We start from the raw sequence: 288,358 nt of genomic DNA, 5'->3' as shown, positions 1-288,358 counted from the left end.
TTTATTTCAAATAAAATTGCTAAATATTAAATTTTAAAATACCACAAAATATCTACTTTATATTAAAATGAAAGGTCTGCTTTAGCATTTGTAGGAACATTGTACACATACATAATGAAGGCAACTGAAGGAATGTCTACCAATCTTTCCCAGACAATGATAGACACACTGGTGTCCTCCCCGATGGACTGTGGGTTCCACAGCCCTGAAGGTGTAGAACACCTTTGATGTAGTCAATAGTATTCTCTTTATTTATTTCAGAGTAATAAGAGAATTCACTGGTAAAGGTGAAAAGAAGGAAGTGAGAGAAAGTGGAGGACAGATAGTATGAATGGTCGTGCACGGTAGTGAGTGATAGAGAAAAACAGTGACTGAGTGTGTGAAGGAGAAAAATAGGTCGATAATGAGAGAGTGAACAAGATAGAGAGTTAGCGGAAAACTGTGAGCGAGTGAATGAAAGAAAGAGAGAGAGACTGTGACAGTGAGTAAGAGAAACTGATGGAGTGGGTGGTCGTTAACGGTAATGATGGAGAGAGTGAGTGATTGTGTGAAGGAGGGAGACAGGTCGAGAATGAGTGAGTGAACAAGGGAGATAGCGACAGAGTGAGTGAACAAGGGAGATAGTGACAGAGTGAGTGGAAGAGAGATTTAGTGAATGTAACCGTAATAGAAAGAGAGTTAAAGAAAGGGTGACCGAGATAGAGTGACTGAGTGAGAGTGAGTGAACGAGAGAGAATAACAAAGTGAGTGAACGACAGTGGGAAAAAGGCAAAGATCAAATAAGAAAAAAAGTGATTGAGTGAGAGAGAGAGACACAGATTGATAGCGAGTGAAAGAGAGAAAACAACAAAGTGAGTGAACGACTGAAAGGGAAATAGAGCAAACAAGGAAAACAGTGACTGAGTGGGAGAGAGAGAGATTGAGATTGAGAGTGAGTGAGTGAATAAGAGAGTGACTGAACGACAGTGGTTGAAAGAGAGAGAGTGATCAGCGAAAGAGACAACGAGTGAACGAACTAGAAAATGAATGAAGGAGTGAGTAAGTGAACGAGAGATATTCTGGACGTAAGTGAAAGTCGTTGCGCAGGTTCTGGATAATAAAACTGAATACAGGACTTGAAACTCTATATTTCAAAAACCAAACGAGACTTACTTTGGTAAAAGTTGAAGTTCAGTTGGAATTGACGTAGTCAACTTTAGTTGTAGATGAGATGTTCGTACGCATGTGTAGCTTCAGTCTTCAAAGTTGAAGGGATTGTCCATACAGACAGGATGACTAATACAATGTACACCTCTCAATATCTAGTGCTAAATCAGAGTTCTAAGAGGGAAACAAGTATTGCACGGGAGGGTACCTGATCCCTACAACAAAAAATGACTATGTCAAATTCCAAATGAACTTTTACCAAGGTAAGTCTCGTTTAGTTTTGGAGTTTAACTACGTCCCCACGTTTCTAGAATCAGATGGAACTTCAAATAGCACAAAGTTTATAAAAACCTCCAACAAAAGCAATATCCCTCCTATTTACAAATGTTAGTACATAACTGGTGTTCTAAGTACTAAGAAAGGCTCTCTAAAAGATGGTCATCTGATTCAATCGGCTTCTATAAAATTTTTGCAAAAGTTTCTGCACTGGTTCAACCAGCTCTACGCAAAACATATACCACCGGAATCAGATTATGAAAAGCCTTTGAAACAATAACTGACCTTGTGCTATGAGAAGAATATGTTTTCATATCTATAACTCATTTATACATAACAGTTTTGATACGTCACTCTTGAAACTGCTTTACAAGATTTCTCATAAATAAGGAATTATAGCTTCTAACTATTTCCACGAACCTAAGCTGTTCTCGTCACATATTCTTCCAAAACAGTAACGACACCGAATATCCTATCTGGAGGATAAGTAATGTTCGTTCAACCAAACAAACATTCAACGCAGATCTTGTCTGTTTCAATAAACAAGGTAAAACAATCCTTACCTCTTACTAAATAAGCAATCCTTAACACATACCAATGTGTCATACAAGCTGTAAATAAAACATAGCAATCCTTGACAAATACAACCAATGTGTCATAAAAGCTGTAAATAAAACATAACAATCCTTAACAAATACAACCAATGTGACATACAAGCTGTAAATAAAACATAACAATCCTTAACAAATACAACCAATGTGACATACAAGCTGTAAATAAAACATAACAATCCTTAACAAATACAACCAATGTGTCATACAAGCTGTAAATAAAACAATCAACATCACTAACTTCACTGTTTCAAAATCTTTTATCGAAATATATTTCACAGGAGATAGCTTCCGTATATAATCAAAAACTTTAGACACGTCCCGAGTTTCACAATATGTCGGTTTTGAAGGTAGAAAATGATAAACAACTTTAAAAAATCTGATTTACATAACATTAGAGCCAACTGTCTCTCTATTAAACATTATTCTTAAGGCTGTCAACGCAGATCTTGCACACTTTATCGAATTGTAACAAAAACCGTTATCAAAAAGCACTGTTAAAAATTCCTAAATTCATTTATATCTCGTTAAAGTGGGTTAATTTTCCTTTCACTACAGAAAAGAGCATTTACCTGGTTCCAAGCCCAGGATGTGAAAGGAGTAGAGTTGTACGTGTGGCTATCAACTTTACTATGTAAAAAAAGTACCACTACGAAAATCACACCATAAGAACACAGACCTGACAAAAGCAAGTAAGAAAACAAAAACTAAAATTAACATACTCTTAACTGAAACCTCTAAAATAAAGAAGGGGAAATGCTATTTTATTTATATATTGCAGAAAGAGAATAAAAATATAACAAAAATGCAGAGGAAGTCATTTGAGAAGAATTTATCTCTTCAACTTTTTCCTGGGTGGTAAAATAGTTCATTCTAGAATCCTATGAAAAAATATACTGCTAATATAATAAAGGTTTTTCAATAAAAAAATACCTAAAATCATGCAAGAAAATGACAAGCAAAGATAAATGATGCTATCGCTCGTCACAATCGAATACATCTTGCATATTCAAATATTAAATTGAGAATGAAAATGGGGAATATGTCAAAGAGACAACAACCCGAACCAAAGAGCAGACAACAGCCGAAGGCCACCAATGGGTCTTCAACGCAGCGAGAAAATCCCGCACCCGGAGGTGGTCCTCAGCTGGCCCCTAAATAAAATTATGTACTAGTTCAGTGAAAATGGACGTCACACTAAACTCCAAAACATATAAATGAACTAAAATTAAAAAACATACAAGACTAACAAAGGCCAGAGGCTCCTGACTTGGGACAGGCATCAAAAATGCGGCGGGGTTAAATATGTTTTGTGAGATCTCAACCCTCCCCCTATACCTCTAGCCAATGTAGAATAAAGAAACACATAGCAATACGCGCAGTAAAACTCAGTTTAAAAGAAGTCCGAGTCCGATGTCAGAATAGGTAACAAATTTAAAAGAAACTAAGCAAAATGACAATGATACATAAATGAACAAAGGACTACTAGCAGTTACTGACATGCCAGCTCCAGACCTCAATTAAACAGATTGAAAGATTATGTCTTCATCATATGAAAATCAAGTACAATCCCTCCCGTTAGGGGTTTAACACACATTAACTACTACAAATTGGTTAAAATTATTTTATATTAATCCAGACTAAAACATTTATTCTCCAAAATACTTTCATATGTTCAATATTAGCATACAACCTACATGTTGAAGTTTTATAGCAATCACTACTAAACGGCCCTATTTTAGCGTCTTCAAAACTTGCCTACATAAAATACTATTGGTATGCTTATCAAAATCAGAAACATCAGATTCGCCCATATTATTTTTGCAGAAAATACAGGTTTCAAATATCAATATCATAAATGATTTTTTTTTTATCTTTATTTAAATTTTTAACATGTGTATACAATATAACAAAATCATAGTCACATCCCAATGATCAATATAAAAACAAGAAAATGTGGTATGATTACCAATATAAGAGAACTATCCACCAAGGTCCACATGACGTAGCTGTAAGCAATTATAGGTCAACCTACGGCCTTCAACAATGATCAAAATCTATACCATATAGTAAGCTATACAGAAGGCTCCGAAATGACAAAATGTAAATCAATTAAAACAAGGAAATTAACGGCCTGATTTATGTACAAAACAATAAACGAAAAACAAATTAAAAAAATACACTTTTATCATATATCATCAAACACAGTTAACTAATTAAATCTGGAATGCAATTACAGCTTCAGTCTCTCGTACAAGAAGTTTGACCTTTAAAAAGTATTTTTCAAAATCATTTCTCAGACATCTTACACCACACAAACATTCATAAAAGTATGTAATAAAACGTTTAAAGTGTAATTAAATAGTCTTAAAAGGTTAACATTAATGTTTATATTTTCGAGTAAACTCCTTCTGATAAAGATACAATATCTAGCTAACGATAACAAAAAAGGACAAAACTAACATTTGCATCTGTGAATGATCCAAACAAGCCAAACATGAATATTTCTTCATTTACTATAATGGTGTTCATTTTTGCACAGTACCAGTTATCAAATAAAGGAGGCACACCACTAAATATAGGTATCCCTTTTAGTTTAATGTTAAATATGGGATTGTTTTTAAATCCCAAAAATAAAAACGACTTTTCCCAGTATTTCCATGATGCTCATCGTAAACAAACATTAAGAACTTTACAATAAAAATGACTTTTTTCTATCGATAAGAAAATTCATTCAGTTTCAAACAATGCCACCAAAACGTGACCACTATCTTCAAAGTTTTCTGGGTACTAATTTGATGAGTCTCACATTGAAACACAAGATTTTTTTATGTTATGTAAGCATTCACTACTTCTTTTTTTTATCCTCCTTTGCGAATTGAGAGACGTATGGACAATAAGGTGGTTGATGAATTAATCTCATACAAATTATTATCACCTATGGATTATTTTATCACTATTTTACACTGTAAAATCGGTCTAGCTAAATAGTGTAGTGCCCTTTGAAGCTGACAGCTTTTGTTGCACAAACGTCATGATAAAATCCCACTAGTTCAAAACATGTTCAAAATAAATGTGTGATATTGTCTACTTTTTTTTCAAAAACATCATATAAATTGTAATTACTAAGCTCCATAGAGTAAGTTATAAGATTTTTTTTTTACAATATTATTTGTAAAAATGTGTGCACCATTATTCCACACAAATGTTACATAATCTGTTTTATATCTTTAAAACATTATCGGGCATGGATGTTACAAACAAAGAATGCAATAATCTTAAAATAAGAACGAGGAAACAACATCCTCTCTTATCCTTGTATTGAAAATTGTCTTTGCATCGACACATTTGAAAAGAACTTGATTTTACTAACTTTTCCACTTCTTTTAAATTTAAATGATCGGACACAATTTTATCTTTTCCAAAATATGCGATTATTGTTCTATGAAAACCATTTTGCCCTGGAATGGATATATTGGTCAGACTTTTAAAGATCATCACCTTCTATAATACTTTACATACTGTATACGGTTGGAAAATATGAAAATGCAAATTTTCAAAATATAAAAAAAAAAACACAAATATATGTTCCGTACAAATTATCATTGCAAATGATTTAATTTTCAAATATGATAATATTAAAAAAAATATTATTAAATTATTATTTATAAGCAGTAAAGATATAAAAACTGTGTATTCATTTGGAAAATATTTTCGGGGGTACCAATTTTCGTGGATAGAGGAAACATTGTATTTTCGTGAATACTTGATTTCGTGGTTTTGGCACCATACGAGCCTATTGAAAATTTATTCTTTGTTGAAAATTCATATTTGTAGTTCACCTATTCCCACGAATTCCACGAAAATTGGTTTCCACGAATAGAAATGAATCCACTTCATTTGACTTCATATGATTCTAGCTTGGAGAGACCCCACTGAAATGCCATACTTAAAGTCTTACTACAGGTTAGTATTACAATCACTCTACAAAACTCGCCAAAGGGGAGGGAGTTCAATCTGTCAGAAGAAAATCTTTTAATTGGAGTAGATATAACTTTCAAAATAATTTTAAACTTTATGTTTTGTTGCTGAATGAATTAAGTTCAAGGACTAGGTTAATCTTATTTATTAACAATACATGCAAACTGTTTCCATCTGTCTTCATTGGTTAGAGAGCATATGCATATTGTTTTCAATTTTAAAGATTACCTGAGCAACTATGAATGAATATTAATGTATCATTTACCATTAAATCCTAAATGCAAACAAATAGAGAGTTGTCTCATTGGCACTCATACCACATCTTCTGATATTAAATCTAAAGACAGTAAATGTCCAGCGTTTTAAATCAATTTCCTTTTGTTATATATATATATAGTTTTCTGTTTGGTAATAAATTAATAATAAGATCTATTTTGTTACATCTTATGATCCGTTTATTTGGCAATCGCCAATAGCAGTCAGCAGGGTTTAAGAACATCAGTTGTTCGACCTGCTAGTCAAATGCGTTTTGTTAAAATATACTTTTTCACTCATTTGGTCTTTTGGAAATTGTTGTTTGTGCTGTATTTAGACCCCTCTACCAAGAAATTTGTTTTGCATGCACACGTATAAAAATTGCGGTTTTTATCCAACGCAATCATAGGTTTGAACGTTGTTTTCAATTTAGACTAATATATATAATTTAGACTTTAATATATATAATTTAGACTTGTTTATATATATGTATAATTGTATAATAATTGAAGATAAACTTGTATCACCTGGTGAAAGATGGCGTGTGTCAAAATACTGATAACTTGTACAAAAACCATGTACAAATTATAATTTGTACGAAATTACAACTTGTACACAACATATATATATCAACAATACCATCAATAACCAATTAAATAACAGCAAAATACAGGTTAAATATTCAGATTGAAAACCTTTCTAATACTGCAAGATAATGCAATGAACCATCTGCAAGATATGATGATGATGAATTGGTGTTTAATTTCCAGTGGCAAATATTACATGGATATCAGGATGAGAATATGTTAATTTGATACCCTGGTTTGTATAAAACCGACATGGTGGGTCAAATTTTTAACATGCTTGTCCACAAGGGCATGTCATCCTATTTGGACACATTATTCCGACTCCTAGTCTTTGCTTCTACTCCTAAATGCAGACAGCAGTAAATACCATTTAGTAAAGTCTTTTGTTTTTCCTGTTTTACCACGATTTCCCGCATTCGAGGCTCGACGAGACTAGCGATAAGATGTTTGAAATAAAAAAAAAAACAGATATTTGTCTTATCTGTACTACAATTAAGATTATGGGGAGATCTACACAACAACAAGGGATTTATTTGAACAAATGTTAAAAAAAAGGACAGTATCAAATAAACTAAAAACAAAGACATGTGGTATGTTTGATAATGAGGCAACTTCATGTTACAACCAGTGACCATAAAACGAGGTTAATTGTAAACAACTATACTTTTTAGGTCACCGTACGGCTTTCAACAATGACCAAAACCAATACCATATACTAAGCTATAAAAGGTATCGGCATGAAATAGTTTGTGTGCGATATAAATATAATATGTAATTCAGTCTTGAATTTTCCCAAATCTGGGGCATTTTGATCATGATTATATTCGCGCGTGTTAACTAATAAAAAAAAAACCAAACAGTATGATTTAGGCAAAGCTGGAATTTTAAAGTAAAAGATAAAAAGTGGAAATCAAAAATTAAAAGGGGCCCGCCTCCGATGGGTGTTTTTTTAATGGGTCCCACCTACGATGGGTGTGAATGTAATTTTTGAATGCAATCCACATATCTCCAATCTCTTTTTCTACAATGACGACCGAAAATGAATAAACTTCGGTTATAACCATAATTTAGTATTTGCATCTAGAAAAATTCTCTGATTATATTACATGTAATCGATGTAAGAACTATGGTTACAAGTACTTCTGACAAATTTGATCTTAAGTCTTTGTAGCACTTTTTACTGTTTCTCAGAATGTATTCTTGCTTCATTTTAATTCCAATGCATTTCTCGCTGAAAGTTTCCGTTGCGTTCAAATCAACAACGATTCGAAAGCAAATAAACAGCTGCGCCACGAGCGCATGATACGCCCGTCGTCTTGTGTGTGAGGTTTTATGCAATAATCATAAATCGTTTCTGAGATACGGCGCGACATGTGAAAACCCCCCTTTTTTTATAAAAAAATCAATAACTCTAAAATAAAATTTTGAATCATCACCAAAAAGTATACAGATCTTAAGATTAATATAATTAAGAAGTGTGTAAAGTTTTAAGCAATAATCATAAATCGTTTTTGAGATACAGCGCGACATGTGAACCCCCCCTTTTTTTTTTACAAAAAACTCAATAACTCTAAAATTAAATTTTGAATCATCACCAAAAAGTAAACAGATCTTTAGATTAATATAACTAAGAAGTGTGTTAAGTTTTAAGCAATAATGATAAATCGTTTTTGAGATACGGCGCGACATGTGAAAAAAACACCCCCTGTTTTAGTTACAAAATCCCGTAACTCAAAAAGTTTTAATCTTATTTTCACCAAAAAGTATACAGATCGTTTGACCATCATAAGAAACACCTATATTAAGTTTCATGAAATTTGGATAAGTCGTTCTCAAATTATGCTGCGACATGTGGACGCCGGACAGACGGACAGACGGACAGACAGACGGACGCCGGACATTTGTGTACCATAATACGTCCCGTCAAAATTTTGACGGCCGTATAAAAATTAAAGACTTCAGGTTAACTGTGATAGCATAAATAATCGCATGTTTCTTTTCGACTGAAACAATAAGTATTATAAAAACCATTATGCAACACCTGAAATAGAACATTCTTTAACCCTTTTAGAATTATTTTAATAAACATGGTTATAGTAAATACAGTGCTTGCTGGCGAAACATGTCGACCATTAAAACTATTGCTCTGCGGCAATTTATGAGCTTTGTTGTCTTTACTATCGATATAGTGTTTGAGTAAAATTAAGTATAAGTAAATACCTTATACTTCACAGATTTACATCCATATTGCGTAACTAAAAGGCAAATGTTTATGTACTAAAGTTAATGAAAAGATTTCAGAATGAGGAATTTTCAGTAGTTTTTCATTAAATGAAAGAAGTATGAAGACCTAAAGAGATGAGACAAAATTTAAATATATTATTACTGAAATCTGACAAAGCCCCAGATGAATGTTATATATGTCTGTAGTATACCATTACCAGTTAAAATTATACACAAGCCATTTCATCATCAAAATTATTAACAAAATAGGAGGATAGGATCCAGATAAAAAAAACAATCACGAGTATGACCGACTTACTCCACAGGGTAAGCAATTTCCTGGTGCTTATCTGACTTCAAAATCATATCCAGTACATGTAGCAACTTTCTAAAGCAGATCGAGTATATTCGAAAAAATGTGGTTTTAACAACGAAGTAATTTCCTCAACTAAGAACAATAAACTGATATTTGGTGCAAGCATTATTAGAGAAGAATAACTATTTGATGAGAACACGAAGACGACATCTAAATTTTGATGGAAGAATATAAGTGAAGATTGAAGAAAAATCGAATTATTGCTGCAGTCAATATCTTGTGATTTTTCTAACACAAGGGACATAAAAATGGCGATATCAGATCTTCCCTCTTTTTTGTTGTGTATTTCATTTGATTAAGCATCAAACTTCATTTGTAAGAGTTATTTTCGAATAGATTTATTCGGAATGTTTTAGTTATGATTCTTTTTCAAATGACACATGCTATGTATTTTAAGTCTAGACAGTCATTTATTTGTTTTTCTAGTATTTTGTTTGGTTAATAGTAAAGAAAATATATTAAGAAAATATCGGAAATATCATGACGAGATGTTCCAAAGGAAAACAAGTTATGAACTAATTTCTTTAACTGTCCATAGAGAAAGTCATGCACACAAACCCACAAGTCACCGATAATTCAATCAATGGAAAATTCCCGAAGTATCTGTATACGTCAGGTTTTCACTTAAGGAAACAGAGAAAAAAAAGATGTGGTATTGCCGATGAGGCAACTATATAATTCATTTTTTTGCCAATTTTGCCCGAAATCGTACATTTTCTTTTTCCTGGTCCGAAGCGATATTTTGGATTTAACTTCATCGGGAATGCTCTAAATCCATTGAAAGCCGAAGATATATAAATACTTCAATACTTTAACTCCAACGTAAACTTAAGGTACGTAAGGCATGTGTTCTGTGTTTAATATGCACAAAACCATAATAATTTCATGTTTAGTATTATGAAATATGATAAAATCGTACATAAGAGAGGGACGAAAGATACCAGAGGGACAGTCAAACTCACAGATCGAAAACAAGCCATGGCCAAAAATAAAAAGACAAACAGACAAATAATTATTATAGTACAGATGACACAACATAGAAAACTAAAGACTAAGCAACACGAACCCCACCAAAAACTGGGGGTGCTCTCAGGTGCTCCAGAAGGGTAAGCAGATCCTGCTCCACATGTGGCACCCGTCGTGTTGCTTATGTTATTACAAATCCGGTAAATAGTAATATATACGTATATCCAAATTTTGAAACTAGACGTTTATTTACAAAAAATTAGAATCAGTGACCATAATTTACTTATAGAAAAGGACAGATATCTAAATACCTCGAAACCAAAGAACATGTCTAATTTGTAAAACCATCGAAGATGAAAACCACATCTCCTCTTCTGTCAAAATAATAAAATAATAAAATATTAAGTATTAAACTTTTTAATGACATCGCAATAGATAATCCGATATTTCCAAATCTAGTAGTCCTGCTAAATCCTTCAAATATAAACCAAGCTAAAAGAACAGGTTCCTTTATAAAACAGTCATTAGAGCTGAGGACAGGGGACTCTAGGTTATTTTTGCTTGTATATATATATATATATATATATATAAGTCTAAATTGAAAACAACGTTCAAACCTATGATTGCGTTGGATAAAAACCGCAATTTTTATACGTGTGCATGCAAAACAAATTTCTTGTTAGAGGGGGTCTAAATACAGCACAAACAACATTTTCCAAAAGACCAAAATAGTGAAAAAGTATATTTTAACAAAACGCATTTGACTAACAGGTCGAACAACAAATGTTCTTAAACCCTGCTGACTGCCATTGGCGATTGCCAAATAAACGGATCACCGATGTAATAAATGGATCTTAATTTAAAATTTAATACTAAACAGAAAACAATAAACTTGCGGAAAAGATGATATACCGCAAACAAAAGGTGCAAAGGTTTTTGTACACCATATCCGGATTTCGACAATTAATGTCTCTTCAGTGATGTTAGGAATCGAAACGGTATTTGGAAGGCCATATAATTTACCTCAATTTGGGATAGACTCTTGAATTTTGAAGAGTCGAAATAGGATGAACGGATCATACAAACCCGAAGGCAAATATAATACAAGCCCAAACGAAAAAATATAAATAAGTCTAAATTGAAAACAACGTTCAAACCTATGATTGCGTTGGATAAAAACCGCAATTTTTATACGTGTGCATGCAAAACAAATTTCTTGTTAGAGGGGGTCTAAATACAGCACAAACAACATTTTCCAAAAGACCAAAATAGTGAAAAAGTATATTTTAACAAAACGCATTTGACTAACAGGTCGAACAACTGATGTTCTTAAACCCTGCTGACTGCCATTGGCGATTGCCAAATAAACGGATCACCGATGTAAAAAATGGATCTTAATTTAAAATTTAATACTTAACAGAAAACAATAAACTTGCGGAAAAGATGATATACCGCAAACAAAAGGTGCAAAGTTTTTGTACACCATATCCGGATTTCGACAATTAATGTCTCTTCAGTGATGTTAGGAATCGAAACGGTATTTGGAAGGCCATATGATTTACCTCAATTTGGGATAGACTCTTGAATTTTGAAGAGTCGAAATAGGATGAACGGATCATATAAACCCGAAGGCAAATATAATACAAGCCCAAAAGAAAAAATATAAATAAGTCTAAATTGAAAACAACGTTCAAACCTATGATTGCGTTGGATAAAAACCGCAATTTTTATACGTGTGCATGCAAAACAAATTTCTTGTTAGAGGGGGTCTAAATACAGCACAAACAACATTTTCCAAAAGACCAAAATAGTGAAAAAGTATATTTTAACAAAACGCATTTGACTAACAGGTCGAACAACAAATGTTCTTAAACCCTGCTGACTGCCATTGGCGATTGCCAAATAAACGGATCACCGATGTAATAAATGGATCTTAATTTAAAATTTAATACTAAACAGAAAACAATAAACTTGTGGAAAAGATGATATGTATTCAAATCAGTTTATCTTTTGTTGTTGTTATGTTATTATTTGTATTTGTCACAAGTATCGTGTCTTACTTATATGACAATAAAAAATAAAGAATTATATATCAATTACGAATGCAGTTAAAAGTTATAATTTAAATCTGAATTATATACAGGGGTCTGGGATAATCATTAATATCATCACGCACATTTTTTTTATGTAGTGATCATTCATTACATGTACATATTAGATACACCTTGAGGGCGTTATATATATAATAATTAGCCCGAATAGGTGTATCTTGTTCACACCAAGATTTTATTATGCAAAATGATAGCTTTCAATAATTTAGGAAAAGGGGGGGGGGGTCTTTCAGCGATCATGTCATTGAAAATTTGATGAATGCTGAGTATCCAATTTTATTAAACGACATTTTGGTGTAAATTACAATATGGCTTTCCATATGAAACTAGTCTAATGTTCTGTAATGTGTATTTATTCGTTTATAATTACGACCAATGAACCCTTACGGGTGCCAAATATTTTATATTTTTTTAATTTGCTAACACTCATTGTGCAAATATGACTTTACAGCTCAATTGGTGTGTCGCTGTATATATTCAAATAGTTTAGTTTGTCTTAACTGGTATTATTGCATAAAATACTTTTCACAAATATCCAATATGATCAATTTCTTGTTATATATAAGAATAAATAACCTTTTATTCTATATTTAATTGGATAATCAGTGTGAAAAAGTAACAAAAATGACATGACATTTAAATTTTTTTAAAAATATTCAGACGGGATAAACAGGGGAAATAATCATGTTCGACGTAGAATACAGATGCCAACTTTGAATGTGGTCAGAAAGAGTTTGTGATTTATGAAATAAAGAAGGATGATATTATGTAAAGTTAAAAATGTTGATAGTTTCTATGAAATAATGAATAGTAATGATAAATTCATTCTTGTTGGCTTGTCTAAATTCTGTTAAATTGTAATGTCATCATATTTAAGTGAATATTTACGTGATATTTAAATACCTTCCTGGATAATTCTGTACATGTAGTGACCCGTACATAATTTATTTTATTATTATGTGTAATTTTGTTCATGCATTATATTTGTATTGTTTGTACTATCATGCCTCATGTGAGGCCAGTGAAATAAAAAGTTTCAAAGTTTCAAAGTTTCTGAATGTGTAATGTCTGTAATACCACCACTGACTGTTTTTCTCCTAGATAAGTCTTTGTTAAATCGTCAATTTTCAAAAAAAAAGTGGGCGGCCGCAGAATATTTTTTTGTTTCAAATAAAGAACTACTTGGCATGAATAAAAATTTATTCTGTCCAGTCATATGACTACAGGGAAAACTTCTCATAACATTTCATTGCATGTAAGATAATAACCATCGCCCGGAAGTTAACCAATCAAATTTTCACCCCCCCTTTCCTGTTTACACGCTTTTAGTAACCATGCCACCCGCTCAAGTTTTAAGAATATTATGAAGAAACACCAAATAATAAAAGAATGGTGCTTTGAAATTCACAAGATATATGTTTATGACTCAGAAATGTTTTTCTGCAATGAAATGCAGGTTTAATTTCCTACAACTGTCAAATTCAATCGAATACTTTTTTCGATCGTTTTTCGTGGTGATATTACACCTCAAACTGTGATGATATGTAATGCGCTTCTTTATATAGACAGATACCATGTTTGGCTCTGTATGGAGTATGGTAAAGATCGTAGCTATCATGGATACATCTTAAAATTAGAAGATATATATTTTAAGCTTGGCCTTCGTAAATATGTATTTTTTAAATTGTAAATCAGGTTCTGTTTGACATTCTAAGGATTTTCTACCCAGGAATAGATAACCCTAGCTGTATTTTTCAAAACCTTTCAGAATTTTGGGTCTTCGATGCTCTTCAACTATGTACTAAAACTGTCTTTATTTCGACATATATAACTTTTTTTATTCGATATCTACGCATGCGCCAAGTTTGAAACAGCGAAATTTAGAGAGAGAAAAAAGTTGAAAAAAACATATTTTAGTTGGGATTTATATTGATTATATCGATTCAAGAACATTTATATGTGTTATTACTTGTGGGATTATATGTTTTTTGAACTGAAGAAGTGCAATAATGAGTAGTTTCGATATGTCAGAATTTGATCCACTGAATATGAGCGCAGCAGACACATACGTACAGTCGGTGATGGTACGTATACGATATACTTAAACTATAGTAATGGAAGGGCAAAAAGGCGATTCGAATACGATTCCCCCTTAAACAGTGTCAAGAAATTGAAACCGACAACTGTAGATAATGCGAATGATATTATTCGACTAACGGATTCACCACAGTGTAGTAAGAATTTCATTTCAAGTGAACACTCTTCAGACTCTAATAAAAGTGATATTAGTGAATTAAAAGGTCTAGTGATCGGATTAACAAGTGGTTTAAATAATTTTGTTGACATTATTACCAAAAGGATGGATAGTATCGAAACAAGTATTCCTATTCAAATTGCAAACTTAATTGATATTAAAGTTTCTGAGGAATTAAAAAAGGTAACCCATAAATTTCAAGAGGATATTAAAGTAGTATCGGATAAAGTTACTAGTCTCGAAAAATCTTATGCAGATGTATTGAAACAGAAATATGTTGTAAACGACGTAAAGCTGCTTGTTGTCGTGCGAAATTTACCGCAGACCGAAACCGAAAATGTGTTGAAAAATGTAACTGCATTGATCAAGGATGGTTTGCGACTAAAGGATTTTAAACCTATATCGGCGGAGGGTAAATTTGATAATCGCCCCGGAAAACATGGTGTTGTTGTAGTTGGCTTTGCATCTGCAGAAGACAAGCGAAAAGTGATGGAGAAAAAGAGTAGCTTAAAAGAATCTCGGAATTTTAATAATGTATTCATTGAACATTCAATTCCTAAAGCGCAGCGGATTTTAAATGCTAGCCTGAAGCATACTGTAAAAACTATTGGCGAACATAAGTTAGATATCAAGGGAACAGTTGTGAAACCAAAATTCGATAAAAACAGTCAGAGAGGTGAAGTAGATAGGTCCGTAAACAACACATCAACAAAACACCTTGAAAATCAACAAGACAGAAATGTGAAATCGAACAATAACGATCGAAGTCGAAATTATAACGGACGTGGTCGTGGGAACTACAGTCGTGGTAGAAGTCAGCATTTCGACAGAAGTCAGCATTCCGGTAGAGGAGGTGGACATTAGTTATCTTGCGGATTTTGGAATGTTAATGGATGGAATACCAATGTACATAGTGACAAGTTTAACTTTTTAGATTCATGTTTTAAATATTATAATCTGCATATGATTGAAATTGGGGAAACGCATTTGACCGGTAATAAAGGCATTACTAAAGTGGATGGTTATAACTGGTTCGGATTTAATCGTAAAAACATTCACGTGCGTGCGAAAACTGGTTCTGGTGGGGTCGGACTTTTAATTCGCAATGATATTTGCAGTCAATTTGATGTTGAAATAATTGACAATGATACTGATGGAATATTGTGGGTGAGATTGGAGGATAAAAACTGTTTACAGAACGCTTTCTGTGTTTGTGTTGTATATTTGCCACCTGAAAACTCCACACGGGCAGTAAACGTGAACGAATTTTTTGAAACATTAATGTCAAAAATCTACACACTTCCTCAAGGGTCTCCGTTTTATTTGTGTGGCGATTGGAATAGTAGATGTTCCGATTTGTCGGATTCGATTGCTAGAATAGACAGTTTACTCGAAAGACATGTAATTGACTTTCATCATAATAGTTATGGTAGTACTTTTTGTGATTTCTTAATTGACGTAAACTGTTGTATTTTAAATGGACGCAAAACAGTTAAAAACGACTTTACATTTGTATCTTCGCGTGGTAGTAGCGTCGTAGATTATTGTGTAGTACCATACGAAATGCTTGACTGTTTCGATAATTTCAAAGTAACTAGAACAAGCGAAATAATTAATGAAACTTGTGCCATTGGTAAATACGATCTGACCAGAATAGTTCCGGATCACTCCTTCCTGTCATGGGACTTCACGTTGAATTTTAGTTCTGGAATTAAAACAAACAACTTGAATATAACTAAAAATGTACGTTAAACAACCAAATATGATACACGCAATCTACCCGATGATTGGGTTGTAACTAGTTCTGCTATTTCTGAAATCAATGGGCTTATTCAGCACTTGGAATCTTCTGAGGCCACTCAAGACAACATTGACCGTGTGTACGAAGATTTCGTGAGCGTTATAAAAAACGAAATGTCGTCAAAACTTCAATCTAAAACGATACGAATACATGATGGAGTTAGTAATGAAAAAGAGAAAGTGTAGGAAACAATGGTGGAATGATGATTTAACAATTCTCTGAAATGAAGTGTGTATTTCTGAAAAAAAATGGATAAAATGTAAAAATCGAAATCAAAAGAAAGAGTTTCGCAGTTGCTTTATAAATAAACGGAAAGTATTTGATAAAGCTGTGCAAAGTTCAAAACGTCAGTACTGGTATTTGTTTCAAGAAGATTTGGATAACTCTTGTAAAAATCCAAAGGAATTTTGGAAAAAGATTGGTAGAATTGGTGTCGGAAACGAGCGGCAAAAAGTATTCCTATGGAGTTGAAACTTAGTGATGGGTCTATTTCGTGTAATAAAAATGATATATTATATAAATGGAAATCTGAGTTTTCTAATATGTTCAATAAAAATTGTAATAATTATGATTATGACTTAAATAATCAATCTATACTTGATGATATGCTTGACTGTGAAATTTCAGTTGATGAAGTTTTGAACGCTCTACTGTCTTCTAATAGCGGAAAAGCTCCTGGTTATGATGAGATTCCCGTTTGAACTTTATAAGAATCAGACTACGTTAATGGCATTGACTAGAATGTTTAATGTTTGTTATAACTCCGGGAAGGTACCTTTTATGCGGTCAAAAGGTGTTATTACTCCAATTCCTAAGAGTTCCACGTCAGACCCTCGAGACCCTCTGTCGTATCGCGGTTTGACTTTAGCGCCAACTTCTTATAAACTCTATTGTGGTGTTCTAAATGTACGTTTAACACACAAACTTGATGACCTCGACTTCCTGCATGATGAGCAAAATGGCTTTAGAAAAGGTAGAAATACATTGGATCATATAAGTACTTTAACAAACATTATTGAAACACGAAAACTTCGAAAACTTTCAACTTATATTGCATTTATTGACTTTAAAAAGGCCTATGATTGGATTAATAGAGATTTATTGTTTTGTAAACTACATAAGGAATAAGTTCGAAAATGCTGCAGGCAATACATTCTTTGTATAGAAATGTTCAGTCTTGTGTTAAGATTAACGGTAATTTACTGATTGGTTTAACGTAAATTGTGGCTTAAAACAAGGGTGTATATTATCGCCATTATTGTTCAATATTTTTATAAATGATTTAATTGATGATATTAAAAGGTTAAATATTGGTATTAATATTGATAATGATAAAGTTTGTATATTATTGTATGCAGATGATGTTGTATTTTTAACTGAAAATGAGAAAAATTTACAAAAACTGTTAGATACACTCAATACATGGTGCAATAAAAATGATATGACAGTTAATTTAGATAAGTCAAACATTGTACATTTTAGAACACAGTCTGTGCCTAGAACTACTTTTCAATTTTTATTTAATGGTAACAAAATAGATACTGTATCTCATTATAATTATCTTGGTTTACTTTTTACTGAATTTTTGAGTTCTGATGATATGGCAAAAGCGGTGGCAAAATCCGCTAGTAGATCATTAGTGTTATTAATATCCAAGTGTAAAGCTAATGGAGGTTTTCAGTACTCCACATTTACAAAACTTTTTGATTCATTAGTTTGGTCTGTTATTGAATATGGTGCTGCCATATGGGGTACCAAGGATTTATCATGTATTAACAGTGTGAAGAATAGAGCCATGCGCTTTTTTATGGGTGTCGGAAAATACACACCAAATCTGTCATTATATGGTGATATGGGCTGGATGCCTTGTAGTATTAAGCAATGGTCTTGTGTATTTAGAAACTGGTCACGATTAACAAAAATGTGTGATGAGAGGTTGAATAAAAAAGTTTTTTTTATGGAGTAATTCCTATCGAAAGGGTAGAATAAAAAATTGGCAATTTAGAGTAAATGCCAAATTTATTAGTCTTGGTATGAATAATTTATGTAATACTAATTATATTTTAAATAAGAATGATATAAAAGGTATCGAACATGTATTATTTGAAAATTTTAAGCAGGATTGGTTAAGAAAATTGATGTCTAATGATACAAGTAAATTGCGAACTTACAGAGAATTCAAATGTTTATATGGTGTTGAGAATTATTTGATTAAAAATATGCCTGGTAAATACAGGAGTGCTCTGTCTAAATTTCGGTGTGGCGTTGCACCTATTAGAATAGAAACAGGAAGATACGAGAATTTATGTTTAGAAAAAAGGTTGTGTTTTAATTGTAATGATATTGAAAATGAAAAACATGTTTTATTGCAATGTCCAATATATGCAGATTTACGTGAAAGCTTTTTTACTCGTGCTAGTCACTTTGACGATAGTTTTATAAATATGCTTGATGATGAAAAACTTATATTTATGTTTAATAATGATGATATGCAATTTTACACTGCCAAAATCTGCCATGATATATTATTGAAAAGAACAAGTGTTTTATATGTTTAATGATTGTATATACATAACTTTTATATGTTTTATGTCAATATGTTTTAATCAGTTTCTCTTTACTCTTTTTTGAGTGTTTTATGTATAAGCTGAAATTAACCTTTTATATATGTCGATGTTACACAGGTTTAATGATTGTATATACATTTCTTTTATGTATATGTGTTTTAATCAGTCTCTCGTAACTCTTTTTAGAGTGGCTTATATATACGCTGTTGTTTATATATGTATATGTTTTATATGTATGTACATAAGGTGAGACTTTAATAAAGTATTTGCCTTGTCTTGTCTTCGATCGTCACTGATGAGTCTTCTGTAGACGAAACGTGCGTCTGGCGTACACAATTATAAACCTGGTATTTTAAGTGAGTTGTTTTATATATAATAATGATATGAAAGAGAAAGGCGTGAAAGCAAGATCATTTTTGGATTTGTCAGGTAGCGTTGTAACTAACCTGGTCAAAGACATATTTTTTGTTCTATATATATATCTTATTTTTATGAACTTATCATATGTTAAAAAGATGCAAATCAGGAGCAGTTCAGGAAACAAATTGAAAGGAGTTAAACCTGGTAAAAAATTGTGGTCCAACCCGATTTTAACGTGATTGAAAAAACTGAAAATTCATATGAGGTGAATATATCTTCCTTGGACCCACCAATTGAAATCTGGCCAAATGATTATTTTAGCATTATCATACTAGTATACTGAGATTAGAGACATTCACAAGTAAGACAAACAAGTACCGAAATCGTGCAAGGTATACTAGTAACTTGAAGTATGAAAATATCTGAACTGAAGTAGTATATTCAATTTTCGAAAATGCTCGATATTTTGTTCACAAATCATAATCAAAGCAGACCTGAACCTGGTGCTACTAAAATGTAGTTTAATTTAGCTCCTGATTTTGCTTGTTGCTCTTGTAAATATAATTTCGTCAAATCTCCGCATAAAATGTTCAAATTATAACCTGTATATGACGTTACTTTGACATCCTTTATTAAATAATGTTGTCGTATTTTGTTGAATATGGAGCTTTTGACATTGCAAGCATTTTTTATTACGGTGTTTTTGAAAAGTATTTCGGAGGGGAGGGTGAAGGGGACAGGAGAGTGTAAAATTAAACTAATTTTAGTTATAATAATGTTTTAGTTATAACATAGATGTATAAACCCATACCATAATAAAGAAACACTAATGTGAAACTGATCAATGAATTACCAAATTAATGAAAATGATTTTTAGAATTATAAACCAAACAAAATTATTGTTTTTCTTTTAATTTTTTAGTATCTGGACATGTTTTTGAGGTCTTATATCTTGTGATACTAGTTTAACCCTCCGATGTTTAACTGTGTTGATTTTGATGGCGGCTGATGCATGCATAGTAGGATCGCTTACACTGTCGACGCATCCAGTCTCGCTCCTTTTGGAGTTCATGCGATTCTTTCAGTTTTTGTTTGTTATCTTGGTTTGTCTCTTCAAGTTTTAAACTGTTTTTTTTTATGTCAAATTGAGCTGATTTTTCAATCTGTTTTAACAAGTTCCATTATTGTAAAACAAATATTCAACCTTTCCTGCAGCTAACATTTACAACACGTGTTTTTCAATCAAAAATAAAAATAAACATTAATAAATTTAAAAAAAAAAGACAACTCTGGCTCTTGTTGTAAATAAAACCATACATCGATTTTCATCTAAAAAAGAGGCGGAAGATACCAAGGGGACATTAAAAACTCGTTTGTTGATTGATTGATTGATTGATTGGTGTTTAGTTTTCAGTACTATAGTTGTGCACGTGGCGGTCAGGTTTGTTTTTATGGCGGAAGAAGCCGGAGTGCCAGATAGTACCATCGATCTTTGGTAGGAAAAATGACAATCCTAGTCAATTAAGATTGGAGTAGAGCGCACCTGCCACGTTAAATTACCTCTAAATGTTTTTTTTTAAATGTGTGGATACTTCAAAAACCCCAAAAAATCATGAGGAAAATTGTGCTGTAATATAAATGATACTTATTATAATGTATAATAGTCTTCCTTTAATGGCACATTTTAAATAACGTGTATGTCTCATTTTTTAATCATTTCTTAATTTCCGTGTTTTTCATTTTTAGTATCTTGCACAAATCATATTTATTTTTATGGCTAGATTACGTAATTTTATTTCAAATCATAAACTGGGTGCATGTAAATGAATACTTGATTCAAATGGCGGGTGATGCAAACATAACAAGTTAGTTTGCGTTCTTTTTGCTTTCTGCTTAAGTTTCTATTATCACCTTTCTAACCATGTTGTTGCGTTAAAATGCCTTTAAATTTGTAACATGCTCGAATAATTAACGTCGTATGTGGTGCAAAAACTTCATCTCTATGTTGTTCAGACCTTAAACGGCTGACTCAGAATGTGCACTACAGTTGACCACCAATACTAGTCCATGTTTGCAGATACACTCTAAAGAAATCGGCGGTCATCCTTGCTTTGGTATTCGTTTTATATATGATTAGAAGATGTCTGACACCTCTGAAACAGCGGCGCTGTTAACTTTTGCCGATCGCTAGTAGTACTTCGTGGTAGCTGTCAAGTATAATGCGAACATGACATTGACGAGGCCTGTAACTTTCTCAAATGTGTCATAGAGAGTAACAACTAGCATAGCGCGGTAATAGAGGCTAGCTTCAACTGTTCTGTAGATATTACCTGTGTTATAGTTGCATAAGATATGTCTGGAAGTCCTGTAGTAGTCCAGTTGAGTGCTGCAGTATCGTCAGCGCCTTTCCTCTCGTGACATCTTTTGTAGACAATATTATTACGCCCTTTCCACTTTTCCAGACAACTAATAGTGGGGACAAAGTCTTCTTTACCCATCTGTGATGCTAAGCCTTTGACTTTCTCCTGAAGTATTGGACCAGATAGTGGATTGTCCCGTTCTTTAACATTCTTAAACCACTCAAAAAGTATCTTTCCAACTAACTACCAATAAATTTTGATAACGTTTTAGCTACCTGGGCATATGAAATACACTATCTGGGACATACCATGAATTCTTGTTTAAAATGGATTTCTAGGTATATTTTATAAATTGTTGAGATTGATGTACATTCCTTCTATACATTATTCCAGTTTCATTGATTGCTAACGCATACTGAGACAGTTTGTCAAACTTTTTCTATTGTACCTATGTTCAAAGTATACTATAGCAATACCATTTGGATATATAATTTTAAACACCTCTGGGAAGGGATAAGGCATCAGATACAAATAATTGATATAGACAATAAAAGCAGAATTCCTGTTATTAGAAACAAAATGACGTTTTTATTTTAAAATAAAACATTTCTGGTCTGTAATTTTTTCAACTTTGTTATAGCGTAACTTTCGGTTTATTATTCCGGACAAGAAAAACATTGAAACTATTTCATAATTTTGTTTTATTTAAGTTTGGTATACGCTAATAACGACAGTTCATAAAGCTAATTGGCAAAAAAAAAAATTACAAAGACAATTACTATTAAAAAAATGTACAATGCTTAAAATCATGAAAAATAACTATTTCCTCGGAAAAATAAAGATAAAATTAACAAAACATTAAATAAAATGAAATAAATACAGCTTTCCTAAACGTTTCTAAAGATACACTGTCAGGATCTGTTCAATGTTAGAAATAATCAAAACTGTTCTGGGATAGAACTGTCAAAATCGGTATTGGGATAAAACTGTTAAAAACTGTTCTATGGAAGAACAATTCTGTCAAATACCATTCTAATGGCGTCAAGAGAACTCTTCTATAGGCTTTTCTAATACAGTTTACCTGGCAGATTCTATGCGAGTTTATAACTGAAACCAACTGTATACACGGACTCAAGTTCATTACACAGAGAATCGGTACAAACGAAACAGGGATAAGTTCGTTGCTTAAGGAATGCCTATGAAGAAATAACATAAAAAAATGTGGTGCACACTAAATAACCCGCGTAGCGGGAATAGACAAAAAATATTACAGTCATTCCTTATAATTTAATTCAAAATTCCATTTTTAAGGAGTAAATCATGAAAAAAGATTGATGACGTCACGGTCATATGACAAAATTATATCTATGAGCTTATAGACAAAAAAAATAATCAGCCAATCATACGACGTTTTACATCCAAAATTAAATTACTAGTACATTGAATTGAAGATTGTATCTTGATATCTGGTTGTCTCTTCTGATTTTATTAAGTTGTGTTTCTGATTCATTCGTGTGTAGCTTTTTTGTCATATCAGAATATAATCATCAACAATTCCCTTAAATTGATCATTAATATTTAATTTAAAACACTAGAAAATAAAATTTCGCACCAAACTCTTCAATTTTTTTTGACAAATGATATATTTTGTATGAAATCTAGGATTTTATTTAGAAAAAATGTCATCATCTAAGATATTTAAATTTTCAGGTTTTACCATTGAATTCCTTTTCAAAAACTTTACGATAACAGAGGGACCAGATACACTTCTTCATACCTCAATGATAATTAAATCATATATACGGTCTATATATATAAATATATGTCTAAATCTTGTAAAATTTTAGAGTTGCTTCCCGCTGTCTATAAAATAAAAAAAAAGATTTTTGCATTGCTAATGCAGTGTTCTCTGCAGAAACAGTGTTTTTCTCTCCCCCTTTTAACCCTGTAAGTTTTCTTCAAGACAAGATATAGAACGGTTGTGTAGAAATCATACAATGCTGAAGTTAACCGATCTATTCTGATCTGGTTTAATGACTTACAGATAATTTCGAACAATTTTAGAATTGGAAGACCTTCATACGGATCTATCTTCCTTTACATAGAAATTTCTTGGAACTAGAAGGGATCAGCCGAACTACCCGCATATATTTTATATAAATTATTCTCCTTTATGTTAGCACTTAGAATTAAGGAAAGAAAAAAGCTGACAAACAATATATGGAAGGATTACAAAAAATATGTAGCAGGTTCAAGACGACAACTTTTTTGTCTAAGCAACAATCCAAATGAAATGGCATAAGCTGTCTTGAGTTTATCGACAAGTCAATGCAAGGCATGTCATGTGTCATTAAAACAAATATGTATGACAATGTTGATTTGAGTTAAGAATCCATTTGAGTAGTGTTTTTCGTATAAATTGTAACCAAAAGGTATATGCATGTTATGTCTGTTAAGTCAGACAAGACATTTCTATAAACAATACTAAATTATCTTCATAGTTGTTTATTAATAATATTAATACAATGTGGAAAAGACAAAAGTGTGTTTCTGCTTTTACAATTGCATGAATCCAATAATAGCTCGTATACCCCATCCTTTCAAAAAATACCTCTTCATAAACGATAAGACGATATTACCATAGAGACTGATTAAATTATGTCATTTTATCTTTGCATAATTCGATTATTCTGTCAAACTCTATTTTAATCTGGAACATTTATCATTTATATTGCTATCTTTTCCCTGGCCAGACATTTTTGTTCTCCCTAGCTGATAAGCTTAAATATGTTATTACGTGGATGATTTCTCTTACGTAGTGAGTCGTATAAAAGTAGCATCATTTTCACCATGTTTTTAGCGGTATTTTTAACATTGCCATATAAGCGGGAGGTTTGGCTAGCAATAAAATCAGGTTATTAAAATGTCCTGTACCAAGTCAGGAATAGGGCAGTAGTTATCAGTCCGTTTCTATGTATGTTGACGTTTGCTTTTGTTGTAGTTCTGTGTTTCTATTGTTCCGTGGTTTTCCTCTTATAGTTGGAATTTTTTACTCGGTTTTAGTTTGTTACCCGGATTTGTTTTTGCTTAATCAAATTATGACTATTGAACAGTGGTATACTAATGTTGCCTTTATTTATTAACACATGCTGCATCTTGAATTTTAATATTAGTAGGAGTAATGTGAGTTTTTGTTCACTTTTGGTTTGTGTAAGCAGTCAGGGGATGTTCAAACATTTTAAATAATCAACTTGATTCCTCTATTAGTTTAAAGTAAAACATACCCTTCCGCTGTTTCTGCGTAAAATACCAGAATTGTGTTTGTTAGTAACACAATTCTCTAGTGTCCTCGAAATTATCGTATTCACTGTCGTAAACCCATTTATATCGGTTATAGTTTTATCTGGTCAAGCAAGTAGTCTCATACAACCTCCTTGGGTCAAGTAAAGGTACAAATCGCGTTGCTTTAATATGCTTATATCTGTTTCCAATATACTACCGTCGGTTTAGGGTGTTTAACGTCTTACACATCTTTAAGCTCTTAATCGGACTGGCCTTTCTAATATTTTTTAACATTGTCATAAAGCGGGAAGTTTTGCTAGCCATTAAACCAGATTCAACCCACCATTTTTCTTAAAATGTCCTGTACCAAGTCAGGAATGTGGCAGTTGTGATCAAAAAGTTCGTTTCTATGTATGTTGGCGTTTGTTTTTGTTGCACTTCAGTTTTCCTGTTATTCATTTGCTTTCATTTTATAGTTGATGTGTTCCCTCGGTTTAGCTTGTAACCCGGATTTGTTTTCTCTCAATCGATTTATGACTTTTGAACACCGGTATACTACTGTTGCCTTTACTTTCTACTAATGACAATATCAACTCAATCGTAATATATAAGTGCCTTAAAATTAGAAAAAAACCAAACAAACCAAACTAAGCGAGAAGGAATTTCCAAGTAAAGTCACATGATAGGTCAAATATTTGATATATATACATATATTAATTTGTTTATGATATTTGTATGTAGGTTTGATAATATCACAACTTCTCTTTATTTCATGTTCTCGCTCAAGTGCACAAGCAAATCTTTTCAGAATGGTATAAAAATGTAGTAAGATTGCAAAGAAACAACTATTGTAAATGTAAGCAACTACATTTGTATTGGTAATTTAACCGACCTGACTTCAACAATGAGCAAAACCAACATTTAGTCTTGTTTCTATATTATTTTACAGGATAGGTCAAATATATTTGTATATGGATTGGGTGTGAGAAGTATATATATATATATATATATCCCTGCCGATGGATAAATCTGTTGTAGAGTTGTCACTGGTTCAGACGTACTTATACACATAATTATTTCTGTGACTGTATCTTGCATTAATTTGTAGGATCCTTTACAATAGATATTTCAGCTGATCTGTAACAATTCCATCTTCATGCCTTATATATCATGTACTGTATTACGACGCTAGATTAAAACTGACGAGGAAAGGTAACACCCGGCCACCGAAAGCTTTATTTTTGAAGCCTAGGTGGTCGTGTGGTCTAGCGCGTCGGATACAGTGCAGGCGATTTGGTGTCACGATATCTCAGTAGCATGAGTTCGAATCCCGGCGAGGAAAGAACAAAAAATTTGCGAAAGCAAATTTACAGATCTAACATTGTTGGGCTGATGTTTAGACGAGTTGTGTATACAGAATGTACACAGCCATGTATCACCATCATTGCTGTTGATCCGATGGATAAATCTGTTGTAGAGTTGTCACTGGTTCAGACGTACTTATACATATAATTATTTCTGTGACTGTATCTTGCATTAATTTGTAGGATCCTTTACAATAGATATTTCAGCTGATCTGTAACAATGCCAACTTCATGCCTTATATATCATGTACTGTATTACGACGCTAGATTAAAACTGACGAGGAAAGGTAACATCCGGCCACCGAAAGCTTTATTTTTGAAGCCTAGGTGGTCGTGTGGTCTAGCGCGTCGGATACAGTGCAGGCGATTTGGTGTCACGATATCTCAGTAGCATGAGTTCGAATCCCGGCGAGGAAAGAACAAAAAGTTTGCGAAAGCAAATTTACAGATCTAACATTGTTGGGCTGATGTTTAGACGAGTTGTGTATACAGAATGTACACAGCCATGTATCACCATCATTGCTGTTGATCCGATGGATAAATCTGTTGTAGAGTTGTCACTGGTTCAGACGTACTTATACATATAATTATTTCTGTGACTGTATCTTGCATTAATTTGTAGGATCCTTTACAATAGATATTTCAGCTGATCTGTAACAATTCCAACTTCATGCCTTATATATCATGTACTGTATTACGACGCTAGATTAAAACTGACGAGGAAAGGTAACACCCGGCCACCGAAAGCTTTATTTTTGAAGCCTAGGTGGTCGTGTGGTCTAGCGCGTCGGATACAGTGCAGGCGATCTAATGTCACGATATCTCAGTAGCATGAGTTCGAATCCCGGCGAGGGAAGAACAAAAAATTTGCGAAAGCAAATTTACAGATCTAACATTGTTGGGCTGATGTTTAGACGAGTTGTATATATATATATTATATATAAACAAGTCTAAATTGAAAACAACGTTCAAACCTATGATTGCGTTGGATAAAAACCGCAATTTTTATACGTGTGCATGCAAAAAACATTTCTCGGTAGAGGGGTCTAAATACAGCACAAACAACATTTCCCAAAAGACCAAATGAGTGAAAAAGTATATTTTAACAAAACGCATTTGACTAACAGGTCGAACAACTGATGTTCTTAAACCCTGCCGACTGCCATTGGCGATTGCCAAATAAACGGATCACAATATGTAATAAAATGGATCTTTATTATAATTTAATACCAAACAGAAAACAATAAACTTGCGAAAAAGATGGTATACCGCAAACATGAGGTGCAAAAATTTGTACACCATATCCGGATTTCGACAATTAATGTCTCTTCAGTGATGTTAGGAATCGAAACGGTATTTGGAAGGCCATATAATTTACCTCAATTTCGGATAGACTCTTGAATTTTGAAAGAGTCAAAATAGGATGAACGGATCATATAAACCCGAAGGCAAATATAATACAAGCCCAAACGAAAAAATATAAATAAGTCTTAATTGAAAACAACGTTCAAACCTATGATTGCGTGGGTTAAAAACCGCAATTTTTATACGTGTGCATGCAAAACAAATTTCTTGGTAGAGGGGTCTAAATACAGCACAAGCAACATTTTCCAAAAGACCAAATGAGTGAAAAAGTATATTTTAACAAAACGCATTTGACTAACAGGTCGAACAAGTGATGTTCTTAAACCCTGCCGGCTGCCATTGGCGATTGCTTTTTTGATGAGATCAAGACCAAATGACATGTACAATATATATATAAATATATATATATATGTACATGTCATTTGGTCTTGATCTCATCAAAAATAACATTCCGGGCAGTTACCATATATTTTGATTTATGTCCGTTCCTACATGATTGTTTAAAAATATTTAATATACAAAATAATTGTGCAGATTTAAGTTGACCTTGTATGTATTCAGCTATTCGTTTTGGTCCATTGTTCATATATTTCCTCGCGTAAACAAGTACTTTTGCAGTTGACATTTTGTGTTTTTTTAAGAAAAAAACCAAGAAAGGCAATTCGGACGCACCGAATTTATAAAGTGTTATTATAATTTTCTATCAAACTGCCAGTTCCGACGGTATTATCAGCTAAGTAGTCAATGCTTCGGTACAGACATGATTTATTACAGACCTATCTTCAATTCGTTGATAAATTAAAAAAATATTATAAAAAAAAACAGAATATACCAAATTGAACTTGATGAATAACTAAGGTTACAACTCCCGAAGGCAAAGTTGACCTTGGATGAATTTGATATTCTTTTAATATCCCTTTTGGTCATATAGCTCCTTTTGTGTTCAAGTTTTTATATATACATCTTTTGCTATCAATTTTCAGTTTTAAGTGATTACGAAGAAGGCTAACTAAGAAAAGCGCGTCGAACGCACCAAATTTATTAAATGATATTTTCATTTAATTGTACATCTGAAATATGTCGTATAGCTTTGACTTCACTTTATGCTTTCAGTATTCCAATTAGGTTTTCAGGATTACTTTTGTCCTCATTTACTTCATATGACATGTCAACAATGTTTTGGTATTTAAATTTGTAACAGGGACGTCTGCCATATGTCACCAGACCTTTACCTATTTTTCACTCTTAAGTGAACAGATCAAATTTCAGGATTAGGTCTGTTTCTCAGTAACTATACATAAGGTTAAAAATGATATTTGTTATGTCCCTCCCAGTTTTTAAAGTGTGTTGAAAATAAATCACATAACGATTGAATGATAAATAGCTTGAACAATCTTTGACCAAGACTGTTACATTACACTGCTATTTTTGCCTTGAGCTTTTATTGTAGATTGGTTCAATATTTTTGAGTTTTGCCTAGTGAATTTAGTATCTTAAACCATCTCTTATTTAGGCTTTCAATGACCTCATCGAATAATTGCACCTCTTTTCCTACTTCTTTTGATTTGAGCGCCACTGATTAGTCTAACATAGACGAAACACACCTTTGACATACTAAATTATTAGCATGGGATCTTCGTAGGCATTTTTGATGATGGTTGGCTTTTGGAAAGAAATAATTTTTGAAAATATGACACACAATATAAAATAAAGAATGATTGCAAATGAGACAACTATCCAAAGAAGTCCAAATAACGTGTATGTAAGCAACTACATTTGTAAAGGTAATCGTACTAACATCATGAAATATGTCATGTAACTTTGACCTCCTTTTCTGATTTTCGTTTTCTGACAGGGTTTTGTGGATTACTCTTTTCTTTATTTTTTACATGACAAGGGATCCGTGTCCGTTTGTCATATGTCATCAGATCCACACTTAAGTTGACAGATCAAGTCTGAAGATGAGGTCTGTTTCTCGGCAATTTTACATAAGGTTGATAATATTTAGTATTTCCGTCCCAGTATTTCTACCTTCAAGATTTTTGTCAAGGGTGCTGAAAATAAACATAATAATGGAATGATGAATAGCTTAGAACAATCTTTGACAAAGACTTTTACATTGCACTGTGATGTTCTACCTCGTAGCTTTAACCGTGGATTCGTTCAATATTTTTGAGTTTTAACTAGCGAAATAAGTTACCTGATCCATCTCTTTTTTAGACTTTCAATGACCTCATCGAGTTATTGCGCCTCTTTTCCTGTATTGGTTTTTTTTGAGCGCCACTGATGAGTCTGATGAGGAAACGCGAACACATGTTTGGCATACTTAATTATGAGCCTGGTATCTTTTTTGACATTTTTATGATGGTAGACTTTCATGTAAAAATATTTTTTTGAAATATAGAACAAAGTATAATGATTGTCAATGAGATAACTAACTATACAACAGTGTCCAAGTATCGCGAACAACATACGTTTACATATGTTTTAAAAACATCAAATTGAATGTCCATTACAATTCTATTTTACTTTGTCAATGGAACATGTAATTTCCCTTGTACAATACTATGATTATAGAATCTACCATTAAACATACTTTCTAAACTTCTATTTTTACAATCAAAATGATATATACTTCTTCATAGTATCTTCTGTCTCAATTTATCACAGCTCATAGGATTACGTGGGTTTAGCATCGAGGATTATACAATGTATAAATAGAGATAATAAGCTTTTCTAAGAGCTATTATTTCAAATCCTATCTCTCTGGAGTAGCATATCAAAAGCAATATATGTAATGTTGGATACGTGACAATAATATTTTCTTTTCTTTTGCCATTCACGATGTTGACAGCAAAGCGTGTAAGTTTATATTCCTATATCAATATAATATTTCAATTGTTTTAATTCACTCACAAGGAATGTCATATTATATAAATTTTATAACAATAAGCTAATGGAGAAATAGTACGACACGATTTGTAGATTTTGGTCATTAAAATAGTTAAATACAAGCAAGTGTTCAAATCTTAAAAAAGTAAGTTGGTTTTCCTGTTTCAAAGGAATTTACGACAATTACAGTTTTGTGAAATTAAGTTGTATAGTAAATGAATACGGGAGGTGTCGTGTCACCAAAAACTTCGAACTGGCGCAAAACTTACACACTACCTAAACCCAATAAAATAATTTTATTAAGGTTTGACATTTTGCAGAATTGATTAGGGACTGGAGTGGCTAGAGACCAATGTCGTAACAGTTTGAAGTAGTGGTGTAGTAGTAGTGGGATACAATGAATTGGTGTTACGATAAAGCGGTGATAATAAGTGATAGGAAGAAGTTGTTATACCACGGACGGTGATAGAATGAAGTGTTGATAGACTAAACTAGAGGCTCTCAAGAGCCTGTGTCGCTCACCTGATTCTAGTTTGGTTTTGGAAATCCTGTAAAAATAGATTAAAATCATAACAGATACCCTTATAATGATTTAGACCAAATTTGGTTTAATATTGGCCCCGTAATTTAATCAAAAGTAGAAAACTTTTGTAAAGTTTACAGATATTACCAATAAATGCATTGAAATTGTAGAAAATGACTTTATAAGGACAATAACTCCAACAAGATGTCAATAGACAATATTGCTCATGTTGACTTATGTGAAGATCTTTTTTTCTTGATATTTTTGCAGTTTACAGTAGATCTCAATCTATAAAGATACATGTATTAAGGTCTTCATCAGCACCTCATAAGGATCATCTATGCCATGTTTAGTTTCATTCCATTCAGTGCTCCCCTAGAAGAAGCATTTGTATGTATTTCCCATAGGGTCCTATGTTAAACTAACTTCCCCTGCTTGCAGCCATCTTGGATGACAAATCAGCTACAAAGTTCCAACACTTGGTCAGCACATCAAAAGAAACATTCATACCATGTTTGGTTTCAATCCATTAAGCGGTTTTCTAGAAGAAGCCATTTGTATATATTTCCCATAGGGTCCTTTGTTAAACTAAGTCTCTCGTTGGCAGCCATCTTGGTTGAATTTGATTGGCTACAAAGTAACAACACTTGGCCAGCACCTCATTAGGAACATTCATGCCATGTTTGGTTTCATTCCATTCAGTGGTTCTCTAAAAGAAGACATTTGTATGTATTCCCCATAGGCTGCTATGTTAAACTAAGTCCCCGCTGGCGGCCATCTTGGATTATGGATCGCCTACAAAGTTACAACACTTGGTAAGCATCTCATAAGGAACATTCATGTCATGTTTTAATTCATTCCATTTAGTGGTTCTCTAAAAGAAGACATTTGTATGTATTTCCCATAGGGTCCAATGTAAAACTAAATCGCTCTCTGGCGGCCATCTTGGATGATGGATTTGCTACAAAGTAACAACTTGGCCAGCACCTCATAAGAAACATTCATGCCATGTTTGGTTTCATTCCATTCAGTGGTTCTCTAAAAGAAGACATTTGTATGTATTGTCCATGGGGTCCTATGTTAAACGAAGTCCCCTGCTGGCGGCCATCTTGGATAATGGATCGGCTACAAAGTTACAACACTTGATCAGCACCTCATAAGGAACATTCATGCTATGTTTGGTTTCATTCCATTCAGTGGTTCTCTAGAAGAAGTTCAAAATGTAAAAAGTTAACGACGACGACGACGGACGACGGACGCCAAGTAATGAGAAAAGCTCACTTGGCCCTTTTGGACAGGTGAGCTAAAAATGGATTCGAATGAAGTGATGAAAGGCTGAAATGAACTTTACATGTAAATGTTATCAGCTACCCAACCAGGCAACATATTAAAATATATGTCAATTTTATAGCTACAGATATGTCTATTTCAGTGCAATATCTATAAATTACGTCAAAATGAAAAACGATTTATGAAAATAAGAAATGCATTCAATCACATGAAAAATATACGAAATAGGAGTTTGTACACATTATGAAAAACATGTATGTACATGGCGGTAATCAGCATATTTTTATCATTCTATAAACCTACCCAAATAACAAACTAAGTCATCCAATAAAATAGTTATTCTTCTGTTGTTGGTAGGTTTGTGGTGATTGCTAAATATAGAGACAACGAACACTAAAAAAGACACCAAAAGAACCGATAAAAAATCATAAGTCGAAAAATCCGTTCCAAAAAACTTAATACGACAAAAATACAAACAACAGTCCACGAAACACTACATAGAATACTGATATATGTATATGTTTTTTTCTGAATAATGGTTTGTGGTCTGTTTTTTCTTTTTATTTTTTCTTCTATATGCCATGATGTTGCCTATTCCTTTTAGAGATTTGATTTTGATATTTCATATTTGGTGCCTTAATGATAAGTCTCGACAGATCAGGAAAACCAACACATAAAAAGCACATATAAATAGTGTTTACAATAGATCCTATTATTCGGTGGCAGTTTACAGCATTTAGTACTTAATTCAAGTATAGACAACATACATATGATTTTCATATTTCAGACTAAAATGCAATTTGTTCCATTGTGGTATTACGGAAACAATAATATGAAACCTGTGTTGTGTTAATAAAATCAGCATAGATAACTAGAATACAATTTTGTACGTCAAAACCAAGACTTGGTAATTTGTCAAACTCGCATAATTATCATCGACAAAATTCCAAAATTCACTTCAACAAATTTCACTCTATTCGCTAAAAAATATTTTATGTTGAGCTTCAGCTTATATAGGCATTGACGAACAAAACACATCTAAACACAAAAAAAACTATGTCATACCCAGTATGGTCAATTCATTCCATCTCTGACACTTTGACATATTGAAACTACTAAAACAAAATGTACAAAGTAATTATTTTTCAGCCTTATGGTATATCTTTTTTTGTTCTATTATAACATCAAAATTTACCGTTCTGTGAGTAAACCAAAAATAAAAAATGATTTTTGAGTACACATTTTTGTATAAAGCTTTTATTATTAAGTGTCAAATTAAAATGTAACGTGTATTCTTTGGAAAATGCCTGTACCAAGTCAATACTGTTGTTTTGCAATCGTTCCGTTGTTGATAACATTTGATTTTGTCAGTTTTGATAGACACCCACGTTTTTTCCTTGGAGTTCATTATGTTGTTTTTTTTTTAATGTGACGCCTTTTAAACGCATTGCGTCCATAACCGTCGTAAAAAATGAATATGGTGTATGTCAGCTGATTGGTAAAGTCTTTATTTGTTTGGACTCCTATGCCGTATGCAGTTATGAAAAAAACACTCGCACGGTAGCATTCAAACAAACGATTAACAGTATTTGTTAAAAGCACAATTTCTTAGATTAACATCAGATTATATAAACATGTTCAAAAAGTACACTGTTAGTAAGTAATTTTTTTTTCACAAATATATATTTGAAAATGCCGGCTGTACCAATGACTGCCAACTCAATTTTGAATTGGGGCAGTAGTACAAATCAAAGGGGAAAAGTTGAAAATTACCAACTACGAAAAATCTTAAGAACAACCTGTAATTGAAAAATTGTTTAAGCATGTCACTTATTCAGTTGCTTTGCCTTTTACGTCAATATGTGAAGAGTTTTTAATTTTGGGAACAACTAATATTTGCCTTGATCTAGATTCAATAATTTACCATAATTGTTCTACAAAGTAAATAATTTATTGGGACTCTAATTTGTATTAATTTTACCACAGGTTAGCCTTTTATACCGCTATTTTAGCCCTGGCTATCGCTCGTGGTGAAATATTTGATAAACAGAATGAACTTCTGGTGTAATCAAAGTAAATTCAAATCCACATCAATTATTTCTAATTTTGTTAATATAAATAAGACGTTAAGTTCGGGTATTGTCACAAATTTAATATTTCCCCAAATAACTTATTTTAATTTCAACAAATAAATTCTTTTGGCTGGCGGCGAGTTTCTTTCTTTATGTTGTAATTATGAGTCTACATCATGTTCTATATGACCTAGAATAATAAAATACTCAATTATGACAAGTAAAAATATTTTTTGTTTAAATTTTATTATGATTGACTGTGGTGTTATATGTGTTTTACCAATATTTCAGTTTTCATCACATCCAAAATATAACTGCGTTTATAGAAGATTTCAATTATAAAAGAAGATTACGTCATTATGCGTTATTGCAATATTTACGACAATATTCTGTGGAAGACAAGTTTTACCACATTAATTCTTAGGTCATAAAAGAAATAAGCAGACTAAGAAAACTATTACGATAACTACTGACAAAAGAGTTATGTTAGGAAAATCCAAATTTTACATTATTAGATTTCATTCAAACCTCTCTGCGAAAGTGAAAAGGGATACTCTTTAGTATTGTTATCTATACACTGAAACTACCTCTATGCGATCTATGTGCCCAAAAGAAGCGTTGATATGAGAAGATTTTTTTTATAAAAGCGAGAAAAACCGAGTATGAACTGTAATTCTCAAGTCGGTCCAGGAACTAGATGAATAGTTTTACAGTAACGACGGTAAGCTTAGTTTTGACAAGAAATAACGAACAGAGATAAATGATCGTCATCAGGTTAGGCACAAATGTCCTGAATGTCAGATTTTCGCTGCTCTTCAACTTCGTCATTGATTTTGCCTCTCTACAAATCTGATTCCAGCGCTATAAATGAATCCATTATAAACGATACTGAATACTGACCCTGGTATCGTTGATGAGTTCTGGCTCTGATTTTCAGAGGACCATCTCTTATATCTTTATCCTAATTAGTCGTCATCTTTATTGCGATTAATTAAATTATAAAAAAAGAGATGTTGAGACAACAACACAAGTCGATGATACAAATGAGAAAAACACGTTTCTTCTAAATAATAATCATAAATGGAGGGGGATGGCTCGAAACAACATTAACTCTAACAATTATTGTGTTGGCTCTTAATATATTGAATGTTTTGTAATTATGTTATTATGTTATTAGGTCTTTAACTTCTCTTTATGCTTCGGTATTTTTTCTATCTTCGGACACTGGTTGTATTCAATACATTTTGCAATTTGGCTTTTTTTTTCTATTTTATTGTAAGATTTGTCTTTTTCGTTTGAATTTAACAAATATATGTGTAATGAAATGGGACAGCAAAAGATATGTGATGGACATTCATGAGACAACATTTCCACGATATACAGTTAAAAATTTGGTCAAGGGCTATAATTTCTTTCACTCTGTTTATTATCATTAATATTATTATCATTAGTATTGGTTTTTTTTATTTTTGAAGCAAAATGTACAATTTTTCATAATGTTGAGAGACTACTTCTTACTGTTTTAATTCGAGCGCCACTGATAAGTCATATGTAAAAGAAACGCGCGTTTGTCGTATAAGAGTATAAGCTTGGTAAAATTTACAACCACTGGGTCAATGCCACTGCTGGTGAACGTTTCGTCCACGAGATTATCACCAGCCAATGTTTATGTGTCGACATGAAATAGCATTGATATGTTCATTTTCGATAAATGTACTACATATAAATATTGAATAATTCAAAAAGTCAGGTGTTTTTACCTCCAGTTTAAGTATTGGTCGTGTTTGGCACATCTTTATCGTTTTTTTTTTTAACTAAACAACTTCGTATTTGATTAAGTCATTCCAACTCTTTTAATTCTAGCGCCACTAGCTCGAAAACGTGCGTCTGGCGTCCAAAATTATAAGCCGTGCACCTTTGATGAGTTTTTTTTTCTCTACAAGGTTAGAACTGAGGAGCAATTCTTATTGTTTTTATAGAACCAGAACCTTAAAAAAATCCACATATAAAAGTCTCTTTTTACACTAAATACATGTTGGAATTGTGCTCGAACAATCTAAATATTTTAGTATAAATATCTACCTGCAACATTATAACCTGTCTTCATAAAGAAGACCTTTTTTATTCATATGAATATTGCATACGCATAGAAATGATTTCAAATTATCAATTTTTTTATATTTATAATGTATAAAAATCGCGAATAAGTATCTCACAATGACATTATCGAGGTTAAACATCTAGCTGTTTTCTATTTAACCAACCTAGTATTCTTATTTTAAAGACATACTTCACAATAGTTCATTCATTGTTATACAACGAGCTATAAAATAGAACAACACGGAAATAAGTTAGTACAGATACGTAAATAAATTATGTACAATGAATATAGTTTAATTTCATGGCATGTTATGTAATTACAAGCACTAAGGAGAGAGCGTTTTTACTCCAATAAATTTTCTTCTAAGGATTAATCAGCGTCTGTAAGGTTGATTGCAATATTATTGAATGATTTAGAACATAGTTACTAGGAAGACAAACCTGTAATTGACTATTCTGAATATTGAAGTAGCATGCAATATTCAATATCCATTAAAATTGAACTGCTAAATGAATATTTATGTCTTTTTGTCTTTTACCTAACCGCCTCGGAGGTCTCGTGGTAGCGTGTTCGCCTCGAGTGCGGGAGGTCGGGTTCGAACCTCGTCCAAGTCAAACTTAAGACTTTATAATTGGTATTTGCTGCTTCTACGCTAAGCACGAGGCATTAAGGAGTAAGAGTAAAGACTGGTCGGCTCGGAGTCAGCATAATGTGTCCGGGTAAGATGAAATGTCTGCCTGTGGACAGTTCCCTTGTGAACTAGCACGTTAAAAATCCGGCTCAGCGTGTCGGTCTAGTACAAAGCAGGGTTAATATTCATTTTACATAAACATGTTCTCGTCCTGAATATGGATGTTAAATTGTCGATGGATGTTAAGCAGCCATCCATCATCATCATCTTTTACTACTATTTTTTACTTTTTACTGTTTATTCAATTAAAAAAACGTTATGGTATTAAAAGTTGGTATCTAAGTAACTATACCATGTATACCACCCAAACAGATGTATTCTGTAAACTTGTTGTCTTCTACGAAATTTTCAAACAATTTAAATTCTAAAATATTTGTGACAGAAAGACTATTTTCTTCTAATTACACCTTTTATAGATATCCTTGATTTTGATTGGCTGTAAGCAAGTATATTTTTCATGTTTTTTCTAAGATGAATTTGTTTAAAGTTTAATTTCAAACTCGTGCCTGTTTAAAAGTATATGATTCGTTAAAAAAGAAAGAAAGAAAAACAAACAAAACAAAACAAAACAAAACAAAACAAAATATAAACAAAAAATGAAAAAAAACTATAATCAACAACAAAAACACCACCCCTACCCCAAATTAATCCATTCGTAATGACAGGTGTTTCTGAACCGAAAAAACTATAACATTTAAGAATTAAAAAAAAGAATAAGAAACAAGATTTCAAAATCTATGTTTAACGATCAACGCGTACACTCATCACTCGTTGTTCAATTGAAAATGACATTTTGTCAATTTTTTTTTCTGATAAATATTCAATGGAACTTTTTTCAAAATCATTAATTTCATTCTGCTATCAATGAAAACTTGGCTTGAAAATAACTGTAAAACTATCTAACCTGGTTTTTGTATGAATCAGATGTGAATTCTACAATCTAAATTAAGCTACCTAGAAATAGTAGAAGTCCCTTTCCTCTCGGAAAAAAAATAAAACATTCGACTTATCCACCCTTACACAAATATTAACCCTTCTAAACTTTTCATCAGTAAAAAAGGTTAACGTAATCTTATTTCAGAGGAATAGAGGACCAACGTAAATACAAGTATATTCTTTTAAGAAGGGTCATACTATTATTTGTAGTTCGATTTTCAGAAGCTACAATGTATCATTGCTGTTTTCGTGTTTTTCAATAGAATGTCAACACTGGAATAACTATGCTTCTCTTCAGATCGACATGTTCCTGTATTCAAATGAGAGGTTATAACACGTGAGCTTCGCAAAATGAACAACACAACTACATCTATCAATGATGTTGGTTTCATAATCTGCTGAAAATAGATGATGATTTGCGAAGCTACACAAGACACCTTTTTGAACAGTTTGTTTTACAATTGAATGAATTAAAGCTTTGTGAAAAATATAATATTTTTATAAACAATATCTCTTTAACGTTTAGAATCCACCAATTCGGGCCCGGTCAGGAAGAACATCCTGGAAATGGTACACATTTCTAACAAAATACTTGTGTAGAGTTGTTATGAAATGAAAAATTAATGATCTTGGATCATTGTTGAATGTTTATTTAGTATATCTAAAATGTTGGATAAAATGAAAATATAAATATTTTGCCTGTTTCTCAGATAGGAAGTAAGTGTTTTTATACTTTTTGATTTCCAAGAACCAGTGCGCTCTAATATGCAATTAAAGATATTTAATGTCACAGTACAAGCCAGGCTAAGGTATAGACTGTCACCTTTTTATGATCAATTATCTCCTCTCGTTTTCAAGTATTCACAAAGTCTTAGCTTTAACATTTTTGGCTTTGAGTGTTCCTGATGAATGTTAATCCAGAAAAGCGCATCGGACGCGATGAAGTGTTATTTTCATTTTCAAAAAGTAAAATTACAAAAATACCAAACTCCGAGGAAAATTCTAAACGGAAAGTCCCTAAGTAAATGGCATATTCAAAAGTTCACTTGGTAACCCGGGCGACGTCCTAGCCGGTTTGTTCTTTGTATTGTTTGAATTCATCATGCATTAAGTTATTCAAACTCGTCCTCCGGGTGCGGGAATTTCTCGCTGCATTGAAGACCTGTTGGTGACCTTCTGCTGTTGTCTGTTCTATGGTCGGGTTGTTGTCTCTTTGACACATTCCCCATTTCCATTCTCAATTTTACCAAGTTAATGATGCTCTCAGGGAATAATCCACCAGCAGTAAAGTAAACTTGACATAGACTTGGTTGTAATAAAAAGTAAAATTACAAAAATACCGAACTCCGAGGAAAATTCTAAACGGAAAGTCCCTAAGTAAATGGCAAATTCAAAAGCTCCCTTGGTTAGCAGGGCGACGTCCTAACCGGTTTTTTCTTTGTATTGTTTGTATTCATCATGCATTAAGCTACCAAATTAATGATGCTCTCGGGGAATAATCCACCAGCAGTAAAGTAAACTTGACATAGACTTGGTTGTAGTAAAAAGATAAATTACAAAAATACCGAACTCCGAGGAAAATTCTAAACGGAAAGTCCCTAAGTAAATGGCAAATTCAAAAGCTCCCTTGGTAACCCGGGCGACGTCCTAGCCGGTTTGTTCTTTGTATTGTTAGTATTCATCATGCATTAAGCTACCAAGTTAATTGAGCAAATCAGTTTGGTTTGAACTGATTAAGATTTTAGTCTTGGAGAACATGGACAAGTTCAATTCATCAAAATGATATGGATATTGCAGATCTATTTTATACATAGCGCAAGAAGAAAAATTCAAATTTGAAAGACACGTTTTGCGTAAGTGTGGATTCAAGACGTTGAAAACTCATTTAATTGAATAAAAAGAAAACTATCTAACGTTCAGCATAAAATCAGAGCCTGTTTATCGTCTTATCCAGCGAATCGAGAACCAGGATACTAAAGCTTTATTTAGTTTCATGTATCCAAAGTGTTGTGCGTGCAAAGCTATTGCTTGCATTTTGTGTATCAGTAAATGTATTATTTTCTGCATTGGATAAAACATATTTTCCTATAAGACATATTGCAACCGTCAAATATGACTTAAGAGTCTTCTCTGTCAATTGAATAATTGTTTCTGCATTAATGAATTGTCTTCAGTATTTGTCACTATTTACTCTATTGAAAAGAGCATAGAACCAGGAAATAACATTCTCTAGCAAGACAACATCAGTCCTAGGGACGTTATTTTGTGGAACTTATTTTTTACAGTTAATATCTAAACATGATCGTGATTTTCTAACACTTGATTTTTACTTTGGTATCTTTGTAAACTATAAACCTTTACTGTTTAGTCCTTTTTAGGTAATATCCTTTTGACGTGGCTCGGTACTTATACATCCCGCCATTGTGTTATTGTGCTATGGTCATTTTTTGTATTCTTGTCCTTCGTTTTTGCCTGTGTGCTTTGTCTATATGTCATTTTGTTTTTCTTTGTTGACATATTTGTTTGTTTGTATAGTAATTAAAACTCAATGTTGACTGCTGTAGCCCTATTTTTGACACTTTTACCTTTTATGTCTGTATGTTTTGTTCACACATTGTTGTCAATATAATGGAATTTTATGCGAGTTCATACAAATTAGAGGTTTAGCTAGCAATAAAACAAGTTTTAATCCACTATTTTCTACATAAGGAAATGCATGTACCAAGTCAGGAATATGACAGTTGTTTTCGATTCGTTTGATGGGTTTGAGCTTTTGATTTTGCCATTTGATAAGGGACTTTCCGTTTTGAATTTTCCTTGTAGTTCGGTATTTTTGTTATTTTACTTTTTCTTTCTTTTGCTTTCCTCTTCTTCAATACAATATGTTTTATTGTGGTATCTGATATTAAAAGTTTAAACCAACAGGATAAATTAGGGTATTTGGTATTATTTGTTGCATATGAATCAATACAGGACATGCAGCTTTATTATTCTGAAGGAACGTTATACTATTTGGACACTGGCTATCATATAGGCCTAAAACTCACAGTTGAAGATCAGTGGACTGTTTAGGAACAATCAAAGTAAACAACGAACAGATACATAAGAATTTTTCAAGAGACATTCGATAAAAAAAGTTTTACAAAATTGCTCGTTATATCCTCTGGATGATTTGTCCAATATTGACCGAAGCGACAAAAAGACTCCATATGAGAGTTATTTCTCCTTTTGTATTTGGTATAAGTGATATATTAATGTATCGCCTGAATGGTATAATAACAATCAATGAATATTTTAATTCATTTAATACATGTCTACCTGCCTGCAAAAGTTTTTTTCTAATTATCGGTTGTCAAAAGTTTTTTTCTGTTGTTATATTACACTATGTTGTTTTCAAGGGAATATATATATATACTGATAAAGACAGAACAACCTTATACTACTTTACTAAAAGCATGGTAATAATTTATGCAAAAAACAATATTTGACAGAAAGAAGAATTAACTATTAAAAACAAAAGTTGAGTAATTAAATTACGAACTTTTCTAATTTCTTTGCATTCCAATTTGCTTTTTTAGAAGCATATTGATATAATGTTTATTCATTACTATGAAAGTCATCAAAGGACCTAGACATCTAATATATAGGCAAGCAAGAAAATTGAATTATGCACTATTACCAGAAAAGTGCTGAATTTCACTTATTCTAATGAAAATAGATGAAATATTTGACGATTCGATAATAAATCTAAGTAAATATGGATTTTTTTCTTTTCAAGTATGGATTCGTGACAACTAGTGATGATTAATGATGATATACAATGAAATAATGTCTTTAGTTATTCATTAACACAGTAAGATATCGGCTTAGTCTTTTCTGTCATATAAGGAATAATAATCTTTCATTATTAATAAATACACAGTGCATAGAACATATTCTTTTTATATGAGACAATTAGGCTTATATGGTTTTTCCATTCTATGTTTTGATTTTGATATCATACATTTGAATTAAAACTAGACTCTTAATAAAGATTTTATAAAGTCTGTATTTCAGGAGTGCTTAACAGTTCTACTGTATGTGTGATAGACAGGTAATCAACAATTCATTTTTCTAGCTAGACTGAAATTTTTTGAATTTAATACATGTTCATATGAAAGTAAAGTGGTCCTCCGTAAGGATCAGGAGGTGGATTAATAAGAGGCAATTGTCATTTACCGATGTTTAAATCTCATGAATCCATTAAAATGATACAAATCAAGGTAATAAAACAAAAACTAAGGAAGTCGTATAAACTGCAAATGGTGAGCGACCGGGTGCGTCGACAGGGTACGCGCCCCCTGAACACTATTCTATTATCTAAAGATCTGAAAAGGATAAAGTATATCGCTATTGGTACAGATACATCTTATCAGTCAACCAATTCGTAATGGTGACCGTAAAGTTTCGAATTCCATCGTTTTCTCGTAACTCTGTCTTTTGTGTCAGGAGCACATATTGAATTTTAATTGAATGGTCAAGTTTAAAATTTAATACGATATAAACTTTTTTGGACGCCGCTCCTTTTAAAATTACGATCTGCTTGCTCCGTTGCATCACATTGACATATGCTTAGATTAATTTTTAGATAGCATTCATTACAAAATTACGATTTAACAGCAGTGAAAATATGTCATCTTTTCACGTTAGAAGACTGCCTCGAGCATTAGAGATCTCTTTAACCAATATTATGTTTTAAAATATCTTTAGAAAAACACACGAAAAAAAGATTGCGTTGCGTGATAATCATTCATTAATTACAGCAAAATTAAATCCTGAAAAAGGAATTGTGCTGGTAGGCGAGTTAGAATTTATCTTAGTAGACGTATTATTTTCCGGTGTTTACATTAAGTTGTAGATCGAATAAGTTTTGATTACTTGAAATGTTTTCCATGTCAGGCTAAATTGTAATCCTCTAGTGCAGATAGATAAGTTAGGGATACAAAGAAATGATTTATTTGTTGAAAGACAACTGGAAGATTATTATTGCAATATATATATATATAATATCACACTTTTGAATTTTGCGAATCAGTACCAACCCCTTACAATTCAGTCTTAAATTTCAATTTCACAAAAGGACCATTTCAAAAAGATCTTCTAATTTCTTATAAAGTTCCAGGACTGACAGTTTCGTGCGTATAATTTGAGGTTATAGCAATAGCGTGGTGCATTTCTGAAAGTGCAACTACATTTTAAATGCCTGCAGAAGTTTAAAAACTACAATTTTAGCAGTTTGTGACCAATGTTTAGTACTCGAAGACATGGGTGAGAAGAACATTCGTTGCCAAAAAAAGTATTAAGACAATGTTTTATCTTTAAGCACAGATGGTTTCATCTTCGTAAAAGGTATCCTTCAAAGAAAAATTATACAAAACATCAAAAATAATTTCGACATAGGGTTGAAAATTTTGATTGACCCTGTAAATGAGAGGAATTTATGTGAAATTTGACTCTATTTCTCTTTGTTGTACATTGCTGATCAAGTGTTGATTGAGGTTTACATTTGGTTATATTTTATCCGATCGGCATTGTTTTTTTGTAAATTTTGTAAATTATGCATGTACCACCCGCGAATCAAAACTGAGTCAAAAATTATTAATAGGTAAAAGTACCCAATCTATAACTGTAGAAATCAAACAACATTTCTTGTATCTGAAGATCACAGTAAGCGATAACATGTCTCTTTCGAGCTGAAAACAGACACATCTTAACTGTGAACGTTAAACTTGTCTGAGATCGATTTCATTCGTTCTTCCTCCGAATACTACTGTTACATTTTTTGTATCAGGAGCACTTCTTTCTCAACAAAGTCCGTATAATGCATATTCGTAACGTAACAATTGAGATATGGTAACACAATATACGAAGGGTTACAGGGTATATTACAGTTGAGAAATAGACAGTTGACAATTAGAAAGCTGAAGTTTTTCAAAGTTCATAGTTTAGTATTCATTCTATGTTAATATTAAGAAAAAAATCCAAATATGAACTAAAAAAATATGTTTGTTGATAACAAAAATACATGAATTTTGATATTACCGCCTTTTTGTATTTGCCATTGGAAGAAGTGTGTTTTTTACAAGTAAGATTTTCGTGCCACTAAAAAAGAAACTTATATCTATGATTTCAGTTTTATAGTAAAAACACGGTTTAGTTAGATGTATTCGATCTTTCAACTGAGGTTTATAAGATCACCAGATACAACAAAATGAAAACAAATGTCATATTTATGTGCTCGTGTAGACAAAGTGTATACGACTAGGCAAGTAAATTTAACATGCTTATAGTTGTGATTCCAACCTGCGTAAAGCAATACCAACAGAACAATGAAAAATCACAAGTCAATGAAAGCCATGATAAGTTTAATTGTTTAATAAAAAGTCATCAACTTCAATTTTTGTCATCACTTTCCATAGATTATAGTTAATTTTTTGTGTGAAATAACATTGGACCTGGTATTGTCATTTGCTGTGTAAAAAAGAGGAATTGGTATTACTGGTTGTCGAGCCTGCGACGTTTGTCGCAAAAGCGAGACATAGCGATCCTACATTCCATCGTCGGCGTCGTAGTCGTCTTCGTCGTCGTCGGCGGCGTCCACAAATATTCACTCTGTGGTTAAAGTTTTTGAAATTTTAATAACTTTCTTAAACTATCCTGGATTTCTACCAAACTTGGATCATAAGATAGTATCCAGAAGTAAATTTTGTAAAAAAAAAATCCTGTTTATCCGTATTTTACTTTTAAATGGACTTAGTTTTTCTGCCGGTTAACATTACATTCACTCTGTGGTTAAAGTTTTTCAAATTTTAATAACTTTCTTAAACTATCCTGGATTTGTACCAAACTTAGACAGAAGCTTGTTTATGATCATAAGATAGTATCCAGAAGTAAATTGTAAAAATAAAATCCTGTTTATCCGTATTTTACTTATAAATGGACTTAGTTTTTCTTCCAGTTAACATTACATTCACTCTGTGGATAAAGTTTTTCAAATTTTAATAACTTTCTTAAACTATCCTGGATTTGTACCAAACTTGGACAGAAGCTTGTTTATTATCAAAAGCTAGTATCTAGAAGGAAATTTGGAAAAATTTATTTCCTTTTTTTCCGTATATTACTTATATATGGACTTAGTTTTTCTTCCAGTTAACATTACATACAGTCTGCAGTTAAAGTTTTTAAAACATTTATTAGATTCATGAACCGTCCTGGATTTTTACCAAACTTGGATAGAAGCCTCTTACAATCAAAAGATAGTATCTAGAGGAAAATTTTTAATAATTTTTCCCCATTTTTGTTGAGCCTGCGACTAACAGTAAAAGTAGGCGAGACACTGGGTTCCGCGGAACCCTTACGAATTTTATTTGATGTATTCTTCATTCTGCAGTTCCATATTACATCTGTTCATTATGTCATATTTCAGCCCAAAAATAACCTTTAGTATGAAAAAACGCTATTTTATTCTGTCAAATGATGTAATTTGTCTCAGAAATTAGTTATAACTCTGTGACATCTGTCCCTGGCGTGCAATGATTAGGATACTAAATAACTACTGCAGTGAAAGTTATAGGTCTGCTTTAGTATTATTCGCACAATGTACTTTTACTTTAATAGCCTCCCAAACGTTTGTTTCGAAAAAAAACACAGTCTATTCGATATTCATGAGCTTGATCTATTGTGAATTTGCACATCAGAAATAGCTGTTAGTCTGTATAGAAATAAATAGCCATTTTTAGCATTGTCAGCCTATATTTTGAGACCATGTGGATGTTTATTAAAAGCAAAAGTACAGTAGCATTTGGTTTTTTTTAAATTCCGGAATCCTAAAAGTACTGCTACATTTCGAAGACAACACTTTCTGATCATTAAACAACTGTTACTATCCTTAACAAGGAGTAAACAACCTGTTGCAAGGAACATTTTAAACCCTCTAAGTCTAGTGATTTTTTTTAATTTCTAGGTTTAGTTCTTCTAAATGTAAAAGTTGATAAGGTTGAAAACTTTTCAGACTTTTTAAAATCACTCACATTGTTATAATGCGTTTGTACATCATTACTTAAGAAAATATTTGTCATGTTATGTTGAGTTTGGTTTTTGAATTAAAAATATTTGTACATGAACATTTGAACTTTCAGTACTTTGGGGAAAAAGCAACTTCACAATTGAAAATCAAAATTTGCTTATTTTAAAAAAGCGATTATAATAGACCTGCTTTTCATAGTATCACAACTGTCTGTCTTGAACAAGAATATCAACAACTTTGTAATCACCTCTGTTTTACATGTATAAGGGACTGTAAACCTGAAGCCGGTTCCTGGGTAAAAAACCTTAGCCGTGTAATAAAAAGATTGAGCTGACTTATACACTTTTCTTTTCTGTATGCACTATATATTTTGTATGTATATCCTGGCTTAGAAGGTATGATATAAGACAAGTCACTACAATATATGTCAATCTCTAAATTGCTCCGAGTCTATACCTCTTAAAGAATAACAGAGATTGCTAAGGATTTGCCGTCAATAACATGTATTTTAAGAAAAAATATTTTGACATGGTAAAAAAACATTGTTCTTCTAAAAACAAAATTAGAGTGTATAACTTGAGACAAACGCTGACGTGTGAAAGGTTCAATACCCTCTGGAGAGAATGGCGTTGAACAATAAATACGTACTTTCTTTTTCCCCTTTTATCTCAGTATGTTGAATCACGAAAAGTACTTACTGAACGTTAACAGTAATCAACATTATTAGTGTTTGCCTTTACAAGATATTGTGTTTCTTGATTGAAATCTTACCGAAAACTGAACAGACAATTCTTTGAATTTTGTTGAAAAATTTCAATAATTTAACGATTTTTTTTATGCATTCTATAAATTGCTTAAACAATTCATCCATTAAAAACTTTTTTTTTTTGAATTGCTAACAAAATGTCCAAATCTAAGTATTTGAACTATTTCTTCTTAAATTGTGTTTTTCTATGCATGCTTCAAAGCTTTCTTTAAATTAAAATTGTATGAAAGCTTAGTTTGGACAGTTCTATAGCATTTCAAAATGGACAGTTTTTGTATAACACCATCCGTTGAAAAGTCGAAAACATAAATGTTATGTTCAGACATGATTTTTATGTTTATTTTAAGTCAAAATTTGATGTTTGATAACCATATAATATTTTCCTTTTTGGTTTTTATCTTATCTTTATCTTCTTTCGTGTGTTGATGACATAATTTTAATATGCATTTGTAGGGAAATTTTGATAGTAAATTACCATATGACACGTAAGTGCGTGCTTTATAATTTGTCTATTTTCTATCAGGTGTTTATAGCTTTATTTTCTAAACTTTTTATGTTGAATTTATTGATAGATACATTATATTATAAATATGTGGCCGTGTAAGACATGTTAAGTCCAAAACCGGGTTAAGTATGGTCATGTCGGGCGGGTTGGCTATCGGTGTGTCGGATGTGGCGGCGGGCGGGGAAGAGTTGGTAGCTAATTTGTGGAATCTACTCTTCCCACAGTTTTTAACTAAGATCTATGAAACTTCACAGGAAGATTGCTTATGTGTTGAAATTGTATACCTGTTATTACGGAATTGTTTGAGGAATTGTTTGACATTTTTCTAGACGTGAACTTTTTTCCAGAAAGATTTCTAAAACAGTTACAAATATTTGCTATCAACACAACAAATAACACAATCAAACGACTCATGCATTTCGTCAAATTCTTACTAACCTAAAAAATTATTTGTTTGAAATGAACAAGTTTATTAATATATAAACACCAATACCTGAAACTTATTGAGACAAACAATCACGCGTCTTTTCTTTTTAACGAAAAAAGAAACATGAGTATGCTCAACTTTAATCAATGAATATTTTAATTGTATTGCCTGTCTCCATATCTGCCCTGTCATTTTCCAAATACCTTATTGATAACAGGGCAGTTATGGAAAATTACGTGTATTAATCTATTTACCACATGATGGTGTACCATAGTAAAATGATAACTAGTCAAATAAATGTGATCAATATCTCGACAAAATTTTTTGAACATCAGAATAACGAGTAAAACGTTCAGTTCAAAGTAATTAATCAAATTTGTAATGTAGTTTTACATTGATTTTAATTGTTACATTGGAATCCTTTTACCCTAACAAAACTTCCAGGAATGTCCTTCTGCCCCGTCATGAACGGATCTCAGAAATGACATAATATTTGAAAAATTAACAACATGACGTCACAATCAAATTTTAAATAGCGTTGATCGTATAAACTAAACAAAATAACATGCTTCCCTGCTCTAAATGGTAATATGCTACATTTATTGAGGTGACTCTGAGAGTAATAAATATTGTATCGCAGAGACAACAACCTTGCTACTACCATGATAATTAGTCATTACGTGTTTTATTATACCGACCAAGATATCTACCACCTGCGAAAGAAAGAACACATTATCAAATATACAAGTACATAATGTATTAGAGAGTCTTTTTTGTTGTTCCTATGTTATTTGTTAATATTCCATTGCTGTTAAAAAAACCAAGGGTCCTTGTGTCCAAATTTCCGTGATAATGTATGCTAGTAGTTAGCTAGCAAAAATACACACCGCAAAGCATTCACCGATAAGGAAGACGACAGACACATACCATACATGTCTTCTCTAAAAACTGTTTTCCTGTCGTTTTTTTTTTTATCTAGATTTTTCTTGTTTTCTTAAATAGTTCTATTTGTTGGTATCTAATTGTGTTGATAACAGACTTATATAAAGATGACGACATACACATCACTTAATATAAGGTTTTACAGTATATTAATTTCCTGTTTTCGAGATATCAGTTTTTTTTTCTTGTGGAACCTTTTCACCAAGCAACGCTAACAGTCAAAATGTATAGAAACACATACTGAGGTATAATATGCGTCTGAAGGGAGTATAAATGGCAGAATTTTTCATTTGATCCATACAACTATCTCTTAGAATTAGAGATTTTACCGGTATTTAGTATGTCTGATTACCGAACAGCTTCGATGATAAGTATAACAAAATATGCACCAATAACCTTCTAGAGCTCATCAGGCAGCACCTGCCTCGACCTCATATTGAAACTTGCTTTCCTGCCCTGTGGCGAAATTATCTGTTCCTGTCAAAATAACACATGGATATTTTGTTGATATGACATATTTATGCAAAACTGCTGATTTTGTTCTAAAAAAAAGTTACTTGTATCGAATATCAGGTTTTATGCATATTTGTACTGTAAATATCAGCTGCGAGAGACAGCATGAAGCCTATGTAGGCTGATCGCAGAGAATGAGTTCAACAAGGCTACATAGTGTGTCGATTAGCTGATATCTAACAATTTAGATATGACGAAATTCTTATAATCGATTGATAGGATTGTAGTTAAGTGATTTACTTGAAAGAAACAACTGTTTTTATTTGTTTCATTAGAAACAGGACGAGGACTCGATAACAAATGAAAACAACACGTTTTGAATTTCGTGCGTCCGAAGCGCTTTTCTGGATAAACGTTCATCAGGAACGCTCAACGTCACATATTTGAGACCAATGATGTTAAATTACAAAAACTGTTGGACAGCTATATGACCAAAAAGGACCCCAAAAAAATTAACAAAATTCATTTAAATTCAACTTTGCCTGAGGGAGTTGAAACCTTCGTTTCTTTTATTATTTCAAAATTTATAAAAAGACAATTTTATACAGCTTTGTTATAAATCATGTCAGTACCGAAATACTGACTACTAAGCTGGTGAGACTCTCGGGGACTGATAATCAACCAACAGAGGTATTGACCCATTACTGTAAAAAATGAAAACTTATCAACGTTGAATCACACATTATTACATATGTGATATGTCCAGATATGTCCAGATGAAGGTTATTTAAGCCAGGTCACCATATCTGACGTCACAAAAGCGTGATACGCATTTTTTTCTTTACGTATAAAGTGATACATACAAATAAATTCACTTATTATGCGACATCTGTTTTCGTCATTTTATCTCGAATCAACTAAATGAAATCCGGAAGTATCAAAATATAAGGAAAAAACAAGCGATTGGCTTCAAAACAGAGCATAACATTATAATAATTAAACATATATTGCGTTTTATTTTTGTAAACCGGCAATTTCTCAAGTATCAACATTAAAAAACGACCATACCAGTACAAATACCATGAGCAAGTGATTTGCGCTGTAACTTGCAGTTCACTAGAAGCGTCACGGACGTAAGGCAGTTAACCAAACAACAATGATACCGATGCAATTGCATGCGCCGCAAGCGTGTACGAGTTCAGAAAAATAATTTTGCGCCAAAAGTGATCGACACAAATTTTGTAAATCCAGGTATCAAAGGTTAAGGAGCAATAAACTTAAAACAAATACAAAGAGCCGCCAAATTTAACTGCTAAAAAAATGTTTTTGCAATTATTTCATCATTTAAAAATTTCTTAAGTATTAATATAAGACAAAACAATTGCATGACTGAGCAAATGTTCTAGATTTGGTTAATTGAGAAGATTTTGCATAAAAACTGGATATTTCTAAAACCTTACCATAAAGACTGTCCTTACTGTTTTCGAGATATTAAAAAGGTTCGATTTGATAATATACGTATACGAAAATAGATCCACAATTATTTAGTATAGTGTACGTATAGTCTTTTAGGCAATCTGTAAACAGAAATCACAATAGTCACTTAGAAACTAATTTCATGTAAATGCAATATGGTCGGTTTACCTGGTCAGTAGTTAAGGATGCTATAACTGTAGATAAATGTGCATGTGTAAACGTTCTGTAGGAATACAATTTGGTGGAGACGCCATCGTGATTTAGAATGTTTTATTGGAAATAAAGTAATATTTTGTATCTCAAATATCATGAGTTATGTTCATTTGTGCATTGTATAACATTTAATAATTACTATTCGTTAGCTTAAAAATGACAACTTTGACTAATCCTTGCTAATTTGAATAAACATAGATCTTTAAAACAAAAAGAATAGCTTGAAGGAAAGATTTGCACGCAATGCAGTTTACTGTATTCTTAAGTTATTAAAACCAGACGTTATTCATTAAGTTAAATGTAAATTTTGTTCTAGAAAATCGATTAGATTTAATCCTTTGCAAATCCGTAAGATGATTTTTGTAACTGAGCTCCTTATGTAATATTTGTAAGTGTTTTCGTTTCCTAGACTTTACATAAATCCTTACGACGGACATTTATCCAGTTGACAGGTATTCAGTTCAATGACATTTCGTAGAATTTACTGATCCAGCAAACCACTTTAACTAATATTCAAGATTAAATATTGAATGTTGATGTAATCAATACGTCTAAGATTGCAAAATAACAAAATGTTTTGTAAGCCAGTTTTGTGTGTTTGTAAAGATACTCTGGTTGCTAGTGTCAAACTTTACAAAGCTTTACAGAGAAACCGTAATGTTTTGAATGCTTAAAGTGGGTAATACCTGTACAATTTATAGCTTCAGGTTAAGGCAACTGATCTGAAGTCTTTTTCTTTTTTAGCCATGGCGTTATCAGTTTATTTTCGACTCGTGAGTTTGAATGTCCTTATGGTATCCTCCACCTCTCTTTTAAGGTTGATACAAAACAAAACTGAATATTCTCTTTTTTTGCATTTTTAATGTAGCATCAAGGTCAAAGATTTGTTTTGTTCTATGATTTTGGTCTCACTAATAATATCCCGATTTGATTATTCTCTGACATCAGTTACTGACAAAACTGTAAATTCATGTAACAAGTAAAAGAGAGGTGAAATATACCATTTTTCTGTTGTCACTTCTGTCTCGGTAACCTCAAAAAGTACTTTGACCCCTACCTCCTATACTTTCATAACTTCCAATAGCCAGATAAATGACTGTTACCTTCATGTTTTTCTGATGTTCTTTTGAAAAAATTGGCATAATACCTTTACAATTACTTCATACTTCGTTGGAACAATTTTGATTATGTTGTACGAATTCAGTTGATTTCCATCAACTTGTACGATGCTGTATCTTTCGGAATTTTCAATAACTTTCTTGAAAGTTTGTTTTTCGTGAAATTATCCTTTATTATACATACGTTTATTTTTCATATAAGGCAAAGTATACGTAGTTTAGTGGTATTTGCATTTAAAACTCTGAATATCGAAGAAAAAAAACTTATTCCAGTGCAATCAATTAGACATTTATGAAATAGATCTACATTGAAAGAGAGGCTAAAGGTACTAAAGGGACATTCAACCTCATAAGTCGAACCTAAACTGACAACGCAATGTCTAAATAATAAAAAGAGCATTGTATTCCATATCCATAAAAAGCAGAGTTAACATTCATTGTTTACTTTCATTGTGATTTCAAGAAATTTAAAGACCCAAATGTTTAAAACACTTGTCCTACCTCCATGACAAATGTGTTGTTGTCCCCGGAGATAAAGCCCCAACCAACATCGTTTTTGTGTGTATATCACATTACATTAACTGCTTGATAAATGAATTAGGTATTAACAATTAACTTGGAAACTCAACATATACCCCCACTACACTTACCAAAGAGGAAATCTTGGATAATCATAGTTCTGTTCTATGTTCCTTTGGAATTTCAATCAAAGATGAAGAACTGGATCTTCCATCACTGTATTGGATACCTAAACTACATAAGTGTTCTTACAAACAACTTTATATTGCTGGGTCTTCCAAGTGCTCCATGAAACCTCTTTCTAGATTATAAACATCAATCAAAACCGGGCTTCAAAGTTATTGTGAAACTACCTATTCTAGAGGTTGCGTGAATCAGGTGTTAATACTAAAAAATTCCCCAAAAAAAGATCTTTTAGAGTACATACAATCTAAGACTTTTTCTTCTTGCAATAATCTTAAAACATTTGACTTTACACAAGTATTCCCCATTCGAAAATAAAAGACAAATTAAAAGAGATGGTCCTCCTTTGTTTCATAAAAAAAAAATGGCCAACGTAGATACAAGTATCTTGTTTTAGGGAGGGATAAATCGTACTTTGTAAAAAATCACTCTGATTCAAAAAAAAAAATCTCTGAAACTGACATTATCAAATGCAAGATGTTTGATTTCTTGATTGAAAACATGTTTGTTACGTTTGGATGACGTGTTTTTCAACAAACAATTGGCATTCCCATGGGAACCAACTGTGCCACTCTTCTTGTCGACTTGTTCCTTTATTCATATGAGACTTAATTCATACAGGAACTTCTTAGGAAGAAAGAAAAGAAGTTAGCAGTATCCTTTAACTTTACTTTCTGCTATATAGATGATGTTCACTCACTAAAAGATTCAAAATTTTGTGACTATGTTGAACGCATCTACCCCATCGAACTTGGAATTAAAGATGCAGTTAAGCCTGCCTAATATCTTGACTTAAATCTAGAAATTGACAATGAAAGTCGGTTGCAAACAAAACTTTTCGACAAAAGAGATGATTTCAGCTTCAAAATTGTGAACTTTCCATTTCTATGTAGTAACGTTCCAGCAGCGCCTCCATACGGAGTATATATATCCAAGTTAAAACGATATTCCAGGGCTTGTATTTCCTATCATGATTTCCTTGGTAGGAGTTGCTGCTCACAAGGAAGATATTAAACCAAGAGTCCAAGTCGAGAAGTTGAAATCATCCCTACGTAAATTCTATGTATGCCATCACGAGTTGGTTGACCATTATGGAATATCCGTTTCATAGATGATAGAGGATATGATCCAAATGTCGTAACTACAATCCCGTTCCCTTTTCCCCGAATGTGACCTACCGAATTAGACTTATTACCGGATTTGTACTACCATGAGCAACATGACGGGTGCCACATGTTGATCAGGATCTGCTTACCCTTCCGGAGCACCTGAGATCGCCCCACTTTTTGATGGGGTTCATGTTGCTCAGTCTTTAGTTTTCTATGTTGTAATTTGTGTAATATTGTTTGTTTGTCTTTTTTTTAGCCTTGGCGTTGTCAGTGTATTTTCGACTTATGAGTTTGAATGCCTTTTGGTATCTTTCGCCTCTCTTTTATTCTACATATTTTGTATTTTTTCATTATTATCATACGTCATTTCAAAGAACATTTCTACTTTTTACATAGATTGTAAATGCATTTATATATAATTGAAACATTAATGTTGCAAATAAGGTTTCTGATCAGTTTAGTTTTGTGTATATATTTGAGTGTGTTTTAATTTACTGAATTAAGGAGAAGCATATCACCTTGTTAAAACTTTCATTCTATTTTAGGATTAAGCAGGACATTGTATTTATGTCATGAATTAGACAATAACAGTAAACTCACAATGGATACTAGACTTTAAAGACTCTATTAGCGAACGTATGCCTTGATAGATAAATTGACACAAAACACAATTCTCTCCGTTAATGAAATGGCAATGAATAAGGGTAAAGATAAAAAAAAAAATGTTTGGAGAAACTCATAGTTTGAATATCTTACTTCATACACTATATTTCGGGACAATAATTCCATCAAAAGTTGGATTTTGTTAAAAAGAAAGACGTTTTGGTGAAGGGATAAATTGTTTGAAGGAAAGGTTGGTACGCTGTGCAGTGTACGGTATCCTTTACCAGACGTTTATTCATTACGTTAAATGTAAATTCTGATCTAGAAAATCGATTAGATTCAATCCTTTGCAGATCCATTAAATGATGTTTGTAACTGAGCTTTCAATTCAAAGATTTTATTGTTTAAATCAATTATATTCAAACAAATGGATTAGATAAAGGCTCAGCCTATATAAATCCGTTCTCATGATGTGTAACTGAGCTTCTTATGTAATATTTCTACGTTTGTTGGACGTTACATAAATCCTTACGGCTGACATTTGTTTAATTGACAGGTATTCATTACTATGACATTTTATAGAATTTCCTTATCCAACAAACCACTTTAACTAATATTCAAGATTAAAGATTGACTGTTGATTTGTACAAGAAGTCTAAGACTTCAAAATAACAAATGGACTGTAAGCCAGTTTTATGTGTTTATAAATATAATTTGGTAGGGAGTATCAAACTTTATCAAGCTTTACGACGAAACTGTTTTGTATTGGATGTTAACACTTGGTAATTCCTGCATATGTTATAAGATTGAGGTTTAGGCAACTCAGCTGTAGGGAAGTTGTACTAAACTTCAATGTAACCTCATACTGGAAGGTCTTTAAAATGCGCACATAATGGGCATTAAAGAAGTGTAAATAATACCTATCAATTCAACCCATTAAAACGATTTATTTTAGAGTTTTTGGTTTGTTAACGACTCAATTTTTGTTTAGCTTTCTACGTTTTATATCCTTTATTGACCAAAATGTGAACACTTTATGGTTATACAAAAATAACACAGAAACATATGTATTTTAACCTTTTTAATGTACCATCGATCAGGGCCAATGATTTGTTTTTCTATGATTTTTGTCTCACTTATGATATACAGATTTGGCCATTCTCTGACATCAGATGTATGTTTTCGAATACTGAATATCGACAAAATATACACGAATGATAATTAATAATTAAAAAATTGCCACAAACCTAACATTCAAAATAAAATGAAATATCAAAACATGATAGAACCTGACTAAACATTTACACAGATATCAGCTGTACACAATTGATTTCTATGATCTGTCATTGGTTTAAGTGTTACGACGTGTCGGTTTCTCAACTCATTAGCCACATGTTTTTCCCAGTCGTTGATATTTAGATACCAGTAAAGTCGTCTAATTTGTAAAAAAGGGACGAAAGATACCAGAAGGACAGTCAAACTCATAGATCGAAAACAAACTGACAATGCCATGGCCAAAAATAAAAAGATAAAAAGACAAATAATAGTACAGATGACACAACATAGAAAACTAAAGACTAAGCAACAGGAACCCCACCAAACACTGGGGTTGATCTCATGTGCTCCGGAAGGGTAAGCAGATCCTGCTCCACATGTGGCACCCGTCGTGTTGCTTATGTTATCAAAAATCCGATTTTACCGATTGTGTCCTATTCCCAATCGTTTGAATGTGCATGGCAGGTGATGCATGAATAGCAGGAGACGCTTACCCTGTTGGTGCATCTGGTCTCGATCTTTTTGGAGATCATGCGATTGTTTATTACCTTGATTTGTCTTTTCCTAATCGATTTACGAGATTTGTACATAAGTCAACTACTGTCGCCTTTATTTATAGAGTATGCAAGAAATGTTACCGTGAGACAATATGTCACATATATCTTTTTGAAATCCCGTTCTATTATTGTATCATGATTTTTAACACTGGTTTCTTGAATATAAGGTTTTCTGCATGTGTGTTCTGTAAAATATCAGCTGCGAGAGATAGCTTTTTGTCGTTTGAGCGAAACAATTGACTTTATTTGTTTCACCAGAAAACCAGAAGAGGACTTGATAAGTTCGGGTCAAACATATCAAAGTTGATTGATACATTATAGCATAGATGAAATGTTCGAATGAAGGATATAAAGGCCGGGTCACTACATATGATGGCACAAAGCCGTAATATTCAATTTTATGAAGAGTATAGTATGTGTATAGACTGATACATACACACAAATTCCCTTAATATACTACACTTATTTCGTGTGGTGCATACACAAACTAATGGAAATCTAGAATAATCAAAATATAGGGTTAATAACAAACTATTAACTTCGAAACCACATAATGAACACATTCCATTCTAATTAATCAAATATTACATTTTGTTTGTGTGTCAAACGGAAATGTATCAACATTAAAGAATTATCATGCCCGTACAAAAACAATGGCTACTGGGCTAGTGATAAGCTCATTTGCTTGTTGTCTACCAGAAGCGGCTTGGACGGAATGGCAGGAAACAAACAAAAATGATACCGAATCCAATTGGATAAGCTGTATATGAGTTACTTTGATCTATAATTGTTTATTCTTTATACATTGTGACTTGGATGGAGAGTTGTCTCATTGGCACTCATACCACATCTTCTTATTTATAAGAAATTAAGCCAATAGCGCTCGACACAATTTTTTTTAAATCCAAGCATAAAAAATTAAAGAGCAATAAATTCAAAGTAAAACCAAATCAGAGGACCGTCAAAACTAACTGCTAAATAAATGGAAACTTGTTAGAGGCCGTATGGTGATCTATAGTTGTAAACTTCTACGTCATTTGGTATCTGGTGGAGAGTTGGCAATCATTACACATCTTCTTTTTTTTATATCTAAGAATATTACGAAATTTGGATTTGGTTTATCACATTGCAAGTCTTGATATATTTCAAAGCAATTGCGTCCTAGAGCAAATGTTCTAGCTTCTTGGGTAACTGAGATGATATTGCTTAAAAAAGGACATTTCTTTAAATAAGAACTTGAAAGACTGTATTACCTGTTCTCAGGATTTTAAACAGGTTCGTCTTGATAATATAATCATACGAAAGTAGATCGACAATATTTTATAAAAGGATGTAAGTTAACTTTAGTCTTTTTAGATAATACATCAACCGAAATCAAAATCGAACAATAGTCACTCAGATGCCAATCTCTTGTAAACGAATACAATACGGTCGAGTTATCCGGTCGGTTTGTCGGAAAAGTGTGCGAAGGACAAGATACGATAAGGCCCGTTTTTGGCCCCCCTATTTTCTCGTTTTTTAAATTTTGTTTTGGAAAGTTACTTATCACGTTAAAATATTCCCTTAGGTTTAAAGTTTGTTTGGATGAACTTCAAAACCATTAATTTCAGAAAATGGGTGAGGTGAGGGGGGTAAAAGGGCATCAAAAACGCCGAAAGAAGGAAAAAGTACGATTTTTGGCCATTGTTTCTTAAGATTTAATAGCGTGTGCCTACGTAACCCGGAGAAAATTATAGCGATTTTGACAGCAAAAACAGTTCTCATGACATTGGAATAAAAAAGTTCCTGGGTCACGTTGGCGCAGGCACTAAAAAACTAAAAATTAGTTGTACGGAACACCTGCAAAGTGAATAATAATTACAATATTTGAATAATAACATAAAGTTTACCCCCCTCACCTCACCCAGTTGCTAAGATTAGTGGTTTTGAAGTTAATAGTTATCGCAATACAATTGGATCGGGATGTCATCGTGAATTGGAATATTTTATTTAAAATATAGTTTGATATATTTTCCAATGCACATTGTTTAATATTTAAAAATATTCGTTTGCTTAAAAATTAAGTATGGGACTAATCCCTGCTAATTTGATTAATCGATCGATTGACTTATGTTTAATGCCACTTTCAGCATGCGTGCTGTTTCGTGACGGACAATTTTTGTTGGTGCAGGAAGTCGGAATCCACGGAGAGAACTATCGACCTTCGGTAGGAGTCGGGCGCACCTACCACGTGCTGGATTCGAACTCACAACCTCAGTGTTGACTGGCTAGTGATATAGAAGTTCGACTACTTAGACTACTTGGCCATTGAATTTACTTAGATCTTTAACAAAAGGTTTCAAGGAAAGATTGGTACACTTAAATTAAGACCAGACGTTTATTCATTAAGTTCAATGTAAATTTTGTTCTAGAAAATCGATTGGATTTAATCCTTAGTAAATTCTTAAGATGTTTTTAACTGAGCTCCTTATGTAATATTTGTAAGTGCTTAATTTCCCTAGACTTTACATAAATCCTTACGACTGACATTTGTCCAAATGACAGGTATTCATTCCAATTCCATTCTGTAGAATTTACTTATCAAACAAATCACTTTAACCAATTATTCCAGATTAAATATTGGCTGTTGATGTGTTCAATAAGTCTGAGAATGCAAAATAACAAAATGTACTGTACACCAGTTTTATGTGTTTGTAAATACACTTTAGTAGCAAGTGTCAAACTTAACAAAGCTTAATAAAGAAACATTGTTTTATTGTATTGGATGTTTTCAGCGGGTAATACCTGCACAAGTGATAAGGTTGATGTTAAGGCAACTAAGATGTAGGGTAGTTGTACCAAAATATGATTTAGCATTATAATGAAGGCCTTTAAGAATGCACATAAAACGGGCATTGGAAAAGTGTAAATAATACATCAATTCAACAGATATTGATTATGATTCAATTTAGGGTCTGTTAAAGACAAAATTCTTCTTATCTTCCTACGTTTTATATCAAACTTGGACACCTAGCATGGTTAAGTTTAATACAAAATTAACACAGAAACGTCTGTATTTTTACAGAGCGAAACCCTTAAATAAATCATTTAATACCTTTTTAATGTAACATCAAGGTCAAAGATTTTTTTTTTCTAATTTCGATTTTTGTCTCATTGACAATATACAGATTTCGTTATTCTTTAACATCAGTTTTTTAGTATCATATATTTACAATGACTTTGTAGTTCTTCTTTCTTTCTAACAATTAAAAATCTTTTGTACGAATTCAGTTGATTTCTGTCGATTCATACCATGCTGAATCGTTAAGGATTTTCTTCAGTTTTTTCCGTGAAATTTATCAAATTTTGTATATATTTTGAGGTCGAATATCGAAATATATATATATATAAGTCTATATGAAATTTAACTTGTAAAATTTCTGCTTAGATTAATTGCATACGAAAAGATAGAAAAAACTTTTTATGTGTGTAAATATTTGAGTTTGTTTTAATTTAGTGCAAACAATTAGAGGTATATCCCTTCGTTAAAGTCTTCATTATATTATAAGATAAAGCAGAAAACTGTATTTGATTTATGTCATGTTGTAGGTTGCACTTCTGTAGTGTAGATAATGCAATTTTCCATAGGAACCCCTTTTACGGCTAAAACTTTGCCACTTTTATTATGAAGTTTCGTGAAAAATTATATCCCAGAATGGAAAGTTCATATGCACTACTATTTTTGTCACAGGTCAAAACATAGGGCTGTGCGGCATATTTTCAACATTTATATGCCTCGAACTTCTACGAGTTTATACTTATACTAAAATTCGGTACTACCCCTCCTTTCACTTTGGGTCTTCCTCAGAATTCAATTTGGCCGATATCCATGTGTATACAAGATGAAACATGGATATCATATCTGGGAACCAGTAGGTAAACAAAACAAAATATCTATGAATATCATATATCTCCCCAAAAGAGGCATGGTTTGTAAAACAGTTGTATTTGCAACCTATAACTGTACAAAGTCAAAATTAAGTTCTATATTTTTTTCTAGCAAAGTAGTTATATGAGAGGTAATGAGATATACGTGCGATATCGTCCTGAACATGCATGAAATATCTGCCACTGGACGTTAAGCAACTAACAATCAATCAATCATACAAATGCGATAATATTCTGAAATATTATATGCCACAACATGCAGTTCTGTGCGATAATGGAATGGGACCGAAAAGAATAAAGTTCTCAAATAACAGCATTTCAAGATGTATAGCGAAATTTCGCAGACCATATTTCAGGACAACAGTTACCATATCATGCTGTATCTTTCGTGATGTGTTTCTGTCCCATATTATACATTATAATATAACATAATTTTATAATTAAGACGAAATATATGTAGTTTGATAGTATTTCGGATTTTTATTGAACTTTGTTTGAATTTGGAACTTTGAATATCGAAATAATATACATGAATTTTGATTAATAACGTCAATTTTGCAATTAAGATTTCTTATGATGTTATTTGTGTGTGTATATATTTGAGTGCGTTTGGATTTACTGCAAAAAGGGAGAGTCATATCACTTCTGTAAAATTGTCATTCTATCTTAATATAAAGCTGGAAATTGTATTTTATTTATGCCGTGATATACATGGAGAAACTCATAGTTTGAACATCTTACTTCATAGACTATATATCTTTAAGACAAGTTCGTGATTGTTAAACAAAGAAGTACTGGTGCAGGGAAACGTTTTATATGTTTATTACATTTCCTTTCTTTCCAAAAAACCGGAGAAATTCTTCCTTGATCATTTCAGTTTTGATTAACTCCGTCGATTTACAAGCAACATCAAGTAACATCACATGTTATCGACAATTTAACGTATAATTCTTTAAAACAACTCTTACGATACTTTAATTGAAATTATTCATTTCTTTAATTAAATAACACTGTCTGCCACAAATGTTTAACTTAACATTTAAAGTAAAAAAGACGTATCGAAAAATGATAGAAACTGACTGAACATTTACATAGGGAATCAATTGTGCACAATACCATAGGGGATGATAGCTCTCTGCATGTCATTGATTCTGGTGTTATAGAGAATGTAAGAAATGTTACCCTGATAAAAGTCTACCGTGAAACAATTTTTCTTGCTTTTTGACATTTCATCAAAATATTTTATAATAAAATTTTGCGCATCAATACTTGTTGTTTGTATTGTGATATTTAATTTATCAAGTCAAACATAAGGAGATTGTCGCAATTCCTTCATCAAAACACGTTCATTTATCATTTATTCCAATGAAATCGGGGGGGGGGGGGGGGGGGGGGGGGAGCTTCATCAAAACACAATTATTATCAAATCAGATAAAGAAAAATATTAGGTGTAATAGAATGTTTAGTATGAAAGTGTAATTATAAGACGTCATCCATGTTTAGCCATGAAAATAATGCAAATAACAGGCCCAATATTTAGTGGGTTAATTATTATTATTTTGGGTCTGATACCTTTTTCAAGGACCAACGGAATTTTTCTTTCGTTATGCTTTGAAATAAAACTACATATAATAGCTGTTTTTCAGGACCTTCGGACGTCAATCAAGGATTCACCAATGGAAAATGTCAGTTTTATTGGCGACACCGATTGACGGAGGAACTCTCTAAATACAAAACATATGTTTAAGACAAACTCGTGGACGACAAACTAAAACTACAAATTGTTAAACTGATATCGTACGTTTTGGAGGATCTGTTTAAATTAATATGGTCGTAAATATTTATTGTGAGAGTTTAATTTGGTCTTTTCAATTGATCTTTTAACGTCTCATTTGAAACACGTGTTTCGAAAAACTTTCGACTTAATTGTAATCTTCACTAACAATCAATATTTGCAGCAATAAATTGATTAAGGTATGGTTCATAGGAAAGTCATCGCATGTTTTGTTTCTTGTGCTGTCTTAATAGGGTATTAGTTGTCTTTAGCTAACTTCAAGATCAATCAATCTGACAACCAAAAGAAAACAATGCATAAATAAGATGTATAATCTGACTAAGAATTAATGAAATAGAAAAAAAAATATTTCTAGATCTGAAGTCGATAAAAGAATTACAGAAATGGTAAGCTTTGTAGTTCTATCCGATGTTTTTTCTTCAATAAAATAGATCACAAAAACTAAGAAAAACTCTTTTTACAAAACTACCGTTTTGAATCATTACAACAACACTTGCATATTTCTTTTGTTTTATTTTTTTTATGGAGCAGAGTCGTTTGCACATTTTCAGTTTTAAAAGACGTTTCTTTCGTTTATTTAAAAAAAAAGTGGTAATTTGAAATGGTAACAAAAACGAGGGTTAGAGGGAACACGCTATTGACATGTTCTGATCCACAATTCTAACATGGAGTTTTAGATATAATGTGGCCGCCAATTACAAGTTATGACTACTTATTGGCATGGGTGTTAGAGGATCTGGAATAATAGCTACCAAAGCAAACGCCAATTATAAAACTGTTTGAGAAGTTTTCATTTCTTGTAAACCATATTTAATACAATTTATTAACAACAGATTTATGACAAAATGCACTCAACACCTTCCAAATAAGTAAGCTAAAGGAACCCATAGCGCCCAAAGCAGCACTAATATGTTTTTTTTTCAAAAGTTATTGATTGGTCTTATTAATTAATCTTTTGTGAAAAACAAGTTTCAATGACTATTATCTGCTAAATGTAAAAACAATATGGACAACGATTTTGACATTAATGAAAAACTTCTGCTTATATCTTTACCGTGAAATTAAAATCTAATCGATACTAACGACAAGAAAATTGTTATTAACAGCAATAAAAAGGAAACAAAATCACTGTTTCATTTGTTATGTCTTCTTAAATAGGTGCTAGTTTGTATCATTAAATAAGAGATAGAAGCAACAAAACAGTAAAAACAAATGCAATAGACACGAGTTCAATGTTTTCTTCAGATCATGTTTTAATTCGATATACCCTGTGGGTAGTTTCACAATGTAAATATATTCAATAGTGTATACTGATACTGTTTTGGTCTTGACATATAAACTAAACCCCAAGTTTAGACGTTATGTATCGAGCAAGACTGTAAATGATCGTTTTTATCTGTATGTAGCGACTTTCCAGAAGCACTTTCATATAGAATAAACATATCACAGTTGATATGGTATTCAAAGTTTTCGTTTTTTTTTTCTTCTTCTTGATATCCTTGACAGGGGGCTGTTGCTTACTTAAAATACAATTCATAATTAAAGTCATGTCTTTTTATCAGTTTTCATGATAATGATTGTGTTGGCCGTTACGGGTTTATTGCGTCAAAGATGACTAAAGATATACTCAATTTGACGTAACAACAATCCTATTCTCCTAGTTTATGACACTACCGAATATATCTTTACGAGATACAAACAGAGTGTCACATTATGTGAGTGTTATTATTGATAGAAGACACAATACACAATACCTGTGATCTACTTTCTATGAACGAAAAACATTTATCCGCCATCCACCGCAAAGGATGTATATGTCGTTGCTAATTGTGGAGCAAGATATATAGTTTATAAAAATAAGATGAATAACAATTTATGTCAAATTTTTTGATTAATTTTGGAACAAGTTTCTTATTAGAAATTTCTATGTCAGCTTAAAATGACCTAAAAGAGTACAGGGAGAGCAAGATTAATATCTGGCATGAGTAAAAACACTTTGTCATGACTTTGCTTTAAAATAACCACACTCTCGTTAAAAGTAGTACTAAAATAGGATACTACAATGGAAATGATTAAATTTTGCCGTGAAGCATGCAAAATGGACGTCCTACGCCCACATTTATATGTTCATGAAATAGGATCAGATATCTTCTTTCAGACATATAGTCCTTAAATATACAATGTAATTAGAATGCAAAAAGTTAAATATAATATATTTAGATACGAATCAAAGTTCAAATGTACAAGATAATTATTGTACAGCTAATAATGATTGTACCAGAATTTTAACTTAAGATAATGAGCTCAGCCAGTACAAAGAACAAATTTTGAAATGCCTCTGTTTTTTTTTTTTGGCTTTAAACTTATCCACTTTATAAATATCCCTATAACTGTATCTAGTGTATACCTGACATTTTAAGCAACACCTAGGTAATCAAAATAGATTATTACTACTTGAATGCTCTGCATATTTTATAAATGCAAGATTATATAGTTTTATTAACAATGTATATATCTTTATAATGTGTCTATTATGGAAAAGAGGTTAAATGTATTTGCTCACAGAGAAAACTGCAGTACAGCGAAGAGCAAATACACAATTAAAGGCTGATGAATTATGTGTGTGTCATGGCTTCATATGTTTCATTTGGAATCATCTGTTCTATATATCGTGATTATGTTTACGAGGAGGAGCAGTCTGTAGACTCTGTACTGCAATCCCAGTCAGTGACGCAATACCGTACACTAACTTCAATTTTCATAGATAACAAGATAGGAAGTTATTATTTTCCCAAAAACGAGCTCCCGAATGAAAAGACAATGATAAACAAAATGAAATATGACATGTTAACTGGGCAAATCATATTCTTTCAATTCATTCCTGTGTTGAAAAAACCACTAGCTTCAAAATAAAATTAATATTTTCCAAATTAAAATTTATTAATCATATATGTTTCATAATTTCGTCTTTTATCAATTTATTTAAAACATAATAGGAAACCGGTGAACTATCAAAAATCGAACTTGACCTGTACTTTGTCACCAGTAACAACGTTATTTAAACCTAGTGGAATTTGACTTAAACAGTTGACAACAATTACCCATATTACATGACAATCTCAACATTACTGTTGGGGAACATTTTGAAAAAATGGAAAATGAAATTATCTCTTCCATATATCGTAATTATGTTTAATTTCATTTCGAGATTTCGCCGCATTCGGGTTTTGTTTTTGTTTTTTTAAAAACATTTTTTTTAAGCATTTCAAATATCAATTGATTTAATCGAAGTCATAATTTGATTATATCTGCAAGTACTAGTATCACATTATAAAAATTAAAAACTCAAATGTTTAATTTGACTAATGCTAAAACATTATATTTTTTAAGGCAGAGTTAATGTGTTTACCTGTTTAACAGTAAGGAATTCATATGAGTATAATTGAAAACGTACAGTGCAGTATGTCTTGACAGTATTAACATGTTTAAGAGACTATGTGGAACACCTTTGTTCAACTAGCGTCAATGCATTAAGTTGGTGTACCTGAGAGAAAATCCTGAGTATTTAAAAACATCTGCTTACAAAAGAAAAGTTAACTTTAAAGGGAGTTGTGGGTTATACGCCAATGAGACAGCAACGAAAAATATAACCCCAAATAATCTAGAGAGCAACACACATGTAGTATTAAACAATATGTAAGATATGATAATAGACAATATTTCAAGCTCTAAATCGCCCCGAGCATATACAAGTTATAACTAAACTTAACAGAAACATTATAACGATTTCAAGACTTTTTTTGGAAATGCGATCAAATAAATACTTCAGATTCTACAATTTGCACAAAAAGCTAACAAAAAAAATTATTTAAAACAAATTGATTGTAAATACAAATTAAGAGAGTAAACATATCTTAACCAAAATAAAAAAAAAAACAATATCCTATAATTTTAAGCCAACTTTATAGTTGAAATGCAGCTCAAAAAATGTTTCTAAGTGTTGATTGTATGAAGACATACGAAATGTTGTTCTCGTAAAAGGATGAGTATAAAAGTATAGAAATTAAATATGACTGCCATTGAGGCGGCTATACACCCAATAACAAGGATATATACAGTTCACCGTACCTTATAGTAAGCCATAACAGGTCTTGGGATAACAACATAAATGTTCAATTTAAAAAAAGTTAAACTTACGGTTTGATTTTGGAACAGAGCCACTGACGATAGACATTTGACAATAGACTTTGTAATTGGACAGGCATAATAGAAAATATGGCGAGGTTATACATGGTTGGGGCCTTTTAAACCTTGCTATGATATATTGGTTTTGCTCATTGTTGAAGCCGTATGGTGATAGATTGTTGTATGCAGTATTGGTGTATACAACATCTCCTTATTCTTATATTGTGAGTGCTCAACTCCCTTGTGTCAGTAGTACAACAGTACAACATTTGAACAAACTGGGAAAAAAATCAGTTGAAAAGGGCGTTAATCATCAGATCGATATGGGACCATAAACAGCTAACAAAATGACAAAAAAACACAGAGTATAGATTGGAGAGTAATTGCAGTTTCTGAAAGTTTCTGAAAAGCCAAAATTCTTTATTGAATATACCATGTTTCCTAGATTAAAATGTTAATCAGTACACCACCAACGAAATTAGTGTAAAGACGTCATAAACAGTCTGAGAAAAGCATGACCTTATGCAATGCAAAAATATTAGTAATGACAGGATGTATGATTATAATGGCAAAACCGTATAGAAATAAATGTGTACAAGTAATGCATTAAACTATTGAAATAAATTCAATATTAATATCGGTAAGGACATTATTCAAAGATCTTTTAACTAATACAATTGTATATTAATAATCTTAAAATTAAGACTACGTTTATTCAAAAGACAAATAAGGTAACATAGGTCATTTCTCGACTCACGTAGTCAATATTACAACCGTAACAATTGTGAGATGTGAGATCCCGTTCGTAATATGATTTCTACAAGTACAGCCAAAATGCAAAGTAAAGTCTTTCTAAGAATTTAGTATTTAGTAAAGTTTTTGACTTTTTAAAAATATCGCTCCACTTAAAACAATCATGCAAAATGTAATATATGGGCGGAGAGCCTACACATTTTTATAGTTGATATTTTGTTCAGAATACAAAGTTATATTAAACACTACCTATAACTTCTTCTTTAACTCATGATCATTGGAGATATGAATTATATGTAATGCAATATGAAATGTCTTAAAAGGGAAATAACTCAATAACCTCATTCCATTGTATATATCATTCAATTATGTTTCATGAGTTGAAAATGTGAAGCATATTTTAGGGGAATTATTTTATAAATTGCATGATTGATTTATGGAAGGCAACTTGAGTGTTTAGGTAACTGAACATCTGACTTCAAAATTAATCAATTACTCGTGAACAAAGATTACCTTCATTGAAACACAAGCCGTCAATACAGACACGAACATATTTGGGCATTGGTTTGTATGTTTTAACTCTATGCATTATTGTGGTCAAGTTTGTTTCTGATCGAAAGGAGATTATGACATTCACCGACTGATGACAATAACTGACCTTTGAGTTTAATACTGATAAAAACCAATGTTTAATCTGTCAAGGTCAGTAAATTTTGTAAAACAAAATATATAAATTGATAATGTTTACATAGATATGAACCGCAAAACCCGTTGAACCATAAAAGAGAGGCGAAAGATACCAAAGGGACATTCAAACTCACAAGTCGAAAATAAACTGACAAAGCCATGGCTAAAGAGAAAAAGACAAACAGACAAACAATAGTACACAAAACACAACATAGAAAACTAAAGACTGAGCAACAAGAACCCCACCAAAAACTGGGGGTGATCTCAGGTGCTCCGGAAGGGTAAGCATATCCTGCTCCACATGTGGCACCCGTAGTGTTGCTCATGTTAGTACAAACCCGGTAAAAAGTCTAATTTGGTAGTTCACATTCGAGGAAAAAGGGAACAGGATTGTAGTTACGACATTAGGAACATATCCGCTATCATCTGTGAAACGGATATTCCGTAACGGTCAACCTACTCGTGATGGCGTACGTAAAATGTAAAGTAAAGAAAAGTTAAAGGATACTGCTAACTTCTTTTCTTTCTTCCGAAGAAGTTCCTGTATGTATAAAATTATACGGATTTTGTTTTGGTTCAAATAAAAGTAACATTATCCGTTCATGTTTTACCAGCTGTGTTAATACTCATTGGTCTTAAACAAGATTACGTGGGTCCATCATGATATTTCTGAGATAACCAGTAAAAGATATAATCGGCTTTTGTTTTATAACTGTTATCTGTAATACGATCTAAACGTTCCATGAAATGTAATTTTAATGTCAGTTTCTTATTGATTTTTAACTCAAATGGAGAAAAAACAAAAATTTCAAAGAGAGGAGGCTTTCTTATGATACCTGTTAAAATGGTATAAAGTATGATTGAATTTCCATGTAAGGTAAGGAAGATTTATTGTACTAAGTTACCTATGAGAATTTTCTTATTGAGATACTAAAACACGTTTGTTAGAAGTTTTATTGTACTGATTTACCTAGGAGAATTTTCTTATAGAGCTACTTAAACACGTTTATTAGAAGTTCTATTGAACCCGTTCAAATTGAAAATTTGGTGACTATGTTGAACGCATCTATCCCATCGAACTTGAGATAAAGGATACACAGTTGAGTCTGCTTCATATTTTGACTTACATCTAGAAATTTAAAATGAAGATCGGTTGAAAACAAAACTTTATGACAAAAGAGATGATTTCAGCTTTCCAATTGTGAACTTTCCATTTCTATGTAGCAACATTCCAGCAGCGCCTGCATACGGAATATATATCTCAAAGTTGATACGATACTCCAGTGCTTGTATTTCCTATCATGATTTCCTTAAACCAAGAGTCCAAGTGATGAAGTTCAAATCATCCCTTCGTAAATTTTACGAACGCCATCACGAGTTGGTTGACCGTTACGGAATATCCGTTTCACAGATGATAGCGGATATGTTCCTTATGTCGTAACTACAATCCTGTCCCCTTTTCCCCGAATGTGACCACAGATTTAGACTTATAACCGGGTGTGTACTTACATGAGCAACACGACGGGTGCCACATGTGGAGCAGGGTCTGCTTACCCTCCCGGAGCACCTGAGATCAACCCAAGTTTTGGTGGGGTTCGTGTTGCTAAGTCTTTAGTTTTCTATGTTGTGTTTTGTATTTGTCTGTTGGTCTTTTTCTTTTTTAGCCATGGCGTTGTCAGTTTATTTTCGACTTATGAGTTTGAATGTCCCTTTGGTATCTTTCGCCTCTCTTGTACGAATTTACCTATGAGAAAATTTTTATAGAGCTACTAAAACACGCTTATTATAATCATTCAACATGCTTAAGTTTTAAATCCCTGATAAAACTGAGATTTGCAACAAACAAACGTGAAATAATTTGCAAGTGTTCAATCAAATGTTATTGCTACAGGGTAAAATTAATTGGAAATTTCGGGTTTGCTTGAAATATATCTTATTGATAAACGGTTTCTTCCAACATAAAAGCTGTAATATTATAGAATTAAAAAATCTTCTTCTGGCAGAAATGCTACTTTAAGAAGTTTCGAAACTGAGAACAGCCGAAAGCTTACAAACTAAAATCATTTACTTTATCTGAACAAAACTCTCAGTGAACTTTTCAATAATTGATTGTAGTTGTTAAACGTAAATAGCTTGTCTGCATATAGAAATGCTAAACAACCAAAGACTTTAAATTCAATGCGTAATAAATAAATAGAAGGTCATTGATACAAATGTAAGTCTATGAAATGGTATTGTTCATTAAGTATATTGTCAGTGTTTTAATGCGATGATACACTGTTATTGGCCATTGTTTTTGCAACTCCAAAGTAAACTCACTTTTGCAAAACAAAACAGATATCATTAGTAAACGAATTTTAGTCAGAAACGGTCATTTTGACATGAACAATATATTATGAAGTCACTTTCAGTTTTTCAGTCAATTTTCAAACTTGTCCACTGCGATGATTTCAATACTACTGTTCATACCATTCGCTTGAAGTCAATTAATATTTGTTCATTTTATTTTCAGACTGTTCAGTAGTTTTCAGTTACCTGTACAGATTAACAGTATACTGAATTGTCTGAAAAGCTACTGAACAGAACTAAATTGATTGTAAGCGAGTCTTCTGAACAGTACTGAATTTACCGCAGTCAAGTAATCTAAAAACTGACGGACTTAAAAGCTTATTATTTAGACTTTACCGATGATGTTATTAAGATCAAAATGACCGTTACAGACTAAAATTCGTTTATTAGTTTATAATAATTGTGTTCATTTGACAAAATATGTCATGTTATATTTCTTTAATGAAAACAGGAACTTTCAGTCCAATGGTTGTGGTAGATTGCTTTCTCCCATTTATGTTTTTCGTTGTTAAGCTATTGGATTTATCTTTTGAATTATTTAACATTTTGTTATCCCGGCTCCTTCTTCAGCTTAATATTAGGTTATATGGCTTTTACTCTTTGCTGAAGGTCGTATGGTGAAAAACTGTAGTTGTTTATATTCTCTTACTTTGCTGCACAACTCATCTCCTTATATCATATGGTTGAGTCATCCAGTATGTATGGCTGGTTGCTTTCAATACAAGGTATTCAAACAGAAATGCACTTAGCAGATAAATGCATGACTGTACGTACCGCAGCTCTAAAATAAATAATATTCTCCGGAGTGTCACATTTTTTTAATTGCGTAATTTCAAATATCTTTAATTGATCAATAAATAAAACTATTTTAATACGATCAACAGATCACGTTACAATGATAGAGTTACAGTAAGGTGAAATTAATAATAGCAGGATTCATTACTAGAATTGAAATATACCTGAATATTAGTCATATATAAAATTAATCATTGTTTGATTTCAAACTCGATCTGTTATTTCAATCTTAAAGATATAAATTCAAGAATCACAATTAACAAGTACTTCATGAGACATTCACATAAACGTCATATTTGCTATTAAATTGTACAAATGGCAATGACAAATATATATAAATCTTCTAAACAAGGTATGAAATCAAGTAAAATGTCTGAATTGCTTTTGTATTGACAAACTCGAGGATAAGTACAAGAGCAAAACCATGTACACTCTTTGGTTACTATTTCCGGTTTTATAATCAAGGGTAATCCTATGAAATGTACATTATACGTTAAAAAAGAAATAGTGAGGAATCCATTATGTATTCCTAATCTAATGGACAGATATTCGGATGAATGTTTATACATCACGAAAACAATCTTTGGCTCTAAACTACTATTTCGCATTTGATCAGGATTACTTTGTGGAATGTTAAACGAGACAACTACATGTAAGTCTTATAATTGGTATGTCTGCCGGAAAATTGTTTAAATTGATCTAAATAACATCAAACCAACATATTCTGATATAAAAATATTTTGAAATAATGAACAGCATACCCACGAATGCATTTTGACATGTTTGCAAACCGTTCATATCAGAAGAAGCAGGGGTAATGTTTATAATATTATCTGATTTCTCCTGTTTACTTATTTCCTGTACGACGGTGTTAGTCGAGAAATGCACCTACATGCAACTTGACGCCTTTTCTGTCAAATTTTTGTACTGTAATACTGAGAAAAAGACAAATACAACATTTTCTAATTAGCCTTATAAATGTGTGCTCTTTCTTTCCAAATTGAATACAGTCTACGAAAGATTTTAACCCATAATAAAGGTAAGCGAAATTTTATTCATTGAAGCTTTTTTTACTACATTGCCCTACTAATACACACTATATATTTATAGTTCGTCAGAATGATACAAACTGGGGTAAGATGTCTCATGTCAAGTCACGAATAAAGTATTTTATGTCAAACGATGTAAAATGTAGTTAAATAATAGAATGTTGCATGCTGATGGTATACTATTATTTGAGCAGACAACATGTGGTTCTGTTTAGTTATGTAGGTTCTTTGTGTTTGATATAAAACACCAGAATACTTGACTTCGATCTTTTTTAATCCATAAATCATTTTTACATATGGAACAAATCACCCCGAAAAAAAAAACCAAATTATAGTATTAGTCAGTTGTGTTCCAAGAGACAAACACGCAAACTTTAAGTTGATAGGTTTTGTCCTAAGGTATGAATTTTGCGGGGTTAGAACAACATTTGATGTTATGTTAAGGTCTTATTTGGTTTGATGCTCAGAAATGTTTTATCTTTTGGCTTCCGAAGAATTTAGTCTCTAGCATGTCTGGTGAATATTATTTCAGAAACACAAATCATGAGCACTAAATTCTATATACCATACGTTTATTTTATAAGTCAAATGGGAATACAGAACTGAAAAAAGACGAGGGCATGCGAGTAGTATCAAATTCGCGATAACAACCCGTGTTTCTGCCAATGAACTCATCATAGATACCAGGCTTAAAATTATACGCCAGGCGCGCGTTTCGTCTACAGAAGACTCATTAGTGACGTTAAAATTAAAAAGTTAAAAAGGACAAATAAATTACGAAGTTGAAGTCCATGAGGACCCGAAATTCCGAAAGATTTTGCCAACAATACAGCTGAAATAATATATTCCTGGGGAAGAAAATCCTTAGTATTTCGAAAATTGTAAAAGCGAATTTAAAAAAAAAGAGAATATAATTTAATTTCTAAATAACGATGTTCTTACATCCAATTCACTTTTGAGTTTTTAGATGGATAAACATTCTTCGGAAATAGAGATAGTGTACGTTATGTAATAACAGATCAATTAGGAATTAATTAAGATTCAATAATAATAAAAATACATGCGTTTCAATATTATTAGGTGTGTTAAAAGCTTTTGATAAATATCAAATCATATTGGGTATATACTGTAAAACTAGACGAAAGCATGCGGGTGGTGTTAAATGTTGTACGTGCTTAAATTTCTACAAGTGTTTCTGGATATCTCTATTTAATTACACCAAATATCAATGAAGATAAAGTTAAACATTCATATGGTCGAGTTGTTGTCTCTTTGTCACATTCCCCGTTTCCATTTTCAATTGTATTATTATCATGCTTCAAGCTAAAATCACAAACAAACGCTTTTAATAACGCGCACAAATTATCAAGCACCTGCATTAAGTAAAAAAAAAAAAGCATATACGTTTTGGCATATACCACGACAGAGAAGGTTAAAAAAAGTCATATCCATATGGGTATACCCTGGCAATGGTGAAATATAAACAATATTCATTGTATAAAAGAAAATACTATAAAAATACATAAGCTATCAACCAATCAAAATCCAGGATAGTTATGTAAGATGTAATTATGTATTTTTGTTTTATAGGAAAGCTTGATTACAAAAGAAAATATAATAATACTTTGTTATAAGTAACAAAAATATGATAAACGAAAAAAAGTGTAATTTTTCAATAATAAAACAGAAAGATACAAGACAACGTCTGTAAAAATATTGTTAGATTTAAAATAGCTCGATTTAAGAGAAAACTACACGTGCACCTAGAGAAAAGGGGATATAACTTAAAGAATCAACCGATATAAAATGCGTATAGGTATTTCAGAATTATATCTAGACATTACACTATATTTTCTTTGCTCAAATATCTTTGTTGAAAACTCTTAATACGTTGAAATAAAACTCAAATTAGTTAGTTTTCTTTATGTAAATGCACAGGGTTTCATTTTGTTAAATCGATTTGTCATTAGATGTAAGAATACTTGTCAAATGCTCATTATTTTGTCCCATGTAGCACAAAAGAGCTTCCAGCTTTAAAACTTATTTTAGACCAAATATTGATTTAATATATTTTGTTACTTAGACAAAAAATATGATCTTTATTTATTGTGTTAATTTTTCTTGTATACTAATATGCTTACTATCAATTCTTCAATGCACTATTGTTAGAAAAATAAGAAGATATATGATTTCCAATGGGACAAACAACTTTCCATCAGAGATTAAAAGACGTAGACGTCATAGCAACTATTAATAGGTCACCGTAAACAAAACCAATGATAAATAGACTACGCTCATTAAAAGCTAAAACGTCACTACAGGCATATAGCGAACGTGTTTGGAATTATAAACACTGTAAGATGAGGCCAAAGGGACATCGCTGTCCAAAAAAGGAAAATTAACAATAGGGAACGAAAAATCGTACCTTTTGTCGTGAATATTTGTTTAGAGTTTCCCGTGTGAACCCGTAATATCTAAATCTAGGAAAACTTTATCGCTTAAGATTTTGGCTTTAGCCGGTGCTAGGGGCCGACTTGAACTAGCAATGGAGTGCGAGCTTTTGGTCTACGTTGAACAGCAATGAATGTGTTGTTCCTTTGATTTCTGGCTGTCAAGTGCGAATAAAGATTTTTGTGTCATGAATTAAAAATATACACAATAATCCTTCTTTTACCATAACCAATAGATCATGTCAGTGTACTTTTTCATGATGAAATGATGAGATTTCTAACTGCAATGAATCAGTTGCACGACATTATGCATATTCATTTAAGGACATTTACATCGCCGAACCAGAAATATATGCATGTCCATAAATCAAAGAACTTGAATACTGAGCTACAAAAATTTAGTAATTTACGAGGTTTTTAAGATTTTTGAACACGGCAGTGTCTATCCTAGTTTTAGATTTATGTCATTTTGTTTCTAAACCCACAAACAGCTAATCACAATAAATGTATATTAGCCATTAATCTTCTATTCCTATTATTTGTTTTGTAACCATAACCTAGATGATTACGTGGGATTATCGTGATATTTCCATGATGAAACACTTTAAGAAATAATCAGCTTTTAGCTTTTGCTTTATAACCTTTTTGTTTTGAAATCAGATGATTTTCTGTCATCTCTGATAATAATCTGTGATTGTTCGTCGTATTTGTTAAGGGATTTATTGATTTTAATCAACACGGGGATAGAGAAAAGGGTTTCAAAACTAAAAATTCAGAAGGCTGAAATAATTGAAACTGTATCATAGAAGATCATAACTACAGAAGTCGTTATAATATCATTTCAAATGTGCTAATAAGGTAAGCAGCTTAATCATGTCTTTTAATTTATTCTAGTTATTTTATATACAGGCATTTAATTAATCATTCATTTTAGTTATTCATATGATTATTAAAAATACTCCAAGGTGACAAAATATAGAAGAAAGACAAGACTATACATGATAAAAACGAAATGAAAGTCAAGGATCCACAAAACACACAGCAGAAAACTAAAGATTGAGAAACCTGAAAACCAGTAATAAGCGGGAGAGAACTCAAGTGCTGTGAAAAAGCTAGCAGTTTCTGTTCCACTAGTAACATCCGTTGCGTAACTCGTGTTTTGATTCGACGAGTGAAATTCGATGACAAAACGTGGGATTGTTATCTATCTCAAAATCCCTAATCATTAACATTTAAAAAAAAATGAAATTTACAAATTTTATTTCTCAAGAAGAAAGATAGAGAAATACATTGCCGAACACAAAAGCAACACAAACCCCAAAAAGGCAAGAAATTACCTTTGATGCTCAAGACAGACAAGAAATTATTGCTTCATCAGAGCCACAAGTCGTGTTGCTTAAGACATGCAAAGTATCGGCGTTAAGTCGAATTCTTTAACGTCGTAAACGAGAAAAAAGGAGGACGGAATTGTGGATACAACACAAATTTATTTTTATAACAGTCGACAGAATTATGATGACGTTCTTAAAATGTCCAGGAGATGGCTTCAAATTTACCATTTAGAAACATTTGGTTCAATAAATTATTTCACTTAAATGTAAGCAGCAACCTTTTATCAACGAAATCGTGATAGGAAACGCCAACCCTGGAATATCGTATCAACTAGGTGATATATACTCAATATGCTCTCCAAAACTAGTAGCATTTTGTAATCTTAATTTGAAGATGGTTGTAGCATGAGTACTTATATACCCGTAAAGTTTATTGATTCTCATTTGTATCAACAACCTTTAACCAATTTGAAAAGAAATAGTACAACTTTTTATGTTTCACTCATTGTCTGATTAATCTTTAACGAAATCCATTAAAATTCAAAAATTGTGTTTCCAGTTAATAGCTCATGCTATTTCGATCCTTTGGCTAACGTTTTTCTTAGAGATGTGTTGTTGAAAATGTAGTATTAATTTACGAAACAAGGTCATCTGTCTAGCATGTTATCCAATACTGTCAGCATTTGAAAAAAATCTTTTCTAACGAATCGATGATTTAAAATGGAATTGTTTGTGTATTGAAACAAATTTTGCGTACTGTTCAACTGTTTATTTCTGAGGGAATTACAGACAGCATTAACCTTGAAAATGGCTTCTACACCGATATGTAATGAATGTGAAGCAATTTAAGTAATTAACTTATCAAAGATAAATTTGCTAAATAAGGAATTGTTCTTCCTGCCTTTGTTGGATAAACAATCTAAAGGTTAACGATCTTTTTTTTAATCATTTAACATTTATATGCGTAGAATATGAAACAATTAACCGGTTTCATTTGTTAAAGTCTACAACGAACATTGCATGTTCGATACGGCAGCTAGCACTGGTTAAAGACGATTTTTTTTCTACAGATATCAATTATACTTAATCTTGTCGTTTAAGAGTACAGATAAGCGTAATATTGAAAAATTGTGGACTTTATCGGTCATTTTAGTATTGGATATTATCAGTCACTACAAATATGAAATGGTCAGTTATTTCCGATTTTTTCATATTTAGTTTTGATTTTAGAAATACAAATAATTGGTTTGTTTTGAGAAATCAAATGTCCATGTACATAACATTGTAATTTAATTGATTAATCAAAGTTGATACGATGGTTTTTTCTTTAAAGACAAATACCGACGGTAAACAATAACTGTATCTCTGTATGCTGTAGCTGGTTATCTATAAGTCATGACCGGAAAGACCCATTAGTTAAATGCATACTAGTATATAAATATACTAAAATGAACTTCAGTTTAGTGTGTCATCAAATATCTAAACTAGTCTTCTTAACAAATAGGGAAGTTTATCTTATAAATATATTGTTAAAATTCTCATTACGTTTGTATTTGCACTTGGAAATTCATTTTTAAGCACACTCAATTAACTTCGAATGAACTTTTAATATTCTTGATTAAGCTTAATTTGCAGTCAATTTCCTGGCTAAAACAAGTCTATTCAATTTACGAGCAACATAGTAGCGGACTAATGATATCTCATCAAGACTTATAACGATATGATCTATAAGAACGCCTTTCTCGTCATGCTCTCTCTTTGAATGAGTCGGCTATGGAACGATTATTGCTCAAAGCAAAGTTGTATAATTGAATTTTAACTATAACAATTACTGTTTAATGGAATGTGTTTGGACGACATGGCTACAGGGTTACAACAATCTTTCTATAAAAACATAGTTGATTTTTACAGTTATCAATAGAAGAAAGAAAAAAAAATGTGAATCCAAGATCAGAGATTTACTTGCTACTATCTATGTCAGTAATACAGCAATCTATCGACAAAAATAAACCAAAAGTTGTCTAGAGGTCAATATACGATCTTCAACAATTGGCAGACATGGTTAAAAATTACAAAAATCTTTTTGTAAAAACCGTAGTGGATTTTTACCTTTATCAATAAAAGAAAAACAAATTGTGAATCCAATATCAGAGGTTTTTCTTCCCCGTATCTATATCAATAACACAGCAATCTATCGACAAAAACACAAAGTCGTCCAGTGGTCAATATACCAACTTCAACAATTGATAGACATGGCTATGTGGTAACTGTTACAAACATCTTTTTGTAAAAACTATAGCTTTCTAACATTTATCAATAAAAGAAACAAAACCCTTGTGAATCCAAGATCAGAGGTTTTTTCTTCCTCGTATCTATGTAAATAATACAACAATCTATCGAGCAAAATACACAAAGTCGTCTAGAGGTCAATATATGATCTTCAACAATTGGTAGACATGGCTACATGGTTACAAAAACCTTCTTGTAAATACTATATTTTTTGTACCCTTCCGCAGCACCTGAGATCACCCCTGGATTCGTGTTGATCAGTCTTAAGTTTTTATGTTGTGTTTTGTGTGCTGTTATTTGTCTTTTGGTCGTTTTCCGTTTTTTGCCGTGGCATTGTCAGTTTGTTTTCGACTTATGAGTTTGAATATCCCTTTAGTAACTTTCGCCTCTCTTTTGGTTTTGTCAGGTTTATCGCCTTATATTACTTCTACTGGTTGTATTTACCAGTTCTTTCGTTCCTGCTTGCAAGTCTCATTAACTCTCATATGATCTGTGTCGGTGATACTTTATTCCTAGGGTATCATAATGTGCATTCGGTATATGTTTATTTTGCGTTTTTATGTTAAAAAACTTTATTTATCTATGATATAGACTAAGTCATCTTTTGATTTTGTTCACAAATACCCATAGTATCATTATGGGGTAATTACTTGGTTTGTATGGTGGAACTTTTACTACCAATGGTTTCGGCAATGCATTTGAAAGACATCGACGTTAACAAAACTGACAAAATTCAATCAAATCAACTTTCCTTTTCTTCATATTTGGTAGCTATAGGAACTGATTATGTTAATTTCCAAGCTAAATAATTTTACACTATCACAAAAGTTCAATTAAACACATTTCACTGGAAACACAAACAATTAGATTTTAAAATAACAACCGAACAAACAAAATCGTGCAAGAAAAGTTGTAAGATTGAAGCTCGTCAAAATTATCAATATAATGATAATGGGTATGGAATCAAAGGGTCCAGTAAATCCTGTTGATAACAAGGCAAATTATACCTGCAGTCCTCTGAATTTAAGGCTCAATACATTTGGATTGGTATCTTGTACTTGACATTTAGTGACCTTCGTGGTTGTGACAACGATCAAACTGGTTATGGTAACTCAGTAGAACATGTTTGTCCTTATTGTTTTTCGAGTGAATTCCGAAAAGTTTTCCTTTAATTTCGTACTATTTTAGTTGTTAAGGCCATTCTGTATGTCTTTTATGGTAATTTTAATTCTACAATATCAACTGCCAAGGTGGATTTATAAGAACTGGAATACAAAAATTTTAATCTGGATAGAAATTGATTAAATGAAGAAAACATGTGTGCGAAATATGTTTTAACTTGATTTTTTTTTTTAGGAATTGAACTTGAATTGTAAAATATGTAGTGATTGATTTGATACTAATGTTCTTTAGATGAAGACAAGATCGTGAAATGCATGTCCTAGTCATTCAGCCTAAAATCTTTAATGTTTAATCAATCAGACGAACAAAAGTCACGTGAGGTCGATTTTTTTCTCTCCAAAATGTACAGCTAATAGTCAGAACACCATTATATTTATTAGATTATAATTAATGAATCAGAACACGACAAAATAAGCACAAATTTTATTAATTTCATCAAGGCTTCTGGCAGGCTATTATTCATAGTTGAATCTGAACAAAGCAGTATGTGTTAAAAATAAATTCCGATGTTTCAGATAATATATAGAGTCTACGCTTGTAGATCGAGAGAAAAAAATAACAATTGTTTTTAAATAAACGTGGACAAGTTTCCTCCAGACCGTGTTTAGATTTACATTTTTATTGGATATTACATATATCCACTTCTTGTTATTACCTGCCAGATGGTTCAAAGTTGAAAAAAAATAACGTTACTAATTCGGTGTATAAATTCCAAAAAGACAATGAAAACATCTTCATAAATTCAAAGTTAAAAGTTCTCGATATCTAGCTGTACAGATCACAATGCAATTCAATTCAATATTTTTTTTAATTTTCATCTCTTGATAATCAACATAACATTTAATTGTATAATGTAGATATGAAAAAGAGAGCCATTATATACAGAACTATAAGAGAAAATAACATTTATAATCTTAAAATAAATCCCTCAACCCGCTCCTCCAGACCCGTCTGTCACTCGTGTAAGATACATAGGGGTCATCATGTTCAGTGACATGAAAATAAAAATGAACGTGTCGTTCGATTGGCGATTGGTGCTTAAATAATATACCGAAAAACAAAAGAAAAGAAGCCCCACAACTGTAGTAAGTAGGAGACTGTGTTGGTTATTTGCAAAAGATGAATGTAAACTTATCTTCTATTATGCTTTATGCGATTGAAGGTTTTTAATACTTTTAATTACTTGCTATGGTTCGACGGTTCATCCCGATCACTCAGTTGCTTTTATCCACAAAACAGTCTGAGACAATGATGGATTTTTACAAACTTTCGCATGAAAACTATCCAACAAAAAAAAAAAAATAGTTTTCCTGTTTGTAATGTTGCATTTCCGTGTCTCAACAATAGGTTTGCATGTTGGAATTCCGATTGTCACTAGTTAGCATCGATATATTGCGTTTGTGGTTTATTTGATGTTGTCTCGTGAGTATCTACTCCATAACCATTCATTTAATATACAGATAATGACCATGTATCGTATGACAGCCATTCTTCGCGACAAGAAGTTATTTTTAATCATGACATATATATATTAATAAATATACATGATTTCCTGGTTATTTTTTTCCAAAATAAAATAATAATCTTTAAGTTGTTGCTGCAGCTGAAAATATTATCTTTATAATATGCGGGTTTATCGTGGTTATAACGGGTAGTACAGAATATAAAATGTTGTCTAAACGTTATGAATTATAATTCTCAAATGAATTTATATTGGATTCGTAGTAATCAGGCATGCAGTGTAAAGGATCCTCTTGCTTAAAATACACCAAGTCTTGTGATCGGGACATTTTGAGCGCAATATGTAACCTACATTTTATACACACTAGACTAAATTCAAAAAGATATATATCGAGGGAGATGGGGGGTTTGTACATCCCGCCATTGTGTTATTGTGCTATGGTCAATTTTGTATTCTTGTCTTTCATATTTCCTTATGTAATTGTCTATAGAGTGTCTATATGCCATTTTGTTTTTCTTTGTTGAAAAAGTTATTTGTTTTTATAGTGATTAAGATTATAACACAATGTAGACTGCTGTACCCCAATTTTTGACATTTTTACCCATTATGTGTGTTTGTTTTGCTAACACATTGTTGTCAATATAATGGAATTATATGCGACTGTCATACAAGTGAGAGGTTTGGCTAGTTATAAAACCAGGTTTAATCCACCATTTTCTACATAAGAAAATACCTGTACCAAGTCAGGAATATGACAGTTGTTTTCCATTCTTTTGATGTGTTTGAGCTTTTAATTTTGCCATTTTTAAAAGGACTTTCCGTTTTGAATTTTCCTTGGAGTACGGTATTTTTGTTATTTTACTTTTTTCTCAAACATTTATTCAACGCCGTAGACGGGAACAGAATGATATTTTCTAGGACTTATTGTTCGTAAGTAATTTATAAAGAAAACTTCAGATACTAATTTTGCTCAGAAGTCCTTGTAAATAAACTCTGGTAAAAATATACCAGGCTTGAAGTTATTGGTACTAAAATTGATCTTATTAATAGATTAAAACATAACTAATATGCATTACTACAGATGTCAGTTATGAACACTTCCTGTCGATATTTATATGTTGGCATTGCACAAGGTCAAGTCTTTCTCATACTATTTAGCACGACTTAACACTACATTCACTAGATGTGTGCTGATTAATATTTGGTCTAGGAAACCAGATTTATCTTTTGGTTGTAATTGACTATGAACTAGCTGTCAGTACTCTTAGATCGGTATGTTGTGTGTTTAGTCTTTTTGTTAGATATTTTGTGTCTTTTCAACTGATTTTTACAGTCTCTTTTATTTTGTATTGTTACACCACTGTCCAGGTTAGGGCAATTGAGCGCTCGCAAACATGTTTATCCCCGCTACATTTCGTATGTGCCTATTTACAATCAGGAGATTGTTTTCAGAGGTTGTTGTTGAATGTCGCTTTGTATTTTTGTATTAAATTTGTTTTTCGTATACTGTTTTGTACATAAAAAGGCCGTTGTTGTTGTTGTTTTTTTGTTTTTTTGTTTTTTTTTTTAATTGTTTTACGTTTTGTCATATCAGGCCCTTTATAACTTACTATACGGCATAGGTTTTTCTTATTGTTCAAGGCTGTACAGTGACCTATAACTGTTTACGTCTATGAAAATCATTGACAATCTGACTACATCTGGTTTTTTTACAATATAGTACGTCAGACGCGTGTTTTATGCCTAAATGACTCCTCAGTTGCGTTTTCAAATCACATTTAGAGGGCTAAAACATTCACGGAGTTTAAGAGCATTGAAACAATAACAAAACACAAAAACAAATATGCCAAATCTAACTAGGGCCAAATTGTTACCTTTTAATTAAAAACAAATCTCACAAAGACAGTTTAACCACGTTACATATTAAAACGAGCCTGAACTGTGTCAGTGGTTGTCGTTCATAATTGGTTTTTAACAACTATTGTTGAAATTCATCTCAACTTTTCAAGATTTGGAGCTAGAAATATAGTACTAAATCAAACTTTTCTATAATTGTTAATGTTTTATTATTGATGTTTACCAATATATACTTTCACTTATAGTGATAGACAAGTTTTAACTTGATGAATACTGGAACATCAAACAATTAAAACATTGCGTTGGAATCATATTTACTAATTAAAAATATCTACTTTCATTCTGGATGATTATATTTTATTGATTTAGAAATAAAAGTCCAATAACCAGCTACCAACTTTTACTCGATTATTTTTATGTTTTCATTTTTTGACATTATATACATTTTTTATGTGCCAATATATTTTAAAGAAGGATATGAGTAATTTTATGAACACGTGCAATATGAATATAATTTTTAATTCCATATAAGTAAAATGCATCTTTGAGACTTTCATAACTATATATATATAAAGGCTGTAACCTTTGGATGCTTAAAAATGGAAAAGCCATTAAAATCAGACGGATTGAAAATAGTTTATTTTCATCCTACGGCGTTAAATGCTTCAGACATTGAAACTATATGTTTTTTAACGAGTCAACTTCTGATAATAAAATACTGCTACAACTGAAAGAGCGAAACATGTTAAAATGTTTGACTATAGGTACATAATAAAGCACATTATTTATTTCCTTACTATGGAAATATATTAACAGAACTCGGTGTAGCACCGTCAGTTGTTGAAAAGCGAGTGATTCGTCCCAAAATGTGTGTGTGCATAAGTAGAAATAAGAAGATGTGGTATGAGTGCCAATGAGACAACTCTCCATTCAAGTCACAATGTGTAAAAAGTAAACAATTATAGGTAAGGTATGAATTTGATGACAGAAAAATAGACGCAATGAAGATTTCATTCCAAATCTATAACTATAAAACATCTTTTGAAAATGTTACTGCATCTGGAAAATTTGAGATAATAACACTATTCTTCTTTTATCAAAACTAATTCCTCTTTTTAGAACAAGAAAAAAGATAGAATAACTATCTATTACTTCTTAACCCAAATTATTCGTCACAATCGTTATATTTCTCTGTTCTGCAATTGTTTCATTAGGAGAGATTGGTTACGTGATAATTACTTCTATGTAAATTAGACATAGTCGTCTCATATCTTCGTGGCTGACGCTACTCAGATATCAGAAGCCCTTATCTAGTACAAACAGTCTGTATTATAATTCATTCATAGTGGATAGTTAGACAGATAAATTGTAAATTTGTCTTCCGTCTCCCGCTAATACATTCAATGCACAACGCTTATTTTAGAGTCTATTCATGGTTCGTTCATGACAATGTTTTAACTTGATATCGTCTACCTTTTATGTTAATACATTTCATATTCGCCAAAGTCTAAAATTTACGTGTTTTGATGCTAAACGAATTGGATAAAATGTTTTCTCACATTCAATGTTTTATTTTTAGTATGTTGTATAGACATTTGCAATATATTCGGATGAATAACAGAATTAATGATTTTCCACTGGTATTGTTTTCAATTGATGGTATTAAAAAGCAAATAAATATTAATAAAGAGATATATAGCTAACATTCTCACACGGCCAAGAGATAATGCGACTGTTGACAGCTCCTTGAATAAATTGCTTTAATTTTCTCATTGATTATTGGCCGTTGTATGTTTTGTTCACGGAGACTTAACTGTAAACAACAGACACGCCAGATATGAAAATGAACATGATCAACTAATCAGTGTCAGTTAAAATTATTGTCAGTGATTATAGTAGAGATTGCATATGAACTGTGATTTAGGTATGTCTAATTTTTTTTAAAACTTTTTTTGCTTTATATTCTGCACCACGAGACTTACTAGAACATTTTTATTATTTTCGTTGATTTCCATTTAGTTTTTAATTCTTCTTCTTTTTTCTGATAATATCTTTATTTTATAACTGCTCTTATTGTTCTTCTTTTCCTTTCTTTTTTGGGGGGAGGGGGCGGAGTTATTTCATCATTTTATTTATTTTTTGTTTTGTTTTTCAACTTGAGCTGGTGTTTAAAGGGAGGGCTCGATGGGTTCTAGTTAAACCAGCGTATTCATTTTGCAAAGCGTCATTTTAATCTTTGATAAAACATGCCTTTTCACAGTTTTATGTATATAATTTTTGGTTCTGTTTTATTTGATAATTTAACTACATTATAAATTCCTTTACAAAGTAAATACAAAGAAATTTCTATTCAACAGTATGTTTAAGACAAATACTGTTTTTAATAAACTCATCACTCAACCAGGAGGTTACTTAACGCATTTTTTTCAAAATCATGTCAAAGTTTCAATATTTTATTAGTAGTGTGTGAATAGCGTTTTTATTTTATTGATTTTTTGTAAAAATGAGGAAAATATCTTTTATGTATTTTATTGAGACGCTTTAATCATGTTGATATTTAAATTCCATTAGATTTCATAAAATAACTCTTTGATATAAACTCTTTGAATGAAACAAAAACAGGAGTAGCGACCATGCATGTACCTTAGATAATTACCCCCCTTTTTTCCTCATATATAATGCACGGGGCTGAATAAAAGAAAGAGTTTTACGCCCACACACACACACACAAACAAGCTTAACGCATGATCCCTGACTTAACTAAATAACTATTGATTTTTAAATTACATTAACAGATTTCTATCAATATTAAATGGATTTGAGGATCATATGTATAGTTTATTGGTTTAATTTTCAGTGCAATTCTCATAATAAACTAAGTTTTATTTCTCCTTATTTGAAATGGTAAGGTTCTGATTCGACTCCCGGGAAGTCTTTATAAGCCAGAAATGTTTTGTTTGAAATTTGAAGTAGCACTATCTATAAGAATTCATAATTGTAGTGATTTGAAGAAAAAAATACAATAATGGTCTTATAGAAAGGAACATGTACTTTGAACGAAGTCTTTTATTACTGAACCTTTTACTCGGTCGAATAATTTGATTTGAAAAAAATTCTTTCTCTGCTATTTTAAGAATTTACTCATTATAAAAAAAGAGGATAAAATGGAAACGAAAGAAAACTACATTTTGTACGGAATCTTGTTTTTAGAACATCAGACAATGGTGTTATACATAGCTTTAGTATGCATATGTGTATAACATGTGTACGTCTACAAGGCCAGTCATATTTGTGTTTCGTTTTCAGTGTTAAAATAAGAAGGTGTATATAGCGCTTAATCCATCTTTCTGACTGAATGGGTCATTAATTCCTTTTATTAATTTTCTTACAGGTGACAAAATGTAATTAATGATCAGATGTCTGTGACTAAAAGTGATAACAAATCAGGAACATTTTTTTAATGCGAGAGATAGCTGTAAGCTCGTCAGATGGCAACATGAATTTACAACAAAAATGAAACTTAAGTAATCCTGGGAATTAGCTGCTGAAGTAATTAAATAGTTTTTTTAGTATTAAAGAAAAAGCCTCGATCTGCTATTCTACATATCTTAGACAAAGAGTAAAATGATTTGAAAGTTTTACAAATCTTACAGTAAATATATCTATATCTACACAGTGTATGAATATGGTTGATGTCGATCAGAGAAATAGAGTTGTCTTCCTCGGAGCAGGTGGAGTCGGAAAAAGCTCGGTATTACAAAGATTTCTGTTCGGTACCTATAACGAAAAATACAAGGAGACAATAGAAGATTTGTTCGCAAAGGAATACGATATAAATGGAACTCATTTAAAAGTTGATTTCCTTGATACGGCCGGAAATATTGCTTTTCCAGCAATGCGACGTCTATCAATTGTCAATGCTCAAGGCTTTGTTTTAGTTTACTCAATTACTAACGAAAAAACATTTGAAGAAGTCAAACAATTATGGGAGCAAATAAAGGAAGCCCGAGAAAATTATCAAGAAATTCCGTGTGTAATTGTGGGGAATCATTTAGATGAGGAAAATAATAGACAAATTGAAAGATTTGATGCTCTTAACTGGGCATACAACGAGGACTTAGGCGGAGGGTTTATTGAAGTTTCTGCCAAAGATGATATCGGAATTACCGACATTTTCAAACTTTTACTTGAACAAGTCAAAACGCCTAGAGCTAAACATTCCGAACGTTTTATGTTGCGACGAATGAGTGTTCATTCATTAGAATGTCCCGAACCGGAAACAACACCACCAGAGGAAATTCAGGCTGAAGACAAGTCTAAATTCTCACGCAGTCGAAGTCTTATACGAAGAGGAAGCAAGCCAAAAATGAAGCGATCTTCAAGGTCAAAAGGTGACTGTGGTGTTTCATAATTTTTTTCTACTTTTATATGGAACAACATTCCAAATTATTGGCTACCAAATGTGCTTATCGATGAGTTTTAGCATTTGCTGCGATGTAAGGTTTGTTATAATAAAGAGAGGAAAAGTCCAACTATTTCTTGAATGCACGATTTTTTTAAAGTTGTATTGAAAACTATGTTTTATATCGTATTTAAAATGCTCACGAAGACTATAAAAGAATTTGTATTGTCTGTTTGTAATAAAGAAAATAAAACCTTCAACATTTATATATATTAGGCTTGAGTTACATATTCAAACCCACAATGAAACCGACGCTTTCGAACCACATCTTTTATATATTGAGTTAATTTCTAGTATGATTTCATTTGAGAGTTCATGCAATTTCACTCTGAAGAACTGGCGGTTCAAACTTGGGTTTAGAATTATCGTTTTGGTCCCTTGCATTTGAAAATGTAAATGATATACACTGAGGTCCAGTGGGCATATACATGTATATTGTGTGGTTGTCACTTGCTTAGACTTGTTTGTATGATATACTTATTTTCTAGTGACTGTATAATGAAATGAATCATTATCTCATACGGTATATAAAAAATTGTTGAGTTAGATTGCTGACAAATAAAAATACATTGTGTATAAAAAAATAATGTAACATCTACACACGCTTAAAACACATGTCTTATGTCTATCTCTAGATTCGCCGTACGTGACAAGGTAACAAACACTACGACTATTGAAGTTATATTTTTATATAGCGGTTGTTTGAGTGGTCTAAAGCGCTGGACAAGATGCTAAGCGATTGGTGCTATAGTGTATCAAAGGTGTGAGTTCAAATCCCGTTGAGGGACAAAGTTTTGTCAGCATAAAAATCTAATTCTAACACTGTTGGGTTTAATTTTCAGACTTAGAAAATCAGCCTAACAATGTTAAAGTAGATTTGATTCTTTACTTCCTCCCCGAGCGTGGCTTGAATATACAAACATCATTCAGATGTCCATAGAATATTATTCTGTCAAATATCAATAGGTATCATTTATCTTAATTATTTTAAGTAGGCGTTCAGACTTGTTGCATTTTAAGAATACTACTGAATTTGCCTTATTTTGTGATCTTTACATTGAGATATAGACATAAGTGACAGCTTACAAAAATACACGTATTGCAAGTTGTTGACTGTAAAGATGTTTGTGCCAGTTAATCGTCCCCTTTTGGATATATCTAATGCTACTAGATATAGGACATGATGAAAATGACTCATACGTTATTTTTACAGGGTTACAGACACCACAGGCTTTTGTATATTTTTTAAACATTTTACAGTCGTTATCGGTATTTTGTCTATAAATATAATGCTTCTCGTAAATCATAGTATTGGAAGGCATTTCTCGTCTGACCATGCATTGTAAAAAGAGGGAGAAAATACCAAGAGGGCTTTCAAAAACCTAGGCTGGTTCCCTCCCTTGCAACATACGGGTATCTGAGTCACCATTGTTGTTGGAGTCAAACAGATAAAGGACAGGGAACCAGTCTATCAAAACCTATTAGTCGAATAAAAACAGACAACACCAGGACCAAAAAGAATAACGACAAACAGACAAACAATTAAAAACAAAACACTAAACACAAAAGTAAAGATGAGTAAAACCAACCCAACCAAAAACTCAGGTGCTCCGGAAGGTCAAACATCTCCTGGTCTACTAATGACATCCGCCATGCTTCTCCTATTCTTATACATTGACGAGTCATATAAGACGCATGATTATGCAGCATGATAGAAGATTGGTGTATATTTCTTGTCTTACACTTAGACATCACAATTGTTTTTTAGTTGTTAGATTGCTTGTTACCAGTAAAAACAATAGACATTTAAAAATAAAACAGATCAAAAAACAATATTGAAAACTAACTAAAGCAAAAGCAAAGCGAACCTATATAAAACAAAACAAGGGATTAACTCGACTGCGGAAATACTTAAATTAAAATGGTTCCTTCTGACGATTTTGAATATGTAATGGCCTCTCACAAATACTGAAGATTCCAATCAACTGTTTTGAGACTTCATAAAACCCGTAAGGAGTATTGTTTCAGATTGTTTCATTTATTGAGGGCCATTATTCAACCAACCGCTGTTATATTAGCTTCCTTAGATAATTATGCCTAGAAGTGAGCACATGTGACCTTGCTTTCTGAATTATGTGCCACCTACTATTCCCTTGTTTAAATTAGTGTTGGCAGCGTGACTATGTTTGTCTGAAATTATGTTTACTTTTACGACACATGGTCTAGAAATGCAAGTGTGTGCAGTTGAAACTGGTTACCGACAACAATTTGTGCCTGTACCAAGCTAAGCTACCTTAGCCATGTGTTGTTCCAATATCACTGTTTCTTTTTATGTATTATTGTTTTGACGTCACAGTAACATCAGGGTTGCGTTCAATATCGTAGCAGCTAATATAGCCGCGATGTTTTAGATATCTATCTATGTTAAACGATATGCTATGTAGCCACTAAGCCTATCAAAATGACTTCATGAATGTAACCTTTTCGAGGCCATTTTGGATTCTCTAGATAGCATGAATTTTTTGGGCTGTCTAGATCTAGGCTAGCTATACGTTCAGTAGTCAAAAACTACGTAGCCCTACTACCAGACTCAAGCTAGCGACTGATAGCCCTACTTATCAGTCGTCCCACTGTATATATCACTCTGCTCAGCTCTTAATAAAACTGCATATCACTGCTTTGTGACGTCAAATACGTTGACCCGGCCTTTATAACTTTGACCCGGACATATCACCGACGTCATAATATATGAACCGACGTTGATAAGTTTGACCCGAACATATCACGTCATCTTCCGGTTTGCTGGTGAAACAAAGAAAACACTTGTTTCTATCATGGAAAATACGCAAATACAACCCGATAAATCGATTATCCGGATGTCTGCATTTTTATATTGTAAAATATCAGCTGCTCGACACAATATGAAGCCATTTTGATCTCGTTCGCTGCGCTCACTCGACAAAAAGCATCATATTGTGACTCGCAGCTGATATTTTACGATATCAATATGCAGACAACCTGATAATCGGTACGTAGCAGCTACGAGATCGAACGCAACCCAGTAAATGACTATCTAAATTGCCCAGCCTATACAATGTATGGGTGTAAGTGTGCATGAAAGTTCAATGTAGACAGATTCACTGCCCAATAACTCCATTTTCCAATAAACAGCAATATTAAGTATTGATTTACTTGGCATAGGTTATTTGTTGTCAACAGATATATGAAAGAGTCGAGTGTTTTTGCTTTCTGAAGTGACTTTTATTGAATGTTCTTGTGTACTTTCTGAAATTAATAAGTGATCGGTTCAGACTAAATACACTAGACGTTTAACCTTGTACCATTTTAATTTTATTGTCCAACGTCAGGAAACTCGTCGGTGGTTTCTGTATATATATATATGTATATCAATATTTAAATAATATATTTTAATATATAAAACGAAAATCGAACTTAATCATAAAATCATAGTTTATTTTTATATTTACATTTTATAAATAATAAAAAAAAAAAATGCAAGCATTCCTCCTTTTTTTAACCATAATTAGAAAACACAAGAGCATTTTCTTTGATTTAGCGCTATCACTGGATCAAATTGTCATTTCTACATGCTAAGGTCTTCTACATAACGCTGAACAATTTTTTATAGGGTGATTTAGGGGCGTATAATCTCTACTACAAACAAACAAATATAAATATCTTCCCATGTTTATATTGCTCAAAAGTTGTTTTGCTTTCAGAATATGGGTTTCAATATACTGTATAATTTGCACAACCACATATATAAGACAAATACAATACATATAACGTCATCTGAGAATAGTGGTAGACACTAACTAACAGAGTCAATCACAATCATTCATTATAAGATTATTAAAAGTAATGGCTAATATTTCCATATTCGCACCAACCGTCATTTCGTAACTTGCAGAGATAAGTATTTTCATGTAAGTAACATAGTTTACGCGGTATTGACAAATACATATAGTTTAATATGAAGACAAATTAATCTTTGTGATTTATATCACAAGTTAATTCTTGCATCTTTATTATATAATATTATTGTAAAAAATGTAAAAATGTACAGAATGCAGAAGTTGTTTCAGAAATGTCACTATGACAGAGATTTCAGTTTCGATCGAGACTGCTTACATGTATATTTACAGAAATGGTTATTAAAACTACTCATCCCTATTACTATCTGGGTTCAATTTTGTTGTTCGGTTGATGTCTGATTGACGCTCATATAGCGCTTCCTTTTATGTATTACTAGTCTGACATGTTCAAAATGACTATGTTTTTGTACAACTCACACGTATACATTTTAAAACATCTTTTTTTTTTATCATCGAAATAAACCACGGGACTAGTCCAATGAAAAAGATCAGCTTGGAAAGAAAGAAAGATACAACTCTTGCACTTTGTGTACATATACTTCTTCAAAATGTATCATAAACTACTGCTATACACACTGGAAACAAGTAGAAGAGAACGCTATCAAGAAAATGTTTTGGAAAGCAACTATGTATACGATTTAAATGTCTGTTATTGGTCTCTATTCATTTATTGTGTAAAATCCATAATATTGATGGTTTGCTGTATTATTGACTCGTACAAACCCTTTCTCTTTTCTTCATAAATTCTGTTAAGTTGAGTTTTTTTTGTTTTTTGTTTTTTTGTCAATTTTGTTTTTTGTTGATTTTGTTTTTGTTGATTTCTTATGAATTGACAGAACGCAAATAAATTTAGCAGGTATCATAATGGCTTGAAAATAGTACCGATCTGGTGACCTGGTATAAGAATAAGGAGACAGATACCAGGCTTAAAATTGCGTGATACCGGGACCTTTTAACGCTTTCTACTAGTATACAAGGATGAGTTTTGCTTATTGTTGAGGACCATTTGGTGATCTGTAATTGTTCACATCTCTGTCCAGGATGGTTGCCTCATTGCAAAATCATACCCCATCTCCCTGTGTGTATATAGGAATAAAAAGAAAACCCAATTCAATATTTGATATTATGGAACTTTAATATATCCAGCTTTACCGAATTTACGTTTTAGTTAATGTTATAGTTTAGTATTTTCAACGCCTACTTAGACAAACTATAATATTTCAAAATTTCAAAATAAAATTTTCCTTTATATATTCAGACATTATATATATGCATAAAACGGTATATTTTATGGCAACTGCATCAAATGTCTTGATGCAAACACCTACGTAAATAAATATAATATACCAAGATACAGCAATAATTGGCCCCTACAGCAATATTTGATGTACGAGCGCTTCAAATGATTAAAATACCGTACTAAGGACTTGTAAGACCATAAATTCGTAATTGACTGTTGTATACTAGTTATTGGCCGATCGCATCCGCCTCTCGCCAGGAACTCGATAAAATAATGGGTTTTGATAGTAAAAGTATCTACTTGTAAATAACATAGTTTACGCGGTATTGAAAAATACATATACATGTAGATTAATATGAAGACAAATTAATCTTTGTGATTTACATCACAAGTTAATTCTTGCATCTTTATTATATAATATTATTGCAAAAAATGTAAAAATTTACAGAATGCAGAAGAGGTTTCAGAAATGTCACTATGACAGAGATTGCAGTTTAAATAACGAGACTGCTTACATGTATATATACAGAAATGGTCAGTATAACTACTCATACCTATTACTATCTGGGTCCAATTTTTTTTTCGGTTGATGTATGATTAACGCTCCTATAGCGCTTCTTTTTATATATTACTAGTCTGACATGTTCAAAATGACTTTATGTTTTTGTACAACACACACGTATGCATTTTAAAACATCTTTTTATCGTCGAAATAAACCACGGGACCAATGAAAAAGATCAGCGTGGACATAAAGAAAGATACATCTCTTGCACTTTGTGTACATATACTTCTCTAGTTTAAAATGTTCGGACGTGTTAAGTCTTCAAAATATAATATAAACTATTGCTATACATGCTGGAAACAAATAGAAGAGAACGCTATCAAGAAAATTGTTTGGAAAGCAAATATGTATACGATTTAAATGTCTGTTATTGGTCTCTATTCATTTATTGTGTAAAATCCATAATATTGATGGTTTGCTGTATTATTGACTCGTACAAACCCTTTCTCTTTTCTTCATAAATTCTGTTAAGTTGAGTTTTTTTGTTTTTTGTTTTTTGTCAATTTTGTTTTTTGTTTTTTGTTTTTTGTTTTTTGTTTTTTGTTTTGTTTTTTGTTTTTTGTTATGAATAGACAGAACGCAAATAAATTCAGCAGGTACGACATGAAAATAGTACCGATCTGATGACCTGATATAAGAATAAGGAGAAATATACCAGTCTTAAAATTGTGTACGTCAGACGCGTGTTTCGACTACAGAACACTTTTCAGTGACGCTCAAATAAACAAAGTTAAAATGCAAAACAATGTATGATTACCAACGAGACAACTCTCCACAAGAGACTAAATGACGTAGAAGTTAACAACTAAAAACGAGCCATTTCTAATCGATTCTCACATTTTGTTTTTATTTTTTGTTATTACACCATTGGCCGTGTTAACAGATGGCTGAGCACCACCAAATTTGTTAAACCGCGCAACATTCTTGAAGTGCCTGTCCGAAGCCAGAAACCTGTCGTCTATTAATTGTCGTTGGTCGCTGTCTGCCATATTTGTTATTCGTTAATTGTTGTATAACTGTTAATCAGGACATTGGTTTTCTCTTTTAAATTGTTTCACATTTCGTGATACCGGGACCTTTTAATGCTTTCTACTAGTATACAAGGACGAGTTTTGCTTATTGTTTAGGGACATTTGGTGATCTGTAATTATTCAAATCTCTGTCCTGAATAGTTGCCTCTTTGCAATATCCCATCTCCCTGTGTGCATATAGGCATAAAAAGAAAACTCAATTCAACATTTCATATTATGGAACTTAAATATATCCAGCTTTACCGAATTTACGTTTTAATTAATGTTATACTTTAGTACTTTCAACGCCTACTTAGACAGGCTATAAGATTTCAAAACTGGAAAATAAAATTTTCCTTTATAATTCAGACATTATATATATGCATAAAACGGTATATTTTATGGCAACTGCATCAAATGTCTTGATGCAAACACCTACTTAAATAAATATGATATACCAATATACAGCAATAATTGGCCCCTACAGCAATATTTGATGTACGAGCGCTACAGATGATTAAAATACCGTACTAATGACTTTTAAGACCATATATTCGTAATTGACTTTTGTATACTAGTTATTGGCCGATCGCATCCGCCTCTCGCCAGGAACTCGATAAAATAATGGGTTTTGATAGTTAAAGTATCCGGCATACCGATTATTCAACGATTAATTGGAGAATAATGTCTCTTTTTGTTACTATGAAATCGTTCGATACCTAATTACAGTAGCTGTCTCAAACGATAGAAGTTAAACCTGATGACACACAAAATGATGTCTGAACCGAAGATTAAATTTAAAGTGGTAAACAACAGTGCTACCAATGTTAGAATGTCCATTCTTTTTATGAGCATGCTGGCAAGTTTTAGTTTCAATGCCACAGAAAACTTTTGAGATAAATTAATGATTTAAACTTTACAATGCAAGTAGAGATAAATTAATAAATAAGGGGGGAAAAACAGTATCATAACTAGACGTTCCATTGAGTCTACTTCAGTTGTTGTAACATTGATCAGTTAATTTTATTACTCATATGATTCTGTTCGGCTTCCCAGCACTACAAGATAATCGATCTGACATAGGTGGTATAAGGTTTCTTTTTTCTTTTGTTTTAGCACTCCTGATAAAGTCATACGCAGATATATTTACTAATTCAAAACTAATACAAAGATCTATACCTCCCATGTAGTAGTCATGGGCTTCAGCAATTGGTTCATCAATTGATAGATAACCTCACTTTATATGTTTACTATTCCTTTTGTTGAAACACGTGCAATGGGAAAGGCCTGGATAGAGAGAAAAGATACCATCAAACGGATTTATAAATTATATATCTTTTATGAGTAAACACTTTTTATTGGGCCGATTATTTAAATCATCGGCAAGACGTATTTTCAATAAGTAAATCTTTTGAGATCAATTTATCCAATTCTAAGTTTTTGATTCTCCTGCTTCTCCTGTAGGTCACCTTATTTAAATATCAATAACCTTTGACTCGAGTCGTTTCTGATGAAGTTTAATCAATTTGTGCGCCTAAAATGCAGTAAAAACTAAATGTTTCATCAATGGTTATCATAATTAAATTGCACAAAAGCCAGGTTACAACCTACCATCCTAATGATAAGTAGACATAACATTATTTTTGCTATTCTTTAAATAAGGACCTCATGTGACATGTCTTCATCCTTTTTGGCTGATCTATATATGGATTGTTAGTCCTACAAAACAGCAAAAAACAGCACAAGTGTAACGTTGTGAAACAATCTTTTTTCCGTCTGATCGATATCACTACTAACGTTCTGTGAGAAAAAACTCAACATAAATACCAGGATATAAATTTTGTACGCTAGACGCGCGTTTCGTCTACAAAACACTCATCAGTGAAGCTCGAATAAAAAAAAGTAAAAAGGCCAAATAAAGTACGAAGTTAAAGAGCATTGAGGATCAAAAATTCCAAAAGGTTTTGTCAAACACAGCTAACGCATCTGCCAGTAGTCTTTTTTTCTGATTTTGATATGATTTTTTAATATATTTTTATAAATTGATTGGCCATTTTCATAAACCCTTTGTTTAAGGCTCACACAGGCAAATGTAACCTTCAACGGATTTTGGTTATATTTAAGGTCCTCTTGGTTAATTAGCTCCGAATGTAGTTATATTTTTTCTCGCTGTCCCGACGTTGACTATGAGAGTTACGGAGAACGACTGCATCATGCAAAGGTAATTTCGATGATGGTTTTAAAACTAAAAAAATTTTTTGTTGCGTCATATGTCAGAAAGAACTATCCATACATCATTCATTATGGTTCAACATACTAGCCTACAGGTTACATAGAATTTAACAAAAATACTTTATATCTTCACGATTCAGGAGCACACGAGTCCATCTCCTGTCGTTTGTGAGGTTCATGTTATATAATATCTGGTTTTCTGTGTAGTTTTTTGTGGTCTTTGTGTGTCGTCGGTTTTTTACCATTGTATTGTCTGTTTTTTTCCCTTGCTTTGTGTTTTTTTTTATCGCCCCCTTATTATCACAGCTTTATATAAGAAAGTTATTTTCATCAATTGACTAAAAAATAAAATATAAAAATATAAACTATATGGTAGTTCATATCCGTCAAACCAAACACCAATGGTTTTTGGAATATATCACTACGATGTATTAAATTACTCGTGCCCTAATTTTAAATTTGCCGCAACAGAACATTAGTTACTCCAAGTAAATCACAATATGGATATGATAAGAAAGTACATTTGAAGCTATATCCATGTATCGGAGGCCAATAAGACACTGTTAATCGAAGCAATGAAAAAAACCTTCAACAACACATAATTCGATTTAAGGTAGCACTACAGTCAGAATTTTCTGACTCCAACCAACAGTCTTTAAAGATTAATTTTTCCAAAACTACTCAATGGAAATTTAAAATCTTTAACTCATTTTAAAGCTGAAATATAACTCTTTCTTAATCTATAGATAAATTTATTTTTGGTATGATTAATCTCAAAATATAGCTCATTAATTGCCAAAAAAGTGGTCTTCCAACTTGGATGAAAATGGCACATTCAGGTCAAATGGTAGTAAAAATTTGTTTTCATCCCTTTAATCAACCATTCACAATCTACAAAACCGTGTCTCAGATTTTTGATATATGCCTCCAGTAATAAGATATATTATTTTTACTGCTGGATGCCAAACCTCATTTCACCTTTCATCTTTGGAGACCTATAAATTCATTTAGAAACAAATTATCCAAAAACTGGGACACGGTATTGTAGAAAATACTCCCTTCAATCACATATATCAAAGTCAAGCCAAAGGGGGTACCAATAAAGTTTCTATTTTCATTTTTTCCTTACAATTCTCATGAAAAATTGTTCTGAGAAATTACCTTAAAACTGAATTTCCTCTTAAGAACCCCTATAAATGCCACATAAATACAAAAATTCCACTGGGAACACACCAGGAGTGTTCTGACACCATTACTTTATCAATTGAACCACACACATTGTGTCTTTGATGCTCTAATGCTGTAAAATTTGCATTTTGTGTGCACTGTATAACACTAACTTGGCATTTGGCGGGAGTTTGACGTCACAGATTTGACCAACATCTGTGATGTAGTAATTAAATAAAGACAAAGCTCCGCCTCTGTCCAGACAGTCTAAGATAAGAGAATAACAGGATTGGCCAGCTGCATCATAATTTATATTTAACATCATTATTTTCACTATAAAGAATAATTTTCATTTGAATTTTAAAAAGAAATATAATATGACGATGATGACTGAAATTAGCTAAAATATTAAAATTGTGCATTAAAAGACATGTCCATAAAAAGATCAAGACCATCCCCTTCTTGAAAATAGACTGTCCAACATGATTTATGAGTTTCATGGAATTAAAAAATTTCACATAAACTTAAAATTAGTTAAAATGCCTAAAATTATTTTTAAATGTAGAAGACCAAAGACGAGAAATTTATACAGGCAGTCAGAGGCTTTCAAAGATACTTTCACACTCTTTTCCATAGTTTTTTTTCATTTAGGTAGATTTTTTCCCTCTAATTTTTTTCCTATTCATATCTTTTTCTTTTTCTCTGTTCTAAACTTCCATGTTTTATAAATTAGTTTTGTTGCAATGCAATGAGATATTTATCTTGTGGTCAGGAATTAACAGCTGGACACTGGTATCAACAGATGATTGACATATTAGCCCCTCCCAAATGCCTATATATTTAGATTAATTACATGTGCTTTTATTTACATAAGTTCATTATCAATTTACTCCCTGTTGTGATATAATAATGACTTTGGGATTTTTACAAACTGTGCAGAATAATACTTACTTCAAAATTATGTGATAGAAAAAATATCTTCAAAAAATCATTGTTAGACTGTAGTGCTACCTTAAAGGGCTTATCAGAGGAAGGCAAGACTTGCGACAGTTCATGCACAGGCCAATGTATCTCGCATGTCTTAATTCGATTACACGGCATATAAATTTCGACAGCTATAGCACTCCTCACAATATTCTGAATGCACGATCTGCAAGGAAGTAACTTAATATATCTGAGGTCAGATTGTTGAGTTTATTGTACGCATAATTTATGTAAATACTTATCTTATTAATTTTTTAATTTGCAACAAATTATTGAGTGATTAATTAAAATAGGTCACATTGATAATTTATACAATAGTGGCCAATTTATTAAAGTTATTATAATACGAGCGAATTTATTTTGATTTATGTTGAATTGTATAATAAATGTTTGATTCACTTAGTTTGTAATTCCAGTTACATTAATATTTTTGGTATCTTTATCGAGGTATCAAATAATCAAAACTGGATTAGATGTATTTCTATTCAATTTAAACTTTGTAATTCAGATTATAATGGTACTGTTCCATTATCAGGTATGTTAACTATTATATTTAATAATGGGATTGCCTTGTGAGACATTAACACCATCAAATGCATTTGATTATGGTACCCTTTATTGTTCTTTAGCATGTTTAAGACAGCAGTAAATCGTAAATTACATTTCAAAGTTGAGCCTTCGTTAAAAGAAACTAGTTGATAAATCTTTTGAAATGGTAGTAGCTACAGTGATGTTTTTATGGCCGATTGTTTTTCGGTCAGCCACATTGCGTTGCATATATATTAATATTCATTTCAATGGCAGTCTGCAGGGTTTACGAACATCCGTTGTTCGACCTGTTAGTCAAATGCGTTTTGTTTAAATATACTTTTTCATTTTTTTGGTCTTTTGGAAAATGTTGTTTGTGCTGTATTTAGACCCCTCTAACAAGAAATTTGTTTTGCATGCACACGTATAAAAATTGCGGTTTTTATCCAACGCAATCATATGTTTGAACGTTGTTTTCAATTTACGCAGCTTTCTACATATTGTCATAAGGCAAATCAAGATCATGGAATTAGGATTTTAAAAAATGCAAAATGTTTGATACGTGATTTTTTTCATTTTTTATGTTAAAAAATATGTATAATTTTTTTCATGAGAAAATTCATTTCTAAGAGTGGAAGAGCAGTAACTCTAAGTTTTTTTTCAAGGGGGAAATACAAGGTTGCAGTTGTTTTCCGCTCGTCCATTTCGTTGATTACGTTTGATTTTGTGAGTATTTATGGACTTCGCCTTTTTGAATTTACCTTAGAGCTCTGTATTTTTGTTATACTTTTTTTTAGACAAGATATAACCTACCTATCGTAAAACATCGATTCAAGATTTTATTGCAATTGAGTTTTTACTATTTTTCCGATCATTGGGGAAAACATTCGAATCGACTAAATTGCAGAGAACTTTCAAATGGAGAAAAGGAATTCATTATAATGGGGTCTGAATTTATATTCAATTTTTTCATTTATATGAAAATAGAAAGGTGAAGAGCATGGATTGATAAAATGATCATGTTACTGCATGAGTTTCTTTAACATCACTGCTGATAATATGACAACAAGAAACGATTTAAATACACATATTAAAGAATATATATTAGACGTGTTAAAATGTATATAAATGAAAAAAATGTGATATATTTATTGCGAAAGGGGATTTGAAAACTTCCTTATTTATTTGAACTGTTACTTAGCCTTGTATGAAATATTTAAATGTTCTGAATTTGGTCATTTTGAAGTATAAATTAGCTTCATATTTCAGTTTTACGTTATCAAAGCGTAAATTTAAATTTTCCAAAATCATTTATTTTTTTTGGATATTTATATATAAAAATTAATTTTTATGTAAACTGTTGGGCGAACAAAAAAGAGAAGTAAATCAATATGTCAGAAATTGTGTTTTCTTTGGGCGAACAATTTATCTGTGAAATATTTAAGTTAACTTTATCCTATCATGTTTATTCTACACAGGTACTTTAGTACAAACAATCATGGTGTACCTTTCGTTGGTTGCATATTAACTGTATACCGATCAATATGCATACAAATTGCAATATACAATGTACATCCGCAGAGTTACACATAAACTGCACATCTGTGAAAATGTTTGTAAACTGTATATCTGTAAAGATGTATATAGACAGTTAATATATATCGTTAGAAATGTACAGTTTATATGCATCGTTAATCTCTCTCTCTCTCTCTCTCTCTCTCTCTCTCTCTCGTTTATTTACTCACTCATGGTTATACACTCTGTCATTAACTCACTCAATTTTTTCTTCCATTCACTGTCTCTTTTACCCACTCTCTTGTCCGGTAAAACAAAAACACTTAAAAAAGCGTTTAAAATTTGCAAGTCCATGATCTTTTTTTTTTGCCTCATGACATTATCATATATGAAAAGCTGTTGCGTATAACTTTGAAAAACTATATATTTTGTTATGTTTTGCATGTATATAACACGTAGTCATATATCAGTCTATCCTGCTAGTGTATTAGGGTTATCTGTTTCGTAACAAATTATGTAGACAGCTTTTTGTCTATCTTGTCTGATTACCTGCAATAGTCTAAGATAATTGTAGTCTAGATTTCAGTTTAAAAATGCTAAATTAATATGTTAAGCATATTTAAGTGGCAAATATTTCATGCATGTTCAGGACGAAAAGTGACAATGAACTATACACAGCTTCTATAGTGCAAACAATATCTTGATGTACATTAAGTTAGATGCATATAATCTGTATACCAGTTAAGATGCATTTAAACTGTACATCTGTATAACTGAATATACATGTACATCCGTTGAGATGCATATATCAAACTGTACATCTGCGACCCATTGTAGGCGTTGGACTGTTTTCTGCTCTTTGGTCGGGTTGTTGTCTCTTTTGCATATTCTCCGTTTCCATTTTCAATTTCATCTGTGAAAATGTATATAAACTGTATATCTGTAAAAATGTATAAATAAAGGCAACAGTTGTATACCGCTGTTCGAAACTCATAAATCGATAGAGATAAAAACAAATCCGGGTTACAAACTAAAACTGAGGGAAACGCATCAAATATAAGAGGAGAACAACGACACAACACAAACACAACATTAAATGTAACACACACAGAAACGAACTATAATATAACAATGGCCATTTTCCTGACTTGGTACAGGACATTTTAAGAAAAAAATGGTGGGTTGAACCTGTTTTTTTGGCATGCCAAACCTCCCGCTTTTATGGCAACGTCAAACACAACACCAAAACGACAACATCACATGACAGGACCACAATAAAAATAAATGGGAGAACATATAGGACAAAGAAACACACGAATGATAGCTAACAAAAGGTACTAGGCTTAAAATTCAATACGCCAGACACAGTTCATATATATATTTAAAAATTTACAGTTTATATGTACATATCATATACAATGTACATCTTAACAGATGCACAGTCAAAAGTAAAATAACAAAAATACCGAACTCAAAGAAAAATCAAAACGGAAGTCCAGTATCAAATGGAAAAATCAAAAGCTCAAAAACATCAAACGAATGGAAAACAACTGTCATATTCCTGACTTGGTACAGACATTCCCTTTTATAGAAAATGATGGATTAAACCTGATTTATAGCTAGTTAAACCTCGCACTTGTATGACAGTCTCACAGAATTCCATTATATTGACAACAATGTGTGAGCAAAACAAACAGACATAATAGGTAAACATGTCAAAAATTGGGATACAGCAGTCAACATTGTGTTATAATCTTAATCACTATAAAAACAAAAAAAAAGACTATGTCAACAAAGAAAAACAAACTGGCATATAGAAACTCTATTGACAAAGCACATAAGCAAAAATGAAAGACAAGAATACAAAAAAAAAAATTGACCATAACATAATAACACAATGGCGGGATTTATCAATACCGAGCCACGCCAAAAGAGTATTAGTGAGAGGTTTAGCTAACTATAAAACCAAGTTTAATCCACCATTTTCTACATAAGGAAAATGTCTGTATCAAGTCAGGAATATGACAGTTCTTTTCCATTAGTTTGATGTGTTTGCGCTTTTGATTTTGCCATTTGATAAGGGACTTTCCGTTTTGAATTTTCCTTGGAGTTCGGTATTTTTGTTATTTTACTTTTTACTTAAAGTGGACTAAACAGTTAAGGTTAATTTATATGAATCTCAACATATATACAGTTCATATGCATTTTGTCAAATTAATCGTTTATCTGCATCTTAACAGCTAAAGTAGCTCTATTTTATATGGTTTACCTGTTTATGAGATAATGATAATTGTCGGAGACGGTGTTTTGAGATGAGGGGAAATGAATGACAATATTATCCCAATTTTATTACCAGTAACTATCTCGCTCAAAAGAAAGCAACCACAAATACAACAAAGGTTTATGAGTGAGTGACTGATCTTGCCTCTTTGTATTCTTGTTCATCGTTTTCCATTTGATTTTGATTTAAGACTTCCCGTTCATTTTTTGCGTGAAACCATGATTGACTTGAGTACGTGAGGTCGTTGGTTTTTTTTTAATTCCCCGAACATGGTAGAACAAGGATTTTGGAACTGCTAATTTCTGCTTCCCCGCATTGAGGAGCAAGATTTGTCCGCACAAAGGCAGATTATGTTTTCGAGTGTGAAAGCATATCTTACTTGTTAGCGAGCAGCTTGAAATAAGACTAACCTCTGTTCAAAGTAGGCTTCATATAGATATACACAAGTTCTCGTCCTGATTTTGGTAGAAATATTGCCGCCTGGACGTCATTCGTCCACTATAGGTTGTTTCATATTCTTCTGCCTTCTGCCTTGTTCACAATTTGATTGGTAATCTCTAAACCTCATGATCTTTGAAGTTCATTTCAAAAAGAAATCAGATTTCTTTCGTGGCAAGGAATATTTATAGTCAAATTCTTTGACCGACCGTCTAAAAAACGTATTTACAAAGTTAATACTAACTTAGATAAGTTTTTTCGCCGTTGTCAAATGACTATATGGCTTATAAATTTCGATGTTTCCAGTTGTTTATTTTTCATTAGCAGAGTTAAACCAGAATCTACGTTACACGAAAAAAAAATCGAGCCACCATTTACTTTTCAATTGAGTTAATCTTATGTTTCTAATCCTTGGAATCCCACGGATGATATGGTATAAAAATATGGTCAAATTGGTCTTCTCCCGACGGTAGTAAAAACCTTGACAAAGTTGGACGTCCATTAGGCTGTGCAGGATGTATAAATTCGCAGCCACATCCGGTCAGAATTGGGACCTACCTATTGTATTACTTGTTAATAGTTTCTCGTCCTGAATATGCATGAACTAATTGCCACTGGACGTTAAACAAACACCAATCAATCAATTGATTTAATCTTTGGGAAAATGTTCGAATCGACAAAATTTTTAAATGAACAAAACGAACCCATTGTCATCAGGTATGACCTTATATTCAAAATATTTCCTCGATATAAATGTACCAAAAAATGAAGATCATGGATTGATTAAGTGATCGTATTACTGATTTCTCTAAAACATCAAATAAATGTAAATACTGCTGATAGTATTTTAGCAAGAATGTAAATACATATATTGAAAAATATGTATTATACGTGTTAAAAGATATATTAAGGTTAAAAAATTTAAACATTTTATGCGATTAGGTATATAAAAACTTCCTTGTTTATTGTTACTTTTACTCTAAAGATTTCCGCTGTTTATTTCCGCAATGAAGCGAATTGTGGCTTCTATTCTTATATTGACAATTACCCTCGCCAAAGATCTTTGCAAAAAACACACAGATGGTGAAAATGTATATTGTTTTTGTAGGTATCGAAACCTTTCTACAGTACCAGACGACTGCGCAGAAAATACTACTGTTTTGGATATGCGTGGGAATCACATGAGGACACTGTATAATCGTTTCTTCACGGGCCTACCTTATCTGCGAAAATTGATTTTATCTCATTCTTATGTTGAAAGGATTGAAGTTCTGGCATTTTACAACTTATTTCAACTAGATTCATTAGATTTAAGGCATAACTTTATAGGAAGCGATGCACTGCCTAATGGTGTATTTCAGTCTTTGATGCAATTAAAACGATTGGATTTAAGTTACAATACCTTTTCAGAGTATCCAGACAAACAACTGAGCGATTTGGTAGGTCTTGGAATTTTATCTATAAATGGCATCAACGGAAAAAAATTTGGAAAGGGATTTTCAAAGTTAACCAACCTTGAACAATTTAGATTGCAGCCTTGCAAATATGAAATATTACACAACGATACGTTCAAATATCTACGAGATCTACCTATTACTTATTTTCCTTTGGAATGTAAAATACGCAAAGTAGAAACCGGCGCATTTTTCCCATTACAGCACTTGACATCGATCAGTATATACAGAAACCGTGTTATACAAATAAGTAATTTACTTCCGTCTTTTATTGCGTTCAGAGGGCATAATATGTCATCAATACTTTTGGATAACAATAATTTCTATTTCGGAAAACGCTTTGATACTCTATCAAAAAACGATGGTGCAATATTAGGTGATATTTGTGCCAGGACAATTTCATTAGCATCGAATTCATTAATTGAAATCCGTCTTGGATTTTTCCATGCCATGAAATATAGGAACTGTATTGAAACACTTATCCTACGAGGTAACTCCCTCAATCGTCACCAAGAATATATATTTGAATTAAATTTGCTGATTAATCTAAAATATGTGGACTTATCCAAGCAGAATCCTTATTTCTTGATTGGTGAAAAGACTTTACGAAATAATTATATTGGAACCCCTAGTGGTTTTACAATAAAACTACCATCTACTTTAAAATTTATAAACTATTCAAACATTATCACCAAAAATACAAAATTAGCTCCCAAAGTGAAAGTAGTTGATGGGTACAATGTTGAAGTGTTGGATTTTGCAAATGCACAGTATATTTCTTGCAACACGACAATTTGGGGTTTCGCAAACCTCAAAAACTTCAATTTTTCGGGTTCTAGTTGTTCTTTATTGTCACCAACATTTTTCAGATATCTAAAACGTCTAGATCATCTGACATTCCGAAACGCACAATTATCACGTCCTCTAGGCAGTTATGGTTTTGAAAAACTATTACATGGATTGGTTCACTTAAGATATATAGACTTTTCTCAGAATAACTTGAAAATGTTTGTTTCTAATTTATTTGTTCATCAAAAGCACTCATTGAAAAAACTTATTCTGGATGCAAACGACTTCACTGATATTCCAATAACTGTATCAGATTTTCGTAAAATGCTACATTTGGATTTAAGAAACAACAAAATAGAATATATACACAAGCACGTGATGGCTGATATCGACAAGGCGATGAGCGATGGGTGCAATTTGACAATTTTTCTCTCTGGAAACCCACTGAAATGTAACTGTGACACTATAGATTTTATTGAATGGTTATTTAGAACAAATGTTATACTTGATGCAGAAAAGAATTATTCATGTTCCGATACGGATGGAACAATTCGAACGACTACATGGGCGTATTCTAATCTTCGTGAAACAAGGTTAAACTGCATTTCAACAACATACTTGACAATATCTATTATATTAACATCAAGTGTAATAATATTTGTAATAATGATGTCATGGGTTTGTAAATACAAAATAGCACTTAAATATTGGTATTACAACATTCGGTGGAAATATCGGTTATTTAAAGACATTAACACTCGTACTAACTTTAAGTATGATGTATTTGTTGGTTATCATCACACTGACCATAAGTTCGTGTCAGATAAAATGGTTGCTTTTCTTGAATACGAAAAAGGCCTTAAGCTCTGTCTCCACCAGCGTGATTTTCTTGCTGGACTTTATATTGCTGATAATATCATAAATGCTATTAAAGATAGTCGCAAAGTTCTTTTTGTAATATCGACAAATTATCTGAAAAGTAAATGGGGGAGATTTGAATTCGACATGGCACGTATGCAAATGTTTCAAGAGAATCTTGAGCCGCTAATCATAATGTTGCTTGAGAATATTTCACCATCAGAAATGCCCAGTGATCTGATAGATATTTGGGAACGGATAACATGTATAGAAGCAGACGAGGTCGTGCGTGAATCTACTCAAGCGTTCAGTGGTCACCAGTTCTGGGAAAAACTATATATAGCTGTGAAACCGTAATAAATGACTGTATGAAATGTGTGAGAATTTTTGAAAACACACAAGTCTTATTTTCAATGTTGTTTTTTCTGTTGGATTAGAACTAAACAACAACACCAAGCCTAGCTAACAGTTCAACAAACCACAGAAACAGCCGACTCACCCGAGGAAATAGACGTGCAAAATAAGCCTAAACAACACAGAACACTTAATGGTCCAGGTAGACTGACCAACAGTAAACTATGCTTAAGGAACTGAAAGGGTTAGAATTGGCAGCCCATATTAATGAATAAGCCACCATAAATAAACTGCAATATAATTCTAAACTTTTAATACATCAGTAAAAACAAAATTGATTTTGGATTTTTGAATACTATGGACTCGAGCATCACTGAAGAGACAATGAGCATCTGATACAATACAATTGGTACCTTTAATGTTATTGCAGTAACATCAGAAAATACAATCTCCGGCGCAGAGATCATATCCGTTCCGTTCAATACTACGTAACACTACACTCATATTAAGTGTAGTATTGCGGAGCATGTACGGAACGGATATGAACTCTGCGCCGGAGATTGCAGAAAATAGTACAGAATAATTAATGATTGCAAAGGTTTTTATACAAAAACAAAAACAGTATGCTAAATAAATATTAAAATTGATGTGTGAGTAAAACACATATGAGCATTAATCGGGAAATGATACAAAAGAGCAATCATCGACCATTAGTTGAATAACGACAGACAGTACCATGGCTTAAAAGACAAACAAACAAAGCAGTCCATTAAACACTTGACTACAGGGTTTCGGACATGAAAGATTGAGCATCATAACCGAGTGTGAACTCAGGCGATCAGGAAGAGATGTCAGTTCCTGGGCCAGTAGTTACACCCGTCGAGTTTTTTTATTTTCTTTGAAAAAAAATCCATTGATGAAACATATCTGGTGATAAAATTCACACAATTTGGGATTGGAAAATGTTTCTCGTCTTAAAAACACAAAATTAAAAATAATTTTATAAACCATCGGGCTACATTTAATTTTCTAGCCCTAATACGTAACCGGAAATTTGCAATTGAAATAGTTTCTCTGGACATAGCTATAAGAAAGGCAATACCGTTACCGATACAAATAATGTGGAATTGAAATGTAAAATGTTACGTTTCTCTTTAATATTGCTTCAATTCTATAACAAAATTTCCATATTTTTGGATTGTTTCCCTTATTTACATAAATCTTGAATAATCTTAGCTCCTCCGGTTAAATATTAATTCTTACTCCTTTATATATATATATTCATTTGCTCGACCTGCTAGTCAAATGCGTTTTGATAAAATATACTTTTTTACCTTTTTTGGTCTTTTGGAAAATGTTGTTTGTGCTGTATTTAGACCCCTCTACCAAGAAATTTGTTTTGCATGCACACGTATAAAAATTGCGATCTTTATCAAACGCAATCTAGATTTGAATGTTGTTTTCAATTTAAACTTGTATATATATATATATACATATATATATTTGATAAAAAAAAAAGAAGGGCGAAATAAATCATCGCTAAAAACAGTACGCATTGCACGTACTGTGTAAATATTATTGAGAGTTGCAATCGAGTCCAGTAAAGCCTCTAAACTACCAGCAAAACAATGTAATACCGATGATTCACGTTTTTCAGCTGTAGAACATCATTGTGAGAAAAAAAATATATTACAAAAATGTTACAATTTTCTTTCTTATTGCTTCAAACTTAAGACAAAATTTCTCTGTTTTTTTATTTGCCTTTTCTAGATACATCTTAGATGAATCATAGCTCCTCCGGGTAAATATGAATTGTAATTCGCATATGCCTTCTGAGTATTTTTTTCAGTTGGGAATAATTACAAGTGTCATGGAATAAATCAACCGATTTCAATGTGGTAAATATATCAAATAATCGGATCATTAAATTTTGAGTCATACATATCAAAAACAAAGAAACACGTTGTGATGAGTTTCAAATACTACAAACAAAAACAATAAAATTAAAATTCGTGAAATGAAATTAATAACATAAAAACTAAAAAAAACTAAAAAACTAAAAAAGGCTACTGAAATATACAACAAACAGAGAAATATTAACGATATACTGTGTAGCCGTAGGAGATATGGTTTGTCGGCGTACATATAGTACATGTATAAATGAAAAGAGGTGTGGGGAATACGTCAATGAGAGAGCAACCTCACGACATAAACAATAGTTGACGCGAAGTATTCAACGGTAGAAGGTGTCTATAAATAGATCATGCTCTTACAAACTTAGAATATTGTAAAGTGCTCAAGACTCAAATGATCTCTAAATTGGTTGTATTTAATAATTAGTGTCATTGTCAGTGCAATGTTTATAATTAATGCATGACTTCCTTTTTAGGCATTTCATTTATGGATTAGTTTTAATGATGTAAGGACTTTCTTATTATTTGTGAAATATTTAAGTCTAGGTTAGTCTATGGAAAGGTTTATACTATGAAATTTAGAGCGAGGGGCTTGCCCCGAGCTCTTAATTTCATAGTATATACCTTTCATAGACTATCCAATTTAGCACATATTTACGACTCGAGTAATCTTTTAATTGGTCTATTGATAGTTTATTTTGGCTGACTACTTGTATCACAGGTGTTTGTAAAACGCAGCTCATTAACGAAGTTTTGTAAATCTACTCACTGGTATCATTGTAAAATATGTGATTTCAAAAGGCCCTTCACTCCAGAATGAAAAGATGGTAGCTGCTGGTGTATGTATGTATATTGATATAAAGCGGTGTTTTACTATACATGTTCTTATATGGTAAGATGACAAAATAAATTGACCAAAAGCAGGCAATAATTAAATTGCAGTGGAAGCTTTACATGTTTAGAAAACATTTTTTAATTTCACAGTAAAACTAAAGCTATAATAAATTTGAAACATATAGATAGTTTGTCCCCGTAGATATAGTCTAGCAGATATGCATTTTAAAGCAACTACCAATAGATCAGAGATTATAGGTTTTGTGTTTTGTGTTGTTTTTTTATTATTTCAAAGTAAAAACTAAAAGATTTATCAGAATATGTTTATATATATATATATAGGTGGCACATTATCTTCAGACATAATCACAGTTTTTCAATTCATGACATCGTCCTAAACGTGCATGAAATATTTGCCACTGGACATTAAGCAACCAATAATCAATAAATCAATCAATTCATGACGAAACAGATCACCTTCCTTAAGAAAGTTTAAAAAATTATCACCAAGTTGCTTTAATTTTCCTTCACAAGGTTTCATAGTACACACTGTTTTGAATTCAAAGTAATTGCATGGATGATACATTATCATAATTTTAAGATATCGTTGTACTCTAATCAAGGTATAAAGAACCATATGTATTACCCTTTATTTAAATGATAAAATTTGCAATTGTCAAAAACATTTTTTAGATCCAAAGATTTTAATAGCAGGATATTTAAAAGTCAACGTGAAAACTAATTACAAACTATTTAATTTAATTTGGAACACCGCATTTTATTTCAAAATAGCCAGTGGCAATTTTTGTTTTAAATATCTTGATTACGATACAATGAAATCTTACCCGTGTGGTCATTCATGTGTAGTTACTTAGTACACGGGAAAAGTATGTACTATGAAAATTAGAAGGCAAATATAAGCAATTTGATTGGACGAGAAGTTGTAAGTATGTGCTAAAAAACAAAAAATGCGTTATACATATTAGGTAACACAACAGAACAAAGAAAATGTAGGAATTGTATATGTTTCCTGATTGTGAGTATGAATTTAAATCATGTAATATTTTAGTGAGGAATTATTACAGTTTAAATCAATTGATACATTTGAGTTACAACTAAATTTTATTTAACAGCCAATATTTTGATCCGGCTTTTAACATCAATTACTATTTCATTATGTCATGGAAATGTACAAATAAAATGCCTTTTAAAGTTTTTAATATGTTCAAATTCCCGTTTTTTTTTTATCGAAATATTGGAAATAACTATTCTTCCCAACCGCTGATCCAGTGATCAAAGTTTTGGACAGCTAAAGATTAAGGTATTTTTTTTTTATTTTAAAGCTTTTTTTCTTTTTTTGCAAATGCTTTGATATTGTTTAATAATTTAGTAATTTGAAGTTATTAATATTTTCATAATAATATTCACGGTACCATATTTACTGCACAGTAAACTTTAACTTATTTTGAGTTTTTTGTTTGTTTCTCAATTCAACTTTTAGTCAGTTTCAATCACTGTGTGATAAATCCTTTCAATCTGATAAATGTGCTTCGGGGCAGTTGTAACTCATTTATAGAAACTCTATATTTTGAACTGTAAATAGACCCACATAATAGGATAATCCCTTACTAAGAACATGATTCACATTCATTCTTCACAGTTAAGAGGCATCAAATCCTACAATTTCATTGGCCGAGAGCACTTTGCTATATTCTAACTGTGGTCAATTAACGAAACAAACACTATCAAAGATATCTGCCATTCATACTGAATTTTCCGCATGACAAACACATTACGATTGGACAAAAGACAACCACTGGCGAGGTTCTTCACATGGAAAAGACACATGCGCAGTATTATATATTTTATCAAATGTTCAACTGTATGCAGGCTAAGAAGTTTATGTAACACGACTGCCAAACTTAATTGAATACTTCATGTGAATATATATTCTTGGGTATTCAAAGAAGCAAAACTTACACTCATCCTGTACATTGTTTACTAAGGGATCGACTAGATGAAAGGCCTGGTATCTTTCATGATTGTCTTAACATATGTTATTGTAACATTATTCAAGAGGATTAAATGCAAGTTATTACAACTCTCCATATGGTATCAAATAAAGTATAGCTAGAAACACACGCATTTATAAAAGGGACATTCCCCCCCCCCCTATTTTTGAGTTTATCATTACTATTTTTATATGTACATTCTACCATACAAGATGTATAATGATGATATTGCCGTTTAGTTCCCCTTTCACCAGAACATGTTGTTAACTGTAGATACAACCCTTGAAATATTTTGTTCAAGTCTAGAATACAAGTTATTTGATCAATTCTGTAAGTTTATAATTATTTCTTAAATAACTCCGAAGCGTATAAGCGTCAAATGAACTATTTCTTATCTTTGCGCTATTTTGGAAACTTATGCATTATTCAGCATAACTGCAGTCATTACATATAGGCAATATTTCATATAATGGCTCAGAAAGTCCATTGAATTCAGACGAGACTATCAGCGACATCGAGAAAATTTGTAATAAAAGGGGAGAGGGTGCACGTAAAACTCGTTTAACCCACCGAATTTGTGTTCCTGTATAAAAACCTGATATTTGAACAATGTGTTGTTCAATGTTGTTAATACGTCTATTTCGTTTCGGAGAGGTAAGGTGTTGGTTTTTATTGTGGTTTGTTTTACTATCTAATAGTTTATGTTTCCTGTTGTATCTATGTATTTTTGCTGTTAATTACTACTTTTAGCTATAAGATATTTTGCTTATCGATATATGGGGTACGGCACATATATTGGTTAATTATGTACGCTGAACAATCGCTTACAATATAAGAAAGTGTCTACTGACCATGGCGAGAAAATGCAACTGTCGTGACGTTAGTCATTTCTAAAACACAAAATAATCGAAAGAGAGGGAAAAGAGGTGCGTCTTCACAATGACGATCATGTGCGTCTAGTACACACATATGTCTAGTAAAAACATACGTCTAGTACACACATACGTCTAATAAAAACTTGTAATCGGTCTATCATGTCGACCAGTTATGGCTTTCAAGAGCATTTGTCATAACTTGTCGAGTTTCAATTGCCAATTGACTTTAGATATTTAACAAAAGTCTAGTGTGAAAAAAAATGTTTGTCTTCCCCTATTCGAATATGTACAATTGCTTTTCTGAACACACTTTCCATTATATCCCTAGGTAACCGAGGTGTTTATATTGGTTCAATTGTAAAAGAGAGGCGAAGGATACCAAAGGGACATTCAAACTCATGATTCGAAAATATACTGACAACACCATGGCTAAAGAAGAAAAATACAAACAGACAAACAACAGTACACAAAACACAACATAGATTAGGAGTTTAGTATGACGTCCATTATTACTGAACAGTACATATTTTTGTTTAGGGGCTAGCTGAAGCACGCCTCCGGGTGCGGGATTTTCTCGCTGTATTGAAGACCCATTAGTGGCCTTCCTCTGTTTTCTGCTCTGTTGTCGGGTTGTTGTCTCTTTGACACATTCCCCATTTCCATTCTCGATTTTATAGAAAACCAAAGACTGAGCAACACGAACCCCACCAAAAACTGAGGGTGATATCAGTGTAAAATAATTAAGATATTTTATAGATGTAAGGAAAGAATTTCAATAACATGAACATTTTGACATACAGTATTTCAAATCGACTTTTTCTAATGTTGTCGAAATAAAAATGTCTCTTCAATCAATAAATGATGTGATATGATCTTCATATGACATGTATTTGATTTAGATCATCTTTCATTGATTTAGTAAACTTGTTTTGGACCGCTGTTATGTCACGATATAGTAAATTTAGTATCTTTTAACGAGTTTGATAGATAATTAATTTAATTTTGAATTAGGTAATCACTAAATTCAACGTTCGCAATGAAAAGGCAGTTTTTTTTTCTTCAAATTTATTAAATTAGATCTACATTTTTACTGAATACTGAATAAAAATACAACATATTTCCAAGTTACGTTTTTTTTTAAAGGTGACGGATAATATTCCGATAAACTTAATAAAGCAAATACATGTCATTCATTTCAAATAGAAACTAATGTAAAATAGTATCCTATAACGTATAGCCGATGAACTTTTTCAGGTGAATTCCTTGCGACAACCGAGTCAGACATAGAAATATAACGTTATTTAAATTGAAACCTTTGGTAATGTCTGAGGGTTATGCAAAGTGTCAATTCCCAATCAGCTATTAGGTGATTTCTAATCTCTTGATATTAAAATCAACGTATTTAATAGGAGTAACACGACGGGTTTCACATGTGGAGCAGGATCTGCTTACCCTTCCGAAGCACCTCAGGTCACCCCCGGGTTTTGGAGGGGTTCGTGTTGCTCAGTCTTTCGTTTTTTATGGTGTGTTTGGTATACTGTTGTGTGTCCTTTTGTCGGTTTTTTACTTATGAATTTGAGTTCCCTTTGGTTAATGTCGCCTATTCTACTAAACGTATATTTTTCATTAATGAACTTTTAAAAATTGAAAGCAGATCTTTGATAGCCTCTGCTGAATTTATTCACAACTCTTCAAGACTAAGAGCAATGTATATATAGCTTGTCAAATTTAATAGATATTTGTCTTTTGTTGAAGTACGTATGTTCACCTCTATAAAAGTTTTCTTTTTGTGTTGTTAGGTTGCTGTCTCATTGACGTATACCATACACTTTCATTTATGTATATGCTCGACCAGGTATAATTTAGTGTCACTTATTCCTTAGTGATGCGTAGTTTCTGTATTGCTTTATTTTGAGGGATGATTTTCTGTATTAATAATTTAACCTATCATGTCAATAGTATTAAGAATGGCTGATATTTCAATGTAAGCTGTGTATTGCTTTTAAGGCAAGCTGCTTAATACTAACACATGCCGTTTATGTAAGTGAGAATTACAGAATTCAATGAAATCCAATTCTATGAACGATAAACAAAACAGTAATAATACATTTTTTTCTGTTTTATTAAATATCAATTACTCATATATATATATATATATCTTTTAATATGAATGTAAAAGGTTCAATAAAAATTTGTAACATTTAGCTATGTATTACAGTTGTTGGAATTGTAAAGAGGCGATCAAATCCGTCCCTCGCGTTGGGGGAACGGAAATGTAGAGTTATAACTGTCGTTAAGACAAATGTAAATTAACGGCTTAAAACATTGAAAAACGGATTCGCACCACAATATACCAGTCTTTTCTCATTTATATGTTCCAGTGGAGGATTCAGTGGGAGCGCGGAGGGAAAATATATAATATTTTAGCATAAAATAATCCAGAATTGTTTTTCGCCTCGCTACGCTCGGTAGTATTTATTCGGTTTTCTGGAATTACATCCCCTTTCAAAAATCCTCTTGTGTACAGTTCATATTTCATTTTTCATTTAAAAGCACTAACGATTTTAATTGAACTTTAAAAATGAGGCGAAATGATTCTTGAAGTCTGACTATCAAATGTTATAAAATCTTAGACGTGAAATTTTTTCACCATTATTAATATAATTTTAAGCTGCTTTTACATGATACGACCACACGTGCTCTTATCTAAGAACTTCCTGGTATAAATGACAACCTATGAAATTTTAAATATTGTTGATGTGACATTTGAGAATATCAGGCATTAAACTTGGGGTATTGAAATCTATAGGTGCGTTTTATGATGAGTTTATTTATAGTAATAATAGAATAATATAACATGTCTTTGAACTTTATTGAAATAATCGTCTAGAATATGATTGTTCCTAAACCCACTGACTGATACACTTCCGACAATCAATCAGAAAATTAGATAAATGTTACTGTTATCATGAGTTCGCCGATCACATTACTGATATCAAACCAATAGTTTATTATTTCGGTTTAACAGGAGGTAGGAGTTACCAAGGAGAAAATACAAAACCGTAAGTCGATGAAAATACAGACCAAAAGAAAAACCACGAAAGGCCATTCTACACAGATAACAAAAATTGAGCATCACAAACCCCGCCAAAGCTGATGTTGAACTCATTGGTCCTGGAAGGATAAAAAGTTCCTGTTCCACTAGTTACACCTATCGTGATACTCATTACTAGTGGAAATTCGGCGATAAGTCGCATCCGGTGATGTCTAAATCGAGGAAAAGAGGACGGACTCCAGCTTCGAAAAAGTAGAACTTATCCGGTCATCCTTAACAAAGAAAAGTTAAACAAAGTATATGGTTATATATATTGTTTCTTAGAAAATATTTTTAACAATTTACATTCTTACGTTCCTATTGTGAACTTCCAATTTTATAAAGCAATGGAGTCTATTTCTTACAGTTGATACTCTATTGCGCGGTTATTGTGTTTCTTGACTTCCTTGATGACAATTTCCTACTTACTAATAAAGTGGTTGAACCAAGATTTCAAAATTGTAAAGTTCAAGGTTATTTCGAAAGTTTTAAGATCTCCATCATGACTTTGAAATTGATTCGCTATACATTTTTTGTATCACAAATATCAATGGACATGTTAGAGGTTTCCCGATTTGCTACGTATCAGGTAAGGTTGGTACGTAACTCAGCTGTTAGTGCTGTTTTGGAGGTATCATTTAATGGATGATATTATTTTATTCATCGTGATAAAATTAAAAGAATTAAAATGCATATCAGCAAAAAACTAGCTTTATGTTTTATTTGAAAGCGATATCTAGAACACTTTGTTAATGATTCTTTTTTTCTGTGTAAGATTATTTCGTTGTGCACAAGAGCATGAATCAAACAGACCTTAGACGAATTGAGTTGACACGGCCTTTAGATTCTAAATATAGATTTGCGTTTCTGTTTGTTGTATTGTTTTTGTTTCGTTTATTCACAGTAAAAAAAAATTCTTATCTATATACAGAATTTGAAATGATTAAATAATATCTATGAACTACTTATAAAACACGTGTTATATTCGTTAACGTGTTAAAATTGTGTTGATTTCATATTATAATTAGTTCTTGCATGATTTTGAAATTAGTTTTTATTATAAGTAATCTATTTCGATCATTACTGTTACCTAAAAAATATTGAAAAATAAGTATTCACTATTCTTTTGCCGATGAAAAAAAAACACCAATGTCTTGAATGATTGAATTTAAGAGACTACAATAATTGTAATATAATTATAGTAAATTGTACTGACACTTGTGTTCTTTGAAAACTTTTATAAGCGTATCTTTAATTTGACCCTTTTCTTTGTACTTTTAACTTTGGTAAAATTTCTCATACGTGTGTATGACGATTTTTGCGAAATTGCAGAAAAATATAAGAATGGTATAAATAATGAATTTGAACTACTAAAATAACTTACAATATTAAATTCTATTAAAGAATACGAGAAATTGATACTTCTTATTTAATAAAAGGTTTGTTGATCACTGTTATGACATAAGTTAATATATATACCTGAAGACTAAAGGTAGAATAAATTACGGAACAGGTTTTGTATTTATCTTCATCATTAACATTTTCAATGAGGCCAATTTTATATTTTAAAATAGCTCTATCATGTTTTCTAAAAGCCTACCCTAAAAAAATGCCAACCTATTCATTCTATACTGATATATCAATATAACAAGCGAACATTAGATGAATTGTGAATGTGCTTTATATTAAGCTTCTTTTTGCCTGTGCAATTTCAGGGGAAATAAATCTTAATTATAAACCGTTCCTGCAACGGTTGGTTGAAAGCATAATCAAATACACTTATTATCGTTTGTTAGTAATAGGGAAGATATCCACATGAAATTTATACCAAGTTGTAGCTAAAAATCCTCCAAATACTTTTGGTAAGATTTTTAAAACATACGTTGACATTGAGGACATTTGTGAATTATTTTCAAAAGTTCAATGACGGCTCCCAGTTCGTAGTAGCAAATCGGGAAACCTCTAATAAACGCCTGTTCATCAATATATATTTTGTAAATGTATTCTTACCATCGTAAGTATATATTCGTCGATTTGTCAAGATAAATTGACTTTGATCCGTATATTTAAAAATGTTAATATTTTTTCTTCATTTCATTATTACCATTTCTATTGACAACTCTGATTCGAGTTTTATTTGGTTTGATTTAGTATTTGAGAAATATGAACACGGTCACCATTATGTTTACGAAATGTTAAAATCATTATCTGAAAACAAATGTGTAGAGCCACCTATTAATCCGTATACATACAAAAAAACCCGCAAAAAAGTTTAATTTTTAATTATACTCCAGTTACATCAGACGTCAGTGTAAAAAATAATACTCCTCTAACTTGAGACTGTGAATCGTCGAATTTTAGATATGATCCCTATGGCCATGTTATTACGGGGGACCGAGAGGTTAAAACTTTTTGTAAAAAGGACCAAAATATCGTCCTCCATCTAAAATGGATTGGAAACAGTGTCGTCAGGTCACAAAAGACGCTCTTTCATTGTATTGTAAAAATTGGTGAAAAAGGGAAAAATCTTATAAAAAATCTCTTGATTCTTATTTAAATGAATGTATGAATGTTGTGGATATTCGAATATCACATTTTGAAAATAATTTAGAAATAAACAAAAGAGTACATAATATGCCTATTTCTAGAATAAGAAAAACCCCCAACCAACTTCAAGTACTCACAGAGAGGTTTATGTTTGTACCGGCCGACATAGCAGCCAACAATGTGGTGGTGATATGCCGTAAATACTACACGAACGTTCCTAAGGTAGCTGGGGTGTCTTCCTCCATCTTGGATTTTGAAATAGCAGATAGCAATCGGTCTAGATCTTTAATGAAATGTGCAAATTTCGAGAGTAGTATGTAATTCATGTGTAAGACTTGTCATGTTAATTTAAAAAATTATGTGTTTTATCATATTTATGGCTGTATTTTACAAAACAAAGAATTTTTTGTGTGATTCACTTTTTTCAAACTTTGCCACATAAGGGTAGATAACTCAGATATAAGGGAACATAACTCAGATAAAGTAACTTTTATAATAGAATGTGTTGTGAATTTACATATTTTATTATGCATGCATAATCTATACAAAATCTGACAATTTTGCACAACCTGTAGCGTGATAAAAAGTGACCCATACTTTTTATTATATTACAAATTATCAAAAAATTCTATGGATTTTAATTTAGACCCACCATCTACCTTAAGAATGAAATTTTAAATTCTTCTACATTCAAGTCCGTGCGCTCCACAGATAGTCATAAAGTAAACAATCATATCATAACCACATCACAGCTTAAGGCCTCTTCTGAACATTTGAAGGTCCCAAATATGTATTGGTTACCTAAACTACACAAAAAAACAGTTAAATATCGTTTCATCTCGGCCTCTAGTAAGTGTTCTACAACTAATCTTTCAGTCCTGTTAACTAGTTCCTTAACCTTCTATCAAAGAACTTATCATTAACTTTTGCATTAAAACATATGAAAATAGTGGAATTATACCTATATATATTTTTGGGGTGTAAAAAATTCTTTTGATGTTTTAGATAAATTACGTGCCTTTTATAGTCATTTTGATTCTGTTGACAATTTTGACTTTTCAAATCTTTACACTGCATTTCAACACAATCTTATCTAACAAAAGTTTTCCTATTTAATCAAATGGTCGGTTGGTAAATCTTAATGCAAATATATTTGCTGCAACTCATTTAAAGCCGTCTTCTCTAATGAAAAAGGTAAATATGCTAGATATACTTGGAGGTGTGATGAGATGATTGAAGCTGCTAATCTTCTCCTTGATAATATTTATGTACGTTTCGGCAATAAAGTTTAATTTTACCGACAGGTTGTAGGTATTCCTATGGGTACCAATTGTGCCCCTTTAATAGCAGACTTGTTCTTGTAATGCTATGAATCACAGTTTATGGCCAAACTCAGTAAAGGTACCAGTCTTGTATTACAACTCCAGTTGTTTCCGGTGCATGTCAAAACATGGAGGGAAATAAAATAGTCCATTTTTTTTTAATTTGTTTCTGGACTCAATTTTTTCTGTTTGATTAAAAGTTTATGCTGAATTGAAACATATATGTAGATTTAAAAAAAATCTTGCATCTTTTTGGGGATATCAATCCAGGAAAGTGGAAGGATATCATGTTTACTGGAAGTGGTGCGGCCTAGTAAAAACAGCAAACAGAAAGTAGAAAAAAACAGCTTTGACTTCAGGGTTACATAACTTTTTATTCTTCGTGGCATGACCCACTTTTTCTCTCGATTAAATCACAATTTCACATTAGTGCATACATGATATGAACATTAAAAAAAATTTCTATGTAGCATTTTTTATTTTTTTATTTTCAAAGAACAGCTGTTTTGCATGTAAGCCTATGGAGCAGTCAATTACAAGACTGCAACCTAAAGACCCGTCTAAATTGCATTTAATTGATAACTTCAACAACACTTACCGTTATCTTGATGATATTTTTCGTAAAATAATCAAGAATTTTCTAAATATACTGCCGAAATTTACCCAAAGGAACTTACTTTAAATAAATCAAATGTAAACGGTAATAACTGTCTTTTCCTAGATTTAGATATTTAAGTTTTACACGGGAAATTCTACACTAAAATTTACGACAAAAGGAACGATTTTTCGTTCCCTACTGTTAATTTTCCTTTTTTGGACGGTGATGTTCCTTTGGCACCCACCATCTTACGGTGTTTATATATCACAACTATGAAATGAAATAAAAATGGAACCCAACATCCACATATTCCAACATCCTTATTTAATTCATGTCAAACATTACTCCACCTGATTAAGGAATAAAAATACTTCATTCCTGGAATGAAAATAAAAATGGAACCCAACATCCTTATTTAATTCATGTCAAACATTACTCCACCTGATTAAGGAATAAAAATACTTCATTCCTGGTGATATTTTAATATATTCTAGAAAATCACTAGAACTGACTGGAGAAATTTATAGAACTGCTTGCATCAATCCTACACTAATTTAGTGTTTCGGCGGCATTTTTATAGATTCTAAAATGGGTTTTAGATATAGGCCCGCCATCATCAGGGATTGTCCTATATTTCCTAATTTCGAATTTTAGTAGATGTTAGCAGATCTGCTAAATTTTTGTGCCTTTTATATGCTATAATAGGTTTTTCTGTGAATATCTTATTGCAAATCACATCTTTTTGTAATATGTGCCAATGTTTGATGATATATTTTCCCAGTTTTTTTATGCATGGGTTGTATTTGGTAGATAAAACTAAAGGAATTTCCTTTTTTTGTTTTTTAGAAATTTTTCTCAATAGAAATTATCTATCCCTTGTTCTTGCCTCATTTACACAGTTATCTATCTCTTTCTCCTTGTATTCCCTCTTAATCAAGTTCAATATGAACTGTGAAAGAATTTGTTCTAAATCATCTATATTATTTGTGTTTCTGATGTATCGTATAACCTCACCCTTGATAAAACCGGAAAACACATGTCTAATGTGACAACTGTTCCGATGTAGGTATAAAAATGAATTGGTGGGTTTAAAGTGCGTTTTCAAATCCAATATGTTTTCATTGAGAAATCTTCTCCCTTTAAATAAATGAACATCTAGAAATGTAGTTCCAGCATTTGAAATTTCATATGTGAATTTAAGGAACTTATGGTGGCTATAAGCTAACTCAAAAAAATCAATCAATTCTTGTTTGTTGCCATTGTATATTATATATAAAGCCATCATCCATGTATCTCACATAATAGAAAATATTATTTCTATTACGGAATTTAGAAAGAATTTCTTTCATGATATTGTACATTAAGATGTTACAACATTCTGGGGAACAGCACGCCCCGATAGCTGCACCAAGACATTGTTGATATAGAAGTCCATTAAATTCAAAGATATTGTTGACAAGGACAGATCTAAGGAGGTGTAGTAGATCCTCTGTGGGTGGGCATTTTATTTTGTATTGTGATTTGTCAAAATCATCATATGCAGTTCTCACTGCAGATAATATTTCATCAATTGGACAATTTGTAAACATTTGGCTTATATCAAAACTGCATAGCAGACAATCAACATGTGGTTTAATTGTTTCCAATTTGTGTATAAAATCTGATGTGTCTTTTATGTATGTTTGTTGTTTTTGCACGATAGGCACAAGAAAATAATCGACATACCGGCTTATATATTCTGTAATCGTGCCGATCTGAGAGATAATTGGTCGACCAGGTGGAACTATGTTATGAATATTTAACCCATTACATTTTATATCAGATATGTCAGATTGATTCAATTTATGAATCTTTTGAAGTATGCGCATATGTCCTGATCCATAATTTATTCTATTACCATTAATTAGGTAATTAAAAGTTTCACTGTCAAGTATTCTCCTGTTGAACATACCTATTAGATATTCGTTCAAACTGTTTCTAAGACGCTTGAAATCAAAATGGTCAACACTTTTGTAATGATGTGAACCAAGCTGTCTATTTGCTTCAGATAGGTAAATACTTTTATCTAAAATTACAACATTGTTGCTCTTATCAGCTTTTTTAATAATGATCGATTTGTCATTTAAAAGTGTTGAAATGCTTAACCTTTCCAAAGCACTCAAATTATCTCTTAATTTTCGAGTCTGCATTGAAGACATTTCATGTTTGGTTTTGAAAATATAATTTTCAAGTGCGTTGCAACTATAGGGTGGCGTATAACCTGTTTTTTCTTTAAAAGGATGCATGTCTTCCTTTTCGTTTTGATGAAAGAGAAATCTACATCTCATCTTTCTTGTAAACTCATCAAAGTCTCTCAGTAAGTCTCTTTTTGCCCGCTTCGTGGATGGGGCAGGAATGAATTTCAAACCTTTGGACAGAAGAAGATATTCATTGTCCGTCAATTTCCTTTGCGATAAATTAATGACATGCTCTTTGGCTTGCTTGATTTTATGTTTTAATTTAAAACATTGCATTGCAACTTTATTCTTTTGTCTTTGGTTATATTTCTTCCTTTTATTACTTTTGTTAAAGCGTCTAGCCATTTCTGTTATCACAGAAAATGTGGCTAACTTGGTATTAACGCAGACTCAACAAATTTATTATTTAATTATCGGGGCGTGTTAGAACAAATCTGATTGGTGTTCATTTCCGAATGATATGTCAATAAGACAAGTATAAACAAAATGATATACAAATTAACATACCTTTAATTATGACTGAAATTTATATTCCATACATTATTTATGAAAAAAATGAAATATTTATCGTTCATTAAAACATAGATCCAAAAAAGATGTGAAGTTTTATCTTGTCATTCGGTATGCTAAAATGTTTTTATTCTCTAATAAGGTCTGCTTCTTCTAAAATTCTTCCTGCTGGCACCCTTTTTCCATTTTGGCTCTGTACTATTCCGAGATCTAATGTTAGTTTTGAACTCAAGGAGTGTTTTTTCTTGGTTTTCCTTCATTTCCAGAAATCTTTTATTTAGCTCCTTACGCGCTTCACCTGCACTTTTGCTCGCGATACCTATAACTTCTTTAGCATTGTCTAAAGTTTTTTTTGATTTCACCCGTGACACTAGCCAATTTGGCGTCAAAGAACTCTATTGTTTCCGTCAGCAGGTTTGCACTAATTGTAGACTCTTTGGTCATCCACATCTCCTGTAACTCCCTATAAATTGTTTTACTACTAACATCAGGTCTGCAGGAGAGATTAATCCTGCAAAATGGTGGAATGTTGCCCTCTGTTTGCAAGGCATAAGCAAGACCCTCTCTGGATTTTTCTATGGCCAAACGTGTGTCCATCTTATTCCTCAAATCGACAATTGCTGTAGAGATTGTGTCAGCAAAATCACCAACAGTCTTGTCCTCCTCCTTCCTCTTAGTGTTACTAATATTTGTCACAGACAGGGTCAAGTCTATTTCATCCTCCTCAAAGGGCTGGGCAGCAAATTGCTCTTGCGTTGGAAGAATGTCTTCCTTTTTGGTCTTATTAAGAGAAAGTTTATTCATTCTTTCTAAAAACGTGATGTTGTTCATTCGGTACAATATTTCGAATGACAGTGATTGTCATGCGACAAAGAATATTTTGGGCTTGGAATGCTAGGAGTGTTTCATTTCCTTTCTCTTCCTCATACATTTTACGAGGTGAGAAATTTCTGACAGAGGTCACCTGAAGTTTTGATATCAAAACTGATGCCTTTCCATTTTAATTATGTATTTCCTGTTGCCGAAACATAAATTATTCGGTTTGGTTGTGCAAACAATGACCAGATTCTTTACAATAATTTTATGGTCAATCCTCCTCCTTTTTTTCAACGATGAGTTAATTCGTTTGGCATGTAATTAAACAAAGACTAGGAATACGGATCACCAATTGTATGATGATGCACGGGAAGGTTCCAGGGGGACAAAGTCCCTACTATACAATGAAAATAAAAATGGAACCCAACATCCACATATTCCAACATCCTTATTTAATTCATGTCAAACATTACTCCACCTGATTAAGGAATAAAAATACTTCATTCCTGAAATGAAAATAAAAATGGAACCCAACATCCTTATATAATTCATGTCAAACATTACTCCACCTGATTAAGGAATAAAAATACTTCATTCCTGGTGATATTTTAATATATTCTAGAAAATCACTAGAACTGACTGGAGAAATTTATAGAATTGCTTGCATCAATCCAATTTTAATTGGATCCGGGTAAACTTATCGATCCTTCAAATAAATTTATTCTAAAAGGTTACCAATTCAACACTATAAGTAGATCTTTGAATATTGTTTTTATTGGTATTAATATTGATTTTGTTATCAGTATGTTATCAGTAAATTAAAATCAAACTGAATAATATTTTTATATACATATGAACATTTATGGCTCTACAATCTGTCGATACCTGTATCTTGGCATTGCACAAGGTCATATTTTTCTCTGGCTGTTAATGACGTCTTGACACTAAATCCATTGGATGATTGATATTTTAGTCTTAGATGCATGATTTTTTTGTTAGTTGTAATTGGCTTTGAACTAGCTGTAAGTAACTGCGAGTACTCTCAGATCTGTACTTGATGTCTTTTTTGTTGTGGGATGTATAAGTACCCTGCCACGTCCGTAGTGAGTACAACGAACAAGCTAGAAAATAGTTCATATTGTGACGAGCACCTGGTATTCAACAATTTCAGTATGATGATATAATCGATTTATCTGATAGTTTTTGTGTGTTTTTTTTTTTTCGTCCTAGAAACAATAGTTTTTCTTTGTTTCCCAGCAAATTGAAAGGGGACTTAAAAAGTTCTGGTCAAACATTATTACGTCCGATCAAGCATATTTGACATAACAAATCCGCGATATATAATTTCGTGAATAGCTGAGCAGAGTGACAAAGTGACAGCCAGGAAGACCCATAATGGATGGCTATATATATTCACGTGTGTGGTATACAGTTTAATCGTTTACTTAGCAAAAATCGATGTGTCAAGATCTGCATATGGTATAAAACCGAGGACCACTGACTTTAACCAACAGGTTAAAATAAAGGTTTTAAAATGTTGTTCGTGGTCGATAGTGTTATCGGCCTGGTGCGGTTGTAAACTGGGGGCCTTGTTTTCGAAAGTATCTTATTGCTAATAAATGTTTTAAGATGGTCTTAGAGAATGTCATAGTAGTAAGATATGTTTTCGAAAGTGTCTCAATATACGATATGTCAAAGGTTTTATCATTTCCTTAAGACACCTCACTACATGACTTATGATAGTATTGTGTGACTTGGATGGAGAGTTGTCTCATTGACACTCATACCACATCTTCTTATATCTATTATTATTATCATAAAAGTAACTTCACAGTATTATGAGAGATTTTTATGAAAAGACAAACTTTTCAAATGCATGTAGTCTGTGCTATTGACGGTACTCACATTCGCATTAAAGCTCCAATAGAGGATGAACACCTCTATGTAAAAAGATAAAAAAAAATACATTTATATCAATGTTCAAGCGTTTGTGATTGAAATATGAAGTTTTTGGACATTGTTGCAAAATACCATGGTCCATCTCATGATTATTTCATTCTGACTAATTCAAATCTTTATGAATTATTTAACTGACGAGAGATAAGCATTAAGAGTATTTTCAATTAAATACTAATAACACATCATGTATAATAAAAATACATGAATTCAAAGTTCCAGACTTTTATCATATTATATGTACAAACTAAAATTAAACAAATTATCAGCTCAGATTTTAATTCCTTTTCATGTCTAATTTTATGTTCATTATAATGAAAAAAATGAAATATTCGTAAATAATAAATAACAAAGTAATAATTTATATTTTATACTTATTATTTTTATAGTTATTCTTTTCATTCTTTAATTATTATTTCAAATAAACGAAAATCTGTTCACTTATGACAGTCATAGGTATGACCATCTTAAGACATCTTTGTTTTACATTTTATGGCATATCATATGATAGCCATAAGATGATCATAAAATTTTGCTGATGTAATAATAAATATCATAGAACTTTCAAACTCTTTAAGCGCGTACATGGAACATGCATGCAATGACTGAAATATACAAATCAGTCATAATATATCCATATTAAATTACAGTTAAAACATATTGTATAGAACAGGTGTGTCACGCATATCTATTGTCGTATGTTCTTGCTGCGGGGAAGTTGTAATATCTGATCAAAGATGAGGCTTCTTTTAATTATTGTTGTGATTTTTGCTTTCTTGGCTTTGATTGATGGTAAGGATGAAATTTTAAGATATATGCACGCAAAGTTTAAAAGTATAGTCAGTCTTTAACTCATATTAAAAGACTTGTGCAGTTGCTGGTTACAATAGACAATTAAAAAGTAAATGTTGGCATTTCATGTTAGATTATCTGCAAAAATTATATTATAATTTTAAAAAAGATGTTTACCTTATAAGTCTTGCATAGAAATACTTGGATATACACGATCATTTCTTTTCTTAATTAGATACATGATATAAGACATTAAACTCATAAAAAAACATCTCTACAAAACCACTTAACTTTTAATATAGAAATACTTCAATTAATCAACAAAAGCAACAAACAATATATCAAATAAAGATAAGAGACGGAACGTCCCCTCTATGTTGGTTCTCTACATAATATTTCGTGTGTATGATCGGCCGTTAAGTCCGGGTACATTATTTAAGACGACTTTACACAAAACGAATCATAGGAATCACCAAAAGTACAACAGACAACACAAACCACTAATATCCGACTCATGTGGTTAAAACAGATACACAAACAAACACCACAAGGTACATACATATAGAACCTGACTTTGTACAAACACAAAATATGGTAAGGTTAAAAAACAGTTTTACGTGTGCACAAACCCCTCCCTTTGCCTATCAAAACCATATGTTGTAAAACAAATACACACAATAAAAAAATTGCACAATTCAACAACAAACAGGATAGTATCCAATTTTAATTGTAATTATCTAGAACTACAACGTAGGTTTAATGTCATGTCTTTATCAATTAAATTGGTATTTTTTAATCATTCATTTTAGTTATTTTCTTTTCATTTTACTCTATTGTAGCTCAGGCAAAAGTGAAGGCTAAAAGTAAGTATATTTTCTTCATGTTACACACACATGTATAGCATAATAAAATTACAATCGAACAAACTCAAGAAAGTAAGATCATATTATAGTATCCATTTCATAAGTACATTTACAACCAACCATTTTGCTAAATGTATCAAATTATAAAATGTCGAATTCCAAATCTCAAAAAATGTTTGATATAGATCTTACAAGGCGGATTATCAATACAACTACTTGCTTGTTTCTGAATAAGATTTGTTTTTGCGTGTTAAGATGCATTTTATTCAATAAAGTTTCATAATACTGGTTACCTTAATTAAGTGATTAGAAAAATCTCATACCTGTAGCTACTGATTAGGAATATTCTTTAAAACAATTTCACCTATTTTTTTTTAATTTCAGCATGCATCACGAAATGTGGAAAGACCATGCTTGGCTACTACCAGTCATGTGAGTCTTGTGAAGCCTACGTCACTTGTGTTTTTCGAGTGAAATATGATCGCAAGTGTCCAGGAAAACTGAAATGGAACGACAAAACCAAGGAATGCGACTTCTCAACACCAACCTGCGAAAAGATTTAAGAGATTTACAATAAAGAAAAAATTTTGAAAGCATGATTTGTCTCTGATATTTCTTTAAAACCAAAGGCAAATAAAGTTTAAACTTTAAACGTTCAAAAAGTGTGTCAAATCGAATATGTTATCAAGTTTTTTTGTTGTTTTGTGGAACATTTTTAATTGTAATTTTTGATTTATTGAAAACAATAGCGTCATCTTATTTCAACTGTGTTCAACGTTTTTCCTTTGTCCTTGTTAACAAAGATCTTCATTATGATATGTGATAGTTCGTTATGTTTTGGAAGCTATGCTTAAGACCTTTTTCGGGCAATAAAATTTATGGCAGATTTTCTGAAAACTTTAAGCAAAAACCATTAGTCAAATATAAAACTGACCACACCATGACTTAACTTAAACTAAATAAAGACGAAAAACACTTCATATAAAACTAAAGATTGAGCAATATAAATCCCATCAAAAACTTGGATTGAACTAAGGTGCTCCTGCATGAAGGGTATGCAGTGTCTGTTTGAATAATAGAAGACTCGTGCATATGTTCGTTTCAAAGACATATATAGAACAATACTATTGATTTCAACCCAAAAGGTGGTCTTGATTTAACGTTACTTTAGCTTACGCATATCTTTGAAGAACTTTTAACAACGCTTTATCTTTTGTTTGGAGAATTTGGTTTGTTGGTAGCTAGATCTTTGATAATCTCTGTAGACGATTTAGACCTTGGCATATTGAATAGTAACCTTGCTGTTGTTAAGAATTATGAATATAACACAAGGAGATGTGGTAAGATTACCAATGAGACAACTATCCGCCAGAGAGCAAATAATGTTGAAGTAAGCAACTATAGGTTACCGTCCGGCTATCAAAATGAGAAAGAGAAAACCAACAGCTTGATTTATGTACAAAACGACAATCGAAAAATAAATATGATATACAGCAATTAACAAACGACAACCACTGAATTACAGGCTCCTGACTTAGGACAAGCACATACATAATGTGGCAGGGTAAAACATGTCATTGGGCGCCTAACCCTCCCACTTACATAGGAAAGTTAAATAACAGCACAATATAAGAACAAATAATAAAAATCAGTTGAAAAGGGCTTGGCTCATCAGATCGATACAAAGCAAAATATAAACAACTAACAAAAAAAAAAAAAAAAAAAAACACTAAAAACACAAAGTACAGATCTGAGAATACTCGTGGTTACTGAAAGCATGTTCAAATTCAATAGTAACTATAAAAAAAAATTATGTATCCAAGACAAAATATCTATCAGTATACTTCCAATGGATCTAGTGTAAAGACATAATAAACCGTCTAGGAAAAGATAAGTTTAACTTGTGTAATGCCAAGATATTCGTATTGGCAGAATGTAGAACCTTAAGTGTTAACAACTATATATAGTCACTTTTGTCGTATTTTTACTTTCTGAAGTTTTTTTTATTTTTGTGTCGCAGGGTTTCTGTTTCACTTGTACCAAAAAAACTCCTTTGGATCATATTACATGTAATATATAAACTTAGAAGTCAGAGGAAACTTTAACCTTAGTGGAGACCAAAGGAGTACTGAAACGACTTGGTCTGATGCACTTCTCGACATAAAGCAGAGATTGGATCAGACTTGCAGTCTATGGAGCAGAAATTAAATCAAAGTGCTCGGGTTGTCGGTTCAAACTACATATAGCTAGCATAAAATGCGTTTTGATAACGCCCAACGCTCAGTTTCTATACATGTACAACAATAAAAAGATCTAAAAATTGCAATATTCAAACTATCTTCACTTGAATAAAACAGCGTATTCTAACTTCTTAAATTACAGTATTATTATACTTGATTTAATTCGCGACTTTTAAATATTTGTGGGAAGAAAAAAAGGACTTTGCTAAACACATTAAAGATACCATAAAAGTCATATTAATGTAGTTTACAGCGTATAATTTTTTTAGAGGAATTATATACTATTTTATCAAAATTAATGAACAATGAACCTGCAACATCATTATAGTATGTCCCGTTAGTCCCAGAATGGAGTATTATCAGCGCGGTAACAAAAATAACAGTCATCTAAAAGCTGCATAAAACAAGCTATTTCCTGTTTTTCCTTCCAATTATTATGAAAATTTGACAATAAGACTTGGTTTAAGAAAAAAATCCCATACATTTGTAAGTCGTTATGACTACAAGCAAATATACACATAATGCATACATCTCTGTAATACTCAGTCTCACACTAATTCTATCAATCATAATTAAGTTAACTCATTTTCATTCAGTTATATAAAGTTCTTTTAGATATCAATTAAAGGAAATGTTATGTTTACGTCAATGAGACAGCACCTCAACGATACAAAGCCGAAAGACATTCAGAGATCAACATACGGTCTTCATTAAAATACTAATCTCTATAACCAATGAATCTTAAAATGTTGGTAACAACAGAACCCTTAAAAATCGGATATCAACAACACATTCCTGAAATGATTTTAAAAAACTTCAATATATAGAAAATGACAACAACTGGCGAGGTTCCTGACATGGGACAGGCACATGAACATGTGGCGGTAATTAACTAGATTTTTCAGTAACCAACAATCTCTCAATTTTATTCACGATCAGTGGTACAACAATAGGTACATACAAGGACATTATACTTATAAAATTCTGGACAGGAAAATCCCAAAACTCTTTAATAATTGTATAACCGATTGCAAAATAAAAGTAACTTCAACCAAACAAAGAACAAATAATAGCTTAATTGATATCAAAGATTTCTAAGAAGATCAAACTACATAGTAACGAGCTGATTTAAAATTATAACGTTCTACACTCTAATATGGGTGGATGATTAAAATTAATTAACTCAGCAGATAGTAGAAATTAAAGAACAGAGCTGCTTTCATTTGAAATATTCATAAAAAAAAAACTTGAGACTGAAATCAATTGATCAAAATTACTTTAGTATCCTATCCTATGATAAGCTGAGTCTGGTTTCTAAAACTTTCGTACGTCCGGAATATAGAAATGTTCCACTATATTTATTCACAGGCGCTTGGTGGCATTGACCCCCCTTTTTTATTTTCCATTTTTTTTAATGTCTATTATTACTTCCTATTATCCTATTATTGAATATACGGTGATTTGCCAAAAATATGGGTCATAATTTTGCGAGATTTTATATAAAATTGACCCTGCTTTTTAATGACATCCTATATTAAAATGCATTTATGTTTGATAACTGTATATTATTGATTTGGAGTAGGATCTGCATATCATATATAAATAGATCTATGCTATTGAAAATCTTACATTATTAATGGTCAATTATGATATTAAATTTTATCAATTCATTTGAAAATTCACCTTTCAAATAAGTTCCCAAATGAACCCCGGAAATTTATCTCCTGATTTGATCTTCAGTAACGTTTTGACGTCATTTTATCTATTTTAAATATTGTATATATTATAAAGTATAGGTCATTCTTTCTTAAATATTTATATAACTATTGGTACTGAATTTTAGTGAATGTTATATTAAAATGGGTACGTTTTTCTAGACAAAAAATGACACACCCCTACCAAAAATATATCGAAGTTACCCCCGTGAGAAACTGTGTCCGGCAAAGTTTGGTAGATGAAAATACCGGAAATGAACTATTCCTTTACCGTGTTTTAACCAAATTTATAATCGCCATTGGCAGGAAGTAAAAATTTCCAAGAATGTGATGGTGAAATGAAACAAGCAATATTTCTTCCAACAATGAATTTATCACAGGTTTTTATTTACAAAACAACACATAATATTAGAACTTTTATCAACATAATTTAATCCAAACTAAATTGATGTTGTCCTTAATATTTTTGAGGTTACATTTCTCGTAAAACTGAAAATATTTTTGTTTACAATTATCCAATTTTCAGGTTCATCACAATTTTACCAAATATCCTTCCCAATGCCAGTCCTGCTATCATCCCAAGACTTGCATATCAACCTGAGACAATATGAAGGGGTCTGGTATTGGTCAACAGATAGTCATAGGACTGTCTTTCAATAATGTGTCACATTCAGCTAAACTACATGCATCCTCTAGTCTAAGTCTTTTCTCCATAAAAATTTCCATAGTTTACACAAAGTCTTTTTAAAATCCCCATTGACTATGATGTTTGTTGTCTCTCACTTCTGTTCATTTTATTGTACAGAGATAGAACATCTACTTTCAATTTGCTCGATTTTTTTGCTGATATATGTAAATTTTGCTAATTTGGGTGTTACATGGTGATTTGTAAGAATCTTTTTTTACTAACTTCTAACCGCTGAATATCTCATGACTGACACTGCACATGAGATAGTTTTTCATAGTTCACTTGTTTATATTCCTTTGAACATGTTGAATATCATTCTGAGGCTTCCCAATTAATAGTAGACTTCTTCCAATTCTTCACAATGATGCAGCCACAGGCCATAAATAAACTTATTTTGGAAAATTTTGTTTAAATTCTATTGATCTGTATTAGAAACTCTTACAGGCCTAATAAACATTTTACTACTAGCCTGGCCTGGTTGGCATATGGCCAAGCGATAAAGCCTGCAATTGACAGTCCATACATGAATTTTTGATTTTTGGCAGAAAAAAACATGGAATAAGCCTTAGCAGCACCTTAATTAACTGAAAGGCCATGTATCAAACTATCTCTAACTAGCTTATTCCATCCACTTTGCTATTTTTGTTATGACAAACACCTTTTTCAGTTGTTTTTTGTGATTTGGGGTTATTTTAACACTCTAAAGTGTTTTAGAATGAGTTACAAATATTTTCAACTTCTTCATGATGGAAAATAGGTTTTGCCATGAAAATACTGTAAACAATCACACAGGACATGCAAGTTTTTTGCCTGAATTCTCTTGGAGAAAAGGTGCATGAGGATTATGTACCTATATGGATAATACTAATTTATACACAGCCTATTTCGGTACAATTAATTGGTAGGAGTCGTAAGAAATATGTGCTACATAATGTTATTTTACAATTTCTAATTGAAACATGACTGAAAATACCACTATTTTGGCGAGCTAGTTTGTCACATGGTCATTTTCCAGTTGACCGATTTTAAGTCACACAGTCTGGTACCATTGAAAAAAAGACAACTGAAAAAAAATCTGGCAACGTTTCAATTTAATTAAGTTACTGCAATATTTTCATCCTTGGTGTCTTCAAAATAATCTACAAAACCTTGACAAATGCTTTATTTTATAATAAGGATAATAATTGAGACAATGCCTTATGTAACCTATACCAATCTTTTGTATTGTATCATGTCATACGTGTCTCTGTAGGTATATAGAAAATAGATAAAACAAACAGAATATTGTCAAAACCATGTGGGATTTCAAAATATATCTGCGTTTCCGATAAGCCAAACAACATTGATATTCTTTTAGCATGTTTAGACATATTTGAAATTCTGATCTGAAATTTATTTATGAAATTGAATGAACTTGTCAAATTTAATTTTGGTTATTTAATGATGAATTGTTGAATTGATATCTAATAAAAACTTCTACACCACTACTGAATGGAATTATGAAATACGAAGAGATAAAAGCATTAATTATGAAAATACTTTTCTCATGTTTATAAAAAGCTTTAAAAGATTTGTATATGTGTATGGTGGCATCAATGTTAAATTTTTCTATTGGTTTAGGTCTCCATATAAAATGTAGGAATAAATAACCTCTTGTTTCAAAGTTCCATAGAGATTATTTTTGAAACCAGTTGTATGTACAACTAAAATACATCTAAAAACCCTGCTTGATATTAGGAAAAGTTTGGTAAAATACACATTTGATCAATATATTTTCCAACACTGTGCTGATTATGTCTGCTCGGCTTATATAAATTGTATTTGTACAAGTATTTCATCTTTCTGGTTTGGCAAAACAACATTTTCAAATGTTACTGTATTTGTGCAAGTGACCAAGTTTGAATAAAGATATTTTTGAAATCATTAAAAAAGGAATGTTTGTTGGTTCACTTTACCCAACATTTTATAAATGATCTAGATAGACTCTACTCTGCAATTTTGTTGAAAGTTAAACAAGTTTCATGTGGAATTTATATTTATTATCATATGATTATGTATGGAAGTTTGGTGACAATCAATGTAAATGTAGTATGTCCATGACTTTATTTAATGGTGATCAGATTTCTTATTTAGTCTTAAGGTTTATGTTTACTTTGTACATGTATTACAATACATTTTAAATGCCAAAAAATGCAGAATATAATATTACAGGTATTTATGTTACTCAAGTTTAACACATTTTTTCACAGATATGAGTGCCACTTTAGGTGGTGAAAAAGGAGGATGGAAGGAAGAAAGACTTCTGGGGTCTGGAGGTTTTGGAGCTGTACATCTGTGGAAGCATAAGGTAATACAATAAGAGCTAACAGTATAAAGTGATGTAAGGTCTTGTGGTTTTGGATTATAAAAATAAGGAGATGTGGTATGAGTCCCAAAGAGACAACTATGATGTATATCCATTAGAGTTAAAATGAAGTGGATTTAAGCAATTATAGTCCACAGTACAGAAAGGAGGGTACATTGTAGTAAAATACATACCAGTCAGATTGAACCTGAAGCTGAATTTGAAATCTTCGTATTTCATAATTCCATTCAGTAGTGGTGTAGAAGTTTTTATTAGATATCAATTCAACAATTCATCATTAAATAACCAAAATTAAATTTGACAAGTTCATTCAATTTCATATATAAATTTCAGATCAGAATTTCAGTATGTCCAGTGCACGATGTAGTGACGATTTCACCGATATTGTCAACTTCGTTCATGATTTTATACCTGCTCGCAACATTGTCTACATCGTCCCCTTTCCTGTCTACATCATTGACATCGCCGACATCGTGATGACATCGTCTACATCGTCCCCTTTTCCTGTCTACATCGTTGACATCACCGACATCGTCTACATCGTCCACCTTTCCTGTCTACATCGTTGACATCGCCAACATCGTGACGACATCCTCTACATCGTTTTTCTTGCTGTCTAAATTGTTGACATCGCCGATATCGCGATGTTGACGACATCGTCTACGTCGTCCCCCTTCTCTGTCAACATCGTTGACATTGCTGACATTGCGAAGTTGACAACATTGTTACAAGATCGTCTACCTCTTCCTACTTGCTGTCTACATTGTTTACAAAGCTGATATTACTGTGTTAGTTATACGATACACTCAGTATATGTTTCATAATTGGCATTGTACAACTTCGTATTTTGTCTTTTTAGTTTATGAAACTATAACTCTAGACCTATTTTAATGGAAAAGGAATGCCGGAAAAAAGTCTAAATTGGCAATTTCGAGTACAGATCTTTTCTAAATGTATCCTTAGCTAGCTTTCAGTAAGTGCAAGCTATATTTTTTAAAAAGCCCTTTTTGTATTTTATGTTTAATTGTCATGTGTCGTTTCCTGTTTGGGTTGGATACATTAAGGATGTATTTTTACTGTGGGTACTTTTTGTATATTCTTTTTCATCTCTGACCAGGCAGAGGGGGGTGGTTTGGATCCAACAAAACTCAGTTAAACTCCACCCCATTTATATGCGCCTGTGCTAAGTCAGGAGTGTTTTGGTCATTGATGTGTTATTGTCTTATTAAACCTTTTAGTTTTAAATTAGATACTTAGATATTTGCTCTTGGGTTTGATTCTTCTTGTTTTGTTTGGGGACATCCAGATCTGGCTGCCTGTAAGTGGGAAGTTCATACTCCATTGGTGTCTACTTGATAATCATGACATGTCATAGATCATGCATTCCAAGATGATGAAACGATATCGACAAGGTTGTACACTATCGTGTTGACATTGTCTACTTCGCGATATCGTCAATGTCAACGATGTAGACAAGAGTATGAAACGATATAGACAATGTTGTACAATATCGTGTCGACATTGTCTACTTTGCGATATCGTCAATTTCAACGATGTAGACAGGAGTATGAAACGATATATACAACGTTGTACTACATCGTGTCGACATTGTCTACTTCGCGACATCGTCAGTGTCAACGATGTAGACAAGAGTATGAAACGATATCGACAACGTTGTACAATATCGTGTCAACGTTGTCTACTTCGCAATATCGTCAATGTCAATGATGTAGACAAGAGTATGAAACGATATCGACAACGTTGTACAATATTGTGTCGACATTGTCTTCTTTGCGATGTCGACAATATCGGTACTACTTTGTACACTGGACATGAATGAAAATATGGGTGGAAAGAACAGAAAAAAAATCAACAGGGACTATTGTATCTTAAAACATAGAAGAAGTGGTTGTTTCTACCTTAAAAAGACCATCATTTTTCAAATGCGTAATGACATACGAATTGTTGAATGAAATAATTTTAGCTAAAGTTTATTTTCATATTCCTTATTACCAAGTTGTGAGTTATATTTGACAGCTAAAATTATTATATTACAACTAGATAACAACTATATATGAAGTATTTTTCAGAAAAGATAATCTTATACTATCAGGATTTTTTAAAACAATATATATTAAAATTCTTAAAATTTTTGTCAGAATGGAGAATACATAGCACTGAAAAGATGTAGGGTCCAGAATGAGATGACAGCTCGCCACAGACAAAGATGGGCACTTGAAGTGAATATTATGAAAAAACTGGTCCATCCGAATGTGATAGGTGCTAGAGATGTTCCCCCTGAGTTAGATGTTGGTCCAGAAGATCTTCCATTACTAGCCATGGAGTACTGCTCTGGTGGAGATTTGAGAAAGGTTTGATCATTATACAGTTCTGTATCATTTGTATATGGGATAGTTTGAATGCTCTGACAGGATCCCATTAAACCGTTTTGATTGTATTGATTGAAGAATTTTTGGTACTTCATTTCATTTTTGTTATTTGAAATATAAATTTATTGATTATGCCAGTTTCATGGAGAGATAGAAATGCAGACCATTTCATACCTAGTTCAATTAACTGATAGACAAATAACTATCTGTCCATACATCCATTTAAAATGACACATTAGTGTTCTCCCCAGGATTTTTTTAAGGCGCAAAATTCAAGGGCGCGTAACTCTTTTTTTAGAGTGAACGTTTGTGATCTGAAGCAATAAGTCATAAATCATGACATGCAATATGAATTATAATGCTTTGTGTTATGTGTTTAATAATGCAGAGTATAAAATCATTTATGAATTACAAGAATATATATATGAAATAAATTGATTTTAAACACAAAAGTTATTTATATTCAGTCAATTAAAGAAGTCAAAATATAAATATTCATCTCTACTCTCTGCTCCTTCTAGGGATATTGTTTCAAGATAGTGTTATTTTGTTGGACAGTCTGTTCCTCAACTTTGTCTTTATCCTCTTCAGGGTTAAAAATTAAACCCCCACTCACAATAACTTTTGCTTATACCCCCTTTAACATTTCTAAGCCATGAAAACTCAGTCAGCCACTTGTCATTGAAACCAGAAACATGCTGCTTGCTTTTATCAATTGCTAAAACTTGAGCTTGGTTGGGATAAGGAGAAGCAATGAAATCTGCTTATAATAACAGTGTAGACAGAGGTGTATTCCCCTTTTCATTAGAAGTCATTGGTCTGAAAAAAACTTCTACTTCCATCATCTACCTTTTGCTTATAATTCACCCCTTTGTTATTTGCAGAGAACATGTTCATTCAGAATTAATAAAATCGAATATGGTTAAGATATTTGGTATACAACTTTTTTTTATAAATGAACAGAGCTGACTAGTTTCCGTAGTTTCACATTACGCTTCCGTGCGTATTATTGTTTAATCCTATCTTTGGCAGATAGATATTATAAACGAAACTTTACAAATTCGTTAAAGTAAAAACCATTGAAATTATTTACCAGTGACATTATACAGAAGCTGCGGCAATTCTGTACCCGTGTTGATTTGTCACATATATTTCCCGACGCACGGATTCAAGATCGATGTTCAATGATAATTTTATTTCTAAAAATATGACAGTTTCTGACGAATTTACCTTGCAAGCAACATTTTTTCACTTTCTATTAAAGTAAATCACTCCTCGTTATCTTTAATCAAACTTTATTTTAATTTTTTCAACAACTAATACTTTCATTTATAGTTTTCATCGTAAATATCTTTAGCAATGTGTATTCAAATTTATCATGTGTATTCAACACGTTCATTGGTCGTGTTTAAATAGATTCTTCTTCTCAACCAATGAAAAAATTCGTTATATAAATGGTCAAGTGATCACACACACGATGTGTAAATACAATGTATTTGCGATCTATTTCTTCAATTTCTGCACTGAAGTTTTTAAAATTTTTAATTTTCTTCAAAAAATATCTATCTTCTTGATGATCATTTACGCTATTACCTGATAACATAATCCGATAAGGCTGAGATAAGCGTGGCTCAGGTAAAACTAATTATCAGTTATTGCGTAACACTGACCAACCCATCAGCGGTGATCAGTAACTTGACAATATTAACCAACATTTATAATGAAAATGTGAAAATTAACACGCTGCGGGATCAAGTATTAAGGGACAGCGGCCAATTAAGACGCTGCGGGATCTACAAAAATATTATGAAGGCACTGCGGCACCGCAGCGTCATATCGGCCTGGGGAGAACACTGCACATTCAAGAACACATTGACAAAAGATATTCAGTTTATGCAGAATGACAAAACCAGTTTTTGAAGTAAAAAAAGTAAAGGGTAACAATAAAAGTAATTTTTGCTGCTCAAATAACAACACTTACTGGTAACCTCTATAGAGGTATTGTATATTATTTTTGGAGAAATTTACTTAAAGGCAGTAAAATAAAAACATGAATTCACATCAGGATCAAATCTATGCATATAAATGAAATCAGTATGTCAGAACTCTTTGTTTTGTAGATTTTAAACAAGCCAGAGAGTTGTTGTGGCCTTAAAGAGTATGAAGTGAGGTGTTTAGTGAAGGATATTGCTTCAGCAGTGGAATATCTACATAGTAAACGTATCATACATAGAGATCTGAAACCAGAAAATATTGTTCTACAACCTACAGAAGATAGGGTACTTATTACAAAAGCTTGAAATGTTTGAAAATAGAGAGTAATGGGGGTCTTTCAAATGTTTCATTTAAGTGTCATTAAACAAATTAATAATTAAGGGGAGCTAACTCTGTAATTTGCTATCATTTTAACCAAAAGTTATCTAGATATATATGAATTACCAGACATGCAGAAACGAAAGAACTACCATTTCTTACTCAGGATGAGGGTAGCTTCAAAATAGAATGGATAGGTTGGCAGGTTTTTTTTCTGCCATGTTTTGAAATTCTAAATTGCCTGATTCTTACAAAGGCTGGCTCTTCAATGCAAAATTAATCAAAGAAAAAAATACTGATTTTACTTCTTTATAAAAAACACTTTTTTTTAATTAACCTGTATCACAGGTACTCAGGACCAAAACTCTGAAAAAATGTATAAAGACATGAATAATGTTGGATTTAGGATCTGCAAATGGCACTAGGCACACAATTGTCAAGCATTAATTTTTGAAATGACCTTTTCTGTATGTTTGTTTCTAGTTCAGGCTCTTTGAAAAGGCAACATTTAAACAATAGAAAACAATTTCCATAAAAAAGGGATTTTTTTCATCGCATTTTCTGTAAAGATGTTGGGTTGCCTTTTCATAGATTTCCACATTTAATGTGTTACTTGAATATATTTACTTAAAAATATATATGATTTAAAAAAATCATTTTTGATTCACAGCATCTATACAGCTATGAACCCATTATTATTTACATATAGTACAACAATTATTTCATGTTATTTCAGGCTAAATGGTAGTTATTATCTATCAAAAACTGTATGAAGGTCAGCTTTGATTACCTCCTTCTCTCTCTCTCAATAAAAGTGTCATATAGGCTTCAGTATCATGAATTTTTATTATTGCTGAAGTTGTGTTATAAAAATATAACTTTCATAGGAGTACTTACATTGTATGTTTCAAGTATACTGAACAATTTACTGCTTCTTTTTCAGATTATATACAAACTGATAGATTTAGGATATGCCAAAGAGCTGGACCAGGGTAGTGTTTGTACATCATTTGTGGGCACATTGCAATATTTAGTAAGTCACATAAAAATATGATGTTAGCAGATTTGTATTGATGTCAGTTCTATGTAATATATATATACAACGCAAAATAAGCAACAAATCTATATGGCTGAGGTGAATGAGAGCAAGGAATAAGATAGATCACTGATCACTCAAACTGGAGTAAATATAAAATGCTATGTCAGGACACAAGATCTCTTCTTTTATAGTCACTCTATCATGGTTTCATCTAACCATCTTAAACACTACGTCCATGTTCAAGACAAAATGGCAGACAATCGCACTTCAGCATCCCCATCGCACCTCAGAGTCCTACATATATATATCAGCAAACTAAAATGATATGTACTGATGGTAAATATACCATATAAGGTCACTGACATACTGTGTACTAATTATTTCCTACAAACTATCTGACTTTTGCAACAAAACAAGAGTATATATTACTAACCTTGAACATTAAAAAGGATGCCATCTTATATCAAGAAATGTTTAGAACACTAATTCTTGTAAATGACCCTCAGCTAATTAACATTTACAGCAGGTGTAATAAGTTGTGATTACAGATAATCCGCTTATCGTGATTACAGATAATCCGCTTATCGTGATCACAGATGATCCGCTTATCGACATCGGATGGGTCATTAATCCCTTAATTAAACTTCATAATTGACCATGGTAATAATTTTTCTCATTAAATTCGATCAGCATTTCAATTTCAATATTTCTCAAAAGATGACAATTTGCGTTTCGTTTATCTGTAGATCATCTGTTGTTATGATGTCAAATATTTTTTTTTTAAATTGATCTTTTAAACTAGTTTTAATCCAGAAGAAAGTAAAAACAATGTTTGACTGTACCTTTCATTGAATATCTATATCCAAATTAAATTAATTAAAGCTGTAATCCATGATCACAAATTGAATGCTTTATTTACATTTGTTGAAAGCCATGGGCTTTTTGGCGGGAAAATTCGGAAAACCCCTTTAACAAGAAACAGTAACATTTCATTGTTATTTATAGACAGTAAGAATTTCATTTTGATTAACTGCTAAGATTATTTCATTAAAGATGAATACTTTCTTGGGGTGAAACTGATAATACTTTAATACCAGTGGCGGATCCAGAACTTTTCATAAGGGGGGGCCGCTGACTGATCTAAGGGGGGGCCCGCTCCAGTCATGCTTCAGTGATTCCCTATACAATCAACCAAATTTTTCCCATGAAAGGGGGGGCCCGGGCCCCCCAGGGCCTTCCCTCCCCCCCCCCTTGGATCCGCCTATGAATACATCTAGGGGAGTGTAAAATGGAAAAGGGGGGTGGGGCTTTTTTATATATTTTTATACGACCACAAAAATTAAAAATTTTTGGTCGTATATTGGTATGACGTTGGCGTCGTCGTCGTCGTCGTCGTCGTCGTCGTCGTCGTCCGGCGTCGTCCGAAGACACATTGGTTTTCGCACTCTAACTTTAGTTTAAGTGAATGGATCTCCATGAAATTTTACCATAAGGTTCAATACCACGAAAGGAAGGTTGGGATTGATTTTGGGGGTTATGGTACCAACAGTTAAGGAATTAGGGGCCAAAAAGGAGCCAAAAATAAGCATTTTGTAACTTTCAGACAATAACTTGTGTGTAAGTGTATGGATCTCTCTGACATTGTACCACAAGGTTCCATATCACAAAGGGAAGGCTGTAATTGATTTTGGGGGTAATTGCCTCAAAATTTTAGGAATAAGGGGCCAAAAAAGGGGCAAAAAAACAAGCATTTTTCTAGTTTCATGACAATAACTTGTGTGTAAGTGTTTGGATATTTCTGAAATTGTACTACAAGGTTTCATATCACAAAGGGAAAGCTGGAATTGAGTTCGGGGGTAATTGCCTGAAACATTTAGGAATTGGGGGCCAAAAAGGGGCCAAAAATAAGCATTTTTCTAGTTTCAAGATAATAACTTGTGTTCAAGTGTATGGATCTCTCTGAAATTGTACTGCAAGGTACCATACCACAAAGGGAAGGCTGGGATTGAGTTTGGGGGTGATGAATCATAAGGGGGTTCAAAAAATTTGGGGGGTGGGATTTTTTTTTTTTTCTTTTTTTTTCTTTTTTTCCTTTTTTTTTTCTTTTAAAATTTTCCATTTTAAGTTGGTTATTTCTGATTTATATTTAAAAGCAAATAATAATGATATTGTAGGAGATACACACCAAACAGGATGTGTAAATTTTTATATAATAAGTATTGTGCAATAGCAAGAAATTTTCAATTGCACAGTATAGCACAATAGCAAGAAATCTTCAATTGCACAGTATTGCGCAATAGCAAGAAATCTTCAATTGCACAGTATTGCGCAATAGCAAGAAATATCCAATAGCACAATATTGCGCAATAGCAAGAAATTGTCAATTGTACAGTATTGCGCAATAGCAAGAAATATTCAATTGCACAGTATTGTGCAAAAGAAGATACTTCTTATAAATTGCTTATTTCTTGATCAATTTCAATGGGGTTTTATTCTTGAATTCTTGGGGTTCTTTAATATGCTGAATCTAACCGTGTATTATGTTTTTGGATTTTGGGCCCCGTTTTTAAATTGGTCCACATTGAGGTCCAAAGGGTCCAAAATTTAACTTTGTTTGATTTCATCAAGAATTGAATTATTGGGGTTCTTTGATATTCCGAATCTAACCGTGTATTTAGATTCTTAATTTTTGGTTCCGTTTTCAAATTGGAGTACATTAAGGTCCAAAGGGTCCAAAATTAAACTTAGTTTGATTTTAACAAAAATTGAATGTTTAGTGTTCTTTGATATGCTGAATCTAAACATGTATTTAGATTTTTGATTATGGGCCCAGTTTTCAAGTTGGTCCAAATCGGGGTCCAAAATTAAACTTTGTTTGATTTCAACAAAAATTGAATATATGGGGTTCTTTGATATGCTGAATCTAACCATGTATTTAGATTTTTGGGCCCCGTTATCAACTTTGTCCACATTGAGGTCAAAAGGGTCCAAAATTAAACTTTGTTTGATTTCATCGAAAATTGAATTTTTGGGGTTCTTTGATATGCTGAATCTAACCATGTATTTAGATTTTGTATATTGGACCATAATATGTGAATGTCCAATTTAAAATTTTTAAGTTCTTAGACCACATTCATTCTGTGTCAGAAACCTATGCTGTGTCAAATATTTAATCACAATCCAAATTCAGAGCTGTATCAAGCTTGAATGTTGTGTCCATACTTGCCCCAACTGTTCAGGGTTCGACCTCTGCGGTCGTATCAAGCTGCGCCCTGCGGAGCATTTTATTTTTTTATATAATATTACAAATATAAGTTTACCAGTCTGAAAAGACATGGTTAAATGGATTTTAATTCTGAAAAACTCAATGTGGTTTATTAATTCCTTTATTATTTCTATCATAATCAGAAACAAGCTACATGTATTAGGCATTTCAAACATATTTAATTGCCTTTATAAGAACATTTAAGACTACACTAGTACTGTATTAATAAGTATGTACCTGTAGTAAAAATACCCTGGTAGGGCCTTAAAATTTCTACTGGGCCCTTGGAAAAAAGTTTTGGGATCCAGGTTGGCCCCTGGAGAAAATGTTAGGTATTGTTCCTGACTGTTTTGCAGATTTATGTGTAGTTTAATAACTGACATATGCACAATTCATTTCACTAATGAAATAAACATAATTCTACAAAATGCTGCTGCGCTCTGCATTGCAACTTAACCTTAGACCCACCATGCATCAAAAATTTTCTAGGGATGACTGAGCTAGTAATATACATGTTTTATAATGTATGTCGGTCCTTGGTCCCTTTAATACTGTTACCCAAAATAAGGTTGATTTTCATTTAGCGTAAAAGTGACTAAACCGCCCTCAAAACTCCTAGCTGAAACCCCTGCAGTTTACATAAGACAATGTTTGACAAGCCCTTTTTGAAATATCAATCATCGCGCTAAAGTGCCCTTTTCATGATTAGCTCCCTGCCCTTTTGAAATCCTAGCTGGAACACTGTATTATAATACAACATATAATCATAAAAAGAAGAAAAACTAAAAAAAAGAATGAAAATTTTTTAGTATAAATCAGGGCTTCCAAAACGGTCATATATTCCGGACTTGACCGAAACTTTCATAAAAAGACCGGCTGCTCTCAGCCTCAAACGGTCAAATAGAATTGGTGTGCCACATTTTGTTATTCAAGGCATTTTCATGAAACGGTCATTTCAATTTTTACCAACTATTGATCGATAAAAATGTCCGTTTGGGGCTTTGGGCATGTCCGTTTGGGCATTTTAGTTTATAATTGTGGCAATCTATTTCACAAAGATATTTCGGTCATAATTGGGTTTAATAAAACAGAAGCAGCATATTTCAGATACTTTGAAGTGTCTCAGTTAGTCTAATCCTCTGGGTACATAAATGTACGGCTTGGTCTTTAGCTTGTGTACATCAATAAAAGGTAGAAAAAACACGTTTTCTTTTATTTAAATAACAACAAGCTGTCAAACAATTATCCCTTGAATAAGTTATATTGAAGCCATAAATCATTCACTGATTACAGGTTTGTTACCTTTGATGAGGTGTCCTTAGCTTATCTTTATCAATAGAATTAATGATGCATAACAATGTACATAAAGGTAATCCGGTAAACGAGGTCAAACATGTAAGCGTGTATGGAACAACATCCTATTTAATTACGCTTTATAGATATTATTTTAAATGAGTATTCAGTTTTAAAAGTATCCTGATATTTAAAAGTTATTCTTCAAATAAGGATATTTATAAATGAATAAGTATGATATATATTATTTTATTTAACACAGTACATCGTGTTAAATACTGGGGTACTCTCAAGGGGAAAATTTACTAAAATATATAGGAAAAACCAATGGACAAATTTCAGTCAATAAATGATTTAACTAAGTTAAATGGTGCCGTGATCACTTCTAAATTATATCAAGAGAACAATGCCTGCTCCGAATTTATTCAGACAATTTCCGATGTTATAGAGAAAGAGGTGATGTCCGACGTAAAGTTAAGTCCCGCCGTGGGAATTATGATCGACTAAGGTGTAGTCTAGGTATTGACGCTTTAGATCAACTTATGAGGATAAGCTTAGTAGGTGTAGATGTTAAAGACTTTGACCCTGTTCCTGCTATCCGCAAATGGCAATCCGTTCGTAACCGCCATGTTTATCAGAACAATGCATTTAGCAAGCTCATGAATGTAAAATCTTTAATTAGACTAAATGAACTCTAATCTTGTGCTGTGATCTGTGCTTCTTTTCAATGTGCTCATTGTAATATTTATTGCGTGTGTTTGTCAGCATTGTGCTCTTCTGACATTTTATTGTTGTTATATGCTTACATAAAATATCATGTTGTTATTCATTAAATTATTTATCAACTGAGTATGTTTTTATTTATTCCTTATTTTCTAAATCAGGTTGGGAAATTGTACAAAGAAAAATGTTATCACTGTTCAGTAGATTTTACACGGTTTAAAACAATATCCTTCATCGGGCCTCCTCAATGTTATCTATAAATACCGCATCAGTTGTAAAAGTCACGTGGTCAGGTAATCAATACACAAAAAGAAAAGTATCACGTGTATTGATGATCAAGTTGTACTGCAATTAAAGCCAACATCAACAGTTTCAAATAAGATGGCCTTAATTTACAAAGTGTTAAGTACTCACAGAGAGAAGATAGATTATATAAACAGAAACAAAAACATGAGAACAGTCAGGTACTGAAGCTGATTGATGCAATGATGGTTACTGTATTACGATACACAGAAAAATGACACAATACCGAGGATAATATTTTATTTATTTTTAGAATGAAGAAAACAAAACAGTTATAAATAATTTTATTGCATATAACACTACTAATTATTTAGACACATATATCAATTTATGCATCCTCTCAGTTACATTTAAGTATACAGCTGATCATTGACCGTCAAAAATATTTCTTTGAAAAATGTCCGGCTGTCGTCAGGAAATTTTGGAAGCCCTGGTATAAATGCAAAAAGTGAATAAAATAACTATATCAAGCCTATCACACATAAAATTATACTGATATATTGACATAAGATTAACTCAAATGTACAATTATATTTTGCAGGCTCCAGAATTATTTGCTAGTCAAAAGTACACCTGTACAGTGGATTACTGGTCATTTGGTACAGTTGTGTTTGAATGTATAACTGGTGTTCGACCATTTTTGCCACAATCACCACCTGTTCAATGGTATGTTGTAAGATGAAATATTACTGAAATTTATGTTTTATCTAAATGCCATGGTATTTTGAAATTTAAGGTTAAGTTTCAATAGGTTTGTGTCATTAAAGAACAATTCTAATGATATGAATAAAAAGAGTTATTTTAAATACCAATATATGTTAATGAAGGAAATTAAAGCATTTGGTTTTTCTGGTACATTAAAGCAACATTTTTAAAAAGTAATAAAATTTTGCCCAAAACATTTTAAAATTATTTTAGGTCAAACATTTCCCCTTTTAAAATCAGTCATTAATTGTCAAATTCTTGAAGAAATAAATATAAAATGACAGAGAGATATCTAAAAATAAGATAGTTCTTGAAAATATATAGAAAAATATTGATTTTCATACATGTAGTTAACCTTAACCATATATTCATTGAAAAATGTTGTGTTGAGAATTGACTATGCTACAATAGTACACATGGTCAATGGTAATCACAACATTATTTTGATTATTATACTGACTCATTGTAACCTAACCAATATAAAAATAATACTCACCTCTCCTTTTAATTATATTCATGTGTCATTGTCATAATTATTACAAGCAGATGGGGGGCCTTGGTGGCCGAGTGGTCTAAGTAGTCTAACTACTGTATCACTAACCTGTCAACACTGAGGTTGTGAGTTTTAATCCCGCACGTGGGATCCGATCTTACTTGACTTTGATTGTCAGTTTAAACACCTATCAATCAATCAATCAATCCAAGCAGATGACAATGGTAATGTATATTTTAATTCAAAGGTACTGCATTCATTTACTAATGCGCTTTGAAGATGTAGACATCAATTGTGCTAAGCTGTGCCTACTCACATGTACATACTATGGACTAATAACAACAGCTGTACTGACAATTACACAACAGTATGCTTTTCCCAAAATAATTTACTTTTATTCTATGCCAAAGTAAGGAATTTTCATTATCAAAGACATTCCTATAGAAAGTATTATAATATTTCTTAATTAAAATGCTGGTTTTAAATAGCTAACTTTTTTTGTTTTATTGTCGAGTCTGCAACTTTTGTCGCAGAAAGCTCGACATAGGAATAGTGATCTGGCGACGGCGGCGTTACCTAACTTCTTAAAAGCTTTATATTTTAGAAGCTAGAAGACCTGGATGCTTCATACTTTGTATATAGATGCCTTATGTCACGAAGTTTCTGTCTGTCATATGTCCATTGTCCTTGACCTCATTTTCATGGTTCAGTGACTACTTGAAAAAAAAGTCAACATTTTTTGTAATGTTAATTTCTTTCTTATTATGAGTAATAGGATAACTATATTTAGTATGTGCGTACCTTGCAAGATCCTAATGCCTGTCAGACAATTTTCATTTGACCTCGACCTCATTTCATAGATCAGTGAACATGGTTAAGTTTTCGTGGTCAAGTCCATATATCAGATGCTATAAGCAGTAGGTCTACTATATTTGGTGTATGGAATGAATGTAAGGTGTACATGTCCAACTGGTAGGTGTCATCTGACCTTGACCTCATTTTCATGGTTCAGTGGTCAAAGTGAAGTTTTTGAGTTTTGGTCTTTTTTTCTAATACTTTATGCAATAGGTCAAGTATATTTGGTGTATGGAAATATTTTATTATGTACATGTCAGTCTCGCATGTTTTATTTGACCTTGACCTCATTTTCACGGTTCATTTCTCAGTGTTAAGTTTTTGTGTTTTGGTCTGTTTTTCTTCAACTATAAGCAATAGATCAACTGTATTTGTTGTATGGAAAGATTGTAAGGTGTAAATGTCTGTCTGGCAGGTATCATCTGACCTTGACCTCATTTTCATGGTGCATTGGTCAATGTTAAGTTTTCATGGTTAAGTTTGTTTCTTAGATACTATAAGCAATAGGTCAGCTATATTTAATGCATACATTGATTGTAAGGTGTACATGTCTGTCTGGCATGGTTCATCTGACCTTGACCTCATTTTCATGGTTCATTGGTCAATGTTAAGTTTTCTTGGTTAAGAATGTTTCTTAGAAACTATAAGCAATAGGTCAACTATGTTTGGTTCATTGAATGATTGCAAGCTTAAGGTGTACATGTATTTCTCGTTTGGTTTATCTGACCTTGACCTCATTTTCTTGGGTCATGTTAAGTTTATGTGTTACTTGTAGTAAAGCTTTATATTTAGGACTATCAACATAAAATCAATGGTAAGTAAAGAAGGCGAGACATTTCAGCGTGTGCACTCTTGTTTTCAAATCAGCTACTATTCAAGTACTGTTATGTAACTTGTGTGAACAATAATTTTTATATCTATAGCTGAAATGATTTCTGGTAAACTTTTGATTCTTTGTCAAAGTTGTCTGAATATACCAAATGTTGTTTGCATATTAATAAATCTTTATTTGAAAATAGGTAATTATATTCAATAAAGACAACAAATTTTAACATTGCAAGTAGCTGCAATCAAAATGGAACTGATGCTTTAGTTGCAAAGGTTCTACAATTGTATTAAAACTAGTATGGGAAAAAATTGATAATACAAGCAAATAGAAGAAAGCAGTTTCATTTTCTGCTTTGCAAAATAAAACTATTGAAGAGTCACTAGCTTTATTGTAAAAAGATATCAGGACATAAATTTGATGACTATATAATGTTATGGCTTTGATATTACAGGCATAGGGAAGTGTGTAAGAAATCTCCAGATGATATTTGTGCTTACCATGACTCAAATGGAGAAGTCAGATTCTCTAAAACATTGTTCCAACCAAATTATCTCTGTAGGTAGGTACTTAAACTTCCCTGAATCTACAACACTATGCTTTGTATATTTGAATATAGACGAGACTGAAAAATGGATTAATTTCTGATTGATCTTAGTACTTTGAAAGAATCTTTCCGGATATTATATATGTATATATATATATATATAAATCACAAATTACTACAGTCAGTAGGCATTACATGTTTGAAGTCACACATGAATTAAAACATTTTTAAAGGAAGGATATCATCTGATAAATGACAAGTGGCTTCAGCTTTTACATTGGAAGTATAATATAAAAATAAGAAGGTGTGGTATGATTGCCAATGAGACAACTCTCAACCAGAGAGAAAATGACATGTAAAAGTTAACAACTACAGGTCACTGTATGGCCTTCAACAATGAGCAAAAACCAAACATGAATTAAAAGATTTCTATATACAGGTTAAGGTTCTAAATCTGATTAAAGTAACATACTATGTAAGCATTTTTCTTTTGGATCCTTTTGATTATCATGCTCCCCATGTATTTATACAGCTTTGTCCTCTTAGAATTTGTGTTCAAGGTTAATAAAAAAAAAGCTCTTCAAGTACAATGAATGCATATTATAGATAATTATTTTTTCATAATTTGACTTTAATGACATATTTGTATAAATGATTTTTATTTTATAGAACATTGCAAGCCTATTTTGAGAAATGGCTACGTATGATTTTGCGATGGGACCCTAAGTCTAGAGGGCATGGCTTGGTGGACAACAGACCTAAATGTTTTACATTCCTAGATACTATTTTGAATATGAAGGTGATCATTTTCTACAATAGTTCAGAAGTTTTTACATAAAAGTTTTGTTATATCAACAGTATAAACCTAGATAGTGTGGAAATGTTCAAAACAGATACTACTTAGTTTTAAGTAGTTATATATTCCTTGTTTTGATTTATTCAAAAATACATGATTAACCTAAAGACAATAGCATTCCAAACAACATGCTCTCAGAAAGCATACTTCTTTACCTTATGATTTTCAAGTTCAAATCTATAATGAAAGCCAATATCAAGTTGAAATCTTTCTGCACATTAAGAAATTATCTTCTATCTGTAATTAAAAGTTGAATTTAAACACAGGATATAAGAATTGGATAAATTCAGATAATATAAGTAAATTTAGATTGCTTAAATAAATAAGTATGTTATTTAAGAAATGAATGCTTCTTTTTGTAATTTTATTGGGGTGTAAAAGTGTTGACAGAAGCACATTTTGTATGAAGTGCGGAAGCGCAACATGCAAAAAATGTGTGCACGATCAACACTTTTACAACCCTATCAAATTACTTAAAGTAGCATTCATTTCTTATAATTACATTTTTATGCTAAGGCCATGAAAAAAAAGTTTTATCAAAATTTTCTTTTATTTACCTGTGCACTTTTTTGTGGAAGCACATGTCATCATGAATGTAACATTTCATTTTGATATGAAGGTTAACTTTTGAATGACGCACGATTGTTGTTAGCCAAACAAACTAACGGATTCTCATGAAACATACATGCAATGTAGTTATATACTAATACGGTAATGTTGGTTTTTATACGCCCGTTTACGGGACGTATTATGGTATACCGTTGTCCGTCTGTCCGTCCGTCCGTCTGTCCGTCCGTCGTCAACATGTCGGACATTAACTCATAAACGCTTCAACCAATTTGCATAAAACTTTGGTGAATTGTTTATATCTATTGACGTGAGCTCCCTTTCGTTTTTTATAAATTTTGAATTTTACGTTTCTGAGTTATGGGGTTTTATTCATTAAAAAAAGGGGGATTTTCCAGTTTTCGGACAATAACTCAAGAATGCTTTCACCAACTTGCAAGAAATTGTGGTGAATTGTTTATATCTATTGACATGAGCTCCCTTTTGATTTTTATAAATTTTATTTTTATTTGTCACAATTTCTTGGGCTTTACGTGTTCATACAGTTTTATTATTGCATTTGTATCATCCCTGATTCTGATCTACAATAAAGATCAAATTTATCTGAGATGATATCTTCACAATTTTATCCTAATTGCTAAATTAGCAAAGATTTTCAACTTTGCATTAGGTTGAATATTTATATTTCATTATTTTCAGATGATACATATACTCAATGTAGCCACTAACTCAGAGCTCCAAGTATTATCATACCCTATCACAGAACAGACTTTAATGATTGAAATTCAACAGATGATAGAAAAAGAGACCAGAATTCCTATTGTTGAACAAGATATTCTACTTGCAAGTGGTGCTAGTCCTGATCCAAATAAAATAGCTACGCAATGCTGGAATAGTCCCGTAAGTAACATAAAAGATTAAAATAAAATGCTGTTATTTATTGCTTTTATTTAGTGCCAGACACATTTGGCAGATTGAACCTATAGGATATTAAATAAGGGCTGTTTCAGATTTTAACGCTTGGGAAGAATGGAAGGCACTTTTTTTAGACCCCAACCACCCATATTATAAAATTTTCATTTTACTTATAATTCTTTAAAAATTTTAAAGAATATACAACCACTCATAATTTACTAATTTAAGTGCCTCCTATCCCCCATGTGTTTAAATCTGAGACAGCCCTAATTTGAAATTTAAACTAATCTTCTTGTATTTAAAGGTTCCAAATGAAATCAGTTGTGTGGTTCTCAGAATACTCTTTAATACATCATGGAATTGCTTAACTTTTGTATTAGATTTGATATTCTGGCTATAAATAGTTTTGAAAATTTAAACTATTATTGTCAGTGTTGCACATGTTATAGAGTTGCTAAGTTTGAAAATAATTTTAATTATTTGTTTTACTTTTCTTTATCCTCTTTTCACAGGGTGATGAAGATTGGGTTGTATTTTTGTTTAAGAAAGGGGAGGTAATAGAACCTGTTTCTAAGAGACTCTATAAACCATTTTCACCTCGTGTTCAGGATATCGTGAAAGAGCCTACAATATTACTGACATACCAGGTGAGCATTATTTACTCTCAGTTTTTCTTCATGGAAGTTTAATGTGCAGTTGTCACTATTTTTTTTCTTTTTTTTTTGAACTTTTTTTAAAGAAAAAACATATATTCAAAGAAAATTTATTATATTGAAATTTCAGAATGCATTTTGAAAGTTTAATGTGAGATATGATTATAAAACAATAACCCAAGGAACATTATTGAATTAATTACTAATTGAACCAGATCATTCTGCGTAATGCATACAACAAGATAGAAATGAGCCAGTGATTATCTGTCATGTGACAAAAAAACTTAAAAAACTTGAAAAACCACAATCCTACCAGACATTGAAGAAGATACAGAGAAAATAGATATAAAAAGTTACCAAATATTTATCTATTGGTTTAAAACTGTATAATGAATCAATATTTTTATATTGACAATTATTATTTACTGTAAATTTCATTATTATTGGTGGCATACAAATTTTTGTGGATTACATGGGTTTAGGTGAACAACGAATTCAAACGTTCAGCGAAGTACAAATTTTCTTTTTATGTTTGTATGCAGACTTTGGAAAAAACCATGAAATCAAATATCCACGAACATGCAATTTTCTCTCAATCCTCAAAATTGGTATGCACGAAAATAAATGAATCCACAGTAATATCAAGTTATTGTATTGTTCTGCAGGAAATGAAGAAAGCTTGGGGTGAAGCAGTGTATTATTGCTCACAACAATTGTTAGATTATAAAAGGCTAATATTAAGTCAGAGAGCTAGTATGTAAGTACACATCAGATTATATATAATATAGAAATAAATAACATGTATAATGAGATTGTAGGATATTCATATGAGTGAAAGGAGATTTTGGGTAAAAGTTAGTGATACAGCAACCTCACAACACAATAAAAAACACAAAAATGATCAGAGGATAATATTCAGTTTGGTCATCGACAAATATTCAAACATAATAGATAAGAAATAGCAAAAATATTATACTTCACATATTTTTGATAGTAATTTGTACATATAATGGCTAGTGTTTGGAACATTTCTTCAAATGATTCTCAGGAGCAGTTGACTGTCGTAGCACTGATTGGCACATGCATGTTCAAATGGAGGGAGGGGTTGGGGGGATTTACAGTAAGTCAAAACTCCAACTTGTATAACAAGCCATTTCCATTCCAACTAAATGTTAATCTTGGAGTCAATCTCCAACAATTCCCTAAGTTGGTCGAACCTTTTACAAGTTTTGAATGAATTCAACATTGGCAAACCTAAGATGGCATATTTACATTTAATTACCAATAAACAAATGAAAAATTCCAAGGAACAATGCAACCACTAACAATGATCCTAACTTGGGACAAATAGCACACATCAGCATGTGATGAGAATTAAGTAGGTTTGTAAAGACTGAATCATCCTATATGTCTTAATCATTTGAGTAAAAACTGCACAAAGAAAAAAGACTCCATTAATATCCAAAAACTCAATATTACACTTCTTGATGGCTGGAATTTTATTTCTTTCTGAACTTTTTCATATTTTTGAACTCTATTAAAATTACTTTTACATTATACCCTTTGATTGAATTATTTAGTTCATAGAAAGGTCCTCTCATTCTGTAAAATACATAAGTGTTTGCAATTTTTCAAATAAACAAAAGATGCTGTATGGGAGATAACTCTATACACCAATGTTGATTAAAATCAAAACATTTTATTTATATAGTTATTACTTTTATGGTATTGTTTAAAATATAGGACATATATATAAATATATATAGAGGGACAAGAAATGAAGTCAACTGTATTTTATATATTTTTCTCATTACAGGTTAAGTTTACTGAGGACAAATTCAGAATTTGTTAAGTTGAAAAATATAATGATAAATGAATGGGAGCAGTTATTATCGAAGAAAAATTATTTCAAAGAAAGGTATATATATACTAGCACAATGCCATATGAGAATCAATGCTATTAATATACCAGTATTTTCATTAAGTTAATTTATATTGTTTATGAATAAGTTATTAGTAAAAAAAGGAAGAAAACAATCAAATGAGGGGAGATAATTACCTAGCAAACAAAAACAAAACAAAGAAAAAGACTCCAAATAAAAAGACATACAAAACACAACATTGATACTAAAGACTGAAAGAAAATTAGAATTTTTTTGTCTTTTCCTACAAAAGTTTTATTGATTATGTTAGGATTTCTTGACAGAAACTGAGAATTTTTAATGTTTTTGTGTTCTTTTGCTATTTGTCTGCCATAAAAATCTGATAAAATTTTGATGTCGCAAGAAAAAAATGTCATGCCACATAGCAAAAGCAATTGTTGTATGACATCAGTCGAGTGTTTCAATTTGTTAAACCCCTATCTCTCTACTTTACAAGAAAACAAGTGAATTATGACCATCATAAAACAATTTTTAATTATATTTCAGTTTAGCCTTTGATATAGATCAGTATAAGTATTATATGAGTAATGGTGGCCATGCTTCAACTGATATGTTTCAATCATGGCTTCAGTCTGGTAATGATATTGATAATATTCTGTCTTTGGTAAGTTTACTACAGTACAAACATTTATTGTTATTGGTGAAAGTCAAATAAATAATTTGTTAAGATTTAAGATAATATTTAGTAAGTATGTAAACTTTAAAGCTTTTATTACTTATTACTGTAAATTCAGTAATTATTGTGTGCATTTATTATTTAGATTTTGACATGACGGACCAAATAAATGTGTGATTAATTTTTGCGATTACAGGAAAAGCCGCATACAAATATATGTGTCAAATTTCAGAATGCTAGTACTCACCCAGTCGCATTATTTGGCAATAATAAAACCTCACAATAATTTCTGAATTTAGTATCAGGGAAAGTGTTGCTACTGTTAATTTTGTATGTTTTTTTCACTTTTGCAACTTATCTTATCTGAAAAATGAAAATCATATTTTTTAAATACGTTGTCCTCTGGATTGGACTGAAGATTCAAAGAAAAGTTGTTCTAAACATACATTAAATATTTGCCACTGGACATCAAGCAGCCAACAATCAATCGTCAAGGAAAATTAAAAGAATGATAGAAGATGGGCAACACTTTTTTGCATTACCAACCACATTTACAATTTCAATAATGTCATCGTACAATGCAGTACCAAGGTTGTTGTTAGCTGCTGTATTTGAATGCTAAATCAAAATTGAACTTAGCTGTCATATCAGAATGCAGAATCATGATTGTTCTCAGCTGTCATATTAGAATGCAGAATCAAAATTGTTCTTGGCTGTTATATTAGAATGCGAATCAAAACTGTTCTCAGCTGTCCAAATTGAATGCAGAACGAAAAATTAATCTTATCTGTCATATTAGAAAGCGAATCAAAATTGTTCTATGCTGTCCGAATCGAATGCAGAATAAAAAATTTATCTAAGCTGTCATATAATGTGAATCAAAACTGTTCCACTGTCCAAATTGAATTCAGAATAAAAAATTAATCTTGGCTGTCATACTAGATTGTGAATCAAAATTGTTTTCAGCTGTCCAAATTGAATGCAGAATAAAACATTAATCTTGGCTGTCATATTAGAATGTGAATCAAAATTGTTCTTTGTTGTCCTAATTGAATGCAGAACGAAAAATTGATCTCTGCTGTTGTATTAGAAAACAGAAGCAACACTTTTCTCAGCTATCGTATTAGAATGCAGAATCAAAATGGCTCTGTTTATATGTTTTACAGAAGGAAAAAGTGGACAGGTTAGATCAGCAAGCTGCAGCCTTACAAACCAAAATAATGGAGTTGAATAAAAGTCCTTTCTCGAAAATTACTAAAAATGAAAAGCTGGAAGAATGGTAAGAAATATTTCTAGATTCTAAGTAAATGACTATGTAAAAATAAAACAAGATAAGGTTAATATCAATTTAGATTTATAATTTTGTCTGTTTTCATTGTCAATGTATGAATTGTTTCACATATGAACACACCATTTGCACACACTTTTTGATTTTAAGTGTTTTGAAGTTGACCTTTTCATGAATGACATTTTCTAATGCATTTTAAAATAAACGACAAAAACAACAAAAATGAGAAAAAAAAAGAAAATGTGTATACATCAATGAGAAAACAGTCTAATCACTTAAGTTTACCAATGAAATTGATCAGAATTTATACTGAAATGTTCATGACTTACAAGTATTTTTTCATGTAAGAAAACTTGTTGAATTAGTTACATATCTTTAAAGAAAGAAACACCCAGAAATGTATTATACCTGACCTGGACTTTAAAACTACTTCTGATAGAGTAAATATATAAATAAACAAAAAAATTGCCCCACTATAATAAAAAAAAAAAAATGAATTTACTTCATTGTCTTACCTGTATTTCTGTTATATTGAGGATTAAATACATTTTTGAATTTGAGATTGAGTATTAAAACTTTATTATGGAAGCAAATAGGTTTATTACATTAATTTTGTACATTTGTATTCTTAGTGAGAGAAAATCAAGAGAATTATATCAAGAATTAAGACAAGCTGGAAAAGGTAAAAAGAATAAATTAGGATGAACATGCTTCAGTGAATATGCCCATTTAAAGGAGGTTAAACCAGTATCTATTTTCACCAAGAACCTGAATAAAAGTCCTTTAAAAATAGTTGAAATAGATCAACATTACAGAATAACTTTTATACAATCAATGTTAAATGTGAGATTTATTGTGGAAAAAAGCCAAGAAATTTGAAGTCTTGTTGATATTTATGCCCCTGCCATAGCGGAGGGAGCATTAAGTTTTACCCTTGTCTGTCTGTACATCTGTCCTTCCGTACGTACCGAAATTGGTTTCCGTTCTCTAACTTTAGTTAGCCGCAGCCAAATGTAATGAAACTTATACACAATGCTTATAACAACGAAACATAGATCAAGTTTTAATTTTGGTAGTGTCACTTTTACCTTTCTAGAGTTATGCCCTTTACAAATGGAAAATTTGCTGAATTTTTCGTTTCTGTTCTCTAACTTAAGTTTGCCTCAACCAAATGTTATGAATCTTATACACAATGCTTATTATCTCAAAACACAGATCAAATTTGAATTTTGGTGGCATCACTTTTACTGTTCGAGAGTTATGCCCCTTTACAAATTGAAAATTGCTGAATTTTTGGGTCTGTTCTCTAACTTCAGTTAACCTCAACCAAATGTATGAAACTTATACACAATGCTTATTACCACAAAACTCAGATCAAGTACAACTTTTGGAAGGGCCACTTTTACCGTTCTTGAGTTTTGTCCCTTTATAAGGTTATATGCAAGCGGGGCCATCATCTGTGTCCCATGGACACATTCCACATTTATTTCAGCTCATCATGGGCCAAATTCAATGTTTACTGTGACTTACAACACCTATTTTTAGATGTAACTAGCTGTTATCCTCCTTTGTTTTGGTATCATGGTATTTGTTTCTGACATATGCGATGAATAGAATATTTGATTAACAGTGACATGACCCTATTTACCTCTGCTATAGAGTCTATGGAATCAAAAATGGCCCGAGAACACAGTTATTTCGTAGTGCATTTCTTTTAGACAATAAATTCAAATTAAAAAAATTGCAATTGCTCTATTTCAAAAAGATTTTTACAGTGTAGTGTACTACTATTGATACAAATAATATCAAAATTATAGAAACTTCCACAAGCTCTAACTCAAAATATTGACAATTCTGTGTTAAGGGGGGCTAAAATTCAGTTTGACAGCTTCAGACATTCTAATTTTTGACCTTTTTTAACTGGAACAAATCACTACTTAACATAAAGATTCAGCACCCAAATTTTTTTAACATGTAATTTCATCCCCTTACTTAATATTTCATGCATAAAATATCAAGAAATAAATTGGGAAAGTGTATAAAAAAAAAATGCAAGTTATACACTGTTCACACTAGGGACTATATTCCTAGACAACGAAAACCAAAGGACGATAACTGTGTCCTTGGACCTAATAGGATAGAAAGACTTGACCAATTTTAATATTTTTATTAAAAGCAACGGAACACTCATTTGATTTATCAGATTTATTACAGCTATTCAAAAGTCAAATTTATATGAGCCTGTGCCTGAAAATAGAGATTTTCGAATCAAGGGAAGCCTTACATAAACATGCATTTTGTTCAACATGTTCAACCAATTTGAAGTTTTTGAAGTTTTTTAACCATACATTATTCTTCCATATATATTAAATGTACTTTAAATGTAAAGAAAAGTTACAAAAAGCATACCACATGAGTATAAAATGGTCTTAGGCCAAGTAAGACTGAGAATTATTTAGAGTCGATTTAGGCTGTAGCCAATATTTACATATAAAAATGCACACAGAGGCTATAAGAAATGAAAATTTGTTACTTTTTGCTCATTTCTATGCTAAGATGTCATGATACAAGAAGTTTAATTGCAAAAGGACTCTTGAATTCAACTTTTTTTTGCAGACAGTATGGTCTGATGACCAGTTTTTCACTTTTCAATGGAAAACTTGCATGTAGTTTTAGTCTCAATTGGCATATATTTGAACCACTTACTATCCTAAAGAAGAAAATTATGGTAGCATATGAAATGAATAGGGTGTACTGATCATTGTAGAGTGTTTTTTTACAGACTTAGTGAAATATTTGTGATGGACTACAGATTTTATGTACAAAGCTCTTCACATTTCACATACATCAAACAGGCCGTTTAACCAGGGACATAAATACAAATATTCTGCACATTTTTTCTGTGATAATCTACTTTTCTCTAGATTCAGAGTTCACAAATGGTTAATTAAATTTGATTTAAGCATAGAAACACAAATATCAGGAACATAAAAAGCTGTCAGATAGAAAGTCAGCATGGCTCTTAGGCATAAAATGGAAACTGCTTTAAAATGCTTATTTTAGCCGTATAATGCCAAAATGGGACATTTTAACAGAATTTCTGTCAAACAAAGATGTAAATCCTTTACTTTTATTGAGTTTGACAAATTGAAACCAGCAAACCATTCAGGAAAGTTGCCAAAGTACAAAATCTACATTTACGGAATTCATCTAATAGGATAGAAAGACTTGACCAATTTTAATAGAACTTTGCATGACCTAAGCTTAGGAAATTATAAGATAGTTGGTCAAGTTTCATGGCCATAGGATATATATTATAGAAACTAGGGCCAATTTAATATTGAAATTTTGATGTTTATTTTTGAGGTTTAAATCAAATATTTTCAACTGTCAAGATTTTGGCCTAAAAAATTTAAATATTGCAAAAATTTCCTTTTTAAATACTCTTGAAAATAATATAATAAGTATTAAAAGCAACGGAACACTCATTTGATTTATCAGATTTATTACAGCTATTCAAAAGTCAAATTTATATGAGCCTGTGCCTGAAAATAGAGATTTTTCGAATCAAGGGAAGCCTTTACATAAACATGCATTTTGTTCAACCAATTTGAAGTTTTTGAAGTTTTTTAACCATACATTATTCTTCCATATATATTAAATGTACTTTAAATGTAAAGAAAAGTTACAAAAAGCATACCACAGGAGTATAAAATGGTCTTAGGCCAAGTTAGACTGAGAATTATTTAGAGTCGATTTAGGCCGTAGCCAATATTTACATATAAAAATGCACACAGAGGCTATAAGAAATGGAAATTTGTTACTTTTTGCTCATTTCTATGCTAATATGTCATGATACAAGAAGTCTAATTGCAAAAGGACTCTTGAATTCAACTTTTTTTTGCAGACAGTATGGTCTGATGACCAGTTTTTAAACGACCGCAAAAAAATTTTGCGGTCGTATATTGGTATGACGTTGGCTTCGTCGTGGTCGTCGTAGTCCGTCGTCGTGGTCGTCATTGTCCAAAGACACATTGGTTTTGGTTTTCGCACTCTAATTTTAGTTTAAGTGAATGGATCTCTATGAAATTTTACTATAAGGTTCAATACCACAAAAGGAAGGTTGGGAATGATTTTGGGGGTTATGGTACCAACAGTTAAGGAATTAGGGGCCAAAAGGGGCCAAAAATATGCATTTTTGTAACTTCCAGACATAACTTGTGTGTTAGTGTATGGATCTTTCTGACATTGTACCACAAGGTTCCATATCACAAAGGGAATGCTGGGATTGATTTTGGGGGTAATTGCCTCAAAATTTTAGCAATTAAGGGCCAAAAAAGGGGCAAAAAACAAGCATTTTTCTAGTTTCATGATAATAACTTGTGTGTAAGTGTATGGGTCTTTCTGAAATTGTACTACGAGGTTCCATATAACAAAGGGAAAGCTGGAATCGATTTTGGGGGTAATTGCCCAAAACGTTTAGCAAAAAGGGGCCAAAAATAAGCATTTTTCTAGTTTCCAGACAATAACTTGTGTTCAAGTAAATGTAAATCCTTTACTTTTATTGAGTTTGACAAATTGAAACCAGCAAACCATTCAGGAAAGTTGCCAAAGTACAAAATCTACATTTACGGAATTCATCTCGTAGGCCCGAGAACACAGTTAATTCGTAGTGCATTTCTTTTAGACAATAGATTCAAAATTTAAAAAATCTCACCTTCTCTATCTCAAAAAGATTTTTACAGTGTAGTGTACTACTATTGATACAAATAATATCAAAATTATAGAAACTTCTACCAGCTCTAACTCAAAATATTGACAATTCTGTGTTAAGGGGGGCTAAAATTCAGTTTGACAGCTTCAGACATTCTAATTTTTGACCTTTTTTAACTGGACCAAATCACTACTTAACATAAAGATTCAGCACCCAAATTTTTTTAACATGTAATTTCATCCCCTTACTTAATATTTCATGCATAAAATATCAAGAAATAAATTGGGAAAGTTTATCAAAAAAAAATGCAAGTTATACACTGTTCACACTAGGGACTATATTCGTAGACAACGAAAACCAAAGGACGATAACTGTGTCCTTGGACCAAATTGTCAAATCTTTTATATTTGAATAAAAAAAAAACATCCTTTTGTTTTTCAGTTTTAATACTGAAAAAAGGGGTGGAATTGAGCCTTTTATTTTCGCAGCTATTCAGGATTAACACTTATATCAACCCGGGAAAAAATGATTAATTTTTCAGGATTTGGGAAATAATGCTTTATTTTTTTGAGAATTCAGGATGACACCCCCTCCTAGCTCCCCTATGAAAATCTGTGATATAATGACATTGTTTTCTAGGTTATTAGGAAATAATGAAATATTTGTTACTTCCCACACTCAATTTTATTACAATTGATGTTACGTTCATAAAGTTTCATACAAGTCCACTTGCAGGTCAAATGAACCAGAAAAAGCTTACAATGCATTATAGATTTTGCTCATTGTAGAAGGCTGTACCCTGACATATAGTTGTTAAATTCTACGTTATTATAACACAATAGAAAACCTGAAATTGTGTGCACCATTTCAATAAATCTGATACATCAAAAGAATTAAGCAATTAGAAATACATAATTAAAAGTGTATTTGATACATGAGTGAAATAAAATGCTTTGCTGAGCGCAGCTGGATACTACCGCAGAGGCCCAACCCCTGAACAGTTGGGGCAAAAATGGACACAATATTCGCGCTTGATACAGGTCTGAATTGACCCCCCCCCCCCCAAATAAAAAAAAAAAATTACCCCCCTTTTTCTTTTGCTTTTGTGCAATACACTATGCTGTTGCATATTGAATCCCCCCCAAAAAAATTTTTTTTTTTTCCAACCACCCTTTTTTTGCAAAAAAAAAAATATTTGAAGAGATTTTCTTTTTAATTTCGGAAATCTGAAATGAGAAAAGATTGCCCCCCCACAATTTCTTTTTTACCCCCCCCCCCCCAAAGCCAATCCTAACTATCCCTTTGTGGTATGGAAACTTGTGGTATAATTTCAGAGAGATCCATACACCGTTCCACAAGTTATTGTCTGGAAACTAGAGAAATGCTTATTTGGGCCCCTTTTTGGCCCCTAATTCCTAAACTGTTAGGACTATAACCCCCAAAATCAATCCTAACCTTCCTTTTGTGGTTATAACCCTTGTATTTAAATTTCATAGATTTCTATTTACATTTAATAAAGTTATTGTCCGGAAACCAAATGTCTTCGGACGACGATGTGATACCAATATACGACCACAAAATTTTTTGCAGTCGTATAAAAACATAACCATATAATACATTTAAATATAATTCATAAAAATAAGACACAATGTGGAAATAATGAAATTGAGAAAAGTAGGAACTATCTTGATAAGATCTGTTTATGTTCTTAAATATATATTTCAAATTGTTTATTAGTAGCTAAAGAGAATGTAAAAGACCATAAACAAATGGTCCAGGTTGTAGTTAAGTGTGTGATTACAAGGGATAGCAGTCTACATGATCTTTTTACACATCTATCGTAAGTTATTTTACACACTTGATTTGAAGTTTGTTATAACAAGTAAAAAGTAATATAACAAAACTATAGCACACAAATCCATGCTACTGTTGAAATGGGCTATACATTTATTTAAGTCTTTGAATACGTCTACATTTTTTTTCTATTAGAATAGTACTATCATTTCTTCTCTAATTACCTTCATGTTTATTAGCATCAAACACAATTTTAAAAATGTTTGCTATGTAAAAGTGATCAATGTTTCATAAACATGGATAACAGTAAAAATTTCTGATAATAAAATTTGGACAAGGACAAAAGCATGGAAATGCAAGAATGAGAATGTAGGAAATGATTATATCTTGTCTTAAAAAGCTAGCGCAAACACATTATTTGTGTACATAAAAATGATTTCAGGCAATATTGCAAACTATTCAATAGTTTTCTATATGTAAATGGAACCTGGCTTTTACTCATCATGTTAACATAATTAATATACAATGAGCTAAATTTGAAATGATTGACAAATTACTTTTAAAAAAAGTATAAACTTTTACATTTATTGTTATAAATCTGGCACATAGTTTAAATTTTAATTATCATTATTATTAATGAAAGTACCACCAGGATCTATTCTATATAAAGACGTGCCGCTGGTATGAGTAACATTTTATACGACCGCAAAAAAATTTTGTGGTCGTATATTGGTATGACGTTGGCGTCGTCGTCGTCGTCGTCCGGCGTCGTCGTCCGAATACACAATGGTTTTCGCACTCTAACTTTAGTTTAAGTGAATGGATCTCTATGAAATTTTACCATAAGGTTCAATACCACAATAGGAAGGTGGGGATTGATTTTGGGGGTTATGGTACCAACAGTAAAGGAATGAGGGGCCAAAAAGGGGCCGAAAATAAGCATTTTTGTAACTTCCAGACATAACTTGTGTGTTATTGTATGGATCTCTTTGACATTGTACTACAAGATTCCATATCACAAAGGGTCGATGATGGGATTGATTTTGGGGTTAATTTCCTCGAAATTTTAGGAATAAGGGGCCAAAAGGGGGCAAAAAACAAGCATTTTTCTAGTTTCATGACAATAACTTGTGTGTAAGTGTATGGATCTTTCTGAAATTTTACTACAAGGTTCCATTTCGCAAAGGGAAAGCTGGAATTGAGTTTTGTGGTAATTGCCCAAAACGTTTAGTAATAAGGGGCCTAAAAAGGGGTGAAAAATAAGCATTTTTTAGTTTCTAGACAATAACTTGTGTTCAAGTGTATGGATCTCTCTAAAATTGTATTACTAGGTACCATACCACAAAGGCAAGGCTGTTATTGAGCTTGGTTTAGGGGGGAAGGGGGGTGATGAATCATAGGAGGGGGGGGTCAAAAAAGGGGTAATTATTTTTGTTCGTTTAAGGAATAAGGGGAAAAAAGGTTAAAAAACTAGGGTTTCCATTTTAATAGACAAATAATTGAGTAAAGAACATTATTTAAAAGCAGTGTAAGGTTGGTAATTCAAACTCATTTAAATATCTCACCTGCACTATGTTTGAATTATGTAAATTGGAAATTTGCCAATTATTTTAGTATAATAAACTTCATTGGAAATTTGCCAATATAAAATTTTGCTGATGAAGGTTTTTTGTTTACCTTTAGTCTGACTATGATGTCATTTTCTATTTTAATAGCCTTATGATGTAGTTAAATTTTTTTTAATACTTTAATGATGTATTTTAATGCGCTTTTATGGTTGCAAATTTATTGTTTTAATATAATAAACTCCATTGGAAATTTACCAATAGTTTGTTTATTTTTAGCTATGACTATGATGTCATTTTCTATTTAATTTTAAGGTTACAAATTAATTTCAGTTTTAAATATTATTGTAAAATGTTTGCCCAAAACATTTATTAATAAGTGGCCAAAAAAGGGGGCAAAAATAAGCATTTTTTTTAGTTTCCAGACATTAACTTGTGTTCAAGTGTATGGATTTCTCTGAAATTGTACTTAAAGGTACCATACCACAAAGGGAAGTGGGTCAAAAAATTTGGGGGGGGGATTTTTTTTCCTTTTTTTTTTCTTTAAAATTTTCCATTTTAAGTTGGTTAATTTTGATCACAAAGAGAAAGTTGGAATTGAGTTTGGGGGATAATTGCTCAAATGTTTAGGAATAAGGGGCTAAAAAAGGGGTTAAAAATAAGCATTTTTTTTTAGTTTCCAACAATTAATTGTGTTTAAGTAATTGGATCTCTGTGAAATTGTACTGCAAGGTACCATACCACAAACTGAAGGCTGGGATTGAGTTTGGGGGGGCGTGATGTGTGAAAATTTTCCACTTAAAGTTGGTTAATTATTTCTGATTTAGATATAAAAGCAAATAATAATGATGTGGTTTGATTTTATCAAAAACTTAAATTGAAGTTATGTATATTGTAAATTTAGGTTACATTGGAATTTAAGAATTGGCTTTGGGGTAGGGTTATGGCTCAAACCTTTAAATAATAAGGGAAAAAAAGGTGAAAAAACAAGGGTTTCCAGGTTAATAGACAAATAAGTACAAAACATTATTTAAAAGCAGTGTAAGGTTGGTAATTCAAACTCATTTAAATATCTCACTTACACTGCTTTTAAATTATGTAAATTGGAAATTTGCCAATAACTTTATTGTTAATAAATGCATTGGAAATTTGCCAACAATTTTAGTATAATAAACTTCACTGGAAATTTGCCAATATAAAATTTTGCTGATGAAGGTTTTTTGTTTACCTTTAGCCTTGACTATGAAGTCATTTTCTATTTTTATAGCCTTATGATGTAGTTGAATTATTTAATACTTTTATGATGTGTTTAAATGGGGTTTTATGGTTGCAAATGTATTGTTTTAGTTTAATAAACTCCATTTAAAATTTGGTAATAAAAAAAATTTTTGTTTATTTTTAGCTATGATTATGATGTCATTTTCTATTTTACTTTTATGGTTGCAAAGAAATTTTTATTTTTATACGCCCGTTTACGGGACGTATTATGGTATACCGTTGTCCGTCTGTCCGTCCGTCCGTCTGTCCGTCGTCAACATGTCGGACATTTACTCAAAAATGCTTTAACCAATTTGCATAAAACTTTGGTGAATTGTTTATATCTATTGACGTGAGCTCCCTTTCGTTTTTTATAAAATTTAGATTTTACGTTTCCGAGTTATAGGGTTTTATTCATTAAAAAAAGGGGGATTTTCCAGTTTTCGGACAATAAGTCAAGAATGCTTTCACCAACTTGCAAGAAATTGCAGTGAATTGTTTATATCTATTGACATGAGCTCCCTTTCCATTTTTGTAAATTTTAGATTTTACGTTTCCGAGTTACAGGGTTTTATTCATAAAAAAGGGGGCATTTTCCAGTTTTCGGACAAAAACTCAAAAATGCTTTCAGGAATTCTTATGAAACTTTGGTGAATTGTTTGTATGTATTGATGTAAGCTCCCTTTAGAATTTTATAAATTTTACATTTTACATTTCTGAGTTATGGGGTTTTATTCATTAAAAAAGGGGTGATTTTCCAGTTTTCGGACAATAACTCAAAAATGCTGTCACCAATTCTCATGAAACTTTGGTGAATTGTTTATATCTATTGATGTAAGCTCCCTTTTTATTTTCATAAATTTCTAATATGACATTGAGAATTAATTGAACAGATTTACTAAGTATTGCACAACAGCAAGAAATCTTTAATTGAATATAAATTCAATTCATATAACCAATTTCAAATTCTTTGACTACATTTATTCAGAAACCTATAATATGTCAAATATTTAATTACAATCCAAATTCAGACCTGAATCAAGCTTGAATATTGTGTTCATTTTTGCCCCAACTGTTCAGGGTTGGACCTCTGCGGGCGTATCTAGCTGCGCTCAGCGAAGCAGTTTATTAGATATTACTGTTAAATGATGCTGATTAAGGTTTTTGCTATGTTTAGCCATGACTATGATGTCATTTTCTATTTTAATATCTGTCATGATGTATTTAAATGGGCTTTTATGGTTACAAAGGAATTTTATTTTTAGATATTACTGTAAAATGTTGCTGATTAAGGATTTTGTTTATTTTTATACGCCCGTTTACGGGACGTATTATGGTATACCGTTGTCCGTCTGTCCGTCCGTCCGTCTGTCCGTCTGTCCGTCCGTCTGTCCGTCGTCAACATGTCGGACATTAACTCAAGAATGCTTTAACCAATTTGCATAAAACTTTGGTGAATTGTTTATATCTATTGACGTGAGCTCCCTTTCGTTTTTTATAAAATTTAGATTTTACGTTTCCCAGTTATGGGGTTTTATTCATTAAAAAAAGGGGGATTTTCCAGTTTTCGGACAATAAGTCAAGAATGCTTTCACCAACTTGCAAGAAATTGTGGTGAATTGTTTATATCTATTAACATGAGCTCTCTTTTGATTTTTATAAATTTTAGATTTTACGTTTCCGAGTTACAGGGTTTTATCCATAAAAAAAGGGGGGATTTTTCAGTTTTCGGACAAAAACTCAAAAATGCTTTCAGCAATTCTTATGAAACTTTGGTGAATTGTTTGTATGTATTGATGTAAACTCTCTTTAGAATTTTATAAATTTTACATTTAACATTTCTGAGTTATGGGGTTTTATTCATTAAAAAAAGGGTGATTTTCCAGTTTTCAGACAATAACTCAAAAATGCTGTCACCAATTCTTATGAAACTTTGGTGAATTGTTTATATCTATTGATGTAAGCTCCCTTTTTATTTTCATAAATTTCTAATATGGCATTGAGAATTAATTGAACTTTATTTGTTTATAGTCTTGACAACAGATTTACTATGTGTTGCACAACAGCAAGAAATTTTTAATTGAATATAAATTCAATTCATATAACCAATTTAAGTTCTTTGAATACATTTATTCAGAAACCTATAATATGTCAAATATTTAATTACAATCCAAATTCAGACCTGAATCAAGCTTGAATATTGTGTCCATTTCTGCCCCAACTGTTCAGGGTCGGACCTCTGCGGGCGTATCTAGCTGCGCTCAGCGAAGCAGTTTATTAGCCATGACTATGATGTCATTTTCTATTTTAATACCTTTATTATGTAATTTCCATTTTTAGATATTACTGTTAAATGATGCTGATTGAGGGTTTGAATGCTGGGATTGATTTTGGGGGTAATTGCCTCCAAATTTTAGGAATTAGGGGGCAAAAAACAAGCATTTTTCTAGTTTCATGACAATAACTTGTGTGTAAGTGTATGGATATTTATGAAATTGTACTACAAGGTTCCATATCACAAAGGGAAAGCTGGAATTGAGTTTGGGGGTACTTGCCCAAAACGTTTAGGAATAAGGGGCCAAAAATAAGCATTTTTCTAGTTTCCAGACAATAATTTGTGTTCAAGTGTATGGATCTCTCTGAAATTGTACTGCAAGGTACCATACCACAAAGGGAAGGCTGGGATTGAGTTTGGGGGTGATGAATCATAAGGGGGTTTCAAAAAATTTGGGGGGGGGATTTTTTTTTCCTTTTTTTTCTTTAAAATTTTCCATTTTAAATTGGTTATTTCTGATTTATATATAAAAGCAAATAATAATGATATGGTTTGAATAGGTAAATTAAAAAATTTTAAGTTCTTAGACTACTTTCATTCTGTGTGAGAAACCTATGCTGTGTCAAATATTTAATTACAATCCAAATTCAGTGCTGTATCAAGCTTGAATGTTGTGTCCATACTTGCCCCAACTGTTCAGGGTTCGACCTCTGCGGTCGTATCAAGCTGCGCCCCAGCGGAGCATTTTATTTTGGAATGTCAAGTATATCAATGGGGTGCAATTTTGCAGAGGTATTATAACAATGGGTAGAAATTTATATGTCAATAGGTCAAAAATCTTCATCGTCTGTTAAGATGTCTGTAAAAACTGTATACTGATCTTTTTGTCTAATAATATGAATGATCCTATGTGGTTTACATCTAAAGATGTCTTATTTCTGATAGCTAGGAAAATAGATCAATGGGTTATGACTTTCCTATGAAATGTATGAATGTGTAGAGATTTTCGCATACAACAATATATTAATGGGGGGTCGTTATTAAACCCAAACCAGACGTCTGTACCGATGTTGAGAACACCCCCTCCCTTATCATTTTATGTATTTCATGAATGTAATTGGTTTGTAAATTTTCAGAAAAATATGTTCATGTAAGTGTGAACTGTCCCAGTTAGAACCGGAGATTAAACAACAAAATAGAGAATTGGCAGAGGTTAACAAAAATTTATTAAGTATACAAAAACAACGTCAAGATAACATATGGAAATTACTTAATTACACTGTAAGTATAAATTTTACATTTCTGGGTAAAAAATACGGAATCTGGTTGTACATGTAAATGATACAACCTTTGTCAGCCTTTTGAGTCCTCAATTCTCTTCAACTTTCACCTTTTACCTCTATTATTCGAGGGTCACTTACGAGTCTTTTGTAGACTAAAGGTGTGTCTGGCATACATAATTATGAATATGGTATCTCTGATAAGTTTTTTTTTACATGCTTTTTATGCAATTTGATATGAAATTTTTATGATTAATATAGAAGTATATTTTTTTATGGATTCAATTTATCAGTTTTAGATTTTTAAGATATAAATAAATGGCAGAATTGATAAGCTGGAATATATTTTATTGTAAAATGGTATTTTTTTTAGAGTCTTTAAAGGTAGCACAACAGTCAAATTTGGAAAATTTGAGTTGGTCATATCTAAATACTGTAAACTAACTTCTTTTCACAGATACTTATTTGGACTTAAGCCCTTTCTAGCCCACTTCATAGCCATTTGATTTTGGATTTTCAAATTTACTTGATATAGTCAGATAAGGAAAAATCGAAGTTTGACACATTTGCAACAAATTATATTTGACATATTTTTGTACTCGCAAAAGTTGCGAAAATAATTCGCTTGCGAAAATAATTTTGTTTACAGAAGTTATAACTTTGTCATTTTTAAAGAGGGATGGTTGCAGAAAAAGCAATCCATTACATATTTTAATAGTAAAGAATTATAGTGATCTTTCAAGTAATCTGAATTACCTAATACAGCATATATATGTGGAACGTTTCAGAGTTCACTAAAGACTCACTTTATCTTAAGGTCTTTATATTTAGTTTATAAGGTTGAATATTTTTAGCACTTTGCTAATTTAACCAAGAATATCAAATGATAAGGGACTAATCAAAACATTATACAAATAATACAAAATATTTATGTTTACATGCAATATTTTGCAGTTAAAGAACAACATGATTAATCGACAAGATTCTAAATCCAGTACCTCTTCTAATGAACAGGTTAGCATGCTAATGTCTATCTGTGGTGAATCTTCAATGGAAACCAGCAAAGTTGTTGCCAGCTCCAAAGATTTAAATAAAAAGTAAGTAATACTAGCTATCCACCATAACCAAGTTTTCCTAGAAATAAGATATGGTGTCCATGGTGATGGAAGTAAAGGAGAAAGAAGATTTTATATTAACACCTGAGGTTTTTTTTCATAATTTTTTTTCCCGTGAAAATAGCTATATATATTGATCCTTATAGACTAAAAACCATGTCTTTTTGTAAATTTTTCTTTCCTAATGTAGAAGAACAAAGAAGATATATAAAAGAAAATCTGCCATGAATAATTGACTCTTGAATTTTGAAGAGTCGAAATAGGATGAACGAATCATATAAACTCGAAGGCAAATATAATACAAGCCCAAACGAAAAAATATAAACAAGTCTAAATTGAAAACAACGTTCAAACTTATGATTGCGTTGGATAAAAACAGCAGTTTTTATATGTGTGCATGCAAAACAAATTTCTTTGTAGAGGGGTCTAAATACAGCACAAACAACATTTTCCAAAATATATATATATGTATGCAGATTTTCCTGAAATTGCAATAATTAATCTTGCATTTTTGTCCATTCTTTAAGAAATCACAATAATAAATTCACGCAATAATTTCTGAATTTTCATTTGTCAGTATGACTGAAATGAAATTAATAAATATATATATACATCAGTGGGACAGCAACCCATTGACACAATAAAACAAAACAGACATGTCAGTATCTTTTTATACGACCGCAAAAAAATTTTTGTGGTCGTATATTGGTATGATGTTGGCGTCGTCGTCGTCGTCGTCGTCTTCTGGCGTCGTCCGGCGTCGTCCGAAGACACATTGGTTTTCGCACTCTAACTTTAGTTTAAGTGAATGGATCTCTATGAAATTTTACCACAAGGTTCAATACCACAAAAGGAAGGTTGGGATTGATTTTGGGGGTTATGGTACCAACAGTAAAGGAATGAGGGGCCAAAAAGGGGCCAAAAATAAGCATTTTTGTAACTTCCAGACATAACTTGTGTGTTAGTGTATGGATCTCTCTGACATTGTACCACAAGGTTCCATATCACAAAAGGAATGCTGGGATTGATTTTGGGGGTAATTGCCTCAAAATTTTAGGAATTAGGGGCCAAAAAAGGGGCAAAAAACAAGCATTTTTCTAGTTTCATGACAATAACTTGTGTGTAAGTGTATGGATCTTTCTGAAATTGTACTGCAAGGTTCCATATCACAAAGGGAAAGCTGGAATTGAGTTTGGGGGTAATTGCCGAAACGTTTAGGAATTGGGGGCCAAAAAGGGGCCAAAAATAAGCATTTTTCTAGTTTCCAGACAATAACTTGTGTTCAAGTGTATGGATCTCTCTGAAATTGTACTGCAAGGTACCATACCACAAAGGGAAGGCTGGGATTGATGATGGGGGTAATTGCCTCAATATTTTAGGAATTAGGGGCCAAAAAGGGGCAAAAAACAAGCATTTTTCTAGTTTCAGGACAATAACTTGTGTGTTAGTGTATGGATCTTTCTGAAATTGAACTACAAGGTTCCATATCACAAAGGGAAAGCTGGGTTTGAGTTTGGGGGTAATTGCCCTAAACGTTTAGGAATTTGGGGCCAAAAAGGGGCCAAAAATAAGCATTTTTCTAGTTTCCAGACAATAACTTGTGTTCAAGTGTATGTATCTCTCTGAAATTGTACTGCAAGGTACCATACCACAAAGGGAAGGCTGGGATTGAGTTTGGGGGTGATGAATCATAAGGGGGTTTAAAAAATTTTGGGGGGGGGGGGGATTTTTTTTTTTTCCTTTTTTTTCTTTTTTTCCTTTTTTTTTTCTTTTAAAATTTTCCATTTTAAGTTGGTTATTTCTGATTTATATTTAAAAGCAAATAATAATGATATGGTAGGAGATACACACCAAACAGGATGTGTAAATTATTATATAATAAGTATTGTGCAATAGCAAGAAATTTTCAATTGCACAGTATTGCACAATAGCAAGAAATCTTCAATTGCACAGTATTGCGCAATAGCAAGAAATCTTCAATTGCACAGTATTGTGCAATAGCAAGAAATATCCAATAGCACAATATTGCGCAATAGCAAGAAATTGTCAATTGTACAGTATTGCGCAATAGCAAGAAATATTTAATTGCACAGTATTGTACAAAAGAAGATACTTCGTATAAATTGCTTATTTCTTGACCAATTTCAATGGGGTTTTATTCTTGAATTCTTGGGGTTCTTTAATATGCTGAATCTAACTGTGTATTTAGTTTTTGGATTTTGGACCCGGTTTTTAAATTGGTCCACATTGAGGTCCAAAGGGTCCAAAATTAAACTTTGTTTGATTTCATAAAAAATTGAATTATTGGGGTTCTTTGATATGCCGAATCTAACCGTGTATTTAGATTCTTAATTTTTGGTTCAGTTTTCAAATTGGTCTACATTAAGGTCCAAAGGGTCCAAAATTAAACTTAGTTTGATTTTAACAAAAATTGAATTCTTAGGGTTCTTTGATATCCTGAATCTTAACATGTATTTATATTTTTGATTATGGGCCCAGTTTTCAAGTTGGTCCAAATCGGGGTCCAAAATTAAACTTTGTTTGATTTCAACAAAAATTGAATATATGGGGTTCTTTGATATGCTGAATCTAACCATGTATTTAGAATTTTGATTTTTGGGCCCCGTTATCAACTTTGTCCACATTGAGTTCAAAAGGGTCCAAAATTAAACTTTGTTTGATTTCATCAAAAATTGAATTCTTGGGGTTCTTTGATATGCTGAATCTAACCATGTATTTAGATTTTGGATATTGGACCATAATAGGTGAATGTCCAATTTAAAATTTTTAAGTTCTTAGACCACATTCATTCTGTGTCAGAAACCTATGCTGTGTCAAATATTTAATCACAATCCAAATGCAAAGCTGTATCAAGCTTGAATGTTGTGTCCATACTTGCCCCAACTGTTCAGGGTTCGACCTCTGCGGGCGTATCAAGCTGCGCCCTGCGGAGCATTTTATTATGATATATGTTTACAAACATCCTTCATATATTCATATTGCATCAACATATAGAAAGTTAAGATTCATATTTGCTAATCATATAGCAAGTTAAGATTCATATTTGCTAAACATATAGCAAGTTAAGATTCATATTTACTAAACATATAGCAAGTTAAGATTCATATTTGCTAAACATATAGCAAGTTAAGATTCATATTTGCTAAACATATAGCAAGTTAAGATGTGTATTGCCTAAGTGCAATGACAAAATGCTGCTAAATTTATCCTGTTGCAGTCTTCAACATACATGTATATGGGAAAATATGATTAATGAAAAATTGAAATAAAATCTTACATGAAATATAAATATTAGCATTCATAGTTAAAAGGAGATGTAGGGTTACATAAGAGTCAGCTATCCAACAAAACAAAACTAAAATGCATCTAGAGGAGTAGAGGTTATTTGTTTGTAAAATGAAAACCGTAGAATATTGAAATACATGTACAAAAGGTTTTCATATCTGTATGTATTTTTAAACCTTGAAGATAATTGGACAACCAAAATGCATATTTTCTTATAAATATTTGAACCTATATTTACAGACTAGGTGACATTGTGGACCATGTTATATTAGAGCAAGAGGAACTATTTTCTATGGACTGGAACTTTTTATCTCCCAAACAGGAGAATTCTTGACAGGGGAGTGAACAAGTAGTTGTATTTGCTGAACAATCATTACGAAGGATAATCATGTCATGCTAAACTATGATTTGATTAAGTTGTATAACTGTGAAATTTGATGCTCAGTGGGATCATACTTAAAAACTTTATTTGTAATGTCTGATAATTAAATGGCAAAAGTTCTCTAATACAGTCAGAGTATTTATCTGGTGCTTGATTTCCCTTAAATTAAAAAAAAGTTTACTTGTTATTTGACAGTCAAATGACAGTTGCATGAGAATTGTGAAAAAGGATTCTGACACATAATGGCATCATACTGATTTGATGATAAACAAATATAATGCAATTTAAACTTTATATTCTTTCACCATCAGATTTAAATGTTTCATTATCCTCCTTATTCATGGGACCACTTAGTTGTCATGTGCAATAACATTCAGCAGGAAAAATGATAATCAACACCAGGACAAGACCTCAGTCAGTTATAAGGCATAGATCTAAGGATGTATTGTTATTATCGTTATCAATTTTTGTCATAAATTTAACTTAAGAAAGTGTAAATATCTTTACTAACACTTCATATCATTATGTATATTATAAGATCACACTTAATATATTGTTATGATTTATTCTCTATATACATATGAAATATTTGCCACTGGATGTTATGTAATCAACATGCATTTACTAATATGATAATATCTCTTGTTTAAATTAAATCATTAATAGGACTTTTATTTATCTATAATCACCAGGGATGGGGTTTTTATTATAAGAGTTGTTCCCGAAAAATTTTCTTGTTGGTCTCTGAAGGTACTTTGTCTGTGTGTCTGTCTGTCTGTTTGATATCCTGAAGCATATCAAAGTTTTGGTTTAAGACAGTTTACTATGAAGCTGTGATCAGGTCATCTTGAAACTTAGTACACATGTTCATTAAGATGCAAACTTTACAAAAATATATTTAAAATTAGGATCTTGACCTAGATTTCATGTTTCACTGAACATGGATATGTAAAAGTGTGAGGTGTCGTATGGACATATTATCGTGTTCCCTGGTAAATCTGATAGAAGGTTCAAGAATTGCACAATCATTTTGCAAGAATTAAAATAGTAGAGCTTTGACAAAATAAGAGTTCTTTTTTCTGGAACATCCTTTATAAAAATTACCTGATATAGTGTTTATTTATTAATCAGGATTGATTATGAATTATTATTCTCATTGTAAATTCTATAAATGTGAACATTTGATGATAAGTATATATTGCATATATTGTGACACATTTTTATCTCGGTAAGTACAAGTCATGGCTGTATATATGGCATCGAATTCATCTGGTTATTCCATATTGTGTATCACATGTTTAAGTTTTCCTTATGTTCTACTTCCTGTTTGCCAAAAAAATAAATCTTTAGCGAGTGTATACATGTATTGTAAATTCGGAAATTATTGCGAAAAATGCGACAGGGTTGTAATCGCAATAGTTTTAACTCGCATTTTGGATTTTTATGCCCCCGCCATAGCGTTTTACCCTTGTCCGTCTGTACGTACGTCCCAAAATTGGTTTCCGTTCTCTAACTTGAGCTTGCCTCAACCAAATGTTATGAAACTTATACACAATGCTTATTACCACAAAACACAGATCAAGTTTGAATTTTGGTGGCGTCACTTTAACCGTTCTAGAGTTATGCCCCTTTATAAATGGAAAAAATTGCAAAATTTTATTTTCTTCTAAATATCAAGTAATTTTTAAAATTGGAGTTATCTTCCTTTGTCCATGATTATAGTTGAATCAACTACAATCAATGCTTTATACAATGCAATGTTTAATTTTGACTTCCAGTGATAAAACACAGATCAAGTTGAATTTGGGTAGTGTCACTTTAACCATTATTGAGTTGTGCCCCTTTATAAAACGAAAAATTGCAAAATTTTTAGTTTCCATTCTGTAACTTAAGTTTGCCCCAACCAAACATTATGAAACCTATACACAATATTCATTACCACAAAACTAAGATCAAGTACAAACTTTTTGTTTCCGTTTTCTAACTTTAGTTTGCCTCAACCAAATGTTATGAAACATATACACAATGCTTGTTACTACATAATACAGATTAAGTACGAAATTTGGTGGCGACACTTTTACCATTCTTGAGTTATGTCCCTTTATAAACATAAAAATTGCTGAATTTTTCATTTCCGTTCTCTAACTTTAGTTTGTCTCAACCAAATGTTATAAAACTTATACACAACCTCTCTAGAGTTATGCGTGTTTACAAATAGAAAAATTGCTGAATTTTTAGTATCTGTTCTCTTCTTAAGTTAGCCTCAACCAAATGTTATGAGACTTACACACAATGCTTATTACCACAAAACTCAGATCCCGTTCTTCAGTTATGTCCCTTTATAACTATATAATATGCAAGCGGGTGCATCATCTGTGTCCACATGTGGACACTATCCACATTTATTTTTATATGAATGAAGGGGGATTTTTCTCAGTATCGCAAAAATAATAATAGCATTTTGGTCTAAATTGACAAAATGGCAATAATTTCTGAATTTACAGTACATCTTGTTTTAACTATTTTAACCTTGTTTTAGTTATGTTGTAAAACAATAATTTTTTTGTAATCGTACATTCTTGCTGACAAAAGAATATTGCTGAATATGAAATATATTATTATTTATAATTAAATGTCAATCAAAGTAATTAAAGCTGGTTAACAAACTTTTGTTTGGCAAAAAGGAAGATACACCTATCTCTTCAACCAAACAGATAAACAGATAAATATATTATAGCTGATTGTTAGAGAAAAAGTTGTTAATAAAAAGTAAGTAAAGAAATATTCTTACCATCCAATTCAAGTTGTTTTCCTTCTCCTCATGAGAAGTTTAGAAAATAGAAAGTTGATATATATGGTAAAAATATTGTTGAATGGTATACAACAGTTCAGAACTCCTATTTCATGCCTGAGGAAATAGTTATATTTCATATTTTGGTCAACATTTATCAGCAGCTCTCATCATGGTGTATGAATTATAATTCACTATTGTGTATTATATTGTTATGAACATTTTAGGGTGTCATTACATACACTTTATGCTTAGCCAGCTAGCTTTTCTGTGGCAGATGTCTAATAGAACACCCACCATCTAGTTATTTTGTAAGCTATATCATATTTTATTATTGTAAATTTTGTATCTTTACATAATGCAAACAGTTTTGAAGATGTGTTGTGAACTAGGGTAAATTTAATGAATGTGGGCATAAAATGCTTATGAACCTGTAATATTCACTTAAAATATATGTGTGCTTTCAGGTTTTGGTAAATTATATTGATCTATTTGGGTTTTTTTTTCTGTTGTTGCAGTAAAAAGAACTCGCAAGCTAACAGTACCAATTATTTATCATTCAAACTGAGACCTTTTACAGTTTAGATTTCTTGTTATTGTATAAACATGTTGCAATTCAAAATTAATTTTATATTGGGATGATATTGATTTTATGATTTGTTCAATACTTTTAAGTAATGTAAAAGGAAAGCTATATTTCTGTAGAAATATTTGTTTATTATAACAATATTTTTATGCAATACACGTACATATATTATTTTGAGATCTTCAAGATGCATTATATGAGGTATGCACAATAGTTTAAATTTGTTTCTTCATTATTAATTTAACTCTAAATTTTTTCTGTTTGAATGGTGCTTGAATTTCTCCTACTAGATTGTAATGTGAGGGTACCCAAATTGCACCTATTTTGACAGTTTTTTTACCTTCATTTATTCAAGAAACAGACAAAAAGTTTTCATTTTGTATTTATTTTGTAGATGCATCCTTATTTACTATAAAGTTGAACATATTTTATCTTGAACCCACATTGAATCATCGAAAAATTTGTTTTAACCTACCTCTAAAGACCCAAGATTCTGTAATGAGGAGTACCTAAATTACACCCAGACATAAATACACATCCGTAAAAAATCATATAAATAATGTTTTGTTTTATTTTTTTCCACATTTTTTAAAACAGTTTGACAATAGTCCATGCTTGTTGTGAATTTTGTATTAAATAGTTGTCTGTGACATATTTTAATTCCTTATTTTTATAAGTCGACATTTTTGTAGAAGTGGAAAACAACATTTCAGTAAATTTTACTTTTTTCACTGGATACTTCATCTTTTGATATATAATTTGACCGTTTTGTGCATCTTTGAAAAATTTAGCTATGTTGAAAGACTTGCATAATGATAAAAGATAAAAATATGAATTGTTTAGTCTCTAAAAAACATATAAGATACCCATCGCTCTTTATGCAAAATGGGTGCAAATTTGGTACATGGTGCAATTTTGGTTCACCATATCATTTATTTTGTCATAATTTTTTGTACTTGAGCAAATTTATGTTAACAGTTGTCCATAGTAAGTTGATACAATTTTAAACTGCATCAATGTTTTATGTTGCTATTAATCTGTGATACTGTAAAATAACAAATATTTATATATATAGTAATAAAAATGTGAAAATATTTTTTTTCGAATTTGTATACAAGTAAATGAACTGTCCTAAAATATCATGCAAAATGGTAAACAAGGTCTTGACATGCAAGCCAAGCCTTTGTATTGTCTTTAAGTCATGTTATGTGAATAGATGTCTAATGACCAACAGTAAAACCATCGAGGACAAGACCTTGTTGTAAGGAAGCCTACTTTGCTGTATGGCACCTTATTATTGATGTGTATCTGATTGTTCTTGCCTTAACTTGAACAAGAGATATTATTCAGTGTTATTGTCATTGATTGATTTATTGTTGGATGTTTATTGCCATTTTCCACACTATTGGCTATTTTCAGATAGTTAGGTAAGAAGATTTAATTAACCTGTAAAGGCTCTGGTATCTGTTTTAATTCCGCAAACCTACTTCTAATTACAGAATATATATAAATTATCAGGTTTTCTACTCATTTTTGCCTTGACCAAAAAAGTCAAAAAGCAAGACTTAGGTATGCTGTTTCTGAGGGAGTGGGTGGCGGGGTCAACAATTAGGTCAGTTAATGGGGAACCACTTGTGGATGGTCAATGATATTTGATATGCAGTTTTATTAGCATTGGCTCATCTCATTTCCATGGAGATTATTTGGCCCTGCCCCCTCAGTCATGGTCTATTGACTTTGAAACTTTGCTAAGTTTACATGTATTAGTTTGTAATTAGGTCAGTTAATGGGGAACCAATGGTGGCAAGTCAGTGATATTTAGTATGCAGTTGTGTTAGAATTGGCACATCTCATTTCCATGGAGATAGTTGGCCCCACCCCCTCAGTCATGGTCTATTGATTTTGAAACTCACGGAGTTTACACGTACATGTATTAGTTTGTGATTAGGTCAGTTTATGGGGAACCACTGGTGGTAGGTCAATGATATTTGGTATGCAGTTTTAGTAACATTGGCACATCTCATTTCCATGGAAATTGTTTTGCCCTGTACTGTTAGTCATGGTTCATTGACTTTGAATATTTGCATAACTTACATGTTATAGTATTGCTATTTTAATTATAACATTTGCATTTTACTATCAAAATAGCAAAAAGACAAGACATATCTCTGTGTTAACAGTTTATGAACATTGAAATTCAATAACTTGAGTTGATATCAAGCAATATCCAATTTTCACTTGTTGTGAAACCTACAAATCCCTGAACACACTATTATTTACGTTTAGATTGGAAGTGGGTGCAAAGTCATTAGTTTTAGACAAGAGGCTCTCAAGAGCCTGAATCGCTCACCTGTAATTTTTTGCTTAAATCTTTCATCAGTGATTATTTTTGCTTTTTAATATATATTAATGAGTGGCTTAAAAATTCCATTGAGTTGTTCTTTGTATCTGTCATATTTTCTTCAAAAGCAAAGAAATACATTTTACCCCTATGTTCCATTTTAGCCATAGTGGCTATGTTTCTTGACGTCCAAGAAAATAAAATACAAAATTTATACAAGATACTCTGAAACTCATTCAGCCCAAGTTTGGCTGAAATTGATTCAGCAGTTTCAAAGGAGAAGATTTTTTAAAGTAAGCAAACTAGATGAACAAATTGTGAAAAATTGTCTTTAAAGGCAATAACTCCTTAAGGACACATTTCACAGTTTATCTTTATCATTAATAATATTCAAGATAATAACCAAAAACTGCAAAATTCCTTAAAATTACCAATTTAGTGGCAGCAACCCAACAATGGACTGTTAGATTTGTCTGAAAATTTCATGGCTGATAGAACTTGGCCTAATGAACATTTTAACCTCTCATCAGATTTGCTCTAATTGCTTAAGTGTTTGAGATATATTAGCCAAAAACTGCATTTTACCCCTATGTTCTAATTTTAGCCATGGTGGCCATGTTTTTTGACGAAACAGAAAATAAAACACAATCTTTATTCTAGATACCCTAAGGATCATTCAGCTTAAGTTTGGTTGGAATTGGTTGAGTAGTTTCAGAAGTGAAGATTTTTTAAAGTTAGAAAACATGATAAACAAATTGTGTAAAATTGTCCTCAAAGGACAATACTCCTTAAGGGGTCAATTGACAATTTTGGTCATATAAACTTATTTGTAAATCTTACTTTGCTGAACATATTTGCTGTTTACAGTTTATCTTTATCATTAATACTATTCAAGATAATAACCAAAAACTGCAAAATTTCCTTAAAATTACCAATTTAGTGGCAGCAACCCAACAATGGGTTATTAGATTCATCTGAAAATTTCAGGGCTGATAGAACTTTACCTTATGAACACTTTTACCCCAAGTCAGATTTGCTCTAACTGTTTTGGTTTTTGAGATATAAGCCAAAAACTGCATTTTACCCCTATGTTCTATTTTTAGCCATGGCGGCCATGTTTTTGGACAATACAGAAAATAAAACATAAACTTTATTCTAGATACCCTAAGGATCATTCAGCTTAAGTTTGGTTGGAATTGGTTCAGTACTTTCAGAGGAGAAGATGTTTGAAATAGTTTACACCAGACGGACGACGACGACGGATGACGACGACGAAGGACGATGACGGACGCCAAGTGATGGCTAAAGCTCACAGTTCCTTTGGAATGGTGAGCTAATAAAAAGGATAACCTTTTAGGTATGAGTTTAATATTTAAACAGATTCTTAAAGTAAATAATGTGTATTCAATTCTATAAGTGAAAACTTGGTTTCAAACTGATCAGTTATGAGTTGGATTAGGCTTGAATCCAGGTATTTTATATTTGATATATATCCACTTATGAATCTTTAATTAAACATATTCCTGACATTAGTGTTTTGTTTCTGATCTGTGCAACTTAAAAGTTATGAACAAAATTTATCATTATTCATGGCAGTCATACTATTTCATGGATAAAAACCACAATAATTTACTTTTATGTCATTCATTAAATATTTTGTAAAGTTAAGTCTGATTTGATCCAGTTATTTCTGATGTGAAGCTTCTTCTTTACAACATTGCTGTCTATAAATTATTGAATCTGATAATGATGTCTTTAACCTAAATCTGTTGGAGGTTTACTGATTGATATTTTTGACTGGGAAAATATGGTGTATTTATCAGTTGAAATAAGGCTTTGAACTAGCTTTCAGTTACTGCCTGTCAATTTAAATTGGTAGTTTTTATACGACCACAAAAAATTTTGCGGTCGTATATTGGTATCACGTCGTCGTCGTCAGCGTCGTCCGAAGACATTTGGTTTCCGGACAATAACTTTAATAAATGTAAATAGAAATCTATGAAATTTAAACACAAGGTTTATAACCACAAAAGGAAGGTTGGGATTGATTTTGGGGGTTATAGTCCTAACAGTTTAGGAATTTGGGGCCAAAAAGGGGCCCAAATAAGCATTTTTCTAGTTTCCAGACAATAACTTGTGGAACGGTGTATGGATCTCTCTGAAATTATACCACAAGTTTCCATACCACAAAGGGATGGTTAGGATTGGCCTGGGGGGGGGGGGGGGGGGGGGTTATGGCTCAAACCGTTTAGGAATTAGTGGCAAAAAAGAGGGAAAAACAAGGGTTTCCTGGTTTATGGACAAGTAAAAAAAAGTACAATGTTATGTTTGGATTACCTCCCTTACACTGCTTTTAAATTATGTGTAAAGAAATGTTGTATTGTCTTGAGGTGATTAGCTGTCAATTTTTTTTTAGAAGTTACTATCTAAAAATGCTGATTAAGGAATATTAATTTTAGCCATGATTATGTTTGTCATTTTCTATTATAAGACTTTTATGATGTATTTAAATGGGTAATTATGGTTGCAAACTCCATTGGAAATTTGAATTGAGATTATAACCATATCTTGATGGAGGGGAGGTGAAAAAATAATTGGGGTTGGGGGTTGGGGGAGTTAAAAAGAAATTGTGAGGGACGGGACAATTTTTTCTCATTTCAGATTTCAGAAATTAAAAAGGGGGGTGGGGTCATTTGCAACAGCCTAGTGTATTGCACAAAAGGAAAAAAAAAAGGGGGGGTAATTTTTTTTAATTTTTTTTTTTTGGGGGGGTTCAATTCGCAACAGCATAGTGTATTGCACAAAAGCAAAAAATTGAATATAAATTTAAATCATATAACCAATTCTAAGTTCTTTGACTACAGTTATTCTGTGTCAGAAACCTATTATGTGTCAAATATTAATTACAATCCAAGTTCAGACCTGTATCAAGCGCGAATATTGTGTCCATTTTTGCCCCAACTGTTCAGGGTTGAACCTCTGTGGTCGTATCCAGCTGTGCTCGGCGAAGCAATTTATTTTTTTCTTATTTTGTTAGATGTTTTTTGTGCTTAGTACAAAATGTATCATGATTCTATTAGCTTTTTAACTGATCTTTATTATTGTAATTATTAAACCAATTTTTAAGACGTTTCGACCACTGGCCTTTATTATTTAATGCTTTTCAGATTTTCATATGTTGTTACTGATGACATGATGGAGATCAAGTTTGATATTGACGATTTTCACTTTTGCGGTTCAGGATTTGTGATTCTTGATAAATTGGAAAATGGCACTTTATGTAGTTTCTGTACAATAACTTATGAATTGTTCAGCAAATGCTTTTCAAATTTTAATAAGTTGTTATTGATTACAAAACGGAGGTCAAGTTTGATATAAATTATATTCACTTTTATTGTTCAGGACATATTATCCTTGATAGATTGGAAAATAGGCATAAAATGTGGCAGTTCAAACAAGCCTAAAAGGTCTACACATTAGAATACATCAATTTCTTTCATACTCGCTGCCTTCTTAAGTTAAAAAATGGTTACTTTCAAAATACAGAAAAAAGGGTTTGCTGTCTACTTGTTACTGTTTGTTTTATTGTTGTATTGTTATACCACTGTCCCATGGTAGGGGAGGGTTGAGCACTCATTAACCTGTTAAAACGGCTCATTCTTTATGTGCCTCTCTGAGTCAAAAACCAGTAATCAAGGGTTTGTTGTTTGTTGATGTCATCCATAATTGACATATTATTTTTTGTTTGTTTTTTCTGTAGAATATATATATAAGGCTTTTGATTTTCTCTTTTGAATTGTTTCTTTAATATCTTGTTATCCCTGGGCCTTTAATAGCTCTATAGCTTACTGTATGGTATATGTTTTTTTCCTAGTTGAACGCTGTAAGGTAACTTGTAGCTTTTTATATCCTTGTCATTTAGTCTTTGGTGGATAGTTGTCTCATTGGCAAGTACACACACCACATTTCAATATATGTTTTTTACATGCTAGTTCACAAGGTAACAGTCTGCAGGAAGACATTTCAAACTACTCATACACATTATTCTGACTCCGAGCATACAAGTCTTTGCTCTTACTCCTAAATGCTGCATGCTTTGCAGAGAAGCAGCAAAAAAACAATTTTCAAGTCTTAAGTTTGACCCAGCCAGGGCACGAATCCACGAATTCCCACAACTGAGACAAACACTGAGATGGTACTGCTATTATAAGTAATGAATCACATGTGCCTGTGAGTTGAATGGAAAGTGATGTGTACCTTTTCATAGTTTTTGGCTCAGCTGATCATCTTCCTGTAATAATTAGACATCTTCTATAACAACAAATAAATTTGGACATATTTAATAGACTCAATTGTAAAAGTAAGTTATAAAATGTAAATAAACTAACATTCAATAATAACATAAACAAAAACTTCTTTGGCTATCCTTGTCATACTTGTAATATGGCAAGTAAGAAATAACTTTCATAATCAAAGATATTTTAATAAAACTCCAGAACAAGTAACAATTTTAGTTTTCCATCAAAGGAGGAGGATAGAAAAAAGGAATCCCCCATCCAAGAAAAAACACAAATAATTAAATAAAAAGAAAAATGAACTGTCCTGGTGCAAGCACAGAGTAATGCAACTCCAAAAGTTTGGAGGTTACAAAAAAAGGAAAAAAGTTTCTTGTCATTTTTTGAAACATGTTATTAGACCTTAATGTCATTTTCCAATTATACATGTAGAATGTTCAAGGGTAAAATTATTCACAAATTCAAAATTTTTTCTCTCTATCAATAAGAAGCATTAATTCTAAAAAAATTACAGAAAATTTTACACTTAAATTGTCATGGTTAAAAACTGGTAAATGTTTACATAAAATGATTTTTTCCCCAAGCTCCATGATAATTAATAGGGACAGACTTGCCAGTTTATTAAACTATTCAGAGCAGAGTTCAGTCTAAATCCAAACATGCATGAACTGCATTCCAATAGTCCTCTACTGAGTTCAAAATATTAACATTAAATAAAAAAGACATATATTTTCAAAACACATGTGTAATATCCTATAAAGCTTTCATCAGACAGTTTTTATCATATAAATTTATCATCTTTTGTAATTCGTTTGTACATGTAATATACAGGAAAATATAACATAGGCAAACTTTGCCCATTTAGTTTCACTGTTATGATTGTCTTACACATGTTTCTTTTTAAAAATTCAGAAATAGTTTTCATTATAGTTTGAAATAATTTCATAAAAGTGCACCTGCTGAAATGTGTTGTCTGCATAGCAGCTGATTATGATTGAATTTTATATTGAAAGTCTCAAGTTCATGCAAGTTCTTATTACAGGTATAACAATGATCCATGAAAATACTGTCAAGGTGAGATGAATCCTGTCAGACAGACACACATGTACACTTTACAATCATTATTTACAACAAACATACTGGTAGTTGAAACCTTTTACTTATAGTATCGGAGAAATGTTCAGACCTAATAACAAAAACTTAATGTTGACCAATGAACCATGGAATGAGGTCAATGTCATGTTAACTCTAACTGATGGACTTTGCAACAAATATTACACGAAATATAAGTGTCATCCAAGATTGTGGTCATAAGTTAATACTAATATTTGTTCTGAGGCATTTATAAGATCCTTTTTCAATGTAATAAATAAGAATGATAAGAGATATGGATTCATGGGAATGAGTCAGCAACCCAACGATAAAATAAGCAGTAAGATATTTAGAGGTAAACAAACGGTCTTCATACATAAATAATTCAATAAATACAATAAATGCAAACAAATTCAAATAACAATAAACATATCCTTTAATATTTTAGGCCACCATATCTCTGAAGCCATGAACATGATGAAGTGGTATTCAAATCTAAATAGATCTTTAATATGCTTCATTTTATCACCATGCACTTTGTTGACTAGACTGTGTTTCTTCAGTTTGTTAAAATGTCTGACCAGATAGTAATTTGGGAAGACTTTTGAATGAACTGCAAAAGGTTGAGAGAAACAGTTAATATCAAGTCACAGAAATATCAAAATGTAGTTCTTGTTTTTATAAACCAAGAAATAAATAATTTCTACTTTGAATAGCAATGCCCTTTATAAGGCATGTTTTCATATCCCTTAATGTAAAAACTCCCATTAATATCTAAGCAATTTTTCATTTGTCAGTTGATATTCAAAAATCTTCGTAGTAATTTGTTTACAAAAGTTGATAATAGATCATGGTCTCTGACATTTGGTCTGTGATATTTCAGAAAAATGCAAAAATTTCAAAAGTGTATCTTACTCTACAAATACTTTATCTGAATTGAAATAAAATATTTAATTTCTTTTCCTGGGACTGAGACTGATGTTTAAATTTCCTAATTATTTGGAAGCCTTCATCACAATTCATCATGCAGTTTGTTGTTTTCACAAATTTCTGCATAATTACAATTCACCAAGTCATCATAATACTTCATAAAATGTTTGTATTCACATATTTGCTGTCCACATGCAGGTATAACTACAGGTTTTTCATTGACAAACATTCTTACAACATAAACCTCTTCTGGATCTTCACTGGCCTCACACTGGTATAGTCCTATGCCAAAACTGGCAGACATTGGTACTATTTTACTTGTTCTAAATTGTCGTTCCTTTTGAGATTCATAATTATCAGCTTTTAGTGGAATGGAATCATTAAATAAACCAAATGCTGTGAAAATTGGAATGATAGTTTCTGCATGTGCAAACTGTATATCTGCCACGTTATAACTGAAAAGAAAGAAACCATTAGCGTAAACAAATTAAGAACTTCCATCATTGTATGATACATGTATGTTAAATCTAAACAATTGATAGTTTCAGTCATATTTGTATTGCTGATCATGTTTGCTGTTTTATACATGTCTTATCTAGATCTATAATAGTTCTCAAGATAATAGACAGGGAAAAAAATGCCAAAAATAGTACTAAGTAATTTAAGGGCAATAACTCCTATAACAAATTAATTGATAGTTTCAGTAATTTTTAAATAATTGTTTTCTTTTTTTGTTACTGTCTAGATCTGTCTATTACAGTTTACAAGATAAGAGAAAGTAATGCAAAAACGTCATTCAAGGCCAATAATATTGATATAACAAGTTATGGGTCATTAATGGGTTCCAGTCATATTGGTATGTTTTTACATCTTGTATTGATCATATTTATGTTGTTAACATTTTCTGTCTACCTCACAAGTTTCAATATAATAGACAAAACTCTCAAAATTGTTTTGAAATTGTTATTTAAGGATATTAACTCATGTAAGGAATCATCTGATAATTTGAATTAAAATGGAGGGTAAATGGATCTAGAAATTCTGAAACATTTTTGTCCTTGATGTAAGATTTCCTTTATCTATTTTGGTTTTCAAGATTTAAGACAATTACTTGTAGTTTACCTGTATGTTTTATTATAAGCCATGGTGGCCACACCACCTTGGTTGATTGACCAAAATAAAATAAGAAAACTAAAACTAATCACTATAAGGTTAATGGCAATATTTTCATTAGTTTCAGAGAGCAAGAACTGTAAAAAAATGGATAATTTGTCCAAGGGACACAGATGATGTCCCCGCTTGCATATAACGTTATAAAGAGGCATAACTCAAAAACGGTAAAAGTGACACCACCAAAGTTCGAACTTGATCTAAGTTTTGTGGTAATGAGCATTGTGTATAAGTTTCATAACATTTGGTAGAGGCAAACTAAAGTAAGAGAAGGGAAATCAAATTTGGGACGTACAAACGGACAAGGGTACCACTTAATGCCCCCTCTGGTGACGACGGGGGCATAAAAAGTTAACAGACAACAAATATCAAGTGAAAACAGTATTAGCTATAGTATGTAAATAAATAAAAATGCCTTAAAAAAAATCATGATGATATTGTTCAAGTTGAACCTGTATATAAAAAAGTTTTTATAAGGATAAGAAAATAAGAATAAGAAGAACTTTGACCTAGGAAGTTTTACAAACATTATGACACACCCTCTGGTGTTGGTTAATATACATGTCAAGTATAAAGTATGAAATTATAACGGTTCTCTAGATATAGAGCAGACACAATTTGTTACAACGGACGGCGGACCGACTGATCAATATAGGGCGACCCGCCAGTGGCTGGCCCTAATTAATTATTTTCAACAATGGTTCAATCAATCATATCACAATATCATTGCTTCAGAATTTTTCATATTTTTTTTTTCAGGAAGATTCTAATAAAAAATATTGATGTACACCTGAGTTGGGGGACGTTGTTGGTCAAGTGGTCTAAGTTGTTCATCATGTGATCCCCTGTCAACTATGAGGTTGTGAGAAGGAACCCATACCATGCCGAGAAGTGTTTGATGCTTTATTCACAAAGATTGTCAGTTTTCCTGCTGAAGACTTGGTGGTTCTCTCCAGGCACTCAAACGTCCTCTACCCATAAAAACTTGAAGACATGATATAGCCAAGGAAGCAGAAAGTGGCGTTAAACACCAACAAACAAACAAACTGTCTTTTTTGGCCACATGCGTTCTCAGATATGATTCAATACAGACCATTCCTATTTTTTCTATGACAAATTTGCAAATATTTGATTTAAGAATTTACACATAAGCCATTTGATATTTGTGAATGCTGTAGTTCATTTAAGCTTAATATAGACAATAAGTTTACTTACTCCTCGCCATTCTTAGCTTTATAGATGATGTCATTAAACTGTTTAAATGAATTGCTGACAAATGGACAAGACATTCCCCAGTTAACTGAGTGACCATAAGCTCTTTTCCAGTATTGCTAAAAAATATAATAACAGGTAACTATATACCCGGTATAAATTTGACTAAAAACACATGTATTTCACAGATGACAACGGATATGATCCAATTGTTGTAACTAGAATCCCGTCCCCTTTTCCCTGAATGTGACCTATGGAATTAGACTTATCACCGGGTTTGTACTAACATGAGCAACACAACAGGTGCCACATGTGGAGCAGGATCTGCTTACCCTTCTGAAGCTCAGTCTTTAGTTTTCTTTGTTGTGTTGTTGTTTGTCTGTTGGTTTCTTTTCTTTTTTAGCCATGGGGTTGTCAGTTGAATTTCGACATGAGTTTGAATGTCCCTTTGGTATCTTTCGCCTCTCTCTTATTTACAGTAACATAAAGTTTCAGTGCATTCTTTTTATGTGCCTTTTGCTATTCCACTGATTGAAATAAAAATTGGGAGGGATGAGGATTAAAAAAACTATTTAACCAAGCCACAGGCTCTTGTGACTGTCAAAAGTCAGGATATTTTTTATTTAGAGACTTTGTGGTTGATGGCAGATTTTTTTTAGTCTCTGCTGAATTGATTCACAACTCTTTTTGACTCAAGGTGATTTAGAGCTAAGAATATCTTATAGATACTTGTCTATGATTGGAGACCATATATTGACCTTTAGATGTCTTTTCAGTTTTTTTTTTGTACCATAGAGTTCCTGTAACAATAATGTGAAATATTATCAGTCAGGGGCGTTACTTAAACAAGTAATGTTTTTTAGTTACTTATATAGGTAATTTTTGTTTTTAAAAATTATAAAATTACTCAATAGAGTTATTTTAAATTTCAATAGAAGCATGGGCTAAATGTAGTTTTCATGAGTTTTTACATCATTTTATATCATAAAATGGAGAATTTATTAGATATGAGAGGAGATAAAGGGTTACTTTAAAAATAATGACAAAAATATTACTTGAATAAGTTATCTTATACATCTTTGAAAGAATTAGTAATAACACTTATTTAAGGAACATATGCGAGTACTCTCAAATCGTACTTTCTTCTTTATTTGACCTGTTGATCCTAATTGTATTGCTTTTTTGTTATTTGATGTTATTCAGGGTTATATCTGGTCTATATACCAGCTTTGATAAGTGTTTGGTATAACTATAAATTTTCACTTCGTACTATGAACATCAAAATTATTTATTTTGTAATAATATTTCCTTTCTCTATTGGTACTGTACAGGTATACCTAACAACAAAATTATTTTCATTTACCTGTGTTTAAAGTTATTGCAAATGGATGGTATTTTTGTTCGAGCATATTGTTTTTCTTTAATTGTTTAACATTTCTTACCGATATAACATGTTACTTTTATTATTCTTCCCTTAGTTTATTTATTTTGTATTTACATTGTGTCATAGGTCAAATTTATTTGTTCAGTGTATGTTCAATGGTGTTAATATGTCCTTTGATTGAGTTAAGCTATTTCAGTTGATATTTTATAGTGTGTCTTTCTATGTTGTGATGTTACACTATTGTTTCAGGAAAAAGGGTGAAGGTTTGGTACCATTAAAACCCGCTGCATTTGTTTGCACCTGTCCTAAGTCAGGAATCTGATGTTCAGTAGTTGTCGTTTGTTGATGTGGTTCATAAGTGTTTCTTGTTTCTCGTTTTTTATATAGATTAGACCGTTGGTTTTCCCATTTGAATGGTTTTACACTAGTAATTTTTTGGGGCCCTTTAAAGCTTACTGTTCGGTGTGAGCCAAGGCTCTGTGTTGAAGACCGTACTGTGACCTATAATGGTTTACTTTTATGAATTTTGACTTGGATGGAGAGTTGTCTCATTGGCACTCATACCACATCTTCTTAATCTATATGTAATTGTTTTGGGTTACAAATTATAAATAACTTCAAGTCTTAATTAATTCACAAGTTTCTATCTATTTATATCTGTCTACCTTCAAGATTTTCAAGGAAAATGGTATTTTAATAGACCAAAAGAGACGAATCTTTGACCCAGAAGCATCGATAGGAAAGATAAGTGCATCAGAAAGGCAATTAGTGTTTCAGAAATATTAGATTTTATATTTCATGGGAAAAATAACCAGATGACTGTGAAAATTTGTTAAAGCTAGTAAAATCTGTATAATTGAACACCTATAAAAATAATATTTAGAAAAGTTACTTTTATAAGTAATATTTAAAATAGCCTCGTTTTCAACATTACTTGTATAGGTAATTTTAAAAGTTACTTGTTTAAGAAATGCCCCTGACTGATTATACAGAAAAGATAGGTAGATATATTACTATACACATGTATGTTCCGATTATCAGGTTGTTTGCATACTGATATTGCTGAGAGTCACAATATGAAGCTTTTTGTCGAGCAGCTGATATTTTACAATATAAATATGCAGACAACAAGATAATCGATTTATCAGGTTGTATTTGCGTATTGACTTGATAAGTTCAGGTCAAATTTATCAACGTCGGTTCATACATTATAACGTCGCTGATATGTCCGGGTCAAAGTTATTAAGGCCGGGTCAACGTATTTGACGTCACAAAGCCGTGATATGCAATTTTATTAAGAGCTGAGCAAAGTGATACAGACAGTGGGACGACCGATAAATATATCTATACATAGAAAGATAAGATTAATTTGCTTGCACCCTGATTACATGCTGACCAAATATATTACTGCTTAGTTGGACATTTTTTTTTTTCAACAAATATATATGAAAAACACCCCCCCCCCCCCCAAAAAAAAAAAAAAAAAAAAAAAAAAATAAACCCTAGAAACTCCAATAAGCCTTAATTTCTAATCTGGTAAATATGCTATATTGATATTTAAACACATAAAAATCAGATCATAAAAAATAAGCGGATTAATAGTTTCGGTCACTTGTGATTTTCTTAAAGAATATCAAATGTATCGTTCTTTGGTATCTATAGATTTTCTTGTCAATTTTTTTTTTATGCAGTCTGTTTGTATTGACATGATTGATGTCATCACATTGGTATAATGGTTGACATAAACAATGTATCATCTGTTGCTAACATCAATTTTCATCATTAAATCAATTATCCTCATTGTCTCTTTTCGTTTTTATTGGTTTGATGAATTTGATGGTATATATATATATTTCACATATTCAATAAATTACCTTCAAATCATAAAGATATTCGAAAATGAATAAATCTTCCTTTTCTAACATATCGCACCAATCAGACTTATCAAACATTGCTAGCTCAAAGGCACATAAATGGTGAATAGTCTGGGCTTCTTCTATAAAAGAATATGAAATATAAATATTTAGTTTAAAACGTTTTGAAACAAAATATAAATTTCTGCCTAGTTCCAACCTGGTTTTTGAAAGATGTCATGAAGAACTTAGTATACTAATCTCATAAATAGATAACTCATCAGATAACTTTGACATGTACGTACATACATGAGGGTCGGAAAATTAAATAATCTGTCAACACAGAGATACATGTCTCACCTGTATATAAATTTGATAGTAAAATCCAAAAGTTGCAAATGAAAATGGCAATAACAATACCTTAACATGTAAAATATATATGCAAAAGATTCAAAATCAATGAACCATGAATGAAGGTGCAGGGACAAAAAATCTCAAAGGAGATGTATATATACTGACTGACTTTAAAAACGCAACACTCATTTTGTTGATTTTTTTTTCCCACATCATGTTTGATTCTCATACAACTACTATTAATGCTTACCATACTTCTTTCTCTTAAGAAAAATTCAACATCTGACTTACCTGTGGTTATTGAACATACCGGATTTTTGAAGTCGCATGAATTTCTTAAAGCAAAATTTGGTACCCATAAAAGATTTTTTCAGTTTGTTTTGCTTCGTGAAACAGTTCTTTCAATCCTTGGCCACATTTAAATCAGTTAAAAAATGTTGCATCTCCATATTGCCAAGACTGAGGAATAAAAAACTGAATCAGCCCATAAGAATTCCGCAAACAGGAAAACGTGAACGTGCTGCAACCATACAGTTTGACTTCAGAAACTCCTCTTACTGTCCTCCCGACAACGATACAGGTAAACGGGATTTGTTACCAACTACCAATGACCAGATCAACATGTAGTGACAATGCAACGTCAATAGAATTTGATTACGCAACGTCATTTGCGAGACTTGTTTACGGCCGCAACGTCAACTGCTTATCAAATTGCCGAATGCCATTGCGCACAGATTCATGCCATAAACGTTTCCCATAAACTGAACTGCCGAAGAATCGACTGAAGAAAAACATTTAAAGCCCTGAAGTTTCCACCGCATAATTACCAAAACCCATTGTAATGGGTGGAACAAACGCATATTCAGAATGTGTAAAACAGAACCCAAAACATGTGGAACAGAATTGGTTGATCTTTCTGACAATCATTTTGGCGTCTGTTACAGGCAGTCATTGCTTTTCATTCAAAAAATTAAAAAGAATAATCTAGTGTTGCGTTTCTAAAGTCGGTCAGTATATATATATGGCAATGCTTATGCGTACCAAATATCATTGACTTAACAGAAGTGGTTCCATTTAAACTGTCCTAGTCAAAAACTTTACTATGTCAAATATGCAAAAGTTTCAAAGTCAATGAACCATGACTGAGGGAACAGGTTAGTATAATCTACATCAAAATGAGATGTGCTACAAATGTGGAACAAATATTATGGGGGAACCTATATTCTGTCACAATACTGATAAACTGGATACTCAATATCATTGGTAAATTCAGAAATCATTGCAATGTTTTTATTATTGCGAAAAATGCGACAGGGTTATAATCGCAATAATCTAAACTCGCATTTTGAAATTTTTTATATGAATTAAACAGGGTTTTTCTCAATATCGCAAAAATTAAAATCACATTTTTGTCTAAAAGTGAAATGACAAAATCGCAATAAATGCATGCAATAATTTCTGAATTTACAGTATCATTGGTTCCTCTTCAACAGACAAAATCACAAACTTTAACATTTAAACGAGGCAAAAAGTTCAAAGTTAATAGACCATGACTGAGGGGCAGGGACAAATAGAGAAAATGATATGTGCCAATGCTAATACAACTGACCTCACCATAAGAGGTTTCCCTTAAAATGGTCTTAAACAGTGACCTATAGTTGTTAACTTCTACATCATTTGGTCTCTGGAGGAGAGTAACTCCTTGGAAATCATATCACATCTTCTTTTATTATACTTCACGTTAAAATGCATATTTTGATTGGCTAATAGGAGGGTGTTAAGTTACTCTATTACCCTTCATGGAGACGCTTGATCAAGTACATGTGAGCTTTATTAAATACAGATGGTTATGTACAAGACGTCATAGTTTATTACTTTGAATTTGAAATTTAAACGGTAGTAATAACAGAACATTCAATATAATAAATTAAATAACACATATCTGAGAGGGTGATAGAGCAGATTGTTACCCCTCGAAAAGACATTGTCAACATTGGCTTCGACTCAGTTGACAATGTTTTCTCAGGGTAACAATCTGCTCTATCACCCTCTCAGCTATGTGTTATTTATATAATAACTTCATCAATTTAAATAAATTGTTGATCATGATGCTGTAAATGGTGCCGGAAAAAAACAAATCTATGCCTAGCCTTCGAGAGTTCATTGAAGCAGAAAAAAATGAGAATTTCATGCCTCACTCTCACTTCCATCTTCGGTGAGTTCAGCTAAATCTGGTTGAGTAGTTTCAGAAGTGAAGATTTTTTAAAGTTAGAAAACATGATATACAAATTGTGTAAAATTGTCCTCAAAGGACAATACTCCTTAAGGGGTCAATTGACAATTTTGGTCATATAAACTTATTTGTAGATCTTACTTTGCTGAACATATTTGCTGTTTACAGTTTATCTTTATCATTAATACTATTCAAGATAATAACCAAAAACTGCAAAATTTCCTTAAAATTACCAATTTAGTGGCAGCAAGCGAACAATGGGTTATTAGATTCATCTGAAAATTTCAGGGCTGATAGAACTTTACCTTATGAACACTTTTACCCCTTGTCAGATTTGCTCTAACTGTTTTGGTTTTTGAGATATAAGCCAAAAACTGCATTTTACCCCTATGTTCTATTTTTAGCCATGGCGGCCATGTTTTTGGCCAATGCTAATACAGTACATTCCGGTTATTTGCATAGCCTATTTGTCAGACAAAATTATGCAATAAAGCGGAGTATGCTTATATCCGAAAAGCCAAATTACGGAGTCAAATAACATCGATAGAACAGATCAGTAAAGGAAATCCCTGTCTTGAGATGAACGTCTATAATCCAATTACAACATATTGAATGTTGATTTATTCCAATAAAAGTTATATGTCTATTGTCATTCATGTTATTTTATTTTGTTTTATTTCAATAAAGATTATAAACACATTTTGTTTTAGTGTATTTGCGTACCGACGTTTCCTTTACCAGTTTACCTGGGATACGAAAATAAATTCGTTCTATAAATAGATTTGTTTCTATGACCCGTATGTACAATGTACATTGTTACGCTTTGGTTAAAATAAACTGTTTAACAAAACTACACAGTTTATAATCATTTTAACAATAGATGTGTACTAAACTGCCTTTGATATACAATATTTACAGCTGGCAGAGTGAAGTAACACTGGTTATTTGACTTCGTTAGTTTCGTATATGCAAAGCAGTAAAGGGGCCCTGTACGGGTTATTTGCTGGACACGAGTGTTTAAAGTGAGAAAATATAATAATTAGAAATAAATGCTCTTTTCAAAATATATTAAAATTAAATTATTGATTATTAACCATATATAAATGCCCTGTAATATTTAACATAAATGCAGATCACCCCAAGCCCAATTACGGGAGTTCACATTGGATAATGATCGATAATTAGCAGGCGTTATTGTTTTTGAATTTCACCCCAAGTGTAATCTATTGACAGTGTTTGAAATCCAATCAATTATTTACACCTTTTTAGATAGAATGGTCAGTGTTTTTACAACAATTACCTGTTTGACATTTTTATGACCTCGAGGCTTAAAATAGAACATGGGAAACTTTACCTGTGTAGATATCGAGGTTTATTTTTAAATCAAATTCAATCATATAAACACGAAAGAAACTGTTTTAAAACTTTATTTGCATAACACAAAAGTAAATATGAAATAATAATGAAAATAATGATGCATTCAAGAAAAATATACTCACCAACTTGCCGTTTCCGGTCAAAAATTTCGATAGATTTAACTAAGCATATCTAGATGGCGATAATTTTCTATGCAATAAACCGAAAGGCCACTTGTAGAGCTATGCATATAACCGGACAATTTAACATTAGATGAATGGGAAATGGTTTTGTGCAGGAGAAAACTATGCAATTAACCGAATTATGCTATTAAGCGGTATGCAATTAAGTGGAGTCGACTGTACAACTGACCTCACCATAAGAGGTTTCCCTTAAAATGGTCTTAAACAGTGACCTATAGTTGTTAACTTCTACATCATTTGGTCTCTGGAGGAGAGTAACTCCTTGGAAATCATATCACATCTTCTTTTATTATACTTCACGTTAAAATGCATATTTTGATTGGCTAATAGGAGGGTGTTAAGTTACTCTATTACCCTTCATGGAGACGCTTGATCAAGTACATGTGAGCTTTATTAAATACAGATGGTTATGTACAAGACGTCATAGTTTATTACTTTGAATTTGAAATTTAAACGGTAGTAATAACAGAACATTCAATATAATAAATTAAATAACACATATCTGAGAGGGTGATAGAGCAGATTGTTACCCCTCGAAAAGACATTGTCAACATTGGCTTCGACTCAGTTGACAATGTTTTCTCAGGGTAACAATCTGCTCTATCACCCTCTCAGCTATGTGTTATTTATATAATAACTTCATCAATTTAAATAAATTGTTGATCATGATGCTGTAAATGGTGCCGGAAAAAAACAAATCTATGCCTAGCCTTCGAGAGTTCATTGAAGCAGAAAAAAATGAGAATTTCATGCCTCACTCTCACTTCCATCTTCGGTGAGTTCAGCTAAATCTGCATCAAAATCCTACTGGTAATTGGCATATCTTTAACAAACTTCACAACAGAAAGAACATGTGTACTAAGTTTCAAGTTGATGTGTCTATAACTTCATGGTAACTGATGCAGACCAGATAACATTATGACCCCTTCTATAACGAACTTAAAATGACATCTACATGCAGACTTACAGTCTCCAACATAAAAAGCAGCCTAAGATGTATTAAGTTCTAAATAACCCAGTCTTGACAGTTATGAATGCATAATTACCCAAAAACTGGCATAAACAACAATACAAATCTCATTTTGCAAAGAACAACGTTTCACTCCATTTAAACTGGAGGCTTTAAAGACTCAGTGTCGCTCAACTAGGTCTATGTGCATCTTCAACATTGTAGACTTCTGATTACAGTTTCTCTCTATCTTATTTAGTTTTTGCCCAAAACACAAAAGAGGGTAACAAAAAAATCGTCATTTAAGGGCAATCACTCCTATCTACTTTTTCGGCAGAATTTGACCTGATTGTAGATCTTGTCTTGCTGATAATTTTTGTTATTTAGAGTTTCTATCAATCTTTATAGTTTTCAAGATAATTGGCAAAAACACCAAACATTGGTAAAAATCGTCATTAAAGAGCAATAACTTCAAAAACCAGTCGACTGAATAATTTGGCTATTAGACTTATTTGTAGATCTTGACTTGCTGATCACCTATGCTGTTTAGAGTTTCTATCTATCTATTGTAGTTTTCAAGATTTTAGGAAAAAACGCAAAAAAAAAGGTAAAAATTGTCATTAAAGGGCAATAACTCTAATAAGGAGTCGATTGATTATTTCTGCTATATTGACTTACTTTAAGATCTTGTCTAGCTGATCAGATTTTCTGTTTTGAGTTTCTCTCTATTATAGTTTTCAAGATAATAGGCAAAATGAAAAAAAGTATTAAAATTAGTCATTTTAGGGCAATAACTCCAATAAAAAATTGTCTGACAGTTTGAGACATAAATAGATAATAGGTTGAGCTCAACATTCGTCCCCTGTCAGATTTTATAGCGGTTTTTAAAATAAACTGACAAAACTTACATTTTACCCCTTTTTCTATTTTTAGCCATGTCGGCCATCTTACTGGGCAGGCAGGGTAATAAGACATATTTTTAAAACTACATGTACCCAATGATGATTGTGGCTAAGTTTGGTTAAATTTGGCTCAGTAGTTTAAGAGGAGATGATCTTTGTAAAAGTTGACGGACAACAGATGATGCAGAAGACAACGACGACAGGCTCCAAGTGATGGGAAAAGCTCACATGGCCCTTTAGGCCAGGTGAGCTAAAAAGAACTTTTTACCTTTTTTTTTTAATACATTGTTATACATGAGGAGTCCTGAGTCAAAACATTTTTGAATGGCAATTAAGCAAAACTGCATGATGCAAAAATTTGGTATTTAAGCTTTGTTAATGGGCTTCAAATAAATAAGGTAGAAGACTGCGAGTGGGTGTGGTTGGGCAAGGGTCAAACAATGCAAGTTGTTATAATTACATTGTCATGAATTTCCTTGACAAACATAAACATTTAAAAAAAAATATTTTTAATTATGTTTAAAAGGGACATGTACATATACATGTGTATTGTGTTGATAAGCAATGACAGGATTTTAAATTGTAACAAGAAATTTACCATTTAACATGTTTAGAAAAAAGAATCTACATGTAAAGCTTTAAAGAAAGGGTAAACTTTAAAAATAAAGTGACCATTCTCAGAACCATGATATAACTCCCTGTGAATAAAAGATGACAGCAATACATATAACATATATCCAGATTTACATATAAATGAATAACTATATTTTTTTACTGTTAAATACTTATTTTGAGTTCTGTAGAAGTCTCATCAAGTTTTTGTGTTGTTGGGTTGCTGTCTCATTGATGTATGCACCAAATCTATTTGTTCATTATACAAACACTTGTTCGACTAATACAAAAATGTATACTCCATCCAACATTTGTCCAAAAGAGTTGTGAATGTATAAATGCTCTTGACCTAACCAACACTTGTCATCACATTGTTGTTGTCCTGAATTTCTTGTTATGCTCCCTTCAGAGTTGAATGAATGCTTACTCTCATCAAAATCAGACATCAACAATGTTAAATTAATTTGAATATCAAAAAAAAAAAAATGAGAACAATATTTATGTGGTGGTGTATCTGCTACTAGTTTGGGATACGATGATTCCTACATGTAATGTTTTTTTTTGTTTTTTTTTGGTGTTCATTTATGAAGTACTGTAGTAAATTGATAAATGATTATGAATCTTGTGAAGCCTCTGCAATAGTATTGCACAGAAAAGCTTATTTTACTTGTTGACAACAGTTTGTATCAAGATATATGCAATCCATTTATAGAATTATATGAAAGCTTAATGTGTTTTTGTGTGATGCGAGGTGTACATTTTGTACCTGAATTTAAAGTCTTTAGTCCAAGCTTGTCAGCAATCTTTTTAGCAATTCTTTTCATCTCAGCTCCATACTTAAATGAAGTATGTTCTGGGGCAGCAGTTTTATTATTTTCAACTGATTTAATATATTTTGAACAAGTGTCAAAGAATCTCAGGAGTTTATCATTTATTGCAGGCTTCACATTTGTCCGTGATTCCCCTTCCACGGTGTCAGTTAAACCCTCATAAAATGAAGCACAGCTTGCCTGTGTTCGCTGTTTGTATGTGACACCATAGAAAATGTTTTCCAAATCACCATCAAATAATAAACTGAATCTTCTCCCAAATCTTCTTCCAAGTGAAAAATGTTCATCTTCTCCTAGGTCAGACAAATGTCCGGCTTGTGTTTCTGGGAAAGGATTTTCCCACGAATTAAGAAATGGGAACCTTTCCACAACCTCGGGATTGCTTTTAAGGACTTTACCAATGATTGTCATTTTCTTTATCCAAGATAAAGTCGGTAATCTAGACCCATGTCTCAGAATTAAGTTCAAATGAATAATTTGACATTCTTTATTATCATAATCAACCCAAATTTCCTCATCTTCCCGGATGAATTCATCTATATCCTTCCCCCAGAAATATGGTGTTTTGGTTGAAAACAAAGGAATCCTAAAATCATCACTACCCATTCCATATTCTGCTATAAATAATGATACAAGACACAAGATCAACAAAAGCAGACTATCCATTTTCACCGGAAGTGATTGAAACCAAAAGTGAAAGTAGATTTTTAAATTATGTCCTACATACCGAACACAAAATAACGAAAATAAAACTTTTAAGGACGATTTTTGACACATTTGTAATAATAATGATCACATTTTTTTTTTAAATACTGTATACTTTCTATACTAATATACTGAAGTAACGGCACTGAGCCATATCAGTTTTTAATTGTTGGGTTTTATTTCGGGATTAAATATCTTTTTTTTATATCACACAACATCCTGTTTGGTCAAGCTCCAATTCAGAATCTGAAGGATGAGCGGAGAAAAAATGCATTCGAGACATGTAAGATTGATTTAGATATTTAAATACAACAGCGTTTATCCATTCACAAGTCTATATGGTCATTACAAGCTTATGTGATCCCAATTCTAAGGGTTAAACTTTTGGAGTCTTGACACAACTTCACTCTAGTAGTCTCTACTCTAGTCTCTAGTAGCTGGAAACACATAGTTTCATTCAAATTAAGCTTTATACTAAATACTCAAATGACTGGAACAGACAGTTTAGAAGGTTAAAATGATATATTGAACAATGAAAATTATAGCACTTAGTCAGACAACAACCTCCCAAATTATTTATGAAAAAACTTCCAACAATAGAGGTCAAATTTGATTTACAAGAAACTGAATATGACATGTACAATACAGATCTAACAAACATGGTGGGACCTTTTAAAACTGGTTATATGGTATGGTTTTTGCCTATAATTGCTTACATCCACTTCATTTAAACTTCATGAACTTTGGTGGATAGTTGTCTCATTGGCATTCATACCACATCTCCTTATTTTTATATTACAATGAATAATTGTAATGACTTAACAGAAAGTGAGTTTCAATTGCAAAGATTATTATAGGACTTATACATTCATGACAGGTGGATGGACGATATAGGGAAGGGGAAGAAGCTTATTAAGTTTGGGGTCAAAGGTCAAGGTCACTGTATCTAAAACTTTTAAAATTAAAAATGGAAAATCATTTGCCTGATGATAACTTGAGATTCACATGCTTGACTGGATTGAATCTTAAAGGGATGGACAATATAGTGAATGGGGAAGTTCATTGAAGCCTATTGATTTTGGGGTCATTAGGTCAATAGTCAAGGTCACTGAAAAGAAAAAAAGAAATGGTGTCCAGATGGAGCTTAAGTGTCCCTTGCTTGATTTAAAAGGAACTTATACAGATGGAAGATGAATGGAAGGGAAGGGAAAGAAGCCTATTAATTTTGGGGTCAACAGGACAAGGTTCAAGGTCAATGTTTTTTTTTTAAACAGGATGGTATCCCTGGTAGTATGATTTGTAACATATTTATACAGGTGAAAAATTAACAATACAGTTGTACTAGTATTTTGAACCCTTGAAATAAAATTGTTTTCTCTAAAAAATGTCTATAAATTTCTGGGAGCGTCAGATGGCAGTGTGAGCTTTGTACTTGTTTTGACATTAAACAATACTTTGTCATGTGGTTTTTATTGTCGAGACTTCAACTTTAGTAGAAAAAGCGAGACATAGTGATCCTACATTCCGTTGGCGCCTTCGTTGGCGGCGTCCACAAATATTCACTCTGTGGTTAAAGTTTTTCAAATTTTAATAACTTTCATAAACTATCCTGGATTTCTACCAAACTTGGACAGAAGCTTGTTTATGATCATAAGATAGTATCCAGAAGTAAATTTTGTAAAAATAAAATTCCATTTTTTCCGTATTTTACTTATAAATGGACTTAGTTTTTCTGCCGGGAAATATTACATTCACTCTGTGGTTAAAGTTTTTAAAATTTTAATAACTTTCTTAAACTATCCTGGGTTTTTACCAAACTTGGACAGAAGCTTGTTTATGATCATAAGATAGTATCCAGAAGTAAATTTTGTAAAAAAAAATTTTTTTTTCCTTATTTTACTTTTAAACATGTTAAATGGACTTTCTGCCAGGAAACAACACATTCACTCTGTGGTTAAAGTTTTTATAACTTTCTTATACTATTTTGGATTTGTACCAAACTTGGACAGAAGCTTGTTTATGATCAAATGCTAGTATCTAGAAGGAAATTTTTGTTTTCTTCCAGTTAACATTACATTCAGTCTGCAGTTAAAGTTTTTAAACATTTATTAGATTCATAAACTATCCTGGATTTTTACCAAACTTGGACAGAAGCTTCTTACAATCAAAAGATAGTATCTAAAGGAATATTTTTATTGATTTACTTCCTCATTTTTGTTGAGCCTGCGATTAACAGAAAAAGTAGGCGAGACACTGGGTTCCGCAGAACCCTTACGAATTTTTTTCCCTAATTGTCCCTTGTGGCAAGATATAATATGGTAATCAAATTGTGTCAGAGGAGTTGTGTTTATAAAGTGTTAAGGACGATTGGAAGGCGGGACAAACAGACACTCTAATAGATGATAGGATTACTTTCCATCATATGTAGTTGACCAAATTATATTGTCATATTGATTTGACCATTCTTAAAGGAGTTAATGAGACTTTGACCAAATTTTGACTATCATACCACAATGACACCTTGCGAAACCCCATTTTTCAGTCAAGTGTCTAACTTAAATAAGTTATTAGAGAAAAAATAACATACATGTGTTAATACAGATGCTTTCATGAGTTGTCTACTCTTTATTCCTAAAATATTCTCAATCTATAATAACATATGTTTGTTATTTGTTAAAACAAATCTTTAATATTTTACTTTTTATTGGGAACTTGGAAATTCTTGAAACTTTGCGCAAAAACTTAACACATAGACCATGTAGACTGGATAACTCATTTTCCAATTAAATTAAATCATTTTTGATCAACCATGGTAAATCAATAATGAGACAAGGCTTTTAAATGATAAAATTAGCTGTAATAACAAGGCTTGGTTTTTACAGGCATGTAATTTAGAATGGGACACAAATTCCTAATTACTTGGAAGCTTGCCAGTACCTCATTTTATGCTCTGATTATTTTTTATTACAATAAATTAAAATACATTGTGAATTAAGCATGATAGATGTCTGAGCAAAGGCTTTGAAGTGATGTCGAGTAGCTGTAATAACACACTTTAGTTCATTGTAGTTATAACAGGTATATTTTTTTTCTGTAATAACACAGATGTTATATGCATGATTGGCAAACTATATCTTTCTTAAGTTTAGTATGCATATAGACAATAATAATATCAATAGAACTTGTATACATTTTATTAAAACAAAGGATGTATACTGCCCCTTTGAAACATGTAACATGCATATGTTATCCCAGTTTTGTAATTTTTTAATCAACAATAACAAATGTATGTCATTTTTCTTTATTAAGTTATTTAAGTTAGACCCTAGACTGTTTTTATTCATCATTTACATAACGAATGGGCATATTTCGCTACAACTTAGAAATATTGTTAATTAATTAGAATATTGAAATAAACCAAATTTTAATTTTTTATTGCTGAAAATATCATAATTTTCTTAAAGTTTTTTATACATTTTGTACATTATAACATTCCCAATTTTAACCTTATCTTCCCGAAAAACTGGAATATAATATATGTTTACTTGACTGATTTTTATCTCACCTGACTCAGGTGTCACATTGAAAGGCAAGTTCAGAATATTGAGATCTACTTATTGTCCATTTACACAAAAACCTACAGACAACTTGTCCTTAAATGATAATTTTACAATTTTTTTTTCCATTTTTGTCTTTAACTTTGGAAACTATAATAGATAGATAAAGAGAAACTAAAGATCGTAAAAATATATAGAAGACAAGATCTACAAATAAATAAAAATGGTCAAAATTGCTTGCCCTAAATGAAGATTTTTACAAAATTTTCATTTTATCTTGAAAACTACATGTATAAGAGATAAAGAGAAACTTTTAATAGCAAAAATGATCAACAGGATAAGATCTACAAATTTCTCAACATGACTGAAATAGAGGCTTTTATACGACCGCAAATTTATTTGCCTTCGTATTATGTTATGGTGTTGTCTGCGTCTGAAGACATTTTGGTTCGCAGACAATAACTTGAGTATAAGTTCATGAATCTCTATGAAATTTTAGCACAAGGTTCCATACCACTAAAAGGATGGTTGGGAATGTTTTTGGGGGCTATTGTCCTAGTTACCAATTGTTGCATTTTTATCCAAAAGTGTAGTAGACAAAAACTGTAACCAGGAAATATTATTAACAGGACACAGTCCACATATTAGTCAAGATGGCAGAAATCCTCAGTTGACTCCTAATCATGCTAATCATGCTAATAGGTGTTACAATGTATTGCCCTTTAATGATGATTTTTACCCATTTTTGCATATTTGGCCAAAACTATAGAAAATAAAGAAAATTTGTTTTATAAGAAATGGCCATCAATACATGACCTGCAAATGTATGGACATGGCCAAAATTGTCAGTAAATTCCTTATAGTAGTTACAATTGTATTGCCCTTTAATGATGATTTTTTTCTCCAAATTTTCATATATTATGCAAGACTTTAATAAGAAAACTATAAACAACAATGATGAGCAAGACTAGATCTGCATACATAACAGAAATGTCAGTACACTGCTACTTTTGCATAGGTACTATTTCTGTACCAAAAATCTGTAGTACTGGAAATTGACTTTTAATATTTAGTACTATTTTGTTACTTAAAATTATTGTAATATTTAGGTACTTGTATTTGTACTTGAAATTTAAGTAATGTAGATTTTTGGTTACACTGTTACATTTTCAGTATTTGGAAAGTTTGTCTATTTCAAATCTCATAAAGTTATGATTTTCAAACATGGAATATTGTGATCACTGTTGGTATTATTTCTGTACCAAAAATCTGTAGGACAAATCAAGTATTGTAAAAAACAGGTACATAAATATTACAATACTTTTAAAGTAACAAAATAGTACTAAATATTAGAAGTAAATTTCCAGTACTACAGATTTTTGGTACAGAAATAGTACCTATGCAAAAGTAGCAGTGTAGATTACATATGGGGTTCTTCTCCTTTATTGAAGATTTTACAAAGAAACTATTAAGATCAAAATGATCAATAAGACAAGATCAAATTCTTCAGATAGGACAACATAGCCAAAATTGCAAGTCCATTACTTATGAAAGTTATTGCCCTTGAATGACGATTTTTGCCCCTGTATGTATTTTGGGCTAAAACTAGATAGAGATAACCCGAAAACAGAAAAAAAGTATCAGCAATTATAATAAGGTCATCAAAAAAGAGGTCTTAATCATGATTTATATTCTTGTCTTTAATGTTGTAGAGTAGCCATTGTTTGAAAACCACATAGTTCCAGTAAGCAATACAGGCTCTTAAGAGCCTCTATTTCATAGATCTCAACTTGATCTACAATTTTCTTTAAATATATACATGTATAATAGAAGTAGAAATAAAATCTGTATTAATTCCCTTTTTGACCATTGAAAAGTTTTTTCCTTCAAAATACGATATGAATTATGTATTTAATCCACATGACAGTATGCTACATGTACATTGATATATATAGTATGTAATTTGGCTGCCAGAAGTTATAATTCATGAAATGGAGTTAGAATTTAAAATATGAAACCTGCCTCATTTACTGTACATGACATTTTATTTATAAATACTACCGTAGTACATTTTAGGCTTGCACTCAAACCAGTGAATAATTTGTCAAGTGCAGTTACCTCAACAGGTCATATATGGGAATTAGTTCAAAGTAATTATGATGTTCTGGTATGTGACATTGTGTTCACATCACTATTAAATCTCTGAAAAAATTAAGAAGTAAAGGTCAAGATTTAGAACAATGTTGCAAGTTACAAAATTATATAGGATCAAAATGATATAATTTAGGTAGTAGCAAATGACCTAGAGACAATATTATCCTGTTTATTTTATCATGTTAGATAACATTTACACTGAAGGCAATTTTGTATATTCCTTGAACTTATATGTACATTTTGTAAATGATTTATAAGTCATAGTTATTCCTGCTAGCTACCCAAATTTTCTGTTAATGATGGATGCTAATGTATTGACATGGAATTCTTATGGAGATCACTACTATAGGAAAGTATGACAATTGAAATTTTATGAATTTTTAACTTTTCTTTATCAAAGGCAATACATGTTTCTAATTTCCATTTCAAATTACCAGTCATACACAAAAAGGTCAAAAATTGAATAAAAGATTAAGATGTGTGGTATCACTGTATACCTTAATGAGACAGCAACCAACCAAAACAAAAAACAAAGAGCCATTTGAGGTTGACATACAGTCTTCTAGTATTGACTGGCATCTAAAGAAAATACCTGATATTAATATATAGTCTTGTCAGTTATTGAATGTCAATGCAAAGCACATATATCTGTGAAAGGCTCATGACAATTTAGAAAATTCAGTCAAGCTCCATTTTTGACATCTTCTTCATGTTTTATCTTGTTGTCTTTCTGATAGGGTACTTGTCATCTACAAAGCAGACATTAGGTGCAGTTTTACTTACAGGGATAATTTAAAAGTTCAAGATCATTATCATTTAGCTCAGTACTTGTACTAAGTAGTTTACATGTTTATGTCAGCAATGGTATTTTTTTATGTATTTTACAAGTATATTAAGGTACTGATACTTAATCATTATAATTTGTATTGTACTATTCTGAATCTGACCTTCATTTATGGTTTCCTAGGATTTTATACCAGTTTAGTGTTGAAATCATTTGTTGTTAAAACAAATATAATGTTTAGTTTTTGTAATTGACCCCAGGTCTGTTTCAAACTCTATGAGAATTGTTGGTTTGTCAAATAATATATGTATAAACATTTGATTTTGATCCATTTGGGTCATTTATAAAAACATACATGCTACTTCATGTACTTGTTTATCAAACAAATTTTAAAAATGAAAATTTGAATAACACTGACTCTGTCATCACATTAATTTTTGCAGAAATTTTTGAATGAAACTGTCTATTTGTTTTTATTTAACTGTTATTTTAGATAGATATTAATCATGTTAAAAACATGTACATTTTGTACTATTCTGTATAAAATAAGTTATCAAGATATGACAAATTAGGAGTTACATGTAATCAATGTTTAAGCTGTGTTAATTCTAAAGTCTGTGTACACAATCAATTGTATATTACTATAATATGTACTAGGACAAAGAATGCATAAATTTCTAAATAGCATGTTTAGCTTTGTAGTTCAAAGTGACCCCAAACTCCAAACTTTTTAGCTGACTAAACAGTATGGATTTTCTCATTGTTGAAGGTCCTGCAGTGACCTACATGTATAATTGCTTATATCCATGTCATTTGTCATTGAACTCTTGTGAATAGTTATCTCCTTGGCAATCATACTGGTCAATATATCTCCTTATTTTTTTATATCAGTATAAATGAGTCATGTTTTCAAAGCTTTTTTTTAAGCTAAACATGACAATTTCAGTGTTTTAATGGTTTTCAAAATGAAAAGAAAATGAGGAAGTCGATGGTTCAGACCTTTATTTGAGGTTTTAATGACTGACAACATAAAAAACTGGCCAGAGTTCCAAATTCTGGTCAGAAAATAGCTACTGAAAAGGAAATTGTGTATCTTATGTTATTTGATTTCCCTTGTAACGAAATAGTAGTTTTTACTGTGTTTTTAATAAAGGTGCACATTTTTCTATCCAAGGTTAAACTGTGTTCGCAAGATAATTTTTTTTAAGATTAAGGTTTTACAAAAGTTTAATATTCATTGCTAACTAGAAGTTGTTACTGTGGATTCATTTATTTTCGTGGGTAACAATTTTCAGGGATTGAGTAAAAAAAGTATTTTTTTGTGGATATTAGATTTCATGGTTTTGCAAGCCTATTGAAATTTTTTACTTCGTTGAACAGTTTATTTTGTCATTTACCTTAACCCACGAAATCCATTAAAATTGGTATCCCACTGATAGTAATGAATTCACCGTACTTTAATTTTAATTGTGTGGAAGTTGATTTAAGAAAGCATGTACTTTTATTTTTGAAACCATAAGAATTAGTATCCCATTAATTGAAGGGGTTTCACAAGTTAAGTGTTATTAGTAATTCGTTATAAATTCATAATGTTATTATTGTCTTATTTTTCTTACATCAATCCATTTATTATTTCTTACTTGATAGATCATCGAGGAGTAACAGATGTTGGAAAAATAAAAATAAAAGGAATATATATATACATATAAATCTCTCATTAATAATCATACGTGACAGTTGTAGAAGTCTTGTCTCAGCATAAGCACATTTATAATTTGGACCTTAGATATACATCTCCGGTTAGGGAAAGGTTGTTTACTATGTCAGCTTTCAATTTTTCTTATGCAATGCACCAGGTAAGCAGAATTAGCAGATCAATATTGGGGACCAATGAATATTAGAAATTGAAAGCAATCGTATACATTAGTCTTAGATACAATCATAAGTAAGTTTTTCTTTGATGAAAAGACTTTCTTTCCCTTTAATGACAGTGAGACTTTCATGTTTGACTAGTTTGCTTTGCTGAACATTACTATAGACTAATGACAGCTCAAGCTATGTAATATTTTGAATTTATAAAAAGTTTTTTTTTGTTTTTTGTTTTTATGTCTAGCCTGCGACTTTTGTCGCAAAAGTGAGACATAGCGATACTACATTCTGTCAGTGGCGGCGGCGGCCACAAATATTCACTCTGTGGTTAAAGTTTTTGAAATTTTAAAAACATTCTTAAACTATCCTGCATTTCAACCAAACTTGGACAGAAGCTTGTTTATGATCATAAGATAGTATCCAGAAGTAAATTTTGTAAAAAAAAAATCCTGTTTATCCGTATTTTACTCATAATTGGACTTAGTTTTTCTGTCAGTTAACATTACATTCACTCTGTGGTTAAAGTTTTTCAAATTTTAATAACTTTCTTAAACTATCCTAGATTTGTACCAAACTTGGACAGAAGCTTGTTTATAATCATAAGATAGTATCGAGAAGTAAATTTTGTAAAAAAAAAAATCTTTTTTATCTGTATTTTACTCATATATGGACTTAGTTTTTCTGCCAGTTAACATAACATTCACTCTATGGTTAAAGTTTTTCAAATTTTAATAACTTTTTTAAACTATCCTGGATTTGTACCACACTTGGACAGAAGCTTGTTTGTGATCATAATATAGTATTCAAAAGTAAATTTTGTTAAAAAAAAAATCCTGTTTATATGTATTTTACTTATAAATGGACTTAGTTTTTCTGCCAGTTAACGTTACATTCACTCTGTGGTTTATAAAAGCTTTCAAAATTTTAATAACTTTCTTATTAAACTATCCTGGATTTGTACCAAACTTGGACAGAAGCTTGTTTATGAACAAAAGCTAGTTTCTAGAAGGAAATTTTGTAAAAATTTATTTCCTGTTTTTCCGTATATTACTTATAAATGGACTTTAAGTTTTATTCCAGTTAACATTACGTACAGTCTGCAGTTAAAGTTTTTAAAACATTTATTAGATTCATAAACCTTCTTGGATTTTTACCAAACTTGAACAGAACTTCTTACGATCAAAAGATAGTATCTAGAGGAAAATTTTTAATAATTTTTTCCCCATTTTTTGTTGAGCCTGCGACTAACAGCAAAAGTAGGAGAGACACTGGGTTCCGTGGAACCCTTACGAATTTTTAAATCTATCTCAATTATTATTGCATAAACCTGTAAATTGATGGGTGTGGTCTTTCCTCCCTTTTAATGTAACAAAAGTTTAAATCTCAAGTATCTTTTAAAAATGATAATTCTTAGATTGCTAATCAAATGCCTTTTTGTATTCTGTCAAACAATTTAATTTAATTTCAGTTAGAATTTATAAACATGATTGAAGAAATCATTCAGTTTTAATGGCCAAATGAAAAATAATCAATCGTTTCAATTGATTGGTTTATTTAAATTACAAGATTTTTGTCAGCAATGTTTTTTGTATCATGTATGTTCATATGGGAAACATTTAAAGTTATGTAATGAAATAAACTTTATTCCTGTAAAAATACAAAGATTATTATTATAAACTATTAAGTTAAATCTCATTTTAACACTCATTATAAATAAGATTTAAAATGTCTGGGAGAGTTCCCACAAAACAAAGTTTTCAACTTCATTGATATGTACCTTAGTAAAATTATGAAGGACCTCTTGCACATGTTGCATAAAGAAAGAAAATTTTTAAACTACTGAATAAAAATTTTGTTAAAATATATAAAATTAATGAAATCTGAATTGTAATGACTAGTGGTAGTCTTTTTTTTAATAAATTAGTAATAAGGTCAAACGAGTTGACTCCAACATGGACAATGATGGATGAGTGTAACTGTAATGGTGTGTACACCTTACTCATTTAGTTTAGATATATATTTTTTTTTAAAATCCTGGAAAGTTCCATTTTGCTGTTTACAGTAATAAATTTGTGATTGATTATGTCATAATTGTACACAATATTTTTATTTTTTTGAGTTGGATGACATTTTGAAAAAAAAAATGTCTTTATTCTCACAGTCATGACTCTTTGTTGAGAACTCATATACTTAGAGATTATCGATGGTTTTTCAAATGAGAGGGTGTTTCTCATCTACAATATTATCGAAAGGCAACAGCCCTGAGATGAGATGTAGCAGAGAAACATCCTCGAGTTTGAAAGATCATTGATAATCTGTTTATCACTGTTTTACTAGGCGACATTAATGAGTATGCTCAAGACATCATACATTCTCTTTCTGAGAAAATCCCATATTTTTCGTGTGACATGAAAAATTATCACAAAAAAAGGATCAAAGGAAAATGTTAGAAAATAGAGATAATAGTTTTATCACAACTAGATAATAAAGTGGCTGTTCAAGGTCCTGATTCTCTCAGTGGTTTATTTTCTAATTTGATGAAATTTATGACTCTTGAATTTATTAATAACTTAATTGTACATTCATTTAGAGCATACAAACTGTACTGTCAATTTTTCATCTTAGTTGCTTCCATATGTCTTTATCATTGCCCTTTCCATTGTGCAAAATAAACTTTTACAACTAGTTATTATCAATTATTTTACAGAGAGAGGGTAGGGTACTTGGAGGGTGAGCGTAATTTTAATTGATTAATCTCTGTTAGAAGATAAAGGAAAGCAAAGGTGTAAAAGTATTTCAAGTTTACAGATTTTTTTAAAAGACTATTTGAAGTCCAATCAAAATGACAATTTTGTATGTTTTCTAAGACAAATGCTTTGTACATGTAGATACATGCTTTGAAGAACTAAGAACTATTATTGATGTAACGCAACTTTGATATACCTGATTCATTCAAACTTGAAGAAGTGCAATGCTTGCATCATTTAAAATTTTACGGGTTATGTCTATAGTTTTTTCTTTTTTAAGAATCTTTTACAGTTTGTTAAATGTGCATATCCATTCATTTAACAGAAAATATGAAATATAAAAAAGAACAAATATATCTAGCAAGCATACATCAGGATCTTCACGGCAGATTTTTAAGATCTTTTTTGCTTGTTAATGCGAGTTTGAGATGATGCCACATAAGAATGTAATTATTCTCAATATGGCTTAATGAAATAATGCCTGTGTTTCTGCTAACAATAATTATTGCTGAAAAAAATTAGGATAGGTAGGTAGGCAAATATTTTTATTTTTTAAAAAGTTTTTTTTTAAAACAGTCTGAATTTGACAGTGCTTGTTAAAAGATTTATAATAAACTTTAGGGTAGGTCAAGGGTAAGTGAAAACACAGATATATTTTTTATTAGGCATATTCAACTTTTATATCAAGCGATAAACTCTGACAAACATTTTATTAATACAGATTTTGATATTTATAAAGTTATTAAAAAAATTCTATTCTAAAAATTTCACATATTTAAAAAAGTCCCTCAGCTTTTTTCAACCCCAAAAAAGTATCATAGTCTAAACTATAGGTAAACTTCTAATCAATCTTATGGTAGGTAAGGTTATATATATATGCATACATGATCTTATGTAGGTTATAATTTAGGTGGTTATCTGGAATAGAACGTTTTAAATAAAAATCATGATTTCTATAATTTTTAACATCTAAAAATTACCTGATCTTGACAAAATTATAATTATAAAAGTATTGTTTTAAGATTCTTGGCATACTTACTCAAAAGTGGAGCAACATTAATTTAACAGAATTCAAAGGTTTAGCTGGCAATGACCAGTCCCATTTAGGTTTGTTCCTTGAGTTACTTGCATGAGTACTTTTATTGGAAGTCTCTATTACTACATTCATATTTTAAAAGTCATTGCCATTAATGTCAAAATTTTGTAGGAAACCCAACATGCCCCAAGAGTAATTTTAGGCCTATTTGTTTTTATACGACCGCAAAAAATTTTTGTGGTCGTATATTGGTATCACGTCGTCGTCCGAAGACACTTGGTTTACGGACAATAACTTTAGTATTAGTGAATAGAAATCTATGAAATTTAAACACAAGGTTTATAACCACAAAAGGAAGGTTGGGATTGATTTTAGGGGTTATGGTCCTAACAGTTTAGGAATTAGGGGCCAAAAAAGGGGCCCAAATTAGCATTTTTCTAGTTTTTCAGACAATAACTTGTGGAACTGTGTATGGGTCTCTCTGAAATTGTACAAGTTTCAATACCACAAAGGGATGGTTAGGATTGGCTGTGGGGGGTAATGGCTCAAATCGTTTAGGAATTAGGAGCAAAAAAGGGGGAAAAAAACAAGGGTTTCCTTGTTAATGGACAATCACTTTTAAGTACAATGTTAAATTTGGATTACCTCCCTTACAATGCTTTAAAATTATGTATAAAGAAATTTTGTATTGTCTTGAGGTGATTAGCTGTCAATTTATTTTTAGAAGTTACTAATAAAAATGCTAATTAAAGATATATTATTTTTAGACATGATTATGTATGTCATTTTCTATTATAAGACTTTTATGATGTATTTAAATGGGTAATTATGGTTGCAAACTCCATTGGAAATTTGAATTGAGATAATGACCATATCTTGAGGGAATGATTTTTGTTTGGAAAAAGGGGAGGGGAGGTGAAAAAAAATTGGAAAAAGGGGGGGGGGGGGTAAAAAAGAAATTGGGGGGGGGGGGAACAATTTTTTTTTCTCATTAGATTTCAGAAATTAAACGGGTGGGGTGAAAAAAAAAATTTTTGCCAAAAAAAGAAGGGGGGGGGGTCAATTTGCAACAGCATAGTGTATTGCACAAAAGCAAAAAAAAACGGGGGGGGAGGGGGTAAATTTTTTTTTTTTTTTTTGGGGGGGGGGGGGGGCAATTCGCAACAGCAAAGTGTATTGCACAAAAGCAAAAAATTGAATATAAATTCAAATCATAAAACCAATTCTAAGTTCTTTGACTACAGTTATTCTGTGTCAGAAACCTATTATGTGTCAAACATTTAATTTCAATCCAAATTCAGACCTGTATCAAGCATGAATATTGTGTCCATTTTTGCCCCAACTTTTCAGGGTTGGACCTCCGCGGTCGTATCCAGCTGCGCTCGGCAAAGCAATTTATTAACTTTTACCATTTTAGCTGGACCTTTGAACAAAAGGTCTACAGCCTGACCTGATGTTGCACTTGAATTTAGCCAAGTAAAAGGGGGAAACTTGTGAAACGTGTCTTTGTGTTGTAAACATGCTTAAATTCTTTTTTACATATATTTACATGCATAAATATGTATATATATCTACCAAAAACATGCCTGCACCATGATCATTAGTAATTGATACAAGAAAGATTTCATGTTCTTTCATCTGATTTCTCCTTTAAAGTTGAGGCTTGAGCATGTTGAGTGACAGCTTGTTGAAGTTTCTATGAAAATCAACACAATCTTTTGTTATTAAAAATTATCTGTATTGATTCTTAACTATTTATATACTGTAAGGATTCATTTCTGGTGCATCAATAAAATTTCTTTCATACGTGGCTCAAAGAGACAGTAATAAATTTGCTTTTAGAATTCAACCATTTATGAACTGAACATTTATTGATAGTGAAGAAGTAAATTAGTTGTAACATATATTTTTGTAACAAAGTTGAATGGTATGGGGTTAATTAAGTTCTTAATAGGAACTTGTACATGTTGTACTGTACTCTCAAAATGTTCAATGGGAAATAATGTATTGCTTTTGAATATCTTCTTAGTTTGTATACAGTATAAATATCTCCTTGGTTTGTATACAGTATAAATATCTCCTTGGTTTGTATACAGTATAAATATCTCCTTGGTTTGTATACAGTATAAATATCTCCTTGGTTTGTATACAGTATAAATATCTCTTTGGTTTGTATACAGTATAAATATCTCCTTGGTTTGTATACAGTATAAATATCTTCTTGGTTTGTATACAGTATAAATATCTCCTTGGTTTGTATACAGTATAAATATCTCCTTGGTTTGTATACAGTATAAATATCTCCTTGGTTTGTATACAGCAAAAGTGCACTGCTCTTGTTTCCATATGACTACTTCTGATCAGTTTTGATTCATTTTTTAAGGACTTTTTATTTGTCATAATAATTACTGATACTTTTTCTTAAATCTTGAAGGATTGGGAAATAAAAAAAGAATGGTTTTCCAAAAAGTAAAAAAATAGTATAACCCCTAAAAAAGTTACAGCAGGAGCAGTGGAGCTGGATCTGCTTACCCATCCATAGCACATGAGTTCATCCCCGGTTTTGATGGGGTTCGTGATGCTCAGTCTTTAGTTTTCTGTGTTGTGTTTTGTATACCGTTGTTTAAATCTTTTGGTTTTTTTGTTTTTTTTGCCAAGGTGTTGTCAGTTTATTTTTCGACTTATGAGTTTGAATGTCCCGTTGGTATCTTTTGCTTCTTTTACAGAACATATGTTTAAAACATGAGGGTAAACTTAGAAGGATAATGACCCATCGATTCCATGATCCTTAAATGCTTTACGATACCTTTCTTCCATCTATGACTAATTGTCATGAATATGCATGAAATATTTGCCACTGAACATTAAGCAACCAACAATCAATCAATCATCTATTTATTAATGTCATGCATGTTTTTAAGGCAGGATTATTAGTATTACTCATTTTCATGAATTTCAATCAAATATTGAATATCAGTTATTGAAATCAACAATAAGTTTTACAATGAATCAATCAGTTTTCTGAGACTGTTTTTCTATAATGTCTGTAGAAGGTTGAGTGGCCTGGTAAAACAATTATAGTACTCATGGTACATATGTTATGCACAAGAATCTTATTATATTGTTTTCCTGAAACTTGAAAAGGGGGAATGATATACTTTTAAATGACAATTTTGTCATTCTAAGGTTCAACTTAAACATTTGTATCATCATTCATTAACATAAAAAGAACTGTAAATACAGAAATTTTTGCATACATTAATTTTTGAGGTTGTTGAACAATTGACAAAACTGAGAGATTAATAATTGAGATTTCAGGAAATGTTGCAAACAAATATTGCTATCTAATTTAAAATGCAAATTACAATTTATTCAAACCGATCCTCAGTCGCAATTTCCGCAATATTAAAAACATTATGAATAATTCTGAATTTACAGTAGATATTTTTGAACAAGTGTTAAAGTTTTGTCACAAAAATACTAATGAAACTCTTACTCCTGTCAAATTCTATTGTATGCATTCTTTAATTGACTGTTTAATTTACAGACCCAAAAAAAAGAAAAGGAATATATTATATATATCTCTATGAGTAATGCATTTTAATTGGTACTGTAATCAACCCATTTTTATACACTGGGCCATTGTGTGCTGGAATATAAACAAATCAACAAAATAAATTTGAAAATAACATGCATTTTGCTGTATACTGCTTTCTATATGGTATGGTTTTTGCTCATTGTTGAAGGCAGTGACCTATATAGTTGCTAACTTCTATGTCATTTGGTCTCTTGTAGGAAGTTGTGGCATTATGGCTATCATATGTCAATATATGTTTAACTTGTAAGAACTAGAGTTGTTGTAACTTGTAAGAGTTGACATCAGATTTGTATATTAAAGGAATGACAATGTAATCTATTTAATTATTAACAAAAATAAAGTATGTTTTTATTTTGTATTTTCATATGACGTGGACATTCTTTTAAAAATTCTTAGATTTAAATGTTATATTTAGTAGTTGTAAAAATAAAATTAAATAATTAGATAGGTGATTAATTTTTAAATATTTGTAAAGTCTTAAATCAGTTATATGAATATGGTATGTTTATAAGAAAGCTGATTTCCTTTAATCTGCACATCACGAAATCAGCCTTCTTATTTATCTTATTTGACAAGAAGACATTTTTTTTTTAAATTTGCAAGAGTCAAAATATTTATAACCTTTAACTATTTTAGTCATGAATGAAAATTAAATTTACTCTGATTTACCTATTGAAATCAAATAAACTTAAAATTATTTGCAATGAAAGTTCATTGTCTGCATTTTAGGATATATTAACTCCTATGAAGACTTACGCAAGTTTACAGTTTAAAGCTATGCAGTTTTAATGTCAAGAAAATGATATGTTGGAAAGTAAAATACAAAACTGTAATGTCTGAAATAATGTTCTTTGATGTCACATCAAAATTTTCAAGAAATGTATATAGGCTACTTTGATGATTTGGCAATTTCTGCAGTTACATTTAAATTCAATTTATACACTATAAGTTATTATACTTTGACCCAACTAACATGATTATTGAACTGCTAATCATGGTCTTTGAAGCCCCTTGTAATATTGAAAAATAGAGGGGGTTATGATTTTGCATTGATTATATTAGAACAAAGTTATGTCCTGCCTGCTACAGGAAAAACAAATATAGCCTTATAAAATGAAAAGAGTGTTTAGTTTTGGGTTAGAGAATTTTAAGACTTCAATACTGTAACAGTAATTATATCTGAATAATGTAAATAATACTTGAAACACAATTATAGGGTCGATAACGTGCATTTTAACTTGTAAATAGGTTGCACTGAGAGTTAAATAGGTGGAACTTTAAATAAGAACAAACAGCTCATATGGTCTGAAGGTGGAACTTTTAGGAAGATAAAATCAAGAAAACCTGATGACATAATTTTATATCTGTACATTACTGGTAAAATCATTAAAAAACATTGACACATGACGACATAAATAATGACCTCTCATTTTGTAAAATCACTCATCCAATGACCTACACTATCTATAAATACTAAGGAAAACAAGTCTATATCATCCATACCGAACACATCAACAGATTGCCACGTTATATGAAAAGTTTTTAAATCAATATATTGTATAAAGAGGATTCAACTATGTCGGAGAAACAGCTGATAACTTCAGTAAGTTTTTTTTTAATTTTATGTTAATTGCAGAGAACTTCTAAAATTTCTTCCTAGTTACTTCACAATGTTAGACATAAATATATGTATACATAGTTTTGTTTTTACTCTACTTTTGCAGTTATTCATCTAAATCATGTAACATATGCAACAGGTGCAATACACTAAAACTTCTTATTTGAATTTTTGATTATCTTTGAATTTTCAAGAAAAGGAAGAAAGAACCTTAAAATTTCTTGTTTAATTTAATCATATAGAAGTGGATATATATACAAAGGGGGGATTTAAAGATCCAAAACAAGCAGTGCAATAAGATTAATGTCATCATGATCAAGTAACAGATGCATACATTAAAACTTCTTATTTCTTTTTTGAATTTTTGATTATCTTTGAATTTTAAAAAACGAAAAAACGTGCCTTAAGATTTCTTATGTTTACTGTAATCATTATGAAGGGGAGAGAGAATATATACCAAGGGAACATTCAAAGACCATGACAAACAGTTCAATAAGATGTGTATACATCAAACTTATATCTTCAGGTTATAAATTTTATGTAACTGCAGAAATTCAAGCACACAATGAACCTACATTACAAGTATTTTGTGAAGTTTATATAATTTCAATCAGCAAATCAAAGTACGGTATTAAACTTTAGCCTTTGTTAATGACTGAAGTACCAACCTCCCCAAGAATCAGACAGTGCATTAAAACATGACAAACAAAATCCCACTTAAGTTTACATTATTTTAAGTGCAAAATGTATATTGGTGCACAAATATATCATTGGTTTCCTTTTCCTATTCTGGTATTTCAAGATTTAATTAGGTTGAAGTGCACTAGAAATTAACAATTAAGGGGAGCTTACCCTGTAATTTGCTATCATTTTAACCAAAAGTTATCTAGAGATTTCTCGAAATTACCAGACATGCAGAAATGAAAGACCCACCATTTCTTAAACTCAGGATGAGGGTAACTTCAAAATAGGATGGTTAGGTCAGTGGGTTTTTATCAGCAATGTTTTAAAATTCTTCTAAACTGCCTGATTCTTATGAAGACTCAGGCACTTAAATAGTTAAAGGGATATACAGGTAAATATTAGACTTTTGCAATTTTTGAAAATACTATCTTCTTTTCAAAAACAGTTCTCTTAGATGATTATTTTGCTTAAAAGTTGGTGACCTGCTTGTTTTTTACTTGCTGACAAAAACAATTTGATTGAATGAAATTAATAAACACATCTTGTGTCCAAGCTTTCCTTACAAGGATTCTGACAACACCACTTTCTATACTTTCTGTTCTGGTATTTTTCAAATCAGCAAATAATTTTTAATTTTTGAAGATGTGTATCATCATCACGAAAAAACCAAAGGATCTTGAAAGGTCTTTAAAACAGAAAGGATTGAGAAAAAAAAATAACTTCAAAGTTTTTTCTTGCTCTGTTTAACTACTACATTGATAACTTTTGTCAATTAGGTTTAGGTTTTTGTTTTTATCTCATTCTGTAATTGGCAGAGACTAAAAAATCCAGTACATAATAGTACACCATGTTAGGCCTAGGGTTATTCTGCACACCCTTTGTAATAGATATACTTAAATAATGAATACTTTGAAGATGAAAAGCAGCAGTAAAATGCTATTAATTAGACAAATGATTTAGTTTTTCCCAGTATTTTAAACACATTATATTGACTTATAAATCTACCATTGCTATCTTTGTTCTGCATATAGTTTAAGAGATACAAAAATTTGACCTAAATTTGGCTACATGTATAGATATATGTATATCTTAATAGTAAAAACATTCAACAAGTCCACAAACTATGTCATTCATACTTACCACTATATATAGTTTACAAATAATTTATTGTTGGCCTGCATGGTGTATTGGACATTTTTACATCTTGCAAATAATTGTGGAACTGTGCTAAAGGGAGGGCTATCATTTTAGAAATATTAATGCAGTACTCATGTTAAAATTTCCAATAAACCATGGCTATCATGAATCTTTGATTTTAATTGGACAATTAATAACATTTTGCATTAAAAGCAGACCTATAAGATATGTTTGAAAGGAAACCATTTTTATTTTTATTAAATGAATATTTATTAACAATAGTAAGGACCCAACTGTCTCACGTACTATATTATCTGTGACTTAATAACATTCTTTGAATAAGTGATGTTTAATATTTTTGGAACAAAGTGCTTCATAAGCATATCGAGGCTGGCTGATATTTGTATTGTAAATTGCATATTGTATATTGTAACGTCACACATGTTTACCGGATGTTTTATGAAAATTAGACCGATGACTTTGTTACCAAAGTGAAAGAAGAGCATAATAGATATTAGAATTAAGCCTCTACTTCGAAGTATAATAAATTTTCATGATATTTTAAACTGAGACATTACATCTAACTCAAACTTCAAAGTGGGGGTATCATATACATGTAGTACAACTTAAAAGGCAAACTTACATTCAAAACTATTATACTACTGTTAAAGGTTTTATATGAACATGATGAAATAAAGAAATATATTTAGTGTTTTATAAACATTTTATAGTTCATGTCAATGTGGAATTGTGTCATAAAGTCATAGTTTTAATGTTTGTTTATAATGTAAATGTCATGCTGCCCATAATGGTAGGTCTATGTCCACTCTTTAGAATTGCAAGGTATTTTTCACCTTTTAAATTATCAGTTACATCTTATCTATTATTTTTGCATTCTAAAAATAGAACGTAAATGACATACATTTATTGACATTTTACAGTGGTATGATTGTTGAGTTTTGATTAGCTGTACTACTGGTATAGAAAACACCCACTTATAAAGCTACATGTAGATTTAATGATATGAAAACTTTTTAATAACTATGAAGTAGATCATTAAATGATTTATTTCTGTACTTTGCAACAACTATATCTGCATAACTTTATGATGATGAAGATTTCCTAATAGATCATTATTAATTGTCAATCAACTTCTTTTACACAAATAGTTTTAAAATTATGTTTAGAAAAGGGTATAGGAAGTTGATGAAATGAGCATGTTGAGGAAGAAAGGAAGATATTTTTAAAATATAAATGGAATTGTCGAAAAATGTCTATAATCTACATGTTATTGGATAAAAAATTAAGAATTTATGCAATAATAAAGTTTTTAGTTTGATTCCCATTTCCTCATTCATGTCATTTATTATAAAATGAAAATTTTTGAAAAATTAAGGTTTTATAATTTTTTGTTCCTGTATATTGACACCAGAAATCCTTAATTTTCACAGGAACTAACTTCTTGTTCCTTTATATTGACACCAGATCTTATTCCGACAGGAACTAGTGTCTTGTTCCTATTTATAGACATCATAAATCCTACTCTCACAGGAACTAATGTCTTGAGTGTTGTGACAACAATAATTATTTGTAAACAAATTAAATATCTAGCTTTAATTGTTTTGTGAGTTCTGACTAAAGATTATTTTAATTTGATATCTTGGACAAACTGATGACCACAAAAGGAATTTATGAAAAATGTACTATCTACAGAGATCTTATTGTATCAGTAATAGTTATACACCGAGGGATATGGCGTGTCTGGATATTTCCTTAAATGTGTTTTTTAATATCTTGAAACGATTTGTAGTGAACACTATTAGTAATTTCTTATGTTCATGCTATTTAAAAAATAATCAATTTCTATTGTTACGAATAACAATGGACTTTGTTTGCGGGATGTAGAAGCAGGGGTTTCCAGAAACCCCGCTCCTCACACCCTGTGGTCAAAATCCTTTGTTATTCGTAACAATAGATCTATTCAATTTACACTTGTTTCAGAAGTAGAAACTATGAAGTATAACAATAGAACTGGGGTGTAATAATTAGTTTTTTTTTTTTTTAAACTGATGCTTTACATGTTCATGCTAACATTGTGAACATTAAAAGATAAATAGATAATTAGATCACATAGAGTAAAATGCATAAAAATGTTTCCAATTGTGTTCCCATTTTGTAGATATTTTTCTGAGCCAGTACTAAAGTAATGCTTCGCTGAGTTGATCTCCTACTCGTAGACATCCCTATTAATTTCGTAGTAGAAAAAACTATCAATAAGTTTTTTGCTGAAAAAAGTTATTTAACTTTAGATTATTTAACATTGTTCAATTAATCTGTATTTAAATAAAGTTTAAAAAAACCTTTAGAAAATATAAATAGCTATACTGTAATAAAAAAAGCAGGTTTTTTTTTTTAAATGTCCCATTAAGTTAGGAGCATGATTATTTTCTTAGAAATATATAGGTAAAGTCAAGAAATATGTAGGTCAAGGCAATGTAAACTCTTTGTGCATTTCTTGAAGGTAATACAAACAGTTTCTTGGAATAAATGAAAATAATATGGGATTCTTTAAATGTTGCATAAAGGTTAAAATTAGTAATCAGGGTAAAGCTATGACAATGGTATTAGAACACACTACTGAATCATAATACAAATTCTTTTTGAAATGAAGAACAAAAAAATGACACTGAGTATATTTTTTGTAATGGTTGTATAGTGCATGTGGAGATTTAAATCAGAAATTCAATGTTGATAATGAATAGAGATATATATGATTTTGGAATACAGTACTAAACAAGGAACTTTTTGGTTTACCCATACAACATAAAAGGCCAAACCACAAACTGTGTACTACATGTCTTACATCATTTTGTACTATGACATATATTTATTTCTATTGTTTTAAACATATTTATACATGATACAATAAATATATTTTGTGAAAAATCTTGAAAACCATACAGACATTTCTTGTAAGAGTACAACAGTATATTGACATGACATTTATTGAAATGACAAATATTTGAAGACATCAATCAAAAAGACCACATTTTATGTGGAAAAGTGTTGTTTTCAATGAAAGATTTGTACACATTTGTGACGTTGATATACATTTACCGACCGTCAATATGTTACAAATAAATAACATTAGAAACTGGATGGACACGAAAAAGGAAATGTATTTTGATTATCATTTGCAGGCGGTGCAGAAGGCCACGAATGTTACTTTCCAAGAAAACTTTGTGAGTCGTGATAAGAGAGGTCAGGTCCTAGGACAAGGAAACCGTTTCTTGGGATGCACAGTATGGTTAACTGGACTCTCCGGAGCAGGAAAGACAACCCTATCTTTTGCTCTGGAAAATTATTTGGTCAGTCAGGGAATTCCATCATACAGTTTGGATGGAGACAACGTAAGAACTGGTTTGAACAAGAATCTTGGATTCACACCAGAGGATCGTGAAGAGAACATCAGACGTATTTCTGAAGTTGCAAAGTTATTTGCTGATGGTGGAATAGTGTGTCTGACATCATTCATCAGTCCATATGAAAGGGTTGGTAAAAAAAAAAAATACTTTTACTGTCTATTTTTAAGTTCAGCTATATTTTTGATAACGTTTGATATGAAAAGTTTTACCATGTAAGAGTACTCATAGATAATTTGATTTAGGTTTAGTACTGTATTTTTATGCCTCACTGTAATGAAAAAAAACATCATGTACAATTACATGTCAGTTCAAATGCATGTATCAGAAACCAGTAATATACACGTGTATACGTATGATTCTCATTTAATTATTTTTTTTGAATTCTTAATTTATGGAAGGAGAACAATACAAATTTATGCCTTATGAATTAGTGCATGTCCATTTCTATTGGCTCAGTTGTCTTATATCTATAAAACTATTAGATTGAAGTAAACAAGTGTATATCATGTAACTTGAGAATGTCAGCTTTTTATAAGGCATTATAACTATAAATAAATTTCAGATACATGATATTCAAAGATTTCAATGAAATAAGAAAAGACACAATATCATGTGCTGTTCCGTGAAAATATACGGGTAGCAAGTTTTCATGACTCAGTTAATTTTAAAAAGTGTAACAAAAATATGCAACTCAAAAAATTCAAAAAGGGAAAGTGCATACCAGGGTAAAACCTGACAAAATCAAACTAAATATTAAAATGACTGCTCCAAAAAATTGTACTTTATAATATTATCTTCAGCCATGCTTTTGTATAACAGTAACCTAGGCCAATTTTCAGGCCAAAGCTCTAGGAAAGTTGATATAGTACTTGATCAACTGCATGTACATATCAACAGCATTTCAGCATTTATATGACTTAAATCATCAAAGGATTTCTGAAAAATCTGCCAGGTATCCCATTTTTTTATGTATACAGAAAGAAGAACGTCTCAATATTTCTCATTTCAATTCTGATTTACAGGACAGGGAAAAGGCAAGAGAACTGCATGAGAAAGCTGGACTTAAGTTTGTGGAAGTATTTGTAGATACCCCTCTAGAAGTTTGTGAAGAGAGAGATGTCAAAGGACTGTATAAGAAGGCCAGAGCTGGACAAATTAAAGGTGATTTTTCTGCAGTCATTTCTTGGAGATTCATTTGTAAAAATTAGACTTAGTTATTGTGAACTAAATGAAACATTTCTCTGAATCGCCTCCTATTGGTCAATCTATTTGTACTTTTGTCAGTTCTATTGTCCCATTGAATAAATACAATAGCTATTGTTCTCTGTGTAGTTTATTCACTGGGACCTTTAAATTTCTTCTAAGAGAAATCCATCACTCATTGATTAATTTACCGGAGTAAAAAAATATCTTCGTAAAGATGAAAAAACATGTTTTAACTTACAAAACTGCATATGATGTTGTATTTATTCAATATCAATAATATATTTTCAATCTGTTTAATATCAGCACTGATTTAATCATCAAAAGTTGAATTCTGACAAAATTTTTAGCATTGTTCCTATAGAAATTTGCATTTTTTTTGTTTGTTTAGTTATAGAATACATTTAAGAAGGCCTTTATTTAAACAGCATCATTTTCAAGTTTTTATTTGTCAAACACAAAAAAAAAGTTTCAATAGGAACATGTTGAAAATTTTGTCAGAAATCAACTTTCATTGTCTGAATCACTATTTACATTGAACAAGTTGAAAATATATTATTTATATTGAATAAATACAACATGCTGTTTCTATTTCATAATTCATAATATGTTTGGTTCATTGAACAGAATTAGACATCTGAACCACATCCCAATTGAGAAGTTAACTATAAATGTAATTTGAACACTGATTATTTAAAATATTTTTCATAAGATGTAACGGATGTAGATTCAGCCTGAACATGATGACCATCTACTAATTCCAGATAAATTATGATAGTAGGAACAGAAAAAAATGCTGTAATAAGAATTATAATTCACAAGATATGATAACTTACTCCCAAAGATTCATTGATATAGAATCAGGCTTTGCTACTGACAGAAAGATTAACAATGATTGAAAATTTCACAAAATTTTATATTTTCATTCACAGGGTTCACTGGTGTGGATTCAGCCTATGAACCTCCTTCTAATCCTGATGTTAGAGTAAAGGCTGGTGAATTTATTGTGGATGAATGTGTTAATCAGATTGTTCTACATCTCATGGAATTGGTATGTCAAATATATTGCAGCATAATTAAGGAAACGTATGTGCCCATGGACAACACATTTGGAACTGTCAACCATATAAAATTTTCATTTTCACCTCTTAGCACTACATTAGTTTTGATGACAACTTGCTGAAATTTTGACCATTATACTACTGTTACTGAATCATTTATACTTAATTGTAGAAATTATAATTTATGAATAAAACAGAGGCATGGGTAAATACCAATGAGACAGCAACACAAATAGCCACAAAGTGTCAGAAATAGTATAATATATTATTCAACAACAAAAAATTTAATAGTAGGAAATATGCAGTAAACATAGATAAGAGAGTTGCCAAAGAACTTTTGTTTACTCTACTGAATCAAGCAGCTGACATTTTCTAAATATCATAATTAAATCAAGATTTACCACTTTGAAGAAAATTGGTTAAGACATACAACATTTTTTTTTTGTATTTTGAGGTTGTTTTTTTTAATATGTCTAATAATCTGTTTTCCTGTGATGCTATCAAATTCAATCATAATAAAATTAACCACATTTTTCACTTGTTATAACATTTATTTTTTTTCATAGGGAGTAGTTCCCTCTACAGCAGTTAGGAGTGTGAAGGAGTTGTTTGTACAAGAGAACCAACTAGAAGCTGCCAAGGCAGAGGCTGAAGCTCTTCCATGCATAGAGATCAATAAGGTAATTCTTTTTATTTACATGATCAATTTTAAAAGGCTATGAAAAATTATGATAATTGATAATTAATAGACATTAATTTTTTTTTACAAGTGTGAGAATTGTCTTTTCCTATGTATTATAAATTATAAAGGGACAAAGATTAATGTGTATTTTTTTACAGAATGTCATATGATTGTAAAAAGTTATCTTCATTGATTCAAACATTACGAGGCAAACATTGGAGGGAAAAATTTCTCACTTCAGCATTCTTTCTTATTATTGTCAGATCGTCCTGAACATGCATGAAATATTTGCCACTGGATCTTAAGCAATCAACAATAAACCAAAAGATACTAAAACCTATATAATTTTTTTTTTTCAGCTTGATACTCAGTGGGTGCAAGTTTTATCAGAAGGCTGGGCAACACCATTGAGTGGTTTCATGAGGGAGAGAGAGTATTTACAGTGTCAGCACTTTGGATGTTTGTTAGATGGTAGGTAGAACAAATGAAAAATCTTACTTTATTATCTTATTGATTATCTTTGAAAATTTATTTTCCTCATTGAGCAATGCATGCAATGTAAAGTTAAATAAATATTCACATTGGATATAGCTTTTTTCTAGATTTTAGAGAAGAAGAAAACTACCATTGGACTTTCAATTTATCACAGCATCGAAAATACAAGCATTTAATATTAAAATTAGGATTTTAAGTGATGAAAACAAAAAAATAAATATTTAAAAAAAAAATTATCTATAGATGTGATTTATTAGTTGTTATAAATGTATATTATGTTAAACTGATTTATTTTGACATTTATGTCTTAAATGACTACATAAATGGGCTCTACCCTGACATCATAATAAAATATACCCCAGGTTCTAGATCTATTAATTGTTTTCATTGTAAATGTGATCTAGGGTAAAAAAAAATAGAATGTCCAACAGTTATGTACATGTGTTTAGAATGGTTGTCATATACAATAATGATTAAAGTATGTTTATTACTATGTTATTTCACTGTAGATGTTAAACTGTGAACTTGTACAATGAAGTAGCTATGATGTAATAATAGAAAAAAAAGATAATGTCATGCTTTACTAAATATGATTTATAATGACAGTACTTATAAATATTCATTTGTATTTTTGACAGCAAAACTAAAAAAACAGAAATACCAGATGATTTCTTGTTTTATTTTTTTTCATAGGACTGTTCAAGAAAAAAAAAATGGGGGATCACTGAAGGGTCTCTGGAACAACCTTAGGCATAAAAATATATGAATTTTATATGACTGTCAAATTGTCTTTGACTAAATTTTTACATCAGTCTTAATTTGTAGACACTGTCAAATACAAAATACCATGTTTGTAATGTTTACTTGTGATTTATTTCAATCTATATGTACAAATTATGAAAAACACAGAAATCAAAATGAACATGAAACATAAAGCATCTTTTACAAGTTTGAAAACAAATATGAAAGATACTGCGAAAGTCTTGATATGATATTTCCAAAGGCAGAGAATATAACCTTGATAAATGTTGATTCTATAATAACAAATGTATTTGTAAGAACTATTAAAATTGAGAATGGAAATGGGGAATATGTCAAAGAGACAACAACCCGACCAAAGAGCAGACAACAGCCGAAGGCCACTAATGGGTCTTCAACGCAGCGAGAAAATCCCGCACCCGGATGTGGTCCTCAGCTGGCCCCTAAATATAATTGTGTACTAGTTCAGTGAAAATGGATGTCACACTAAACTCCAAAACATATAAATGAACTAAAATTAAAAAACATACAAAAAAAATATTACCTTTTAACTTGCAGGAGGTGTGACCAATCAGTCTGTACCCATTGTACTTCCTGTTTGTACTGAAGATAAGGAGAGGCTGAAGGATTGTACTGCCTTTACGTTAAAGTATGAAGGGAGAAATATAGCCATCCTGCGTGATCCAGAATTCTATCCACATAACAAGGAGGAGAGGTGTTGTAGACAGTTTGGGACTAGTAATAAGGGCCAACCATATGTCAAGGTATGTTGTAGACAGTTTGGGACTAGTAATAAGGGCCAACCATATGTCAAGGTATGTTGTAGACAAGTTGGGACTAGTAATAAGGGCCAACCATATGTCAAGGTATGTTGTAGACAGTTTGGGACTAGTAATAAGGGCCAACCATATGTTAAGGTATGTTGTAGGCAGTTTGGGACTAGTAATAAGGGCCAACCATATGTCAAGGTATGTTGTAGACAGTTTGGGACAAGTAATAAGGGCCAACCATATGTCAAGGTATGTTGTAGACAGTTTGGGACTAGTAATAAGGGCCAACCATATGTCAAGGTATGTTGTAGACAAGTTGGGACTAGTAATAAGGGCCAACCATATGTCAAGGTATGTTGTAGACAGTTTGGGACTAGTAATAAGGGCCAACCATATGTCAAGGTATGTTGTAGACAGTTTGGGACTAGTAATAAGGGCCAACCATATGTCAAGGTATGTTGTAGACAGTTTGGGACTAGTAATAAGGGCCAACCATATGTCAAGGTATGTTGTAGACAGTTTGGGACTAGTCATAAGGGCCAACCATATGTCAAGGTAAGATATTTTTAGGAATCTGCATATATGACTCAATAATCTTGAAAAATAAACATATGAATCTTTTCACTGTCCAACATTGGTGTCATCTTTTCAAATTTGTGAAAGTATCCTAATATCTTTCAACAATATATCCTGTTAAACATTAAACAATTATTGTCAAAACACTGTTTGTTCACATGATAGAGTGTCTTATAGTTAATTTATTTATAGGCTTAAAAAAAAATTAAAACAATAATGACTAAACTGCAAAAGATGAAAAAAACAAGAAAAAGGAAATATTGTTGTTACATCAAATTACAATCAAGTTTTTTACTCTTAAGAGGAAGTGGGGGAGGATAGTAGTGTTACTTAGAGATTTTAATCATCACACATTTATGTCATATCAAAGAAATTACTAAATAGTTGAATTGTTGAATTAAAGCCATTAAAATTTTGAATTGAGATTGCTCCTTTTCTTTTATTTGATCCCTTAATTGTCATTTATTATTACTATATATCTAAACTGATTTTTTCAGATGATATATGAAAGTGGTGACTGGTTGGTTGGTGGTGACTTGTCGGTGTTAAAACGGATAACTTGGAACGATGGTCTAGATGAATATCGATTAACACCATTAGAACTAAGAGCAGAATTTAGAAGATTAGGGGTAAGTGTGTTTCTATTTTGGATGTTGCTAGAGACTTAACAGGGTTTTAAGTGGGTAATTTGGAAAGATATTAAATTAGATAGCATTAAAACCATAGGAACTTTAGTAGAGTTTTGTTTACTGTACCAGTTGAATATATATTGACCTTTTGTGTGTAATAAAGATTAACTTGGGTTCATATCTTATCTTTACTGAAAAATCTTTGTTATATTTCAATCATGTGTTAAAAAATATATACTGGTATATTAGATTTTTATTGAATAAATATAGAATCTACATAGGTCTTCTCATCAGATATAATAGCCATTTTAACATGTTTTAAAAATAATTTGTCATTGTAGGCAGATGCAGTGTTTGCATTTCAGCTACGCAATCCTATACACAATGGACATGCTCTCTTAATGGCAGATACAAAGAGAAGACTTATAGACAAAGGATATAAAAAACCAACCCTACTTCTACATCCTCTAGGTATAAAATCTTTTAAGGAAAATATAATTTTGAAATAAATTTATAAGTTAGATATCCCAGCCTTAATCCCATAATTTTTTTAATGATAATTTTTTTTTTTTTGCAAGTGCCCTTGAACAAAGAGTTCACATATTGCAGTTGTCCTTAAATCAATGCAAGAATTATTGTAGTTCTTTGAGAAGTGTATAATAACACGGGTATTTTAAAGCTTTTAGAAGGATCCTTTATGTTTTACAATTGAGCCATTCTTTTCAACAATATTTTATTCTGATCAAGCAAACCCTTCTAAGGACACACTTCTTAACATTCAGTTATATTATCTTGGGTGTTTCAAAGCACCATTCTTTTTTTATTTGGTGTTTCTATAAAATATTTTGGATACTTGTGGTGATTATGGTTACTAAAGCTTGTAAACAGGAAGAAAAGGGTTAAAATTTGATTGGTTTACTTCCGGTGATGGTTATTATCTTATTTGCAATGAAATGTTATGTGAAATTTTCACTGTAGTACTGGACAACAAAGATAAATTCTGCACATTTTTTTGAAAAATGCTAATTTAACAAAGACTAATGGGGGAAAAACAGTGATGGTATTACTCCTATATATAAATGAATAGATAAATTTTCCATAAATATGATTTTTTGTTAAAAGGTGGTTGGACAAAAGATGATGATGTACCATTACCTAATCGTATAGAACAACATAAAGCTATATTAGAAGAAGGTGTTTTAGATCCAGAATCAACAGTGCTAGCCATATTTCCATCACCAATGATGTATGCAGGTCCAACAGAGGTATGAGTTATATTTATTAGTCTGTAGGAGAAAAGTTGCAGTTAAATTTAATTATCTGCTTTATTTCATTCTCCAGTATACACCGTATTTAAAATTTACTATGAGGAGCACTGAGAAGTATTTGTATTAGATTGTTTAACTTTTCAAACAAATTTTATCATGTGCTTTTCTAAAATCACAAATTTACACCCTATAAGAAAGTTATGGTCAGGTCTGATGTAGTACAGTGGATTCATTTTTTTTTTTTTTTGTGGAAACCAATTTTCTGGATAGATGAATATTTTCACAGACGTTTGATTTCCATATTTTATTAACCAGCCTATAGAAATTTTTTACTTCATTGATCATTTAAATTGGTGGTAAACTTAAACCCACAAAATCTGCAAAAATGGGTATGCCATGAATAATATTGAATACACAGTACTTATTATTGAAAATTTATTTCAGTTTGTTAAAAATAACTTCAATGAAGCAAACTCAAATTTCACAATTTATAATAAAGAAGAAGTAGATTATTACTCAGTAAATGGTTTAAATCTGGAAGCTTTTCAATTGATTCTTTCTTTTCAATAGGTTCAGTGGCATGCCAAAGCCAGAATGTCCACAGGAGCAAACTTCTACATAGTTGGTAGAGATCCAGCAGGGATGCCACATCCAGATGGTGGGAAAGATCTATTTGACCCATCACATGGAGCTAAGGTTGGTTTTCCTTATACCAATTAGGAAACAAATATTGAATTGCTATTTCTTACATTTAGGCATTTTTATACGACTGCAAACAAATTTTGCGGTCGTATATTGGTATGACGTTGGCGTCGTCCGAAGACACATTGGTTTTCGCACTCTTACTTTAGTTTAAGTGAATGGATCTCTATGAAATTTTACCATAAGGTTCAATACCACAAAAGGAAGGTTGGGATTGATTTTGGGGGTTATGGTACCAACAGTTGAGGAATTAGGGGCCAAAAATAAGCATTTTTGTAACTTCCAGACATAACTTGTGTGTTAGTGTATGGATCTCTCTGACATTGTACCACAAGGTTCCATATCACAAAGGGAATACTGGGATTGATTTTGGGGGTAATTGCCTCAAAATTTTAGGAATTAGGGGCCAAAAAAGGGGCAAAACACAAGCATTTTTCTAGTTTCATGACAATAACTTGTGTGTAAGTGTATGGATCTTTCTGAAATTGTACTACAAGGTTCAATATCACAAAGGGAAAGCTGGAATTGAGTTTGGGAGTAATTGCCCAAAACGTTTCGGAATAAGGGGCAAAAAATAGGCATTTTTTCTAGTTTCCAGACAATAACTTGTGTTCAAGTGTATGGATCTCTCTGAAATTGTACTGCAAGGTACCGAATCACAAAGGAAAGGCTGGGATTGATTTTGGGGGTAATTGCCTCAAAATTTTAGGAATTAGGGGCCAAAAAGGGGCCAAAAATCAGAATTTTTCTAGTTTCCAGACAATAACTTGTGTTCAAGTTTATGGATCTCTTTGACATTGTACTGCAAGGTACCATACCACAAAGGAAATGCTGGGATTGATTTTGGGGGTAATTGCCTCAAAATTTTAGGAATTAGGGGCCAAAAAGGGGCAAAAAAAACAAGCATTTTTCTAGTTTCAGGACAATAACTTGTTTCTTTCTGAAATTGTACTACAAGGTTCCATATCACAAAGGGAAAGCTGCGTTTGAGTTTGGGGGTAATTGCCCTAAATGTTTAGGAATTTGGGGCCAAAAAGGGGCCTAAAAACAAGCATGTTTCTGGTTTCCAGACAATAACTTGTGTTCAAGTGTATGGATCTCTCTGAAATTGTACTGCAAGGTACCATACCACAAAGGGAAGGCTGGGATTGAGTTTGGGGGTGATGAATCATAAGGGGGTTCAAAAAATTTGGGGGAGGGATTTTTTTTTCATTTTTTTTTCTTTAAAATTTTCCATTTTAAATTGGTTATTTTTGATTTATATATAAAAGCAAATAATAATGATATGGTTTGAATAGGTAAATTAAAAATTTTTAAGTTCTTGGACCACATTCATTCTGTGTAAGAAACCTATGCTGTGTCAAATATTTAATCACAATCGAAATTCAGTGCTGTATCAATCTTGAATGTTGTGTCCATACTTGCCCCAACTGTTCAGGGTTCGACCTCTGCAGTCGTATCAAGCTGCGCCCAGCGGAGCATTTTATTGCAGTTATCAGAAACTAGCTCAAACTCCAATAACAACTAATAAATAAACCTTGTCTTCCCAGACCAAAATATCAATCAGTACACCTCCAACATTGTAAAGATTACATCAGGGTATACATAGATATAAGAAGATGTGGTATGAGTGCCAATGAGACAACTCTCCATCCAAGTCACAATTTGTAAAAGTAAACAATTATAGGTCAAAGTACGGTCTTCAACACGGAGCCTTGGCATATACTTAAAACAACAATTAAAAACAATGAAATTTAACTATGAATTTTAACAGAACACGCAGCTCAAGTTTCACACAAAAAAGATAGTTACAAATGAAGGATAATTTTTCAATGGCTATAAAAATGGGTATTTGCTGCTTTTCCGCTAAGCACAAAGCATTTAGTTGTAAGAAATAAAAAATAGTTTGTGATATGTTTTTAATCATCAAGATGGACATTGAAAATGATTGTTGATTCGGCAATGCAAAAAAAAAGTACAATAGCATTACATCGTCAAAATCCATAAGAAAGAACAATTTCTTCGAAATTTTATAGATGCTTTAAGTAGTTTATCATATCTTAAAAATGTTACACTTCACTATTAAGAATTTTGGGCAAAAATAATCCAAAGTATACCCTTTCCTATGAGGATTTGGTAACTTAGTTTTGAATTACTGCTATGTTAATGACTAATTTATATTATCTTTTATTTTTGATAGGTTTTGACAATGGCGCCAGGTCTCACACAGTTAGAAATAGTACCATTCAGAGTTGCAGCTTACAACATCAAACTCAAATGTATGGATTTCTATAATCCCGAGAAGAAAGAAGATTTTGAATTTATTTCTGGCACAAAAATGAGAAAGTTAGCCAGGGAAGGTCATAATCCACCGGATGGGTTTATGGCACCAAAGGCGTGGAAGGTCCTTCAAGCGTATTACCAGTCTTTGAACAACCAATAACACTTAACTCTGAATAAAAATCTATGTGATAATGGGATAGACAAATTGAGGGACCATATTTATTCAAGAAGTTGTACTTCTTACATTTACCTTTAATGAAACATGCTTCAAATATGTGTATTATAAAAAGAAAAAAATCTTTTAGAAATATTTACAATTTACGCAATTTTTTTTAATAGGGGTCTGATCAGAATTATGTAAAGTATAATTATTTATAAAAAGTCTGCATTATTCACCTCTTTTCTCAAGTTTTTGCAATTTTTTATTTGCTAAAAAGTTTTTAATTTTTTATTCAAATTTTTTGTGAAACTTTAACTTTTAAATTCAAAATTGATTTTATGCAAAATAAGTGGTATATATATTATCAACATTTTTGTGTGCGGTATAGTTTTGTGTAATTACTAATACACAATGTCTTGCAGTTATATTTGAATTATTATAAGATTTATTTTTAAATCTTATTTAGATATGAACAATATTTGTTTGAGGTTGTGCAGATTTTCAAATGCTTTTTTTCACATCAAGAATTTTACTGAAAACTTATTATTAAATATTTTTCAATGTGAAAATCATCACTGCCAAGTAAAAGGCAAAAGGTATGGACCAATCTTCCTAGTTCTTTGTTTATTCCAATTGTGGTTGTCGGATACCCTTTCTACAAATATGTTTTTTTGTCTTGTAACTTGCATTAATGAAGCAGTTTAGTTGTTATAGTATATTTTATCTTTATTTATTATAAATTTGTATTGGCTATTTATAAATCTGCTGCACAGAACTTTTATGAAATTTATATTTTACATATTTCTGAATGCAATGTTACTTGTATCAAAATTTTAAGTATTTTTTATTGATTGTTAAGAGAGAAAATATATTTTGTTTGAATTTCAAAGATTTTAGATATACAGTTGGGACCTAGTTTAATGTGTTGTTGTTATTTTAGCCAAGAAATATTCTTAGTTGTCAAATATCAGTGAATATGCAGAATCAATAGTCTGTTCTAGTCACAACATCAAAAGAATATTTCCCTACTTACTGGTATTCCAACATCAAATAATGTTTTGTTTGTATGTTGTACATCAGTTTGGTTTTGGAAGGTCGATAACACTTTTAGGTGTTATTTCTTGTTTGAATATCTGCCTGAGTGGCATTGCGCTAGTGTCTTACCCCGAGTGTAGGAGATCATGGCCATGGGTTCGAGCCCAGGCCAGGTCAAACCAAAGACTTGAAAATTTGTATTTAGGAGTAAGAGCAAAGACAGGCTGGGCTGGCTCAGAGTCGGAATAATGTGTAATATTCTGGCTCAGTGTGCTGCTTTAATACAGAGCAGAGTTCCTTTCCATATCACATTTAAAACATGTTCTCATCTTATTATGCATGTAATGCATGCCACTGGACTTTAAGCAAAATTTCATCAATTGTCTGATTAATATTAAAGGCAAAATTCATGACATAGAAATAAGAAGATGTAGTATGAGTACCAATGAGACAACTCTCCATCTAAGTCACAATGTGTAAAAAGTAAACCATTATAGGTCAAAGTATGGCCTTCAACACGGAGCCTTTGCTCACACCGAACAGCAAGCTATAAAGGGCCCCAAAATGACTAGTGTAAAACAATTCAAACAGGAAAACCGACGGTCTAATCTATATAAAAAACGAGAAACAATAAACACATCAACCACCGAAACAGGTTCCTGACTTAGGACAGGTGCAAACAAATGCAGTGGGTTTAAACATTTTAACAGGTGCCGACCTCTACCCTAACCTGAAATAGTAGTGTAACATTACAACATAGAAAGACACATTATAAAACATCAATTGAAATGGCTTATCTCGACCAAAAAGACGTGATTGATTGTGATGTATTTGATAGAAGTAGAGTCTTTGAAAAGATGAATATTCTTCTTCCTTGTGGGTTCTCATTTCAGTTTACATAGGGCACTGTTACAGATTTTCACCATTATTTCTTTAGGAATATCCAAAGCCTTCGATTGATTAATTGTTGGTGTTTAAAGCCACTGTGAGCACTCTTAGCTATTTCATTGCACAGCCAGCTTTATAGGTGGAGTAAACCAGAGAGGACCATGACCGTTTGCAGGAAAACTGGGTAATCAAAGTCAATTAAGATTAGAGCCAAATATACCTTCCAACGCGAGATTCTAACTCACAACTCAGTTTTGACAGGCTAGTGATCATTTAAGATGAACTACTTAGACCACTCTGCCACTGGTGTCCCCCAAATCCTTTGAAAAAATCTTTTTAATAAGAACTGGATTCCTATACAAAAGTATTGTAAACAGTATATCAAAGTCTAAATTGTGTAATGTGAGCTTTATGATTGCTTCTCCAAAAAAGATTGGGACACTCACTGAAATATTGTTTGTTTGCATTTGCCTAGTAGATTCATTATTAATGTTGAAAATTTGAAGAAAACATTGGGAAAGATATGTAGATAGTGATGTCAGTAGCTAAGATTTGTATATAAGTGATGACCTTATAAAGTTTTGTAACTTGATAATGCAAAAAGATAGTAAACCACACTAAATTAGTAGAGAAATTGACTTTCAACCAATTAGTGTCAAACTTCATATTAGTTGAAAAGTAACTTGTATTGTCTGTCGTTCGGCATGAATCGTTCGGCATGAATCGTTCGGCAATGAACAAGTATTCTGTTTATCATATAAGTTTTAGTAAATGTAGGAAACCATTTAGGATGTTTGGTAAAGTCATTGATGTAACCCAGAGTCCATCTATTGACAGAAGTGATTTCTCAATTCTACCATTTTGTGTATAACTATATTTTTAATACAATACTCTTAAGAGTTTGTGTTTCAAGAGTTTTCTTGAAAAAAAGGAGTCTGGAACCGAAGAATTATGATAGTGAAGTTGTCTTCATTTAGAGATCTTTAGATGGTTGAATACTTACAACACCATTACATGTACAGTCAGTTGTTTAGGTGATTTTATGAATTTTTTCATCCATTTAAGTATTGGTAAATTTTGATCCTACATAGCCTCTAATGAATTTTCATAAGGCTTGTGTAGACTTGGTTTGATTACAACTCTACATATATTATGGACACTTGTCTACCTTTGAAGGCATGTTGATTATGTCTTTTGATTTTTTGCACTGTTGGATTGCTCTTCTCTTGAAGAGTCCTATCAATACGTGCCTAAGAGCCCAAATGAAACACTACTCATATTTCCTAACATTTTGACACTATAAATGAAGTTTGGGTGAAATATGTTTTAACTTATATCCCTTTTTACCAAAATAAAACAATAGAAAAAGATTCCCGGTATCATTCTGTTTAAACTTACTGTAAATTCAGAAATTATTGCGTGCATTTATTATTGCGATTGTTAAAAAATGGACATAAATGCGAGTTTAATTATTGCGATTTCAGGAAAATCTGCATCAAGATATAATTTTCAGATATCAAAATGCGAGTTCTTTTTTTTTGCGATACTCACCCAGTCGCATTATTCTCATTAATAAAAACCTCGCAATAATTTCTGAATTTACAGTACCTATTAACTAGTCTTGGTGCACATGTAGATATCATCAAAAAAACTAGAGGCTGTCATCCAGAGGTTACTGTCTGTTATACAATTTTTTTTTGCTCATAGTAGTGGTTAAAAATCAGGTTGTAGGCTTTCTTTTGAAATGTTTCACATTTCTATAGCTTACTGTACATTGCACAGCATGGGTTTTACTCCTTGTTGAAGGCAGTGTGGGGACCTGTGGTTGTTCACATCTTTTATCTTTTGGTCTCATAGGCAGTCATACCACATCTCCTTATCTTTATTCTATATTGCTCACCTATCATTTTTGAGATATAAGACAGCACTTGTATTTACCCCTATGTTCTCTTTAAAGTCATGTCAACCATGTTGCTTGGTGGGTCGAATTAAAGTTTTCAAGATTAGAGCAAAAAGCACAAAAATGGGTATACTAGTGTCATTTAGGAACAATCAGTTCTATAAGCAGTAGAATGAAAATTTTAACCACATTACCTTATTTGTAGATCTTGTCTAGCTGTTCATTTTTGCTGTTTAAAGTTTCCTTTTATCTATTATATCTAGTTATAAAACATTTAATAGCCAATAACACAAAAAATGGTTGAAATCATCATTTAATGGCAACAGCTATTTTTATTAATTCTCTGACAATTTTGGTCAAAAGTAATTTTGACCAAGCCAAATTTTCTCTATCTATAATAGTTTAACAAATATTAACAATACTTGCATTTTACCCCTTATGTTCTATTTTTAGTCACAGCTGCCATGTGTGTTGGTAGGCATAATCCTTTTCATGATAATCTAGAAATGATTGTGGCTAAGTTTTGTTTTGATTGGTTATGAAGTTTCAGAGGACAAGAAATTTATCAAAATTAACAGATGACTGGCTAAAGCTCACAAAGTAAACTACAAATTTGTAAAGCTCTCCACAGAACCCTGTGTCTCACCTGCACTTGTTAAAAAGTGTTATGTTGACTGCAAAAACTTAGGGTGCTAAAAGGTAAACTATAAACATATGAAAGCATGAAAAATTTCTTGATAAGAATACTGTAAAGGTCAGTATATGTAACAGATATATATTTCCACTTTTTTAATATGTCTATCCTGTTAAACTTAAATGTTATTGATTCAGTGACATAGATGCATAGAATCTTTCATAGAAACAGGTTTCTTAGAGATACATAAACTACATGTCATAGTGTATCTCAGTTTGGAGAAGAGGCATATCATAATTTTAATCAACAAATAAACTTTAAATAGTTTTAACATTTTTAATTCACAGTTATTCACAGTTTTTACATTCTAAAAAAAGTGACATTCTAGCAATGCTTTATAATACACTATCTTAACGATATTGTTTACACTACTGTACTCCATAAATATGAAAGAATGAAGCAACTACATGTTTTTGCTTTAAATGACTTTATAATCATTTTTAGTCCATACCAATCTTGTTTGTAACAATTATCTTGAACAGACACATGTTAAACCATTTAACATTTTTCAGCTCTTATTTACATATTTACATAATTGTATATCTTTCTTATATTTTTAACAATTTTTAGTCTTAATATTTAATTGCATCCTCTTTAACCTGTATATACAAAAATCTATAAAATGATCATGATTATTGATGTGTTGATATTTTTTAAAAGTATGTTTACAGCATAGCACATGTATCTGTTATATTTCAACCATTGTCAGGTTCAGGTTTAATGTTTGATTGTGCTGCTTGTTCACTAAACACACTTTTCATGCCCAAGTCCATGGCAGATGATACGGTAGATAAATCTGAAGTACCAGTCCCTATACTGGGCCCTGATCCTGATGGTAGAGATACTACAACTATTTTCTGAGTTGGTGTTCTAGGTATGACACTTGGAGTCCTGGGTAATGACCCTGGTGTCGACGATGAGACAACTTTAACGATAGTTGGTGTGTTTCCTAGTGATGAAGGGAGAGACTGACGTATCTGAGGTGACATGCTGATGGGTTGTCCTGGTGTATGTGTTGCTCGTGGCTGTGATGACATGACAATGAATTTGGGTTGAGATCCTGCCCCAGGTGTTCGTGGAAATGGTGATTGATGTGTCATAGTAGGACCTGCTGATCCTGGCTGCTGTAAAATTATTTGTGGTCTGGCCTGAAAATATAAAAAAAAAAAACAAGTGAAAATGCGAGCTACTGCTCACTGATGATACCCCCGATTATTTTAATAGTGTAAAAATATGTAAGTGTTCGGTAAACAGGAAGTTATTGAGTGATGAATCTGAAAACGCATCACACAGTATAGCTGACTTATATAAACCCTAAACCAAAATTCAGAAATCCTTGTATTATAGTTCCTGAGAAAAATGTGACAAAATTTTTCAACTTGGCTATCATGTGTAAAATGAAACAAGTGTTTGGTCAACAAGAAGTAGTTGAGTGATGAATCTGAAAACGCATCACACAGTATAGCTGACTTATATAAACCCTGAAACCAAATTTCAGAAATCCTTGTAATGTAGTTCCTGAGAAATATGCGACGAAATATATTCATGGGACGGACGGACTGACGGACTGACAGACAGAGGTAAAACAGTATACCCCCACTTTTTTAAAGCAGGGGTATAAACATACATGATTTGTGGTCATGCCAGAAAATGCATAAAAATTATATGTATTCAAAATAATGAAAAAAATGTAAAAAATGTAAAAAAAGAAAGAAAGTAGAAGATATGTTAAAGGGAAAAAACATGAAATTTAGTAAAAAAATTGTTCTATGAGGTCATTAACTCCTATAAGAAGTCAGTTGGTAATTTTGGTGGAATTGAAAGTTTTGAGCATTTTGACCTTAATATTTTCTCTTTTTTCTTTATTGTTTTCAAGATATTAGACAATTATTTGAATTAGCCTTAATGTTCTATTTCAGTTCTGTGGCCATGTTGGTTGTTTTGTGTGAGCAAAAAACACAAACTTTTTACCTGATATCCTAAGGATTATTCATCCAAATTAGATTTAAATTGGTCTTGTGGTTTCAGTGGGTAAGGTTTTTTTTTAATTTTAAAAAGGTTGATTTTGAAAATGATAATTTTCAAGTGATAGCAATAGCAAAGGGCAAGGTGAGCTTAAAATAGGAGATGCAAACTAATAAGCACTGAAGCCATCTACTTTTTGGACCATTTCTTTTATATTTTTCCATTTCATAAAATAAGAGACAACAATAACTATACATTTTAGTATACATGCTGAATAAATTAAAGTACAAATGTATAAACTATTTTACCTGACTGAGGTTGAGTTGTGGTCGTGGAGGCTGAGGTATCCCTACCATGGACCTTGAGTGTTGTGATTGAGGTGATATTTGAGGTGTTCTTCTCTCCCTTTCCACTGACTGGTGTATATGTGGACCAAGATATCCAAACTCTTGTACATACTCCTCAACAGTTACTGATGGTAACATCGTATTCTTCAATACTGGTGACAGGTATTTCTGAAAAAGAGAGTAGACATTAAATACAGTCTATCTTTAAATTAATATCAAATAACCCTTGGTATAAAGATATTGACAAATATAATGCCTAATCATGTTAAAATGAACAAAGAGCATGCCATGAACAAATTATTTCTTAAATATGTTGACGTCACAATTATCAATAAAATAATAGCTGAATTTTGTAAACCTAACTAGAGGCTCTAAAGAGCATGTGTCACTCACCTGCATCTTCAACAATGGCCACTTTTTATACGACCGCAAAAAATTTTTGCAGTCGTATATTGGTATGACGTTGTCGTTGTATGAAAACACATTGGTTTTCGCACAATAACTTTAGTTTAAGTGAATGGATCTCTATGAAATTTTACCATAAGGTTCAATACCACAAAAGGAAGGTTGGGATTGATTTTGGGGGTTATGGTACCAACATTTAAGGAATTAGGGGCCAAAAATAAGCATTTTTGTAACTTCCAGACAATAACTTGTGTGTTAGTGTATGGATCTCTCTGACATTGTACCACAAGGTTCCATATCACAAAGGGAATGCTGGGATTGATTTTGGGGGTAATTGCCAAAAAATTAAGGAATTAGGGGCCAAAAAAGGGGCAAAAAACAAGCATTTTTCTAGTTTCATGACAATAACTTTTGTGTAAGTGTATGGATCTTTCTGAAATTGTACTACAAGGTTCCATATCACAAAGGGAAAGCTGGAATTGAGTTTGGGGGTAATTGCCCAAAACATTTAGGAAAAAGGGTCCAAAAAGGGGCAAAAAATAAGCATTTTTCTAGTTTCCAGACAATAACTTGTGTTCAAGTGTATGGATCTCTCTGAAATTGTACTGCAAGGTACCATACCACAAAGGGAAGGCTGGGATTGAATTTGGGGGTAATTGCCTCAAAATTTTAGGAATTAGGGGCAAAAAGGGGCAAAAAACAAGCATTTTTCTAGTTTCAGGACAATAACTTGTGTGTGAGTGTATGGCTCTTTATGAAATTGTACCACAAGGTTCCATATCACAGAGGAAAAGCTGGGTTTGAGTTTGGGGGTAATTGCCCTAAACGTTTAGGAATTTAGGGCCAAAAAGGGGCCAAAAAACAAGCATTTTTCTAGTTTCCAGTCAATAACTTGTGTTCAAGTGTATGGATCTCTCTGAAATTGTACTGCAAGGTACCATACCACAAAGGGAAGGCTGGGATTGAGTTTGGGGGTGATGAATCATAAGGGGGTTCAAAAAAATTTGGGGGGGGGGGGATTTTTTTCTTTCCTCTTTTTCCTTTTTTTTTTCTTTAAATTTTCCATTTTAAGTTGGTTATTTCTTATTTATATATAAAAGCAAATAATAATGATATGGTTTGATTTCATCAAAAATTGAAATATTGGGGTTCTTTGATATGCTGAATCTAACCGTGTATTTAGGTTCTTAATTTTTGGTCCCGTTTTCAAATTGGTCTACATTAAGGTCCAAAGGGTCCAAAATTAAACTTAAGTTTGATTTTAACAAAAATTGAATTCTTGGGGTTCTTCGATATGCTGAATCTAACCGTGTATGTATTTAGATTTTGGATATTGGACCATAATAGGTAAATTAAAAAATTTTAAGTTCTTAGACCACATTCATTCTGTGTCAGAAACCTATGCTGTGTCAAATATTTAATCACAATCCAAATTCAGAGCTGTATCAAGCTTGAATGTTGTGTTCATATTTGCCCCAACTGTTCAGGGTTTGACCTCTGCGGTCGTATCAAGCTGCGCCCAGCAGAGCATTTTATTAATAAAAATCATCATAAAAGGGGAATAACTCTATTAAGAGTAAACTGAAAATTTCTATCATATTGACATATTTGTAGAAATTATCTTGCTGATAATTTAACATTTAAAAGTTTCTATTTATCTATTATAGTTTTCAAGATAAAAGGCAAAAAAGGCAAAAAAATGTTAAAAATTATCATAAAAGGGTGATAACTCCAATAACAAGTCGACTTTAAGATTTCGGTTATTATGACTTATTTGTAGATCTTGTCTAGTTGATCATGTTTGCTTTTTAAAGTTTCTATTGATCTATTATAGTTTTTTAAGATATTAGACAAAAACGCAAAAAAATGATAAAAATCACCTTTAAAGGGCAATAACTCCTGAGAAAAGTCGTCTGACAGTTATAACTTAAATGGACAATAGGTAGAGCTCAACATTCTGATCATTTTTACCCTAGTCAAAACTACTCTATTCAATGCTGATTTTAAAACAATAGGCAAAACTTGCATTTTACTCCCAATGTTATATTTTTAGTCATGTCGGACATCTTGATTGGCTACCTGTCATTTGACACATTTTTTAAACTAGATACCCTAGTGATGATTGTGGCTAAATTTGGTTAAATTTGGCCGACTAGTTTCAGGAGAAGATTTTTGTAAAAGTTACCAGACAACGATGGATGCCAAGTGATGACAAAAGCTCTAAATATGTATATCTGGATACTGAGTTTTTTTATAATTAATGAAAATTAATAAATGAAAGCCAACACCACATCATCTTTTCTACAATTAATTCATTTCCTGTCATTTGTAAAAGTGTCACCACTTTAAGCATACACTATGTATTGGATATCAATCTGTTGAAGGAAGTGTATGTTACAATTTTTAAGCTAGTGTTCAGATAAGGCGCAAATGTAAATATAGTATTTTTCCAAACTAAAAGTTAGATAAGGGACAACCGAATTGACTCATTTACGGTCCCATAACTTGTTATTTTCCATCTGTTATATGTTCATTTGATTCCTGAAATTTTGTTATCTAGATGTATGCTGTGTAGTACCATCGCTCATTTTTTTTTAAAATTTCAAATTTAAAAAAACAAAATTTTTTCAGAATTTGTTATCACAAAGTTGTTTAAAAATGTTGTGTATAGAATGTATTCCCTCTGTACAGTGATCAAAATTCAATTACAATATATTTTTTTTTAGGACTATTCCAGAAATAAATGTATGGGAGGGTTGGATGGCAGTTTATCTTTTTTTTGCATGGGTTGTGGTGGTTGGAACAAACATAAATAACATAACATGTAACTTTACAATAGGTGATAAAACAGGAATGAATCTTGGAAAATTATATGTTTTATATTTTTTTTTTATGTTGAGTTATTTCCCCTTAAAGTGAATTTTCTTTAAAATTTTTACTGATTATTGAAATACACAACAATTTTATTTTACTTTTTAACTGCAAGAGAATGCCATTTTAATGAAAAGAAGTACAGCTTTGATTTTTTTGTTTTAAAAAAGTTCATTTTATTGAAAAAAGAATTTCTTAGCAGACCATTATTTTAGATTTGAATATTGTAATTATAATCAAGTTACAAAATTAAATTAGATATATCAGATATTCAACCATGTAAGACCCTCATGCATAGTCAAAATCATTAAAAAAAACCTTGTCGTTATAATAGATAGGAAATCTGTTGTATTAGTCTTCAGCTAAAATAAACTATATGAGCTTATTAATGTAGCTCTTAAAGTATATAGTATGGTATATATATATCTCAATAACTAGCTGTATCTATGTAAGGCAAGAAATTGAAAAGAATTTTAAATGAGGCATAGGAAATCACACATATCTCTGCCTGAAGAAAGTCAAGTTAAAAATAAAGGGGCTATCTTTATTTGTCGATTTAAAAGAAAAATTGTTTGTAAATATTATGGCTGCGCTAAAGTCCCCTTTTTATAGGATTGTGCCCATCTACCCTCAGTTTCTAGCCAGAACACTACTACATGTACCTCTGGATCAATCCATACAATGTAGATTCAATATAACGTATCATATAACATTCATAGATTATTGATAGTCTTATCACAGTTTTGTGTATGGCATCAATGACACTTAAGTCGACAATTCACGTGCACCCTTCACAGCGATATTGATGAAGATGAAGGAAAAATGAACAAAATAGCAAAAAACAGGTTTATTATACACATATTTTTATTTGAATTGTATATTTAGTGATTTACACATACTGTTCCTGCAATGCCATTTGTAAACTACATGTACTTCATAGACTTTTTGTTATTTTGGTGATGAGGAATTTTTACACAAAAGTGGTGATTTCTGGATTTTTGGCTTGGAAACTCCTAACCCTTTATACAAAGTTGGAACAGCCATACCCCAGTTAGAATCTACCCTTTATATTTTTATATAAATTATATAATAGTACAAAAGGAGATCTGAAGATTGAAAATTTTCAGGCTTAGTATCCTAATTCTACAATTGTTGTGTTGAAAGTCATTAAGACATTCATACATAAAAGATATACTAGTTTTTAGGTAGACCATATCAATTTCTTACACTGCTGTATTGACTTTTTTTTTTTTTAAAATTAGACGGGTGGTGATATCAAACCTCTATTCAATTGTATGGGTTATGGGTCGCTGAAAAAATCTAATTGTATGGGTCATGGGCATTGAAAAAAGTGCCTTCCAATCGCCCCCTTACATTTCTGGAATAGCCCTTATAGTCACATATTACTTTTATTTTCTGTTTTCATTTGATCTTAATTCTGTCATAATCTATTTCAAACACTCCAAGACATCTTTATTCAGAAGCTGCCATATGAGTACTTACGGATAAAGCTTTCTTTATGTTATCAGCAGCTATTTTGTCAGCATTATTAACAACAAGACCTTCCATTGTAGCCTTCATCCTGTCTGATACATACTTCACTCTAGGTACAAGAAATGTTCTTACAACCTACAAAATCATTAAAACATGTTTACATGTTGCACCTTTTACATCTAATAATTTGAGTATATCCTTCTTGAATCAAAAAAAAAATTTGATGTGAAAGGGCACATATTTCAGGATTTTAGTTTTCTGAAGGTGCTGAGGTAAACATATAACATCTGTCCTGTGGATGCCATTCTCTAACCACTACATTCTTTGTCTGCCATAGTTTTAGTTCTTATACAATGAATTGCTGTCCAGTGACGATTGATATTGAAGATTTTAACATTGTCCTAACTTCTAGTCTCATTAAGATGGGTAAGACAAATACTATTCTTTCTGATGTAAGGATACTGGTATTTGGTATTTTTCAGCGCATGATTGGTTATCCCTGTATTTAGACCAAGTGCCAGACTCTTGATCCAATTCAGGTTTTCAATGAAGGGATAAAAATTCTCTTTCAATTTCTGTTGTTTTTTTTTATAGTTATGCAATCAATTGACCATATATTTTTGTTCTAATACAATTAGGGTTACGTTTTATTATAGCCTCTAAGCAATTAAAATGTTTACCTCAGCACCAAGCTCTCCAAGGCCAGCAACAGCACCATATTGTGAAGCTAAGGCAGCTTTCTCACTCTGTATAGCAGCACTAAATGTTTTGGTAATCCTTGACTGAATATTGTTGATATTAGTGCTGAAATTCCTAAAAATAATATGTTTAAAAGGTTAAAATAAAAAGTGACATGTCCGTAAATGTCTTGTGATTAACAATGAAATAATTACCTATCTAATTATAACATCACAAAGAAAAACATTTGGAAAAAAATATTTTTGTTTTTTTTCCCTCAAAGACTGTATAATACATTTTGTTTATCATCTAATTCCTCTTAGTTAACTTTTTGTTCAGAGGATTCTCTTGAGGTTATTCTACCCTCCTTCATGCAATATGATATCATTATACTACATTAAACATATATGTAGTGTTCCCAAAGAGAGAATGTAAGACAATAATTAATGCAATAAATATTGGTAAATCTTTGGAATTCTGAGGGTTCAATACTCACTTGCACATCTGTGCCATAAGTCTAGCAGCAAAATCTCTTAATGCCCAGTGGTTATCTGCTTCCGGTCTCATACACAACTGTTTACTTACAATACAAGTACATACAGCTGGTACAAACTCATGCAACTTAAATACAAAATACACATTTAGTTTTGAACATTCTTTATGTGCCTGTTCAAAGTCAGGAGCAGGTAATTCAGTGGTTGTCCTTGGTACATGTCTGTCATATTTGTTTTTTATAAATTGTATTGTTATAAATACGGCTGTTAGTTTTCTTGTTTGAATTGTTTCACATTTTTCATGTCAGTCTTTTATAGCTGATTATGTGGTATGGGTTTTGCTAGTTGTTAAAGGCTGTACAGAGACCTTTAAATAATGTCTTTAATTGCTTTCATCTGCGTAATTTTAACTCTGGTGGGTGGTTGTCTCATTGGTAATCACACCACATCTCCTTATTTTTATATAAATTCAAATTTTACATTATTTAAGTAGACTTATAAAGTCAACTTCTCAGCAAAAAAAAAGAAAGAAATTTTTGCCTTTAATTCAATCACAAAAGCAATAACTGCACATCTCTTTCAAAAATTTCTGTTTTTCTTTTCAGAACATCATTGTAAACAATTTTATACACACTGTCAATCATTACATTTTTAAACTTTTAGATTTTGAAAAGCAATAAGCTGATAAATATAATGTTACCTCTACTACAGAGTCAAGCATATATGCATATTAAAAGCAGGTATTTTTTGTCAAATTTTGTAATGGAACTTTTGCTTTCCTTTCAAAAGAACTGGCTTTGTATTTCTCATCAAATTTTGTAACAATACTTTTGCTTTCCTTTCAAAAGAATTGTAATTTCATTCGTTTAAACGGGCAGTGCATTAGAATGAAATTAATTTCTCCTGGGTGTTTTCATCATATGTAGCATAGAGGGCGTTAGGTTTTCCCGCTTTAAAATTATTTTCGCGGTATATTATTGCCTTCGTAATCATTCAGCACGACGCCGTTAATCTGAGCAGTCGAATTTTCTTGGTACGCTGCCTATCTTGAATTTGACAATGAACACAGATTCTCCAACATCACTTGAGGAATCTCCTGATGTTTCACAACAGGACATTTTCACAGCTGTTAAACAACAAATAAAATTCCAACAGCAGCCCTTTAGAGCACCTCATCCCGGTTGGTATGCCGGTTTCCCGTTATATTCCAACATGCCCAGCACGAGCCTAAGTTTCAGCAAGGAGCCTGCTATGGTTGTGGATCTAACCAACATTTGAGGAATAGATGCCCATTCAACCCGAAAGCAGTCGATAGGCCAAAAATACGGAATAATTTCATATAAGATGAGTATTTAAATATTTCTATTGATAGCCAATCGAGTGCACACTTTCTTTCACACGACTATTCTGAATATGAACAAGGCCAGTCTAAAATTATCGTCAGAGGTAGATTAAAGAGACATTGATTTTTGGTATAACATTGGTTGTTATGATTTCATTAATGATACCATTTTACTTTACACACATATAAAATACATTTTTATACTACATGGCTTTCCGTTTGTTTACAAAACAATCGTTCTGCTATTACACACAGTGATTTCGTTTTTAGAAGCTATTGAAGTCTCGTATATAAAATACATTTTTATACTACATGGCGTTCCGTTTGTTTACAAAACAATCGTTCTGCTATTACACACAGTGATATTGTTTTTAGAAGCTATTGAAGTCTCAAGCTCTTTTGATTAGAGGACTTATTATTGAATCTACTGATGATAAACCATTGGTTGTAAAATCACTTGCTATCTCTGTTCAAAACAATGGTAATAAAAAGTTTAATTTTAGATATACGTCATGTCAATTTACATCTATGGAAGACACCTTTGTGAAATTTGAAGATATCATTGTAACTATGCAATCTATTAAACAGATTGTTATTGTTTTAAGTTTGACATTCAGCTTATCACCATATAGACATATACGAGTCGCATTCTGATTATCTTGGTTTTTTTACTGGACATATGATGAAAGTACAAAATATTTTATTCTTGTTCTCCCTTTTGGATAAAGTTCTGCCTGAAATATATATTTACTAAAGTTACCTGACCACTAATTTAGTCTAGAAATTTAGAGGTGAAGGTAAACAAATTCTCATGTATAGGTGATGAATTTGGCACCCATTCTGATATTAGCACGTGTACAGATATTGCCACATAAGTTAAACAAGACCTTATTGTTCAAAGTGGTTTTGTCGATGTGGTCTCCCAGTAAAACATTGAAATATTTAATATTAGTTCATTGATACATGTACAGACAAAGCTATCCTAAGCATACCAGTTAAGAGACTGACAAAACTGTTTGATACCATAATACAAGTTAAACTACTAGTATCTTCAGAATATTTAGGTTAAGTTTATGTGAGAACTGTAGCTTATGTTGGTCAAATTATATCCATGTCGTATGTCATAAGTTGTGGCTTATATTTTGACTGAATACCTTAGTGTTGATGTTAAGTCAGCTTATTCTTCGAAATGTAATGTTGGACTTTCGGTTCGAAGTAAAGAGCAGCTTATATTCTGGCTGGAAAATCTTAAATGTGTGAATTCTCAACATTTTGTATCCATTTTTTTTTGTGTTTCACTATTGTTTATAGTGATGCTAGTGGCACTGGATATGGTGGATGTTTAGTAGAAAATCCTTAGAATATTGCTCATGGCATGTGGCATGAAAACGATGTACTCCACAGTTCTACTTGAAAAGAACTTACGGCTGTTAAATGTGTATTGCTTTCTTTGATAGATTTTATGAGAGATAAACGCATTAAATGGTTTACGGATAACCAAAACGTTGTTTCTATTATTGTATATTAAAGGGCAGTATGAAGCCTTATTAGCAAGATATTGCATATGATATTTTTGTGACTTGTTTGAAGCACAAAGTGTTCTTTAAGGTTGAATGGATACCTAGGGCACAGAATGAAATTGCAGACTATATAAGTCATATCATAAACACTGATGACTGCCGTACTGCAGTACATATTTTTGAATATTTGGATTCCCTGTTGGGGTCCTCATTGCTAGTGATCATAACCATCGATTACCTGTATTTTACTCCAGGTATTGGAATGTACATTCAATGGGTATTGATGCGTTCACTGTCAATTGGCAAGTTATAAATGGGTGGTATGTCTCCCAGTTTGCCTATTATTGAAAGTCATTATGTATACATGCAGCAGTGCAAGGCATATGGTACTGTTATTTTACCTTTGTGGAGATCAGCGTATTACTGGCCGTTTTTATGTCCCAAAGGAGATAGATTTATTAAATTAGACCAGGTGATGGGTTAACATTACCTATACCTACTAACAAAGCTAACTTTTTACCTGGTAGAGGGAATAACTCGGTTTTTGGTATATTGATTTACCATTTAAGGTGTTGGCTCTTAGAATGGAGTTTAGGGAGACATTAAATTAACAATTAGTATTAACTTGGTGGTAGTTTTCATGTATTGGTGACATTTGTATTGCATATTGTATTTTTAAATTTTATTGGTCTATTATGTATTACTATGGTATATTGATGAACTATGTGGAAACTTGGAAGGAACCACATATTTATTTAAAATTATGTTATTGAATATGTTTTCCAGGTGTTCAGAAACGATATTGCAGAGTTACCAAATGATCTTGACAGTCAATTAGGCTTTATTCCTGATTTGTTAGCATATAGTAAATTGGACAACATAGTGAAGAAATACTACTTTGGATTTTTGCAATGGAAAAAGTGGGCGAAATGACAACCACATTTCTGATGTCGATATTTTACAGACAAAATCTTATTTATAGCTTTATATTTCTGTGGTACAATTTTTCTTCTACCTCTAGTCCTGTATGTGATGCATACTACAGTATAAAGGGGCGCACTCGATTACTGGTGAAGATTCTCCAACAGATTCTCAATTAGTGAAATGTGTTTTTGAAGATGCTAAAAGGAAATTAGGTTCACAAATCAGGAAGAAAGTACAGATAATTTTTGAGCTATTACAGGATATGTATAATAAGTTATTTTGTGCATATAATCGTTATACACTACGTACCATTTGTGCGTGTATATTGGGATATCCAGGTTTTTATGCGTGTATCAGAATTGTTGAATTTGCGTTAATATGATATTAATTGCAAGTCGTCAAACATTTTAATTTTTATCGAGAAAAAAAAACAAAAAAAAAACGAATATTTACAGAGATGGAAACTGGTTGATTATTGTAAAGAACTGCACAACTTTGCGTCCAGTCCAAATTTGGAATTATATATGCAATGGAGTGGCATTCAATCTGATTCAAATTTGTATTTATTCAGGAATTTATCACAAGTGAAAGGAAAATTTGTTTTTCATTCAACAAAAAGCCTTTAAGCTATACAAGGATGAGGGAAATTTTCATTGATGCCATTTCTCCATTTGTTCCCGATATAAAATCATACGGGTTACATAGTTTACGATCTTGTGGTGCTACGGCCGCTGCAAGGTTTGGTGTTCCAGATAGACTTTTTAAATGTCATGGACGTTGTAAGTCGGACACTTCAAAGAATGGCTATGTGAAAGACGATTTATCAGAACGTATGATCGTTTCTCAGAATTTGGGAATTTAATGAATTTCTTTTTTGTTTTATTTACATTTTGGACTATACAATTTTCCATATATTATTTTATAGTAACAAATAGGTTCCCGTTCTTTGGGTTCAGCATCGGCGTTGTCGTGCGACTATCCACTTTACAAAGTCTTTGGTATTTATTATAGCCTTTTATGGGCGTGCATATTCAGAGTGTTTATATAATACTTGGATAATTGGTACAAGTATTGGTTATACTTGGATATTTGGTACAAGTATTAGTTATACTTGGATATTTATTACAAGTATTGGTTATACTTGGATATTTGGTACAAGTATTGGTTATACTTGGATAATTGGTGCAAGTATTGGTTTAATGTCTACATTGATGGGTGGTTTATACCAGGAGAATTGTAATTTCATTCGTTTAAACGGGCAGTGCATTAGAATGAAATTAATTTCTCCTGGGTGTTTTCATCATATGTAGCATAGAGGGCGTTAGGTTTTCCCGCTTTAAAATTATTTTCGCGGTATATTATTGCCTTTGTAATCATTCAGCACGACACCGTCAATCTGAGCAGTCGAATTTTCTTGGTAAATTTACTTCTGGTTAAAGTTTATTCAGCTTTGTATTATATAGAAGAGTTTTTTGTTTGATACTGATGTTTGAATTATATATTATATGTGTAGATACATGTATATGTATGAATGATGTTGTTTATTATACTTATTAAATATAGAGCATCGGCGTTGTCGTGCGACTATCCACTTTACAAAGTCTTTGGTATTTATTATAGCCTTTTATGGGCGTGCATATTCAGAGTGTTTATATAATACTTGGATAATTGGTACAAGTATTGGTTATACTTGGATATTTGGTACAAGTATTGGTTATACTTGGATATTTGGTACAAGTATTGGTTATACTTGGATATTTGGTACAAGTATTGGTTATACTTGGATAATTGGTGCAAGTATTGGTTTAATGTCTACATTGATGGGTGGTTTATACCAGGAGAATTGTAATTTCATTCGTTTAAACGGGCAGTGCATTAGAATGAAATTAATTTCTCCTGGGTGTTTTCATCATATGTAGCATAGAGGGCGTTAGGTTTTCCCGCTTTAAAATTATTTTCGCGGTATATTATTGCCTTTGTAATCATTCAGCACGACACCGTCAATCTGAGCAGTCGAATTTTCTTGGTAAATTTACTTCTGGTTAAAGTTTATTCAGCTTTGTATTATATAGAAGAGTTTTTTGTTTGATACTGATGTTTGAATTATATATTATATGTGTAGATATATGTATGAATGATGTTGTTTATTATACTTATTAAATATAGAGCATCGGCGTTGTCGTGCGACTATCCACTTTACAAAGTCTTTGGTATTTATTATAGCCTTTTATGGGCGTGCATATTCAGAGTGTTTATATAATACTTGGATAATTGGTACAAGTATTGGTTATACTTGGATATTTGGTACAAGTATTGGTTATACTTGGATATTTGGTACAAGTATTGGTTATACTTGGATATTTGGTACAAGTATTGGTTATACTTGGATAATTGGTGCAAGTATTGGTTTAATGTCTACATTGATGGGTGGTTTATACCAGGAGAATTGTAATTTCATTCGTTTAAACGGGCAGTGCATTAGAATGAAATTAATTTCTCCTGGGTGTTTTCATCATATGTAGCATAGAGGGCGTTAGGTTTTCCCGCTTTAAAATTATTTTCGCGGTATATTATTGCCTTTGTAATCATTCAGCACGACACCGTCAATCTGAGCAGTCGAATTTTCTTGGTAAATTTACTTCTGGTTAAAGTTTATTCAGCTTTGTATTATATAGAAGAGTTTTTTGTTTGATACTGATGTTTGAATTATATATTATATGTGTAGATATATGTATGAATGATGTTGTTTATTATACTTATTAAATATAGAGCATCGGCTTTGTCGTGCGACTATCCACTTTACAAAGTCTTTGGTATTTATTATAGCCTTTTATGGGCGTGCATATTCAGAGTGTTTATATAATACTTGGATAATTGGTACAAGTATTGGTTATACTTGGATATTTGGTACAAGTATTGGTTATACTTGGATATTTGGTACAAGTATTGATTATACTTGGATATTTGGTACAAGTATTGGTTATACTTGGATAATTGGTGCAAGTATTGGTTTAATGTCTACATTGATGGGTGGTTTATACCAGGAGAACTAGTTTTTTCCATCAGGTCAAAATTATATTAAAACTTGTATTAACTAACTAAAACTTACATATTTTTCCAGGTATAAAGTCTGATTATCCATCAAGGATTTGACCATCCTCATCAAGTATATCAACAAAGCCAAATTATTCTGTACAACATTGGTCTTCACCTAAAATATGCATCAAGTTTGTTTACATAAAAAAAATGAAATAACTATTTTAGTTACAAAAACAATTTCCTTTTCCACTTTTTTGAAAGGTGTGACTCATAAGATGTTCAAGGTCATTTAAAATGGTCTCTGTTTCGAGACTGCAGTCCCACCTTAATGTTATTTACACCACTTTATCAATATTTACACTGCCTTATTGTTAAAACAAATTCTTAAATGATTCTAGAGTTCAGGTAAGCCATTTACATGTGACAACAAATAATAACTTTTTCTTGCAGTATGGAAATGCTCAAGTCTATGGATACTTTATTTCCTGTTTTTGATAAAATTTGCATACTAGCCAATAGAAAACTTTTGCTTTGTTGAACACTTTAAATAGTGGTTCAGCTTTACCTATGAAATCAACGAAAACTGGTACCCCAATATATTTCACATTTTATAATTGCTTAATTGATGGTTGCTTAATATGTATTGATCAAAAGTAAGACCGTCAGTGCAGTTGAGACAGTTGATATTGTTTCTGTCTGAATGTACATGAGTCTACAACTTTACACTTTTAATCTGTAATCATACACTGCTGCAGGTACTGTATATTAAGGGTTAATTTACATTGCGTGAGTGTCATAAGGAATAAATCAACAATTTAAAAGAGAACATATAGTTTAACTATTACAAACCCCTTCAGATATAAAAGTACTAAATCTTGGCAGCATCTGATGTAAACCAGGATCTGATGATAAACTCTGTAAAGCTTCCTATATATAACAAAAATTAGATTTTTCAGAAAAAAATCAACATTTTTACAGTTTTCTATTAAAGGTGTTTTATTAACACTTTTTTTGTTTACAATTTTCAGTTTGGAAATAGCATCTGCATCTGCATTGGAAAAATTAAAAAATGTTTTCAAATAATTTGTTTTCTAAATTACTGCATAATCATATTACAAAATAATACCCTACCTTAAATAGGAATACAAATAAACAAAAATATGAAAAAAATTATAAATTTCTGGATTGTTTTTTTTTTTTTTATTGAATGATCTGAGCAAATCAGCCCTAACATGGATAAATTAGCATGTGCAATACTGATGATGTTGCCCTGTTGAAATAAATCATGAAGCCGTATTGGCCTAATTGGGCTAATAAGGAACATTCACTTCCAGTTTCAATTTTCTTACGCCTTACTTAACTTTGGACTTATTGTTATGCATTAAGTACAATTGAATCATATTTTGTAACTTAAAATAACATAATAAAAAGTTTAAATGATGTTCTGTGTTTTATAATGACTTGAAACAGAAATATTTCACAGCCTTTTCGAGTAAAACTTTTGATCATTATCACTGTTTCATTTCCGTTGATCAATCATCAGAACACAAATGATTCAAAAGTAAAAATAGTTAAACTGTCTGATTTATTCTTCCCAGCTACTTTATATTTGCTAGATGAAATGAATTGTAATAGCATAGATTAAGCAATTGTAATAGCAAAAGTACTTGGACGAGAAATCAGAAATAACACCAATATTGATAAACGTGAATTGTGACTGCAAAAAGACAAGTTCAAATATAAATTCCTGCATCTTCTTCAATGTAAGTTTCTTAGTTAAAGAGAAGAATTTCAAATCATTTAATAAAAGTGTTATGAACTGGCTGTTTCTGTATTGGCTCTGTTATAGATTCTTGATCAGCTGAATTGGCCCTCGACATCTTGAGTCTAGGGTCCAATACAACAAACCTCCAATCTATAACAGGGCTAATACACAAACAGCCAGTTGATAACACTATAGTAATGCATGAGTTTAACCAAAACTTATGGAATGAAAATGTTCAAGGATAAGGGGTTTCAATTTTATGACAAAAAATTTGGTTATTTCTAAAAAATCAATTAAAAATGCTAAAAGGCCATTTGGGATACACTGTTTAATACCCCCTTGTACTTTATTTAGTAAGAATTCAAATGGTTAATATCAGATATAGTATAACAAAGGCATTTTAGATAATAAGAAAATAAGATCTTACGGATCTCCTTCCTTCATCAGCACCAACACAGGCCTCTGTTATCTCCTTATAATACAGCTGTTGTTCCTGAAGAGAAAAACATATCTTTAAATTAACCAGCATATTTAAGTTTAAATGGATTATTGATAACAAATGTTAAAAAATAAATAAAAATAAGCTTTCCTAATGCAGCAACTTGAACAAACAATTCTGCTCCTACAACAAATAAAAGAAAGAAAAGTCTTAACTGTAGTTAATGAAAAATGTAAACGTGTATGTCTCTAAATGCAATAATGAGCTGGTAAAATCAATTTATTAATAACCCCTTTTAATTAAATGAATGAATGGTTTTATTTGCCATGGTTACTTTTCTCACTGCTCATGGAAATCTGGATATACAGACCTGCCAACTCTCCCTTTGTGGGGATATCCCCATGAGAGGTGTTGACATGACCCTTATAAAACTCAATTATCTAGACTAAATACTTTAAAAAAGACATTCAGAGGAGTAAAAAATACATTTAAACACATGTATACTCATTTTAAACCATAGATGTTCTAATTAAGTACACTAATGACATGTAAAGGTATGCATTTCCATTCTCAATTTTATTAGATCCTCCTCTGCTTAAAATCCCCCATGTAGACTTTGAAAAGTTGGCAGGTATAGATATAAGATGTCATTCGAATATGAATAATTTTTAATCAAAGAAAACTCATGACTTTAATTTCAGCAATTGTAAGAAACTGTTTCTTCTGTAAAACACTCAACTCAAGGCATCTGATGAATGATTTACATGCTACCAACAGCCATTATTCAATTTGACACAAAACAATGCTTTCAGAAACCCTGCGGTTGCCTACCAATAGTAATACATGCAGCAATTTAAAGAAGTTATTTAAACTTATCTGACTACATACAAACTACAAAATACAAACCACAGATAATTCATGGGTAGATAACTCTTTGACTTTAACCAAATCAACAGCTTTATGTCGATGTCGAGACTTCTCTGGAGCAACAGGCTTCTGTACTTTGTTGTCAATAGCTGTTTTTACTGTTGTATCTAATATTTCTTTCTTTTGTTGGTCCTTGCTGGCTTGAGGAGGATTTTCTGGTATTGTAGGTTGGACACCCTCAATACATAACCAATGAGCTAAAATATAGCAAAATACTTCTAATAATTTTTTGTTTGGTAAGTGTTATTTTTAGAGAAAATAAATTCAAACTGTTTTACTTTTCCTGTACTTAATTAGTAACATTGATTATTGCTGCCAGTAAAATTTCCCTCTCTCGATTATCTGCTAAATGAATCGTATAGAAATCATTAAAAGGATTATTGAAAAAAAATTTGATAATAATTCTTGATTCCCAAATTCCCATCTTCAGTTACAGTTACACTGTCTTTTAATTTTCAGAGCCAAATATAGAAAGCAAATTGTCACTCTTTGTTGTGTTTCATCATGCAGATACACTTTTGAATTTAATTTCATCTTTCTCATATAAGAAGTTATTTTAATGCTACTGTGGATTAATATGTTTTGAAGGATTCTTATTTTCATGGATTGAGAAAAAAATACCAAAGTCTGCATATGTTGAACATTTAAATTTGTGGTTCCCCTTTACCCACAAAAAGTGGTACCCAAAAATAATATGGAATATACATTATATGAAAATGTTTCACCTTTCAAAGCTACATCGAGAGGCACTTTAGGCAGTGTAGTGTTGATGATATCTTGTAACTCCAATTCTTTCTCCTCAGTAAAATGTAATTCTCTTCCCCCTCCACTAGCAAAACGGAATGGTACAAATTCTTTACTGTGAAATCCATAAAGAGGCTGTAAAATATTGCAAATTTGATGAAATTGTATAATTTACAAGATGAAAAACTAATTCCAATGTTTCTAAGAGCTGTTATATTTAATCATAAAAATATGATTAACACATCTAATAACATTCTTTTTAATTTCCTAAATTTTCATAGATATTTGATAATTTTTCATTCATTTACTCTCTTTAAGTGCACATATTATGCAAGTATAACAACAGACACAAAACTTCATTATTTACATAATCATGGTAAACCTTTCTCATTACTAAACAAAAGTGAAATGAAAAGTTCAAATTATTTCCTTTTCTTTTCATAAGACAAATGTAGATAGTCTCTATCTGGTTGAAATCCTGAGATTTTACAATTTTTGCAATCTTATACTTTACCTTAAAGGCATATGCTCTCATCAAAAATACATGTTGCATTGAGCAATCTATATAATCTAAATTGCAAGTAATATGCACCCCTAGTCTCTTTGCTTTGCAGTGTATCCTTCATACTATATTCATCTATGTCTATTTTTAAGTACATGTATTACCTCAACATTCTTTAACCTCAATGCCTGATCAAAATCAGAGGTTGACAGCTTCTGTCCTTTCCTATGTCCAGAAAATTTGATTGCTTCCTACAATGTACAGGTAAATATGAAAAATGTGTACATGTATAGACTTGATAGATAAACATAATATACCGGTGTATATTTAACCTTTTTCTTAAGCATGTTTAGTTTATATATGTGTTTGATCATTTTTTTCAAATGTTCTGACAAATTATTGAACTAAAAATAACTTTCTAATTTTTAGTGGTAACTTAACATAAAAGTTTTTTCACATGTTAAGTGCAAGTACTAAGTTTAAAATCTGAAAACAGTATTTAATTTGTTTCACTTGATTGTTAATGATATATGTTACCATTTGTTTTATGTTATCTTAACCATGTTAACCTTTTCAGTTCTGATTCAAATTTCAACTTTAAAAAAACAAACTTATTCTAAATTGTGCTCAATATAAAATAACTTCCTATAGATTATTTTTGGCTTCTTAAAATAACAACATTTGGGGATATCAGTTCATTATAGTGCTTATAATTTTATTTTTAAAAATACATTTCCACAATATATGCAGATAACTCAAAACAATAATGTACAGATGCAAAATGATTGAGATAAATCCTTCCTTATTTTTTTTTTATTGTTTTACACTATTTTTTCGTGTATTCTACTTAAAAGAATATAAATATGTGTATGTTTTAAAAATTTACATGTACTTTTTATCTGTTTTCATCACTTATTCCTTCTTACTACTCTTGGTTAAGTTTTCCAAAGGTTTCTAAAATTTTGAAATGTCCTCAGGTCCACATTGTCTTTTGTTTGTAGTGGGTCATAAAGTCATTCATTTGGGCAGGTTATGACAGAACATAAATTTATTCAATGGAAGAATTTCTAGGTTTCTGTAACTTAAGCATGTTAAGTGCATTCACAACATGGACATATCCTTTCTTCCCAAATGACCATTGGTTCTGTCCGTAAAGGGCTGTTTTTAAATTGATATGAAGGAAATGGCTGCCCACAACAAATCTGAAAATAGTTTGCAGGCCACTACTCATCATAATAAATGCCATGTCAAGTTATTCTTAATACAGAAGCTGAGTAATATGTAATGAAAGTTGCAAACGTTGGCAAAATGGACAGATAAGCTTAAGGTTATTACAGAATACATTTGTTTTGTACCTTCCACTCTAAATCTGTGAGTGGGGGTATAACATACTGTTAAATAACTTACATACCTGTACTAATTGTTTAACTCTGTATGTACAGTCAGCTGCTAGATACTGTGCTGCATCATCTGGCAATCCTACAATTCCAACTTGCTCAGAAATGACCTTGACTGACTCAGAAGTAAGATGGCTGCTGATCTTGTGATCCTTGTGTTCTTTTTCAGCCATGATAAGTTACATTTTCATGTCTTTTGGCAATATTTATCCTAAAATTTAACATTCAATTCATTTAGACAAATACATATTGATATATCATATATATGCAAACTTCATGCTACAAAGTATATTACATTTTAGAAACATGTGACTATTGGAATGATACTAATGTCCTCATTCCAACAAATAAGATATGAACAAGAATAAGATTGCTATGCTGTAGCGAAATATCCCCCACACTGTAAAAATGAAGAAATTAAATTGTTTGGTATGATAGTAAAAACATGGTAAAATACCCATTTATAACTCCCTTGAAATTGATCAAATGACAGTACAATTTGGCCAACTACACATGATGGTAAGCAATCCTGCCAAGAATGCAATCTTTCTGTAACACAGACTCAGAGGATTTGGGTTTACAGGGTGTCATTATTACAATACTACAAAAAATGGTCAAAGTCCCATTACTCCTGTAAACATTGTAAGATTAAAATGACGGTATGATAATATGTACCAAGACTTTTCTGTAACATGGAATTGAAGGAGTTATCTTTCTTTTCAGTATTATATCTCTTTATCAATGAAACTGTTGTTGTAATGTTTGTATCTGGCCAAATTTTAGATTGCTATGTTAAATATAAATTTGCTTTAATCATTCAAATCTATAAATGTTTGAAACCAAATCAACTGTTCATTAAGTTTTTGTCTAAATCATAGCTAATAAATGCCCCATTAATCTCCTGCCATGTTAAAAATGAAAACAAATCACCATAATCAGGGGTCACCACAATTCAGAATTATAGGGAGAAGTGATTTTTCAAAGCATTTTTGCATGACAACTGCTAAGGTAGTATTTCCTTGCCTTGCCATGCTTGTGGTCTGAATTATATTTGCACCTACAGACGCAAATTGTCTAAAAATATCACAAGGACCATAAGAGCTACAGTTGTGCAGCTAGGTCTGAATGAATTGAAGATTTGACATTGGTCAAATTTTGCTGCATCTGAAAGATTTTTCAAACAAAAGTATGTTTTGAATTGCTCACAATTGTGTTTAATAACATTAAATAAAGCACGAACCCTTAAAAAAAATAATAATCAATTGATAAGTCATTTAAAATATATTGAATACGGTTTCACTGTCTTTCATTGCTAAGATCATAATTAAAAAATATATTTTATTTTTAACAGGAATTCAGAAAGAAAAACTGTTCGTCACTTGTTGAAAACGTGTAGTAAAACTATGCAAATTTCAAATCGTGTGCAATTGTTTGTGGTATTTTCATGGAAAAGGCTGTTTCCCAGCATCAAGTTGCCATTGGAAATGCATATAAATGATTCTAGAACACTTCAGGAGTGTTAAAATATGACATAAACTGTTATCACAGAGATATGTCTCGCCTTTTTGTAATTTTGATAATGCAAATGTTGAAATTAAAATAGCAATACTTTAACATGTAAGTTATGCAAATATTCAAAGTCGATGAACCATGACTGAAGGTACATGGCTAAACAATCTCCATGGAATGAGATGTGCCAATGCTAATACAACTGCATACCAAATACCATTGACTTATTATAAGTCGTTCCCTTTAAACAAACCTAAACACAAACGTTAACTTGTAAACTATGTAAAAGTTTCAAAGTTAATGAACCATGATCAGGGGTGGGGCTATATAATCTCCATGGAAACGATACTTGCAAATGCCAATAAATTTGCATACCAAATAACATTGACTTAACATTAGCAGTTCATCTTAAACTGATCTAATCACAAACTAATACATGTAAACTAAGCAAAAGTTTCAAAGTAAATAGACCATGACTGAGGGGGCGGGGCCAAATATTCTCCATGGAAATGAGATGTGCTAATGCTTATACAACTGAACACCAATTAACATTGGCCTAACACTAATAGTACCCCTTGAACTGACCTAATCACAAACTAATACATGTTAACTTAGCAAAATTTTCAAAGTCTATAGACCATGACTAAGGGGGCGGAGCCAAATAATCTCCATGGAAATGAGATATGCCAATGCTTATACAGCTGCATACCAAATATCATTGGCCTACCACCGCCGGAAACAGCATACCTATGTCTCGCTTTTTGACTCCGTCAAGGGGAGACAAAAATCACAAAAAGCATCATCGGAAAAAATGTATTTTTCATAACCGGAAATTGAATAAGTACTTCCAAATCGAAAACAAATATGGTGCGAGACGCAGCAGAAAATTCGTACTTAATAGTTTTCAAAAGTATACGACTTTGGAAGTAAAATAGTGCCGTCCTTTAGCGAAATAATGATATAAAATTGAGAATGGAAATGGGGAATGTGTCAAAGAGACAACAACCCGACCATAGAACAGACAACAGCAGAAGGTCACCAACAGGTCTTCAATGCAGCGAGAAATTCCCGCACCCGGAGGCGTCCTTCAGCTGGCCCCTAAACAAATATATATACTAGTTCAGTGATAATGAACGCCATACTAAACTCCAAATTGTACACAAGAAACTAAAATTAAAATAATACAAGACTAACAAAGGCTAGAGGCTCCTGACTTGGGACAGGCACAAAAATGCGGCGAGGTTAAACATGTTTATGAGATCTCAACCCTCCCCCTATACCTCTAGCCAATGTAGAAAAGTAAACGCATAACAATACGCACATTAAAATTCAGTTAAAGAGAAGTCCGAGTCTGATGTCAGAAGATGTAACCAAAGAAAATAAACAAAATGACAATAATACATAAATAACAACAGACTACTAGCAGTTAACTGACATGCCAGCTCCAGACTTCAATTAAACTGATTGAAAGATTATGTCTTCATCATATGAATATCAGGCACAATCCTTCCCGTTAGGGGTTTAGTATCATACCATCATAACATATATGAGAAGAACATAACCCGTGTCATGCCAACAACTGGTTTTTAAATAAATGTGTTAAGTGCCGATGCAAAGACCCTATAAGTGAATCAATATTAACGCCAAAATATGCAATCTTTAATGACCTGACAACAGTATCGTAACTATATCCCTTCTTAATAAGTCTATTTAAAGGTTTTGTTAGCTTCAGAGGTGAATACTGACATTTTTGTGCTTTACAAAGAATATTTCCATAAAAAATTGGATGTGAAATACCTGAACGTATAAGAAGTCTGCATGTTGAGCTATATTTACGAATGATGTCCTTATACCGATGATAAAATTTAGTAAATGTTTTGACTAGTTTGTGATATCGAAAACCCTGGTGTAATAATTTTTCAGTAATACATAAATTTCTCTCGTTAAAATCTAAAACATTGTTACATACACGAGCGAATCGTACAAGTTGAGATATATAAACACCGTAAGATGGTGACAAGGGAACGTCACCATCTAAAAATGGATAATTAACGATAGGAAATGAAAAATCATCTCTTTTATCATATATTTTAGTATTAAGCTTTCCATTAATGATATAGATATCAAGATCGAGGAAAGGGCAGTGGTCATTGTTAGTATTAGCTTTATTTAAAGTAAGTTCAACAGGATAAATTTCTTTAGTATACATACAGAAGTCGTCATTATTGAGAGCCAAAATATCATCCAAATATCTAAAAGTATTATTAAATTTGTGTATCAGATGTTGTTTCGATGGGTCTTTGCTGATTTTTGTCATAAATTGTAACTCATAGCAATACAAAAATATATAGTATTCATCAAAATATTGTTTTAAGGACCTTAAGCTATAACAAAACACATGCAGCATTCTGTTACACCAAATCCTGAACGAAAAATCGACTACATTTTGAAGTTTATAAATTGTTGTGCTGGTTCCCGGCTGACTGCTAAACTTTGTACGTACATGTAGCTAAAATACAAGCGGATTCCAGTTTACATTATGCAACATTTGAAAAGAAATAAGAAATTTTTAATGAAGCATCAAATTTTGATATCTATCAGTAAATATAAGATAATCAAAATTAAATTTGCATTAGGTAAATGATAAGAGTTTTGAAAAGATAAAAGGGCACCCTCTACAATTTCAATAACAAAGATGGTAGACAATGAATAAACATTGCAAAATCAAGTTTTTTTCTTGTTTCTTGCTTATAGTACATCCTGTCAAGCAATTTTAATGTTGGAGTATAATACTGCGGACAAATCCGTTCTGACTTCGGGGATAACATTTTTTTGTATTTCGTCAACAATCGGGTTGTTTACGTTTGGATCGAGAATTTTTTAAAAATTGTGAGACGACATTGGGGAATTTTACTGAAAATCGATGGCAACATAAACTTCTCCCTGGAGCTTCTCTAGAGCGAAGTGGGGAGTTCTAGGGCGACATAGTCGCTCACTTCACCTGGTGTGGTGACCCCTGAGTCCATGACGAGTGTACATCAAATACTTGTTGTCTTTTAAAATTAATTAGCCGGAATTATTGCCTTAAATTCATCCAGAAAGTAATATATATGGACAATGTTTGAGTTCTAATCGATAATTGACACATTTTGCGGGTGGTTGGTAATGTTTATACAAAAATTACTTGTTTGACATATTTATGGCCTTAAGTCTCAACATAGAACAATGGAAACAAATTGCTTATTTAGTTTTATTAATTTACAAATTTCTGTTAATCATCGCTCATTACTTTTAATGTACATTAAACCATTATCTTTTATTTAATATGCATGATATGAGGCCTGCATTACATGTGAAAGAGGGCAAAGTCTGTTAGACAGCCATGAAACTTATTTTTATAAAATTAAATTGATTGTTAAATAATTTTCATTCTTATTACTAAAGAATTCAATTTATTTACTTTGTGTAATAATGAATGATAATCATGTTACACAAAATGTATACCATAACCAGAAATATAAAGTGAAAATACCATATGTCATGGTCTTTAAAATTGTGGAGTGAATAAGAAAGTAACCAGGTTTACCGAATGCCTTGTATAATTGAGGATAAAAAGGAGGGTGAAAAAAGGAATTGCCCCAATATTCATGATATTGGTCATGCTATTCGGCCTATTGCTCATAATACAGTCAGGGGTACTACTTGTACAAGTTATTTTTATTTACTTTAAGAAGTAAATATTAATATACTTATATAAGTAAATTTATAAGAAACTTATACAAGTGTATTTTTTTTACTTGCATAGGTAAATTATTTTAATGGCTTAGTTATGTCCCTTAGACATTCAGATTTTTTTTACTTATACAAGTAAAAAAGTCATACTATCTTCTTTACTTGAATTTCTCAGGTCTTCTTTGCTCTAATAGAATTTTTAATTGTCTATCCTTTGCAGATGTCTTTACTAATCATTTAAGTGTAATTTCATTGACAAAGAAAATCTCATTTGTCTGTTATCTTAAAAACACTGCTCATTTACAAGCCTCCAAGGGGCAATTTTTGAAGGCCTTGCACAATTACTTAAGATCTTTGTGCAATTAGTTTCTTTGTAGAATTGATGAGATGAAACATTGAACTCCAATAAAAAATTATGAGCTAACCTGAGAAAAATTGTTTAAGGCATCTTTTTACATCCCAAAACTTGAGAATTATAGGGATTGTAAAAAAAATTACTTATACATGTACAAGTAAATTTTTTGAGAAAATTAAGGGGAGATTATTCAAACCTTATAAGAAAATATGAATATAACAAATTTACTTATATAAAATAAATTAAAATAACTTGTACAAGTAGTATCCCTGACTGTAATACTAATCAGTAGAAAAATCTACAGGAAAAAAATCAATATACAAGTGAATCCAAAATCTTTCAATTTAAGTTTTTTGACTCTTGCATTTGGGCAGAAATTCATTCCAGTTTTACTATTTCCTCAGGATTTTTTCTAAAATGTACATATATGCATGATATCAGAGGAATATTATTTCCTGCAATTTTCAATCTGATATCATAAAGGAGCTTACAATTTCCCACAATTTTGTACAAGTAACAAGAAATGATTGTAACAGGATGCTGTTACGAAGTCTCCCAAACGAAGCTCCCATAATTCGTAATTCCCAGGGTTGCCTGACATTGGGCAACGTCCAGTGAAAATTGGTTTGGTCCAGTAAAGTTATATGCATTAGTGATGCCTGGGGACTAACCCTGTATATCATTCAAATAATCTCGGCATGACAAACCAGAATATATATGGTTTAGGGGTGGGGATCTCGACCATTTACAAGATACTAGAACATTGGGGGTGGGAGGAACCCCTGGGGACTGACCCTATACGTCATTCAAATGTTTGTTACATGACGAACAGGAATATATATGGTTAAGGGGTGGGGATCTCAACCATTTACAAGATATTAGATCATTGGGGATGGGGGTAACCCCTGGGGACTGAGCGTATACGTCATTCAAATGTTCAAGACATGACAAATAGGAATATATATGGTTTAGGGGTGGGGATCTCAACCATTTACAAGATATTCGAACTTTCTCAAATGGCAGGGGGTCGGGATGACCCCTGGGGACTAACCCTGTATATCATTCAAACCATCTTAGCATGACAAACCAGAATATATATGGTTTAGGGGTGGGGATCTTGACCACTTACAAGATATTAGAACTTTCTTAAATGGCAGGGGGTGGGGGTGACCCCTGGGGACTAACCCTGTATTTCATTTGATGTGCTTTATCATGACAAACCAGAATATATATGGTTTAGGGGTGGGGATCTTGACCATTTACAAGATATTAGAACCTTCTCAAATGGCAGGGGGTCGGGATGACCCCTGGGGACTAACCCTGTATATCATTCAAACCATCTTAGCATGACAAACTAGAATATATATGGTTTAGAGGTGGGGATCTTGACCACTTACAAGATATTAGAACTTTTTTAAATGGCATGGGGTGGGGGTGACCCCTGGGGACTAACCCTGTATTTCATTTGATGTGCTTTATCATGACAAACCAGAATATATATGGTTTAGGGGTGGGGATCTTGACCACTTACAAGATATTAGAACTTTTTTAAATAGCATTGGGTGGGGATGACCCCTGGGGACTAACCCTGTATATCATTCACACCATCTTAGCATGACAAACTAGAATATATATGGTTTAGGGGTGGGGATCTTGACCACTTACAAGATATTAGAACCTTTTTAAATGGCATGTGGTGGGGGTGACCCCTGGGGACTAACCCTGTATTTCATTTGATGTGCTTTATCATGACAAACCAGAATATATATGGTTTAGGGGTGGGGATCTCGACCATTTACAAGATATTAAAATTTTCTCAAATGGCAGGGGGTCGGGATGACCCCTTGGGACTTACCCTGTATATCATTCAAACCATCTTAGCATGACAAACCAGAATATATATGGTTTAGGGGTGGGGATCTTGACCACTTAGATATTAGAACTTTCTTAAATGGCATGGGGTGTGGGTGACCCCTAGGGACTAACCCTGTATTACATTTGATGTGCTTTATCATGACAAACCAGAATATGTATGGTTTAGGGGTGGGGATCTCGACCATTTACAAGATATTAGAACTTTCTCAAATGGCAGGGGGTCGGGATGACCCCTGGGGACTAACCCTGTATATCATTCAAACCATCTTAGCATGACAAACTAAAATATATATGGTTTAGGGGTGGGGATCTTGACCACTTACGAGGTATTAGAACTTTCTTAAATGGCAGGGGGTGGGGGTGACCCCTGGGGACTAACCCTGTATTTCATTTAATGGGCTTTATCATTTAGAACATTTTCAATAAAAAAAAATTGTGTTTATCACAAACGGTTTTCAATTTATAATCATTTGAAAATTTTAAAAAATAAAATCCCATAGGGTTCTATAGTAAAACCCTCTTTTCTTTTTGCCCCTCAAAGTACCCCTTTATAAACCCCATTGCACAAACGAAACCCTGATTGCACCACTAGACATGTTAGTCTAACATATTGTGAAACCCTAAGTTAATCTGACAAGCGGTTTTGAAGAACGGGTGCGGACAAGTTCAAATTTAAAAGCGGCGGAAGAGGAAGAAGAAGAAGAAGAAGAAGAAGAATAATAATAATAAGAACTGAGCAAAAACAATAAGTCTTCCCAAACTTCGTTTGGGAGACTTAATCAGAGGCAAGTGATACCTGTGAATGAGGACAATTTTTTTAATCCTTGTTTGTAAACATAAAAAAGAGCCTATGTGCTGATGCAACATATTTTTTTATAGGATAAGAAATAAAATGCAAATTAATTTTCAGGGAAAACTCACCCGATAAATAATGGAGATTTTTGTTAACAAAGTTTTATTACGTCAAAATTCAAAAGTCCTCCATCTTTAATTATTGACAATTACAATTTTGCATGTTCCCACTTTGTTGGCACATGATACCATTTGACAACTTACCAATTATTGCCTCTGATATAAATATTATAGTCATGAATGAAAATTTTGGTGCCAAAAAATATCATAAGCAGTTGTATTTTGGCACAAATACATTGCAATATTAAAAATTGTAGTTTGCAATATTGGCATAGCCCTGAGTTTGCATTTAAGTCAATAGATATTTTACTGAATTTACTCCTGTATACACTAAATCATGCTTTAATTTTAGAATTATCTCCCTTTGCAACATTTCAACTAAATTTCTGTTTCTTGGAATTCTTGGAATTATCATTTGCAATTTGAAACCTTGCTTTCAAATCTGAAAGTACATTTTTGTATGTGCTGAAGTAAATAAAATTGTATGGAAGATAGTTTTTACTTTTACTGCAATCTCATTAAATTCAGGTATTAGATTTCACTACAATACTCTATCTCCACCCTAATGGAGGGAGCATACACTACAAACCAGTAAAAGTCTGAAATGGCCTATATCTGTACTCGACTGTACTGATTTTTACTCGACCAGTCTGAATTGGTCTGAAATTTACTTGATAATACTCGACTGTAGTCTGAACCATACTTAACAGTCTGAACTTGTACTCGACCCTTACTCGACCAGTACTTAACCATTTTATACGCGTCTGAACCATGCTCGACCTAGTCTGAACCATGCTCGACCTAGTCTGAACCATACTCGACCTAGTCTGAACCATACTCGACCTAGTCTTAACCAACCTAGACCTATTTTTTTGTATCTATCTATTGTATTTCATCAATTTAGGAACTGTTTTTTACAACAGCTATTTCCCCTGGCTAGAAATGTGAACAATAATTTGAAATTAAAAATGTATTCAATATAGCATTGAAACCAAAATTTCACAATAAACATAATATAACTTCATCACCATATTCATCAACACTAATCTTATATACATACATATATATCACCTTTAAAATAAAAATAAAACAAGCTGATCAAATAATCTCAAAACTGAATTGTGACTAATATTTTCAATGTTATTCAAAATTTTTTGAATGTTTCAGATATATTTTATGGTTACTGGACACTTTTCACCATTAACTTAAGCCTCGTATAGATTTATGGTGTCACTTGAGTTTAGTTAATAATGCAGTGAACATTTTTTTTATTAAAATATATATAAAATAGCATATAAAGCAACTTAATAAATTTAAAAAATGACACCTTTGTTTTGTTAAACCAAGAATTTAATATAATCATGATAATAGAACTTCCATAGTAGTCCTGTGATAAACTTTTAAAAAAGGAAATGTGTTCCAAAGTTACAGTAAAAATTTATTTCAATTAAATTTAAATAATTCTGTCAAAATTAAAGACATGGCATACAAGAAGCACTTTAATAAGGTTTAATTACCTCAGTACATGTGTGTTTTACAGGTAAAAAGAAAGCCCTATTTTTCTTAAACTCGTGTATTACTTATCTAGTGAATTCAAAAGGCCTTGCGATTTAAGTTTCACAGGATGTTGCAATTTTGAATGAATGTTATTTAGAATTTAATACTCTCTGACCAGGTGTGATCTTTTTCATGAGTTTGCCCCAAGCAGGAGGTATTACTTTATACTTCACCACTAATCAGAAGAACAATTTTATTAATTTCTTTAATTTTTATCCCTTTTTGATTTATATTGTATATAATATATCCCAAATTATAATAATATATATATTTCTAAAATAAGGTTAAACAATTTCAGTGATTTTGTTGGCTGTTGTTACCTCATTAAAAAGATAATTATATAACTATTGTACATTTTTTGTATGTAACCATGAAACCTATGTAGTTATTTTTTTTTTAGGAATTAAGGAAAATTAATTTAAAAAAAAAAAACACATGCCAAACAAGAAGCACCTTAATAAGGTTTAATTACTCTCAGTATAGGTGTGGTTTTTAGGTAAAAGAAAATCTTTTTTTAACAAAACTCTAAAACCTTTAAAATTAATTTAATTAAATTATTAAAGATAATTTGATTTAACTATCTCTATTCGATAAATCTGAGAATCATGTAAGAATGTAAAAATCTGTTTTTATAATATATCTTTATTTTATTGTGGCTGTTGTCATGTCAGTTAAAAAGAACTTTATTTTAACAGTTAAAATTTAGAAAAAGTAGAGGTTATTTGGTCAAGTATGGTTCAGACTGGTCGAGTATTGTTCAGACCTTTGGTCGAGTATGGTTTGTCGAGTACAGGTCGAGAATGGGTTAAGACTGTTTCAGACTGGTCGAGTAATAGTTCAGACTATTTTCAATGGCAAAGATAAGGGTCAAGTACAAATCAGTACAGTCGAGTATGGTTAAGACTGGGGTAGAGTAATGTTGAGTAAAATTCAGACCAATTCAGACTGGTCGAGTAAAAATCAGTACAGTCGAGTACAGATATAGGCCATTTCAGACTTTTACTGGTTTGTAGTGATAGCATATCACAACATCAGATTTTATTCAGATTGCTTTTAGTTTTACCTGTTTACTGTGAAACAAAATAAATCCCAGAAAAATCACGAAACAAAATTTATAAACAGAAAATAATCAACCCTGTTTCTTATAATGCCTTTTAAGTTTAAGACTGCACTTTCAAGAAGACAGAAACTGAAATTTCTGCAAAAAGTGTCAAAGGGGAGATAATTTTTAAAGCTAAATGTAGCAAAAATCTGCACCTACTATCAAGGGTTTCACATGCCTATCCCTGACAGTATTCAAAAAGTGTCAGAGTCGCTTCAAATCAATGCAAAATTTAAATTATTTGCATGAAACACAACACAAGAGGAAATAATTTAAAACAGGTAGCTTGAATGTTTTCGGCTCGAAACAACCGGATTCAGAATTATTGAAGTAGTATTAAAACCAATTCCGGATCAGAAATATGTTCCGGATTCGTATACACTTTTTTTTTTTTTGCTTTTTGTTAACTTTTGTTTTGAGAATAACAATAATATAAGGGGAAAATAAAAGTTTTCACAGTTTAGATATTTAAAAGTGTCAAATGTAAACAGCAGATGAATGAGAGTTGTTTAACTAAGATTTACTTTAACATTTTGAAATTATGTAATGGTGCTGGGAACAGTATGTCAATATATATGTTCCTGAATGGTGTAAATAAACTCATCATAGATACCAGGATTGAAATTAATGACCTTCTTTTTCTTCTGGTATAGTTGCAACTTAACACGTTCTGTTTGTATGCGCGGAAGAATGTAAATAAGAATTTATCAAAGATAAGTGCAAAACAATAATAATTTAAATTTTGCGACTATACTTGTGGTGTGGCTATATATACATGATCGAGAAATCTAGTGGTTAAAGCTATGTACATTGCTATTTATACAATTAGATGGTGTTGTAGGGAACAATAATTGGTGTCTGTGTGTCAACTTTTCTCTGAATAATTCAATTGTTGAAAATAGCATGACAACTTATTGTAGCATTTAACATGTTCCACGGAACTATTGTTACATACCCAAGAATGAAGGACACTAACGGCCGATTACCCTTATCAGCGACACCCGGGGTGCAATGTTTTAATGATGTTCGATTAACATAGAAAGTAATGGGAAAATAAATGGGTACCCTTTATTAGTCCTTCATATTATTTTTATTAATCATCTGAATTCTTATTAACACATACGACCGAATTCTACCTGGGACTATTATACTAGTAGTATTAGTATAATAGACCCAGATTCTACATAGATTTACCTTTCTGGTGGTATAAAAAAAATCAGTTTATCTTATCTCATTGTTAGGTCTCCGATTTTTTAAAATTTCATTATCTAAATTCCCTTACTCACATCAGTAAATAACGATGAATTACCTCAAAACAACGAGACAGCAGTAACTAAAAAAATTGAAGCACACTTAATATGCAAAGGAAATACTATTAACACATACTGTTGAATACTCCTGTCAAAAAGCTATATTTTGATGTCAGAAAAGTCAGTTTAAATTAAGAAATTCTTAGGTCTCCGGCGTTTTGAAAAGTTGTGTTTGAAAAAAAAATAACCAACACAAATGTAATATACGAAAACAACGTACATTAGCGAGATCATACTGTTATACATGCAAAATAAATTCCAGTTGTTCTTAAATAAATGAAATAATACATAATAAGTTCAAATTCAAAGTCAATATAATACTTCCATGATGTAATGAATGTATGCACGGTTTGTTATTGGAGTATCATCCTGTAATGACATTACATCAATGTGGTGGAACTATTATAACAAATTTGAGTACTCGAAATCTAATGCAAAAAATCTTTCAAATCACTCTTTTTTAGGGAATCGTGTTCCTCGCTCTTTAGTTTGACCATGGAAGTAAATTGATTAGTGTTATCTATGTATAGATAGTTTAATTTGCTGCTTTTATTTTTTCTTTTAATTTGTCATTTTCTATATATATGTTATTTTTACTTAATGGTGCAACACTGTTTGAAATGTTCTTGTGTGAAAAAATGTAACGCTTACAACACATTGAATGTTGGTTTCTGTTATAATGATGAATGTGTTGTCATTGTAAATGAATATTAAAAAGCCGATTGCTGAAGACCTGGTGACAAGTTTTAATCTTATGCACAGCAAAAGAGGCCCTTCTTCGTTGATATGTTGGGTTTTCCTTGTATTTCAAAACACCTTTTCAACGGTCTGGTGCATATGCCACGACTCTAGGACCGACCGTGCAAGGGCTGTATAGCCAGTCAAGGTCGTTAAAAACTTCCATTTGTTGTTGCCACGACTCATAAAATCTAACTTATATTTATTAATTTATTTTGTTCGACGAATTTGTGTTCCTGACTTTTTTTTTAATGTAAACTGATTAACCGTTTTTTTTTTATCGTCTAAAAGAAAGTGTACATTTTATTGTCATGCACCAAAAATTACCGTTAACATCGTTTGATATGAATTTTTACTTTTATTTGTCATGAATGTACCATCCATCATTACCCTCATACAGTGTGTTGAAGTCGAGCACATTTGAAATGTTAATTAAATCTAAAAAAAAAATCACAGAATCATGTTAACTATTCAACTTAAGTTCTTTATTTTGATTAATTTTTAAATTCATGACTAATGATGCTTGATTTAAAAAAAAATACAGATATATAACAAATGAATTAGTATTTTATCATTTTATATATGTTGTAGCAGGGGTGGATCCAGCCATTTTTAAAAGGGGGTTCCAACCCAGGATAAAAGGGGATGGGGTCCAACCATATGTCCCCATTCCAAAGCATTGATTGTTAAAAAAGGGAGGGTCCAACCCTTGGATCCCCCCTCTGGATCCGCAACTGTGTACACAAAGGTCTAATGAATAAATACAAACAAACAGGTTATTCATGGGACTTTAAAAGAATTTAGTATTGCTGGACAAAAGACTGGCATCTCATGCGAAATGATGATGATGATGATGATGATGATGATGATGATGATGATGATGATGAGAATGGATTATCTCCTCGTGATGGACATATTATATAATTTTTTCATTGTTGTATCTTTCATTTTAGCTAGTAAAATTTACTTTCATATTCTGTTTCAGAATTTTCATTTTTGACATATATTGCCTCAAACACAGACTGTATCTTATTTTCGTTACATTGACAACAGTCAGTTTTTACTAATCCATTTTGATGCTTGATTTAAAAAAAAATACAGATATATAACAAATGAATTAGTATTTTATCATTTTATATATGTTGTAGCAGGGGTGGATCCAGCCATTTTTAAAAGGGGGTTCCAACCCAGGATAAAAGGGGATGGGGTCCAACCATATGTCCCCATTCCAAAGCATTGATTGTTAAAAAAGGGAGGGTCCAACCCTTGGATCCCCCCTCTGGATCCGCAACTGTGTACACAAAGGTCTAATGAATAAATACAAACAAACAGGTTATTCATGGGACTTTAAAAGAATTTAGTATTGCTGGACAAAAGACTGGCATCTCATGCGAAATGATGATGATGATGATGATGATGATGATGATGATGATGATGATGATGATGAGAATGGATTATCTCCTCGTGATGGACATATTATATAATTTTTTCATTGTTGTATCTTTCATTTTAGCTAGTAAAATTTACTTTCATATTCTGTTTCAGAATTTTCATTTTTGACATATATTGCCTCAAACACAGACTGTATCTTATTTTCGTTACATTGACAACAGTCAGTTTTTACTAATCCATTTTGATGCTTGATTTAAAAAAAAATACAGATATATAACAAATGAATTAGTATTTTATCATTTTATATATGTTGTAGCAGGGGTGGATCCAGCCATTTTTAAAAGGGGGTTCCAACCCAGGATAAAAGGGGATGGGGTCCAACCATATGTCCCCATTCCAAAGCATTGATTGTTAAAAAAGGGAGGGTCCAACCCTTGGATCCCCCCTCTGGATCCGCAACTGTGTACACAAAGGTCTAATGAATAAATACAAACAAACAGGTTATTCATGGGACTTTAAAAGAATTTAGTATTGCTGGACAAAAGACTGGCATCTCATGCGAAATGATGATGATGATGATGATGATGATGATGATGATGATGATGATGATGATGATGATGATGAGAATGGATTATCTCCTCGTGATGGACATATTATATAATTTTTTCATTGTTGTATCTTTCATTTTAGCTAGTAAAATTTACTTTCATATTCTGTTTCAGAATTTTCATTTTTGACATATATTGCCTCAAACACAGACTGTATCTTATTTTCGTTACATTGACAACAGTCAGTTTTTACTAATCCATTTTGTCATAACCGCTATAGGGTATAAGATGAATATACTTAAGACAAAAATTCAATGAAATATTTAGAATTACATATAATACAATGAATAAAAAACACATAGGCACAAGTGATGCTGAGGTGAAAGTGTAAAGAAAATAATAATATTGAAAGTAGATCTGTCTGTCAGTCTGTCTGTCTATTCATCAGTCCTGTTCTTGCCATCCCACCCCTCTGAAACCATATCAAAATCAAACTGTGTAGGTTACTGTTAAGGACATAGTAAATAGATGTGCAAAATGACAGGAAATTATGATTCAATTTTTAGTCTTCTTAGAGTTATGCCCCTTTGAACTTAGAATTTTGGTCTAAATATACTACTGCACCAGTTAGTTGTAGCAACTCATCTGAATCCACATAACAGAATTTCATGAAACTTTGTAGTTAAATAGGACATAATATGTAGATGTGTATATCTACAAGACCTTATCTTTTGTAGGAGTTATGAGTCTTTGAACTTAGGATTCTGGTGAGATTTTGTTTGTTCGGTGACAATGCGGGGGCATGGGGTACATGAGCATGAGCATGCTTGCTACGATTCTTTAAGTTTCAAAATTGAACAGCTTGAATGAATAAGTTTAAAAAGAGATATGGAGTATATGCCAATGAGACACATCATAACAAAACAAAAACAATAGGAAGAGATCTTGATATGATCTTCAACAGATGCCTATATAATGTCAAAATCATTAATGTGACTATAAGAGCAAAAAATTCTTCAAATTGATTTCAACTGTGTCTGTTACTCAAATATTAGAAATAAAATCGGTGACATTCCAAGATTATTACAAAAAACCTGTATCCAAGACTGCAATGGAAATGACTGTAACAGAGATCTTCATTCAAGAGTCTTACTCTTTTAATCTTTTACTTTACACCATTTATGGATGAAAATAAGAATTTTGTTTAAAAGAAGAAACCATAGGTTTTAAAAATACACGATCTTTCTCTATAACACATCCCAAACATCTACCGTTTTATTCTAAACTGTGGGATGAATTAGAAATTGACCAACACTATCATGAGGTGCATCAAGTTTATATAAGATTTTTTTCTGCAAGCAACCAATAACAACTTTGTTTCTATATTGGAAATAACTATTCAAAGAACTGATTATGGTCCCACACAACTGCCATAGATTTGGTGGATATTATAATGGATCATAATGTCTCTACTGTAGATGAACAGCTTACACGCATCTAATATAGTAATATGTGTCTGTCCGTCTGTGTCAGGTTACTTTTATACTATTCAACTTACGTTAACCAAACTTGGTATGCAGTTGCATCATGGGCTTCAAGGATGTGTCATATCCAAAACTCAGGTCACTCATAATTTTTGTACCATAGAACTTCGGTAGACCAATTTTGTTATGCTGATACAACATCGAGATTGGGATGTATCATTTACCAAAGTAAGGTCACTCTGACTTTGAAATTGTCCTATGACCCCCGTGATAGTAAAACGTTTTCTGATTTATGTTTGGTGTATAACTATTCTTCTTTATCACATGATTCTGATCTTGATATTAACACCAAAACACCAAAAATCAATCAATCAAACTTTTTAAAATATGCTGTATCTACTCTTGTATTCAGATTTTGGACCCCGTTTTAAATTTGTCCACATTGGGGTCTAAAGTGTCATCAAAATTGCATTGTTGAGGTTCTTTGATATGCTGAATTTAACTGTGTATTTGGATTTTTTTTTATTTTAGCCACATTTTACTATGGGTCAACATAAGGGCCCAAAGGGTCCAAAATTAACTTTGTTCATATTGTAAAAACTTTTTTTTTAACTGAGTTAACCCAAATATCAGTGTTTAGATATGTACTCATTTAAATGCTTTAGACAATACCATGCAAAATTTTCAAAAATTATGCAGGATATTGGAGCCTCATGTTTTTAGGTTTTACTGTTCATTTTCCCTTTAGGGGAATGCTTTATTATCTGAACAAAATTCTGTTACATATTTTGTGAAACACCTTGTGTCAGGTTTCATCTATTATATTTTTCTACCCAGCCAGTTACTCAAGTATGAAGTGAGTAGATTTCAAGTGAAAAGATTTTTACCTGTACGTATGATCATGTGACTTACAGGTTAGGATTTGAATTCAAATTAGTTTGATCTTTACTTGGACAAAGACTTGCATTATTTCCTTAAAATTTTTGAAGACATGAAAAAGCGTAAAGTTTCTTGACGAGTTTAAGGTATTTAATGTAGTAATAATTATTTACTTTAAGGATTATGTACCCTTCTGTTGATTCAACATGTTCATTGCTAAACATATGGAAATTTTATAGAAAATCCACAGCCTTTCCCCTTGTAATCTAATATTTGACAATTCGGTGCTTGATTGATAGACGATAATTGCATGCAGTGCTAGCAATGATTTCCTTAAAACAAAATTATAAATTAAGATATTGGTTAAAACAAATGTAAATACGGACCTATTCAAGTACACCTTCTAGGGTGCGCTAGACTTTTAAAATGACTCACCACGAGTTTTTTTTTAATTAAAAGGTTATTTAGGACTTTTTGTAAACAATAAACGCTAGCACACCATGGACAAACAAGTAAGTAATCTATGTTTCGAATTTTATAACGAAAATCTCAATGTTAAAGTCTGGATTTTCTACAAAAATCTGGTTTTATTTGTCTCAAATTCCCATTTTCTATCGAATGCAATAAAACTATAAATAATAATGTTTTGTTCGAAGTTTCCCCTTGGTATATGAACAAAATGGCCAATCTCTACTGTACATTATCTTTGCTGTTTTGATATTATTGCAGTTTTGATATTATTGCAGTTTGAAAATTTCGAATTCAGATGGCTACAGTAGGGGTCATAAACCTTAATGTATTCTGTTCTGGATTTCAAACTTTTAGTTCCAGAAAATTACTTTTAAAGAATTAAAGATTTCACAAATTTTTCATACATAATAAGGTTGGATGGGAAACACAATGATGACTCTTAACCATTTCTTCATGTTGGTTTATTTATTTGAGAAGTATAACATTTTTTCATTGACTTGTTTTAATATTAAATGTTTCTTTTCAGTTCTTGGATTCTAGGAACTTAAAGTCATCTAAATTGGTATTAGATAGGAAAACCAGACACTATACACCATTATATAGATTTTCAACAATGCTAGACTCAGAGTATATATAGTCAGGACAAAAGTGAGTTCCCACTGAAAAAACATCCTATCATTTCAACTAAAATCAATATTTTTCAAAGAAATTGTACTTTCAGTAGCTATTTAAAATGCCACAAAGGTCAGTAAAAGACATTTAATTAAACAAGGAGGTTATAAACACCATCTCCTTGAGTTTACTAATATAATAAATTGGGACCATGGTATCTATTTAGAAAGCTTATTATATGTAATTTCCTTTGGTTTTAGTTCATCATAATCATTTGGCAAAGTTGGCTGTGTTTACGCAACAAATGTAATTTTCCTTTTCAAAATCTAAGGACTATGGTTAATCTCATTGGTTGTACACCAAAAAAAAACGTTATATCATTGATTAATTTCCATTTTTAAGATTTTTTTTAAACCAATCATAATGTTTTTATGTATGCTTTTGAAAATATTACAGCAAATTGATCACAGAAAAACCAGTGCAGCTGAAAAAGGCATATATATATGGAAAAGTAAATTGAATTTTGTATTTCAGAGAATTTAAAAGGCTATCCACAACATTCTCATTTTGATGAATTGTTAAACCACAGAAACTTAAAGGGGACCTACAGAAAACCTAGGCTGTATAGTATATACAACAATATAAAAGAATCGGCCAGTTGCGTTCATCTATAAGGTTTGTATTGGTTGTATATTACATTGTGATTAGGTCTGTCTATGGGGAACCACTAGTGGTAGGTCAATGATATTTGGTATGCAGTTGTATTAGCATTGGCACATCTCATTACCATGGAGATTATTTGACCCCACCCCCTCAGTTATGGTTTATTGACTTTGAAATTTTGCTTAGTTTACATGTATTAGTTTTTGTTAAGTTTGTTTAAAGGAAACTACTTATGATAAGTCAATGGTATTTGGTATGCAGTTGTATTAGCTTTGGTACATCTCATTTCCATGGAAATTGCTTTGCCATGTACCTTCAGTCAGGGTTCATTTACTTTGAATAATTGCAAAACTTACATGTTAAAGTGTTGCTATTTTAATTTCAACATTTGCATTATTGAAATTACAAAAAAGCGAGACATTTCTCTGTGATAACAGTTTATTTACGAAACTTTATAGTAATTTTTTTTTTTATCCTTAAAAGGAGTTCCTTTTGGAAATTGCATTGTCTATATTTACAGAGGTTCAACCTATATAAGCTAACAAATCTGAACAGAAAGAAAAAACAAATGACTGGGTTTGACAGTATAAATAATACTGGTATTAATAAGATGATGTGGTATGATTGCTATTGAGACAATTTCTGTTTATAAACAGCCATAAGTCATGGAACAATAACCATAATCAAAGTTATTGATACTTGCATGCAAAAAAAATTTTGATCAGTTATTTTTACAGGACAATATTAATATCTTTTTGAGATAAATATACATGTACATTCAGAAATCGTTGCATGCATTTATTATTGCGAATTTGTCATTTTAGACTAAAATGCAATTTTATTTTTTGTGATATTGAGAAAATCCTGTATAATAAAAACATTGCAATAATTTCTAAATTTACAGTATTAGACTTTAAGTGAAAGATAGCAATGATTAAAGGAGATGCATCAAAGAAAACATATGACCATGATGACTGTCTTAGATTGAAATTTTTAAAAAAACCAGAAATAATAAGTTTCCACCCTTTCAAATATTATATACAAAACCGATTTTTTTCAGGAACCCAAAAATTGAGCAATGACCTTGAAGAGTAAGCAATGTGTACAGTAAGATGTCCATCTTTGTAGTTACCAAAGAGTGTGGTAAGAACCTCGTCTATAATTATACATGGTAAGTATTTTTTTGTTGTTTAAAAATTATGCCTCAGGACACTATTATTTTTTTTAGATCCTCATTAGGAAAAAAGGGGATGCAGGTATACATCAATGAAGCAGCAACCCAACGAAAGTATTTTTTTCATATCTAAAGCCCACCCTTAGAAATGAATTGAAGAATGCTCAAATTTTTAGACCTGTTGATATGAAAACTTGTGCAATGCCTAAATCAAACTACATAATTTCAAGCAGAATTATTTTTTTGAACGGCTTCAAAGTTTAGATTTGCTAATTTATGTTCTTTTAAACAAAACTACCAGATGCAACTAAACATTTTTGAAAATCTATGAGATGACACCAAGAGAAAAAATTCAATCCTGTTATTTTTTTTAAATACTTTATCATTGGCCTTTAACATTGTTAATTTATCAATTGCTCTGGTACTTTAATTTATTCAAATTTTTACAAGTGAATGGAAGTTGTTTTGATGAAAATCACCTTTTATCAATGGGAGGTAACTTTGATAGCTTTTTCTTATGTGTTTTTAAATGAAGCAAAATTTCATTTTTAAAAGAAACTGAATTTCTTCTCTCAATTGTTCCTATTTGTAATGTCTTTTATATTCATAATTGATAACTGAAGATAAAGAATTACAGAAATTGGTTATATAACATAACCCTTTGCCATGCTTACATCAACACATTTTTTTTTCATTTTCCACAAAAATAAGGCAGTGATGTAGGATGTCATTCTAACAAAACATCACAGCATGGAGACCCACATCATCACACTAACATGTCAAAAGTGTATCCTACTTCATAATGCAAATATTATTTAATAATGTTCATATACAAGTTTGTGAAAAAGAATTTTTATTTAAAAGATTTTACTCATTTCTACTCTGTAGAGACTATTTCACCAGCACTTTGACTCTGATGCACAGAGACTTCTCACAAATAAGTACAGGTACTCAATAGAGTTGAATGCACTTTTGGCGACCGGGTTTGAGGACCTGGAAAGCACTCTATCATTGTTGGTAGTTTTAAGTGCTTTGATCTCTTAGATGAGGTCTCACATAGAAACATATGTTCCTTAGTTTCATATAAATGTTCAGTGCATTATAACTGCCAGACATCTGATTGACTTTGACTGTAGACTTATTTTTAGTGTCTGCAGAGTTTAAATGAGTTTGATTAAAACCCAGCTTATCTATTCCAAGTGTTAAGAAGATTTGATTTCAATATTCCATTAATTTATATTTTTTACTTTTGATAGCAAGACTGAGGGTTTATGCACTAGAGTAAACTTTTTTGGACAAAGAGGTTGTCACTGTTCCTGAACAAAAAAATAACGAACAAATTTGTAAAGCTAAGCTAGAGACACGCTTAGGAAAGACTATCTTTTTCTTTGAGTTGGAAATGTTTATAAAAAACGTTTAATTATATTGTGTATTTTTAGCCAGCTTCCACTCTTTTTTTAAAGTTTGAAAAAAAACAACATTTAAAATATTTATCCCTTAAAGGGTAACAGGATTTTTTTAAAACATTAATTAAAATGAAATAATGAAGTAATAATTTGATTTAAGCAGCCACTTGGGTAAATTTTGTAAAATTGAGCTTAAAAACATAGCTGTTATATTATTGTTTTCCAAGACAAAAATTGAACCTCATTTTGGTCTGTATTGCATGCAACATTTAATTTGACCAATAGTAGTGGATGGTTGCACATATGTACAGCATGGTCAGATCTTTAAAGTAAAGAAATGTCAAAATTTAATAAAAAGGAAGCAACCACAAAAAACAGCATCCCTGACTAATTTGGTCCCCATAAAATATTCTTTCACAGGTAAAATTTTTATGCTTCCATTTTTGACTAGCTTGAGAAAAATTTTCTTCAAAAGTAAAATGCAAATTTTATGGTAAAGTGAGGTAAAAAAAACTTTGAAAAAAAATAATTCAAGTTTCTATAAAGGTTTAAAGCTACTTAAAAGAACTAAAAAAAAGGTTGTTTTATATATAATAATCTTTTTTTTTTATATGTTTATGTGTAATGCATATTGTATACTTATTGACTGTGTATGAATGTAGTAGTAAGTTTATTGTCCCTCATGGTGCAACTAATGTCCTGAGGTGTAGCCGAGGGCAATAGTTGTATCCGAGGGGACAATAAACTTACTTTTCCACAAATATCCAGTCCGTAAGTGTTTTATTATATCAAAAAAAGACAACAGACAATAAATGGCTGTGATAAATCAACTATCGTAATATATAAAGCAGAAACCCAACCATAATGTTTACTTCATAAATATTCTGAAATGCTAAGGCTACATCTTGCACTGACGTCAACCCTAGATACAATAGGTAAAAATTACTCTCCCCGGTATTTTCAAAATCCTCCATTATAGCTGCATTGGAAATCCCGCAAAATACAATGAAGCTTGCAGTCAAGTAGTTTCAACAAGGTCCAATAGTTGGAAACTATTGACCGGTCCAATAGTTCAAAGCTTATAAGTCAAAATATTGTGTACTTACTTTATATAGAAAATGATAATTGAGGTATGATAAATATTTATATTTCATTTCAGGGGGCAAAGTTACTTCAAAGAATTGAAATAAGGTTGGTTGATCCATTTTATTTTATGTTTTTATGTGTAATGTTGTATATGTATTTCTATTCCATTTTAAGGTTTACCACAGACATTTAATTTATGAATTTTATTTTTGTTACAGATGCAGCTGGGAGGATGTTTCAGTCATAGACCTTGGATAGACTCCGTTGTAGCAGACTAGGGAGAGTAGCATATAGTTCTCATAACACTATACAATAGTAACAAGATCATTCTTCTCTGAGATTGTTAAAGGGCCTGTTTGATAGAAGTGACACCAACGTTCTCCAACACTACTAATTTATGTGAATTTTATTTTTGTTACAGATGCAGCTGGGAGGATGTTTCAGTCATAGACCTTGGATAGACTCCGTTGTAGCAGACTAGGGAGAGTAGCATATAGTTCTCGTAACGCTATACAATAGTAACAAGATCATTCTACTCTGAGATTGTTAAAGGGCCTGTTTGATAGAAGTGACGCCAACATTCCCCAACACTACTAATTTGTAAATTTAATGTTTGTTACAGATGGGGACCAGAGGCAGATTCAGTCATAAACCTTGAATATGGCTTATTAGAGATCTGCTTCGATGGAATTGACAACAATTTTCTCAAACACATCACTAATCTTTATTATCTGTTTCCATTACAGAGTTTATACAGAGAATATAGGTATACCGTATTTTTAATTTTTTTGGGGTCCTATGTTTGTAAGTTTGTCATAAAGAAATAGTATGTGGTATTAATGTCAATGGAATAAAACACACAGAAGAAATCAACTTAAATACCTTTATAAGTATGGATGAAGAAAGACAGACTACCCCAAAACCAAAAGAAAGGACAGACAAAAATATACAAAACAATACACAAACTAAAAAATGTACAACACCAACCCAATCAAAGACCAAGGATGAACTCATGTGATCCAGGAAGTTGGAACCAAAAGAAATGACAGACAAAAGTCTACAAAACACTAAACTGAAAACTAAAAATGTACAACATCAAGCCAACCAGAGACCAGGGGATGAACTCAGATGACCCAGGACAGAAGTACTACTAGGATGGGTTTTTTACTACCAGGACAGGACAGAAGTGGGTAAGTAATTGATATGTTAACAAATTTACAAATTGACAAAGTCAAGGGTGTTTTTTTCATTCATTCTGTCTTCAATTCTAATTTTAAATGTGACAAGATAAAGATGGCACATAATTTTCAAATATAGTTTTTTAAAATTATTATTCTTTGTTTGTTATTTTGAAGTATCTTCATGTTTGACAAAATTTTAACTTCAATTTAACTTAAAAAAAATATGCTCCAAAATTTATTAAATTGATACACCTTTTTTTCACAGAAAATAGTGGTTATCTATTTTAACATTCATGTGAGTCAAGTTAAGATAATGATGACTCAGTCTTACTCCATGAAAACACTGGTATCTTGCATTATGAGGGGCTTAAGCAAGGGGTGCTACCAAAATTTGTGTAAAAGAATAAAGCTTTCACTCACTGAGTTCGAAAAATTACTCATTAATTCCAGAGTTCTGATAAGGGTGAATCAAATTCCCACGAAAAATAAAGTCCTTATACTGAATTCCCTTTGGCTTCAAAAATAAATAACCTTGAAGTCTGTAAAAAATCCTTATGCCCCTCCATGATGATAGAAAATAAAAAAATTTCACTGAGTGAAGGGGAGGTAACTCATATAAAATGAATTTACAAATTTGAAAGAATTTAAACTACATGATCCAATTGAGCTATACATTTGTAAAGTAAGACCCAGGGACCATGCTCAGAGAAATCATTTGTGTATATTATATTACATTAGGGAAGTTGAGTCAGTACAATGTGTGGATACAGCCATTTTGAAAAGGGGGGTTCCAAACCTAGGAACACCATGAAACGTTCACATATTAAAGAAAAAGAGGAATCAGAATAAAAGGAGGGATTCCAACCCCCAGACTCAAAATTTAGATATTTATGTGAAGTATTTATCAATTGAAAAAATATGACTGGGTTCAGATTATTTAAATTTCATATTTTTACTCTTAATATGTACCGGTATTTAGAACAAAATTTGAATGCAGTAATTTTTTAAATATCTCAACTTTTTAAAATTCGAAAATGCACACATTTACTTCTACTCTACTCCTATGTGGTTAATCTGCAGGCGAAATTTCTATAACACAGATGTACTGTGTGTGTCATCCAGTACACCCCAAGTTAAAAATACTTTAATTCTGAATTAGTTATTTTTATATGAAAAAGTCTTCTTTTATATTTGTTATAAATATTCACCATTAAAATTTCTAATATTTCTGAAGGATTATGATGAGCAATTTTTAATTGTGAAAGTTTTCATGTTATTTATTACAATAGTAGCCAAATGATCATTTGATCCATGATAGCCAAGTACCTGTACTCAAAACATGTCTATCTTGAATGCAGTAAAAGATTTGTCCATAATTTTAAATAGTTAAATTATGCATCTATTAATGTGCAACAACATAAGAAGCAAAGTATAGAAGTTTGAGATTAACCCAGGGTATAACGCCTTCTTTATATTTGGGGTGTTAATTTAATATTAAAAGTTATCAATACAGAGATGATGATAGTTGCAATAACTTCAGATGAGGTTTATCCTGGTAATGATTAATTTCTCTGTATTTTCACCACTACAGACTGTCATTTGATCCAACGATTGAAAGTTTTTTTTAACTTTGTCTTAAAGGTCTATCAGTGCTTTTTTTGTGGTGAAAAAAAGAGTAAAATCACAAAAATACTGAACGCTGAGGAAAAGTCAAAACGGAAAGTCCCTAATCAAATGGCAAAATCAAAAGATAATGAGTAAATGCATTTTTTTTGGTTCTTCGTTAAAAAAAAAAGATGTCATTTAAATTAAAATTTCAGATTTATAATGAAAGTTTTCCTAAGACATTTAAATTAAAATTTAAGATTTATAGTGAAATAATAATTTTCCTAAAATTTTTACATTTTCAAAGCATTGTAGTTGTCAGATTATAGAATAACATATTACTTGAAATTGATTTAAACTCGTAGTCTAGTGCATGCAAAGTTCCGAAGCAAAACATTCTTTATCTTCAGAGTTTTGGTGTAGACTTAACAAATATCAAATGATCATTTCAGAAATACATTATGCTTGGAGCGCTGCGTGTCTTTACTAACATATAACAAAGTTGCTTATTGGTGTTTAAGTTAAGTAGGATTGGTTATATCTTCTGTTTGTTTCAGTTGTTCTTTGGATGGTTCTTTGGTTTTGAGGTATTTAGGGTGTGGTGTTTACCATTCGAAGGAATCTATATATGTAATTCTGAAATGAAAAATATTTGATATTTCTAGTCATAAAAAAAATAATCAAATGTTTGAGCATAAAGCTGCTTTGAACTTTGAATCTGTACGATTTTCATACTTTCTTTAATTTCTTATTTTCAAAATTGAAAATGAATATCTTCAATCAAAATTAAAATCTAAATTGTATTTGACATATTATGATGAAATGGAAAACTAGTTAACATATTCTCGTAAATTAAGTTGAATTCAGGGGAAGTGGAAAATGATCCCAAAAGTTTTTTAGATATACTTTATCTTCTTCAAAATTGTTTCTGGGTATCTACATCTTTAAAGCACTGATCGCTATTAAGATAATAAAGAAGTAAAAATGCATTTTTATAACAATCAAGCCATAACGAAAATTCTGCCATACAAAAAAGAATTTGGATATTTAATCTACATTTATTATAGAGTTATAAACATAATCGCAAAGGTTATTAATTCTTACATGACTGAAAGCTTGTACAAGTCTTAATATTTGGTGAACAATAATAAATTTCTATGATATATATATTATTACTATTTTACTGAATTTTCCTTTGATCTTACTGATAATTTCCTTTCTCAGCATAGTAGAAAGATATGGAAAGTATCTCTAGAAACTAAGGCTGCACATGCCATTGTCAATGTAAATTTCAACGTCGTCATAAGCAAAATAGCGATAAACAGATTATCATTAGTCATCTCAACTTGATTGTTTTTCTCACTTTCGCGGTACAGGCTCAAGGGAGAAAATCAATCTCGTTGAGATGACCAACGAAATTTATAATGATTTCCAATACCCTAAAAACTTCATTTTGAGTTATCTGAAACTATCATCATCTCCAAGTGAAGAGTTATCTAACTTATCAATCCCGATATCTTACAGTAGTTATCTCCCTTTGCTTCAAGCTTCTGAACCCTTGGGTTAATTTTCAACTCTCACCTTCAACACTAGGTTTCCATCCACAGATTCCAGACATTTAATGATAACTTCATTATTATGAGACCATAATTGACAACTGGTATTAATGTTTTAATTTTACTTGTTAGTCCCATTTAACAATTGCTCATCGTAATTTGTAAAATTAAATTGTCTTGAGTTTAAGCATTTCTTTGTACAAATTTCCTGTTTAATAGAAAATTAATCTTTTTAACTTCCCAAGCCATTCTGTGATCAATATATTAAAGGATAATTTTGTCCAGCTTCTTGAAACAATTTTTCTTTTTTGCAGTCAAAAGTATTGACAGTGAGCAGGATCATTTCAAGATCACAAAAAAGGAGCTGAAAACTGGTCTATTTTATTCTATTTATCATGTGTACATGAAAAGGAGTAGATTGTACAACACAAAAATTTCAAATTTCAAATCATAAGTTTGTTGAAATATAGCTCATTTTATACAATTTAGATCTTTTATTGAAAAAGGTATGAGACTGATCTTAACCCTATCATACCGTTTGAATTACAACATAAATTAATTTGCTCCTTGGTATCAAACCATTCTATCTTTTTCAGATTTGGTAATTACAATATAGGTAAAGCACTTGCCATCATAAAATACTTTAAAAAAATAAAATAAGTAAAACCCAATTATCAATAACTGACTGCAGCTATTCTTCATTGGATCCTTTTTGAAACTCATGGCCAGACAAAGAGTAATCTAAGAGTTGGACTCTTTAACAGGGATCTAACTTTAGCCTCATTAGTTCGAAGGAGTTTTCCATTAGTCCATAATAATTAAGAAATAATTGTTGCAAGCTATACTTTATTGTAGTTTTAACATGGGTAGGCATTATATACGTGATTATTTTTGCCCGAGCAATAGCATACAATCAGTTCTGTTAACCAAGCAGTTTTTGATTTATATTAGACCCTGTTTCAGACTTTGGGGATTTAATCACTAAAAAAGTTAAAGATAACCAGACTATTTTAGATTTAACTGGTAATCTGTTTTCTTTTCCTGGTAGCAAAAAAGAGCTGATTCCTGTAAGTCTGTATATTGGCTGCTTCTGGTTCTTATCCATTTAAGGAACCAATGATTCCGGAGAGTGCAGTAACCTTGCCTCAGTCCATTATTGTCACGATATCAGTGGTTTCCTTTTTTTCTGACTAAAGTCATTGGAAGTAATCTTACATAAAACAAATTTTGATATAACCAGTCAAAAATGCTATCATAAATAATCTGGGAACAAAAAATTTTACTTTTTCAATTGTAAATTTTGCTATTTTTCTTTCAAGTATAAAACTAAAGTAAAAAGTAAAAAATCTATTTTATTGAAGTATTACGTGCCATTTGAGTTTGAAATTAATTTAAATTATAAAGTATTGAAATGAATTTTTATTATAAAGAATCAGTATTTATATCATTTCTTTGAGTTCTTAATTTTTTCTTTCTAAATTTTTTTATTAAATCTAAAGATTTCAAACTTGATACATGTAAAATCATATTGCATCTTATTTGTATTTTTTCATTTCAGCTTCTTTTTCTTGTACCACTGAAACTTCACAGAATAATTGCGTACATTTTGAAGTTGTGTACCTGCTTATATGAAATTGTTTGAGGAATTTCCCCCCATTTTTCCCTTAATTCTGATCTTGATGATTGTTTTCCAAAATTTTCAAAGATTGTACTGATTTTGTGTAATCAACTCCTGCAGTTTTCAATCTCAATCTTTTTAACTTCACACAATGATTGTACAAATATTTAAGTTGTCCACTTGGTACTATGGAATTGTTTGATAATTTTTTTCCTTTCTTGGGAACTAAGTAATTTTTCATCAAAGGTAAAATAAATAGTTTTTAACCCATATCTTTTGGAATTCACAGAGAGTTTGCAAATCTATAGAGGCTTTTACAAATTTTGGGACTATACATGACTACTATGTACATGAGTAGTAAACCTTGAAAATGAGATATTTTTGATTAATCTATGCTTCAAAATATTTAAAAAATGTTGATTTATATGTGTTTATTATACTATTACTACACTGTACTTTATTTCTTACATTAATTGTATAAGTATTTTCATATCAGATGTGTGGTAACTTATATAAAAGCTATTATCTAGAGCTCTGTAAATAAAAAAAAATGTAAACATAGTTCTAAAATATACTTTTAATGAGTGGAAGAAATTGTGGGGTACATTTCGTAAATTATCAAAATACAAGTTACCTGTTTTAAAGCATGTCTGGTATTTTTACAGTACTTTTTAAATGAATTTAATAAATTATTTGTATTTTAAATTGAGAATTTCTTCAGTTTCCATGATTGGAAAAATAATGTGAGATGCCTTGGAACATTCTGGTGACTATTGTACATTTTATAATGTACAATGGAAAGGACATTTCATTACTTAGATAAAATGGATTCAGTGGACTGATTAGCATAAAAAACTATGATGGAAAACCTTTGAAAGCAGCCAGGATAGCAGCTCCAAGGAAGATGGTCAAATAAATCTTCAACCAAGTCTGAGGCTTTACCAAGAAATTAAGAAGGCAAGTTTATTTAAGCCAAATATTTGTATACATTTTCTAGAAATATTCGACAAGAAGTGCATTATTAAGACAACACGCCAGCACCCTTCTGATCTTCTGCATGCAAAACACTATTGATGTATTAATTTTAATAAGTTTTATAATTTAAGTTACCATTTTCTTGAACAAGATTTTCAATCAAAATGTTTGAAAACTTCAAGGGGAGACAAGTACAATTAACAGCAAGATTTGTTCTTTCAATGGGATATGACTGATAAATTTGCACATCACTTTTGTGCAGTTAAATTCCAAACAAAAACCTTTGACTTGTTTTATTTTTATTATGTCAAGTTTTCTGTTTAGTCAGGTTAATAGTTACTCCTTGCTATAGATCAATGACATTTTGTATTTATTTGCATTACTAACAAATTATCGAATTAATTAGCAATGTTGCTAATCATCAGATGTTTTTCATTTTCCGCTGCTAGGCGAGACATCTCTGTCAACAGTTTATCTTACAAACTTGTGTTGATACTATTGTGTACATTTTGTAAGAAATCAGAACATTATATAGTGACTTCATATTTATAGAGAAATAGATTTGTAAAATATATAATTTTTAGGTTCTTCTGTGATATGTTTTCATGGTGTGGGAATAAGACTTGGTGGTCTAATACAGCTAATACGAAGGTATGTACCAGTATGTTAGTCCTGTTTTGAAAAAAGAAAAAGTATTGTAAAATGTATTTGGAAATAGCATGTGCTCTAAGCGTGAAGGTTTGTAGGAGTTTGGTAAGAAGTCTTTGCTTTGTTAATTGCCTTTAAAGGAGTAAATTTAATTATCTGCTTTGATTATGTGAAAGTTTGTTGGGATGCTGGTTTGCTTTTCTCAACTTCTATTACATATTTATAGACTTTTATTTAATTTGCCACTGGACATTTAGCAACCAACAATCAAATGAATCAATCATTCAAAATATGGAATATACATACAGTATATCAAAAATGATCCTTTTAAACAATCTTGAATGACTAATCATTTTATTTTTCAGGTTAGCATCACAGCTTGTCTGTAAAGATTGAAGCTGGGAGTGGGCATTAGAGCTGACTTTTATGGTAAGAACCAATACAAAAAAAACAATATGTAAAAAAAG

The 288,358-nt window shown here is 31.6% G+C and overlaps 6 protein-coding genes and 1 long non-coding RNA gene across 11 annotated transcripts in view; 5 read left to right on the top strand and 2 right to left on the bottom strand.

Annotated features, from left to right (window-relative positions):
- The first annotated feature begins 84,438 nt into the window (after window positions 1-84,438).
- LOC127707590 (ras-related protein Rap-2a-like) lies at window positions 84,439-87,322 on the top strand. The gene is made up of 2 exons (XM_052212190.1): window positions 84,439-84,636; window positions 86,104-87,322. Exon 2 carries the CDS (start codon window positions 86,392-86,394, stop codon window positions 87,121-87,123), a length of 732 nt encoding a protein of 243 aa, XP_052068150.1. The 5' UTR covers window positions 84,439-84,636; window positions 86,104-86,391; the 3' UTR covers window positions 87,124-87,322.
- A 16,704-nt stretch (window positions 87,323-104,026) lies between these two features.
- LOC127707581 (toll-like receptor 4) lies at window positions 104,027-106,817 on the top strand. Its single transcript, XM_052212177.1, has one exon. It carries the CDS (start codon window positions 104,036-104,038, stop codon window positions 106,484-106,486), a length of 2,451 nt encoding a protein of 816 aa, XP_052068137.1. The 5' UTR covers window positions 104,027-104,035; the 3' UTR covers window positions 106,487-106,817.
- Window positions 106,818-131,112: 24,295 nt separating this feature from the next.
- On the top strand, window positions 131,113-173,806 carry LOC127707582 (inhibitor of nuclear factor kappa-B kinase subunit alpha-like). Its single transcript, XM_052212178.1, has 19 exons — window positions 131,113-131,187; window positions 133,745-133,842; window positions 136,020-136,232; window positions 138,371-138,529; window positions 139,507-139,596; window positions 145,728-145,852; window positions 148,520-148,627; window positions 149,282-149,411; window positions 150,735-150,935; window positions 151,463-151,597; window positions 152,269-152,360; window positions 153,420-153,521; window positions 154,033-154,150; window positions 155,329-155,441; window positions 156,083-156,132; window positions 161,902-162,004; window positions 168,192-168,336; window positions 169,290-169,432; window positions 172,997-173,806. Exons 2-19 carry the CDS (start codon window positions 133,747-133,749, stop codon window positions 173,088-173,090), a joined length of 2,217 nt encoding a protein of 738 aa, XP_052068138.1. The 5' UTR covers window positions 131,113-131,187; window positions 133,745-133,746; the 3' UTR covers window positions 173,091-173,806.
- Window positions 173,807-183,180: 9,374 nt separating this feature from the next.
- LOC127707588 (multiple inositol polyphosphate phosphatase 1-like) lies at window positions 183,181-213,035 on the bottom strand. Of its 2 annotated transcripts, none has more exons than XM_052212188.1 (4): window positions 212,387-213,035; window positions 190,814-190,935; window positions 187,559-187,674; window positions 183,181-185,628 (listed from the first exon to the last, which is right to left on the bottom strand). In XM_052212188.1, the coding sequence occupies exons 1-4, from the start codon at window positions 212,412-212,414 to the stop codon at window positions 185,256-185,258; spliced, it is 639 nt and encodes a 212-aa protein (XP_052068148.1). In that variant the 5' UTR covers window positions 212,415-213,035; the 3' UTR covers window positions 183,181-185,255. The 2 variants fall into 2 exon arrangements, with proteins under 2 accessions (XP_052068148.1, XP_052068146.1); XM_052212186.1 differs by lacking the exon at window positions 212,387-213,035 and adding an exon at window positions 198,168-198,914.
- Window positions 199,145-233,049, top strand: LOC127707585 (bifunctional 3'-phosphoadenosine 5'-phosphosulfate synthase-like). 3 transcript variants are annotated; one of them, XM_052212183.1, is made up of 12 exons: window positions 199,145-199,219; window positions 221,321-221,671; window positions 222,568-222,706; window positions 223,681-223,799; window positions 224,376-224,489; window positions 224,851-224,962; window positions 226,304-226,509; window positions 227,589-227,720; window positions 228,062-228,191; window positions 228,843-228,985; window positions 229,559-229,684; window positions 231,891-233,049. In XM_052212183.1, exons 1-12 carry the CDS (start codon window positions 199,190-199,192, stop codon window positions 232,131-232,133), a joined length of 1,845 nt encoding a protein of 614 aa, XP_052068143.1. In that variant the 5' UTR covers window positions 199,145-199,189; the 3' UTR covers window positions 232,134-233,049. The 3 variants fall into 3 exon arrangements, with proteins under 3 accessions (XP_052068143.1, XP_052068142.1, XP_052068144.1); XM_052212182.1 differs by lacking the exon at window positions 199,145-199,219 and adding an exon at window positions 207,159-207,287; XM_052212184.1 differs by lacking the exon at window positions 199,145-199,219 and adding an exon at window positions 216,119-216,284.
- A 3,863-nt stretch (window positions 233,050-236,912) lies between these two features.
- Window positions 236,913-268,862, bottom strand: LOC127707584 (transcription initiation factor TFIID subunit 6-like). Of its 2 annotated transcripts, none has more exons than XM_052212180.1 (13): window positions 268,705-268,862; window positions 257,518-257,714; window positions 256,271-256,357; window positions 255,586-255,739; window positions 254,840-255,057; window positions 253,922-253,987; window positions 252,579-252,656; window positions 251,800-251,901; window positions 244,907-245,031; window positions 244,413-244,545; window positions 243,742-243,867; window positions 238,924-239,130; window positions 236,913-237,798 (listed from the first exon to the last, which is right to left on the bottom strand). In XM_052212180.1, the coding sequence occupies exons 2-13, from the start codon at window positions 257,674-257,676 to the stop codon at window positions 237,346-237,348; spliced, it is 1,908 nt and encodes a 635-aa protein (XP_052068140.1). In that variant the 5' UTR covers window positions 257,677-257,714; window positions 268,705-268,862; the 3' UTR covers window positions 236,913-237,345. The 2 variants fall into 2 exon arrangements, with proteins under 2 accessions (XP_052068140.1, XP_052068141.1); XM_052212181.1 differs by lacking the exon at window positions 268,705-268,862 and adding an exon at window positions 268,507-268,630.
- Window positions 268,863-287,825: 18,963 nt separating this feature from the next.
- LOC127707594 (uncharacterized) overlaps window positions 287,826-288,358 on the top strand; it is a 909-nt gene continuing 376 nt past the window's right edge. The window contains exons 1-2 of the long non-coding RNA XR_007984964.1: window positions 287,826-287,894; window positions 288,257-288,320. This is a non-coding gene — a long non-coding RNA (uncharacterized LOC127707594). The remainder of the gene's footprint in view (window positions 287,895-288,256; window positions 288,321-288,358) is intronic.

The sequence above is a fragment of the Mytilus californianus genome, unplaced genomic scaffold (genome assembly GCF_021869535.1).
Source record: "Mytilus californianus isolate M0D057914Y unplaced genomic scaffold, xbMytCali1.0.p SCAF_7, whole genome shotgun sequence".
Taxonomy (NCBI): Eukaryota; Metazoa; Mollusca; class Bivalvia; order Mytilida; family Mytilidae; genus Mytilus; species Mytilus californianus.
This window is presented reverse-complemented; position numbering and strand designations above follow the sequence as displayed.

What these genes read in the sequence shown, in the direction of transcription:
- LOC127707582 (XM_052212178.1), top strand. Translation starts at nt 133,747, where the DNA reads ATGAGTGCCACTTTAGGTGGTGAAAAAGGAGGATGGAAGGAAGAAAGA. An exon ending in CGCAATGCTGGAATAGTCCC is followed by an intron (nt 150,936 to 151,462) that starts GTAAGTAACATA and finishes CTCTTTTCACAG; the next exon opens with GGTGATGAAGATTGGGTTGT. An exon ending in AAAAATTATTTCAAAGAAAG is followed by an intron (nt 153,522 to 154,032) that starts GTATATATATAC and finishes ATTATATTTCAG; the next exon opens with TTTAGCCTTTGATATAGATC.
- LOC127707588 (XM_052212186.1), bottom strand. Translation starts at nt 198,897, where the DNA reads ATGGATAGTCTGCTTTTGTTGATCTTGTGTCTTGTATCATTATTTATA. An exon ending in AATATCTTTATGATTTGAAG is followed by an intron (nt 187,675 to 190,813) that starts GTAATTTATTGA and finishes TATATTTTTTAG; the next exon opens with CAATACTGGAAAAGAGCTTA. An exon ending in AAAGCTAAGAATGGCGAGGA is followed by an intron (nt 185,629 to 187,558) that starts GTAAGTAAACTT and finishes CTTTCTTTTCAG; the next exon opens with TTATAACGTGGCAGATATAC.
- LOC127707585 (XM_052212182.1), top strand. Translation starts at nt 207,252, where the DNA reads ATGTCAGCTTTCAATTTTTCTTATGCAATGCACCAG. An exon ending in CATGCATAGAGATCAATAAG is followed by an intron (nt 224,490 to 224,850) that starts GTAATTCTTTTT and finishes TTTTTTTTTCAG; the next exon opens with CTTGATACTCAGTGGGTGCA. An exon ending in CAGAATTTAGAAGATTAGGG is followed by an intron (nt 227,721 to 228,061) that starts GTAAGTGTGTTT and finishes TTGTCATTGTAG; the next exon opens with GCAGATGCAGTGTTTGCATT.
- LOC127707590 (XM_052212190.1), top strand. Translation starts at nt 86,392, where the DNA reads ATGAATATGGTTGATGTCGATCAGAGAAATAGAGTTGTCTTCCTCGGA.
- LOC127707581 (XM_052212177.1), top strand. Translation starts at nt 104,036, where the DNA reads ATGAAGCGAATTGTGGCTTCTATTCTTATATTGACAATTACCCTCGCC.
- LOC127707584 (XM_052212180.1), bottom strand. Translation starts at nt 257,676, where the DNA reads ATGGCTGAAAAAGAACACAAGGATCACAAGATCAGCAGCCATCTTACT. An exon ending in GAGTTAAACAATTAGTACAG is followed by an intron (nt 256,358 to 257,517) that starts GTATGTAAGTTA and finishes TGTACATTGTAG; the next exon opens with GAAGCAATCAAATTTTCTGG. An exon ending in GTACTTTTATATCTGAAGGG is followed by an intron (nt 251,902 to 252,578) that starts GTTTGTAATAGT and finishes TGCATATTTTAG; the next exon opens with GTGAAGACCAATGTTGTACA.